This window comes from Panthera onca, chromosome B1 (assembly GCF_046562875.1).
Source record: "Panthera onca isolate mPanOnc1 chromosome B1, mPanOnc1 haplotype 2, whole genome shotgun sequence".
NCBI classification, from domain to species: Eukaryota; Metazoa; Chordata; class Mammalia; order Carnivora; family Felidae; genus Panthera; species Panthera onca.
In genome coordinates, this window is record NC_138342.1 from 164482697 (window position 1) to 164771054 (window position 288358).

A 288358-nucleotide genomic window follows, 5' to 3' on the forward strand; every position below is an offset into this window, starting at 1 on the left:
GATACATTAATCCAGATATGAACATAGGTGCTTTAAATTTCAGCCTTTATTCAGTAGTTTTACTGAATCCTGTGGTTTGCTAGGCTGTGTTCTAAGTCCCTTCATTGTTGTAAGGTCATTAACTTGTAGCAGAAAGAAAAGCACCCTTCTCGAGTGTATGTGCCAGGTACTGTGGTGGTTACCTTATATGACTTAATCTTGTTAATCCTCATAACAGTGACTGCAAACATCTTGGGAGTCCAGTAGTCCAGGAGAGAAAGCCGTGAGAGGTGTTTCTAGGATGGGGCAGTTCATTGTGGTTTCTCATGGTGGGAATTCTCAGTAGCTCCCTCTGTCCCCCGTAAAATGCACACAAGCACCTCTTTCCCCTCCCGCCGCCCACCAGCTTTCTCCTCCTCATCTTCCCAGGTTTTCCTCCCCTTTCTCAATTAGCCTGGTACCCCTAAGGCAATCATTTATTTCATTTTATTGAATTTTTAAATTGATTCATTCAGGACACTATGTTGCCTCAGTGTTTCCTTTTGAGCCTTACTCTCAAGGTAACTTATTTTGGCCTTTTCCACAGCCTGTGAGCTTTGTACCTGGGAATAGAGAAGGGACCTTCTGGTTTGTATGTATTTAATGTCAGCAGATTCTTTGCTTCAGTGACTCCACTCAGGAATTTGCCTTAAGGAAATCATTAGAGGTACTCATTATCATAGAACAAATGTTCCACATGGGGAACAGTAGGGGAATGATTAAATGATGGTATGTGTATTCATCAAGTGGCACATTATTCAGCCATTAAAAATCATGTTTTTGAAGAATAAGAACCATTGAGAATTGTTCACAACATATTAAATAGAAAAAAGCAAAGTAAAAAACTAATCTCAATTTTATTTTTTTAAAAGGTATATGTTAATATAGGAGAAAAATACCCCCAAAATATTCATTATCTCAGGGAGGTGGGATCATGAATTTTTTTTTTAATCATGAATAATTTCTATTGATTTTATGCTTTACTGTATTTCTGTTTTTCTAAAGTGAATTTCTTATTTCTGTAATTAGGGAAATACTTCTCTAATTAATACTGTTTGAAAAGGCAGCCGGCCCTCGTGGCAGTGTGGCAGGCTGCAGTGTCTGATAGGTGGTCAGTGTGTGTCCAGCACAGCAGCTGAGGTGCCCCCTAGTCTGAGGGGACAAGGAGCCCCAGGGCATTGGCCAGGGCAAGAAACACCAGGGGCTTCTACCTGCCTTAGGAGAGTTACCTAAATAGATGAGAATATGGGTGTTTCTTGTGGTAAGAAACTAACAAGCATGAGGTTTTTATTAAATTTAAAGAGATTAAAGTTTACATATCACATTTTTTTTTAATTTTTAAAGATTTTATTTAAAATTTTGAGAGAGAGGGCGAGGGCAAGTGTTCGAGTGGTTAGAGGCAGAGAGAGAGAGAGAGAGGGAGAGAATCCCAAGCAGGCTCTGCACTGTCAGCACAGAGCCAGGTGCAGGGCTCAAACCCATGAACTGTGAGATCATGACCTGAGCTGGAATCAAGAGTTGGACGCTTAACTAACTGAGCCACCTAGACACCCCTAAAGATTTTACTTTTAAGTAATCTCTACCCGCAGTGTGGGGCTCAAACTCACAACCTTGAGATCAAGGGTCACATGCTCCACTGACTGAGCCAGCCAGGTGCTCCTACACATCACATTTTAAATATTACTTCTGCAAGAGACCAGGAAGACAACACAATGTATTGCTAATGTGTCATCATACTCAGCATCACTGCTTAAGGAACAGAGGAAGACAACAATGTTGCAAAGTTTCATTTAGTTAATGTCCTTGGAAGCTCACCACCAATGTGGGCAAGCCTCAGGTTCTAGAACCTTGGACAGGAGGAGTTCTAAGCTGAAGTGGTTTCTGGCTGCCCTACAGTGCTACCTACCTACCTACACATGCATGAAGATTGCTGTGTTTTCTGCACATGGAGGACCCCCATCCCCCACCCCCTTTAAGACTGTAGCCTCTGATTGATTGTGCATGCTTTGTGTACTCTTGGGTTCAGTTCTCTCTGCCTGTTTTCCTTTAGACTCAGATCCCTCTTTTCGTTTGCTCTCACTTAAATGTTGACACTCAGGTTCTGTCCTCAGCCTTTTCTAACTCTACAACCTGGTTACGGGTGAGAAACTGTTCCAGGTCCCATCTGCCTGTCCTCGGAGGTTCTGATACACCTCAGGGGCCTTCTCAGAATGAAGGTGGTCTGATGACAGCAGCATACCTCCTCACTCAGGTTTCAAATAAATTGTAAATTAGGACAAGGTGTCAACAGATACAAGCCAAAGGCTGTATCTTTATATGAAGGCTAGTTGACAGGGCAGTCCTCCCCCTCCCCCACAAACCTCCCCAGTTGACAGGGCAGTCCTCCTCCAGGTGGAATGGAGGAGGGGGTTCTTGTGCTTCCAAGAGGAAGTTGAGAGGAACGAACTCCAACGTGCCCAGTTCATTCTTCCCAAATACACCATTCATATGCACTCCCTTGCCCCTGGAGGAGGGAACATAAGGGTAAAGAGAGGCCAGAGTGTGATGCTAAAGGTGGGCCAGTCCTGTGAAGGAGACACTGAGAAGGGAGCACAGCATTCATAGTATGTGTGCTTTTAATCATAGCCAATCCCCACCTCCTCCCAGAGATTGGGCTTGTCTGCCAAGGAAACACATCCAAACCTTGAGGGGTTGGGGTGAGTAGGGTATGTGCTTCGACACAGCTCCTAGCGATCCTCACACATCCACTGCATTCAGCCCTTGCACATCACTGGCCCCATCTTCCTGACAGCTGCCCTCTAAAGCTCTTCCCAAAGTTAGCGCCATCTAAGATAGGCTCTCCTGCCCACTTCCAAGCCTTTCCTGCAAGCTGCCTGCCAGACCCTCTTCTCAGATAGTCTGCAGGCATCTAAAACTCACCGATTCTCAAACCGAACAATGCTATCACTGTCCACTTTGTACCTGGACTTCCAGCCAAATCGCTGCCTCTTCCATGAAAGCTTCCCCAAGGTTTATAACACACTGTCATGCAGTTTTGTTTTGCCCACCTCCCCTCCTGCCTGTGAACGCTTAGAAGCCTTTTTGTCTTCTGACCTCCAGTGGCCAGGCCAATGCCTGGCATGTAATAAACATCCAATGGATGTTTACTGAATGGATGAAAATGAGCCCTTGGGCAGGTGGGCCTGGTTTTGTCTGCCAAGTCATGGGGATTTCTGCATACTGACTGTACAGACTGAGGTTCCCTTTGGCAAATACTCATATTTTTTCTGTGGCCATCAAAGAAATAGATACTGACATTTCTAGCAACTCTTTGAGTTATGATACAATTATTCTGTGAGGTGACTTCACCTGCAATTTTTAAAAGGTTCTGGGAAGACGGTCACTATTGCAATTACACTGGATCCCACTGGGTGTCGCTGTTGTTGCTGCTTAGAGGCGATAATGGCCCAGCTGTGGAGTCCCCGCCTTCTGTCCTGCAGGTCCTTCCTTTTGACCTCACTCCCTTCCTAGCACCATACGGACTCATACTTTGGAATGTCTACATTCAGGGCTTGCTTTAACCAAATGTCAAGGCTTCGGGAAAGGCAAGGGAATTGGCCATCCTACTGTAACCCAAAGCCCTCTTGCTCTGTTAGGTTCTCAATTTGTTCTGGCCCGTCCAGATGGAGACCAGATGATCAATCACACTTGTCGAGTCCGAAACTCCTTACTTTAAATCAGATTGAATTCCTATTGCCTTTATAAAAACAGTCAGAATAAGCCTCTCGCCTTTTCTTCCTAGGCTTCCTTCAAGTTCTTAGTCACCTGGCTGTGTTCCTTCCGGACACCCTCCTCCCAGCCCTATGGCACTTTCCTCCTTTTTCTAGAGGCCACAGTTGTGGACACAGTCTGACAGCTGCTCAGAGGAAGAGGCCGGTGGGGAAGCCTGGTCCTCTTACCATTTGGCTGCCTGGACCTTTTCGTCATTCTGTGCCTTAGTTTCTCCAGTGCCTGGCCAGCTCCAGGTGTCCCAAAGACTGGTGTTTCAGTGTCATGGGGTGATGGAGTGTAGGTGACTTTCCCCTTTTTTTCATAACATGCTTCAGGGTTGTTTTGTTGTCTTCATAATAATAAAAGGTGAAGCGCTATGAAAATATTTAAGGTGACGATCCAAGGACAGGACTCCCTGTCTTCTTCATGAGAATTCAACCATATCCTACAGGTCCCCCCAATCTTTTTCTTCCCTCACCAAGCACGCAGAGAACCCATCGTCCCGTTTCTTTTGGTCTCTGGCTGTTTTGTTCAACTGTGGCTTGCTATTCATTTTCTCCATCTAATTTAATGTTTTCCTCCAAGCAGCCCACCTGAGGGGAGCCATCCACAAAAAGTGGCCAGTGAATAACCACAAGGGAAGGCAAACACACACACTTGTTCATGGAGCCCTATTCTGAGCCAGGCCTGGAGTGGCCCCCTTCATCACACTGTCCCCCAGAACTCCTTACAGCCCCACAGGAGGCCTTGGGGTCCCCAGGGAGGAAACCGGAACTGGCAGGGCCCGGTGCTCCCTGATGCCAGGAACCACCTTGGCAGGAGCACTTCGAGGTCAACCACAGAGTGAGGCTGAACCTCATCTGAGGACGCAGAACACACTGCATCATCCTTGGGTGCTCTTTGCACGGTAATTGAATATTTGTAATTGAATAAATTCACTGAGGCCTGATTTTACATTCCATTTTCGGAATGATGGATTTTTTTTTTTTTTTTTCTGCAGCTTATTCTGAGGTGACAGGACTTATTTTAAAAAATTGTTAAAAAAGAATGAATGTGTTTACATATTTGCTCAAAAGTTCAGTCCTTTTGGAAAGGCAGAAAATGAAGTAATAAAAAGGCTGTCTGGGGAGCCCAAGCTCCCGTGGACAGCCCGCGCTCCGTGCACGCTGTGAACCTCCCAGAGGAGCGGGGACACAGGGAAGCCAGGGTCTCCAAGGGCGCCCCTCTCCGCCCCAGACAGCAGAGGGTGTGATCTGGTGACAAAATCAGTTGCCAGGGTCGTCGGAGTTCCCCTCCTCAGAGAAGTGTTTGCATTTTTAGAGAGAGGCTGATTACGATAACGTCAGAGGAAGGACTCCAGGTGGCCCGGGGCGGGGAAGCCCCTTACCGGCGTCCCTCCCCCTCCGAGGCGACCCATCCTCGGCCGGACCTCGGGTACCCTCGTGGGGAGGGGAGGGAGTGGCCCCCTCTGTCAGGTAACAGGCTGCGCGGGGGTGCGCCGGTGACAGGGCTGCATGCTTAGTCATTCGGAGGCTCAGTGTGCATGTGACCTTTGTCCCACTTCGTTTCCTGGGCCTCTGTCCCTGCCGCCCTGGCTGCCGGGGCTGCGCTGGGGCCCAGGGCCCTGGACCGCAGCTTGCCAGCTGGCGCTATTGTGCTGTGACTGTTTCTTCTTTAAATTTAGGAGGAAATAGAACTTCTTCAATCTGATAAAGCTTTATTAGAAGAGGGTAAAATTGAAAGGCCTAGAATGCCATTTGAAAAATCACGGAAAGCAAATTTCTCTGTGGAGATGAACTTTTTACACCTGGTCAGCTTTCCTCGCCTGTTACCTGCCTGGCTCCAGAAGGCGACGGAGCAGGCGGCCCCTGCGCGGAGGCCGGAGGAGTTTGCTTCAGCTCAAAGGTTTGCTTTTGTTTGGGGCTGCTTGAGCCAAGAAGAGGGTGCGCCTTTTTCTGCTAGGTCCTTAGCGCTGAACATGTGAACCCCCCGCCCCGCCTCCCCTCAGGAGGCTGGCTGACTCCAGAGTCGAGGGGGCAAGGCTGAACACAGAATTGTGATACACCCTTTAATAAAATCCCATCCCGGGACAAAACCCTCCCGTCAAATTGCTGAAGGATCAAGGTGTGTGTGTGTGGGGGGGGGGGGGGGTGCGCATGCACACGTGTGTGGAGTGCGTGTGCATGCGTGCTAACAGTGGGCATTTCAGGATGCTGGGTTGTGTGACTCATTTTTTTTCCTTTTCTTACATATATATATATATATTTTTTAATTATTTTAAATGTTTATTTATTTTTGAGAGAGCGTGAGCAGGGGAGGGGCAGAGAGAGGGAGACACAGATCCCAAGCAGGCTCCAGGCTCCGAGGTGTCCCCAAAAACTGTGAGATCATGACCTGAGCAGAAGTCAGAGGCTTAGCCTTAAGCTTAACCGACTGAGACACCCAGGCGCCCAGCACGTATATTTTTTGCACAAACATGTAACAGTCGTAAAATACAAAGAGTTATTTGAAAAGTAGAAGTAAAATTACGTAGCTTTTATTTTTGTGGAAACTGAACAAAAAAACATTGAATAGATAATTAGAAAAAGACTTCAGAGGCAACCTTTTGAAGGGCATTTTTTATTATAAATTTAATATGGTTGATTAATGAAAAATCACAATGAAGTACCAAGAAAACGTTTGTCAATATAAAAATTTTAGCAGCATTTCCACGGTTTCAGGCTCCAGCATCACTCACACTCCCTCCCTCCCGCTTTCAGGACAGAATCCAGTGGGACTACAGTAGAGCATCAAGATGTTCAGCTTAGTAAAGGCCTCAAGGAAATCCTCAAATCCAGTGTATTGTCTGATATTTCAACTCTACCCCCTCCTGAATGTCAACTCACTCGCCTTAGTGTTTTAAGAATTCGCTCTTTCAGGCTGCAGGGGAGAGTACGGGTGAAAATTTAAACTGGACTTGGTGTGTGGTGCTTGATCGGGCAGCCTCACGCGTGTACATTCTCTACACGATGACGACGACGACGACGACGACGGGCCACTGCAGGGCTCACCAGTAACTAGCGAGTGGTGGCAGTGGGGGCGGGGGACAGGAAGTAGGATGCTCGTAACGAGCACGTGACAGGGGGCTGGTGCTTCGGCCTCCGCCCTGCTAGGGGGCAGGCCGGGGCGAGGCGGTCTCGCTACAGCCTAGGTTAACAGGATTCATGGGAAGGGGAGAAAGACAGTATGAAAATATAATACTGGCAAACTATTCCCCTGCTTCTTTGGTACTTTCCAAAATTCTCTGATCAAAAAAGTATATGGGAAGCACACCATTAAAAAATTACCGTTTTAAGTATTTACAGAGGCAATTATGATATATTACATAATCAATACACAGTATATGAACAAATTCCTCAGTGAAAGCACTTGTGAACTCCTACCCCAGTATTACTCAAGAGCAAACCCCGGACGTACATCTTCCCAAATGTGCATCCAACCCGATTCACACTTATCTTACAGTATATTCAATGGGAAAAATAGCACTTTCCAATCTACACTTTCCTTTTAAAAGGTTCTTAAAATTTGCCACTGAAATCATTCCGTACAAAGATTTGTTGAATATTGAATTCTAGACAATATTTCTCCACTCCCATTTCGAGTATGTTTGAAATAATGCTATCTATTCTATGTATACAATATATATTTAACATATAAGTAACTGCACCACGTTATGTCACCACGATACCAGTTTAATGCACATGATTATGTACAGTAGTTAAGTTAGCTCTGGAGGATGAACTCTCTACAGTGTAGGTGAACAGTGTGGTTTGGAACCATATGAAAGGGCCACGGACAAGCTGGCTGGGAGACAGCCCGTGAGCAGGCAGTGTGCGTGTAACACGCCACCCACACATACCCACGCCAGACCCTCCCTTGTGTACTGGGCGGAAGAAGACAAATCACACATATGGAAGAATCCCGTACATGAGAAGAGCCATGATAGCAGCACTGAACAACCCGGCCACGGGGACAGTCACAAACCAGGCCACAAAGATGTTCCGGAAGAGGCGCCAGTCCACGGCTTTCCGGGAGCGGATCCAGCCCACGGCCACCACGGACCCCACCTGCCAGAGCACAAAGATTTAACAGTAAAAACAGAGGTCCACAGATCTGAAGGCGAGACAGAGAATCTGCGTTCAACCAATGTAAGTTGGCTCATCTCAGAAGGAAACTGAATTCTATATAATATTACCAATTCCTTCCCCTCCATTTGTTAAAGATTTTAAAATAGTTTAGATTTCAGGTACAGTTACTTTAGTATTATTCTATTTAGCATATAGTTCTGGAATACTTTTCCACCTACGTTCTGCTCTGTTTGAGTGGAACTTTAGCCAATGACATGTTTTCTATTCTCTCTGCACCTTATAAACTATGAATGTTCTTGTTTTAAATATTCCACAGGTAGGACACTGCTTACTGCAATTTATGAACCTGTTTTAATCACAGAATGAAATGGCAATAACGTATCCTTCTCTTAGAATAACAGCATCATAAATGTTGGAGCTGGAGAAGACCTTTGAGAGTATCTCATCAGTGTCATTTTTTACAGAGGATAACAGATCCCGAGAGGATTCGGGGGCACGAGGAGCTATCCTAAATCACAGCGGACTGAGGACTAGAACTCAGGCCTCTTGATTTTAAACTGGTTTTCTCCTCCATCTCAAACTGCTTGCAGTTTTTGTACTTTAGCTAGTGTGAGGTGCAGGAAAAAAGTAAAAAGTGAAGTGAAATAAAATAAAATGAACATAAATATTATTGGATCTAAACTGTCACTCATGTCTCCCAAATGACATGTACAGATACTTGAAAATCATAATGTCAACAATGATTTCAAGTATTTTTGGTTTTTTTGATCGAGAAATTTTACTTATGAACAAAATACAAATAGGAAAAATACTTGCAATATGTTGTCAAGAAGGGTATAAGAATAAATGGGTTAAAGACAAAGAAAAATGGGGCTCCTGGTTGGCTCAATCAGTACAGCATGCTCAACTATTTTTCTAAACACTCACAGTTCATTTTATGGTTTGTTGAAAGTTTAAAGGAAAAAAGACTCAACTTTATCCTAAAAATGAAAATCATAAGAAAGTGCAATGCCTGTAATATCTCCTGCCTCACTCAGGCTCTGGTGGGGCTCAGCACTTGACAGAATGCCCTTGACCATTTGTGAGGTGGATTTTTAAGATCTCTATAAAATAGGCTTTGTCTCTACCGACCCTCAAATACTCCAGAATCAGCAATGATCAATGAGTGAAATATCAAGCAGGGTCTAACCACAGAAAAAATAAAATCCAACCCTTTAGATTGTTTATGGATGCAAACTGCAATGCCAAAAACAGCAGCATATTTAAAGGCAGTTAATCTGACATTTTGTCAAAGCCAGGTGGTGATTAATATCTCCAGGACAGCAACTGACTAACCTGAGTAAGGGGCCATCAAAATGACTGATTTTATTTAAACTTTGGCCATAACCAGTACTCTGTATGAACCTGATAATTCTGCTTAGCAGTTCCTAGAACATGACAGACAATCGAGAGTTTTCTACTGCATAAGGATCAGCTAGTTTCTGTTGGTTCTCAAATATGGTCAAATCCACACACATTAGTTCCTGAGATTAAATTCTTCCTGTTGCTCACAGTCTCTCTGGAGCACTGTCCTCTTTAGCACACCTCCTATTGTTCTGGATTCCCTTAGGGAGGACACCCTCAAGTTTCCATTTTATCTCCGCCCTCTTCCTTTCTTAGAACACTTTTTACCTTTTTTTTTTTTTTTTTAATGAGAGAGAGAGAGAGAGAGCGCATGAATAGGGGAAAGGGGCTGAGGAAGAGGGAGAGAGAGAATCTTAAGCAGGCTCCATGCTCAGCCCCGGAGCCTGACATGGGGCTTGATTCCATGATCATGACCTGAGCCGAAATCAAGAGTCGGATGTTCAGTCAGCTGACTGACCCACCCAGGTGCCTCTAGAACATTTTTTTTTTTTTTAAAGCATAAAGTTAGAATAATAAATAACAAGTTTATGTACTAGGAGGGATAGACAATTACTCAGACCCCCACTATTGTCCTATTTATATATTCCTTTCTTGTATTTTTTATCAATATACTTTTGTTTGTAATAGGGCATACTGCTCCTTTCTTAAAAAAAATTAACATTATAGGCATCTTCCCATAGTGTTCACAGACTTTATGATTATCATGAAAAATGACACACCCTGATGGTGGATGTACCTTAATTTATTTAACCGTTTCCAGTTTGCTTCCAATTTTTCCCTACTGGAAATAGTTTCATGATTAATGTATTCATTCATATCACTTATATTTAGGCTTAATAAATAATATTCCCTGAAACAGATTATTAAAGGGGGCATTTAGTTTTAGTTTTTATTTTATTTTTAATACCAATATAGTTAACAATACAGGGTTATATTAATTTCAGGTATACAATATTCAATAATTTAAAGGGCGCATTTTAAAAAAATACCTTGAAATAATTTGAAACTTAGGGAAAAGTTGTAAGAACTCCATATACCTTTTACCCAAATTCACCTTTTTCTAACCTTATGTCACAATCTATGAAGAAACATTTTAATACTATTAAAATACCCTGCTCATCAACCTCCCTCTGTCCTCCCGCTAAAGACTCTGCAATCCAGCCTTTATTACAATGGTTGCAACACAGTAATTTACCAGCTCCCCTCCTCAGGTGTCAGAGGAAGTGCTGCTCGCAGGAAGAAGTCTCCTCTCCTAACGCATTTAGGATCGTAATACATCCCGCCAAATAGTTTTATAAACAGTTGTAAATACACAAGGTTGTAGAAAATGTGTGAATTTAGGCACACTGTAAAAACACTACAAATTGTTCTTTTTTGCTAACCAATCATAAAACGTATTACTGTTGCTTTAATTTGCATATTTTAATTACTCCGAAGGTTGAACTTACTTTTATTTATCTATCCAATTTACTCCTTCTAGTCTTTACATATAAAAATTGCCTCTCCATGTATTTTTCCCATTTAAATACTGGAATCTAAGTGTGTCCCTTATTTATTTATGTGTGGTCTTTACTGAATAATGATATTAACTGTTAATGCAAGTTATTTTCTCAATTCCGTATTTTGCTTTGTTTCACATTCAAATTTCTAATTCCACACAACAAATTACACTGCACTTTTCTCCTGTGATTTACCCTTGAATATTTGATAAATATTTAATTGTATAAGATTCTATTTTATTCTAAGTTTTAAAATGTTTTAAAAATGCTATTTAAGCCATCAGATATGTATTTTCTGAGAGCTGTGTGTCTTTGTTTTTCTAGATTGACAGCCAGCTAGTCAACATCGTTTACCCAACATCATCAAACTGTATGCTCCTCTATAATAAGTGCCCTCTCGGACCTGTCTACTGGTTTTATACAAATTGTGGTAAAATATGTACCCAATGAAACATATCATTTTAGCCATTTTTAAGTGTACAATTGAGTGGCATAAAGTTTATTCGCACTGTCCTGCAACCATCATCTCCATCCATCTCCAGACCTTCGTCGTCTTCCCCAGCTGAGACTGCGCGGGGCCACACTGCTGCCCAGCCTCCGTGTATTTTTAACTCGTCTCTTGTACTTTTTTCCTCGTAAGGCTGGTCCTTCCTCATCGTTTTTCATTTTAGATCATTTCAGATTCTTACTAACTTAACCTACCAAATTCACTTTAAGTCAGTTTGTAAAGTCAGAAGAAAACTCCTTATAAAATTGAGCTTTCCTGTCGGGTAACAGTGTCTCGTCTGCGGGTGTTCTTTCATCTCTGTGCAGTCTTGTGCCTTCTTCATGTTCCTCACTCCCATTTATTAGGATTATTCTGAAATACCCTTCTTTTTGCTGCAATCCTGGGGGTGGGTGTTCTGGTTTTTATTACATTTTCATTCTGGCTACTGCTGACAGACAAACTCTAAAGAGTTCTGTATTTTTATGTGGGCTTGGTCATTTTCACTGAATTCTAGTGGTGTTTTAAGAGATACATGCAGAATTTTATCAAATGTCTTTTTGGCATATATCTCAATAGATGATCATATGTTGTTTTTTAATGGATAAGCCCTATTATATTGAAGATGTCAGAGTACCCTTCTTGGGATTCACTCAACACCTATTTTGTTGAGCACTTATGAGGGGCCAGCCCTGTGCAGGTGCTGCCGTGTTCAGAGCCTGCTTTCCTGTAATCTGGAAAATTAATTTGATCCTGCTGAAATGTTTTTTCATAAACTCATTGATGTTATTAGCACCTTACATTTTATACTAATATTCATATGTAAATATAGCTTTCATTGTCATGTTTATTAAAAAAAATTTTTTTAAATATTTTTGAGAGACAGAGTGCAAGCGGGGAGAGGCAGAGAGAGAGGGAGACACAGAATCTGAGGCAGGCTCCAGGCTCCGAGCTGTCAGCACAGAGCCCGACTGGGGCTTGAACTCACGGACCAGGAGATCATGACCTGAGCCAAAGTCAGATGTTTAACCGACTGAGCCACCCGGTGGCCCCTATGTTTATTTTTTTAAATGTTTATTTTTGAGAGAGAGAGGGGCAGAGAGAGAGAGGAGAGAGGAAGACAGAGTATCCGAAGCAGGCTCCACATGGACAGCAGAGAGTCTGATATGGGGCTCAAACTCATCAGCTTCGAGATCATGACCTGAGCCGAAATTAAGAAGCTTAAGACGCTTAACTGAGTCACCCAGGTGCCCCACATTGTCATGTTTTATTAGGTATTAGTCAACGTCATTAGAGTTTTGGTATTGGGGTTATTCAGTATATGCTTTATAGAACAAAATGAGGAGTTTCCTCTTCTATTTTGTTTTTTTTATACCTTGTGGAAAGTTTACATAAAGTGAAAATTATTCTTTTAAAATGGAAGAGGTGATCTAATGAATCCATTGAGAAGTGGAGTCAGTTGTGCCCCCTCCTTTTTGTTTTTTCAGGTGAGAAGAATTGTTTTTGGAGAATGTCCTTAATTTCTTCCTCCGGCTCTAGTGAGATTTTCTATGTTTTCCTGCTTCTTTGTCAGTATTTGTCATGTATATTTTTTGCAGAAAATAATGCATTTTACAAAGGTTTCTAAATTCTTCACATTTTGAGTAACCACTTTTCTCTCTCCTTCCCCTTCAGGATTTATTTTTATTTTAGAGAGAGCAAGAGCATGAGTGGGGGGAGAAGGGCAGAGGAAGAGAGAATCCTTTTTTTTTTTTTAATGTTTATTTTTGGGAGAGAGAGAGCACGAGTAGGGGAGGAACAGAGAGAGAGGGAGACACAGAATCCAAAGCAGGCTCCAGACCCTGAGCTGTCAGCACAGAGCCAAATGTGGGGCTTGAACCCATGAACTGTCACATCATGACCTGAGCTAAAGTCGGATGCTTAACTGACTGAGCCACCCAGGAGCCCCAGAGAGAGAGAGAGAGAGAGAGAGAGAGAGAGAGAGAGAGAAACAATCTTAATCAGGCTCCACGCTCAGTAAAGAGCCTGATGCCGGGCTCAGTCCACGACCCTAGGATCATGACCTGAGTCAAAATCAAGAGTCGGACGCTGAACTGACTGAGCCACCCAGGTGCCCCAGTACTTTTGGTTTTAAATTTGTTTTGCTTTTATAATTATTATAACTTTCTTACTGTTTCCTCAGAATTTTTATTGTACTGTACCTTTTATAAACTCCTAATTTAATGTCTAGTTCTTGGGGCGCCTGGGTGACCCAGTTGGTTAAGTGACCGACTTTGGCTCAGGTCATGATCTCGCAGTTTGTGAGTTCGAGCCACACATCGGGCTCTGTGCTGACAGCTCAGATCCTGGAGCCTACTTCAGATTCTATGTCTCCCCCTCTCTCTACCCCTCCCCTGCTCATGCTCTGTCTCTCTGTCTCTCAATAATAAATGAATCTTAAAAAAAAAATTTAATGTCTAGTTCTTTTATCATTCCTTTGCTCATTTAAATCATTTATTAAAGATAGGACTTTTCAATTGGGTTAACTTCGGTTCCCAAAGGTTTTTCTATGTATAACTACACACACACACACACACACACACACACACACACACAGAGCTTTCTTTCTTTCTTTTTTTTTAATTTATTTTTGAGACAGAGAGAGACAGAGCATGAATGGGGGAGGGTCAGAGAGAGAGGGAGACACAGAATCTGAAGCAGGCTCCAGGCTCCTAGCTGTCAGCACAGAGCCCGACGTGGGGCTCGAACTCACAGACCGTGAGATCATAACCTGAGCCAAAGTCAGACACTTAACCGACTGAGCCACCCAGGCGCCCCCACAGCTTTCTTTTTAAGAAAGCTATCGTTGTAATTTTTTAACTCCCTGATTTAACTGTTAAAAAGAGCATTTAAAATTGTCCAAGGGATTATTTCCCTTTTTCAACACATAATAAATTTATAGTTTAATTTCATTGTGATTGGTCTGTGTAGTACAACTTCTGTTCTTATTTTATAAATGTTATTTTTTAAGAATGTTTATTTTTATTTTTGCTAGAGAGTGTGCATGGGAGAGGGGCAGAGAGAGAGAGGGGAACAGAGGATCCAAAGCAGGCTCCACGCTGATCAAGCAGAGAGCCTGATGTGGGGCTCAAACCTGCAAACCGTGAGATCATCACCTGAGCTGAAGCAGGATGCTCAACCAACTAAGCCACCCAGGTACCCCTATTTTATAAATTTTAAAGTGACTTTTATCATAGCCTTCTGAATTTATCATTAATATTTATAAATGCTTGATGATACTTGACGAGAAGGCATGTGATCAGTAGGGTAAAACTTTGGTACATATTTATTAATTATAGTGCTCTAAATCTATTGTCCAAATCTTGTATATTCCTAAATACTTTTTGTCTTCTTCATCTGTCACACACTTAGACACACTAATTTCTGAGTTCTAGTGGCTTTTGCCTTTTTAGTTGTTACATTATTTGGATCACAAGGGACCTAGAGTCTGATGTCTTCACTACTGATTAGGTCTTCTGTTGGTATTATTCACTGCTGTATTGTAATCTCCCTCTTAATAAGCTAAATGCGTTTCCAGCTTAAGGCCACTGTCAGGCACCAACAGCAACAAAATTATTGGGAAGTGGGCGGGGGGGGGGAGGGGGGGCGGGGCGGGGAAGTTAAGTAGGGGAACCAAAGAGCAAGAATTAGAAAATTAAATTAGAAATTAGAATACTAAATTTTTACATTTTTAAAATTTTAAAAAATGTTAAATCAGTAGTGTTTCCTATAAGCGGTTTCAAATCCAAAGGCTGGCTGAGTAATCATTTATGTGACCAATATAGATGAACAATGTGGGTAATTCACAAAAGAGTAATCCCAAACCACCCCACCTGGAATTAAGACATTCTGCATTAACACCACTCTGAATCACTATTGAAAAGTTCACAAATGTGTTCAACAGTGGCCACTGCCTGTTGTACACCAGGGCTGAAGGTTGAAGCTGATCAAGGCGCACAGAAGGCAAGAACAATTAACAAGTTACTGAAACACGCCTCTGTGGATACTTGTATTTTCAAGACTCATTTTTATTTTTTTAATTAAGGCTTTCAATTTTAACCAGAGGTATCATCCCAGGAAAATATCTAAGGGACTGAGCCCTATGGTGTGAAATACAAAAATACTTAACACTTAAAGATTTATAGAAAGCAAAACTTGTCATCAAAGATGGTCTTACCTCTGCCTTGTGAAATATATGATTATACTATTATACTATTCTGGATACTATGAATTGTCTAATTATTCATTTCCAAATTATACATTCAACCAACATCTGTATCACTTAATGAAGGTTTATAAATTTTCTTACATAGGGTATAAAATTTAAACTATGCCCTTAGCTATGTATACTTAGAAAAAAGCATGAATAAATAAAATCTACCCAGATAAATTCAAAAGCTTATTTTCAACAATGGTATCCATCTTTTTTCCTGCCAAGTTCCTAACTTTTGACCTCCTTCTGAGGAAGGCAGCTGTAAGCAAAAAAACCTAACAAGCAGATAGGAGGGGAAGCAGGGAAGCAGGAAAAAATCGAACAGGTAGTATGATTGTTCCTGAAAACACGATGGCGTCCGGTTATGATTTTACGTGGAGGTCAACACACTTTGAATGTTTCCAGAGTCATGGTGTTGCTCACACAGGGCCTTGGTCTTACATTTCAGCCACACCTGCCACATGGGGCCCGCTGCATGCCAAGCCTATGCTGCAGGAGGGGTAAGTGCTCTGTACCAGGGCGGCTGCGAACTCTTCCCAGTGCCCCAACATCCGGGCTTTGTGCTCCAGGTCTGGAGAGCCAGGACTCCGACTTTAGCTACTGCAGTGACTAGCTCTGGGCTTTGTCCACCAGTCCACGATCAATGATACTGGACAGACCAATTAGAATCCGAGTTGAGCTCTGGCTCCAGTCTATTTGATAGCTGACATCCACTGTGGTCTCATGTTAAGGAGACTTTTTTTTTTTAAGTTTTAAAAAACTTATTTTTTATCTTATTTCGAGAGGGAGAGAGAGATAAGAGTGTGTGTGTGTGTGGGCACAAGTGGGCAGAGAGAGACGGAGACACAGAATCAGAAACAGGCTCCAGGCTCTGCCCCAGAGTCCACTGTGGGGCTCGAACCCATGAGCCATGAGATCATGACCTGAGCTGAAGTCAGACACTTAACCGACTGAGCCACCCCAGGCACCCCCTGTGTTGCTTTTTCAAGAGGTCTTTCAACTGGTGTGAAAGTTTGCCTTCACTAGGCTTGCTCACATGCGGGGTTAATCATTGAAAAGACAGTAACATTTATTTAAAAGCAGCCCCAAAGACTCTTCATGCCTACAGAAAAGTTCAAAGCCTATTTTCTTTGGGAGAAAAATATATTTAATAAGAGGCAGTTCCTCTCTGCTCCCACACACCAGCAAGCTGAAATTGATGTGGAGTAAGGTGGAAGATGATCACTCTTCATTCCATATAGTTTTACTGTTTGAAATATTTCACTGAACGTGTGCTTCTTTTCTAAGTTTTAAATAACTGAAATTAGAATAGTAATGGTAGGAGCACACAGCACTTCTCCTGCGTTCCTTTTCTCTACTGGACAGGCACACAGGGCTGCACCAAGAGCAGGGCTGGGGCCACACTGGCTGTGCTACACCTCAGCTGGGCCAGTGCCTCGTTGGGTGATCTTGGGCGAGTTACTTAACCTTTCTATCTTCAGTCTCCTCACTGGTGAGACTGAGGTAATGTTAGCACTCACCTCAGAAGGTTCCTGGGAGGATTAAATGAGTTAATATTCACAGCACACTTAAAACACCGCCGGCAGAGAGCACTCGCTCCGCACATCTTAGTTGTGGCTGGTTACCATTACCGTGATCATCATGGTGAAAATCAGGAGGCACAGAGCATGCAGTGAAGGTCTGATGCTAAAAGTATGATCTTGGGAGAGTGACCTAACTCGGGAGGCCTCAGTTTTCTCATCTGTAAATTGGGAATAACTACCGATTTCACAGGGTTGCTGTGAGTATTAAGCAATACACTGTGCATGTATAAAGCCCTAAACACAGAGCTTGACTTTCTCCAAGCGCTGGGTAAGTGGCAATGATTTTTATAATGAAAATTTGTGCAAATTTAAAGTTTTCTATATACTGTAGCAAAAAAAGGAAAAGAGGAAAAAACAAGGAAACAAAACACCTCTTTCCAATGAGGCTGATTCTCCATGCCACAAGGCTCCAGATTTGCCAGCTGGCCCACTTAAAATATTCCCATAAATGCCACCTGATATTTTAATATCTGAAGCACGAAGCCATTCACATTTGGTGGCATTTGTTTACAATAAACACATTGGTTGGAGTTTTTTAACTGTGTGTGAACACAGATGGCCATCTTGTCTTGGTTACTGTGGTGCCTGGGTGCCTACAATGGTGCCTCACACAGAGCAGGTACAGAGGAGTTTTTCTTGAATGACATGAACAAATGAACCAAGGAAAAATCTGGAAGTGCTTTTGCTTTGTTGGAGTATTTTTGTGTATAGGAGGCCCACTTGAGTATGTTTTAGCACTCTCTCCAGTTGCTGGGCAGACCTGGGTTCCAGTCCTGACTCCTCCCTAGGTGACCTCAGATAACTCCCTGAAACTCACGGAGACCGATTCCTCTTCCTGAATCTTTCAGGTTCCTTGCAGCTCCAGCATTCCTCATTATAAGGAATTCCCTCGTGCACAGCCCTGAGTTTACAGCACTTGGCAGTGATCAATATTCAGCATCACCCCTCACTTAGAATTTACTCTAAGACAATATAGGCAATTTAAGCAATCATACAAAGAAAGAGAACTGACACAACCGAGCCTTACAATTCCATTGAGATGGTTCCTGCTTATGTCTACTTCCACTGTCAACTCCCAGTCCCCTGCACTGGTTGGAACTGAGGGGCATGCCTCCATTTGAGCCTATGAATACGGTTAGCGTACACATGACTTCAATGCAAAATCCACTGTGGAAACGAGAGAGAAACAGGACAAATGGAAAGTGTGAAGCACACGTGGAAGGAGTGAAAGAAAGCTCTTGCCGTACATGCACTGAAAAAGCAAAGTCTGCACCACCGAAGGGGTCCTGCTGCTGAGCACAGGAGGTAGAGAGGGACAATGTGGGAAAAGCGAATGCCCACATCCAACAATACACCAGCAGACCCAGCAGACCTTGGGATGGTTGTTTTCACAAACAACCACACACAAATCACTGCCAGCTTTTCTCAGATGCACTGGGTGGCTGTGGACGATCCCAGCAGCCTGGTGGCAGGGACCTACCTTGCAGTGTGTGGTGCTGACAGGAAGTCCGACGTTGGAGGCGATCACCACTGTGAACGCGGAGGCCAGCTCAATGGTGAAGCCGCTGCGGGAGGGGGCACAAGAGACACATCACAGGCGCTCTTTGTATCAGCCTCACTGACACCCCAGGGGTGCCAGAGTCTCACCAGAACATTCTTTGGGTCGATTGTTGGCTGCTGACTGGGCCAGATGACATTAACAGAAAAGAAACTGCTGCATAATGACAACAATTCACACTAAGACTGTGCATTATACTGTTTACAGCCCTAAATAGGCTTCTCTTTCTGGTATGTTTTCAAAAAGCACACACTGTAGTAACTGGGTCAGAAATTCCTGCTGTGCAAAAAATGCTAAATTAGTCACTTCTAAAGTGGCAGGAAAAAAATCACACTCTCATTTCTAAAATGTGTACTTATTGCAAAAAAAAGTGAATTTTTTTCTCAGATTGCTCATTTTTCTTCAAATCAACCTTACAAAAGAATCATTCACTAAAATGAGTTTCAAGGGGGAAAAACTTCTCACAATAAGTAGTTACAAGTCTTAGTTGTTTTCACAAAGTTCTCCCGTAAGTCTGCACTTCACCCCTACTAGATCCGAAGAGGACACCACAGAAGGACCACACGGAGCCCGGGAGGTGGGGGTACTGAGCTACAGGCAGCCTGCACAGCGGAACCGCGAGGCGTGGTAGCCCAGAGCTGCTTCCATCCAGCAGGTGAAGCAGGGGCGGCAAATTTTCCGGAAACGCAGACCCAGGGCCCAGGGCCGTTGGCATCCCCTGGGTCCTCACCACTCGCCCTCTGGGCCTCCTGTGGGGTGAGACCAGTTGGGGGCATGGCCGGGGCCTGGCCTGGGGGGCTCCCTTCCCTTCTGTTTCCTTGAGCTTCTCTGGCTCCTGCATCCCCAGCGTCTCAAGTCCTCTCCCTCACCGCAGTGCCGCCGTGGCCAGCCGAGGTGTGCGGGAAGGAGGGCGAGGACGGATGGTCGGCCCTCTCCTCACTGTGACCCCAGCTGCCCAGTGGCTGCGCTGAGGGGTTGGAGGCAGACGTTCAGGCATAGAAGAGCTGGGAAGGACAACCCTGCCGATCCCGCCCGCGCTCTGACTTACCTCGATGGTGTGATGGGGGTGAGGTCCTTCCCCATGGTCTGGATCACTCTTCTCCCCCAGACCCACAGACCCGTACAAATTCCAACTCCTCCATAAAACAGCAGCCAGACGGGGGTAACTGCTTCCTGCAGGACTGCACCTTGCTCGTAAATCAGCCACAAAGCTACCAGGGGACCAATGGCATTACTGGGAGGGAAAAGAAGATGAATGACACAGACATTGTATGTACGTGTACACAACATGCAGTGACTTCCCAGGCTTGAGGAAAGCCCACCTGACTGTATTTCTGGCTCCGCATATAATCTTGTGGTGATTAAAATGATTTATTATTTTTTGTTGTGGTGGTGGAAAAAAACCATAAAAATTTACTATCTTAACCATTTTAAGTGTATATAATTCAGTAGTGTTAAGCGTGTTCACACTGTTGTGAAATACATCTCCAGGACTTTCTCATCTGGCAAAACCCATTAAACAGTAAGTCCCTTTGCCCGCCACCCAGCCCCTGTGAACGTCCGTTTTACATTTCTATCCATGGGACTACTCTAGGTGCCTCATAGAAGTAGCGTCATTAAGTGTGTGTCCTTTGTGGCAGGCTTATTCCACTCAGCATTATGTCCTCAAGAGTCCATGTTGTAGCCACAGGTCAGAATTTCCTCCCTTCTCAAGGCTGGACATTCCATGGTATGTATAGACCACATCTGCCTACACATTCATCTGACTGTGTACACTTAGGTTGCTCCCACCTCTTGGCTACTGTGAATGATGCTGCAATGAACATGGGTGTACAAATATCCCTTCAAGACCCTGCTTTCAATTCTTCTGGGTACATACTCAGAGGTAAGATTGCTGGATCAGATGGGAGTTCTATTTTTAATATTCTGAGGAACCTCCAGACTGTCTTCCATAGCAGCTGCACCAATTTACATTCCCACTAACAGCACACAAAGGTTCCAATTTCTCTACATCCTCACCAACACTTGTTATTTTCTGATTTTTTAAATAATTTATTCATTTTTTAATTTACATCCAAGTTAGCATACAGTGCAACAATGATTTCAGGAGTAGATTCCCTAATGCCCCCTACCCATTTAGCCCAGCCCCCCTCCCACAACCCCTCCAGGAACCCTCTGATTGTTCTCCATATTTAAGGGTCTCTTACGTTTTGTCCCCCTCCCTGTTTTTATCTTATTTTTGCTTCTCTTCCCTTATGTTCATCTGTTTTGTATCTTAAAGTCCTCATCTGAGTGAAGTCATTTTTTTTTTTATAGTAGCCACCTTAATGGGTGTGTGATGTATTAATTTTTTAAAGAAGCACTGAAATATCGTAAGAAGTGGACACAAAAACTAAGTTCTTTTTTCTCTGTTTCTCTCCATTTTCATTACCAGCATTGCTACTAATAGTAGCTACCAGTCTGGGCAGCCATATCAGGTCCCACACGACGGGACCACAAACATGGTCTCTGTTAGTTCTCAAACCCATCCTGCAGTTAGGTATTGTCGCTCCCATTTTATTGATGAGGAAATGGATGCTAAAGTCGTGGCACTAGCAGGAGGCAGGACTCAGGTGCTCATGCCCTTTCTCCTCAACCTGCTATTGTCACTCAGGCCCTTGGCAGGCACATATGGATGGTTTTAGGGGATGCCACAGTTTTTTGAAAAAATTTTTAATTAAGACTTTATTCCTTTAGAGCAGTTTAAGGCGCACAGTGAAACTGAGGGGAAGGTAGAGCTTGCCCATTTACCTGCCCCACACATTCACAGCCTCACCATTTATCCACATTGCCACCACAGTGGAACATTTGTTGTAAGTGATGAACCTTGGGGCTCCTGGGTGGCTCAGTTAAGTGTCCGACTCTCGATTTTGGCTCAGGTCATGGTCTCACAGTTCATGAGATCGAACTTCACAGTGAGCTCTGCACTGATATCGCAGAGCCTGCTTGGGATTCTCTCTCTCTGTCTCTCTCTGCCCCTCTCCTGCTTGTGCCCTGTCTCTCCTTAAAATAAATAAATAAACTTTAAAAAAAGGTGATGAACCTCCAAGGACACATCATTATCATCCAAAGTCCACAGTTTACATTAGAGTTCACCCTTGGTGTTGTACATTCTGTAGGTTTGGACAAATGTATAATGACCCGTAGCCATCTTTATAGCCTCATACAGAGTGTTTTCACTGCCCTAAAAATCCCCTGTGTGTATTCATCCCTCCTCCCCACCTCAACCCCTAATCTTTTCACTGTCTCCATAGTTCTGCCTTTTCCAGAATGTCATATAGTTAGACATTCATACAGAATGTAACTGTTCAGATTGGCTTCTTTCACTTAGTAATATGATTTACGTTTCCTACATGGCTTGGTAGCTCATTTCCTTACAAGTACTGAAAAAGATTCCATTGGCTGTATCACGTTTATTTATCCCTTCATCTACCAAAGAACATCTTGGTTACTTCCAAGTTTTGGCAATTGGGTATAAAGATACTGTAAAATCTGTGTGCAGGTTTTTGAATGGACCTCAGTTCTCGACTCCTTTGAATAAATACCAAGGAGCATGAATTACTGGATCACATCGTAAGAGTATGTTGAGTTTTGTAAGAAGCCTCCAAACTGTCTTCCCAAGTGGCTGTCCCATTTTGCACTCCCTCCAGCAACGAATGAGTTCCTGTTGCTCCACAGCCTTGTCAGCATTTGGTGCTGTCAGGGTTCCGGACTTTGGCCATCCTAACAGTTCCATAGTAGTATCTCATTGTTTTAATTTGCATTTCCTTAATGACACGAGGTGGAATATCTTTTCATATGTTTGTTTGCCTTCTGTGTATCTTCTTTGGCAAGGTGTCTGGTAATGTGTTGGGCTCACTTTTTAATTGGGTTGTTTTCTTATTGTTGAGTTTTAAGAGTTCTTTGTATATTACTATTTTATCAGTTACATCTTTTGCAAATATTTTCTGTTTCTGGCTTGTCTTCTCATTCTCTTGACACTTTCATCGTGCAGAAATTTCTAATTTTAATGAAGTCCAGTTTATCTAGTAGGATTGTGCCCTTGGTATTGTATCTAAAGAGTCATTTCCATACCCAAGGTCATCTAGGTTTATTCTTGTGTTATCTACCAGGAGTGCTATAGTTTTTCACTTTACATTTAGGGTTGTGATCCATTTTCAGTCACTTTTTGTAAAGAGTGTAAGGTCTGCATGCAGATTGGTTTTTTTGCACATGGATATCTAGTTGTTCCAGCACCATTTGTTGAAAAGACTCTCTGCTCCACTGTATTTCCTTTGCTCCTTTGTCAAAGATCAGTTGACTATATTTATGGGAGTCTATTTCTGGGCTCTATTCTGTTTTACTGATTACTCTTTTCTCTCAGCAATACCACACTGTCTTGATTACTGTAGCTATATCGTAAGTCTTGATGTTGGGTAGTGTCAGTCCTTCAGCTTTGTCCCACTCTTTCAAGACAGTGTTGGCTACTCCAGGTCTTTTGCCTTTATCAACTTTACAATCAGTTTGCTGATATCCACAAAATAACTTGCTGGGACTGCACTGAATTTATAAATCAAGATAGGAAGAACTGACATCTTGACAATACTGAGTCTTTCTATCCTTGAACATGGAAAATGTTCAACATGGAACATGGAAAATCGATTTATATCATTCTTCAATTTTATTCATCAGCTTCGCAGAAATATTTCACTATGTGGATGGTTTTCTGTTTTTAATTTCAAATGCCACTTGTTCATTACTGGTATGTAGGAAAGCAATGGACTTTTGTATATTAATCTCATATTCTGCAACCTTGCTCTAATTGCTTATTCATTTCAGGAGTTTGTCGATTCTTTTCAATTTTTTACATAAATGATCATGTCATCTGTAAACAAAGGCAGTTTTCTTTCTTTCTTCCCATTCTGTATATCTTTTATTTCCTTTTCTTTTCCTATGCATTAGCTAGAATGCTATTCATTCAGTATAAGCTGAAAAGGAGTGGTAAAAGAGGACATCCTTGCCTTGCTCCTGATCTCAGTGGGAAAGCTTTGAGTTTTTCACCATTAAGTATAATGTTAGCTGTAGGTCTTTTGTGAATATTCTTTATCAAGTTGAGGAAGTTCCCCTTTATTCCTAGTTTACTGAGAGGTTTTATCATGAATAGGTGGTGAATTCCGTTAACTCCTTTTTAGCCTATTGATGTGATGGATTACATTAACTGATTTTTGAATGTTGAAGCAGCCTTCTTTATCTGGGATAAATATCACTTGGTCATGGGGCACCTGGATGGCTCAGTCATTTGAGTGTACGACTTCAGCTCAGGTCATGATCTAATGGTTCATGGGTTCAAGCCCCACATCTGGCTCGCTGCTGTCAGCATGAAGTCCACTTTGGATCCTCTGTCCACCCCCCACCCCCCGAAAATAAATAAACATTAAAAAAATATATATCATTTGGTCATGGTGACCAAATGGTCATGGTCATTCTTTTTATATATTGCTGGATTCAATTTGCTACTTATTTTGTTGAGGATTTGTACATCCATGTTCATGAAGGATACTGGTCTATAGTTTTCTTTTATGTTAATGTCTTTCTCTGGTTTGGGTAATAAGGTAATACTGGCCTTAGAGAGTAAGTTAGGAAGTATTCCTACTTCTATCCTTTGAAAGACATTGTAGAGAATTGGTATAATTTCTGCCTTAAATATTTGGTAGAATTCACCAGTGAACCCATCTGGGCCTGGTGCTTTCTATTTTGGAAGTTATTAATTACTGATTTGATCTCTTTAATAGGTACGGATCTATTCAGAGTGTCTATTTCTTCTTTTGTGAGTTTTGGCAAAGTGTGTCATTCAAGGAATTAGTCCTTTTCATCTAGGTTATCAAATGTAAGGGCACAGAATGGTTTATACCATTATCTTTTTAATGTCCATAGAATATATAGTGAACACCTGATTTCTGATATTAGTAATTTGTGTTTTTCTTAGTCTGGCTAGAGGCTTATCAACTGATCTTTTAAAAAAATTATCCTTTGGTTTCACAGATTTTCTCTTCTGATTTCCTGATTTCAATTTCACTGATTCATGTTCTAATTCTTATTATTTCTTCTGCTTACTTTGGATTTAATTTTCTCCTCTTTTTCTAGTTTCCTTGGGTGGGAATTGAGAATACTGATTTTATTTATGTATTTGTTTTTCCTAATATATGTATTCAATGGTATAAATTTCCTTTTTAGCACTGCTGCATCCCACAAATTTTGATGAGTTTTCCTTTCTTCATTTTTTAATGTTTTTAAATTTTTTTTTAGAGAGAGAGAGAGAGACTGTGAGGGAAGGGCAGAGAGAGAGGAAGACACACAATCTGAAGCACGCCTGAGCTGTCAGCACAGCACAGCTGACAGCACAGCACAATCTGAGCTGTCAGCACAGACCCTAATGTGGATTCTTTTTTTTTTTTTTTTTAATGTTTATTTTTGAGAGAGACAGAGAGTATGCAAGGAAAGGGCAGAGAAAGAGGGAGACACAGAATCCAAAGCAGGGTCCAGGCTCTGACACGGGGCTCTAACCCATGAACTCTGAGACCATGACCTGAGCCAAAGTTGGATGCTTAACCGACTGAGCCACCCAAGTACCCCCCCAATGCAGATTCTTTTTTTAAATTTAATTTAATTTAATTTTTTAATATGAAATTTATTGTCAAATTGGTTTCCATACAACACCCAATACTCATCCCAACTGGTGCCCTCCTCAATGCCCATCATCCCCGATGCGGATTCTTAAAGCCTCTCATAGGGCTCTGAACTGAGAGTGGCGCCTGCTTAAGATAACTCTCTCTCTCTCTCCCTCCCTCTCTCTGTCCCCCTCCCTTCTCCTCCCCCCCCCCCCCCATGCTGTCTCTCAAATGAAAAAACAAACAAGCAAAAACAAAAGCATTCCTCATTTCTGTTACAGTGTTCTAGTATTTCTTTCTGGTTCTTTCTTACAGTTTCCAAGTCTCTGTTAACATTGCCCCATCTGTTCTTGCATGCAGTCTACTTTATCCATTAGAACCCTTAGCGTATTAATCATGGTTGTTTTAAATTCCTAATGTGATCATTCCAACACCCCTTTCCATTTCTGGTTCTGATGCCCACTCTGTCTCTTCCAATTGTTTTTTGTTGTTGTTGTTGTTGTTGTTGTTTTTGCCTTTTGGTATAACTCGTAATTTTTTCTTGATAGGCAGATACCATGTACCAGGCAAAAGGAACTGCTGTAAGTAGCCTTTAGTAAGGAACATGGTGGTGAAATGCAGGAGGGCGAGGAAGCACTCTAGAGTCCTATGGTTAGATCTCTGTCTTTTCATGAGCCTATGCCTCTGGACTGTGAACTTCACAAGTATTTCTCAGGTTTTCTTCTCCCCCTTTATGTAGGATAGGGTGGCTCAAGTGGGCTGCAGCTGGGTATTTCCCTTCCTCCAGGTTAGCCTGTGATAATAACCCAGCAGGTTAGGCTCCCGTTAACTAGTTTCCCCTCGGGGTTAGGCTTGTTAAGAACACAGTGCTCTGGGTACGTCAAAATGGTTACTTTCCCTCTCCCTGTGATGCGAGGGAGGAGGGGAGTTTCTCTGATTTTCACTGAGGATGAGCTAGGGCTCCTAGAGATAAAGCTGACAATCTTGTGCGGGCCCCTCCCACTGGCTCTCTCTGGAGTCTCTACTGACTTTAGGAACTCATCCTTACAGTTCAGGTTTTTCTCCCTGGCACTGGTTCCCAGAGCAGTTTCCACTCGCGAGTCTGTCCTCCCTTATTCCCTGTACATGTCTCTCTCTCGTACCTGTCTTGGGGGCAGCGGTTGCCCTGTGTCCCCGTCTCTCTTATGGCTTCAAGGGGAGCTGTTGATTTTTCAGTGTGCCCACTTTTTTACTTGTTGTTAGGATGGACTGATAAGTCCAAGCTCCTACATGCAGAAACACACACAGGCTTTCAACGCCGGGCATCTGCAGCCCTGGTCTCCCCCCCTCAGCCCACCCTACACCAAGCAGACACAGTGGAGGCTGAGCGTCAGGAAGAACTGGCTCTCAAGTCTGCTTCTCACTAGCTTTGTGATCCTGGGCAAGAAACATCACATCTCAGCTTCAGACTCCCTATCTTTGTAAGATACCACTTATGACCTCAAAGGACCGACTTAAAGTGGATTAGAAGAGGTTATAAATGGTTCAGCACTGAGGCCTGGACTATACTTAATAATCTTTTGTTAAAGGAATAGAAGCCTTATCTTCACGGTTACATTACTTCCAGAACTTGCTTTTATCAGACCAAATCTGTACTCAGAAGCCTCAAAACCAGTCCCTAAACTGCAAGCTTTAAACTCCAGTCACCTGTAGCAGCCACTGCCTGGATCCTCCTTAGGCCTGGAAATACTGTTTTGGGGTGGTTTGTCCATGTACATGCTTTTTTTAAATCTCCCCAACTGGAATTTAAATTCCAAAGAACAGGGACCCAATTCATAACACTTTGCCAGTACCAGGATCTCAATTTTCTATCAGGGGGCACCTGGGTGCTTGGTCGGTTAAGCATCTGAGCTCTTGATTTTAGCTCAGGTCATGATCTCACAGTTTGTGAGCTCGAACCCTATGTTGAGCTCTGTACAGACAGCACAGACCCTGCTTGAGATTCTCTCTCTCTCTCTCTCTCTCTCTCTCTCTCTGCTCCTCCCCTGCATTTGTGCACACATTCTCTCTCTCAAAACAAATAAATAAAAACTTAAAAAAATTTTTTTGATCAGGAGGAAGAGGAAGTAGGGTGGTGCTGGGTGTGGGGCAGTCAAAAAATCAAGCTAGGACAGAGAATGATGCCTCAAATACAGTAATATGATAACACCTATATAACATTGAGCAGAACCCAAAATGTCCAGACCTCTTGCCTGGTGGCAAGACTTTTTAAAAAGAACAGAAATTGAATTACATGTGGTTAGGTGGTATATGGAAACCCCCAGCTATAACATGGAGAGTCATATATCTGGGCAATAAGAAATACAACAACAGCATGTTTCCCTGATTTGGACAGAAATATCAGGCCTGCATGATAGTTACGATAATAATAATAATGAAAATACACAGATACTGATTATGTGAGAAACACCATCCTAAGCACATTAAATAAAGTATCTCACTTAATCCCCATAGAAACCCCCGAGGTTGGTACTAGTTTTACTCCCATTTTATAGATTGGGACACTGAGGCTTTAGGGCATCAAGTGACTTGTGTAGGGCTTCCCAGCTCATAGGAAGAGAGCAGAGACTCTACATATTCCAGGCTTCTGAGACCTGCTGACCTTACAGTCCACATTCTCTCCCTCCGTGGCCTCCTTGCTCTTCCTAGAATACACCAGGCACACTCCTTTCTCAGGCCTTTGCACCTGCTGTCCTGGGAATGCTCTCCTACCGATGCCCACACAGCTGGCTCCCTCAGCCCCTTCAGATCTCACTCAGGGAACCCTCACTTGAGCAGCCTAGCCAACACTGCTGTCCTCCAGATGTTCCCATCCCCCCTTCTACCTGATTTTCCCCTGCACATTTACACCTCCTGGCATACTACACACGCCACCTATTTACTTGTTTACTCCTGGTGACAGGGATTTGTGTCTGTTGTTCCGTGCTGCATCCTGACACCCACAGCAGTGCCTGGTGCACGAGCAGACCCTCCGGACATACTTGCTGGATGAAGGGATGGACTTACCTCACGTCATTGCCACCATGAGCAAAGGATCCAAAACAGGCAGTAAGGACTTGCAGGAAATGGAACAGGAGGTGGACCTCGGCTGTGTCCTTCTCCTCCTTCTCCTCTTCTGCAGGGTCGTCTCGGGGCTGGTCGGGATCCGTCAGCTCAGATGCCAGCTTCATTTCCACACCTCCCTCATCGGCCTCTATCTCAGCTTCTGCCACCGCATTGCAGTAGCTTGAGTAGCTGTCATAGCGAAGCCTCTTTTTAGAATAGGACACGGCGTCCCCCACCAGCTTCTCGCTGTCCTCTGGCGCAGATGACGAGTCAGCAGCTTTGAAGGTCGAGTGGACAGGCATTCCACAGATGGCTGCCGTGTAGCACGTGTAACTGTTATTTCGCCGCAGAAACCGGTAGTTGTTCTCCTGTGCGGGCCTCTCCTCGGGGCCCCTGTCTGAGTGAATCCTGTGCAGCAAGTCTTTGTAGAGCCCCGAGTCTTTGTGCACCGTGTGGTACACGTGCCCGTCACTCCTCGTGTGGCCGTCAAAGCCGAAGGTGCCGTTGGAGACGGGTGATTTTGCAGAGCCGTGAGTCATGGAAAGTGCCCTTCCTGAAATGGGTTAAAAAGAGTCTTATTTTCTAGCTTTTGAATATAAATCGTTTCTGTAAGGCAATATCCCTCATCCTTTATGGTGGTGATCTCTGGAAATTTGGGTTATGGGTGATTTTCAATCTTTTTCCACATGCTTTATTTTCCAAATTAACTATAAAGAGCATGCAATACAGTTAAAATGAAAAAGGGAACTTGGAACATAAAACACATGGGCAAAACTTTGAAAATGATGTTATTTAAGTTCTCCTAAAAAGCATCTTCCAGGGGCACCTGGGTGGCTCAGTTGGTTAAGTGTCCGACTTCGGCTCAGGTCATGATCTCACTGCTTGTGAGTTCGAGCCCCGTGTCAGGCTCTGGGGCTCTGTGCTGACAGCTCAGAGCCCGGAGCCTGCTTCGGATTCTGTCTCCCTCTCTCTCTGCTCCTTCCCCACTCACACGCTGTCTCTCTCTCTCAAAAATGAATAAACATTTTTTAAAAAGCATCTTCCAGAAATGACTACGGCACTCTTTCCTGTTTCTAGTAACCAATAAAGGGAGAATCTTTATAAGGAACTTATTTCAGGAAAACTTCATGCATGAGGGACAAAATCCAGTTCGCTATGAGATAGATTTGTAGTGCTCCTTAAAGGCCAATCATAAATGTCAAAGGCAGTTATCTGTCAGATCAGCGGAGCAAAATTCATTTGCTTTCTTTGGGTCAAGTCTGAGACCGCACCTATGGGAAGTGAAAGCAGGTGCCAAGGCCCCACCTTGCAGGGAGGCGGGAAGCTGTCCCAACAGGCCTGGCAGAGGCTGGTGCTCACCCATCTTTAACCACAAATGTTACGAGACAAAAGAACCCCCAAGACGGCAGGACAGTCTTGACGTTTTTTGAGGTTTCTGTGATGCTACACTAGGCTTTCTCTTTATGTCCTCCATGTGGAAGGCATGCTTAGCAAGCTGGAAAAGCCAATCTTTGGCAACCAGGAAACTGCAACATGGAAGACGCAGGTGCAGTTGACTGAGCTGCAGAGAGGTGGTGTGTGGGCCCTGGCGCCGTTGATGAGACTATAAACAGCTCTTGGAAGAAAATCACAGGACCAGAGTGAGCTTGCTCTGTTGACTGCATGGTCTTCTGAGACCTCTTTAGCCCCTGGACTACCCCAAAACATAAAACTGAGGGACACTTTTGTGCATTAAAACCTAACCACCCATGGGGTGCCTGGGTGGCTCAGTTGGTTAAGCCTCCAACTTCAGCTCAGGTCATGATCTCGTGGTTCACAAGTTCAAGCCCCGAGTCAGACTCTGCGCAGACAGCTCAGAGCCTGGAGTCTGTTTCAGATTCTGTGTCTCCCTCTCTCTCTCTGCCCTCCCCCACCCACACTCTGCCTCTTTCTCCCTCACTCTTTCTCAAAAACAAATAAACATTAAAAAAAATTTTTTTTAATATATAAATAAAACCTAATCACCCACAGGCAGCCTGGCTGGTGTCCCCTGCTCACTGGCCCCCTAGGAACTGCTCTCTACCACCATGGAAACTCTACACCCTCTGTGCACACCTTACCGTAGGAGGCCCGGGGGTGGTTTCCCACTGATGTGCCTTCAGAAGTTCCAGATGGCTCCCCAGCTGACCCCGTGAGAGGGACAGTGCTGTCGTCATTAGCCTTGGCACCTGGTAGCTCTTTAAATACTGGGGACTCCACTTCCTGAATTTTACTGAGGCTTTCGTCAGAAACTCGCGATAGAGCAGCTTCTTTTTGTAATTTGCCTAAAGAAAATATAGGTATAACTGAAAATTCTGAAATTAGAGATCTTGTTATTGAAAAGCGAATATAAAAGTGAGCATTTATCTTTATACTTTAGTATTTAACTTTGAAAATGAAAAAATAGTTATAGCTAAATAGAAAAAATGAAGAGGAGACTTCAATCAATTATCTGGGAAACTCAAGCCAGAAAATTCAGCTGCTGAGGACAAGAGGGGTAGGCTCAGGCCTCAATTATCTCCTTCAAAACCAACAAACTGAGAGGGCTAGATGCGGTCCCCACAGTCCCTTCCACCGCTAGTACTCTGTAATCCTACGACCATCTGGACTGGCCTTCTATTTTCTTAAACTAACCTCAAAATCACTGAAATGTTTATCCTTTTTGTCTTCAGAGATATTAGTTATAGTCTGTTTGGTTTTCTTCTGTTCAATAAATTACTGGTCTCTGATTTCTCCAGGTCACCAAATCTTAGAAAACAAGTAAATCATTTTCCAAAAAGGAACAGAGAGATCCTAATAACTTCTAAAAATCTTTTACTTTCAAAAGATAATTTTTTTAAAAAAAGCTGCTTTAAAGCTCTATAGGATTCTTTTTAATCAGATCTGATATGTGGTGCTGATTTAATGATCTTGCTGCTTGTAGATTCTCCTGGGCAAATTTCTAAGCTCTTACCTACAGAACTAAAATGGAAGTATTCTTCTTTGCTGGATATACTCACATAATCCTGTCACCTCCCTGTATCCACGTACACAGTCAGAAATACAGATTTTTTTTTTTTTTTTTTTTTTTTAGATCTGGGACCTTAAGGTGCTTATAATCAAAATGAGAGAAGACAATATTTGTAAAGATTACAACAATTAAGCAAAAATTGTTCACACTTACATGAGACAGGTTTTATTATTTTCTGCTTTTTATTAATGAGCAAACTGAAGTACACAGAGAGATTAAGTCATTTGCCCAGAACCACACAGGTGGTAAAATGCAGGCATTTTAGCTCTATGGTCCATGACCTTAATCACTAGTGTATACTTAAAATACTAGATCAAGAAATATATATTGAACTAACAAAATATGGCATTGATAAAACAAAATCTCCTCAGAAGCCTATTGGGAGCAATACCAGTTTCCTGCTGTTACAGCATTAAGCTGGAAAGCAAAGATTTTATAGTCTATTCGGCAAGAAAGCTATTAGAAAAAGCCTCTAAAAATCAAAACATTTAGTGGGGCGCCTGGGTGGCTCAGTTGGTTAAGCATCCAACTTCGGCTCAGGTCATGATCTCACAGTTCATGGGCTTGAGCTCCATGTAAGGCTCTGTGCTGACCATTCAGAGCCTGGATGGAGCCTACTTCAGATTCTGTATCTCCTTCTCTCTCTGCCCCTTCCCTGCTCGTGCTTTGTGTCTTTCTCTCTCTCAAAATAATAAGTAAAAACATTTAAAAAAATGTTTAAAAAATCAAAGCATTGAAGTATAGTTGATCATTCCTATGGGTTAAACCAGACAAGCAGTATGTTTAAGGGGCTCATCTTCAGTTAGTAGTCTGTATGAATGGTGGAGGGATAGTTATTTTCAGCAGAGAGCAGGGAACAGCTACACAGGAGAAGCAGCAGCAATTCATCCAGCCATTATTGATGTGGCTTTACTATTTAGTCTGAAGTTGTATGTATTAATGTGGATCTTTTTAATTTTTGTTTTAAAATTTACATGCAGTGAACTGACTATGTATTTGTGTGCCCATCCTGATTCTAAGACATGTCTAGACTCATGTAACCCTCACCACAATCAGGATACAGAAAAGTTCTATCACCTCCCAAAGCTCCCCTGGTAGTAAGACCCACTGCCCAGCTCCTTGGCAATCACTGACCTGGTCTCTTCCCGTGTTCTGTCTTTTTCAGAATGTCATATAAATGAAACCATAAACTTTGTAATTTTTATAAAAATTTTTAAAATGGAAAAAACTTCTATGAGTGGGTGAAACAAAGAATTTTTAGATGTGACACCCAAAACACAATTTATAAAAAAAGAAGTTGTGGGGCCCCTGGGCGGCTCAGTTGGTTGAGGGTCCAACTCTCGATTTCGGCTCAGGTCATGATCCCAGGGTCATGGGATCAAGCCCTGTGTTGGGTTCTGTGCTGTGAAGCCTGCTTGAGATTCTCTCTCCTTCTGCCCCTCTCCCCCATTCGTGCTCATCCTCTCTTTATATAAAAAAAAAAATAAAAATTAAAAAAAGCTGATAAATGGCACTTCATCAAAATTAAAACTACTGTTCTGTGAAAAACACTATTAAGGGAATGAAAAGACAACCTACAGATTAGAAGTGTTTACAAATCCCCTGACAAAGGACTTGTATTCAGAATATATAGAGAAATCTTCAAGAATATTGCAGTGAAAAAATGAGCAAAAAATTTGGACACTTCATCAGTAGAGCTATATAAATGGCAAATAAGTCTATGAAAAGGTACTCCACATCACTAGTCATCACAGAAGTACAAACTGAAATCATGAGATACCATAGACACCAATTTGAATGTCTCCAAAACAATGGGAAAATTTTATGTATTTTATTTTTTTCCCTAAAAGTCTTATCATTTTCTATTTTTGTTTAAATCTATGCTATGCTTTAATGTTTTTGTTTTTTGTTTTTTTTTGTGTTTTTTTTTACAGGTGTAAGGCTTAAGTCAAGGTTCTTTTTTTGGCATATAGATGTCCGAATATTCCAATACCATTTGTTGAAAGATGATTCTTTCTCCACTGAAGTGCCTCTGTACTTTGTTAAAAATCAACGTGCCAGATTTGTGTGGGTCTATTTCTAGACTCGAGTTCTGTTCTATCAATGTGGATGTCCATCTCTTCACTAATACCACACAGTCTGGTCACTTTATATTAACTCTTTGAGTAAAGTAGTATGAATCTTCCAATTCTGTTCTTTTTCAAAAGTGTTTTGGCTATTCTAGTTCCTTTTCCTTTCAATATAGATTTTACTTTTTTTTTTTAATGTTTTATTTATTCTTGAGAGACAACATGAATGAGGGAGGGGCATAGCGAAAGAGACACAGAGACACAGAATCCGAAGCAGACTCCAGGCTCTGAGCTGTCAGCACAGAGCCCGACATGGGGTTTGAACTCACGAGCTGTGAGATCATGACCTGAGCCGAAGTCGGACGCTCAACCGACTGAGCCACCCAGGCGCCCCTCAATATAGATTTTAAAACCAGCTTGTCTAAATCTACAAAATAACCTGCTTGGATTTTAACTTCAACTGTGTTAAATCTAGAGAACAATTTGACAAGAACTGACATCTTAATGATACTGAATCTTCTAATTCGTGAACATGGTATGTCTCCTCATTTGTTCTGTTCTTCTTTGGAATATGGATTTTCAAACTGAGATATGTCCACACTGAAACAGGATCGTAAGGCACACTCTGAGGCTGAAAGTAAATACTTCTTTTCATCTGAGAGCCCTGTAACAGCATGTGGCCTTAAGGCTTAGAACTATGTTGCTAAGGACAGAATAGCAGCTCTTATAGCTTTCTGATCCATATTCTTCTTTTTGAAAAATTCTGTTGAAATATGATTTATATACAATAAAATTCATACATTTTAAACGTGCAGACAGATGACCTGTGATGGATGAGTACACCCTATAAACACTACCCCAGCTGGGACAGAGAACACTTCCATTTCCATGTTCCTGGAATGTTCCCATGTGCCCCTTTGCCATTAGTCTCCTGGAAACCCCCCACCATCTCCAGCACCTAGAGCTTTCTATCGCTATAGATTAATTTTCCCTGGAATCATATAGGATGTACTATTTTGTATCTGGCTTCTTTTACACAACATAATGTCTGTGAAATTCATTATACTGTGGTTAGTTCATTCTCTTTATAGCTATGGAGGCTTGAATTACATGAATATATCACAATTTGGTTATCCTTTCACCTATTCAGGAACATTTGGGTTGTTTCTAGTTTCTGGTTGTTATGACAAAATGATTGTATACAAGTCTTTCTATGAACATATATATTTTTTATTTCTTTATGTTTATTTATTTTTGAGAGAGAGAGAGAGAGACAGAGACAGAGACAGAGACAGAGTGCAAGTTGGGGAGGGGCAGACAGAGAGGGAGACACAGAATCTGAAGCAGGCTCCAGGCTCTGAGCTGTCAGCACAGAGCCCGACGTGGAGCTCAAACCCATGAACCATGAGATCATGACCTAGCTGAAGTCACACACAACCAACTGAGCCACCCAGGTGTCCCTATGAATGTACATTTTCATTTCTCTTGGATAAATATCTAGGAGTAGAATTACTGGGTCATGTGGTAAATGTATGTCTAACTTGACAGGAAACTTCAAATTTCCAAGTGGTTGTACCATTTTATATTTCACCATAAACGTCTGAAAATTCTAGTTATTCTTCTTTGTCAATATTTTGAAATGTTAGTCTGTTTACTTTTAACCATTCCTGTGGATGTGAATGGATGGATATCTTACTGTGTTATTAATCTGCATTTCCCTGAAGACTAATGCTTTTCATGGGGCTGGTAGAACCTGACCAGTAGTTAACTTCCAGTCATCCGAGGCAACCAGGACCTTACTGCTCATTCCAGTCACAAGTTACCAAGAAAAAGTTTGAGCCAGAAAGCAGTTAGGAGCCAAGAGACAAGGATGGGACATGTATCTCAGTGCTATGTTCTAGGGTTATTCATGCATCCAGTTTCTTCTGTTAGTAAGGGTAATTGTGGGTTACACCTGAAGCCCCAGGAACCAGGATTTTTGTAAACCAGAAGAATAAAAAAGCCCTTACCTGCTATTTTCCTCCGCATCCATGGACACACAAAGAGCCATACAAAAAGGGCAAACAGCAGTGCAACGCCAAAGGAGATGAGTGCTATTGCCCATATGGGAAGGACCAGACCAAGCACTGGAAAGTAAAAAGGACAGTGGTGTTGTCGGTGGATACTTTCTGAAAGGTCATGCTCATATCAACATACTTTACATTCCCCCAATCCAAAACTAATCACCTGGGTTTTGTATTTAATAAAACTTTCAACCAAAACAATGTGCTATAGTTTTTGGGGTAGAAAGCTGTCCCTGGAACGTTCCCATGTGCCCTGTGTTTAAGACACACTATATCTGGTCAATATGTGGTTAAACTGAGTAGTAAGCTAACTATTACAATTTTATCAATGTGGCACAAACAGCATATTAAATTGGAATAAAACCATTTACATATTATTTCAATATCTAAGTTACAGAGTTCCGGAGTGGACCATATATAGCTAAGAAAGGACGTTGTCGTCTTCTGTCCTGACATCAGCCCACTCCCACGGCAGTGAGCAGCTGAGGTCTGGAACCCTGCACCAGGCTGCTGACTGCTGCCTCTTTGGGTTTCTCAGTAGTCAGCAGCTCTGCTTTAAATGGCCATGACACTCTAACCACATACACAAACCTTTTTAAAGTCAGCTTGGAGATAAAAGTTCTATAAAAGGACATTGACCTCCAAATTTAACTGTTCTTTGAATTGTCAACTCATGTAATTATAGAAAAACTTTTCATTAAAATTCAATAATGCATACTAAGTTGCAATTACATTAGCCAATAAAAAGGCAGAAGGGCACATGGTTTAGGAGCATCATATTTTCCTGGCACTGCATTCCAGAACTCATCACTCTGAATTTTGTCCATTTTCTGGCACTGGTGGCAACAGGCACATTTCACACACATTCACAGGTTTACAGCTTTAACATGCATGCTTGCACAGAAACAAAGATATGTGTACAAGAACACTTACTAATGGCTTTATTTGTAACAGTAAGAATGTGCAAGACAACTAATATGTGCATCATTATGGAAATGTGTAATAATTATAGGACAGAGTCATATAAATGAGATAGATCTATATATACTGATAAGGAAAGAGGCCTATGATCTAGTAAGTAAGAAGGGCTGCCTGGAGTACTATACTCCAATTTATGTTGTTGGTTTTTTTTAAGATTTTATTTTTAAGTAATCTCTACACCCAACATGGGGCTTGAATTTACAATCCCACCCCAGATCAAGAGTTGCATGTTCTATCAACTGAGGCAGCCAGGCACCCCGAATTTATGTTTTTTAAAAAAACCCATATTGGGGACACCTGGGTGGCTCAGTCAGTTAAGCCTCCTACTCTGGACTTTGGCTCAGGTCATGATCTCACGGTTCGCGGTATCGAGCCCCACATCGGGTTCTGCGCTACCAGTGTGGAGCCTGCTTGGGATTCTCTCTCTCCCTCTCTCTGCCCCTCCCCTGCTCGTGCTCTGTCTCTCTCTCTCTTTCTCTCAAAATAAATAAATAAACTTAAAAAAATATATTTCTACTCCTACCATACGAACAAATGTATAGAAAAAGTTCTGGAATGATACAATGGTTAATCCTATAGGGACATAAGAAATCGGAGAGGGCTTTCACTTCTTACTACATACACTTTTGTACTGTTAACTTTGAAAACATAAGCATGTCACTTCTGTAAATTGTTAAACATGTTTTAAAAGTTTTAAAGGAATGAACTATTTAAAACTTTGCTCTTCGCTCTTAGATTAAATAAATCTTTAATGATGCAGGCTTTGTTACACTGTTAACCATTTTATATATACAAACACACTCAAAGCTATTTGATTAAGGGATTATTAAACATTTTGGTAACTGTAAGAGGTAGAATAGATAGGTAATACTATAAGTGAGAGTCAGGATTAGCTTATACACATACGAAAAACAAAAAACCTGAATCACCGAGCTTAATTATAGCTAAGGCGTCACTGGTGGGAGTACAGACGCTTTAGGGGCTAGATTATCTGAATCACTCGTAACACGCACTCTGACATCAGAAAGCTATGGACACCCTGGGGCTGCACCACATTAGCCGGCAGCCTGGCTCCAGCCCTGGCTCTGCCTCTAAGTCTGACCCTTGCAAAATCACTCGGGCTCACCCCACCAGGCTGTGCCAGTGGGCCACCGCTTCCTGGCTTCTGCTTTAGAACTTCATGTCAGTGTCTTAACACATGTGAGAAGAGCTCACACCAGAGCTGTTTCTTGCCAAACTGAATAGTAACTGTTAATTAGCAACACCAAACTGATCAACTAACATCAATACCAATCACTCTTACAGCTTAAAAGTATATGTTTTCCAGGGCACCTGGGTGGTTCAGTCGGTTCAGCGTCTGACTTCGGCTCAGGTCATGATCTTGCGGTCCGTGAGTTCGAGCCCCGCGTCGGGCTCTGTGCAGACAGCTCAGAGCCTGGAGCCTGTTTCAGATTCTGTGTCTCCCTCTCTCTCTGCCCCTCCCCTGCTCATGCTCTGTCTCTCTCTCTGTCTCAGAAATAAATAAACGCCAAAAAAATTAAAAAAAAAAAAAAAAAAGTATTTGGTTTCCGAAGAGGTTTCCTTTGTGCTTCCTGGGTTAGTTGATGATAAAACTGTTTAACTGTGCTACTTTTAGTTTCATTGTATTAATCTAAGAGAGGCAAGCCCTGGATACGGTGGGAAGAGAGAAATAATTTGGGATATATATATATATATATATATATATATATATATATGGAGATATTTAAAATATCTATATATAGATTTAAGATATTTATACATAGATAATAATCTTTTCCATCTTTCTATAATGTACCTATCTATCCATAATCTATTTATTTTTTATTTTTAAAAATTTACATCCAAATTAGTTAGCATATAGTGCAACAATGATTTCAGGAGTAGATTCCTTAATGCCCCTTACCCATTTAGCCCATCCCCCCTCCCACAACCCCTCCAGTAACCCTCAGTTTGCTCTCCATATTTATGAGTCTCTTCTGTTTTGTCTCTTCCCTTCCTTTATGTTCATCTGGTTTGTCTCTTAAAGTCCTCATATAATTGAAGTCATATGATTTTTGTCTTTCTCTAATTTCACTTAGTGTAATACCCTCCAGTTCTATCCTTGTGGTTGCAAATGGCAATATTTCATTCTTTTTGATTGTTGAGTAATACTCCATTGTATATATACCACATCTTCTTTATCCATTCATCCATCGATGGACATTTGGGCTCTTTCCACACTTTGTCTATTGTGGATAGTGCTGCTATAAACATGGGGGTTGCATGTGTTCCTTTGAAACAGCACACCTGTACCCTGTGGATAAATGCCTAGTAGTGCAATTGCTGGGTCATAGGGTAGTTCTATTTTTAGTTTTTTGAGGAACCTCCATACTATTTTCCAGAGTGGCTGCACCAGCTTGCATTCCCATAATCTATCTATTTGAGATGAGTGAACACGTTTGCTCTAGGACACTATTTTTTTCCATCCATGCTGAGCAGAGCCCAAAATAAAAGCAGACAAGGGCTGCTCTAGATGTTCCTTCCATGCCTATCTCCATGCTTTCTGTTGGGGTCCCTTGGGATTCTCAAGGTGTCAGGACCAACATCCAAGAAAGAGAAACTGAGGTTGGTTATAAGAGTTTGACCCCTGGTGTAGACAATAAGCCACACTATCACTTGCTCTTTGTAATTCTAGCATCACAACCTCTTTTGCCATCAGTTTGGCCTGGGAAGTGGCCAGAAAGCTCTGAAGTCACCCTAAGTCACAAGAAACTGGAAAGGAGAGTAGGGGATAAACACATCACTGAGAGTGGAAGTTGGGGAGAAAGAGTAAAACATCCAGGAGGAAAAAGAACAAAGGCATGCAGAAAAATGGGGACAGTTGTTGATGATGAGAGCAGAGGGGAACAGGATGGGGAAAGAATGTGGATCTGACCAAATTATTCCAGCAATTTAGTAATGTGACAGGGCAGCAAAAGAACACAAGGATTCACTTTTAAAACCAGCATATAAGAAATGTGAACTGGGGCGCCTGGGTGGCGCAGTCGGTTAAGCGTCCGACTTCAGCCAGGTCACGATCTCGCGGTCTGTGAGTTCGAGCCCCGCGTCAGGCTCTGGGCTGATGGCTCGGAGCCTGGAGCCTGTTTCCGATTCTGTGTCTCCCTCTCTCTCTGCCCCTCCCCCGTTCATGCTCTGTCTCTCTCTGTCCCAAAAATAAATAAAAAACGTTGAAAAAAAAATTAAAAAAAAAAAAAAAAAAAAAAAAAAAAAAAAGAAATGTGAACTGACAGTTATGTTACACAGCTGTAATTTGTACAAATATATAAAATCAAGTTTCATGGATAAAAAACAAACACAAAAATTCAGTGTAGAAAGGCAGTTGAATCAATGTGCATCCAAGGCAAAACTTCTGACAAAAATACTCTGCATTGTCTTCCTGTGAGTACCTACATTATTTTCCAATAATCACACCTTAAGTTGGCAATAAAATATGGCGCGCCTCTTCACTCTGTGGATAGGCAAAGTAGGACACGGCATGAATTGCTCCATTCCCTCAGCCAAAAGTGGCTGCCAGGAGCCGACACCAGGGGCTACGAGTCCCAGGCCTCTGCTCCAGACACACAACAGCCTTTCAGCTCAAGCTCCTTCCATTTTCTCAACAGTTAAGACATGATGAATAGTGATTTAGCTCTACCCTCAAACATCTTTAAAATTCTATTTCAAATCCCCCGAAGATCAGAATACGCAAGAGACTTGGGAAGTAAACAGTCTTCCAATGTCATTACTTTGTTACACCTCTGATTTTTCATATATGACAACATTATTAGAATCTATAAAATGAATAAAACTTCCAAAGGTCATTGACCTATATTTCTTCCCTTATATTCCTACTCCTTAGCTTCTCTCTACAGCCTTTCTTCTCTATTTTAATTTATAAAATTAAAATTATTAAATTTAAATTAAAACATTAAATCATTAAATTATTAAATTTATAAAATTAATTTATAAAATAATATATGCTTATTATTAAAAAAGCAGTACAAAACTGTATGATGTACAGATATGAAAATAGCTCATTACTCTTCCCTCTTGAACCTACTTTCTAGAGAAATACTGTTAACTCCGTGGCATGTTTCCTTCCAGGTATTTTCTAAATATAAACACACAATGTAGAATGTTTGTGAGAATCTCTTTTTTCCTTTAAAAAAAGTTAATGGATGTAGAATCATACTGTATATATTCTGTGATTTCATTTCCCACATACAATATATCAATATATTGTGGGTATCTTTCCACAGTCTCACACACATGCACACACACACACATGTGTGCGCGCGTTTACCTTACTTGCAGATGCTGATGCTGCTGGTCCAGGGACCACACTTTGACTTAGAAGTTACATATGATCACCAGAGGCTTAATTAGGCTATCAGCTCTGACCACTCAAAGAAGCATGCAACAAATTTCAGTTCTCATTCTTTAAAAATTGAACAAAGCCAGGTCCCGCACAACTGAAGACTTTTTCATTAAAAATAAACCTCAGGCTTGTATCCAACCCAAGTGAGCACTTTACTTCCCAAAGTTATTTTTGCTTCTTGCAAATTATTTTTTTAAGGACAAAAATGCAGAGACAATGTTTTAAAGTGGTCAGTCTTTGAAGTAGAAGAATGACTTTTGAGAAAACTTGTGTCAAATGCAAACAAATCAAACTAAGCCCAAGATATAAACAACTTCAAAATAATTGAGAAGGAGGAGCAAGGAAATCAAAACAAAGCTCTAGAGCTCAACAGCCAATGAGTCCCACTGAAGTCATGTCCATGCATAAATATGCTATTTATCAAAAGCTCTTACAGCTGAAACAGGGTAAGATTAATGTTGCTACTCCTTTTTGTTAGAGATTTTCATTTTTTCCTTTTACCTCTGAGGCACCTATGTGTTGAATGGAAATATTCTAAGGAAGGAAGGAAACAAGGAAGAATAAATTCCAGACTGGCAGGAAGGCAGACCTATTCTGAAAGGAGAGTGACCGAGTCACTGTTGAAGGGACCCTTCTCAGCTCAGCCTTATCACCAAATATGACACCACAGCTATCAGGCAGCAAGGCCCCACGTGAGGAAGTAGTAGGTAATTACAGTCTAGTTTGAAAGGCAAAAGTTAACTTTTGTCTAACTAAAAATAAGATCTGGACTCATCTACTGGATATTCTAAAAACATGCCCCTGGAGCAAAAATATTAGCAAAATCCTTTTCTGACTTAGTGGGGAAAAAAAATGGCTGGTCCTTCAGAGTCATGACTTACTTTTCTTTCCTTCTCCACTAGGCAAGCCCCCCTGGAAAACTTCAAGTAAGCTTTCCAAACCAACATGTGTGGAAAAAATAAAAGGATGACTCAGGATATGCTGGCAACTTAAGGTGGAAAAGATGAGGCTACTTATGATTGATAGCAATGAAATGGCTGCTATTATGGATTAAGATGGACTATGGGCCAGGCACTGTGTTCAGCACCTGCCGGCATTATCTCACATAACGTGGTGTTGCTTTCACAGAAGTCCTCCTACTGCCCTTACTTTATAATGATGCACAGAGGCTCAGGGAGGTGAGGAGATGTGACATTCCTGATAGCACAGCTGCCAACCGAAGTCCTTAACATTAGCTCTAGCACTGGGAATACTATTTGTGCTTTCAAATGAGTAATGATCTTCAAGATTCTTGTACAGGTTTTTTAATATTCCTAATGAATGAGGTAGCCAGTCTCTTTACACTACCTGCATGAAATATACACAAAACATATATAGCCAGGTTTCCAAATATATTAGAATCCATTTTTTTAAAGCGTTTGTTTGTTTTGAAAGAGAGAGCGCACGAGCAGGGGAGGGCAGAGAGAGAGAGAGAGGGAGAGAGAGAATCCCAAGCAGGCTCCTTGCTGTCAGCGCAGAACCTGACAGGGGGCTCCAACTCACGAACCATGAGATCATGACCTGAGCCAAGATCAAGAGTCAGACGCTTAACCAACTGAGCCACCCAGGCACCTCTAGAAGCCATTTTTAAACAGAGTGAAGAGAAGAGAAAAAACATATTAAGGTTGGTGCATTCTGACTGTTATTAACAGTGACATGAGGGACCAGGTACTATATACTAGGTGTCTAACCTGTGCCATGTCACGTGTTGGTCAGTGTACTGTCATCACGCAGAGCCTGGAGCTCGGAACTAGGATTCTCTACCTGACTAGTTATATGCCCTTGGAAATTCAGCATTGCCACGCTTCACTTTCCTGTCTGCATTACCAGTTTCCCAGAGGACTTCAGAGGACCAAAAGGATTCATGTAAAACTCAACTCACTAAAAGTTAGCATTTACATTATTTATTTCTTACAACCTCTCTATGAAGTATTGATATTATCTTTAGTGCCTCATCTGTCATACAGTTTAACTTTCTCTAGAATAATTTACCATCCCAGTCAGAATGGTACCATACCAGAATTACCATACCATTTGCAAATCTGCAGTAAAACTGCAGCAAAAGATGAGGAAATGAGAAAAAAGAGATGGAAAAAATGAGGCCAACTACAGAAAAAGGCAAATTTTAATAAAAATCACAGTTGACTTCTGACATTCAGAAGAACCACCAGGAGCAAGAAGAACAGAGGGTAGGGGGCGCCTGGGTGGCTCAGTTGGTTGGGTGTCTGACTTCCGCTCAGGTCACGATCTCACTGCTTGTGAGTTCGAGCCCCATGTCAGGCTCTGGGGCTCTGTGCTGACAGCTCAGAGCCTGGAGCCTGCTTCGGATTCTGTGTCTCCGTCTCTCTCTGCCCCTTCCCTCCTCTCGCTTGCTCTCTCTCTCAAATAAAAAAAAATAATAAAAAATAAAAAAAAGAATATAGGGTAGAAAAAAATAAAATGCAGAAAGAAAAGTAAATCAATAAATCATCCTTATTTGTACCAGTTCCCATTTTCAGGCCTGAGTACTACAAAGGCACCCCCAGCCTTCATTAGCTCTGTGCTTCAAATCACCAAGCTTAGAGACAGCTATTGACATTTGCTTATTAGCTTTTTGTTCAGCTAACTTGAGCTCTGGGAGCTTATGTAAAATTAAGAACAAGACTCAGGAGAAGCACGAAGTTGCTACACAAAGAATAGCTCTCCTACAGTTTTCTCCCAACTTCATGCTCCAAGGCCTGCCTAGCCCTGTGTGAATGCTCTGGGAGATTCAGACTTGGGGGTGGGATTAACTCTGTGGTACGGAGCTGTGTTTTCCCTGCCTCCAATTTTTTTAGATATTGAGAAGATAGTCTATGACAAACACACTTCATAGTCCCTGACTTATAAAACCTCCAGGGCCACCAGGCTGCTAGTATCTGAGGCTAGGGTTTTGTATCTCTCCAGCTCTCCTCATCCCCATGACCTTCAGCTTTGTGCTTTTCACAGAACTTGAGGCAGCTGTGATGCTCTACCCCCTGGGCTACCACCCAAAGTCTGGAAGTCCTGATCATGAGTATTGAAACTCTGAAGATCAACACTTTGAATGCTGCAGAGATGCCAAAGCAGAAGGTTCCATAATGTTAATATTCATTCAGAAATTTTTTATTTGCAGTACTGAGTACACAAACATATTATAAATGTCTAATAAAATAAAATCTGAGAAAAATGGCCTTGAGGATCCTAGTTTGAGAAATTAGTAAGGATACTCCCCCATTTTGGAAGAGGGCACCTGTCAACTGTTGTATGATATGCCATTTAGGGAAAATTTTATCTTTTGAACAGGAAGAGGGAGATTTTTGTCAGATATAGCCAATAACTGAATCTTAATCCATAATGTAATCCATAATGGCCATAAAGGTCATTAACAAGAAGAAACACAACACAAACTGACATATCTGCTGACTCCAGATATCCCCACAATAATGGGTATACTGAGGATTTAGCTGTAGGAGGCTACCACAAAGAAAAACAGGAGGAATCCTCTCTACTGAAACATGTACAAATACTCACCAACACTGAAATGTTTGCAAATAGAAATACCACATATGACTTTCTTTAGCCATCCAAAATGCAAAAGAAAACAACTTTTAATCCAGCATCCCCCCCCCCACAAAAATAACCCTAAACCCATGTAAAAAGAACAAAAGCCATCAGAATGGGAAGGAGTAATTCTGAAAAATCAACATTGGTTTCAGTACCTTAAAAAAAAAAAAAAAAAAAAGGGTAGCTTCTACCCACTGGATTCATTGGTCAGACAAATTCCAGGGAGGTGGATATTTGTGCTATGGGCCACGGCAGAGCTTCCCCCGTGTGTCATGTGTGTGCCATCCCCCTCCCCAAACTCCCCCGCAGCCTGGGGAGGTATGTGGCATTAGATCCTGTTCTGAGACTCAGCGCAAGAAAGCTGCTAAGGTAACACAGAGGGGCAAACATGCAGAATGAGGATTTCACATTTCTTTTTTTCACTTGCAAGTGTGTTTCTTGCCTCTGTACTTCACATACCTCTTGAGTATTTAGAACAAGGATGTACATTTACTCTTCTTTTTACTACTCCATCATGAGCATGAGTGATGCTTTTTACCATCAACCAACAACAGTGCCAGCACCAAATAAACCAATACCATTAAGTCTAACGCTAATACACTCTGCCTGCCAGATTTAAACTGCCGAGGAATTCTTACCTGGTGCTCCTGTGTACATGATGGAAAATACGTTTATTGCTATTGTAGCAGCATAGAACACTGGAAGTGCCCGGAGGCCATTGGGAACAGGGTCCTCCTGTATGATAATGAGATAAAGTGGAAGGTCAGGATTCAGGAAGCATCTGGAGCCAACAGAGGCAAAATGATATAAAACACTGTTACGAGAAAGTCTTCCAAACTGTGGTGTGGCCAAAACAGCTGGCCATGTCACTGCCGTGTGATCTATTGCACATCAGCTCAGGCTGTCTCTCCTACACAATTACTATTTCAAAGAGCACTATTGTGGACAGCAGACACGTTGAAGCACTAAAATCACATGAGCTGATGTCAGATTTAGAAACAGAGAAGAGCTGTGAGGTTAGCCCCCAGTTCCTGGGGACTGAAGCCCGGAGCTCAGCATCTACTTCAAACCCCGTGGTGCTCACCACGCCAGCTAGTTTCAGGTTTGGCCCTGAAAATTCACTGTCAACAAATATTTGAAGACTCAACCCTCGGATGATGCCCCAAGAAAGCCAAATTACTTAAACACCACTGCATTACTACTAGATTTCACATCGCCCTATTGCACAATACATTTTAGCTCTATTAAAATATAGAAAGCAAATATATTACCGTATGCCATGGCTTTTTAAGATCTTTTCATAAGTTATAGTATTTAACCTTCAACTATTAGGAATTAAAAAGAACTGTGGGTTCTTTATCTAACAAAAAATGTATTTACAATTTTAGGTTTCTGGTACATTTCCTAAATCTAATACTTCAACAAGAAGGGATACTGCATATGTTTTACACTAAATAACATCTGAGAAAATATTCAAAATTTAGGGTTTTAAGCAGATCTACAGAAGATTTTGAAGCAAAAATACGGACTGGGAACTCGTCAATACAGCACCGGCACATAGATGTCACTTAATTCAAAAAAGGACTCCTTTCTAATAACCATGTAAGACACTGGTACATTTATATAAATCTGCTACCTACCCATGATAAAAGGAAAATTAGATCTAACAACTGCTCTGAGCCCCAGGAGTAAGGATAAATGGAGATAGTGAAAGATTCCTAGGGTCAAATGCAAACATGTATGGAAATCAAGTATGTTTGCAGAACAGTACAACCCATTAAGAACCTATTCTGGAATGTCTCAAGTAGCCATCAGCACTTGTCAAGAGGCTTGAGTTGAATGGTAGTGAGAGTAAGGACCAGTAAGAGCAGGGGTAGTAAGTGATTCAATTACATGAGAGTTACAGCCAGCCCAGCAGGGTTGACAAGCACAGAGAACATGATGCCAGGGGCCAGGGCAGGAGCCAGGGATGAGGCGCAGTAGTCTTCTCACCTGTTGTGTATCATGTGACAAGAACCCAGGCTCAACTACAAACAAAATGTGCGGGTGCTCAAATGCCCACTGCCCCTCATTTCCAAAATGTTTTCTCAGGCCAAGAGTTACTAAAGACTCCTGAAAGTGTCTAAGTCCTGAATTTACATTTTATTTTATTTTATTTTATTGAATCACCTTATGTTTTTTCAAATAACCTATTCTTAAAACTCAAATGACAACTATCTTCAGACCTCTCTTCTCTCCTCCCTCCTTCCCTCTCTTTCTTTCCTTCCATGCATCCATCTGTCATCTGCCACCTAAGCATCCATCATTCCCTCTTAAATGTTCCATCAGTGTCCTTGAAGTACCAAGCCCAGTGCTGGGCACTAGAACATGAAAGCAAGCAAGTAAGTTGTGGTTCTACTCTCATAGACCTAACAGTCAGACAGCAAATAGGCTGCTAAGCAAGAAGTAAAACACCACACAGCACAACAGTGCAATGATGAGAAAGCATGGAGCACTGCAGAAGCATGAGAGAGAGGAAAGCAGCCAGAATTGGGTGGGAGATGAAAAGACTTCCAAGGAAATGGCATCTCAAGGCTGAGGAGCAGTAGGAATTTGCCAGGCAAAGGTTCCAGGCAGAGGAAGTAAAAAAAAACTGAAGTGTAGCAGGTAAGAGAGGGTGGCACCTTCCAAGATGTAAATAAATATTAGTATGGAGAGGGGCCAAGAGAAGGAATGGTAGAGCTGTGTACTGATCCAAGAGAAGAAGCCCTTCAACAGACTACTAGGCAAAGCCAAGGAAAACCAGACGCATCTCCAAGCAAGGATACACTTGAAGGAAGGCCTGTCCCTGATGGGCTCAATGCGTACCACAACACAACAATCAGAGGCATGCTTTATGGCTTATAAAATATTGCAACAAGCTCTTGACAGTCAAATAAAAAAATACAATCAAGTTTTGTTTTTTGTTTTTTTTTTTTATGGAATACAGATCTCAGTAATTTCTAATTTTAATCTCATTTTAATTTTTGATAAAATGTACCCCCCCCAAATAGGTATATTACCTTCTTTTTACCCTTTCCTCAGGGATAGGAAAAAGTCAGTGTCTCAGGCTTGCCATCTCCATTAAAATAGAGAAAACACTCGTATTTGGGTAAAGAAATTCTCCAGATGTTTTTAGTGATAGTCTACTTCAAAATCTTAACACTATCACACTCTGTTCTGTTTAACATTCAGGAAATTACTTTGCCTGTTTGGGTTCTGTGCACAATGCTTGGGGGAGCCAAGTAATACACTAAACCACAGGGCAAGAAACACTATTTACAATGCTGCTTTCTGGGGAGCCCCTGGGTACTCTCCTCTGCCTACTTTAAGATAAAGTCTAGGGGCGCCTGGGTGGCTCAGTCGGTTGAGCGTCCAACTTCGGCTCAGGTCATGATCTCACAGTCTGTGGGTTCAAGCCCCGCATCGGGCTCCGTGCTGACAGCTCAGAGCCTGGAGCCTGTTTTGGATTCTGTGTCTCCCTGTCTCTCTGACCCTCCCCCATTCATGCTCTGTCTCTCTCTGTCTCAAAAATAAATAAATGTTAATAATAAAAAAAATAAATAAAAATAAATAAAAATAAAAAGATAAAGTCTAATTCTAACTGCAGGGTGCTATGCCTTAACAGTGTAAAAATATAATCATTTTTCTGACTCCCTCACTGCTAATTTCTATTGAATACAACCAAAATTAGTTCTAAAACTTAATAAGAAAAAAATAACAGCCTCACTTACCTTTTTTAAGATGAAAATTCTGATCAGTATAAACAGCACGCCAGACATGAAACCAGACAACAGTGGGGATATAAACCAGGAAGCAACTGAATAATTAAAAAAAAATCTAATGAATGTTAAAATTCTATATAACTCAAGTCCTATTTATATGATACAATGATAACTAACACATAGTACATACATTAATAAATATTCCTGGAATTATTCACCTTAACTCAGAACCTAACAAACCTACTTCCCAGGCACAGCTGACCTTCGCACATGTGCAGCTGTCCTCAGACACAGAGTCCCACGTAAGTGAGCACATTTTCAGCACAGTCAGGTAAGGGACTCTGAGCTCTGGCCTGAAAAGACAGACTCCTTTGATTCCCACTAAGCCCCTCCTGTCTGCTCATCTTCTCCATCCCTATGGAGACCTGATCCTTGCTCCAACAGTAAATGTTATTTAAAAGGTGAACCACCTTCCGTTTCCTTTTCCTAGTTCAGCCTGGTACTGACATCCTGACACTATAACCCAGTAGTTCCCAACTCTGGCTACACACTGGAAATATCTGGGGAGTTTTCGAACCCTAGTTATGCTCTGGTTCCACTCCCCAAATTCTGACTTAAAAGGTTAGGAACGGGGGCTTGGCACTGATTAAATTGCTTTCCCAGGTAATTCTAAGGTGCAGCCAGAGTTGAGACACACTGTTGAAGAAGCCTCCTGGGATCTGAGGTGATTCTCCTGGCTGTGTCCCTCCCTGCTTGGCAGGTCAGGGGTCTGTTTGACCTAGAGTTCCAGACGCCACTGTGATTCTTATACAGATGAGTAACCCAGAGGATGGAGATGAAGTAGGAGAATGTTTTTCACAAAGGGCAGGTTTTTACTTACGGGGCTGAATGGATTTCCCTCTTGCTAAAAGCCAGAGCCAGGAGGCAGACTGTCAGACCTGTTAGACCAGTCCCTCCTGGGAAGCCTACAACCCAGAAGGAGGGCTAGAGTGTTTCCCGTGTTTCCTGAGCAGGGGGCAGACTGGGAGACCTCTCCAATGCAGTGAGGTAAGTAACACTGAGCTCACCCCAGGGTTCCCCATGACCATGAACTCTGCCTCCTGGACAATGAAGGTATTTTCTTTACTAGGGCCTAGTTTTTTTCTGACTACAGTCTGATTTCAGTCAGAAAAATTTCTTTTCTGTCTGGGAACAACAGATAGATACTGATTTTCAAAGCCAGATGACACTGAAAAGAGTAGAGTTCAAATTCATCTAAGACAGGGGCACCTGGGTGGCTCAGCCAGTGAAGCATCTGACTTCAGCTCAGGTCATGATCTCACAGTTCATGGGTTCAAGCCCTGTGTCAGGCTCTGTGCTGACAGCTCAGAGCCTGGATGGAGCCTGCTTCGGATTCTGTCTCCCTCTCTCTCTGTCCCTCCCCCACTCATGCTCTGTCTCTCTCTCTCTCTCTCAAATAAATATTAAAAAAATTAAAATTAAAATTAAAATAATTCATCTAACACATAAAAGTTCACAATCTCTGTGAGGAGAAATCTTACTGGCAAATGGACTGCCCATATAGGTCTTCTAAACCTTAACATCCAAAGGGGAAAATATATTATAATGGTGACTTTTAATAAAGCTTACTCTAGAGAATGTAAACTTTCCTTCTGATAGGTAAAAGAAAATGGCAATTACCAATCTTGACAAGCTCCATCCACTGCACACCTTGTGTACCAATTGCAACAAGTGAGAATCCTATAGTAGAACCAACGATGCAATGAGTTCCTGAGATTGGAAGTCTCAGGAAGGATGCAATGAGCTGCCAAACAGCTGAGCCTTTAGGTGGAAAGATTAAAAAAAAAAAAAAGAGGTCAGACATAGAATACGGCATCTCAAATAGCCACAAAAGGAAGAAGCCCAAATTACTGTTCTCCATAACACCTCCCTAGGGTTGATTTTTTTTTTTTATGGATTATTTCTTTACAGAGTGCTTAAGTCCTAACAAAAATCACTCATTGAACTTTAGTCAAAGGAATATTCTTCAACACTGAAGGGATAATGATGATTTATTGAAAGAAACATATTTTAAAAGTGTTTAAAGTTTTTTGATGTCAGTTATTAACTGCTTTTGTCACATTTAGGTGCTGACGATGAACTTGTTTTGATGTGAAGGGTGGCCAAGACCAAGCAAGAAATTACAGACTCTAGAGAACACAGAGCAACATGAAAGGCTGCATACTGGAAAAGATTTCACTGTAGTTATGCCTATCATCACATAATGAGGAGGGCTAGATACCAGCGATGTCCCATTAGTCTGTCAGAGAGACTGTAATATACAAACAACTCATTACATTGTACACCTCAAATTAATATAGTGTTACATGTCAATTACACCTCAATAAAAAAATAAAAATAAAAGAGATTGTGTAATTCCACATTGTTTTTTGTAGTTGTGCCTCTCATATGAGAAGTCACCATGAAATCTAACCCACAGGTGGGCATCTGCTCTCAGCCCCTACCCAGAATGCCAGGCATCTTCTATGCAACCTCCCTCAAGTCTTCTAATTCTTTATTAAGTTAAGAGGATCCTTAGTTTTGGCTTTGTGTCCTTTTACCTCAATTTCACCTCCTTTTCCAGGCTTAATGTTTTTCTAGGCTACAGTTCACTCCAGATATTTTCATAAGCAGATCAAATTCTGCAGTGCATATTAAAAGCATCAGCTGGGCGAGATCACTTTCAGAAACAGTTGTCAAAAAGCTCATATAGGACTGTAAGGGAACAAAGGGCTTGGCTGATAAGCAGGGCACGTTATTAATCCCAAATGTTAATTCTGGAAATCTGTTGCTTGGCAGCAGCACTTTTAAGCAAATCCCTGGCATTTTCTTCAAAAATATCTGAGTTACAGAGGGTCATTAATGGCTGTGCAGGCCCTAATTTGTGAGGCAATGCTGACATCAGCTCCGTGAGTGCCGGGCAGGCCCACCTGTGAGCCAAATTATTGGCTGTGACCCTGTCTACGTCTATCCCTGTCCCTGGAGTGTGTTGGGAGGAGGAGGGGCCAGCCTCCATGGCAGCACCCAGGCCTCCCCATGGACAATTCCTTAAGCCTCCACATCTAAGCCCTGAGCTCCTGAATGACTGACTAGTTTGTTTTAAAAATAGAGCCAGAATTTGGAGCATGTTACATGGCACAGAACAGTAACTTGAAAAACATACTTATGATTTCTATTCTTACGAAACTAAAATAATCTCATGATGTTAATAGTATAAACTCACCCAAATGAATTTCAGACCATGAGGTTTTCTTTACTGAAAGCTGCTATCCCTCTCTGGCTGACTTTATAACATACGTCTTGGAGCAGCAGGGTTTGTAAGGAAAGGTCAGGAGGACAGGGCTGCCTTCGACGGAGGTGGGGGGAAGGTGGGAAAGAGGTGAGAAAGGGGGCCAGTGGGCACAAAGGAAAGGGCTGCAGAAAGGAGGGGAAGGTGAAGGTGGGTATTTGCAGGACGCCTGGCAAAGTGAGAGTGGGGCAGCCCTCCTAACCCTCGGGAATTTCTGAAGGCTGATGGGATTAATCTTCTTAATGTTAAGAAAAACAGTGGGAAAAAAGGTATTTTAACTTAAGATAACGATATCTATAAAGAGGAAGGGATTAAGTATGAAACAACGGTATAAGACAAAACCTAGGGAGAGTGGGGGAAAGGTGAGCACCTCTGAGGCAACAGATTCCCGGGAAGACGGAAGAGTGGCAGCTCAAAGGCGCAGGGTCACCCAGAAGCAGACCGGCAGTGTGAATGAGCCCGAAGAGGCTCCAGGCTCCTGAGAAGGCTCAGTGGTTAGGGAGCATTAAGGGGACAGGGTACTTCTTAGGGTGGTTCCAGGAGATGGCTTGTTCATGCTTTTGTGGGTATTTCCATGAGAAGATGGGGAGTTGTGAATTCTCAGATTTTTGGAACCATTGGTGGTTTTCATACTAAGTGGACTATTGCTTTAGGGCTGAGCTCAGCGTCCCAAAAGGGAACTTGTTCAGAAAGTTTGGCTAGCACAAATAATTTCTTCCACCCAATGAACCCAACGCTACCACAACTCTATCAGAAAGCACAGAGACCCAAGGGCTTAGGGAAATGTTTCTTAAGAAAAAAAGGAAAAAATAAAAGAACAGAATAAAAGGATAGGGGGAGAGAAAGAGAGAAGAAATGGATATTGAGTTTAGAAGAGAAAGATGGGGACAATTCAGGCATTGGAACAGAATCAGCTTTGGTTCTGGCCAATAATAATTATACCATTGTATTAACAAAGCTCTCATTTGCAAGAAATCCAATTTTAAAAATCTAGGTAACTCACACAAATTCCTAACAAAAACAGGCTTTGAGATTCATCTAACCACACACCAAAAAAAAAAAAAAAAAAAAAAAAAAAGGAAAAGAAAAGAAAGAAACCAAAGCAAACAAAATCAAGTTATTCAAGCAAAACCCCAAATTGCTTTGGTTAACCTAAATTCTAGTTGAGGTAAGTATTCTTCATTCTTTCAGTAAAGAGCCAAAGGCCAGGGGTGAGAGAACTGAGAAACTGGACAAGTTATACTGCTCACATGAAAAGTGAGCAGTGACAAGAAGCTCGAGGTTCACAAGGCTTTCTGCCTAACCCAGAGCCTCTCTGTGGCCTCACTAACAATCTCTTTAATACATGACCATTCTTCAGAAGTTCTATCCAACGAAAGGAGAAACTGCTGTTAAGATTTAATTTGATCAGTGCTTTTCTTTATTACTCCCTTACTTTCAACATTTCTTGGGGCGCCTGGGTGGCTCAGTTAGTTGGTTAAGCATCCGACTCTTGATTTCAGCTGAGGTCATGATCTCACGGTTGTTAAGACTGATCCCTGTATGGGCTCCTCATATGGGGCTCCTCACTGAGCATGGAGCCTGCTTAAGATTCTCTTTCCCTAGGGGCACCTGGGTGATTCAGTTGGTTGAGCGTCCAACTTCAGCTCAGGTCATGATCTCACAGCTTGTGAGTTCGAGCCCCAAGTCAGGCTCTGTGCTAACAGCTCAAAGCCTGGAGCCTGCTTCGGATTCTGTGTGTGTGTCTCTCTCTCTGCCCCTAACCCACTTGCATTCTGTCTCTGTCTCTCTCAAAAATAAATAAACATTAAAAAAAAAAAAAAAGATTCTCTTTCCCTCACCCTCTGCCCCTCCTCCACTCACGTGGGGGGTGGTGTAGAGAGGGAGGCACGGGCACTCTCTAAAAAAAAAAATTCTCACCCGTAGCATCCTGACTGGAAAGATTTTAACTTCAGCTCGATATGATTAGGTAGGTCTTAGATACCTATTGCGACAACCAAGATGATCTTTATAAATAACTGTTAGTTTTCTAAGGGAAATCCCACTTACATATGACTATGATGAGACATAGATGTTCAGTGAGGGTAAGTAAAATTCAATCATTACAACAGCTGCTGGAAATAAAGCAATTGTGAACCTTACATCTTTAAGTGTTGAGAAATAGGAACTCCTTGGCACGTATCACCAGCATACTGTGCTTAACAGTATTCAATACCTTAGTACATCTGTATTGGATATGGATCAAATGCCAACAACTTCTCAAACTAACTTGCTGTAACAAAAAGATGGTGTGTAATCTTCTATTAGGCAAATATGCCCACATTCTGGGTCCTTAAGAAATGCTAGTGACAGTACAGAACTAGGGACCTGTGGAGTGTAGCTGTATTCCTGGTACACCAGCATCTTACCTCCTACTGCAGGACTCTTCCTACAAAAGGATATGTCCTGTTGAAAGCAGAAGGTGGTAGGATTCCTCTCTAACCCTCTTCTCCCTAACCAAATTACCCGTATAGATCAGCTGTCTGCTGGGACGTCATCTCTACCTAGAGGCAAGCAGAGAAAGAGTCCTGTCAGCTGCACTTAAGATATTCCTGCCTGAATCTTGTTCTCAGCTGTAGCAAGTGCAGGAAGGGAAGCGCCCCATAGTGCTTCAAGTTGATGGTCACCCTGACCAATGGAGAAATCACACTGTTTGACTGGGTCAATCTGCTTATTAACATGCTTCATTGCCCTTGACACTTTTCTTTCATCTAGACGACCGGAAACCACCAGTATAAGGTCATACTGTAAACAGGTGACACACAAATGGTCTTTTGGCCAGAAAACAAAACAAACATCCCAAATGGAGCTTCCAGAGGTAGAAATCAGAAAATCAAAACAAAAGCCACAAAAAGGATTACAAATAACGTAGAAGACTGGAATTTCTTGAAACACAGGCACTTAAGATTCATCTGGTAACTACTCAAGCACACAAACCGAGAACACAAAAGTTAGTAAAAACTGTTTCTTAGCATCCAAGTATTCAAAACAGTGCATCGTAACTGATGAAATATCTATGGAAATATCAAGGCTATTTCGCAAGTAAACCTTACAAACACATTCACTTAGACAAGTTATTTCTTTAAAATCTTTCAAACCACTTGAAAATGACAGCTATTATACAATCTTTGTCTGGACTTCATAAATAAAGTACTCTTAGCCAAAACTATTTTAACAGCAAAGTTTGCTAAGAATTTGAGAAAATGGTTGCTTGACACTTGAACACTAAAAAAAAAAAAAAAAAAAAAAAATGAAATTAAAGTGCAGAAAGCAAAAATAAGATGCAGTAAATATGAAACATCACACCAGTTTCTGAAGTTAAAGCAAAGATCACATTTATGGACAGGACAGAAGTACTGTAGGGAAGGAAGTAGGCCAGCGGAAATGTTTCTTATTGACGTAAAGAGTAATGCTACTTACCAACCATTGCACTAACTTCCCCAGCCATTAGTGTTTCTACTGTCTCGTTGTATAGGTTCACATCAATGATACCTTTTCGAATGGTCTCTCCTACTTTGGCTCCCAATAACACTGAGCCGGTGGTTTCAAATATCGAAGCCAAAATGCATGCCTGCCTCAAGGTCACCACGCCAGAGCCCACAGCAGTACCAAATGAATTGGCAACATCATTTGCACCAACGGAAAATGCCAAGATAAAAGCTATGATAAAACCCAAAATGACCATCCACAAATACTCATCCATGGCCATTTTGGAAAGTGGGCGCCAGGTACTTTTCTCGTGCAGGAATATTTTAAATAAACAAAGCTTGAGGTTATAAACGTCGTAAGGCCGAGAGTTCTTGTAAACAGTGAGTTTGCTCTGGAAAGTGCTGGACAATGTTAGAGCCTGAACAAACTGCTAACTGCTGGTTTTCAAACTACTGTCAGTACAGTTCATTTGGTTGTGTTCAGTCAGCGGTAAAACACATTCCATATTTTTCCTCCCAATCTGGGAAAGCTGTGATGTCTCCTCCTGTAACAGAAAACAAAAGAAATCAATTACCCTAAGCAACCTGTAACAGTTTGTTCTTTCAGAAATAAATGTTTTAAGCCTACTAATGGAATCTAACTTTGACATGTGACAGATCTAACCATAAAGCAACTCAAGGAAGATTATAATTAGGTTAACTGCCTACCCACCCCCCCCACCAAAAAAAAAAAAAAAGAAAAGAAAAGAAAAAAAGCTGGTCTCTACAGTATCAGTGGTTGAAGAAGCATACTTTATAATTATAGGCTGCCAATTAAGCCTTAATAGGATATGACTTTATGCAATCTGCAAAATATATTTCAAATGGGCAAAAAAAATGAGGATGCAGTTGTAGAGTTTTTGAAATATGTGGAATGTGCCTAATTTCTTGGAACAGCGATTAACAAATGTGATTCTGTGACACCACAGGGTATGGCTAATTATCTACCTGCTCATTTACACATAAGGAATGAGCACTTTATGAGTACACCATGCATGTATCTGAAAGAAAGCTTACAGTTTCTAGTATAAAGTGACTAGCCAGAGGGTAACAAAGCCAGAAACCGAAGGCCCTTGCAGGAGGAACAGAGAAAGGTGCAGAATGAAACAATCCTATTGAAACACGATTCAGATGTCATGATTCCATGACTACCCATATCTCACTCAGAGGAAAAGCCAGAGGTCTCATCGCACCTTGGAAGACCCTCCAAGGTCTCCTCAGGGCCCCACCCCAGCCCACTGACCTCAGCTCCGATCGCTCCTTCCCTCGTGGGCTCCTTGCTTTTCCTTGAAAACACCAAGCACTCTCATCTCTGGGCCTTTGCACCTGCTGATCCCTCTGCCAGACAGAAATCTCCTGACAGCTGTGTAGCTACTCCTCATGCTATTTAGGTCTTTGCTCAAATGACATTGTGAAAGAGCAGCCCCTCCCCCCATGCCATTATCCGTCCTGCTCACCTTCCTTTTTATCTTTTCTACTTATCACTGCATTCATTCATCCATTCTTGTCTGTCTCCTTTCACTAGGGTCCAGGACACAGAATAGTGCCTGGCACATGGGAAGCCCTAATAAACTTGTTGATTACATGAAAAAAGAAGCTATTAAATATGGAGAAAAGACTTGCAATATTCCTTCACAATAAACAGTATATGTCACAAAATTAATATATCTATGAAGTAAACGTGTCACCAAAAGCTTTGGAACTATGGTATTCTATTATTATATAGTCAAAGTACCAAATCTGTGGTATCGTTTTCTTTGAATAGTATTAGGCATACAGAATGGTGCCTAGCACAGTCCAGTTCTTCACAGATGCTTATTGAATTGAACTGAATGAATTAGGCTCATACATCATAGACACAGACAATATAATGATCAATCAACATTAAGGTTATTTAGGAAGAAAAAAACCAGGATGCTAAATTTTACGTACTTTGTGCTTATGGCAATGTTAAAATACATATAAAAAGACCGGCAGGTAATATACTACAATCAGAACAGTGGCTAAATTTGAGTTGTAGTATTAAAGATGATTTTTTTTTCTTTCCATCAAAAACTGTAAACTGGGTTATATGCTTTTCAAACTAAAGTAGTGTATAATAAATCAATAAGCATCTACTGAGAGCCATCTATGTGTGCAATATTACAGGCATATCATGAAACAAAATATATACTAATAGATTTTATCATTTGCTAAGATTTGAAGGCTATGCAATTCTGGAGATTTAGATCCCACATGAGACAAATGAAAAGACCACTCTAAAGGCAAAAGACAATATTCTACTAAAAGAGTATTTTATTAATATCATGGGCACATTAAGTCTACAAATGAAAATACAAAATAGAAATATTTGGACCAATATTATCTAATCTTAAAGTAGAATTCTTGATGCAATCTTCTTTGCCAGGTTAGCTTGTCAAGAGGGCAAATAAGAAAGAATAACATCAACAAATACTGATTGATGAGCTCCCCTGTGCCAGTCACCAGGAATATGATGATGAGTAAAAATGGATGTGGGGCTTATGGCCCAGTGAGGGCAACACACACTAACCAAATAAACATACAAATGTATGACTGTTAGCTGTCATGAGTGCTACAAAGGCAGGAGGCACACATCACGCAGTGTCGTGACACCGCAGTTCTGGGTCTGAGAGGGCAGGGAAGGCTCATGGGCGATCTAAGGATGGTGGAGTTGACTCTGGGGTGGGGGAGGCGTTCCAGGCACTGCCCGGGCAGGAAGGAGCAGCATGAGGGAGGACAGGCAGGCCAGCATGAGGAAGCCGCAAGCAAGCTGACAGGAGCCCTACTCAAGACTGTGACCATCATGCAGACAGTCGGGTGCCACAGAAGGGTTTTAACCAGAGGGAGGCCGACCTGTCAGATGTTCATTTTGGAAAGGTCATTCTGGCTGCCATGCAGACAATGGGCTAGACAGAAGGGTGAATGTGGAGAGGTAATTACCAGGCTCCTCCTCCTGCATGGTTCGGGCATAAGGGGAGGCCCCTGGCCCAGCGAGGTGGTGGCACCGAAGGGAAGAGAAAGGACGTAAAGAGGTTTCAGTGGCTCAAGTCAAGTCAACTTTGTGGTGGCCTATGTGCAGGGGCTGAAAGAGACAGCTGGTTACTGACTCATGGACCTGGGATGAAAAATAGCCAAACAGAGTTTTTATGTTTTCTCTTTTACACTGTTTCTAGTTTTGTTTTTATATGTTAGGAAGAGGTTTGAGCCCCGGTTCACTTTGGGACATGCTGCACACACAGGTAAATCATAGGAGCACCAAAGAAGGTATATCCTCAGCCCAGGCTTTTCATTGTCTTCACGATCCCTCAGGCAACATTTCAGACCAGGGATTCCCTCTCCTACTTAGATACTCTTAGACAACTTATTTCTATAATCATGTCTATGTTCTTTGATTCAGCTTTTCTCCTTCACATTACATCCGATAAACATCTGGTTAAGGAGAAAGGTGTTTTTGAGACCAAATGACTACTATTTTGTTTTATATTTATAGGGCCTGTTTTTTTTTTTTTATGACAAGTACCAACACCCTGATTTTCTCCCTCTTCCATTAATTTTTATCAAACAGGAGCAAAATAAAACAAAGCAGTTAAACAAGTGTGCAACTTGCTGCACAGAAGGTGGTAATGCTGCTGAGACGGGGCCACTGTCAGGGGTGGCCAGGGAACATCGCACACAAGGCCAAGACTGTCGAGAATACAGAAGCCCAAATTCAGAGTGGCTGAGGTCTGGCCGGGTATGACACCTGAGAGTGCTGGGTGTTTGAAAGCAGGATTTTGGAGGTGAGCAATCAAATCAGTGGGGACGGATCAGCTTAATCAACAAGTGATGTTGGGCCAATGTGCTAATTGCTAATTAACTGGAAGGAAGAAAAAAAGATCCCTACCTCATGCCAAAATAAATGGAAGATTTAAATGTGAAAACTGAAACCTGAAGAGAATAAGAAAAAAAAACATATGTAAATATTTACTTAATATTGGGATAAGGAAGGGACACCTGGGTAGCTTAGTCGGTTAAGCGCCTGACTCTTGATTTCCGCTCAGGTCATGATCCCAGTGTGGTGAGCCCCTGCATCAGGCTCTGCGCTGAGTGTGGAGCCTGCTTGAGAGGCAGCCTAGACCTGATACTGAAGAATCAACTCATTTGAGTTCTTAGAAATCATGTAGCTGGGAGACAGAGAGGCTTGATGTGTGGAAGCATCACATGTAAATGCCTCTTCTCCTCAGCAATGATTCTCAACAAGGGCGCAATGTTATAACTTCCAGTGAAAGCCTTGGTTCTTTTCTCTCTCCTACAAGAGCTTTTCGAAAAGGGTCAGAAGATGAAGGAGGGTCAGAACAAGCCCCCTAACTCTCTCTCTCTCTTTCACCCAGTATGAAGCCCCTATATGGCTAAGATATTCTTATAAGGTTACAAGATATTCTTCAATTTTCAAATGCCGCCAACCTCTTGCATTTGAGGAACAGAAACCTTAGAATCTTTTGGATCATTGGGAGAGGTACTAGTGGTCTCGTGAATTCTGTCTCCCAAACCTGTAATGGTAATAAGATCCTCATTCTCTTTCCTCGGTGCCTTCAATGGCTTCTGAGCATGCTTCTCAACTCTGAGTTCTGCTCACCATCACTTCTGTCCCTTGATCTCTGAACCAGCCCTGCTTCCTTCACCAGGCCCAGTGAGCATGCTGGCAGGACTCCCAAGTAAAGTGTTTACAGATTCTCTCTCTAGAATTTCCTCCATGAGCATCTGCTTCACCTCTACCTCATACCCTCTTATCTACTACACTAGAAATATGAATGCTGAAGAAAAAGTGAAAACAAACATTCTCAGAATATTTCTAGATGAATTTGTACACTGTCTAAAAACAGGGATGTTGCTGAGTTGTAGCACTTAATAGACATTAATGCAAAAAAAGCCTGGGTGGGAGGCTCCCTGCTCTGAAATGCTGCTGAAGAGAACATCCAAGATGACCCCTGGTCTTTCCAAGCAAACATGCGGAGGATGTGCCTGCTCCAGTCTTCCATCCACGCTCCTCCTCTCTCAGCATCGGAGCCCAATCAGCTCCTCAGCCGGCATGACCCAACCCAGACAAGCAGGTCTGTGGTGGACTGTGGCTGAGTTATGACTCGTTCCCAGGGATCCTGTGGTTTTAAAGGCCTGGTCCATGGCCGACCTCCCTTCCTTGTTAGCTTCTGGCCTGTGGTGAGCTTTTCTCTGAGGTTTCATGGACTGCACCCAGGCCAAGCTCTCCCTCCACCATGTGAAGGGAAGGAGCCAGGTCCCCCATGCAGAGGACCTCAGTGCTCTGAAATAATTTTCCAACACCTCCTCTGAAGCCCAAAGTGCCTCACACTCAACTCTCTGAAAATGTAAAACCTACTTTCCTAGCAGCTAGGATTGGATCTTGAATTCTGACACTTAGGTAGAAATTTGAAGACGGTAATCTCTTCAATGGCATGATGTAAAATCTACGACTCTCTGCTACCTGTGAGTGAATCTGACTACTTAACCATAAAAATGACCAGATTTTCATCAAGAAAATATTAAGTAAATATTTAAGTAAAAAGGGGGATACATTTTGGAAATCTCATTTGCAGAATAGTACAGCAGAATCATTTTTTTCTTTCAACATTCAGGATGTAGATCTTATCATAAGGAGTTTGTATTAACACCATCATTCTTTTTAAAAAATGTTTTTAAACTTTTTAAATTTATTTTTGAGAGACAAAGAGAGACAGAGTGTGAGTAGGGGACGGGCAGAGAGAGAGAGAGAGAGAGAAACATAGAATCCGAAGCAGGCTCCAGGCTCTGAGCTGTCAGCACAGAGCCCAACGTGGGGCCCGAACCCACGAACTGTGAGATCATGACCTGAACTGAAGTTGGACGACTGAGCCACCCAGGTGCCCCAACACCATCATTCTTGAATAGCTCGTGACAACATCTACTTTATATTCTTACATTTAAAAAATTAATTTAAGGGGTGCCTGGGTTGCCCGGTTGGTTAAGCGTCCTACTATTGATTTCAGCTCAGGTCATGATCTCACGGTTCGTGCGTTTGAGCCCCACATCAGGCTCTGCACTGAGTGTGGAGCCTGCTTGGCATTCTCTCTCTCTGTCTCTCTCTCTCCCTCTACCCCTCTCCTCTGCTCATGCTCTCTCAAAATAAACAAAAAATTAATTTAAAAAATAATAGTGTATTTATGATGAAAAATACTGAGTTTCATATTTTCACTCTAATGATAAAAAACTGAAACATTACTGGAATGGCTCTGAAACTTGCTTTAACTACCTTTAAACGGCATATTTACAGATATGCAAAGTAGTCTATGGGAACAAAGGAGCCTAAGGAAAGGCAGATGATATTCTGACTGAAGCAGAAGCAAGAAAGACAGCAAGAAAGGGGTTGAGAGGAGGGGTAGAGAAAAGAAAGAGGGAGGGAAACGGGGAAAAATGTCAGAAGGGGAGGCAAAACAGTCGAGCCAATGTTAGACCCAGCTTGGAACTGTATCTATGACACAGATCATAGAAGCAGGAATAAGCAGGTTTACTCTCTGTGGACAAAGAGCATGAGTGTAAAGCCTGATAATAAAGATGTAAGACATTCAAAGTGAACAGGCTGCAGATTTAAAACCTAGTATCAACTGAAAAAGAAGTGGCAAGACAGTTTGCTAAGACACTGTGGCTCATTCCCAGCACTGCATGCTCTCCAGCTTCTCCTCTTCTCTCTGCCGTTAAAAAAAGGAACATTTGTGTCTCCGGCATGAAGAACAGGAAAGAGCACAGGACCTGCGGTCAGAGGTTCTGGGTCCATTCCAATCCAGCTAGCTACTGGCTACACAACCATGGGCAAGTCACTGAAATGACTTATCTGAAAAATGGGAATAATAGTACATAATGTGGAGGCCATGCAGAAGCCCTAGTTCAGTGCCAGGGATCAATACATGGTGACTATTATCATTACTCGCAGATAAAGTCCTGGGGTAATGGTCAGGAAACTCAAGGCCTAATCCTGGCTCTGTTACTAAGTAGCAGTGTGACCTTGGGTAAGTCACATACACTTTCTGAATCCTGTTTCATCATCTGTAAAATGGGGATAGTAATAATACATGTGCTTTATAGAATTATTGTTAGGATCAAATCTAATGTATGCACGAGTGCTTTGTAAGTTGTGGTTAGCTTCAAGCAACCTGAAGGTATCAGTACCACTGTAGGCATAGGAAGAACAACCTGAGGTTCCAATAATCCTTCTGGAAGGATCTTTCTCACTCTTATGTCCCCCACCTCTAGTAGTCATGTGGCTATACCCAGTCCACCTTCCTCTAGTCCTGCTCTTCTTCCTCAATGTACAAACTCTGGCCTTGTCTTTGATTCAAGATTGATATGCACTCTAAGGCCCAGGAACAGTTCTGAGGAGTGGAGGGAGTGAAGAGGTAGACAAAGAAACTTCTAAAAGGTGCCAAGAAAAGAGCATCACGCAAAATGTTTAAGCCACTTCGGACAACAGGTTGGCAGTTTCTTATAAAGCGTATGCTTACCACACAAGTCAGCAGTCCCGTTCTGAGGTATTTTCACCCAAGGGAAGTGAAAACATATGTCTACGCAGGAAACTTTTCATTCTATATCTTGAGTATCAAAAACGTATTAAACTGTACACTTGCAACTGGTGAATTTTAGTGCATGTAAACTGTACCTGAATAAAACTAACTATAAATAACACCAGCATATATAAATATGTGAGGTGATAGAGGTATTCATTAACTAGATGGGAGGACTCCTTTTGCAATATATACGCATATAAAATCACCGTGGTGTACATTTCAAATATCTTACAATTTTGTCAATTATACCTCAGTAAACCTGAGGAAAAAAACCCATAAAAACCATTCGCTTTTGATATTTCTCCTTTCCTATATTGACAGCATTGCCTCCCCCTGCCCCCCAAGCTCCCCTTTAAATAGTAGAAAGAAAAAAAGAAAGAAAGAAAGAAAGTTCTCTTATTCAATGAAAGAAGCAACATTCCACTTAGATGCAATAAAAGCAGCCAGTTCAACCAATCGAGCAAGGCTCAAAGACAGGGTGTCACATCTTGTTAAAACAATGGCAGCAAGAAGCAAAGAGCAAATATAGATCAAGTAGAGGAGGTGGCTGACTTACAACTGCAAATACAGAGTTCCACAGAAAGGGACTCAGATAGAACTCTTTCGAGGCCAGAGATGTAAGAGAAAGGCCTGCTGTGAGGACAAACTAGTGAACTCTCTTCCAACTAGGCACGTACTACTTGCACAGAAAAAGAAAAGCAGGGCATTCCTGTGGAGACAAGTGTTCGACCTCACTTCTCCAGGATCCAAAAGGTGGAAACCCATTTATATGCATTCAGGTTTAGGGCAAATATAAACAGCTGGGCTGAAAATCACTCCTACAGAGGCCCACAGATTGAAGATTGTTTAAATCTGGACTTGTGGACACTTCATACACCAAAAATTTCAAGGAGGTCAATTAAAATAAGTTAGAGTAGAAGCAAACTATAAAGAAAAGTGTCACCTTGCTCTGCTACTCCAATACCAATTCTAAAATCAGTTCTGAAATGTTCTCTCTCATAAGTATAGTTGGAAATGATTTAAACGGTTCTAAGTAGGACCATTTATTTTTCATATGGGAAATGGTCCTTATAAACACACCAGGCTGGGTCAGATCCATGGTGGTCCCAGTACTCTCTCTTGAACAGAGAGTACTCAGGGAGGGGATGGGTGTCTTTATGACATTAACCTCACAAGCTCAAGAAAATAAGCAAATAATGTGAAATGTGAACAAATACTGATATACAAAAATGTCATTTATTATGATCACGAAAAAAAGAAAACCATTTAATTGTCCCCAGACAGGAGGAAAGGCTGAGGAAATACTGGTGACTTCTAAAGAGGAAATATAACATATTCACTAACATAATGTAACTTGAGAATTTTTCATGGCATTGGAACACAGTCTGCTATGGAAAAAACCAGCATACAAATGGTGTGTGCCATATGATCAGCTATGCTTAAGCACGCACCAGTAATGAGGCTTTAAAGAAATAGGGCCAAGGTTCAGCATTCTCTAGGTGCTCTTGACATTTTTTTTATATTATCCAAAACTTCCTATGATGAGCAACTACTAGTTTTTAGCATTGGGAAACTGTTTAAAACACTACAAAGGAAAGCACATTTTTTTTTAAAAGTTAGGAATGTACCACCAAAATATGCTTTGTTTTTGCTAATAAACAAAATGAATTTACTATCAATCTGTTTTCAACCCAGGCCTCTCAGACAATTCTTCCATCAAGTTTATGACCTATAATTTAAGATATAAATACATCTATATATTTTTATTTATCTTTTTCACTTTCAAGAACATCCCTTTGTCCTGGCACCTGAGCACTGTGTGAAAAGGTCACTGGTTTGGACCAAACCTTTGGACATGGTTTGGAGTCGTCTATCATATTCCCATCTACGGGATTCTAAAGGGCATCCTCAGTCACACCTGGTCCTTCTTTAGAATTCTTCCTTCATCCTTTGTACGCTTCTCTTGAGGACTGGCCAGAAGAACTGAACTTCACCCAGAGAATACGAAAATGTCCTGAGGGTGCCAAGTGCACTGCAAGCCTTTTTACTGGAACAGTATTTGAGGTTAATCCTCACAAGGAACAACCTAAGATTAGTCTCTTATTCCTATTTTGGTTCACAGCATTAGAGAATCAGAGAACATCAGAGTTTGAAAAGTCTTGAGAAGTCATCTGGTCCAATTTTGGTCGTTTTGAAGATGTGACTGTCGTAACAAAGTAGAAGTGAGATGGTGGTTCCTACTTACTATGTGGAGTAAAAGCAGTGTAAAGAGGTGATGCTCCTGGTTGGCATTCATCAGGCCTTCTTAATGACACTAGCTCCTCTTTGGGGAATTGAGATTCCTTGGGGTCTTGGCCTGAGCTGGGGATGGGGAGGCAGGAACAATGGGGAAAGAGGAAAGGGTAAAAAAGAGAACCGGCTACAAGGAGCGCTGCAGAGCCATGATCTTTGTAAATTTTCAAGATCAGATGGTATCTTCAAGTCCCATCCAACCCAATTATTCTGTATCAACCAGAGACCACAGGACTAGGAAGAGGCAGTGCAGTCTGCAACTATGAACCGCAGGATTGTGCTGTGGGGAGAGGGGGTGGAAATTCCTGACCCTTTCTCGAACAATGCCATCAACGGCCCTCATGAATTTCTGGAACATGCACAAACTTATTTTGCTCCTCGATATAAAGTTTCCACTGCAGATCCTGTGGGCTCAGCGTCTCCAGACCCTGTTTCTTCTGCAGGCCTCATTCCTGCTGTATCCACTCTCCCTCCTGCATTTTTGTCATTCTGACATTTAAGTTTCTTTTTGGCTCATAAAGCATGTGTTATTTAGATGTTTTCCAAAAGCCTTTTGCTCTGTATGAAGGCGTTATAAGAAATCTGTTAAGTAAATATATTTTTAAAAGGATAAAGAGAAATAAAGAGCAACAATAATGAAAAGGAGATAAAAGGAGTTACTACAAGGATGGCTGGGTGGCTCAGGTCACAATATCACAGGTTCCTGGGTTTGAGACCTGGATCAGTCTCTGTACAGACAGTGCAGAGCGTGCTTGGGATTCTCTCTCTCCCTCTCTCTGTCCCTCCCCCCCTTAAAATAAATAAATAATGAATGAATGAATGAATGAATGAAAAAATAAATAAATAAATAAATAAATAAATAAATAAATAAATAAATGCTTTATGGCGATTTGGCCTGAAGAAGAGAAGACACAGAAGTTTTTAAAAACTGAAAGATTACCCCAGGAGGTGCAAGCGCCATTTCTTTGGAGATGTTCAAATGGAATTTGAATGACTGTATGAGCAGTTATCTTAAAAAAGCTTTAATGTTTCTATTTTATTTTTTATTTTTTAAAAAGATTTTGGTTTTTTAAATTGTTTTTTTAATGTTTATTTATTTTTGAGAGAGAGAAAGAGACAGAGCATGAGCAGGGGAGGGGCAGAGAGAGAGGGAAACACAGAATCAGAAGCAGGTTCCAGGCTCCAAGCTGTCAGCACAGAGCCCAACGCCAGGCTCGAACCCACCAACCGTGAGATCATGACCTGAGCCAAAGTCAGATGCTCAACTGACTGAGCCAAACAGGCACCCTTGTTTTTAAGTAATACTTACACCCAACGTGGGGCTCGAACCCACAATTCCAAGATCAAGAGTCACATGCTCCATTGACTGAGCCGGCTGAGCACCCCAGTTGTTTCTATTTCAAATTTCATGATTCCACAAAGTTACTATAATGAAATAAATATTGGCCACTCTATCAAATTTGGAGATATGGCAAACAGTCTTTCATTGTAGTAAGACTGCCCTTGGAGAGGAAGAAAAAATTTGTAACTGAATGGCTTGTTGCACACTGCAGTGTGCTCCCATCAGAAATGTGGAATTAGGGGCGCCTGGGGTGGTTCAGTCGGTCATGAGTTCAAGCCCGGCATCAGGTGAGCTCGCGCCCCGCTTCAGGTGAGCATGAGTCCTGCATCAGGTGAGCACGAACCGAACCGGCTCAGGGCTCCACACTCTCCCTCTCTCTCTCTGCCCCTTGCTTACTAGTGCTTTCTCTTTCTCTCTCAAAAAATAATTAATTTGAAAAAAAAGAAACGTGAAAGCTGCTAAGAGTTTCTTTGTTTTTGTTTTTTTAAGGATTATGACCCCCTTGCTGGAATGTTGTAGGTACCTACCATGTAGGTAGGAACAGAACTGTTCCAGTTCTGTGCCCTGAAGTGTTGGGCTGTCTGGCTAAGCTCTAGGAGCTGTATTAAGGAAATACTTTCCCTTCAGCTACAGTTTAAAATGGGACTATGTATGGGTATCCTGGTTCCTACATATTTATTTGCTAATTTTGTTTTGATTATACAAGCTCAACAGAAATATGAATGGTACTTATAAAAACATTGATTCCTGATACTACTACATATTCTTTCTATTAATAGAACATTAACATAAATAGAAGAGTGGATAGATGGAGATTATTATCTCAACTATTTTCCATGCTCAACTTACAGCTCCATAGCTCTTATTTTCATTCCAGAGGTTCTTAAGCAATAGTTCTTAGGCAGCAGAAAAAGCAAGAGGGAACAAATAATTATTAATTGATTCAGTCAGACTTTTCCTTTTTTGCAATTCAAAAACTGGTTGGTTCAGGCCTGAAAGTTGGTTCAGGCCTCTGAAGTGCTTTATCAGAAGTCTGCAAACTTAATTCAATTCCACCCAAATTCACAGTGTAAACAGTCTAAACAAGGCAGTAAGTCTAAAACATTGTTTGTCTGGGCAGGAAGTCAGGTGAAAATTTAGCAGTTCCTCCTATCTCTCATTGAGACAACTGAAATTGAAATCTTTTTACTAACAAGAAACCATAAGCATTTGCTTGCTACCACCCTCAAAGAATGATGGGAAATAGTAATTTAAAAATATGAGTGAGATAAGACAGTTTATAAGATTTCTTTGAATATTATTTCCTGATTCTGAGTGTGCTCCTGGCACTCAACTCTTTGGTGGATGCTTGAGATAAACTTTCTTGGGCAAGTCACTGACTCCCTTTGGCTGTTTTTCCTTTAGAAAACTTGAGGCTAGGGAGGATGCTTTGATGTGAACACAGAGCTTTATTACAGTAACTAGAAAGCAACCAGATAGAAGCTGTTCTTTAGTGATGTTTGAAATCAGTTATAAGAAGCAGAAATATATAATTATACAGTCTTTTATCATTACCTACTTAATTACCTTTACTGGAGCTCACGTGTGTGTGTGTGTGTGTGTGTGTGTGTGTGTGCGTCTTCATATTACTGTCAAGTGTCACTTCCTTTAGTATTTCTTGTAAGGCAGAACTGCTAGCAATGGATTCTGTTTTCAGTTACTTGGGATAAAAATGTTTTTATTTTGCCTTTACTTCTGAAAGATAGTTTTGCGGGCAGAGGATTCTTTTAACACTTTAATGTGCCCTCTTAACTGCATTCTGGCCCCCACTGTTTCTCATAAGAAATCAGGTGTTAATATTAGTGAAGTTCCCTTATAATTGAGTTTTTCCTTTCTTGCTGCTATCCACATCACCTTTTTGTCTTTCAAAATTTTGATTACATGTCTGGGTGTGGATCTCTTAATGCTTATCCAAATTAGAGTCTGCTAAGCATCTCGAATGTGTACATTAGTGTATTTCATCCACCTGTAAGGCTGTAAATCATGACTTCTTTGAATATTTTTCTACCCCTTTTTCTCTCTCTTCTACTTCTGATACTTCAATTGGCACACTTAATAGTGACCTATATTCTTCTGAGATTCTGTCCATTCTTTTTCATTCTTTCGTTCTGTTCTTCAGACTGCATTATCTCCATGGCTTTCTCTTCAATTTGCAGATTCTTTCTTCTGACAACTCAAATCTACTGTTGATCCCTCTGGTGAGTTTTTCATTTTGTTATACTTTTGAATTCCAGAATTTCCATGTTTAAAACATTTTTTTTAATTGTGGTAAAATAAACATAAAACTTACCATTTAACTACTTTTAAGTGTACTGTGGCATTAAGTACATTTGCATTGTTATGCAAACATCACCACAAAACTCTTTTCATCTTACAAAACTGAAACTCTGTACCTATTAAAGAATAATTTCCCATTCCCTCCCACCCCAATCCTTAGCAACCACCATTCTACTTTCTGTCTCTATGAGTCTGACTACTTTAAGTACATCCATATAAGTGAGACCATACAGTGTGTTTTTGTGACTGCCCTATTTTACTTAGCATAGTGTCTTCAAAGTTCATCCACACTGTAGCATGTTCAGAATTTCTTTCCTTTTTAAGGCTGAATAATATTCCATTGTACATATAAACCACATTTTTTTTAACTCATCCACCGATGGACATTTCAGTTACTTCCACTTTTTGGCTACTGTGAATAATGCTATCAAAAAAAGGTGTACAAATTTCTCTCCAAGTCTCTGTTTTCAATTCTTTTGGGTGTATATCCAGAAGCAAAATTGCCAGGTGAGGTGATAATTCTGTTTTTATCTCTTTGAGAAACTACCGTACTATTTTGCACAGCAGCCACACCATTTTATATTCCCACCGACAAGCTACAAAGGTTCCAATTTCTCCAGAAGCAAAATTGCCATGTGAGGTGGTAATTCTGTTTTTAACTCTTTGAGAAACTACTGTACTGCTTTGCACAGCAGCCACACCATTTTATATTCCCACCAACAAGGTACAAATGTTCCAATTTCTCCACATCCTCACTAATGCTTGTTTTTTGTTTTGTTTTGTTTTTTATATATAGTAGCCATTCTAACTGGTGTGAGGTGATATCTCACGGTGGTTTCGATTTGCATTTCGATAATGATTAGTGATGATGAGCATCTTTTTACTGGCTTGTCGGCCATTTGCAGGTCTTCTTTAGTGAAATATCTACTTCAAGTCCTCTGCACATTTTTTCATTGTTTTTTTGTTTCTTTGTTTGGTTGTGTTTTTTTTTTTTGTTGTTTTGTTTTGTTTTTTGCTGTTGAATTGTAGGAATTCTTTATATATTCTGGATACTAACCCCTTATTAGATATATGATTTATAGATTTTTTTCTCCCATTCCAAAGGTTGCCTGTTCACTCTATTGATTGTGTCCTTTGTTGTGCGGAAGCTTTTAATTTTGATGTAGTCCAATTTATCTATTTTTACCTTTGTTGTTTGTGCTTCTGGTATCATGTCTGCATTTTCTATCGCTTTAAAAAGAGTCACTACTTGGTGATTCACTGCCACCATACCTTCATTTTTTTCTTTAAAAATGGTTTCTTTTAGGGGCACCTGTGTGGCTCAGTTGGTTAAGGTGATGACTTTGGCTCAAGTCGTGATCTCACACTTTACAGAGTTCAAGCCCCGCATCGGGCTCTGTGCTGACAGCTTGGACCCTGGAGCCCGCTTCGGATTCTGTGTCTCCCTCTCTCTCTGCCCCTCCCCCACTCATGCTCTGTGGTTCTCTCCCCAAAATAAATGAACATTAAAAAAAATGTTTTAAATGGTTTCTTTTAATCTTTGAGTATTTATAATAGCTACTTTGAAGTCTTTGTTTTGTTCAGTGTATGGGCCCCTCAAAAGCAGTGTCAATTGTCTAGTTTATTTCTCCTGTGTATGTGTCACAATTTCTAATTTCTTTACATGTCTCATAAATTTTTATTGAAAACTAGACATATTATAGATATGTTATATATCTATAACTGTACATAACATAGCAACTCTGGTTACTGATGTTCCCAGACCCTAGAGGTTTTGTTACTGATATTTGTTTGCTTGTTTATTTGGCTGATCTAATTCTGTGAAGTCTACTTTCCACAGAGAATAGCTGTTGATTTCCCTGCTCAGATTTTTCCTCCTTGTTTTTATATTTTAGTCTGGCTTCTGAAGAATCACCCATAAGCCACTTAACTGATCAAAGGTTGTGCTTAAGCCCCCTTAACTATGGCTTTTCACCCTTTACTATGGCTGGTGTGGAACTTAGAGACTACTTTCATAGTTCAGAGAGTTAAGGGATGGGGGGAAGGTCTAAATACAAAGGGGTGGCACAAAGACAACCTCTGGGGAGTTTTAATTTTTATTTATCCTGTCTGTGCTGATGGTCACAAAATCCTCAGCATGTGTAAACACTCACAGAACTATAGTGTCATCAGATTCATAATTTTATAGTAAAATGAATGTTACTATATATACTTTTTGTTGAAGTGGCCATGATTTGCCTTTAAAAAAATTACTTCTGGGGCACCTGGGTGGCTCAGTTGGTTAAACGTCTGACTCCGGACTTCAGCTCAGGTCATGGTCTCATGGTTTGTGGGATTAGGCCCCACGTTGGGCTCTGTGCTGACAGCATGGAACCTGCTTGGGATTCTCTCTCCCTCCCTCTGTCCCTCCTGTGTGCATGTGCACTCCCTCTCAAAATGAAAGAAAAGAAAAGAAAGAAAGAAAGAAAGAAAGAAAGAAAGAAAGAAAGTAAGTTCTATATCTGTGTTGTTCTTACATAGTTGGATCCAATTTGATCATTTGAGTTCTTAGAAGTTTACTACTTAATATTTAATGGGGAGACAGAAAAAAAAATATTTTTCATTATATCATTACCAATTGAGGGTAATTTCCCCTCAGAACGCAATAAAAATTAAACTTTAAAAATGTATCATTGTAATATGACAATGTCAAGTTTTTATACCTGATCAAACGAAGCTTTTCTGGATTAAGCTGTTAAGTCATTTTTCTTCAAATAAAAATTCTGGATTATTTAACTGTTACTGACAAGTCTCACAGAGCCTGAAGACACTCAAGGAAAAACCAAACGAACGTGAACAGAAGTAGAGATCGTGAAAATCAGGACTGACAGCAAAAGGTGCTTGGCTGGACACTCCTCCACCCTCTAGGTCCTTAGGGATACCGAACTCTGCACAGTAGGCTGAGGCAGAAAGTGACAGAACCTCCCAACAATTCTCTCTTCCTGCACCAGCCACCACTTTAATTTCAAGTCAAGTTTAAAGCAATCACTTTCTTTCTAAAACCTTTGTAACAGTACATGAGCTCCCAACCGCCTCACTATGCTAAGCACATTCATATCCCCTTATTTTCACTTTTAGTCTGTAAAAAAGGCAAAAACAAACAAAACCAAGAAATGAATGAACAAATAAAAAAATAAAAAGGAAGAAAATAAACTCAGTCCAAATCTTTAAGCTGAGCTCCAATCTCCTCTTGCTCTTACAAAGCCCCCCTTTCTCTTGACAGCAACCAGTTTTTGTTTTTTTTTTTAGCTTTTCTAATTTAGTCTATAGTCTCAGAATATAGTCTAGACATATTTTTATCCACTCTATCATTTTAAAAAAATGTTCTCTTTCTTCCTTTGAGCCACTCAACTTGAAAAGCATTCTATTAATCAAACTGTAGCCACCTATTTTACTCCATCTTGATAGGGCATGTGGCATTTCATTTTTTTAATGAAAAAAATTTAAAAGTTTATTTGTTTTGAGGGAGAGAGAAAGAGAGAGCATGAGCAAGTGAGAGGAGGGCAGAGAGAGAGGGAGAGAGACAGACAGAATCCCAAGCAGGCTCCATGCTGTCGGCACAGAGCCCAACACAGGGCTCAAACTCACAAACCATGAGATCATGACCTGAGCTCAAATCAAGAGTCAGACGCTTAACCAACTGAATCATCCAGGTGCCCCGTGGCACATCATATATCTGTGCTGAAATTGTGTGCAGGAGGGCTGTGACTCATCAGAGTTGAAATCACTTGGCAGCTAGGGCATGCTGATGTGGCTGGCTATCACAAATCTCACTGGAACAGTACTCTATCCATTGCATTTCTGACTCTTTGGGTTAAATAGCTCACTGACATCTCTTTCTCCCCTCCCTGACCCAGAAAAAATGATGATAAACCCATGTGGGATATGTCTTTACTTCCCCAAAGAGGCAACAGTGCAGAGAGGAATTACATGATTATTCCTATCTTACAATTGCAGGAGAAAGAGACAAGATGATAAAGAAATATAAGAGAGGATGAACAGAAAAGCACTCCTTATAAGGATCAAAAATGGTAAGAAAGAAACTTGAAAAACCAGCTTTCTTAGTTACAAGTATTCCAGGAAAACACTCTTCTATGAGTAACAAAGGTCCTCAAACAAAGGCTAGGCCAAAACATGGTATACTACATGCATGCTACTAAATTCGTTTTGGTTTCTCAAGGCACCGTGGCTTTAAATTAAGTTTAAGGTTCTGTTGACAGTGGATTCAATTTAGTTTCAATCTAAACCTCTGTCCCCAAGTAAACCTGGTGACAGATTCTACTCATTTAGGCCCAAACTTAGGAATATACTTCAAAGAGAGACTCTTTAAGTAACTATCAAAAGTACTTATTCTCACATGTTACCACACAAAAATGGGTTGAAAGGGAGGCCTACTGTTTTTGCTCACGATTTTCTTATATCAACTGCCACCAGGACCAAATAGTTACCCGAAATAACCTTCTGATTAAGGCCACAAGAACATCCTAGCAGCATTTGGCAGAAAGAATTGAGAAGGCCAGTACTCTCCTAAAGTGCTATCACTTTTAATAAACACTGGTGAGATACACTTTGATACTACAAAGATAAGTGCTCTGGAAATACGAGCTAGATGACTTATTCTTTCCATCATCCCTTGTAACTGTCACTCAAAATATTATCTTTTATAATGGTTTTATAATTCACTACTTTATATTGAAGACCAAGAATGATGGTCCCTTACAAAATTTAAATGAATAATCCTAACACAAAGTATTATTTCAATGACTTAAAAATGTTGGGTTCCCCAGCTCCCATCCTTTATATAATACTGAACCTGAGATCCTACTCAATTTGAGGTCATATTAGAGCTCACCGAACATCCACAGCCATAAGTAGTGAAAGCAAACCCTTGCTGAATACCTGTTACCCTGAAGAATTAACAAAACTAACCTTTATCAATAAATGCCACACATCACTTTGTATGGGCCTCTTCCCAAGAGCCAAGATCTCAAGTCTCTGCCTTAAAAATAAGTCAAAATCTCCCATTGTAAAAATAATACACACTCACATAAAAAAAAAAAAAACCTGGTACGTACACAAGAAAGTAAAGCAAGGAAAAGTGCTCTTTGCTCACCACTGAAAAATAACCACTGTTTTGTGTACATTCTGATGTACTACTAGTTTTATTCATCGAAGTATGCATTACTTACGTAAGCCACTGGGAGGCCACTGCCAAATTAAATAAAAAAGTCAAAATCAAAATGAATTATAATAGCCCTGTTTTGAAAAGAAAGTTTTTCATTATTACATAATGCATGCTCATTAGAAAAAAAAAGAAAACAAAAAACCTATAGGTAGCCAAAGAGAAGAGGGAAGACATCACACATCAGCTAATCTCCTTGCGATAACTATTGCTTACATCTGATACAAAGCATTTGTTTTTCATGTACATATAAGTACCTTCCTTTTTTTTTTTTCTTTAACTTTTGAGAGAGAGAGAGAGAGAGAGAGAGAGAGAAAGGGAGGGAGAAAGAGGATCCCAAGCAGGCTCCATGCTCAGTGAGGAGCCTGATGTGGGACTTGATCCTATGACTTGGAATCATAACCTGAGCTGAAAGCAAGAGCTGGACACTCAACTGACTGAGCCATCCAGGAGCCCCTGGGCCTTCCTTTCAAAAAAGAAAATGAAGCCATTAGCCATTAAAAAAATTGCCTTCTGTGTAGAAAACGGTTATACATATGTATTTTGTAACCTGCAAGTTTCACTCGTAATAGATAGAACGCCATCACTTTTAAATGGCTGCAGAGAGTTGCATTACATGGTAACACCATATATGATCTAACTAGTACCTTATCAAGTTGTTTCTGGGGATGTTTCTTTGAAGCATTAGGTCAGTAATTCTTCAGTAGTCTATAATAAGCAAAGGGGTTGTTCCTCCTCCTTTTTCATCAAGTTTAATTTTTTTTCGACTGAACAATAATGAGAAAAGGTTTAGCCCAAACCACTTACCCACTCTCGTTTTTAATCAAACATATGTGGACTAGGTATAAGATTGCTTTTAGAAACAAAACTATTTTTGCCAAAGTGAAATACTAAAGGGAATGACTATCAAGTAAATTCTCTTTGTAGAGAAATAAAAATAGCCTTTTGCCTGCTATCAATAAGAACCAAATGGACCAATCGTTTGAACTTTCTCTTGGATTTATAGTTATTGAGAGTTCGCTGGTTTTAAAGAAAATATTTTATATTCAGACTAACTCAGAATGTTAAAAATCAGCTGCCTCTGTCCTCTGCATTGGTGAGACATAGCTATCTTATCAGTGTGCAACTAACACATTCGGTGGGCTTCATATACTCCGTAAACAGACACAGGTGTAGAAATAGCAGTGCCTGCAGCTTAATGTCTGAGAGCTCCGTTTTTTCAAACACAACTCAGTCTGAAGGTTGTGCAACACTCGTATATACACTTGCCACCTTTACCCCCTGTCTCCCATTACACAGCAAACTGAAGTTCGAGCCAGATGCCCTCACTTGTCATTTCTCACTTCAAGGATCTTTTAATACTCTGCAAATATGTAATTAACTATAGCCATAAAAGCCAAGGGTTCTACCTATCCCATTTTTAAGGGCTAAAATATTAGAGCCATGGTGCCCTGGCCAAGATAGAGCATGTCTTCTTTGGAGACAGCAGTGTGCCACTTGTGTGACAATTTTTAAACAGCACTGGCAAAACATGTCCTCAGAAAACCCTTTCTTCGTTATGATCACAAAAAGCTTTTATTGTACTAAATGCTATACAAAGTATAACAAATAGACACACTCTCAGTAGTTTGTGTTTTCAACCCAAGAAAATTCCATCAGGCAAAAAGCACAATGAGGTGTGTGGCAGGAGGTGAGTAGAGGGACTCATAGGAGGAGTAACTATTTTGATTGGGAAGGGTAAGAACCACCACCTTCCTAACTCTAGATAATTTATTACACTGAAGAAGGCAGAGCACCTGTGGCCTTGACCATTTCAACTGAGCAATTAACCACTTAATTTCATTAAGTGCCTGGCATGTGTACCATTGTTTGCTGCAGATATAAAAACGTCACGATGAAACAGGTCACTATCCTTCACCTCTAGCAGACAGCCTCCAAGCTGACCACATCCATCCTTACATTTTCTTTAGGTCCTCGCTCTGCCCCTATATCTAGGGTGTCACATGGAATTCCCCATGGCAGGGACGGGGAAGGACATTCCTGCAGGTGATACAACAGCACACCAACAAAGCTCTCCTGTGGAAGTGACAGAGTTGGGAAAATGGGGTAGTCAAACTTCCCCTACTGCCACCTATCTTCTGACATAGGCTTCATGAAGAAAGCGACCAATCTAGCCAGCAGTCTGTGACACAAAATGATCAATCACCAGCTAACATCAAGAGGCTCCTTGTTTTGACCTCTGCCCAAATTCCCCTTCTGGTGGCTGTGTAAAAGTCACATGGGGAAGAGGGAGTCCACTGAATAACACTGTGATATAATCTGAGAGCACATTACTATCACATTTTCTCATTTGCTTCTCATTTGAAATGGGCACTGTCTTAACTACTGAGTTCAGAAAAGTAACTGCAAAATTTTCCTGGTTAATTATTAATCTTCTCTAAGTGACAGAGGAAATCCAGAGCAAAGTCAGGGCTAGAAGGGACTTTGAGAGGTCACTTATCTCCAGACTTTAGAGAGAATATTGAAAACATCACAAATACAAATCCATTTTTAGATAACTTCCAAAAAAAGGTTTACATTTTCCAGGGTTCAAATTCCCCATTTTATAAAACCCTTCTTTATATCTCATCTAGTAGTCCGCCAACCTTAGTGTGCATCAGAATCACTTACGGGGCTTGTCAAAATGCAGATTGCTGGGCCCCATCTCCCCAGGTTCTGAATCAACAGATCTTGGATGAGACCTGAGAAGGTGCATTTCTCACAAGTTCCCACGTGGTGCTGATGCTCAAGGTGCCAGGACTGCAGTGTGAGGGACCATGGTTCTAACCTAAGCTTTGTTGGACTGAACTCTTATATTCTCAATGGAAATAGATACTAGTTGGTCATCAGTCCTTGGTTCTGAGGCATCTACTTACTTGCATAACAATTCAAGAGTCCCCTGGGCATTTTTTCCCCTCCAGGCTAAATAAGAGAAGTTCCCTAACATCATATTATAGATATCAGTTTTCAACCCTTTAATCATTTTGTGGCATTCTTGGTTGAGCCTTCTCCAAGTCTCTTTTAGTTGTGGAGCCATGAACTAGACCCAGAACCTTAGTCAGAGAGACTGGCTGAGGTTGCATATGAGGGGAAAAATGACTCACAGATTCATACAGTATATTCCTATTTATTAATCTCCAATACCCGAAGCTTGCCTTATTAGCTCCCTTCTGATTCATGTTCTCTGACTCCTTTATGAGCTGCAATAATGCTTAGGTGACCTTCGTAATGCCTTTCTTCTGAGAAGCTCAAAGCATTTCTCTAATTCAACAGTTGACTCAACATCCTAAACCAGTGCAGGGTTTTAAGGAACCAGATCTAGTGCACATCAGTTCAGGAGGAGAGAGAAAATCTGGAATGCCAGGTCAGATTTCTATACAAATCTCATTATACTGGGAAAGATGCTTCTTACTTTTATTGGACTTTATGAGACACCAGAAGTTTACGCCCTCCATATAACAACCATTCCAGGTGCAGGGAAACTAGTGAACCTCCTCCCTTTGTGGAGAATTGTAACAGGGAACTGGCGCTGAGGATCTGGTTGCAGGGCTCAGTCCATCTCCATCACTTCCCTAGCTGCTGGAAGAGAAAGGGAAGGAGCACCCCTGGGCGCACAGCAGTTTGTCCTGTTTGGCAAAAGCCCAGATGAACTGAAAGCTATCCTGTGAGCTGACCCCAACTCTCCCCGCTCCGTTTTGTTTTCCTTTTCTTCCCTTTCACACTATTTTTTCTGCCAGTTTACTTAGTGTGTTATGTCGGGGGCCCAGTCTCTGTCTATTGCCTAATTTTAGCACGTGAGTTCTTTGTGAGTAGGAACTATGCAGTCTTTGTGCATTGTATGTGTTCTGGGGGTGCTTAATACATGCTAAATAATAACAGCAGTCCCAGTATTTCCAGAAGTCAGAATTCCAGCAGAGGGTCCAATCCTATTACCATCTACTTACATACAAGACAAGCAGAGCTCAAGGCATTCCTGTGCACACTGTTCCTTTCATATGAGACAAAACTGTTGAAATTCAATATAACAAAGCCTATTCCTACATAATTTCCTTTTGAAAGAGCACAAGCTAGAGATGTGATCACTGCGCACTTGCATCCAGCTCCAAGCCAAAAGGCAACCTGTTAGATAATGTAAGTTCCCATATAACCACACAGACAAGTTATCTATTACATAAACCCTCAAGTGGATGAAGAGAACCCCCAAAAAGATTCTTCGTTGCTTCCCTAAGCAGCTTCGGAGCAGAAGGCTAATTCTCTAGGAATAAAGAGTAAAATAAACCTACTGCAGTCAGGAGCTACTCTGTCAGAGCCTCTGGGTCTGTAACTATTTTAAGAGGCAGAGGGCTAGGAGGAAAAGGCAGGCTGCCAGGGAAAGCGGTTTAAACAGGACTGGAGGACAGACACACACAGTCAACCGCAGGGAGGGCAACCATGATGGAAGGTACAGGTGTGCACAGCACAGGCGTGGAACCGTGGGCTGCTGGGCTCTTTCCACAGGCCCCAAAGCCGCCCTGCTGCTCAGCATCTGGACCCCCATTTGTGACCAGGAGCTGAGCTCACTGTGATCTGTCATGCCCAAGGTCATAACTAGTCAACAGAGACTTTACTGACCAGGGAACAATAACCGGTATCACTTCATCAGGCACACAAGATAAGAAGGAGTGAAGGGAATCACACCCCAGCAAACAGAACAAATTCCCACACTGACGCTTACATCATTAAAATGATCTTCCCTTTCATTCACCTGTATCACTCTCTCACAGCACATAAATCATTAAAACGGACACTCTCAAAGTGTTTATGAGCATTTTAGCAACTCCTCCTAGAAGAACACAAGCTTCCTCTAGTAAAAATACCTATGGAAACTTCTGTTAAATTTTAAAAATGGATACATTTTGAACAGCTTTTCTTTTTCACAGGACTGAGCTACAACTGAGGGAATGAATAACAGCTTGAAAACGATCTAGGATCCAACTACAATGCACCTTTAAAAACACTCCGCGGACATTCAGATGGCGCCTTATTAACAATTAAATGTAAGAATAAGAGTGGTGACTTTCTTGCAATGAAAGTATGTATTATGAAGCAAATACTGTAACAAAGTCCTTTTTACTATTAAAGACGGTATTAGACTTTTCTATTATAATTACAATGAATCTGGACTGCAAATTTCTCTTCTGCTCAACAAAAAAACTTGTTTTAATAGGAGTTTCTTTCTAAAAATAGCTCAAGAACGCAGTTCTGTTTTTCCTTCTTACATTCTTTTCCTACTAAATGTACCACTGAAACACTTCCTTTCATTGTTGACACCTTAGGTCATTTGGATTTAAAATCAGACAGTATATAATAACAAAGAAGTCTTTGAATAAAGCTTTCAAAATGGAAAATGGCATTTGAGGGAATGCCTCCCTCCTCGCTCACACAGATGACATGGGCACAGATGCCTGGTGAGGAGCTACCACAGCACCTACTAGAACTGCTTCATTAAGGTCAATATTCCTAGAGGGGATAGAATTTATTTGTTAATTGGTTAAAGAAATGTCCAGCCTGGTTCTCTGTTATAAGCATGTTATTTGGCATGAAGTTAGTGTACTCTGAATTAAAACACACCTCAAACTAAGCAAGGTGATGCAGATTTAATTAAAAATATTTGATATTAAAATCTTTAGTTTTCTTCAGTCTAAATTTAAGTTGGCAATGACTTGTTAAATTAAGAGCAGTTAAGATTAAAGAATTTCATGACTTTGGTTAATTGTGGTAATTAACTCAATCTTCCAGAGGATGCTTTCAATTACTTTGTAAAGCCTTCATCCTAATTTGTTTAAGTGCTTCTCTTTAGAGGTATATGGGTCTATTTTTAAACACGAAATCTTTCTTAAAAAAAAAAATAAAACTGTCCATCTGTACATTTTACACAATTACATATGACACTCCCATTATTTCTGCATATAAATTGTAACTCACAGTAAGTACAACAGGAATCTACTTTTAACTTTTTTTTTTTCCTGAGAGTTAGGTTACCATAGAAATAAAGCTCAATGAGACAACCATCCCATTAATCAAATATTTTAACAGATAAAATAAGGAATAATCTACAGACTGCTTCTGCCAAGATAAAAACAGTAAGAATCAAATACTTTCTCTTGGGAAAACCAAATGAGGTAGGTTTCTTGCAGTAGGATACACGGTAAAGAAAAACCTTTGCCACCATTCTTAGAATCCCCTGAAGTAGCCACCCCAAAGTTTCCAGTTTTCCCAAGAGATGAAAAGTTACTATGATAGCAACATTAGGAAGATTTAAGGAGAGAAGAACAAAGAGAAATCTTAAAAACCCAGCCACTACTTACAAGCACTTTCAAAAGAAATCTGAGCCGCAATTCTTCAGAAGACTGTTCTCCCGACCATGAACACAATCTGAAGTCTAAAATAGATATCCTATCACCTTGGGCCGAGAAGTCACATTTCAGCTTACTAACTTCTACTTGGGTAAACAGTTTTACAACTCCTAGAACAAACCCCAGCTAAAATTAACCGCACCGGCGCAGCAGGCAGGAACTCGCTGATTTGCATCATGTGTGCTGGGATTTATTCACTAGGACAACATCGGTGTCCTCTTAATGGGAAATTTGGCCAAGGGGCGTGCTCTGCTGAACAATACATAGCATCATGATTATGCTAATTACTGAATTCAGTCCAATAATACTAACTTCTTTTAAGTTGTTTTCGCAAGTACTGACAAAGAAAGAGTAAGCTCTTTTTCACAACAGGCGCTCACTTGATTTTTTAAGCACATTCAAATCAAACAAAACTTTGGCAACAAGGTGGCAGTGCTGTATGCTCCTCACAAGGAAAAGCAAAGTAAAAGGACGTTTTGTCAGATTCTTTACACAGTGTGATTAGATGTGGTACCATGTGAAATTGAACAGGAATCAAATATACAAACTAGTAAGTTTAACAACAAGTACTCTTCAATGAAAGCTTTTTTCTTGATATAAAACGAACCAATGTCATTCACTTGCTTTCTAGCTTTGTCTTCTGCACTTCCAAGGAGTTGCTATTAGGACACAGGTTCACTAATAAATTACAAGTGAGAACAAACATCTCAAACATTTGCAAAAGGCATCGTCCTTGGCAAGAAACATTCTGAAGTGCATTTAACTGCATGGCTAGCTGGAACTGGTAAACTGTCCTCTATAGATGACAGACCATCTATAAATCATGTTGACACTCAAGTTAACAGCTGAAGACCCCAAGCACACATCTGATAGTTAAAAGAAAACGAGAAATAGCACAGAATTTCTTTTAAAATATATATACTTCCAAATATATATATGTACTTCCTTAATAAGTACAACTTATTATCAAAGCCACAGAATTGCATAACATCTACTCAAGATGGTTTTGATTAGTTTTAAACATTTGAGTTCTGGTGACATACTCTGGTCTTACTGGACACTTTATGAAAGATCTCAAAACACATTACAAACCTCAAATCCCCAAACACATCAGGGAGATATTATTCCCACCCCCCCCACCCCCCCTTTTTTTTAAACACATGGGTAAAACAGGGAAATTCAATGACTTGTCCAAGGCTTCATTCTGAATCAACACTGGATCATTCCATCGCCCTCCTAACCTCTGTATGACATATATGTCTTCCATATTAACCATTTAGCTATAATCCTATAGATCTTTTCTAAGCTGTTTTTCTGATTTTAAAATGTTAGTTTAAGAATGCAAGAGATTTAAAAAAAAAAAAGAAGAAGAAGAATGTAAGAGATTTATTCTACTTAACTCCCAAATCCCAGGTCTGTGCTACAGGGTTTCACTCCTTGACTCTCTGTCACAGGTAGGTATCCTATTACATGGATCTTTAAGACAGGACTATGCTCTTATGAAGCACCGTCCACCTATGGCACAAACACCCAAAGTGGTAAACAGGTTGATTCCCATTGGCATGAGCTGGTAACCACCAGCACAAACCTCCTCCAAGTTGTTTACAAAAACTGCTAGCTGCAGGTCTGGGATGCCACCCCCACTGCCCAATGGTAAGCAGGACTCGCTAAAACCCTTGCAAGATGGTAGCTAGAGGTACACTCACCACTACCCCAACCCAAAGTCACTGGAGGTAAGCATTTCCCACTCTATGCTAAAAGGAAACAAGAAGGCACTATCAAAGATGACTTGCCCTAATCAATATAATTAACTCTTAGTGATTGACAGCAAACTCACTCTAGAATTCTTAATGCCAAAAGAAGATGCTGTGAGGCTATTTTTGACACAATCATCCTTATCCTGTTATCATAGTTTGGAAAAAGAGTTTCTTTTTTTTTTCTTTAATGTTTATTTATTCTTGAGAGAGAGAAATAGAGTATGAGCGAGGGAAGGGCAGAGAGAGGGAGACACAGAACTTGAAGCAGGCTCCAAGCTCTGAGCTGTCAGTACAGAGCCCATCACAGGACCTGAACCCATGAACCGTGAGATCATGACCTGAGCTGAAGTCCGACGTTCAACCAACTAAGCCACTCAGGTACCCCTGGAAAAAGAGTTTCTAAGCTAAAACACATTTCTTCCCTAAACCAGAAAGAAAAAGCAAATACACCAACTTTATTTAGGCACTGGAGTTTGCATTACAGAAGAACACTATGATAAGTCTTATATCCATTATACGGAGGGCAGGGAACACTGAGTTTTCCAGTTCCTCATGTATCAAATATGCTGAGTATGACTCCACTGTTTCTTTCAACACTGGCCACACCTGTTCCAAAATGGAAGAACCAAAACATTCCAAAGAAAATAGTGTATCCTCCAATTTACATTAGTCACTCTGCTGCTTCCTTTTCATTAGTGAAAATAATTTAAGAGTCAACTGTACTTTTGTTCCAGGCATACTTATGACAGTAGAGAAAAATCTATGTGCATCATTAAAAGCAAGGTAAATTCTCCCCATTTGTTCTCAGGAAGTTTTGGTGGTGGGGGAGGAAGGCCAGGCAATGCCATGTAAGTGGAAGGAAGATGGTGATCTATGGCTTATCTAGTGCAACAGATCCATGCAATTGAAACAAAAACAAAAACTAGTTTTATGAACTCATATTAATGAATTAAACTGGATATCGACCCTCTAGAGTAGCCACATACATAATTTTAAATTTTCTCGTAGTAAGGTAAAAAAATAATAAAAATAACAGGTAAAATTAATTTGAATAATATATTTGGTTTAACTCAATATATCCAAGATACTATCATTTCAACATGTAATGAATATAAAAATGACTAATGAGTTGGTGGGAGAAATGGAAAGCTGAGGAAAGCTGAAGATCAGAAGATCAGGGGCGGGGGGAGGAAAAATGATCTAGGAAGGAGAAAGACAGGACCAAAGGAGGATGAATAGCCCAAAAGGAGGGAGAAGGAAAGAAGGAAAGAATTTCCCCCCAGGCATGGAATTCAGTTATAAAATCATGTACCAGATACTGGAATGCTCCTGTTCGGGGCTAGGTGCTGCTAATACAGGGAGGGCAGACAAGATTCTGGTGCGAAGGGCAGACCCACCCAAACAACGTTCTGGTAAGCACAAAGACACAGTGATGTGCTCTGTGCTCTGGGAGCACAACTGGGGCAGAGTGGGGAAGAGATGTAGTTTATTTTTTACATGAAGGGTTTTTTTTTAATAATTATTTAGTTTTGAGACAGAGAGAGAGAGAGAGAGAGCGAGCTAGCGCAAGCGGGGGAGGGGCAGAGAGAGAGAGGAGACAGAATCCAAAGCAGGCTCCAGGCTCTGAGCTGTCAGCACACAGCCCAACTCAGGGCTTGAACCCATGAACCACGAATTGCCACCCAGATGCCCCTTCTGAAATATTTAAAAATCACATCTGGACCCGCAGTAAAATTTCCATTCCGAGCTTTTATCATCTTCAAATTAAATCTGGTTATTTGGTCCAACTAGTGAGGGTGGTGGGGTAGGGAAAGAGTAGAAAGGGGGGAAAAAAACCCTCATGTATCTCCATGGTTCTCAGTTTTTCAGAGGATGACATAAAATACTCAAAGCCTCCATGCTGGAAAAATACATGATCAACCCACTAGGTAAGCAACTCTTCTTTGGATGCAGCTGTGGAGTCAGAAAGAGCTGGGTACAAAATGTAGTCTCCCACCTACCAGCTCTATGACTTCAGGGAACTCAGCTAACCTCTATGACTCTGCTTCCTTACCTGTAAAACAAGGGTAATAATGCCAACATCAAGGGCCAGTGTTAAAACTCCCTGAGATGCCATATAGCACCAGCACACATGAGCTCTCAATAAACAGCTGTAGCCATCATGATCACACCCCTTCTGCCATCAACATAGTCTTTGCTGAAGATCAATTTGGGATATTTACTGAGTGAGGAAGGATTAAAGGTTCCCGACTTTTATAGCTCAAGGCTTCAAAAAAAAAAAAAAAAAAGTTGAAAGGGGCTTCAAATGATTACTAAGTATTTCAGGGGAGCCTAGGGTCTATAGACTATCCCTCTGAAAACTGTGTAGCTTTGACAGCCTGATTTTCTCTATTTGATCACCTCATGTTGCTGGCCTAAGGATCAATCAGAATTTAGGGACACTAACTAAGCACATTCATGAATTCCCTATCTTGGCAGACTGTTGCAGTAATGACCCCCTATTTGTTCCTGCTTCCCTATATCCACACCCTTTGGCCTGCAAGACAAGAGCAAAGTTGAAAAGTCCTGACCCATGGGGGCTCGCCCTCTCTTGCTGCACTTTGGACCCCAAGAACACCTCATGAAGAAGCCCTGGCCAGCCCACTGATGATGACCATCTGGGACAAAGATGTGCCACCTTCTGCCAAGGCTCCCGCACCAGCCAGCAGGACAACTCCGGACATGTGCAGCAGGCCATCGTAGACTGTGTGGCTCCAGCAGGGCTGCCAGCCACCTGCAGAGACCAGCCAGGCTAGCCCAAACCAAAAGAACCACGTCAGTGACCTATGTTATTGTGAGGCATCATATGTTTGTTTGTCTAAGTCACTAGTATTAGGTGATTTGTTACACAGCAAAATCTCACTAATATACATATCTTCAAAAAATTTGTAACATTCCATCCCTGGATCTCCAAACTAAACCTTTCAAGACTAACTGATGTCTGTTATTCTTAAAACTCACAATTCTGCTTACTATATTTACTTTATCATATCAATTATTATGTTAATCAAACTAAAATGAAACAGTGATATGGTCTGATTATAAAACTGCTACAGTGGTAAGTTCTCCATTTAGTCCATCCTATAATTTGAAACAAAATACACATGGCCTTTAATGCTACAACTACACATATATGCTAAAGAGATGGTTCTTTCATCCTAGGCTTCAGAGGGATTATACTGGCATAGGTCACAGCTATCCAACCTGTTTTAGTACTTCAGAAATGGATTAGAGTACCAATTTACCCACACATGAGCAGAAACCTCTAACTCCAAAAGTGCAAACCATTTCCTCTTCAGCAGTCATTTTTTTGTAAGCTAAAAAAAGAGAGAGAGAAACATAGCAAACTCTTAAAAACAGTTCTTTTTAAAAACTCTGCTAAGTAATTAATTCAGCATGATTTTATAACACAATTTATATCAGTACTGTGAACATAAAGGCAGTACTGTTACTGCTAGTGTTTGAATACTTATTTTAACATAGTTGATTTTTTAAAGTATCTTAGAATAATACTGGGAAATTTTTACCGTTTGAATACATTCCTAAAAGGTCATCCATTTAACAAACATTTGTTGGGGTGTCTGGGTGGCTCAGTCAGTTGAGCGTCCAACTTCAGCTCAGGTCATGATCTCACAGTTCGTGAGTTCAAGCCCCATGTTGGGCTCTGTGCTGACAGCTCAAAGCCTGGAGCTTGCTTCAGATTCTGTGACTCCCTCTCTCTCTGCCCCTCCCCTGCTCGTACTCTGCCTCTCTCTCTCTCTCTCTCTCATAAATAAATACACTTAAAAAAAAATTTGTTAAACACTTGGTTTCTGCCATCATGAAACTCCCAAGCATCTGTAAGATTTGTATGAATGGCAGGATGTTCATGATTATAGCAGAAAATAGTGTGAATGAAAGTTCTGCCTTCAGGAGGCTTATAATCTGGTATGAGACATCTCGGTAAATATAAACTGTCTACCATATAAGAGAGTAATCAGTAAGTATCTCAAAGGGTAAAATTTCATTCCATTAGAAATCTAAGAAAAGAAGAGGTTTCAGTTGGGTTAATCAGGAAAAGGCATCTTGGAAAAAGTGACATTTGAATAGCACCTTTGCATACTGGTGAGCTTTCAAAAGCAAAAGGAGTGGAAAGAACATTATACAGAAGCAATGACGTAAGCAAAGATAGAGAAAAAGGAAAGCTACAATGTATGCCTGGGGAATGGAATGGATTCAGAATCCATCTGTATTTGCCTGGGTTCAAATTCTAGCTTCATCATCAGTAGTTGTTGACCTTGGGCAATTACTTTCGCTATGCCTAGTTTCTTTATCTTTAAAACGGGGATAGTAATCTACATACTTCATAGGGCTATTATGAAGATTACATGAGTTTATATTTATAAAGCATGTAGAACAGTGCCTGGTGTTTAATATATAAACATTTCATTAAATAAATAAATTCACACATATATACATACACAGCAAGGTATGCAGGCAAATGTGCATGAATATAGATATAGAGATAGCTATATCACTGAGGACAGTACCTGGTAGGTAGCAGGTGTTAAATATACTTGTAATTTTTTCCCCTTTGTCTAGAGTTCATAAAGAGTCACACTAGAGTACAGTGTCAGCCATATTTTAAGATGCTCCAACATTAGCCTCCACTCAGCTAAAAGAGTTTCACTCCTTTCTCTTGGGGCAACACTTCTGCATTTGCTGATATAAGATGCTCTGCTTGGAACTGCTACACAGACACAGCCTGGCTGTCAGATTCAAACAAACAAGAACTAGTATCTTATGTAATAAATACACCTTCAATGAAAAAATAAGCATAGGCTTATTAAGTACAAACTGAACCTCTACAGTTAATTAGTCAGGCTAACCTAAAATAACAAACAAATGTATTCTGATATTTTAGGAAAAACAACATTAGATTTAAAGCCATAGTATTTCAAAAGGTAGGTTAACAAAATCTTACTAATTCTACTCTAATTTGGCTTCAAGGTAGTCATATATCCACACTGAAAATACTTTCAAATGCAGTCTTATTACTTGAATCTATTAAGAAAATGTTAAACTGAGTTCTGTCCATTTTTAGGGCAAAAGTACTAGATAGTTAAACATACTAAAATAAATACTGCTACAACTACTTGAAAATATTCTAAGTTGAAATAAGTAAAACTGTCCTGCAATCGCATACTATTTATTTGTTTAGAAACCTCTTTCTCACAGATAATGCAAACGCAAATTTCACCCATCACGAATCAAACTTGGTGGCCAATCCTGGATTCATGAGCTGTGCTTAACTGCTAATCAGAAACACCCATTTCTCAGTTTAAGCAATCCAATTATAAGAAAACTATTAGGAATCAGGGAATAAGCTACAGACTTCCAAAACCTTTTGGTACGTTAGCACTAAACGTTAATTTTTGTTATCTCAATCTGCACTGCTCCATAAGCAATCAAGCTTACTTCAAGAGTATGTACAATCTTTTTTGGATAAGAACTACTCTACTTTCTAACTTTAGATTTCAGACTTTCAAAGGAAAAGAGGGCTGTAGGAAAGTACTTAACAGAGCCCTTTGCTGGGATCATTCAAATCGAAGTTTACTAGCTTTGCAACCATTGGCAAGTTACTTAACAGAATTCTCTTTGCCCACCTGCAAAATAAGGATAAGAATCCACTTCCAAGGACTGCTGAGAAAACGAGTTAATGCACATACAGTACTCAGAACAATGATTCACACAGGTTTCTATACATAAAATATATTTATATATATTTTTATTTGTGTGTGTGTGTGTGTGTGTGTGTGTGTATAGAGAGAGAGAGAGAGAGAGAGAGGGAGGGAGGGAGAGAGCATGCTAGTTAGCTACATAAAAGAACAATGAATGGGAATTCCAGATTGAACCACCTGTATGTAGTAATGAATCTACTTTTTTGGGGCTTTTAGGTTCCTTCTCTATCTTATTTTAGATGCACAGGAAACTTACAGGGTAAGAATGAAAGGATCCCCATAATAACAGCCCAAAGCCACCAGTTTTATTATTAATAATTTCAAATATGTTCTCATGGGTCCTCAAGTATTTGTAAGGTTTGTTTGAAAGGCAAATGCTCAAGTATGTGGTAGAACACAGCACTTGGTACTTACTAATTTACCAAGAGACATGGGAAATCAAGCATGTATGCTCTAGGGGCACCTGGGTGGCTCAGTCAGTTAAGTGTCCAACTTCAGCTCAGGTCATGATCTAATGGTTCATGGGTTTGAGCCCTGCATCGGGCTCTGTGCTGACAGCTCAGAGCCTAGAGTGAGCTTCGGATTCTGTCTCCCTCTCTGCCCCTCTCTGGCTCATACTCTGTCTCTCAAAAATAAACGTTAAAAAAAATTAAGAAAAAAACAGAACATATGCTCTAATTTTTTATAGCTTTGCTGTAAATGGATGTGGTCTGTTCCCAACCAGATAAACTAAGTGATCACTTTTAGAGTAGGCTGTTCAAAATCAACCTCAAACTAAAAGAGATGAAATATTCATAAGAGATTCTAATTGCACTTGGCTACAAGAACCCAGTAGGTGGCTAGTTTCTTCAGGGGGGTACAGCCTAGTCTCTTGATGATAAAAGTACATGACTGTATCTCTTAAGCACTAAACATTTCATTTAAAAAAATGCTGCAATGAGTGCTCACTTTTAAAAGCAGCAAAAAACAAGAGGACTAATTAACAACTCAGCTCGAATATTTATAATAGCCAGTAATTATAATCATCCGAAAGGCCATTCTCAGAAACACCAAAGACCAGTTTCTTTCCATAGGCCCTGGCTCACAAAAAGATGGGTGGACAAACAGTACTGAAACATCTGCGGTTGATTGTAGACGGTGAAATAATAAACAATTATCCATTTTAGACCTTAATGTGGTCATTGTAAGAGTTGGTTTCTCCTTTTTCTTGACATTATATTTTCCTCTCTCCAGTTGCCAGGAAAGGGTGCATTTCCCAATTCTTTGACTCACATCTGTTTCTAAAAATGCTCTTAAAAAATGACTAAAAATTATTCTTTTTAGTTTCACCGATTGATATCCTTTTTTTGTAAACATATTTAAAGGAGGGGCTCTTGATAGATCCAGATTTAAGGCTTTTTAAAAAACTTTTTAAATAAAAGGAATGGAAGCATAACTGGGTAGCAAATTAATAAATTCCAACTAACATTCTGACTTTGAATAAGAAAAATCTTGTCCTTATTATTCAAGCTTATAAGATTATAAAATAATAAGAAGCCAGTTAGACAAAGGGTATTCTGGTTGTTCATACACAGCATATCAGAACGATGTACACCCAAATCATGACATCAGACTAGTACTCACTATTCCTTGTGTAAGTGTTAAATAGGCCATCTCTTCGCAAAAGAGTGTAGTGGTGGGTCAGTGTTCAGGAAAAATAATTAAGATAAAAGGCAAATCAACACAAAACATCTCCCAAACAATATTCAAAAGAATCTCTCTCAGATCATTTACTAAAGTAATCTCTTCCAAAAATCACCATTAAATTAATCCTTGCCACTGAAGAAAGAGGACGAATAAATCACATTTAATTTACAATTATTTAGAATGTTTTGGACAATTCCAAGACACACGGAGGAAAAAAAAATATTAAAAATAGCCAAGAGAAGGACTAGGCAGCAGCTAAACATAAAGGCCAGGGGTGAGATCAAAATTAGAAACATATAATGTCTGGAGAACTGTCCATATAAGGGTATCTTTAAATCAGTAACTAAGTTAGGATAATCCACTGGGCAAAATAAACCGTTGCCATCATCACAATGGCTGACCCCTCCATCTCTCATTCAGAAATCTTTGGAGTCTCGGGAAACAAATATGATATGTGCAACTTTATGTTGTTATGTTGGATAATACTCAACAGTATTTGGAGATATTTTCAAAGCTGGTCTTAACTTGCCTAGTTCCAGATGAGAAACTTCATATATTATTGATCTTTCACTCTTATAAAAATATAGAAGAGTAACTAACCATAGAGGATAAAACTTCTGCTGAGCATTTCTTACTACATCTAGTGTACCATATTTACTTACTTTCCCCAACACCATGGATTTCCAGATTCCACAGAGCAGGCTGTTGTTTGTTCACTGTCATTTACTCATTCATTAGACTCTTAGGGAGCTTCTTAACCTGGTGCCAACACTAGAGAAATGAAATAAAGAAGGCTCCTAGCTTCTAGGAGTTCACTGTGTGTGGAAGACAGATCCACAAGTAATTATGACACAGTGTAAGGCCTATAACAGAAGTCTGCACAAGAGTAGGGTTGCAATTCTCTTCAGGGCTTGGGGAAAGGTTTTATGATTTAAATGACCAGGCAGAGAAAGGGTAAAAGGCATTTCAGGCAGAGCAAGCAGTATAGGCAAAAGTTCAGAGGGAGGAAACAGCACAGCATGTTCCAGGAATAGCAGAAGTAGGTATCCAGAGAGCAAATGATGGGATATAAGTGGGAGAGGAGGCAGAAGATCAGGTTGAAAAGGTAGATAGGCACTGGGTTGTTGAGGTCCATAAGTGCCACACTAACAATTTCATCCGTTATCCTGTAGCCCTGACACTCTCAAGTCTGCCTACACATTAAAATCTCCTGAGAAGCTTTAAAACAAAATATTGATGCCTGGTATTTGTTAGTATCGATTAATTGGTCTAGGATGGGACCCGGGTATTTTTTTAAAAGCTTCCCATGTGTTTCTAGTATGTGGTCAGGAGGAGAACTGCTGCTGTAGGCAACAAGGAGTCAACACAACCATGTAAGCAGGATGGTGATGTAAAAATATTAAAAAACAAAACAAAAAACGAGTTAACTGGCACCAGTGTGAAGAGATCACAGGCACGGAGACTAGGGAAGGAATGTCAGTGTATAGGCTACTGGATACAGGCCAGAGATAAGAGTCTAAGACAGGAGCTATTAACATCTCGTGAGTCACTGACCTGTGTGAAAGTCGATGATAAAAGCTAAAGCCGTCTTCTTGAGAAAAACTCTTAGGTTAAAACATGTACATATAACTTCAAGGAGTTATGAACCTCTTTGATTATGATAAATTCAAATTAAGAAACCCTGACCTAAAGGCAGTGATGAGAAAGAGGAGAGAAAGACTTCTGAGGTAGAATCAATAGCACTGAGGACATTTAAGTGAAGGGAAAGAAGAGGAATTAAGGATGACATCACCACTTCTGGCTTGACTTATAAATAATAAATGTGTACTGTGCACTCACTTAAGTATCAGCAACCATACTGAGCAGCTAACATGTATGTATCACACTGAATTTTTCCGATTCTATAAGACAGATTGCTGCCATACTAATTTTATAATTGAACAAACTGAGATTTAGAGACAGACATTAAGTAACTTGTCCAACACCACGTGGCAAGAGTAGTAGAGCCAGAATTTAATCCGAGACCACATGACTCCAGAGCTTGCGGTGTTAGCCTCTTCCAGGACAACCTCTGGTGAGTTGTACCCCTGGATGAACAAGAGGAGTCGGGAGGATAGAGTACAGCCAGGCAGAGGAAGAGAAGAGGAAGGGGTGGGGGTGGCAACACAAAAAAGTAGTTTTAGATAAGCTATGTCCTAGATAGTACAAGACATGTGGATGACAGTAGCTGTTGAGTCAGAAAAAACAGAAAGATCACAAGGTGAGAGTAAAAGATACAGAAACAGAACTGGTACTGAGTTCTCCTCATGCACCCAGTACCCTGCTTTCTCACAACACTATAAGCACCATCACTATCTTTCCTTTGCAAGTGAGGAATCAGACACGGGACGTCAGGGCCATGTGAGTGGTGGAGCCATCTTAACCCCTGACCTAAATGTCTAGGACACTATAAAAAGGAGTGGAAACCAGGGTGTCCTAAGTGGCAGCAGCCCCCAACCTCTTTTAAAACTGCTAGTGGGAGAGGCGCCTGGTGGCTCAGTCGGTTGGGCATCCGACTTCCACTCAGGTCATGAACTCATGGTTTGCAGGTTGGAGCCCTGCATCAGGCTCTGTGCTGACAGCTCAGAGCCTGGAGCCTGCTTTGGATTCTGTCTCCCTCTTTCTCTGCCCCTCCCCCGGTCGCGCTGTTCTGTCTCTGTCTTGCTCTCTCATAAATAAATAAAAACATTAAAAAAATTAAAAATAACTAAATAAAACTGCTAGTGGAAGACACAGGGTTTGTTTTTTAAAAAGCTTTACAATAAAGGGGCGCCTGGGTGGCTCAGTCAGTTAGACATCAGACTTCAGCTCAGGTCATGATATACAGTCTGTGAGTTCAAGCCCCTTGTCGGGCTGTACGTGGACAGCTCACAGCCTGGAGCCTGCTTCAGACTCTGTCTCCGGCTCTCTCTGCCCCTCCCCCGCTCTCAGTGTCTCTCTCTCTCTCTCTCTCTCTCTCTCTCTCAAAAATAAAATAAAGACATAAAAAAAATTTTTTAAAGCTTTACATAAAAAAGCTTTGACAATATTTATCCATTTCCATAACCTAAAGGTGTTTTGATTGAACTATTTGAGGGGTAGTAAGAGGCATCTCTGTATTAACCAACTTAAACAAATACTAAAGATACATTTCCACAGGGCAGTAGGCAAACTGAGGGGCAAACCTACGTAAAAGATACAACAGGACACAAATTCTATATAGTGTGTTACTATAACCTGGGGCAAAATTCAGACAATTAGTCTAATGGAGATAGTGTGCCTGTTTCCTGAGGCCATGGGAAGTGGTGAAATTTCCTTTTTTACTCTTTTTGTAGCTTGGAAAGAATGTGGTTTTTCTTCTCTCTAAAGTAACAAGAATAAAATCTCAAACCACACTCACTCTACAAGTCTAGACTAGCTACTTCAGATTTTAACAGCGGAATAACTTTTACATCAGTTTCAGAAAAAAAAAAAAAAACCTGTTACAGTTCAATGTTTCAGCACCTATACCGACAACGGAGTAGTCTTTCAGTCACAAACACTCCTTCTATAAATGTACTTTTAAAGAGCCTACAATATCATCCTAGAACTGTCCTCTATTTAAAATTAAAAAAAAATTTTTTTAAGGTTTATTTTTGAGAGAGAGAAAGAGAGAAAGAAAGAGAGGGAGAGCAGGGAAGGGGCAGAAAGAGAGTGGGGCAGAGGATCTGAAGCAGGCTCTGTGCTGACAGTAGACAGCCCAATGTGGGCTCACGTGATCATGACCTGAGCTGAAGTCAGACACTTAACTGACTGAGCCGCCCAGGAACGGGGGATTGTCCTCTATTTTAAAATTAAAGTATCTGAGGGGCACCTGGGTGGCTCAGTCGGTTAAGTGTCTGACTTTGGCTCAGGTCATGATCTCACTGTTCATGAGTTTGAGCCCCACGTCAGGCTCTGTGATGACGGCTCAGAGCCTGAAGCCTGTTTCGGATTCTGTGTCTCCCCCTCTCTACTCCTCCCCTGCTCATGCTCTGTCTCTCTCTGTCTCTCAAAAATAAACATTGAAAAAAAATTTTTTTAAAGTGCCCGAGAGAAATATAAAATTCCAATTAAAAGAGTTTTGAAGTTCTGCTGTACAGCCTTTCATTGAGAACAGCAATACCTTACACAGTACTATTCCAGTCACCCATCACTATGCTTAAAGGGCTCCATTGGGAAGTCAGTGCTTTCTAGAGCAGCCCACCCCATTACTGGAGAACTCTCACCAGAGCTTAGATCAAGAGGGAATCCTTTGCTTTGTTAATTTTCATTCACTCACTCACTCACTCATTCATTCATTCATTCATTCATTCAAACATTCACTAAGCACACTCTGGTCTTTCTATTCCTTAATCTACAAGGGTTGTTGCCATTGCTATTTTATACCCTCTCCTTCAGATCCAGCAACCACAAGCAGTGGTTCCTTATGTGACGTCACGTCTCAGTCCATTGCTGTCCCTGTCTCCCTCCTTTGCTCGTGTCTCACCTAAAATGTGGTTTTCAGATACAAACACAATTCACCAAATGTGGTCTAACCTGCTTATATTTTTAGCAGTCACATTACAGAGACTTCCCAGACCAGCCTGTGGGCAAATAAACTCCCAGCTCTTTTTCATCTCAGGTGCATCTGAGATTGTCCTCCATGCCCAGGCATTGTTCAGCTCCTACATGTTTATCCTTAGTATCTTTCATCTTTTGGAACATTATTACAACCTATTGGGGTTATGCTCAGCCTGGATTCTGCTAGGTTTGGTATTAGCCAACTCTTCTAGGCTTATGTCATCTGGAAATTAGAAAAATTTATTTCAATCCAGAACTTTACAAGAAAGAGGACATTGTGATTAAAAATGTGCTATCAATGGCAACTCAAAGTACTCTGCAGGTTCTCTGGACTGAGTACTCCTCTCTGATACCCGTATTACCAATTTTTAACCATTATGAGGGGCAATAAAAACCCCCTTGAAAATCTGATGAAAGCCATAAAGTGTACATTTATATACAATTTTTCAGTCAGTATCAGGTGGTTCATAGACACCCATGAAGCCCATCTGTTGGCCTCCCATTAAGGTGCCCCACCTTAGGGATTCCAGGACCTATGAAAAACATTTCTGGCCACTAGGATTTATTAATATCCATTACTAAAATAACTGATTCTCCTATCTAACACCCAATTTAATACCCAGGAGCCAAATAACTGGCAATCAGCAGACATTATTAACTCGCTAATAATTCTCAAGATCAGAAAAAGTACCCAGAAACTAAGAAATCTGACCAAAACCAAACCATGGATTATAAGAATACTTTACAAACAAAAGCACAGGTACCTAAGCTTATATACACAAAGATATGTGCTACACCACTGTTTGTAGTAAATTTTTAAAAAGGTGTGGGGGGGGGGGGATATTCTAAATGTCCCTTCATAGAGAAATGGCTCAATAAATCATGGCATGTTGAAAATTTATTTTATGAAAATAAGAGATCTACATTGACTTGGGACATATCAATGGTATATTGAGGGGAAGCTTCAAAATAATATATAGTGTGATCCTATTTTAAAAACAAAAAACTTACAAATCTTATATTGTTAAACATACTTTTGTAAATATAAAAAAAGGTATGGAAGAATTCACATCTGGCTGTGAACACTGGTGGGGGATTAGTTCTTTTTGTCTGTACTCATCTTTGCATACTTTCACTTGTTGCAGTTAAGTATCACTTTTGCCAAGTAAAAATAAAAAGAAAAAAAGAAAAACTAAGTAAGGTTGACAATAGGATCTATCAATAAAAACAGAGACCTCTCACCCCAACACCCCATATGCATTTTCTAATGCCCAATTTCCCAAAAACTGTCCCACCCATAATAAGCCCTGGATGAAATCTAATTTCCTTTTGACTTTTCAACAATTTTGATGTCTTTGATTCCAAAGACAGGCACTCTTCTGTTACACCTATTAAAGCTGTTTTATAGTTTAAATATGACCACAATTCACAAGTATGGCTTTTTCCCCCTTTAGGGAAAAAGACATCTCAGCAGAGCCACTTATAAAAGGTGTGTGGAACCCACATTAGTCCAATACATAAAAGATGGATGCATGCAGCACAAACACTATCAAATTCTAAGGTGAAGAAATAGGAGCACAGAGGCCATTCCTGGTGGGCCAGTGGTTCTCAACCTTGGCTAAACATTAAAACTACCTGGAAACATGTTTTAAAGTATCAGTGCCTGGGCACCACTTTCAGAGTCTAATTTGACTGGCCTGGGAACAGGTGCTTGTTTCAATCTAAAGTTTCTCTAGATTATTCAAATGAGCAGCCACTGCTTTCTACATTTCATTTCCTTCCCTTCTATCAATTTTTACAGAGCTTTCCCTTTATCAGTTATTTTAGGGCCGTGACTGTATTTGGGAAAGCCAAAACTGATCACCCAGCCAATGCCTGTCTGCTACACATAACTTATATTGTCCTTCTGTTGATTTTTGATGCCCAACTTCAATAACATTACTGAAATCTATGGGTACCATCATGAGGAGCTCTTCACATGTCAACACTACTTGTAGCTTTGCCTTACATTACGTTGGAAAACACAAATCCAACATTACTCTACTGATTATTTGAAATATTGCTGGACATTAATTAATGGACTGCCTGATTTTCTGTGCTCATCTTTACAGGTATTTTAAAATTTTAACAGCCACCACATTGCAAAATACTGATGGAAAGAAAAACCATTACTTGAAATATCTCCTCCCACTCAAATTTAGTATCTGAGAGCAGTAAAATACCCAAGAAAAATTTCAATACAATATGCAAGGGGATTCACTAACAAAATGAAATATTTCTTTAGTACATGTTATATTACAACACAAAAAGTCAGGATTCAAAACTTTGGACTGGTGCTGCAAATTATACAAAAAGATATTTTAAAACAAAGGACACTGTATATTGTTTATAATGGCTGGCATTAAAAAATAACTGCCTTTATGTATCTACAAATGGCATTAGCATGTATTTTCAAAGAAGCTTACAATGGTCCATTTAAAGTTCTGATCTAGGAACTGTACTCCCAAGCATTTATCCCAGTGAAATGAAAACTTAGATCTACAAAAAACACCTGTACACAAATGTTCACAGCAGCCTTATTTGTAATAACCCAGAACAGTAAACAACCCAAATGTCCTTCCACTGGACAAGTGGTTAAACTGTGGTACATCTATGGCATGAACAGAACTCAGCAACGAAAGGAACAAACTATTTGGCACACGCAACAATTTGAATGGATCTCACAAGCATCATGCTGAGTAAAACGAGCCAATCTCTAAAGATCACAGGCTGCATGAACATTAGAAAGCTGAAGAACACAATAGTGATCACCAAGGGTTTGAGGAAATTATAAAGGAGAGCAAGAGAAAGCCTTGGGTTGATGGGTGAGGGATACAAAATCCTGCATCTTGATTGTGATGGTGGTTACACAAATACATGTAATCAAACTGCACAGAACCATACAAACACACACACACACACACACACACACACACACACACACACACACACAAATGAGTGCATATAAAACTGGAGAAATCTGAATAAGCTCTGGATGGTACCAATGTCAATTTTCTGGTTTTGATCTTGGACTTCGGCTACCTTTGGGGGAAAATGGGTGAAGGGTACATGGGACTGCTCTGTATTTTTGCTATTTCCTATGAATCTGCGATCATTTCAAGATGAAAAGTTTTTTAAAAGTGAGAGGAAAACAAGAAGGTGGTCACTTATTTAAAATACACACACCATGTTTCCTAATCTATGTGAAGGTATAAACAAGTAAAAGGGAAAGATGTAATAAGGGTGGCTGGAAAGAAGCAGATGGCTTGAATAACATTTATGGAGCATTTATTATGTGCCAGGCACTACAGCTTATCCCATTTAACTCAAAAATCCAGTGAGGTGACTGCTGATTAATATCCCCACTTTTCAGATGAGGAAACTGAAAGAAGGTAAGAAATTCAATCAGGATCACATGCTGGCAAGAAGCAAAGATGTCAAAAATAAGAAGAGAATTTCAAAGAAAATAGGATTTGGAGAAAAAGTGTCATTACTATATCAAGAAAAGATTTAAAAAGTAGCTTAAAATAGGTAGAATGCTACAGAGGTAAATCACAGCACACACTGATGAATACTCTGTCCTCCAAGAACTTAAAATCTTTAATACACATTAGCCTAGGAAAACTGAATGCACTTGACCAGAGATGTATTTGCAACTGGTTATTTTTTATTAATCTTTCAATTTCTGCTTAGAATAGAGAAGAAAAGTAACAACGATTTCTCCTCTTTAAAAGATGTCCACCAAATGAAAACAAGGAGAAAAAGGTGAACCAAAATTCAGAAATAATACAAACAGGGCACTCAAAATGGTAAGAAAACTAAGCTGATTGACTATAACAAAGCCTATTCATGAAAGAAAACAGAAAAGCTGTAACACTGTCAAATGCAAGGCAGAAGTCTAAATTAGGTTAGAATAAAACATGAATCTACATATAATGAACAATATGGGCTAGCAAGATGAATATTTATTTGCAATAAAATAGTTTTAAATTAAATTATGCAGTTAAGATTGGTTTCAGTCTGGCTTAGAATAAGCGGAAGGAAAATTTCAGCCCTCTTTTTCACTCCATCTTCAATTTAGATCATTGAATATTGAATATTTTAACAGCATGCCAAAAACCAGAAGCAATTCTAAGATAAATTCAATGCAAGTAAATGGGTATTTAAGAGGAAGTTTCTTATTCTGGTTGTAAAGCCTCTGAGACAGGGTTGCTTTTCTAGAGGAAAATAACATCTCAATTTTAATTTTAAAGATCCAGTGAAACCCCAAGAAAATACAATATTTAAAATATTGGAAGTATTAACCACTCTTCTAAATTGCAGACACTAAGCAATCCACGTAGTGTGCCGCTTGAAGTAAATCGAGTAACCGCAGTCAGCTCTGCCTTTAGGATCATCTCTGATAGAAAAGGTATTCTTTCCTCTTAAATTATCTTTTTTAAGTTTACTTATTTATTTTGAGAGAGGTAGAGCACAAATGGGGGAGGAACAGAGAGAGAGGAAGAGAGAGAGAATCCCAAGCAGGCTCGACATTGTCAGTGCAGAGCCCAATGTGGGGCTCGAACCCATGAACCATGAGATCATGACCTGAGCCGAAATCAAGAGTCAAATGCAAAAGACTGAGTCACCCAGGTACCCCTTAAATTATCTTCTAAAAGCAAATGAAAATGCAGTAATGATGTCAGCATGTTGGTTCTTAGAAGCTTTGTAAACTTCTAATTCAGGAAGTAACATGCAGGAATTTTACTTGATGTTCAAAAATCTCTCTACAGAAGATCTGGAATAAAATGGCCACACCACAATATTCTCATCCATGGCTTTAATTAATATGATAAAATCTGAAATAGAATTCTTGTCATACATCCTCGGAATTGCTTTCTCATGCACAAATAGAGTAAAGGAGGGCCAAAAAGCAAATGTATCCAGTTGGACAATATCTATCATACAGTGTTTATGGATTTCTCTGCTCTAAGGAAATCTCATGAGGTTAACTTATTTTTTATGGGTAAAACCCTAACACATTTTTTATAAAAGCCATAACCTAGGCCATTTTGTATGGTGTACAGATATACATTAAAATCTCCCTATAATTCTTGGAGGATCATACCAAGGAAATGTATTTTCAGTAATGCCAGATTCTAATCAATGGTGAATACAAATTTTTGAAGTTTTTACAACTAAATATCCTTAAATAGAAATATTTTTAAGGTCTGGAGTGCCTGGGTGGCTCAGTCGGAGCCAGTCAGTGGGAGACTCTTGATCTCAGCTCAGGTCATGATCACACAGTTTGTGAGTTCGAGCCCTGTATCAGGCTCTCTGCTGTCAGCACAGAGTCTGCTTCAGATCCTCTGTCTCTCTCTCTCTGCCCTCCCTCGTTCTCTCTCTCAAAAATAAACATTAAAAAAATGTTAAAAATATATTTTTAACGTGTGATAACGATATTGTGGTTGTGTTCTGACAAGGGATTTCTTGAACATACTGAAAATTCACAGATGAATAATTTAATATCTGAGATATGTTTTAAAGTAGTATGGCATTGGGGGCCAGCAGGGGGTAGTTTAAACAAGACTTGCCACAAATGGAAAGGTAAAGCTGAAGGATGGGGACATACAGATGAATTATCTTGTCTTCTTTGGTACATGTCTGAAATTTTCCAACATAAACTGTGTATATCCATGCATGGGATATAAAATATACTCATGTAACAGGAATTCTGAGCAGAAATTCAGGTTCTTGAATGCTTCTTTTATGGCAAAAATACCAGGCAAATCATCTCACCCCATGGTACTATAGTTTCCAATTTCTAAAATGCAGGGATGGAACATGATTTCTATGGTTGCTTCCAGTTCTGAAGTTTTTACTCTCTGAGAATGCTGTTTTGTTCTTCCGAATGGAATTTCAATTCATCTCACTGTCTACAGTAACCGAGTCTATACTGAGAAGGCACAGCTGTCTTAAGACAAAGTATGATCTCAAAGCAGCTCTTTTAAGACCATCAGTGCCACCCTGTCATCACCTCTCACTTACCACATGAAAAAAAGAAAAAAGGGAGGCAACCACAATGATTTCCATAGGGTAGGTGAAAATTCCCTCCCTTCAGAGATTTGACTAAGGGTCACAAATCACATGATATGTATAAAAGGCACTCCCTTTAACACGGCAAATCTTCCTGAGTAATTATCAAACAATATTTTTATAAATATATTTTGAAGACTTCTCATCACAGTACTGTTCATAACGGTGAAAAATCTGGTATGTAGATTACCATTAATAAGGGTTTAGTTAAATATATCATGGTATAGTCTTATAACAGAATACCATGCAACTATGTAAAAAATAAAGATATTAGCCCACAATGATCAGGGTATCATAAAGGGACACAGGAACCAACCGAAAGACTCCCAAGGGTCAAAGCTGGAAAAATTAGAGCAATAAAGTTGTATTGGATTATAACTCAAAGTATAAATATCATTAGTCTATACTGACATTAAAAAAATGATTCAATAAATAAATGGGAGAGAAGAGAGAAGTCTCCTGCGTAGAATTCCAAATAACGTATGTAGATACTCTGCTTCTCCCCTACAGAAGGTGGAGCATAACTCTTAAGTGTGGGCTGCCTTCCTTCCAAGGAGCACAAGATGGAAAGTTGAGAAAAAAGAGTAACTTTACAATAGAGAAGTCTGACAAACACTACCTCAGCCAGGATACCAAGGTCAACATCAACAGTAAGGTCACAAAGCTAGGATGCACCCTTGAAATGATGTGATAAAAACAGCCTTTTGCCTCTGTGGCCTCCCTTAGTCTAACCCCACATAACCCCAGTCTAACCATGAGAAAACAACAGACAAGCCCAAATGAGGGGCATTCTACTATCTGACTGGTACACCTCAAAACTGTCAAGTCATAAAAAACAAGGGAAGTCTGAGAAACAGTCATAGCCACGAAGAACCTAAGGAGACATGATGACTGAATGCAGTGTGGACTCGTGGATGGGGTCCTAGAACAGAAAAAGACAGGAGGTAAAAACTCATGAAAGGGAAATCACAATAAAGTATGGACTTCAACCAATTATAATGTTATCAGTTTGGTTCATTAATTATAACATATGTACCACACTAACATTAAGAGGTTAATGAGAGGGGAAACTGGGAACTCTGTACTATCTTCGCAATTTCTTTATAAATCTAAAACCTTCTATGAGGCGCCTGGGTGGCTCAGTTAAGTGTCTGACTCTTGGTTTCAGCTCAGGTCATGATCTCACAGTTTGTGGGTTCAAGCCTTGCATCGGGCTTTACATTGACAGCATGGAGCCTGCTTGGGATTCTCTCTCTCCCCCTCTTTCTCTGCCCCTCCCCTGCTTGTGCACACACTCACTCTCTCTCTCAAAATAAATGAAAATAAACTTAGGAAAAAAATCCAAAACTCTTCTAAAATAAAAAGTTTATTTTTAAAAAATGAAAAAACAAGATATAAACTTACAATGATGTGGAATGATGGCCAATATATAATAAACAAAAGAAGTGTTACTAAACAATATGCATATTATGAACCTATTTGTATTTTAGAGATATACATATATGTACTTTTTTACCAAATGCCTGGATAATTTACACCAAATGCTAACCTCTGGGAAGTGAATCACGAGTGATTTTCACTTCACCACCCACTTTATGCTTTTCTGTACTATCTGATTTTGTTCTTTCTACTAAGCATTGATCACTTTAACATTGAGCCTTCTATAATCTTACAAACTATTAACAAAGCTCTTTTACTCTGGGAAAAAAAAAATTAGGCATACAGCAGAGGATTAATAGCAGTGCTCCTCAGCTCAAAATAATACACATTTATGAAAGAGTAAATTTTACTTTTTCAAGGAAAAAATGTTTAATTTTATTAAGTAGGCTCTATACCCAATGTGGGGCTCAAACTCACGACCCTCAGATCAAGAGCCTCATGCTCTACTGACTGAGCCAGCTGGGCGCCTCTCAAGGAGAGAAATAATATTTTAAGTTAGTACAGAAAAGTGAATGAAAGCATGGATTTTAATCAGACTTAGCTTAAATTCCTGGTTTCACCATTTACGACTGGTTATGACCTTGGACAGTTCAACAACCTCCCTCAATTTCCTCATTTTTATAGTAGGAAATATGTACAACAACAAACCTATTGCTCAGCAGAAATATCCTAACATTATTTAGTCATCAATATAAACATACATTACATACTACATAAGTGTGTAGTATATAAAATATATTTCATAACAAAATTTTATTGGGTTGCCTGGATGGCTCAGTCAGTTAAGCACCCAACTCTTGATTTCAGCTCAGGTCACGATCTCATGGTTCGTGAGTTTGAGCCCCACATCAGGCTCCACGCTGACAGTGAGGAGCCTGCTTGGGATTCTCTCTCTCTGCCCTCCCCACCTCAAAATAAATAAACTTAAAAAAAAAAATTTTTTTTTAAATCAAATTTTATTAGAAGGAATTACATTAGTAGTAGCAAAAACTTCAATGTATGCCTGGAGCCTGGCCCTACTGAGGCTCCATAATGGCAAGTGTTTCTTATTGGTATTAACAAAAATCCAAGAAAAAATAAAACACCATCAGGAAAAAATTTAGTTTCTCTAAGAACAAGGAACAGTAAAAGACAAACCCTACCCTCAGCTCATTCTACATCATCTGCAGCAATTTCCCAAATGTCGCTGCTAACTATTTATTATGGTGATTAAAAATGTTATTGTTAACATGCCCACAGACCTGAGATTCATCCAGAGAATACACATGAAAGCCACTTTTCTAATCATAACCAGCTTAAACTAAGCTTTGGAATACTAATACATCAAGTTCTCCTTCCTATGGAGATAGTTTCCCTATTTATGAATGTCAATACAAATTTATGAATGTCAATACAAATAAACACCAGCCACAAACTAAACTTATTTAAATCTCTTGATTATACATAACGAACTTTAATAAAGAAGCTTTAAATAGACATATATTTTGATCTGTAACAAATTTCTGGGCTGGCTGATTTATCTCAAATATGATATTTTCAAATTACCCAAATTCAAACCTTACATTACAAAAAATCACAACAGACAAGTCTAATCACGCTATGAATTAGGGGACTTTTTAAACAAGGCCAAACAACGCACATCAGAAGAATCAATTTGTTCCATCAAGTGAAAAGTTTACCCAAACTGATTTATCATATAGTTTAGGACATACACCCTTAAAGACCTGTTAATTTAGGAAGAAATTAACCAACCATAAACATAACAATATTATATTATTGTGGCAATTTTTTCTACATTAGAAAATGCAAACTGTTCAGTTTGGTTGTTAAAAGAAATTAATGTAAACACCTTTTAAAATAACAAAAACATAGATACAATTCAGAAACTATATTCAGGTTGTTATATGTAATCCAGTGTTGGGATTATAACTATACAAAGACGGATTTTATAATATACTCAAAAGTATGTCACTGAGAACTGCACTGGCAAATAGATCAAAGAAACTTCTTTTGGTTAAAAAAAAAAAAAGAGACTGACTATAAGGTTTTGAGTTAGTTTAGTTTTCTTAAACACTATAAAAGCAAATTTAAAATGGGAATTCCAAGCATTCTGCATAGCAATATTATATATACAAGAAGAGTATAATCCTTTATCATGTTCTCTAAATTCTAAACAACTGAAGAAGGGACCACACTGGCACCTCCTATATATTACCTCATTTAATTGATATAACAATCCTAGATAATCATCACAATTTCAAGGGGAAGACACTCAAACTGAGTACTTTAAGTAACCTGCCCAGATAATAAGGGATACACCAGCAATTACATTACAGTCAGAATTTATATACGATACATACTACACACACCAGTTATATACATATCATATCTGGTATCTAACTTTTTAGGTTTTTAACCTATACAATTAGTCTGTTCCTATGATAACTACTATGTATGTGTATTTCAGCATTTGCCACATTGTACTGTAATCTTTTACTTATCAATATTCTCTATTCAATTATGAGCTTCCAGAGAGAACGGACTATATGGTGTTCATCTCTGTAACTGCAGAACATAGTCCTGTACCGAGCACATCTACATAAATTTCTCCTTAGTAGCTTACCCATGGTTCTGATGTTATTTTCACTAGCTGCTCACGGGTGGTGAATATTACAGAAACATTATCACACTATTAGCCATCCCTTCAGCTTCAAGATACCCAACAGTAACCATCACAATAGGAGAAGGCTTGGGCAGAAAGAATGTTCAGTCTGATCAACCCCAGTTTGTAGCATTACTCTTACAATCCTATTTAAATACATTACGTGCTATATAGGGTTCTTCTTTTTTAAGTTTCATAAAGCTGCATCTGTGCTTACATTAGTCTACTCCCAGGAGTTCATATACATTATAGGAAACTCAATTACAGGATAGCTCCATGTTCATAGTATATACAAGAATTAAGGAAAGACATAAGACGACATAAATCATCAAAGGCATAAACGCTTGCCAAAAGGCTACCTTTTCATTACAACAGGACTACAGTGTCCACGGGGACAAAACCATACAATTTATATGCTTTCCCATACAAGAAACAGGACTGGATGTTAATGGCATTTTTGAGAATGTTACAGTGTAATTATAAAATGATATAGGTTAATACATAAGGAGACATCAAGTCTCTCAAAACAAAATGAATATTTACAAGATTAAGTTTCTGTTTTGTTAAACATTAAATAAAGGTGTTGGAACTTAAATGGAAGTGTAAAAATACCAATGACCTAGTACTAAAACTAGTTAACAGAATTACTGATACTTTTCATTCTTTTAGCAGACCTTTTACCTAATAAATGTTAAAGCATGTGGTTTGTGTTTTCAGTTTTCTTCCCAGTTCTAGATATTGACTATGAATCCTTTTCTAGTATTTACCTTTCTGTTCCCACCTTCCACCCAATTCTACCCCCAAACCTGGTAAGGATGTCTTCTTTAATTTTTCAAGACAAGGGAGTGAATTCAAATGTCTGTCATGAACTCTTGAATAAAGAGTTAAAATGACAGCATCATAGGACTATCCTGACTCTCTTTAAAGTCATATTAATCTTCTAGAATAGCAATCTAAATCTTAGAAGCAGAAAACACAGGAAGCTCAATGTTCCAAGAAAAGTTAATAATAATTGATTCATCCTGGCTACCCAGGAAATACACAGCAAGGATCCGTGTTCTATGCAAATACTGACAACAAATCCATCTAGCAATACCTGCCATCCTGGGACAAGGAAAATAGAAGAAGAGAGCTCACAAGGCAAATTCACAATGACTAAAAAGTACACAAAGAAAACATCATCAGTTCAGAGGTGAGAAGGGATCAGAACTAAATGAAACATAACAGAGATCAGTGTACTTATACTGACAGGAGTAGACTGGGGTAGTGGAAGAGACGAGATCACCACTGACGGGAGATGTGAGTGGGATGCAAGTGGACAGGACGCGCAGTGGACAGAGGGGAGGGTAAAACAAGCAGGAGCTGGAGGTGACAGGAGCTGAATTACAAGAGATAACAAAAGACTGGAGGCGGCAGACAAGGCAGGAAGCCCACCCAAGGAAATAGAGGGTAAGGAGAACAGAAATCATTTTCAATGGGAGGATGAATCATGGAAAAGGCAGGAAGCAGGCAAAACACAGACACCAAGCAAGAAATTCTAGACAGATGAGAAAAAAAATGTAAAAGTAGTAAGTACATAGGGAAGAAAAGTGAAAAAAGGATGAAGTAAACAGGCCTACTAGGAAAGGAAATATTTATTAAAAAATGGTTTCTGGAATTTTGTTTTATTAATTTAAATTTTAAAATCGCTTCTGCTTATATTTCTTTCTGTTGGGTAAAACTTGATTCATAAGAACAAAGGCTTCCTCAGTTTACAAAGAAGAAAATTATGGCTCAGGTCAACTGACTTAAGTCACAAAAGTAGGAAGGGTTGAAAACAATAAAATTTACTGTCAGTTAATAATGTTAGTTCTAAGCCACAAACTAATTTTTATACTGACAATGTGTGTATACACATTAATGACTTTAATGACCAATTGCTTCATTTGTTAAGTACAAAAGCCTTCTCTTTTGCTTCATTTGTAAAGTACAAAAGCTTTCTCGTTCTCTCTCTCATATTCTCTCTATGCTTATCAGCATTTGGAGAAATCCCTGCTTCTTACTGCCTCCCCCAAAAAGGAAAGGGCACAGTATGAAGGTAACATTTACATCAGTATTGCTAAAAAGAAATCTGACGAAGGTTTAAAACAAAGTTAAAATAGTAATGATTAAAAGATGTTGTAATTTTTCTATAAATGTCTACGACCCATCTTATTCTGGTCTCCTAGTTAACTAAAACCACAACACAGAGATCATCCTTCATTTCCACCTAGAAAGAGTAGAGGAAAACAAAACCCTGAACAAGAATACAAAAATAGAAAGACGAGCAAACCCAAAAACGAATGGAAATTATTCTATTCTTGATCTTAGAAAACAAGCAAGGGTAGGAGAGAACCATACCAAAGGTCTATTTATGAAGATACAATTCTTATTTTTAAACTGAAAAAATACGGTCATCAGATCGTCAGGCTAAAAAATTGTGCAAGAAAAAAGCAGGCACATACAGAGACTGAGGAGTAGATAAAAGAAGATGAATCTGAAGCCACAAAAACTGTGAACAAGCAGCAGCACATTATGAAGAAGCAATTTGTCAACATCCTGTCCCTTTAGTGATTAGCAGAAGCTGGTTTCTGCTACTGTATCTACTATTTCTCTATCCAAACACAATAAAACTCTGATCATGAGGAAACTACCAGCTATTGCAGTAGAGGAAAATAATGCAAATATTACACACAAAAGCAGCTGGGTTAACAATGGTAATGTAAGAAACATATAAAGACTTGTGCTAGAGTCTTGTCACTCATATTTTCAGAACTATCTTCTTTCAACTCCTTAAAAATCCTAAATGATACTGCGGTAGCTTCTTGAAATTTGCCTTTTCTTCACTTTTTTTTTTTTTTTTTTTTTTTTTTTACCATTCTTCCATGATTATCTTAATGAGTCACTTGACCATATAGTCCATTCACAGGCATCATCGACACACATTTTTATCGACTTCTGGAAATGGATGCTGCTCCACAGCCTTTAGGAGACTTCTTGAAGGAACAAACCTGGTTCTTTGGTCTCTGAGGACATGCTGAAATTAGGATTCTCTCTCATACTCAAAGATGACATGGATGCAAACCAAACTGTGCTGTTTCCAAGGTAAGATGCCTTAAAACACAAAGAAAAAAAAGTTAAAAATCAAACAGATTTTGAAAACACAAAACTCTAATAAAGCAGTACAAATTCTCACAGTATTTACATTTTAGCTAAGACTGAAAAATAACTGATTCAAATAAAAAATTTTTTAATCTTTCACTTTAGCATTAAATACTGTATTTTTCAAAAAAACTTTAACAGAGCATCACAAAATACACAATAAAAATACTGCAAATAATGGACAATTCCTGAAGTTAATACAAAAACATGTTAAAATTATAAAGAAATTCTGGTGATTTACCGTTTAATCTTTATCCTGGCCAGGATAGAAGATAGGCTATGAAAAAATATTATTTCCCTATATTCATATATTACTTGAAAATTATATGAACAAGCATGGTTTATAGTCAGCTATAAAATGAACTGCTGAATTGACTTGGAAAATTTCTTCCAGCCCCAAAATTCTGAAATTACATATCATCTGGTGACACAATCTTGGTACCACTGAACCAGCTCTAGGTAAGGCAAGTCATTTATTTGACTTTGCCCAATTTTCTTATCTATAAAATACACAGCTGGTACCTAAGGGGGAGGTGGAGACTAGGATCACTTGCAGATGATTTAAAACACAGACGCCCAGGCGCAGCTCTAAAGAATCTGAATCTCCAGGGGTCAGCTAAGGTGTCGCTTACTTTCATCATAAACCCTGGGTCATTCTGACATACACTTCTACTTAAAGAACAATCGCACTGGATCACATTCAGGATCCAGCTCTACAAACCTAAAATTCATAAAATGGGGCAGTAGACATTTTATTAAATTATCCCATATTGATAGAACTAGAATAAATGAATTAAATAAATTCATATTGATAGAACTAAAATAAATTCAGTTTCTCTTTCCCTAAAAGTCCCCATTCAGAGAAGAACCTGAAATTAAGATTAAGGCTAACATGCCCGTTGGATAGACATTTCGACTAGATTAGATTAGACTAGATAGATTATTTTAACTCCAATTATTTCTTGGGATATTTAAATAGAACACAACTGTGGGACAATGTTCACAGTTATAAACTGCTTCTATGACAGGTCATCCCAAAATATGTGCTGGTATGAAAATGGAAACAGCAGGTCATTTCTTCACTGACTCCTATTACAAAGTACCCCCAAGACAAACAACATGACCTCCTACCCAGCAGAAACAATCTATAACACAGAATACTATACCTGCAGAGCGTGTGTCCTCCCTGGCCGCTAACCAGGTTTGTAGCCCATGCTTCATTCAAGGGCACTTCCTCCTCTGATTCCTGGACAGTGGGTGTGCTGATGTATGTACTCCCCTATCTGTGGAGTCATTTGGATTCAGTGTCTCTTTTGATGCCCAACACCCCCAAAATAATACTGTCAGCTCCTGACAAAAGGGACACAAAAGTGGGTTTTCAGAGAATACCATTTTTTTTTCCATCTTGCTGGATTTTGTTTGCAGCCCCTCTTTTAATTCCACGCAGCTTCAAAATGACTTCACTCCAGGTATGTCACCAAATCAACAGCACAATTTTACATTTTTTTTTTCCATCAAAGAAATATTACTAGAAGAGGCCTCCTGGCCAATAGTGTTCTGTACTGCCCAAGACAAGGTGAACAAGTGGATCAAGATTCCACATGAGGCCACAGCAAATGGATATAAGTGCACAGGAAACCTTCAGGAACACTTACGTTCTGGTAAGTTACTACCACTGGGGTTTAAATCTAGTAAGTGTTTAAAAAAGAAAGGTAGTAAGATATCAAGTGTTATTCAATATTATATTTCACGTTTTCTGACACTAAATTAAAAACTTCAACAGTCATTATCCTACGTCCTGGTGAATCACTGTCCTCGAATTCAACACCTACGGAAGAGTTATAATCCTCATTCAGTGTTGAGATTCAAAATTCAGTTTCTCTCCCCTTGCCTTTAGTCATTTCAAAATGTAGTGTCCCCGGAACCATTGATCAACCACTTCCATTTGAAAAATTCAGCACTGTTTCTGCAGCTCAGTCCTTGCAACCTATGCTACTTTGAAATTTGAAAAAGAGCACCTTTTACAGCCAAGAAACTAGTGTCAAGTTTTAGATCTGTCTTCTTTGATCGAGAAAAACTCCCCAGAGAAAGGACACTGACTTGGGGGCCAGACTGCCTGGGCTCATATCCAGTCCCTTTACCATATGCATTGTGATCTTGGGTAAGTGATTTAATTACCTTGCTGGGTCTCAGTTTCCTCATTTTAAGAAATGGGATTATAACTGTACCTACTTCGAAAGATTGTTGACATTCCAACAAATTAACAGGCAAAGATTCCTGAAACAGTATCTGGCACATTTTAAGCACTACATAAATGTTAGCTATTATTTTCACTTTATTTTATTTAGCTACAAATTCTCATACTGTTTCACATGTGCACACAATGTCTGCCCAACTAAAATACTACCTACTTGAAGACTGGAATCACATGCTGAATATCTCTGATGTTTCCCCTAGGGTATCTAATATTCACTCAATAAGTAAATACAAACCTACTCTGTATACATTATACTGGATGAATAAGGAAAACATAGTATCTTATATATTCTCAGCCCTCAGTAGCCATTATTTTAGGTGGGGAAACAAAACATGCAGAAAAACTTATTTAACAGTATAAAGCTATAAGGGATTAAATGCCAAAGTATGTGGTATAAACAGCTAACATTTATACCAGTATACATTTATACTGTGCTTATCGTGAGCTGCAGATTCTGTGGAGAAGGTAAAGCTGGTGTGGCCCTGCCCCTAAAGTTAAATGGGATCTTTGGTAGTGGAAAGAAGAGAGGACAGGATTCCAGTGTATTTGGGTTCATTCCACAGTCACTGAGTACCTTCCATGGGTCAGGCTCTGTTCTAGGCTCTGGAGATAAGGCAATGAATGACAGAAAAGATCCCTGCACTCTGGAGCTTTAAAGGGCACTCCATGTGAGAGCCAAGTTTTGAAGTAAGGAACGAGAAGAGCTTATCTTCCAAAACGATGAAACAACACTGGTTAAATGCCTTACAAACAGGAGCCAATGCCGTCATTATAGTCATTCTGACTGTCCAACAACAAACATACAGAAATGGCTGTGGTGAAAAATTCAGTAACTTTCATGTACTGTATTCTAAATGTTCCACTGTTTATAAAGCACATTAAAGGGATACTCTCCAGATTCTTGGATACAAATATCATAGAAGAGATTTTAAATACATACAGTCAATACCATTAGAACGATTTTCATTACAGAGGCCACTGGAGGCCTAAATTTTGCCCAAATGGAAAGCCTATTAATGCTCTGCTGTACACCCCTGTGCTTTGTCTCCACCCTCCACCCCATCCCTTTTCCTTTCTTTCCTTGATCTACCAGTGGCTGCCCACAGCTATCAAGTATCTACTAGGAAAGTGCCTAAAGATGCAAGTGCTGACAGGAATCAGTTAGTCACAATGGGTGGAAACATTAACTCCAAAAGAAACTATGTGCATTTTTTTCTTCTTACATCCTTCCATTGATGACAACTCTCCACTCTGCCCCTCCCCCCAAAGAGAAGGCCCACAGGCCCACAGGCCCACAGGGGAAAGGAACCCTCTTATAATAGTGACTGGCAAAGCATTCCCAACCTCTCTCTCTCTCCAGGTTAAGTCCAATATACTCTCATCACAAATGAGACACATTTCCAAGCACGTCCCTCATCCTCTCCAGTCCTTTTCAACCTCTTCTACTCTCAGAAGATGCAAACGGTTAGACCTTACCATCATACTCTCATTGTTATGCCTATACAAATCATTACATTGTATTTTTGGGCCATTAAGGTTTCCCCCAAATTTACCTTTTTCCAGTGTCTAAGAATAACCTGTTCATTGGGTGACCATGATATGTAATCAGAATTTGGATAAATATGAGACACAGGACTTTAGAAACTATTGAATACCCAAATAAAGAGACTAATTGCAGTTTTATGCAATTTTAAAGCCATCTTCCAACTTGAAAAACACATTCTTTTACTGAGTCATTTTATATTGCCAACACCCTTCTTCACAAAAACAGAAACAGAAGTAATTAATGTACATACTCCACATTTGGATCTATTCAAATCAAACCCATGTATTCACAATTTCTGAGCAAACTATGCCTATGCAAAAGTTATCCCAGAAGATTAAATGACAAAGCACATACCATTTGGCAGAGGCCTAGCAAACAAGTACTCAACATTACCCATTACTGCTGTTCCTAATTTTCCAACTTTAGAGTCAAACTAAATGGTTTATATTTATAAATTACTTACATGAATATATAATGTATATATAATACATAAAAGTTAATATGTATTAATACTCTAAATAAAGCTAGTATATTATTGTACCAAGCAATGTTCTTCATCCAAAGATGAGCTTAACTGTAACAGAATGAGCCACAAAAAAGGCAGAGAAAACTTGCAAAGAGATTTGGGTTAAAGGTTAGCTCTTAACCTCTGCTTATTAAGGATACAACCGCTACAAGATCTGGTATGAATTATAATTAGCAGTCAGCTGATCCTAGACAACCAGCTCAACATAAATAGTTAAGACCTCAAGCGTGTGGACAAGTGGCCATTTATTCCCAAGGCTGCTACAAACCACTGAAATCTGATTACTTGAACACTGATGCTGAAATCCTGCATAAATTCATTAACTCTTATGGTAGAAAATCCATTTTTCAAATCTATTTCCCAAGGAAATCTATTTTACACACAATTTTTTTAATACACAAAAATCACTTCAACTGACAATACTGCGGCATCCTGGGCACATCCAGTTTTTAAAACACCTCAACAATCTCAGCCACGCATCATTTATTAAAAGGGAAAAATGGAAAGATAATTTGAAAAGCATATGCTTTCTTAACTATTAAATACTAAAAGTAACTCTACGCCTTCATTACGAAAGAAGAAAATCTCCGTGTTTCCCAGCTTAACCCCGATTCGTGGGACAATCAATGCACATTCCCCCCTCCCACGCTGACAATCACGCCCGGGGCGCGCCGAAGTGGGGCGGGCAGAGGCATGGAACTCCCGGGTAATGACCCGTCCCCGCTACTTCTCGCTCGGTTTTGGCACACAACCGCAACACCCACGTGGACTTCCAGGCGGGGGCGGCGAGACCCGCCGCCAGCACCAGAGCCCGCCACCCCGGCCCGCCCAGCCCTGCCGCGGGGGCTCCGGGTTCCGGGCCGGGGGCTCGCGGAGGGCGGCGCACGGAGGTGACGCGCCACGGGGGAGGGGAAGGGAGCCCGGCTCCACTCACGCGCCCGGGGGCGGCACCGGGGCCGTCGCTGCGTCGCTCCCGTTCAAAAACTGAAAAGGGGGGCGGGGGGGGCGGGGGGAAAGACCTGGCTCCTCGTTTCATCCGGAAACCGGCGGGCCGGCAGGAAATGACGAAGGCAGAGGTCGTCCAGGTCCGGTCGGTAACCGGGTCCCGCGCGTCCGGCCCCGACTCTGGGGGAAAGAGCCCCGAGCGGAGCAGCCTGGCCCCGTGCCGCCTCCGGAGCCAGCAGCGTGAGTGGACCCGCGTCCCGGCGCCTCCCGGGCCCCGGGCGGGGCCGCGTCACCCGGCCCCGCCCCCCGCCCGCGCGCCGGCCCGCCCCGCCCGAGACTCACGGGGGAGGGGAAGGGAGGGGTCCGCTGCCCGCTCCGCGCCCCCAGCCCTGGGCACGGAGGCTCCTACGAGTCCAGCCCGCGCTGCGAGCCTGTTTCCGGGTCGTAAGGAATAGTGAGGCTCCGAGGGCCAGAAACGCAGACAAAAAGCCGAAGCAGCCGCGACGGCCGCGCGAGCAGGGGGCGGCCGAGACGTCCCCGGCGCGGCTGGAGTTTAGCGCCAGCGTTTTAAGATTGAGCCCCGCGCAGCCTTCGAGCGGCGGAAACGCAAAGGATGTTCCCGGCAGCTCTGGAAGCTGCCTGTGGCCACTTAGTGGGAGAGGATTATATTTTATACCCTCGCGACTGGATTTCCTTCCAGGAGGAGCCGGTGTCAAGGAACCAGGGTCAAGGCTGGTAGGGCTCAGGTTTAGAAGTCAGTTATATGTGACAGTCAAGTTGCCGCTCCACTCCCTACTCGCTCCACTCCCTACTTGCAACTTTGGGCAAGTTACATAACCACCACTACCACCTTCCCGGTTTCTTTCTTCTGTGAAATGGAACGTTAGTGCCTCACTATTGCAAAAACTCAATATGTGGACTGCCCTACATATAAGCCCTCAAATGTTAATTCCCTTCTTCCTCTTGGTTGAAGGCCTGTTACCTTGTACCCTTCTGCTTTGGGAGCCCAAACCTTTAATGTTTCAGAAGACAGAGAAAATTACGTTTATGCAGTGGATTGTGTTGTAAGCAACTCTGTAAGTGATGCCAATCTGAATTTTTATCAAGATAGCAAAGCTCTAAGTGAGAGACAAAAATGTAATATTCAAAGCAGAATGACAAGTGATACTCCATTTTAGAACCACCTAGACATGGTATCAGGAAACTGATTTTAAAACTTATGATACAGTCACTTGATCCCTGGAAATTTTCTCCTAGTTCTCAACCTGGAAGTTTATCAAACGAAAACCAAGCTCTAGTTGTCATATTTTGGGAACTCTGTCTCTGGATACTGACGTTTTACTTGGGACTTAACTAAGCTCATCCTAGAATCCCCTTACCGAAGTTGTTCAAGCATCACTGCACAGGAAAAATATGTGAAAAAAGTTCAGTTTTCTCACAAGAACCCTGAACGATGATCCAAGCAAGTGGCTAGCCATAATGGTGATCTTGCTGAAACTGTGCATTTTGCTTTAGAAGGCTGTAGTGGTATGTAGTAACCACTTAGCAAGTATGTATGGGTACACTTGGTTAGACTGTAGTGTGCTGGGAGGTGACGGTCATAGTTCAGGCCACATGTGGGCCATGGGTCTGTACTATGACTCTGGGCAAGGCCATTCCTTCTTCCTAGTAGTCTTGCAAAACCATGCCATTGGTCATGATGGAGGACTGGGCAGGCAAGGCCTACCCTCAGTGCAAATCTTTCACAACTACAGTGCTAAAAATAACTCAAGTGCCTGTCCCTGGAACTGTGGAATGGTAGTGTCATTGCATACCAGCAATGTTGTATAATCCATGTTGTTTAATTCATGTTAAAATTTTACCATTCTGGGTCAGTAGTAATTCAAAATCCTTCTCTACATATAATTAAAGACTGGCATATTTGTAGCAGGATGAAGACAAGCTCTGTAGGAATACACCATTTATCAAGGGGCCCATAAACAGAATTTTGTGAGAAATGGAAGCAAGAAACTAACCTGGCTCAGATCCATTCAGGTGTTAGAAAACAGGTAGGAAACACTTCTATGATTTGTCAGACAACGGGAACCTGCAAAATGTTCCAATGGCCGCTGCTGTATGTTCACTGTTTCTTCCCAAATCTGCTAATAGCTCCCAATCCTGAAACCTTTCTGCAGAATCTCAAATCAGATATCCAAAGTCATCTCTTTTTGCCAAAAACATGTTTGTTGTTGTTACTTTATATTTTAGCACCAGCAAAATTCTAGATTCCAGAAATCATAAAGACAATTATAGTCTCGTGTCTTCCCAAAGTTTCCATTTCTAAAATAGGCTGATCACTTTCAGAGAAAGTCTGGAGTTCAGTTTTAAGAAATAAGAGTTAAAACTGTAAATATGCCAAATCTCCCTATATCTCCTACTCCTTTAAAAAAAAAAATCCATTTCCAGGCTTTAATATCAAGGAATTGGGTATGGTATAATGTTTAAGTAATATCTAGATCTTGCATCTACAAATTTTTATAATTTAATGTAAGTTCTGTTTTTATTACTACTTGGCCAGTTTTTACAAGATCAATCTTTATATCCATCAGACACCAACAGATATTTTAAAGAGATCACTCTTAACCTCAGTGTCTAGAGTTTAAGTTAAATGAGACTCATGACACTCACTTTATTGTAAATGAACATAGGATGTCCCCAAACATCTGACAAAAACTTCAGGTGTCAGCAGAGAAAACATGCCACCTGGTTTAGGAGCAGACCTCTGGGGAAATTTTATTCATTTTATACAGGGGTAAGCTATAAGAAAGAAAGACTGCCTTTAATGCACACTTGTTAACACTGAGCCAGATCTACGTTGCAGAACATTTTGGAAGCTTACAGGAGATTGGAGGATAGTTTGTGCAAGAATGTCTGCAATGCCTTCATTGTTGTAGGATGTCTAGAAAAAAATTGCAAAACAATTTCTTGGACATTTCAGATATTCTTTTTCTTGGAATTAGAAAATGGCTATCTAATTCTTAGAAACTACTGTACATTTATCGCCTATAACTTGTTCAATTTTTCTCCTTTTCGTATAATGTCTAAAACAATGCTTTTTGGTTTTCTTTCACATATTAGGTCATTTTAGATTTACCTTTTTGTCCAACACAAGGGAGGCACTTTCAACTAACTCTCAAACACCAAGGGGACACCATTACTCTTTTACTTGCTATTTGAAACACTTGCTATTACCACTCTTATTTTCTGTGAGAATGTAGGAAGAATGCATTTCCTTGAATAGAAGTCACAGCTGTGTAAATAGCAAAAAGTAACTTTTACCCCATAGTTTCTTTCAACCACATTTGGCCAGGAGGCCAAAACTAGATAAAGCTTCAAACTTTCCCACTTGCATAGGAGGCAAGTGAAAGAGCATAGAGATTAACTAGAGTTTTAACCTACATGTGGAAGATACAATGTTTCAAAATCAAAAATAAGGGGAAATACATTTCATGCCTTAGTTATCTAGCCCAGGGGTTGGCAAACTTTTTCTTAAAGGGCAAGATTATAAATATTTTAGGCTTTGAGGGCTGGAAAGCAAAAATCAAGGGTACTATACAGGTGCTTACAACCATTTAAAATATATCCACTTAGAAATGTGAAACCATTCTTGGCTCCTGGGCCATCCAAAAGCAGGCAGCAGGCTGATGTTGGCCAGAAGGCCATATGTTTGCCAGCCTTTCTCCAGATGGTCATACCACCACTAACTAAAAGAACCCCTGTTCTCTTTTCTTTCTTCTAGCCCCATGCCTGGAGGTTACGGAGTGATGGGTGACGATGGCTCTATGGATTACAGTGTTCATGAGGCATGGAATGAAGCCACCAATGTTTACTTGGTAGTGATCCTTGTTAGCTTTGTTCTCTTCATGTATGCCAAGAGGTAAAGGTTTTGGTATTTCAGGGTTGATAAGAAACTGGGCATTTAAAAGGTTTACACGTTTGTTTGTTCCAAATTAAATGCATAAAAATACTGCATTTATGAATTATTGCAAAATCGAGCATTTTTGTTCTTGCTATGAAAGCACTATCTATTCAGGTCTGTCCTCGAGCTCTGGACACCAAGGTTTGGCTTTGAAGAGCCCACTGCATTAAGAGTTGGAAATTTTGGGGTGCCTGGGTGGCTTAGTTGGTTGAGGGTCCAACTCTTGATTCTGGCTCAGGTCATGATCCCAGGGTTGTGGGAGGAAGCCCCACATGGGGCTTTGTGGTGCTGAGTGTGGAGCCCGCTTAGGATTTTCTCTCTCTCTCCCTCTGCCCTCTCCTCATCTTGTGCTCATGCATGTGTGCTCTCTTGCTCTCTCTCTCTCTCTCTTTCTCAAAAAAAAAAAAAAAAAAAGTTGGAAATTTAAGTGCAGCTCAGGTACCCTGACTGGCTTCTATCATTTCTAATGTAGCTCAATTTTATCATCCAGCCTGGGCCCACTGTCACTCTAGGATGAGCATTTTATTTTTGGCCAACATGCCTGAAATGCAGAAACACTAATTCCTATGTATTAAGCAATTCTCTCTTGGCACATGTTAAGTTTTCCCTTCTGATTGTTGTGCATGACCATATCATAGCACTTACTGAATAATGTTGGTATTATCTGGCTACTTGTCTGTCTGTTCCACAAAAACTTCAGTCCCTTCAGGACAAGGGCTTTCCCTTTTAACCTTGTGTCCCTGGTGTGCCACACAGTGTAAATCCTCAATAAATATTTCCTGGTTTAATTCCAGGTGTTGTAGCATAATTTAACTATTCTTTTTCACACACCATGGCCCCTTTCCTTTAAGTACAATTAAAAAAGAGAGAGAGAGAGAGATGGGTGCTTTGAAGAGTAAAAGCAGTATTCACTGGACTGAGTTGCTTCTCCTTAGGGCCCCATGCTCTTTGGTATTCTCTATGCAGGTTAAAAAGGCATTAGATATGTTAGAAGATATTTGATAACTGATTTAATTTCTCTGCTGGTTATGGGCCTGTTCAAATTTTCTATTTCTTCATGTTTGAGTTTCGGTAGTTTTTGAGTGTCTAGGAATTTGTCCATTTCTTCCAGGTTGTCCAGTTTGTTGGCATATCATCTATCATAGTATTCTCTTGTAATTGTTTATATTTCTATGGTGTTGGTTGTGATCTTTCCTCCTTCATTCATGATTTTATCTATTTGTGTCCACTCTCTTTTCTTTTTGAGAAGTTTGGCTACGGGTTTATCAATTTTTTTATTCTTTAAAAAAAAAACAGCTCTTGGTTTCATTGATCTGACAACAATTAAGAGTCCTGGGTCAGATGGCTTCCCAGAGAAATTCGACCAGACATTTGAAGAAGAGTTAATACCTGTTCTTTTCAAACTGTTCCACAAGACAGACATGGAAGGAAAACTTCCAAATTCATTCTATGAAGCCAGCATTACCTTGGTTCCAAAGACCCCACTAATAAGGAGAATTACAGGCCAATATCCCTGATGAACCAGAAATTCTCAATGAGATACTAGCAAATTGAATTCAACAGTACATTAAAAGAATTATTCACCATGATCAAGTGAGATTCATTCTTCAGCTGCAGAGCTGAGTTAATATTTGCAAATCAATCAACGTGATATACAACATCAAGAGAAGAAAGACTCAGAATCATATTATCCTGTCAATAGATGCAGAAAAAGCATTTGACAAAATACAGCATCCTTTCTTGATAAAAACCCTCAAAAAAGTAGGGATAGAAGAAACATACCTCAACATCATAAAAGCCATATATGAAAGGCCCACAGCTTATAGCGTCCTCAATGGGGAAAAATTGAGAACTTCCCTCTAAGGTCAGGAACACAACAGAGATGTCCACTCTCACCACTGTTGTTCAACAAAGTACTGGAAGTCCTAGTCTCAGAAGTCAGACAACAAAAAGAAATAAAAGGCATACAAATTGGCAAAGTAGAAGTCAGACTTTCATTCTTCACAGACAACATGATACTTTACATGGAAAACCCAAAAGACTCCACCAAAAAACTGGTAGAACTAATATGTGAATTCAGCAAAGTCACAGGATAAAAAATCAACATACAGAAGTCAGTTGCATTACTACACACCAATAATGAAGAAGCAGAAAGAGAAATCAAGGAATCAATCCCATTTACAATTGAACCAAAAACCATAAGATGCCTAGGAATAAACCTAGGCAAACAGATAGAAGATCTATATGCTGAAAACTATAGAAAATTTAGGAAGGAAATTGGAGAAGACACAAAGAAATGGAAAAACATTCCATGCTCATGGATTGGAAGAACTGATATTGTTAAAATGTCACTATTACCCAAAGCTATCTACACATTTCACTGCAATCCCAATCAAAATAATTCCAGCATTCTTCACAGAGCTAGAACAAACAATCCTAAAATTTGTATGGAACCACAAAAGATCCTGAATAGTCAAAGTAATGTTGAAAAAGAAAAGCAAAGATGGAGGCATCACAATTCTGGACTTCAAGCTGTATTACAAAGCTGTAGTCATCAAGACAGTATGGTACTAGCACAAAAACACATAGATCAATGGAACAGAATAGAGAACCCAGAAATGGACCCACAAACGTATGGCCAACTAATCTTTGACAGAGTAGAAAAGAGTATCCAGTGGGGGAAAAAAAAAAAAAACAGTCTCTTCAGAAAATGGTAATGGGAGAACTGGACAGTGACATGCAGAAGAATGAAACTGGACCGCTTTCTTATACCATGGACAAAAATAAACTCAAAATGGATGAAAGACCGAAATGTAAGACAGGAAGCCATCAAAATCCTAGAGGAGAAAGCAGTCAACAACCTTTTTGACCTTGGCCACAGCAACTCCTTACTAGTCATGTCTCAGAAGGCAAGGGAAACCAAAGCAAAAATGAACTATTGGGACCTTATTAAAATAAAAATCTGCTGCACAGTGAAGGAAACAATCAGGAAAACTAAAAGGCAACTGATGGAATGGGAGAAGATGTTTGCAAATGACCTAATCAGATAAAGAGTTAGTATCCAAAATCTATAAAGAACTTATCAAATTCAACACACAAAAACAAATAATCCAGTGAAGAAATGGGCAGAAGACATGAATAGACACTTTTCCAAAGAAGACATGCAGATGATGCTCAACATCATTCATAATCAGGGAAATACAAATCAAAACCACAGTGAGATACCACCTCACTCCCATCAGGATGGCTAAAATTAACAACTCAGGCAATAACAGATGTTGGTGAGGATGCAGAGAAAGGGGAACTCTTTTGCACTGCTGGTAGGAATGCAAACTGGTGCAGCCACTCTGGAAAACAGTATGGAGGCTTCTCAAAAAATTAAAAATAGAACTACCCTACCACCCAGCAATTGCGCTACTAGGTATTTATCCAAAGGATACAAAAATGCTGATTCGAAGGGGTATACGCACCCCAATGTTTATAGCAGCATTATCAACAATAACCAAAGTATGGAAAGAGCCCAAATGTCCATCGGGTGATGAATGGATAAAGAAGTGTGGTATATATATACAATGGAATACTACTCAGCAATCAAAAATAATGAAACCTTGCCATTTGCGACAATGTGGATGAAACTAGAGTGTATTATGCTAAGTAGAATAAGTCAGAAAAAGATATCATATAATTTCACTCATGTAGAATTTAAGAAACATGACAGATGAACATAGGGCAAGGGAAGGAAAAATAAGATAAAAACAGAGGGAGGCAAACCGTATGAGACTTTTAAATACAGAGAACAAACTGGGGGTTGCTAGAGGGAAAGTGAGTGGAGAGATGGGCTAAATGGGTGATAGGCATTAAGGAGGGCACTTGGGATGAGCACTGGGGGTTATATAAGTAATGAATCACTGGGTTCTATATCTAAAACCAATACTATACTGTATGTTAACTAACTTGAATTTAAATAAATAAATGTAAAATTTTTTAAAAGGCATTAGATAGTTCAAATTAATTAGTAATCAAAAAATAATTGATGTTTGGCCTGGGGAGCAGGTCAGAACTCACACTTGTTCTCAGACAGGCAGGTTTGCCTTTCCAGCCACATGACCCCTGGAGCAGCTGGCCCATTGACAGCCTGGACTCCAGGGTGGCTGAGAGAAGGCTCCACTCCATCGCCAGTTTACTTGCAGGTAACAGCTTTCTTCCAAAAATAGCCACCATGTCCCCCCGACCCTCCTGTTTTAAAAGCAGAGACATACTGTTGTTAGTTTTAAGTAGATGGACCCACTAAGGCTATGCAATTGTATTTAAGAAATATGGTGATTCATTATTTTCCAAAATTAAGGTCTACTCCCATTCTGTTTATTCGCTAACCCAGTAATTTAGCTTTATTTGGATGACACCAGAGGGAGGAGAAAAATAAGATGTTTTCTTGTTTATGCATTTTCCCATACAGTATTTGGCTTTTGGTGAGAGGAAGGAGTGGAAGTGCAATGAAGGTACATCTCTTTGTTGTATTACATGGATGTTTTCAGCTTTCTTTTCTTTCTTAGAGCCCTGTGGCTATACATGTACAGCTTTGTGGTTTTTAGGGAAAGAAAGAACACTTGAGCCAAGGAAGCACCTCACAGATACAAAAGAAATGAGCGCATTGTTACTTAAGTCCTTTTTTTTTAAGTTTATTTATTTTCAGAGCGAGAGAGAGAGAGAATGCAAGTGGATGAGGGGCAGAGAGAGAGAGAGAGAGAATCCCAAGTAGACTCTGCACTGTCAGCACAGAGCCCAATGGGGGCTCGAACTCACAATTCACAAGATCATGACCTGAGCCCAGGTCGGACATTTAGCCATCTGAGCTACCCAGGCACCCCTTAAGTCCTTGTGATGTATCTTCTGATTACTATGGTCCTGAGTTCATTACAGTCCAATAGATGTTAATACAAATCTCTCTTCTGTATTGGTTTTGTGTTTTAGGAACAAAAGGAAAATTATGAGGATATTCAGCGTGCCACCTACAGCAGAAACTTTATCAGAGCCCAGCTTTTATGACACAATAAGCAAAATTCGTTTAAGACAGCAACTGGAAATGTATTCCATTTGTAAGTATATTCTGTGCTGAACTGTATATATAGACATGTTTCAAATAGATTTTTTTGGAATTGAGTTCAGTTAGCAAAGGTTATCAGAAATAATTGATAGTGCCTTTTTTAGATGATGAGCATGGTATTGGCAAAGGCAGATCTCCCATGTAGTTGATGCTTCAGAGCCCTCTGCTTGTATGGGACCCTTCAGGACCCTGAGAACAGCCCTAGCAATGTGTTCATATGATGATATTTTTATATGTTTTGCAAAAATTAGTTATTTTACCCATCAGCTAAGACTGCTGTCTCTTCCTGCTCTAATTTGCCCTCCTTTGCACATGCCTCATGTGGAGTAGCATTAAGTGGCCAAGAGCATTTGGGGATGTGGCTGAGGGGAAGTTGAGCTGGAGATGCATTTAGTTTGGGTTTGAATTTTGTATTTATGGAGTTTGCAGTCATTTCTATTATAATTAAATTACTGCAAGCCAAAGCAATATAAGAATTGCTTCTAGGAATGTGGCATGTGATATCAACGTGCAAGGCTAGAAGTCATGTCTCAGTGTGTCATATAGTACTAAACACTGTCGGTATGTATGTCATGGAGAAGAAATAAAATTTAAAATGTATAGAGTCATAATGAAATGTACATCTAAGCCACAGCCTTTTATGCCACCATTTAAAAGAATGAGTTGTGGTTTCCAAGATACATTATTAACTGAGAAGAGGAAGATAAAATAATATATATACTAGGATGCTACTCTTTTAAAATCAAAGGACCAAAACACCCCTTGTATTATCTATGTCTAATATAAATGTTCTATATAATTATGCAAGCATGGAGGAAGGCTTGGAAAGATACGCATCAGATTATTAACATTCATTACCTTGATGGGGACTGTGTGGAATTTAAGGGGAAAAGACTGGACAATTTTTAAAGCAGTTGTCTACAGTAAAAAATTAAGTGTGTGTGCATGTGTGTGTGTGTGTGCATAGAAAGATGCAAGAAAGAATGATCAGCAAGATATCACTACTGTGTCTCGGGTGAAATGGAATTTCAGGTGAAAATATACATGTTTACGTGCATATACGTGTATATACACGCATAAACACAAGTAGAACCTCTAAAATCTTAAGCATAAATGTTATCCTGAAAACTAGTAACAGCAATTCCTTTAGGGCAAGGAACGGGGTGGGTAGCCACAGGATTGATCAGGTAGGAGGAAGATACACTTTTTACTGTTTCCTCTGTTCCTTTTGCATTTTGTACCATCTGCATATGTTACCAGTTCAAAATAAGAAGTAAAATTGAACATAGCAGCATTACTCACAATAGCCAAAAGGGAGAAACAACCCAAGTGCCCTTGACAGATACACAAAATGTGGTATAGAAATACAATAGGATGTTATTCAGTCTTTAAGAGGAAGGAAATGCTGACACGTGCTACAGCACAGATGAACCTGAGGACGTTATGCTTCATAGTGGTTCTTATTATGAAGGGAAATAAGCCAGTCGCAAAAGAACAGATATTTCACTTAAAGGAGGCAAATTCGTAGAGACAGAAAATAGAATGGTGGATGTCAGGGACCTGGGGAGGAGGCAGTGGGAAGTTATTGCTTAATGGGTGTGGAGTTCAGTTGGGGATGATCAGAAGAGCTCTGTAGGCAGATGGGGGTGATGGTTGCAGAGCAATATGAATGTACCTAATGCTACTGAACTGTGCCCTTAGAAATAGTTAAGGGGCTCCTGGGTGGCTGAGTCGGTTAAGCATCTGACTTCAGCTCAGGTCATGATCTCACAGTTCCTGAGTTTGAACCCCACATTGGGCTCTGTGCTGACAGCTCAGAGCCTGGAGCCTGCTTCGAATTCTGTGTCTCCCTCTGTCTCAGCCCCTCCCCCTGCTTGCACTCTGTCCGTCTCTCTTTCTCTCTCTCAAAAATAAATAAACATTAAAAAAAAGAAATAGTTAAAATGGCAAAATTCATGTATATTTTACCACAATAAGAAAGTTCTTTTAAAAGAAAATACCAACAAAACAAAACACAAAGTAGAGAGCCAGAAGCTCTGTTTGGAAAATTATAAAGAATTAAGTTTCTGTTGACACCCAGTCAAAACAGAAGCTATTTCCTATTAGTAATACATTCAGTAGCATAACATATACTATTATAAACCAAGTATACAGGTTTTTTTTTTCTTTTTTGATGGGAACGCCATAAAATAAAATTTATCTGAATTCCTGTGTTTGTAGGGTGTGTTAGTTTTCTACTGCTGCTGTAACAAATCACTACAAATCCAGTGGCTAAATACAACACAAATGTATGGTCTTACAATTTTGTAGTGTAGAAGTCCTACATCAGTCTCACTGGGCTGAAATCAGGTGTCAGCAGGGTACTGTTTCTTTCTGGAGGCTCTAGAAGAGAGTCTGTGTCTTTGCTAGAAAGCTTCTGGAGGCCACTCACGTTCCTTGGTTTATGGCCCTATGCCTCCGCATTGGGAGCCAGCATTATGTAATCTTTCTGATCATTCTTCCATTTTTATATCTTAGTCCCTCTCTGAACTCAGGAAAGGTTCTCTGATTTTTAAGGTCCATTTGATAATGGTTGGGCCAGATAATCCAGGGTAATCTCCTCGTTATAAGGTCCTTACCTTAATCACATCTTTAAAGTGCCTTTTGTCCTGTAAAATAACATACTCACGGATTTAGGGGATTAGGATGTGAACATCTTTAGAAGCCATTTTTCTTATAAATAGTATATGTGTGGATTTACATGTTTAATGAATCCAATCACATTGGATCATTCTTAGTGTTCATGACATATCTATTCCTGACAAAGGCAGTTCAAAAGGAAATAGTAAACAAAGTTCTTTTTCTTAAAGACGACTCCCAAAATTGTATAAACTGTAGGCCACAAACTTTTGGATGCACCCTGAGTAGCATAAATAAATAGTGTCTCTTTCTTGGCTAGTAAAAACTTAAGGAGGTGAGTGAAAGTTTTAACTGTAGGCAGTGAATGACATTTATAAAGATTTTAACCCTGTACTCTCTCCAGTTCCAGGTTAAGACCATTCTTCTTCAATAAACATTTCTCAGAAGTACAAAAAAACCCACAGAATGCATATCTGTTTTTTCTTCTAGTTTATATTAAAAAAATTTTTTTTTATTAGTTTTCTTTATTTTTGAGAGGCAGAGAGAGACAGAGTGGGGGGGGTGGGGGGAGGCGCAGAGAGAGAGGGAGACACAGAATCAGAAGCAGGCTCCAGCAAAGCATTAGAGACTGTTAAAAACTGAGAACAAACTGAGGGTTGATGGGGGGTGGGAGGGAGGGCAGGGTGGGAGGGAGGGCAGGGTGGGTGATGGGTATTGAGGAGGGCACCTTTTGGGATGAGCACTGGGTGTTGTATGGAATCCAGTTTGACAGTAAATTTCATATATTAAAAAAAAAATAAATAAAAAATAAAGTAATTTGTCATAAAAAAAAAAAAAAAAAAAAAAAAACAGAAGCAGGCTCCAGGCTCTGAGCTGTCAGCACAGAGCCCAATGCGGGGCCTGAACTCACAAACCGTGAGATCCAGACCTGAGCCAAAGTTGGTTGCTCAACCGACAGCCACCCAGACGCCCCTCTTCTAGTTTATATTGACAATGTTCAGTAATAAGTTTCTTAGACTTACAAGTTAAAATACAGTCAAATTCATTATGATGTGAACAAAAGCATTACTATCAGCTTAAGGTGGAAGTGGGAGATAAGAAAGAAGGAAATTGGGGCACCTGGGTGGCTCAGTCGGTTAAGCATCCAACTTCTGATTTCAGCTCAGGTCATGATCTCATGGTTTGTGAGATCAAGCCCCACATTGGGCTCTGCACTGGCAGCATGGAGCCTGCTTGGGATTCTCTCTTTCCCTTTCTCTCTGCCTGTCCTCTGCTCTCTCTCTCTCTCTCTCTCTCAAGGTAAATAAATAAACTTAAAAAAAAAAGAAAGGAAGTTATAAAATGTTAATTTAACTGTAATATCTTAATTAATGTTCACACTGTTTTTTAAAACTGAATAATCCTGACATACAAATAATAAAATAAACATATAAAAATGAGTATCAGCAGTGCTGGGAAATTACAGGATCAGAAATTAATTCTTACTTAATTCTACTAATTACTTAATTAGTTAATTCTTTACTGAGAATCATGACTTGACTGTGATTTAATGATGTTAGCTAATATTTTGCTATTTTTATTAATTTTATCACTTTTTTTTGTTTTGTGTTTGCTTTGTTTTTTAATAGCAAGGAAGTATGACTATCAGCAGCCACAAAACCAAGCTGACAGTGTGCAACTCTCATTGGAATGAAATGACAGAAAATGAACAACATAAGTAATTCTTCAACAGTCTGGTCGCAAGCTCCTAAATGTACTAAATCATGAACAGCATTTTTTTAAACCCTATCTCCATAAAATCATTTTACTTGTGACTTTCTTCCAGTTTTTTGTGTTTTGTTTTGCTTTTTAAAATTGCATCACCAAGTCATTTGTTATACAAATTAAAAAAAAAGTCTCAAAGGCATGGACACAGAGAGTCTGTACATCCTTAGGAAGATAGAATATAACCAGAGATGGTGATTTTTACCTTGTGAAGACTTTTGATTTCTTCAGGATATGATCAGTCAGGAATAAAAATACATCTTTGGAGGTGAGCGTATGGAGCTTATGCCACTTTGATTTGAACAGTTTTGCAAAATTAAAAAGTAAAAATCCATTCATTGGTATAACATCCTCGATTGTATTCTGTGATGAATATAATAATCAATAATGGACGCATTTGTGTTCTCACCGCTGTTATTACCACACTTGAATTGAATTAACTATCTTTGCTTCTTCAGAACTTATATAGGAGACTGTCTTTTCTACTATCCTCATGAAATAAACCCATCTACTAATTGTGGAAGCTTCCTGTGATTGGAATGTTTTCCCTTCATTGTGTTCCTGGGAGTTTGCCTTTTTTTTTTAATCCCACAGTTTCATTTCTACCAGAAGAGTTTCTTTGGACCATATTGCAACCATGCTGTGGAATAAATGGGCACCTCTCTACTGGTGTTAGCAACTTGCTTTTTTGGTCATGTAACTCTCAAGTTTAATGTAACTGGATACTTATACTTTTTTAGCATAATAAGCTTCCCTGAAGACTCTCATATCTTGTACCATTTTGTACCATACATGGAAATGTTTTTACCAAATTTTTCCTATTTATTTAAATAAAAGTTGGTGGGAGGTAGTGGCAGGGAAATTTCACTGTCCACATCACTGTCCAAGAATTAGTTTTTGAATCAAAGCTGTTCTTAATTTTAAGAGTTAGAGTTAATATTTCAAGCACTGTTTCCTTTTCTCTTTATTGTGAAGTAAAGAACATAAATTTTAAATGAAAAGGTTTAGACCAAATAAAATTACTGAGGCAAATTGCATTTGTTTTTAAATTTTAATTATATTATTCAAAAATGTCTATCTTGTTCAAGGTAAATTGTTGACTAAATGGAATAATTCTTGACTCACAAATGAGTTTGAATGCACTGCTGATACATAGAATAAAAAACTGACTACAGGATTGTAAACAGTTATAATTATGGGCCAGGAATAGCAGAGCAGCAGGGGGATGATCTCCTTAAACTTTGCTTTGCTCTTAGGAAAACCACTGTATATTTCTGTGAGCAGGAAATGTGATCAGGAGCAGGAGCAGTTTACTTGTGTCACTGACATACTGCACAATCTGGACAAATTACAAAAACTGGCTATTTCAGATGATTTGTAAAAATAGTGTACATAAATAAATGTAAATCACAATGAAATTGACTGGTTGTTTTTTATGTGCATCCACTAGATAGAGGCAGTCATAACTTAAAGCTAGTAGATCGTGTGGTGAGCATCAAACCTTGACAAGGAAAAGGATGAATTCCTCCTCATTTTTTCTCTAAACCCAGCTGATGGGAATCACACCCCCCACTGGCAGGAACAACAGTCCGCCTTTGAAGTTTCTTCTCTGCTTCAACAGCTGAACTGCTTAAGGGGTAGAAGCCCTGTAGCCACACTTCAAAGCCATGCCAGTTCATCGTCCTGCTTCTGCACACACGCGCGTGCGCGTGCGCACACACACACACACACACACACACACACACCGCCCCCACTGCATGCAAGGTTCAATAGAACTATTTTCTTTGGAAGAAAAATGGAATGACTAATAGACTGGTAACTAACACTTGTGTTCTTTTCCTGTTGCTTCTCTTTTAACTGTATAAAAGATATTCAGCAGTATGCACATTTCAGCCTCTATTGGTGCACAGCTTCAGTATGTAAAATAATTGGTTGTTTAGCCAGCCAGCTGCACAAAAGGAAGAAGGTAGCCTCTGGAGGGCACAAGTGTTTGCTATTGACCTCACACTGTTTCAGGTGGAGTTATTTATGATTCATCAGAAATGAAATGCAGACTTTATCATAAAATTGTTGTAATGTCAGAACTATTTTAAGTATGGCATAGAAATAGATAAATTTATCATAATAAAAATAATTTCAGTTCTTAAGAAAAGAATAAATTAAACTTAGAAAATATAATTAAAGGGAGAAGGGACAAAAGTATATTATATGGAGCCAAATAATTCATTCAACAAACAGTTGTGGAGTATATACTCTGTGCTAGCTGTATGTAATTTTCTGCAGGCTATTCCAGTCTAATAGTAGAATCAGAACAGAAATAGGGGCTGAATCAACTGATAAATTGATAAAGAAGATGTGGTACATATATACAATGGAATATCAGCCACCAGAAAGAATGAAATCTTGCCATTTGCAATGATGTGGATGGAGCTAGAGTGTGTTAGGCTGTGAAATAAGTCTGAGAAAGACAAATACCATATGATTTCACTCATGGAATTTAAGAAACAAAACAAATGAGCAAAGGGGAAAAAAGAGAGAGGTAAACCATAAGAGACTCTTAACTATAGAGAATAAACTGAGGGTTGATGGAGGGAGGTAGGTGGGGGATGGGCTAAATGGGTGATGAGTCCTAAGGAGGGCACTTGTTAAGATGAACACTGGGTGTTGTATGTGAGTGATGAATCATTCAAAAACAAAAACAAAGGAATAGAGTCCAAAAAACTAAATGAAAATAGAAAAGACACTTGGCTTATCTCCAACCTGTATGCAAAATTGTGAAGATCACAGAGTAGGAACTTCAGCTTAGTCTTAAATCTATTTCCCACTGGACCCGCCAATAAAGCCAGCGCCAAACTTACACAAAACTACAAAGCAAGAAAAATTTCCTACCTCTTTTTTTGTCCCCCTTCAGCCTCCTGTAAGTCTATGCATAGGACAGTCTTGAATGAGGACATAAGAGCATTAGGCTCAAGAACCACGATGGTAAACCCTCCTAACTCCTAACGTACACGTGGAAACTCAGCAGCAGCTCACCCTGACCTTGACCTCTCACCCCAAAATAAAGGAGTGGCATTTAGCATTGGATTCCATTCTGATGTATTCTCCACCTTTATTTTATTCAGATACAGTAAAAAATGAAAGTTGACTATGCAGATTAGTAACATTCCACATTCTATCTAGGTAGGAAGATGAGATAAATGGAAGGGGAGGATGCTCACTATCCAGGCTCATTGATAGTAGTTTAGCCTCCAGTTTGATGCTGAGGGCCCACTTTGTTGTTCACTTGTTTTATTAGTTTTTAATGTTTATATATTTATTTTGAAAAAGAGAGGGTAAGGGCAGAGAGAGAGGAGAGAGGGCATTTTGTGCTATCAGTGTGGAGCCCGACGAGGGGCTCAAACCCACAAACCTTGAGATCATGACCTGAGCCGAAATCAAGAGTCAGATGCTTAACTGAGCCATCCAGATGCCCCTATTTTTGATGTTCCTAGTTCTGGAATTTCTTCTCTTCCAAATAGAGCAACTACAGAGGTTAGGAAGGAGAGGCTCCATAACAGGAATTTTTATGAAAAAAATATTTTGACACATTTCTAACTAGCTGAAGAAAGTTCGAGTTTTTTAACTGCAACCAACTGTTGTTAAATGAAACTGCAAATCCTTTTGGTCTCAGAAATCTGAATTTCTTTAAAAAAATACACCATATAAAGTATTTAACACAGAATAAGTAAATGTATGTTTAACATATTCATTTTTGGAGAAGTGATTGCAAGTGTCTCTGAATAACATTTTATTTTGAGATTTAAAAAACTAGGCCCATTCAAGTACACTACTATCCAATATAATTTTTAGATCTCAAATGCATTCTAGCACCTTCTCTTAGCATAGTAACTAGTCCAAAGTAAATGCCTGGTAAAGATTTGTTGAATTAATTTCCTTGTGACAACTTGTAGAATTGATGTTTTATTTTTTTACATTTTTAAAAAGTGTAGGTTGTTTCTGGTAATGGAAGAGTAATTGCATCAGGCTAACTTACAGATAATGATTATGAGTTCACAGCAAAACATTAAAAAAGGACTATTTGAAGGTAACCGTAAGCAGACAAACCAGAAGGAAAATGACCCTTGAAAGAAAAAGACTGTATTGTTTGAGATTTGTGTTTATATGGTGTTTGCCTGAAGGTATTTCCCAGTCTGCTAGTTGTAAGTAGCTGGAACTCAAATGGAAAGCTACAGAGAAATGGGTTTGAGGAATAGGGCAGAGTTCAGGGCTTCTGGAAAGACTGGAAAGTGAGGAGGAACATCACAGAAAGAAGGGAACCACAGAAGGGGGAGCCCCCAAATCTGTATATAAATACTGACAAGTCCCTGGCTGATCCCTAAACTACAAATCTGCAAGAGAGATTCTGGCAGAAAGGTGCCTGGCAGAAAACAAACAGCTAAAAAGATGTAAGAAATAAGAAGAGCCTTCAGCTGCTGCCCACCATAAGAGATAGAGTTTGAGTTGTGTCAAGATGAATTGCCTGCTGGAACAAAAACAACACTTTTTAGAGAAGGAAAACAGAATCTAGAATCTCTACACCGTATCACCCACCCATTGTCTATTATGCAACAACAAAAAAAAAAATTACAGGAATGAGAAGAACAGGAAAATGAGATCCACAGTCAAGAAAAGAAATGGGACATGTGGTCCATAGTCAAGACAAAAAATAGTCAATATAAACTGACTCCAAGATGACCCAGATGTTGAACTAACAGCAAGGACTTTAAAGTAGCTATTCAAATATGTTTAGATAAATGAAATATCTACAGATAAATGATAATTGAAAGGCTTTATCATCAGATATGCTGTACAAGAAATACTAAAGAAAATTCTTTGGGCAAAAGAGAAATGATAGCAGATGGAATCTAATCTAAGTAAACTCTAGACATAATGAATGAACAGTTGGGGAGACACAATGATAGTGTAAGTAGGGGCTTTTACCAAATGAAGATAAATATATAGAACTTGAGGGGCACCTGGGTAGCTCAGTCAAAAGTCCAACTTCAGCTTAGGCCATGATCTCACAGTTCGTGAGTTCCAGCCCCATGCCAGGCTCTGTGATGATAGCTTGGAGCCTGAAGCCTGCTTCAGATTCTGTGTCTCCCCCTCTCTCTGCCCCTCTCCCACTTGTGCTCTCTTTCTCTCCCCCCAAAAATAAACATTAAAAACATTAAAAAAAAAGAATATATAGAAGTTTCTTGTACTATTGTAACTTTTCTATAAGCTTAAAGATTTTTTTTTTAATTATAGAAAAGTATTTATAATTTTTTTTTACTGTTTATTTATTTTTGAGACAGAGAGAGCGTGAGCAGGGGAGGGGCAATGAGAGAGGGAGACACAGAATCCGAAGCAGGCTCCAGGCTCTGAGCTGTCAGTGCAGAGCCCAGTGCGGGGCTTGAACTCCCGAACAGCGAGATCATGACCTGAACTGAAGTCAGATGCTTAACTGACTGAGCCACCCAGGTGCCCTAAGAAAAAGTATTTATAGGGGCGCCTGGGTGTCAGTCGGTTAAGCGGCCGACTTCGGCTCAGGTCACGATCTCGCGGTCTGTGGGTTTGAGCCCCGCGTCGGGCTCTGGGCTGATGGCTCGGAGCCTGGAGCCTGCTTCCGATTCTGTGTCTCCCTCTCTCTCTGCCCCTCCCGCATTCATGCTCTGTCTCTCTCTGTCTCAAAAATAAATAAAACGTTAAAAAAAATTAAAAAAAAATAAAAAGTATTTATAAATCAATTTCTTAGTAAATCAGATTCTACTTTTTGTGTCATACCAATCATTGGCAAAATGAAAAACAGGCAAGGTGTCTAAAGGTGTCTTGGACAACATTATGCTTTTTTTCTTCTCTATTTCATCCGACAGCATTCAATATCCTGTTCTTGATCAAAATCCACTGCCAAGAAAGAATCTAAAACACACTTCCAAAACAGGAATAAATAATAACAATTAAAATGTTACTTCTCACAAGGCACTTGTTTTGTATTTTAACAGAGGCTTCAACTAGAGAGATACGAAGATTTCAGACATTACAGAGCAGTGGTAATTAAAAAAAAAAAATTTGATGTTTATTTGAGAAAGAGAGAAAGAGAGAGAACAGGGGAGGGGCAGAGAAAGAGGGAGAGAGAGAATCCCAAGCAGGCTCTGCACTGTCAGCATAGAGCCCAGCGTAGGGCCTAACCCATGAACCATGAGATCATGGCCTGAGCCGAAATCAAGAGTCGGAGACTTAACCAACTGAGCCACCAGATGCCCCCATCATCTTAGTTTAAACATTAGCAATCAGAATGTCACCTTCTCCCCATCAATATTATTAAATGCATTGGAATTCCTAAAAAAAAATTTATATCTGTCAAAACAGGACACTGTCACCTCTGATTTATTGTCTCATCTCTGTGAGGTAGCAAGATAGATGATAACAGATAATGATCTTTTAAGTGCCATTTTACAAGTGAGTAAAAGTGAACAATGTGAATGACTCTCCTAGTCCTGGACCTTTTCAATATTGAGAAATGCAAAGATTAGATGGGAAGAAATATCTCCAGGGGCAAGTAGGGAGATGTCCAAAGCCAGGTATATTAAAAAGGCAATTACTGACAAACATATAGTAACATACTGTACTTATTATTGCTTTGTACATTTAGGACTGTGGTTAAAACACACACACATACACACACACACATACAAGTAGTAACTGATTAATTTTTTTCTATGGTGTCAATTTTTAAATCTACTATAGTACCTTGCAAATACTAGGTGTTTAACAAACATTTGCTTAGTTAAATCAGATCAAATCCAGTGTTGTGCTATCCCAGAAAGCAATCAGGCCTGGAATAACACTGTTTTGATAGGTTTTTGTATTTTTCTTTCCAATGCAACAGAGAGTAACAGTGATTCTACCATTCTTACAGCTCTTTCTAGAAGTCCAGTGTACTTTGTGAAAGCGGTTGAATCCCAACAACTTATCATGTTTTATATTTTTTTCATATTTTACCTTTAAAAAAAATTTTTTTTAGTGGCTTAAAATAACAAACATCTCACAGTTGAAGAGCTCTGTAGCTGAGTGGCTCAGGGTCTCTCATGAAGTTGCAATGAGGATGGGGTGCATTCAGCTGAGGCTTCAGAAGCTGCCTCCAAGATGGCTCCCTCACATGGCTATTGGCAGGAGACCTTAGTTCTTTGTCATGTGGGCTGTACACATTAACACCTTCCAAAAAGCAAAAGAAGGAAGATGGATTTTTTTTCTCCAAAATATTCCGGAATAAAATATACTATATATTTTAAGGCATTACAATTTCTTAAAAATACATGATTATTTTTCAAAAAATATTTAGAAATTTTTGGGGGTGGGGGAGAGAGTGCATATGTGTGGGGGAGGGGCAGAGGAAGAGAGAGAAACTTAAGCAGGCTCCATGCTCAGCACAGAGTCCAATGCGAGGTTTGATCTCACAACCCTGGGATCATGACCTGAGCTGAAATCAAGAGTCATTTGCTCAAATGACTGAGCCACCCGGGTGCCCCAATTTTTTAGCAATTAAATCTCAATTCATTACATAAATGAAAGCAGTTACATGGAAAATCCAAAAAAGGAAACAATCCAAAAATGTTAACTTTCGTTTGTTTGTCGTACATTTGCTTTTCCAAATTAGTTTTGCTATACCAGTATTTTGATTGTTTTGCAGTTTCTTAAGCTCATTATACCTAATGATAATGGCCTGCAAGTACACAGCTATCTGAATTCCAAAGGGAAGGCAGCTGGCCTGGGACTGGGACAAGGTTACAGCTAATCTACAGATTTGCCAGTTGGTATTCAGACAATCTTGAGGGGACCAATTCTGTTCTTTGAAAGTATAGACATGAGTGGGTGGTTGTTTTTACAAATTAATTTCTCCCTTGTTATATTCAGATCTAGCAAGTTACCACAGGAGCACATCTTGAATTTACTTAAGGCATCATCTTCCACAATTTATAGTTCTTAAGCAAAGCTGAACATGTGGTTACTGTCTTGTATATCAGTAAAACATCAACAAAATATTGTTGATTGGAAATCAATTACGACAGAGGAACTGCGTCAACAATCCAGAACACGGGAGGGGATGCTGGCCCGGCTAATTGCAGACAAATGTTAAGCGCTCTTTTCAGACTGTCAGGGCTTTTACCAGCATATCTTTTTGGGAAAGGAGTTGCTCCCTTTCTTCCTTGAGACTCTTTTCCCTCCATTTTAGGGAGAGAGATAGAGAGAGTGTGTGAGTGGGGGGAAGGGACAGAGGGAAAGAGAGAAAGAAACTTAAGCAGGCTCTACACTCAGTATGGAGCCCAATACGGGGCTCGATCCCACGACCCTGGGATCATGACCTTAACTGAAATCATGAGTCAGACGCTCAACCCACCGAGCCACTCAGGTGCCCCTCTTCCTTTAGACTTTGCTCATCAGAGTTCAGCTTCCCTTTTCATCTTCAACACCTGTGATGTTTTCTGCAGAGGCCTGGAGATTGGGTTTTAGAAACACCAGTTCAGAGGACAGGTTTTCATTTATCTACAAATTGTAAATGAAGAGGAATGGTTGGAAACTTACTCAAAATTTGCTTATTTAGTTGCATCCTAACTTTGTTTAGGGTTCTGGATGTTTTTGGCTACTTCTTAGGTGCCTTGCTTAATGACCTGTGGCCCGTTGCCGTGGTGAAATAGAATTAATAACAATTCTTACTTATGTTAACTTAATACTTGTAAAACATACTCTTTCTTTGTTTTTTAAAAAAGGACCTAGGCAAATCTCATCTGCTTTAAAAGGATTAAACTAGAAACACTAGTCCTTAGTGGTAGCTGTGGAGAAATTTCAGCTGAATGTGTGAACCAACATATGACAAATGTAGACACTGTTCAGCAAGCCTACAGCTCTGACTGAAGTTTGACATTTGCTTTTTCAAGTTTGGAGAGTAAACTTAGCTTGATACAATTCTGAATGGAGTGAAGTCACTTGGTGGTCCAAATAATCTTTTTCCTTCTGAACTCTATCGTAACTAGTCATTTTGGGCTAATCAGAAGGGTCTAGTTCATCTTTCTCCCAAGAAGTTACAAAAAAATTTGAATTTTATTTAGTTTGAATAAATTTCCATTTAATACAAAGACTACTGTACATTTTTGTATGTTTCCAGACAACTTTCAAAGCACCAATATAGATAGAAAATGAACTAGTTTAGTTAATAGAACTTAGAATTTGAAACCTGAGTTCCAGCCCATTTTGCTCTAGGCTGTATCTATTTGAATTTGAACATATCATTAGCCTCATTAGGCCTCAATTTGTTCATCTATTAAATGGGAATAAGACTGCCTTTACCCCATGGATAAAGGGATTTTTTTTTTTTTTTTTTTTTTTTTTTTTTTTTAGAGAGAGACAGAGAGTGCAAGGAAGGGGCAGAAGGAGAAAGAGAGAGAGAATCTCAAGCAGGCTCTGACTGTCAGCACAGAGTCCTACTCAGGGTTTGATCTTATAAACTGTAAGATTGTGACCTGAGCCAAAACTAAGTGCTGATGCTTAACTGAGTGAGCCACCCAGGTGCCCAGTCATATTTTTTTTTTAAATTTTTTAAGTTTATTTATTTATTTTGAGAGAGAGAGAGAGAGAGCATGTGCATAAGCAAGGGAGGGGCAGAGAGAGAGAAAGAGAGAATCCCAGGCAGGCTCTGCACTGTTGATAGTGCAGAGCCCGATGTAGGGCTCAAACTCACAAACGGTGACATCATGACATGAACTGAAACCAAGAGTTGGTCGCTTAACCAACCGAGCCACCCAGGTGCCCCTGGTAATGTTCTTAATGATATGATATCCGGGCCCCTTGGAAAGAAATGTAATGATCCTTGGCAATGTTGTTCAATATTCTTGTACCGTGTAACTAAATATATTTAAAAGTTTGGAAGAGCAAAATCAGACAAGAATGGAATCCCTGATGCCTCCAGGCCACTACCGTGGGTATTTGTTAGCTTTCTGTGCAACGCCAGGAAGGCAGCTAGCCAATGAAAACTTATAAAGTACATGAATCAAGTAATCTAAACAAAATTGTCATCTCTGAACACACAGCTATCGCTTTGACCACACCAAGAACCTTCAGTCTTCTGTGTCATCCTTCCAGTAATGATAACATCTCCATTTTTCAGAGGGCAATATGAGTAACAGGGAGATTAGGGGAGCAGCCCAATGTCAAAAACCAGGATTTTGTTCTCTTTTGAGATTCTTTCCACTCTATGTTTCTATGATCCTCATAACAGAAACACAATGGTTTGGAGGGTCAGCATTGTTTCCAGATATTATTGATGGGGAATACTTAGCATGCCTAAGTTATCAGCCTCATTCAAGTCTGTTTGAGATGTAAGTCGAGCAAATGGCAGCAAGTAACTTTTCCTTACAATAATTTAAAGTATCACTCCCAAACACTCAAATATAGAGGATTCTTTTTTTCTGTGTATTCATTTGACCACCCCATAGTTTATAAATCTGTCTGTTTTGTACACTTTGTACCAGACAAGTCTGGGCATGCAAAGATTGTAGCAAGTTTACAAAAGCCACTTAACATATTTGGTTGTCATTTAAATTATGACTTTGAAAACAAAGAAGACAAGCCCTTTTACAGTGATAGGCAGGTTTACATAAGTCGCTGCACCAACTAAATTCAAAATAACTTCAGTTCATATTGAAAAAGTTATTCTTCTGTTGCCACTCTGCCACAGCAGTCTGATATTTTAAAATATATCCATGGAAATTAGTAAGTATGAAAGGAAGGGTTTTGGTACTTCTCCTGTGTGTCCTTTTTGTGAGTCATGGAAACTGCAGTCACCAGAGCTTTCTCTTGATGATGGGATGCAGTCTATCCTTTCTTTCCAAGAACTTACCCTGACACATTATAAATCAGGGAAAGAAAATCAAGAGACGTGGTCTTAGGAGTACATATAGGACTTGAGGTTGGTTCATTTGCTTCACCTAGTATCTCTTTTAATTGCTGTAGTTTCAGTTGAGTGACTCAAGAATATTTAAGTCAAAAAAAAAAAAAGACTCAGGTATTTCGGGTGCCAACAGTGACCTAGTGAGCATGGAAGTCAGGTGTGTAGCGTAGAGTGGGCATGCATCAGAAAGGCCAGCACTGTGAGCTGTGGCCAGAGAAAGACGTGGGTTGACATCCCGTTCTTACCAGCAGTGCCCTGTGCTCCTCTAAGTGGAGATCATAACTCCACCTCCAAGAATTCTTTTCAGGGTTAAATGAAATTCCCAATGTTAACTGCTCAGCACAGTGTCTGACTGAAGATATATTCCATATATACTTATTGTAGTATACTTGCTTTAACCCAGGCTATATACTTGCTTTAACCCAGGCTATATATAAAAAACCACATGAAATAGAATTGATGCTAAGAAGAAAGCGAAGCCACACTAGAATGAATCAAGAAAAAAGACCATTCTCTGGAGAATTCTCAGGTGAAAAGATTTGTGTTACATAATTTTAAAAATAATAAAATTTCTTATTTTCAATAACATGCAGTAACGGAACTACATGCATAAACTAAGAGGCAAACCTGTTTAAATGAACAAATAAGGACCACTTAGAATTATCATAGTGGGATATATAGGAAAGGGGTGTTAGATCTACTTGATTTCAATTTTATCTTTGTCCTTTGCCTGAATGTCTTTATCTGTGATCTTTGGCTTCTCTGTCTGTTAAAACAACACATTGCAGAGTGTAGTGAGGATAATATATTAAAAGTATATAAGTGTCTGTCTATCTATCTAGGATAATATATTAAAACTATATACATGTCTGTCTACCTACCTAGAAAGAGTATGCAATAAACCATGTAGAGTCATGATTATTCCAATACTATAATAAATTTTTACTACAAGTAGGATTTTAAAATTATTTTAAATATGAAAAATTAGTCTGATGTATGTAAACATCCTCTTTGAAATTATTTGCACTATTGCTTCCCTAATTATTTTGTCATTTGTATAATTAAAGATTAACCTCTAGGGGTTATGATTGATGAGGCACAGGAAGTGGCTTCTGGGGTGGATGGCAAAGTTCTAGTTCTTGGCCCGGGTGGTATTTATAAGGGTGTGCCGCTTTGTAATTACCCATTGAGCTATATATTTGTTTTGTGTGGATTTTGGTGTCTGTTTCATTATACAATAAAAAAAAATTTTTTTAATAAAAAAGTTTACTCAACGCAGTTACTGTATAAACTACAAAGGTAAAATCATAGACGGCTGATTTAGTGAGGTCTTATTATGTTTTAAAAACACATTGAATAGGGGGTACCTGGGTGGCTCAGTCGGTTGAGTGTCCAACTTTGGCTCAGGTCGTGATCTCGCCCTCTGTGAGTTTGAGCCCCACTTCGGGCTCTGTGCCGACAGCTCAGAGCCTGGAGCCTGCTTCAGATTCTGTGTCCCCCTCTCTCTCTCTGTCCCTCCCCCCACTTGCACTCTGTCTCTCTCTGTCTCTAAAAAATGAATAAATGTTAAAAAAAATTTTTAAAAAACACATGAAATAGAATTAACATATAAGTAAATGAGTGATCTTGATTCCCACCTTTTATGGGCCCTTCCACCCATGCACGAAATCGCTATCTGAATTTTCCATTTTCATGTGAAAAATTTTGGATGCCATTGACTGTAAATATAAAGTGGAATTAATGTCATCTTAGATAGTAACAGAGTTTACATGGCAATACAAACAATCAACACTAATCCAAAAAGATGAATCCAATTGTAATGAGGCCTCATGATTTCAGACACAGTAAGCATAGTGGTGCCCAATGAAGAATAGAAAATGTAGACAGTTAAAAAGAGATCAGTGGATGACAAGTTGAACATGAGTCCTCTTTTGTGTGGTTATGCAAAAAATAATAGCTATAGTATGTATTCAACAAGTTACTATATTATCTCTGGTGAAAAATGTGAAAATTGCAATTATTCTATTGCTATGTAGAAAATATAGGAACAGGTACCTTTGGGAAGCTTTGCTTTTAAAGAGGAACTTACTCAAAAAAAAAAAAAAAAAAAGAGGAACTTACTCAAGATTTCTCTTGGTAAAGGAATGTAGAGGTGTCGTATGACACCCAAAGCTTCCTGAGGGATCAGAAGCAGAACATTTGCAAGAACCAAGGAAAGGCTGGTCTCTCTCCCCTTGCCCCATGGACTCTTGCTCTCTTCTTTTCTGCAGACCACCTCCCATCCCTTGTTGATCAGCAAACATGCCCCTGAAAAAGTGCCCTATGTTTCCAGATCTCCTGTGGTCAGTATCTGATGGACTCATTCTGTCTGAGCCCCAATCCAAGTAACTGTGGACAAAAGAGACAACGAGAGTGGAAGGCTCTCTGCTGAGGCATTGTAGAAATGGGAGGAAATGACTTATTCGAACTCAACACAGATGATGACACGGCCACTAAAATAGATCATTCATGCATTCCACCAACACTGAACTACCATGAGTCAGGCTGCTAGGGATTCAAGGATGAATAATGCCCAGCCCCTGTCCTTGAAGAGGTCAGACTTCAGAACACAGCATTTCTAAAGAAATTCTTCAAAAAGGAGAAGATGAAAGAAGTATGAAAACAGTCTTTAAGGATCCTAGAGGAGGTGATGACTAATTTCACAGAGGAAATTATAGCGGAACAATCTTGAACAATGAGTATTGAAGCTTGCAAAGTACATGCAAGCAAAAATGTATTAATTAATTTACATCAAAATTGAGAATTTCTCTTCAATGGAAGACATTATGGATAAAGTCTTGACAGATCCAAGAGAAGACAAAAGTCTAAATATCTAAAACTGATAAGGATCTAAGGCAAATCCACAGGAAAAACGGATGGGTACTCCAATAGAAGACGGGCAAACATTGTGAACAAGCAATCACCAGAGGAGAAAACCAAAAGCAGCAAGTATCATTCACCCACAGTCATTTTACACCAGTTAAAGCAGCAAAATCAGTAAGATGGATAGCGTGCCAACTGTGGGCAGGGCTCTGGGACTCCAGGCTCCAGGATAGGGGTGTTATCAGTGCATCCATCCTGGAGAGCGTTCTAGCAGTGCTTATTAAATTCTTAATTAATACTCTGCACGCAGGAGGAGGAAGAGGGGGGTACAATAGAGAGACCAGCTTGGAAGGGTTTTCTGTGTCATGAGTTTGGTTTGTTTCTAAAGATAATGGAGGGTTAAGAGAAGATTCTAAGAAGGACAGTGACATGGCCAGGACAAAACTGATGGCAACATGGAGTTAAAAACAGAGTAAGGGGGAAATGGCAGCTTAACAAATAAGCTAAGGGGCATGTATATATATAATGACATACAGTGATTAAAGCAGAATACAAAATAGTATGCAGGGGCGCCTGGGTGGCTCAGTTGGTTAAGCATCTGACTTCAACTCAGGTCATGATCTCACAGTTCATGGGTTCAAGCCCCACATTGTGCCCTGTGCTGACAGCTTAGAGCCTGGAGTTGCTTCGGATTCTGTGTCTCCCTCTCTCTGCCCCTCCCAGCTCATGCTCTGTTTCTCTCTCTCTCAAATATAAAAAATTCAAAATAGTATGTAGACATAAACGACTACTCTAGAAGAATGACAGAGTACATTCAATAAAGATCAGAAGTGAATCTGGAATTAAACATCATATTTAACACTTGCAATCTTCTTTTTTCCCATGCAGCAGTTGTATATGATTTTTTTATTGTACAGAATATTGATTAGAACTCAGGAGTCTAAATATTAAAAGCATTAATTAAAAAAATTAAAAATGGGGCGCCTGGCTGGCTCAGTCATTAGAGCGTGCAACTCTTGATCTCAGGGTTGTGAGTTCAAGCCCCACATTGGGTGTAGAGATCAGTTAAAAATAAAATCTTTTCTTTAAAAAAAGTACATTGAAATTTAAGAATACAGTCATTATTCTTTGGTCCTGTCTAAAAGGTAAAGTCTTGGCAGTGTTTGGTGGTTCAGACAGTTCTCTTTTATATGACTATTGTGAAAATTTAGAGCCTATTTATACATAAATTACTCTTCAAAGAGTGCCACTACTTTGAGTTTATGGGATTATGGATGATTTTTCAAAATATGTTTTATATTTTTTATGGTTTCTGCAATGAGGTTGTACCCCCATAACTTACCATTTTTCCAATTACATTCTGATTTTTAATTTAGATGAATTTAGGATTTATTTTAGGTATAGGTGCAATGGAACTTTAAACCTTAAAACTGAACCTAGTTTCTCCTATGAAATTAATTGGTTGGTCCAGCTGGTAGATGGTGTCACAGCTGCCTTAGCTGGTGGGCAGAGCAGCCTGGCCCTGAGAAGTGGGACAGTCAGACCAGGGACTGGTCTTCTTTGCAGTAATGGAACCTACAGAAAACTTGTAATCTTTTTTTTTTTTTTTTTTTGAGAGAGAGAGAGAGAGAGAGGGAGAGAGCGTGCACACAGGGGAGGGGCAGAGGGAGAGAGAGAATCCCAAGCAGGCTTCACGCTAAGTGTGGTGCTTAGTCTCATGACTGGAATCATTACCTGAGCTGAAATCAAGAATGGAGTGCTTAACTGACTGAGCCACCCAGGCACCCTGAAAATTTATAATCTTAAAGGCATGAAGCACACCAGTCCAACAAGGTATAGGGCCAATAAGTGCTTGTTAGTTTCTCTTCCGTATGTGCAGAGATTTAATTACCTCTATTCTTAGAAACTGTTCATTGTGGTTTCTGTAACCTGAATATTAATTAGCATCCTTTTCTCCTTCCTGTATGTCTACCCATCTCGGGGCAATGCCAATGCTGAGAATACACAAAGCCCTTTTTCTTGTTTGCTTCTGGTTTTCTAACTTTGCTTTCTCCCTCTGCCTCTCTCCCTGTTCTTTCTCAGCCCTAGTCTGTTGTGTTTTCTTTTGTATCCCACGTCCTAATGCTTAATGGCTTGTTTTCTCATTAATCCATGAGGAGATGGCATTGAGGCCCAGACACGAACTAGACAGAGATTCTGGTGGAATGTCCGTGTGGTCTTCTCCAACAAGACTTCACAGAGATTAGGTTGGAGGATTTATGCTCATTTGGCAGGGATGTATTCTAAAGCCAAAGAACCATGTAAACATTATGATACTTGCTAGAATTTTTTTTTAAGAATGATACTTAAGATACAGGCTAGCTCTTTATTTTATTGAAAATATTCAACTATTAGAAATAGTTGCACCAGGGGTTATGGTATGTGCCATGTTCCATTAGGCTACTGGTCTAAACCTAAGCCCCTTTAAATAATTGCTTTATACTTTACAACCATTATGACAAGATTTAATATATTTAAGTAATAGATGAATAATAAATTATTAATATAGATGCACTCCACTTAATGCAACAGGTGAGCTCCAGGAAAGTAGTATGTAAATACAATTATGAACAGAAAGAATAGAATTCTAAGTTACTAGGCCCTGTGAAGAAATTCTATTGTTAATTGCTTAATAATTAAAGAATCCTCTTGTAAATATGATGGCAGCCTTATGAAGTGGAAAAAATAGTGGAATCTGGAGTAATAAGAACAACGTATCAATTCCTCTTCCACAAAGAGCGAGCTGTATTATATTAAAACACTCACCTGAAGCTTTCATCAGTAGAACAGGATTTATTTCACAATGTTATTGCACGTTGCAAATTAGAAAGTAGTACCCAGGTGTGGGCTGCTGCTGTGATTACCTGCAGGGCCTTTTAATCAGCACGCTCTTGTGGGAGCTTCCTGCAACCTGTGGTTGAGTCAGAGTGGATTTTATTATACTTTTCTATATAGGTGAGGAAACTAAGGGTCAGAAAGTTCTAGCGACTGAGCCAAGGTAACGTTACCAAAGGTGATAGAGGCAAAATGGAAATCTAAATTCTCTGACTCCTAAATTGGTACATTTTTTACTATACCACACATTTTCTACTCTGCCTCTGACTTTGAGGGTAGGGCAGGGGTGGGGGAGGGAAAGAGGAGATGAAGATTTATACATTAATATGCTTTCTCCCATTACAGTGGAAAGGGAAAGATGATGGGAACAGTTTTGGCTGAAATTCTGGCTGTGTCTCTTATAAGCTGCATGAGCTTGAATATCATAATTCCCCATTTAGTCAACTATAAAATAAAGATAATAACATCTGATTTGTAGGTAGGCTAGGATTAAATAAAATGATGTGTGTCTTATACATGGTATATAATGATCATTTGTTAAAGGAAACATTAGTTCCAAATTCAGGTCTACATATGTGTGGGAGAAAAGAAACCAAATACATCTAAAGCAGTTTGGAAGAAGTCAATAGTTCTGCCTGGCCTGATCCATTAGGGGGTTGTTTTGGGGACCAGCAGAAGAGAAACATTCTCATCTTCCACGAATTTCCTCAACTCCTGTCATTCTAGCCATCAAAATTGCCTGCAATTCAGGACATCCTTCCCATTTCTTCCTGAGAAGAAATAATGAAGTTACATCTTAATTACTAAAGGAAATGGAAGATTTTCAGTCTCAGATGGCAAATTTATACACTCTGCATTAAAATGCTAATAAGTAATGTTTTAAACACTCCAACAATACAGAAAATAGGAGAATGTGCCATCAACAGACAATGGAGTTCAACAAATTTCTGCAAAATTAAAAGTGCACAGAAATGGCTGACAATGAAGTAGACCCAAGGAAGCCTAGGTTATCGAGAAGGATGGTGCTGCAGACTTCAAGAGTGAATGGGAGCCAACATGGTGGTGCGTGAAAAGTCTTGGGACTCCCATGGCAGGCATGAAGTGGGGCTGAACACAGGGAGATTTGCTGAAGATTAAAGATTAAAGATACATTAAAATCATCTTTGTCCCCCACTTCCCTATGTGTCTCATAGTCAGCTGCTTAACTTCCTAAGAAAAAACAACCTTTCTAAAGACATCAGAAGAACTCTCCAGGGAGAACTACTGTAGTTAGAGTGGTATTGGTGATCTAGGTAAAACTCGCCTCTTTCAGCATTCTGTGGAATGGTGGCCTCCTCCCAGCCTACTTGTCTAGACGAAAGCAAAGCGTGTTCAGATGAAAACCCATCACTGTACCCCATACTCCCAGTCAGACTTTGGATTTCCTCATTGTCAATATAAATAGATACCTCACAGGGGCGCCTGGGTGGCTCAGTTGGTTAATCCTCCAGCTTCTGCTCGAGTCATGATCTCACGGTTCATGAGTTTGAGCCCCGAGTTGGGCTCTCTGCTGTCAGCACAGTCTGCTTTGAATCTTCTGTCTCTCTTTTTCTCTGTCCTTCTCTCTCTCTCTCTCTCTTTCTTTTTTTTTTTTTTAATTTTTTTTTAATGTTTATTTATTTTTGACAGAGAGAGAGAGACAGAGCATGAGCAGGGGAGGGGCAGAGAGAGAGGGAGACACAGAATCTGAAGCAGGCTCCAGGCTCTGAACTGACAGCACAGAGCCCGATGCGGGGCTTGAACTCACAGACCATGAGATCATGACCTGAGCTGAAGTTGGACGCTCAAGCGACTGAGCCACCCAGGTGCCCCCCTTTCTCTCTTTCAAAAATAAATAAACATTAAAAAAAAATAAACAGGTACCCACAGTTTATCAAAATTTGAGTCAAACCAGAAAAACAGAAGGGAAAGAACAATTGAACAAAGAGAAAAACTGTCCCCAGAAAAGAAAGAACTAATTAATGAAACAGAAGGTAACATTTTAAATAATATAGTTAGTATCACCACAGAGATATAAATAATATGTCCGTGAAACCAGGATAGACTGCTGTGAAAAAGAAACAGTAAGAAAATTAGAAAGAGCTCTTGCAAATAAAATTAAAAGAGGAATATTGCTGAAATTACAAATTCAACAGAAGGGTAGGAAGATAAAATCAAAGACAAAATCTGACAAAGAGCAGAAAAGTTCATTATGGTTGCAAACAAGCTATAAATGTAACCAACTTTGATATTTTAAAACAAAAATCAAATTTCAGCTGACAAAGGTTGAGATAGAGAGGAAGAGCGGGTGGCTAATATTCATAACACGAACTGGGGAGTGGGGGGAACAGTCCATTGTATGGATCAAGAAATGGAAGGTTAAGTGTGCTGTGAGGGTTGCAATGGTGCCAGGGAGCTAGATCTGTGACAGTCATAGCAAGGAGTGAATAGATAGCATTTAAGTTGGTAAATCAATAGTGTTGGTAAAACAACCTACTGAATGGGAGAAGATATTTGCACATGACATATCCAATAAAGGGTTAGTATCCAAAATATATAAAGAACATGTGCCACTCAATACCAAAAAAACAAATAATCCAATTAAAAATGGACAGAAGACATGAACAGACATTTCTTCAAAGAAAACATCCAGATGGCCAACAGACACATGAAAAGATGCTCATGATCATTTATCATCAGGGAAGTAAAAATCAAAACCACAATGAGACATCACCTCACACCTGTCAGAATGGCTAAAATCAGAAACACAAGAAACAAGTGTTGGTGAGGAGGTGGAGAGAAAGGAACCCTTGTACATCATTGGTGGGAATGCAAACTGGTGTGGCCACTGTAGAAAACTGTATGGATGTTTCTCAAAAAATTAAAAATAGAAGTACTATGTGATCTAGTAATTCTGCTACTGTTACCCAAAGAATACTAAAGCACTAATTCGAAAAGATATATGCACCCCTGTTTATTGCAGCATTATTTACATTAGCCAAATTATGGAAGCAGCCCAAGTGTCCATTAACAGATGAATGAATAAAGAAGATGTGGTATATATACATAATGGAATATTATTCAGCCATAAAAAAGAATGAAATCTTGCCATTTGCAATGACATGGATGGATCTGGAGGGTATAACATTAAGTGAAATAGTCAGAGAAAGACAAATACTACATGATTTCACTCATATCTGGAATTTAAGAAACAAATGAACAAGGAAAAAAAGAGACAAAACAAAAAACAGACTCAATATAGAAAACAAACTGATGGTTACCAGAGGGGAGGTCAGTTGGGGTGGGGGGATGGGTGAAACAGGTGAGAGGATTAAGAGTAAACTTATCATGATGAGCACTAAATAATGCATAGAATTGTCAAATCACTATATCATAAACCTGAAACGAATATAGCACTGTATATTAACAATACTGGGGTTTTAAAAGAAAAGAAAAAGAAAAGAAATGAGCTATCAAGTCATGAAAAGACATGGAGAAACTTTACATAAAGAAAGAAAATAGTAGTGGTGTAAATGCAATATTTACAAACATGGTGTTAACTATTAGAATAAATGAAAATAAGACAAGGCTTAAAATAATAACTAGGGTAGGAGGAAAGAAAGCAAAGAGGAAGTGGGCAAGGGACTGTTGGCTTTCATTATAATCCCTTTACAATTAGATTTTTTTATCTGACAAATAAAAATTATAATATTTTTCACCTTAAATTAAAGTCAGGTATGCAGTGCATATTATGTTAACATTTTTTATATGCTTCCATGTTGACATGTTGAGGACTTAGATAAGTGGTAGTATTATTCCCATTCTGCAGATAGCACACTAAGGCTTACAGGTGTCAAATACATCACTTGCTGCACAGCTCATAGGAGTAGAACCAAAATTACAGCCCAGGTCAAAGGAGCTTTTATTCACATATGATATCACCATTTAAGACATTTTCAGCCTGATCGGCCAGGGCTCAGGTGAACAGTGCAAATTTACCTGAGAGTAGGGAGAGTGCTAGACATGGTGCAGACAGAAGGGTTTTCTCCATAGGTCTGAGCGTTATGTGTCTACAGGTTACACATCACAGACTCAGAAGATGCAAACCAAGCTGACTATTTATGAGATGGTTTTAAAGAAGGCGATATCTGTGACGAGATGAATTTTTAAAGAGTTCTCCCTGTGGACTCACAGAATTTCTAGAAAAATGATTTATATAAACCCCTTTAATTTTGCTCTGAGGTGGTCTCCACCCCAGTCCCCGCACATGCACTCACATGCACCCATGCTCAAGTAGTAGCATTAAAACCATCAGGTTTGGGACCTTGAACTTCCTGTTTGTAACTAAGTCAATATGGCTTCAGCACAGCTCTTCTGCCCCAATCTTTAATTTTCTTTGAAGAAGCACACAACATATTGCCTATATAATTGTGAAAAGATCTTTTTTTTCTGCAAAAATTTTTAATGGATAGAAAAAAAAAAGCAACGCCTAACAAAAACACTGTTAAAAAAACCAAACAAACAGGTACCTCTTGTCTTAATTTCAATTTTTCTACCATCATCCGGCTCTTGACAACTTCCTCCTCCTGTTTCAGCAGATGGTTTCTTTGATGCATCAAAGCGTGATGCCCATTTCTAAGGCTATCTGAATGAAAGTGCATATCTTATTATCTCTGATTTATTTCTTTTATTTTTTTTTAACGTTTATCATTTTTGAGACAGAGAGAGACAGAGCATGAACGGGGGAGGGTCAGAGAGAGAGAGAGACACAGAATCTGAAACAGGCTCCAGGCTCTGAGCGGTCAGCACAGAGCCTGACACGGGGCTCGAACTCACGGACCGCGAGATCGTGACCTGAGCCGAAGTCGGACGCTCAACCGACTGAGCCACCCGGGCGCCCCCTATTATCTCTGATTTAAATAACTTATTTTCAAGTCATATTCAGGATCCAGGTGGTCCAGGTCCTAACTCCTGATGATGACACTGTAGTCCATTTTTCAACCTGAATTAGCTGCAGTTTGAGTTCTGATGGTTTGAACTGTAGATACACAGGCAATTTGACAAATGCACCTGTATTTGTAATTTTACTGTGTCCTGGATCCTTCAGGATCTTCCTCTTTCAGATTTTCCCATTCTCTCCATCCTAATATCCACCAGCTTCTTGAATGACTAGTCTTCACTTCCTGTCTCTACTTTCTTACTTTCCTACTCCTCCTCAATCTCCTGAAATCCAACTTCTTGCCCCTCCCCAACAAAAGTCCTGTTGTGCCTGTAGGGCGCACACTGGGTCTCTTCCAGTCATGTACCAGAGCTTAAGACGACATCTGTTCCATCATATGTTAGGAATTTAATTTTTTTTTTCTTTTGAGAGAGAGAGAAAGAGAGAGCACGCATAGGAGTAGGGGAGAGGGGCGGGGTGGGGGGGGGGGAGAGAAAATCTCAAGCAAGCTCTATGCCTAGTGCAGAACCAACGTGGAGCTTGATCTCACAACCTGACCTGAGCTGAAATCAAAAGTTAGACACTCAACCAGCTGTGTGCCACCCAGGCACCCCCATATGTCAGGGGAATTTTAAAAATAGGCTTTGTTGGGGAAATTTACATAGGTCACAGGTAATTAAGAGATTAGGCACGGATCTCCTGATCCTTCAATCATCCCACAGACAGGTGCATGTGGAGTCTGCCTCCCAGGTGAGGGATTCTCCTTCCATCGGTCTTCCCTTTGAGGGCAAGCAAGAGAAAACGGTCTTGTTTGAGGGATTTGGCTACCTGCTGTTTAAGGTGTTATCTGGGAACTTCAGATATCCAGCCTGGGGAGACTTGATGGCTCATAAAATGTTGCAATTCCCCATGCTAGGGGAAGGAAGCTGCAGATGTGGTGGGAAGCTAAGCAAGAGTGTCAGATGGTAGGTTTCAGACTCCACCTGTGCCCTCCCCTCTCCACATCCCAGCTGGCTTATTGTCTAGACAACCCAGAATTAGTTCCCTTCCCCACTTTCAAACAGTTCCGTACATTTCACAACAGATTCTTAGCTCCCCTGAAGCTGTTACAACTGAAAGTACAAGTTAACGCTTATGTGGCCAAATACAGTGGAAGCTATTCAGTCCTTACTTTCTTATCTGCCTCAGAGCGCTTGACACTGTTGACTACTTCCTTTTCTTGAACCACAACTTCTCTTGACTTTCCCAATATTACACTTTCTTCTTTCTTCTATAGGTCTGACCTCCAACTCATTCACTAGCTTCTTTTATGTTATCTAAATGTGGAAGTTGTAAAAACTGATCAGATGTTGTTTAAAAAGGAAAAAAAGTCCAAGAATTTTCATAATATAGAAATATGATACATAGAAATATATGAAAACAACTAAAAGAGCTGAATGTAGTTTCTCCTAGGAAAATTAGGAATTAGGAGCAAGAAGAACTATTGTCTTTGTAATAATCCATATACTCTATTTGACTTTTAAAACTAAGTATACCTATTTATTTGATTAAAATAGAAAATGTACTTTAAAAATCTCAAAAGAAAGGCTGGAAGATAAATAAATCTCTATGTGTAGTGACATATGGAAATGCTTCTAAGATTTGTTAAGTAAAAATCACAAAGGAAAACAGTGGTTAGTATGTGGTGATGTGTGTGTATATATGGGTGTACACAATGCTCAGGTATGTACAGGATATCTCTGGGAACATGTAAGATAATTTCACAGGACAGCTGACTCTGGGAAGGGAAACTGAATCATCAGAGGACTGGGCTAGCTCTGAGATTTTTCATGGCATAATCTTTTCAGCTTTTGAATTTTATATACATGCATTTTTTTTACTTATGAAAAATAAAATTTTCATACAAATCTTGTTTAAGGTAAGCTTTAGCAAGCAGCTCTTGATTGTGGTCTTTCTGAAGCTTTTATCTTTTATTAAAAAGGTAAGAGCTCACACCATTACCAAAATCTAAGACTGATGGACAATAAATAAGATTCTGGAAGGATCCATTCCTAACTCTAAGTCAACTGAAGGCAGGTTGAAAACACGTGCCCCCATTCATTCTAGTGCATGCTATCTTCACAAAACAGAGACTATATTCATAATGGTGGAAAATACTTTAAAACCTACTCCCTACTCACAGCTCAGAGGTTTAGAGTTCATTTATTTGTTCATTCTCATGACTAAGTGTGTATTGTGTGAGATACTTTCCTGGTGCCCCGGCTAAAACTGTGCAAGACCAGTGCAAGGCGTGGCTATGATGCAATTGTAACCTCACCGAAAAACTGGGAAAGCAGTCTCCTTTAAGCTGGGACTGAGTTTTTGTTTTTGTTTTTGTTTTGAGAATGCCAGAGCACAGTTGCTACCACCACCCACTCTCCAACCTACACACACCCTTTGTTGTCTGTCTACACACATTAAGAGACAGGAACTCCCAGATGGTGACTGGAGGTGGTGAAGAATATTCCTCACAAGTCAAGAATAGCTGGTGGGGGCAGGCAGGAAGAACGCTGGTAGTTCTACATGCCCAAATTGTATTGTCTTTGTTTAGAATATTACAGAATTAGGCAGAGGGAACAGGATATTATGTCATTTCCACAGAGCACAAATGCACTGATGAGTATAGGCTAGAAACTCTAATGAGGACTTGCGGCTGGATTCACCCACCTCCTCTCCACTGGTGGATCCATGATGAGATTTTTTACCGTCACTCAAATAGACGCAGAGTGAACCCAAAAGCAACCCATATATATCCCATATATCAAAAAAATGTTGCCTTAGTGTTTATTCAAAAGACATCAAATGAGGCGTACAAAAATATATCACAATGAAGAGAAGGGAACAGCATAATGAAGACTTTGAGGAGACCCCCAAGAACTTTTAAAAAGTTTTTGAACTTTCAAAAAGAGACAAAACTTTTAAAAACTGTGCTCTCCTTAATATAATACAAGAAAATATGGTCAATATGAAATAAAACAGAAAAGTCATAAAGAATAAATAGGAAAGGCATTTAAAGGGTCATGAAATTTAAAGGGTCATGGATATGATTTTTAAAAAAGAAGAAGAATGAGCACTGGGTGTTGTATGGAAACCAATTTGACAATAAATTTCATATATTGAAAAAAATAAATAAAATAAAAAAAGAAGAGCATGGAAACTAAAAACAAAATAGCAAAATATAATCTATAAATCAGAACTGATTCTACAGGAAATCAAGTAAGTAATATAAAAGAAGAATGTGGTAGACAGATCACATTAATGGCCCTAATGTATAGTTTTCCTCCATCCATACCCTTTGCTCTGTACCTTTGAAGTCCCTTTTACTTTGACTTAGGGCTCAGCCATGTGGCTTGTGAAAGAAATGGTGGTACAGAGGCTTGAAAAGAGCTTGACCATTTTAGCTCTCTATCTCCTTGCTCTCCCGCCTTTGCCATGAGATTGTGCCTAAGCTAGCTTTTGGGATGAGTGATCTCAAGGAGCAGAACCAAGCCATGCCAGCAAAGGAGACCCTACACAGCCCATTGTCAGTCATCCAGCTGACCATAGACACATAGGCAAGCCAAGCTATCAGCTGAGTCCAGCTCAGACTGGCAGAAATACCCAGATGACTTATAAATTTGTGAGAAATAATACATGTTATTATTTAAAGCCATTATGTTTTGAGATTGTTTGTCACACAGCAGTAGCTAACTTATAACACAAGCTTGAGAAAGCATCCCAGAATTTAGGGGAAATCACAAAGAAACAAAGAGAGAATGTGAGTATAAAGGATAGAGAAAGGAAATCTAACATGTAGATAACACGTAGATATCTCTGCAGAAGACATCAGAATAAACCAAACAGAAGTTAATTATCAAAAGCAAAGTAAACAAAAAACAAAAAACAACAAATTCCTGGGCTGAGGAAAACCTGTGTAATCAGATAAAAGTATTGGGGTCCCTGTGTGGCTCACTTGGTTAAACGTCTGACTTTGGCTTAGATCATGATCTTGCAGTTCTCAAATTTGAGCTCCGCATTGGGCTCTGTGCTGACAGTTCAGAGCCTGGAGCCTACTTCAGATTCTGTGTCTCCCTCTCTCTCTGCACCCTCCCCCACTTGCATTCTGTCTCTCTCAAAAACAAACAAATTTTTTAAAAATTAAAAAAAAGTGTTCACTAAAAGGGGCACCTGACTGGTTCAGTCCTTAGAGCATGCAACCCTTGATCTTGGGGTTGTGGGTTCAAACCCCATGTTGGGTGTGGAGATTCCATAACATTAAAATCTTAAAAAAAAAAAAAAAAGTGTTCATCAAGTTTAAAGACAAACTTTATCTAAAAAGACTTGTACCAGGGCACATGGGTGGCTCAGTTGGTTGAGCATCCAACTCTTGATTTCAGTTCAGGTCATGATCCCAGGGTCCTGGGATTGAGCCCAGCACCGAAAGTGCAGAGCCTGCTTGGGATTCTCTCTTTCTCTCTCTCTGCCTCTCCCTTGGTCATGCTGTCTCTCTTTCTCAAAATAAGTAAACATTAAAAAAAAAACACTAAAAAAAACCCCAAAAAACAAAAACAAAACAAAACAAAACACTAAAAGGACTTATACCAAGACATAATCTAGCAAATTTTGAACCATACAAATATTTTCTTCGTTAGTCTATTAATTTGGTAAATTACATTGATTCAATTTCAAATGTTGAAACTGCTTTGCATTTTTGGAATAAACCTCACTTGCATGTATTATCATTTTTATATATTTCTGAGCTCAATTTGCTAATTTTTTGTTGGGAATTTTATATGTTCATGAGGCATATTTATCTATAGTTTTCTTGTAATATCTTTGTCTAGTTTTAGCATAAGAGTAATGCTGGTCTTATAAAATGAGTTCGGATGTATCCCTCCCTCTTCTATTTTCCAGAAGAGAATATGTAAAATTGGTATTATCTTGTCCTTACGTGTTTGGTAGACCCATTTGAGTCTGAAGTTTTCTTCACAAGACAGTTTTGTTTCATTTTATTTTACTACAAATTTGATGTATTCGATAGATATAAGACTATTTCAGGTCATCCATTTTTTTCTTGAGTGAGTTTTTGTTTTTGTCTTTCGAGGACTTTGTTGATTCTAAGTTGTCAAATATACAGATGGAGAATTTTTTGTAGCATTTCCTAATTATTCTTTTAATGTCTGTATGTTCTGTAGTGATAATGGTAATTTGTGGCTTCTCTCCTTTTTTGGTCAGTGTGGCTGGACGTTTTTCAAGTTTTTTCTTTTTTTTAATCTTACCAAAAAACCCAGCATTTGGTTTCATTGATTTTCTCTATTGTTTTTGTTTCTAATTTTATTCAGCTTTGTCTGATCTTTTTCAGTTCCTTTTTTCTGCTTGCATTGGGTTTAGCTTGCTCTTCTTTTTCTAGGTTTATAAGGTGGAAGCTTAGATTTTTGGGGTACAATGGACTGAATGTTTGTATTCCCTGCCAATTTCAATTCATATGTTGAAATCCTAAACCCCAAAGTGATAGTTTTCAGAGGTGGGGCTTTTGGGTTAGTTGAGGCCATGAGGGTGAGGCCCTCATGATGGAATTAGTGCTTTTATATAAAGAGGAGACACAGGGTCTCTCTCAGAGTCATCTCTAAGAACCTGCTCATGTTGCTGTCCTGTTCTCAGACTTCTGAGCTGAGAAAAAAAAAAAAAGCTGTTAGAAATAAATGTTCGTTGTTGAAGCCACCTGTCTGTGATTTATTAAAGCAATCCAAGCCAACTGAGACAATGTGACACCTTTCTTCTTTTTTAATTTAAGCATTTAGTACGATAAATTTCCCCTAAGCTGCTTTAGGTGCATTTTACAAATGCACAAATCTATATTGACTTTTTATTTTCATTCAGTTCAAAATATTTTCTTATTACCTTTAGACTTCCTCTTTGATCCATGGGTTATATACATATATTTTTTTATATTTTTTAGGTGTCTGTTATTGACCTTTTTCTTTAAGATTTTTATTTTTAAGCAATCTCTGCACTTAATGTGGGGCTTGAACCCACAACCCCATAGGTTGCTCAGTGAGCCAGCCAGGATCCCCTGTTGTCGACATTTATTTTATTTTGTTATGACCAAGAAACATTCAATATGATTTCAATTTTTAAAAATGGGTGAAAGTTTATTTTATGGTCCAGAACATAGCACATATTGATGAGATTATAACTTTTCTGGTTGTTTAAGAAAGAGTAGGTTATCACTTGCAAGTGAGGGCATCCTAGCTGATACACCTTTTCACTTTTAACCTTGACTGAGATAGGATAATGGAAGTGGCCCCAAATTATCGCAATACATTCACATGTTTTAATCTCTATTATAGTTTTTCTCATAAACCAAAGATTTTCAGATTCAGCAAAAAACAAGATAGATGTATATTTTCGTTCTGAGAAGGAGCTTAAAACAATGTGACTGAAAAAATTTTAAGATAAAGGATGGGCAAATATATAAGGCTATATATAACAAATATATATATCTGGGGTGCCTGAGTGGCTCAGTTGGTTAAGCCTCCAACTTCAGCTCAGGTCATGACCTCACGGTTCGTGGGTACAAGCCCCCAGTCAGGTTCTGGGAGACAGCTCAGGGCCTGGAGCCTGCTTTGGATTCTGTATCTCCCTCTCTCTGCCCCTCCCCTGCTCATGCTCTGTCCCTCTCTGTTTCTCAAAAATAAATAAATGTTAAAAAAAAACAATTAAAAAACTACACATATATATAACAAAAAAATGTTGCAAGAATTACAATACGTTATTATATAAAATGGATCCAACATGAATGCATTTAATGGGAGGCATACTTTAATAATAAATTACAGTATACCTCAAATTTTGTATCTTACACATTTTTTCTGTGCTTATACAGTGAGAGCTGTTTGGGTGGCAAGTTGAGGAATCCTCTGGATTAGCTTAGGTGGGGAAGGAGTCATAGTTGGGAGGCACAGAGTTCTCTCGCCAAAGCTATAATCCAGCTGGTTCCCACCCCGGTCCAAGTGGCTATGACTACGGGAACAGGTCCCACCCCCACGAATGGGAAAAGGCATTATCAGAAAAGGGGGTCATCAGCTAAGTAGATTCTCAGACCCTGTCTGTGACATAATGGCCTTTAGAGAACAAGCTTGTGTGTGTGCACACAACTGCTCATTTCTCCGAGGATGGCACCTCCTAGTGTGATCCCTTTTCTCTACTGTTCTTCAAATTATGGGTTACAACCTAGTCATGGGAATAAAATCAATTGAGTGTGTTGCCCAGCATTTTAAGAAGTAAAATAGAATTGGGAAACCTAGGTGGCTCAGTTGGTTGATCGTCCGACTTCGGCTCAGGTCATGATCTCACTGTCCGTGAGTTCAAGATCTGCACTGGGCTCTGTGCTGACAGCTCAGAGCCTAGAGCCTGTTTTGGATTCTGTCTCCCTCTCTCTCTGCCTCTCCCCCACTCATGGTCTGACTCTCTCCCCCTCTCTCTGTCAAAAATAAATAAAACATTTTTTAAAAAGTGAAATAGAATATAACATAAAAAATATCAGAATGTCTTACCTGTACTATTAAGTATTGGTTTGAGACTTTTTATTTGTTTTATACAGAAGTAAATATTAGTCATTTACAAAACACTCAATTCCTGGGTGCAGCCATAACTGCATTCAGCCCTCAATCCCAAAGGAGGGAGCCCCAGATCCCTTCTAGCTATGATAAGAGCCACTCATCCCTTTTCTCAGTCAAACTTGATTTGATGCAGTTGTACCTCCCTAACTGCCTACAGTGTATGGACTAAATGATCAGTTTACCCACCTTCCCACCACTGCAGGCATGAAAACGTGACACTAGGCTTTAATTGTCTAACTGTATGAAGTTTTGGCATTAAAGTTATGCTACCTTGGGAGTCACTAAAGGAGAGATCAGTCATCTTTTCTGTGTGCTGCACCATTTTAAATAACTTTAGTGATGTCTACTCTTTGAAAATATTTGGCTACAGAGCTGAATATATATGAAGAATATGTACCTGTTCGATTGGCAATTTTTTAAAAATGACAATTTCGACTCTTCCAAGGTTACGGTTCTGCTCAGTTTTGCTGGTTCTTTTTGCATTAATTTTGGTCATTTATGTAAAATCATTTACCCAAATTTTCAAATATATTAATAGTAATTTGTAGAAGACCTTCTCTTATACTTAGTAAATCTTTTCTGTATCTGTCTCGTTTCAAATATTTAATGTTATATATTTATTTTCCTAATTATACTTGTCAGAGGTGTGTCTATTTTACTGTTGATTGCTGGTTTTAGAGAACTAGCTCTTGAATTTATTTAATTCTATTGTTTTTACATGTTTTAAAAATGTTTATTTATTTTGAGAGAGAGAGATTTTGTGTGGAGGGGCATGCATGCGTGCACATAAGCAGGAGAGGGGCAAAGAGAGAGCTGGGGGGGAGGGAAGGAGGGAGAGAGAATCCCAAGCAGGTTCTGTGCTGTCAGCACAGAGCCCGTCATGGGGCTTGCTCTCATGAACTCTGAGATAATAACCTGAGCCAAAATCAAGAGTTGGGATACTTAAGCCACTGAGCTGCCCAGGCACTCCTTTATATTTTAAAATTCACTTATTTTAGCTCTTTCTCAAATTCTTCCTTCTGCTTTCTTTAAATTAAAAAAAAATTTTTTTGTTTTGCTATTTCCTTATCAATTTCTTGAGAATTCTTGATTGATTTATTTTAACTTTTCCCAAACTAATAATGAAATCATTTCAAGCAATTAATTTTCTTGAATGCAGGTTTGGTCTCATTTCATAATTGGAATGTTTTAAATGTTTATTGACTATCTTTAATTGAAATTTCTATTTTTAATTTCTAAAATTATTGTATTGTGATAATGGAATGTGACCTATATCATGTTGGCTTTTTGAAATTAAATTATGTTCCTATTTCTGATTAATACACGATTGAGTTTAGTAGGTATTTTAGTAGACTCCTGCAGATATCTGGGCAGCTTGAACCCCTTTCTTTGAGAATTGTCTTTTCTCTCCCAAGGGCAGGTTTTGGTAGTATGTGACATTGCTACACTACACTTTCCCTACCTCTCCAGTAACTAAAATAAACATGACCCAAGTTGAGCCAACCAAATGTTTTCTTCAGGAATTGGGAATTGAGGCTCTGTGATGATACAGACCCTTGCTGGTTGTTCTAACTGTGGGGAACTCATCCTCCACCCTGTGTGGGGAATAATACATTTGGGGGGTGGGGGGCAGCTGAGTGAATTATGGGCTCTTATCAGCTTTCTAGCTTCCTGCTTCCTGTTTTATTTTCTTCTTGAAGCCTGGCTGTATTTCAACCTTTGCGTTGCAAGACATACTCTGGACTCTGTAGTAAACTTCTTTTCTTGGCTTCAGGTAGTTTGAGTAGATTTCTATTACCTGTGTAATCAAGGTCTGAAGGTTTGCTCTGTTTGGATGTAAAACCGAACTTGGTTTCTCTTTGTTCCATTAGAAATGATTTGTCCCACTCTGGGGGAGAGCTGCTCCTTGGAGAAGAAAAACATTTCAGGCAGCAGAGACCAGAGAACTGTGATATCTAAATACTGAGTTCTCTTTGTCCATGAGGAAGGAAAACTGCTCAATTCTTCCTGACATTCAGGGCTTTTCCTAATCTAGAGTCAAGGGCTAATATGAAAGAAAAAAAAAAATAGGGCTTTTTGGTGTGGAAAGGAGTTTGGCCTCAAAACTGGAGGGTTTTGAGGCTGGGTAAGAAGAGCTAATGAGGATTCTGGAAATGGGACCATTTTCCAGGGGAGCACAAGGCAAGCGGTCAAAAAGAGACTTTGTAGGAAGCAGCCTTTGGTGCTCTGAAGCTATGTTGGAGCAGAGTCGTTACTGAGCACCAACCTATGTTTTTAATCATCGGCGTGCACAAAGCTTTACTCTCATATTTATTTTTGCTTTCATTTTTACTCTTGCTTTCCTAACCTCCGTAGGTAGGCATTCTGATGTGTTTGAGATGTTAAGTATTCTTTTATTTGTCCTTGTGAAAACATTTATTGTGGCTTTATTGTGCACGTATTTTTTATTGAGATGTAATTCACATTCTGCACAGTCATCATTTTGAAAGAACGCCCAGCTGTGCCCTAACATGCCTCCATTTTGACCTCGGTCTATACTTCCTAATTGATTTTTTTCCAGCTTATCTCTTAACTCAGGCAAAAGACCTGGCGGGCGAAGCGTCCTGTGATGGGAAATGAAACTACCCCCTAACCAATAACAACTATCCTGACCCCAGCGAGACCCAGCATGATTGACCCGAAGACAATCTTCGACCTGTCCTTTACTACCCACCTGCTTGTACCCGCTGACATTCGTGACACATTTTCCTTACATAAACCTAGAAGTATTTTTGCATTTTGGAGTCAGTTTTTGAGAGGTGGGTCCATTGTCTTCCTGGTGTTGGTCTCACTGAAATAAACTCCTTTCTGGCCTCACCACGCCTCATCTCTCTGCCTTTGCATTTTGTCAGCAGCAAGTGGCTGAACCTGGTCATTTTGGGACGGCTGGTTACAATTTTAAGTATGCAATTAGTGGTTTTTAGCATATTCACTACACTGTGCAACCATCACCACTATTGTGCATGTATTGTTAATTTCCATAAAGGCATGGTTCTGTATTGTCATTCTGTTTCTTACTATTTTTGTCAGTTTCCGTTTTGTTTTGTTTTGTTTTGTTTTAATCCATCCAGGCTTCTGCACGCACTTCTGGTTCGTTGCTTCTCCCTGCTGTGGTGTATCCCATAGTGTACACCTACAACATTTTTCTCATCCATTCCCTTAATCTTATCCATTAATCTTAAAAATAAAACTGCCAATTATTTTACCAGTAAAAGATGGCTTTATTTGGGAACTGCAGAGAATTGCAATCTAGAACAAGCCGACTATGCCAAAACCATAGGCAAGTCCACAGAACAAAACAGGGGCCCGCTCTTTTATAGAAGAAAGGGGGATGTTGGGAAGGCTGTTGTAAACAAAAAGCCCATTGGAGTAAACTGCAAGTTGGAAGTATAGTGGTTTCTCATTGGCTGAGTTGCAACTGTCTCTCATTGGCTGGGCTATTGCCAGGGGAGGAGGGAAAGCCTTCCTTCCTCCTGCTGCATCAGGAAAGTAGTATCCAGTTGCAAGGTCTGTCTCCTCTTGTTGGATTTGCAATTGATAAGGAGTGGTAGGGCATGAAGCCTCCCACTGCCCAAACTCCTGATTCCATTTTAGTGGTTTCCCTTTATTAACTTTCATACCTCTCTAACAGACGTCTAGGTTATCTTCAAATCCCTACCATAACAACCAATACTGCAGCCAGCATCGTCATACAGGTGCCCTTGTGGACCAATGTCAGAATTGCTCTTTTGGAGGGTACTACCGGGTACAAGCTAGGAGGCTGTCTGGTTTGACCAAGTGCCACCAGATGGTTCTCTGGAATGGCTGCTCCCATCCACACTCCTGCCACAGTGCCCACATCTCCATTGGCTTTCAGCATTATCAGCTTTCTACTTTATGCCAGTCTAGCAAGTATAAAGGGATATATTCTTATTTGTTTTGCCTCATTTCTGTCATTACCACAGAGACTGCACATAGCTTCACGTGCATTTTGGCCTTTCTCTTCTTGAATTGCCTGTTTTGTTGTTGTTGCTCTTGTTTGGGTTTGTACCTCCCCTTTTCTCCATTGGAGTTCCTGTATTTTTTTCTCTCTCCCTGCATACTCTAAATATTTGACCATGTTTGGTTTAAGATACTGTAAATATCCTTTCCCAATCTGATCTCACTGTTTTTTCCATGGTCTCTCATTTTCCATGGGGTTAGAAAATTCGAGTGACCTGTACCCAGAGCCAATGCCAGTCAACTGCCCAGGGTTCACATGAGTGGAAATCTGACTCTGACTGCCACTCACACCCTCACCAGCCAGTAACTACAAGGTGGGAGAGATGCCTGGCCCCTGCCTCTGGTATCTGCTCCGTTGCCATCTGGCCTCACTATGACAACTTCTAATACTACTCCCACACCCCTGCACCTTCCAACAACTGTAAAACCAAGGTGACTTGGACACCCAATGAATATTGAGGGAGGAGTGTGTGAGAGTGGGGGGTGGGGAAAGGGCGGAGAGCTAAAGCCGAGGGAGAATTTTGAAATGGTACCGTGGGCACGAACACTCTACTAGACTTTAAAATACAAAAGACTACTCCTCAAGCAGTAACAACCATCCTGACACCAGCAAGACCCTGTGAAGGTAGAAATTGGTATAAGGAGTAGGTTTATAAGTAAAAGATCCTCAGGAAACATGTGGAATTGGAGGCTCCCAAGGATTTACCCGCCCCCCCCCCCCCCCCCCCACCAGGAAGGGAAGATGGTAATCTACAGTAAGTCAGCAAAGGAGGCCCTTGGGCCTCAGTCAATAGGCCCCTGAAGTTAAGGCTTAAATTAGACTCAAAGCCTTAAGTAAAAAGTACCAGCAAAGTGACAGATTCCAAGACCAAGGTGGCTTGGCTGGAAACAACAACACTACCAACAAAAAAACAAAACCAAATATTTGAGAATGCTGAGCTCCAGTCTAATGAGCATGCCAAATTACAGTAATGAAATTCTGTACTTTGCTTCCACCTCTATTGTGAAGCTTTAATCCCTGAGAATTGGAGTCTCATGATTGCCATGGCAGCATATATGGTAGGAACCTGAAACATGAGGAAACCCAAGCCCCCAGGCCTTGCTGAGGTATTCTGCCCATGCACCACTGCTGGACAAATGTGGAGAGGCCTCCCTTTCAAAAATTTTTGCATGAAAGGGTTGAAATGCAGCATAAGTGGATGTTTGCAAAAAGGAAAGACCACTTCTGCAAGCTCCCCAGTCTATTTTTTCTATCCATAGCCTGAGACTAAGTTTTAGTGGGAAACAAAGCTCAGCTTGCTCTGGCTGTCAAAAAACAAACAAACAAACAAACAAACAAACAAACAAAAACTAGATAAGAAGGTGTGATCCAACCCCAACTATTTACATAACTGGTAAAGTTATTCATAGAGGTGCCTGGCCCAGCATGACAAGATCACATCCCCTGTACTGGCTTTTGGCCAATAAGTTGAGCAAAAATAACATGGACAGGCACTTACTAAAGCTCCATGGAGTTATACTGCCAAGACAAAAATGTCTGTTAAGTGGGGCCTGTGTTTAACTTAACCTCTAGTCTCTGTTTACAGTATACCTATCTGAAAATGAGAACCACACTGAAAGAAGCAGAGCCAAGGAGCAGAGAGACAAATTATTTAAGATATCATAATGAATCCTTGAATTCAACCATGATGGAAGCAACTTCCGTCCATCCTGGTTACTTTCATTTCCTGCTTTTGACAGTTTAAGCTGGATTTCTACTGCGGGTAACCAAAATGTTCTGATTAGATTAAGAGGTGTAAATATTGGAGAGTAAAATATTCACTAGTTACATTCTTAATCTAACCCCCCCACCAACCCAGAGAATCAGCTGAAAACTTATTCAGAGGAATATGAGAAATGATTTTTTTTTCCAATAAATGGTGTTGGATTATTAAATCCCTAACTCACACCAAAATCAATTTCAGAAAGATAAATATTTGGAGCACTTGGGTGGCTCAGTCGGTTAAGCATCTGACTTCGGCTCAGGTCATGATCTCGTGGTCTGTGAGTTCGAGCCCTGTGTCGGGCTCTGTGCTGACAGCTCAGAGCCTGGAGCCTGCTTCGGATTCTATGTCTCCCTCTCTCTCTGCCCCTCCCCCCACTCGTGCTCTGTCTTTCTCTCTCTCTTTCTCAAAAATAAATAAACATTAAAAAAAGAAAGATAAATATTTAATTAATTGATAAAAGAAAAAGAAGAGAATATAGACAAATTTTTATCTGATTTGGGAGTAGGAAAAGCCTTTCTTAGCATTCAAGCAAAAGCAGAAAACAAGCAGACAAAAAAAGACAGACTTGTAAAAATTAACACTTCTGTTTTAATCATAGCAAACAACAATAAAGCACAGAATGAAAACTCCAAAGATAGGAAATTCGAGAGGAAAAACAGGTTTGGGTCTTCCAGAGGGCATCTCTGGGTGTAGTGAAGATGTTGACATGTTGGTTGACATATTAGACATGTTGGTACTTGTAGAACCTGCTCTCTCTGTCCAAGTGAACGAGAAACAGATGACAGATGGGTAAAAATGAGGGGTGACCACAAGTTTAGAGACATATGTTTGAGACCAGTCAGCATAGTGATGATAGTTAAATCTACTAGAGTGGATGGGATCACCTAAGAATGAGAAAAGAAGTGGTCCAGAACCTTGTAGAACACTGACATTTAAGGAACATGGAGAAAGAAAAATCCAGAAAGACTCTTAGTTCCTTCAGGACAGGAGATATACCTAACCTGATTTGTCTTGTGATCTAGATAATACTTAGCACTGTCCAGATTATGTATTGTATATTCAGTGCACACCCTCTTGATTGTTTCTATTTGTTTCTTAAACTTAATTAAAAAATATGTCAGTTTGTATGAGTCAAAATTCAATAGGTGTGAGTGTATTTCTTGGTACCCCTGTCCCTTAGCCACTATTTTCCCTCCCTGGAATCAATGGATTTCAACACTTTATGTATCATTTCAGAGATATTTTATGCATATATACAAACAAATGAGAATATATTTTCTTTCTTTTTTTAAATCCTCTGGTTTCAACTCCCTTTTTTAAAAAAAAATTTTTTTTTTTTTTTAACGCTTGTTTATTTTTGAAACAGAGAGAGACAGAACATGAACAGGGGAGGGGCAGAGAGAGAGGGAGACACAGAATCTGAAATAGGCTCCAGGCTCTGAGCTGTCAGCACAGATCCTGACGCGGGGCTCGAACTCACGGACTGTGAGATCATGACCTGAGCTGAAGTCGGACGCTTAACCGACCAAGCCACCCAGGCGCCCCTCAACTCCCTTTTTTTTAACTGACATAATATTTTAGAGATTGTGTCATGTCAGTAAATAAAGACTTTTTCTGTTCTTCTATGACTGTATAGTATTTCAACTTATAGATTACCATAATTTGCTTAACCAGACGCTTTGTGATGGCTATATAAGTCATTTTCAATTGTTTGCTTTAACTAATAATGCTGAAATACAAACGTCACATGCTATTTGATGGTGGTGGTTTTGAAATGTATCAACTCAATTAGGCTGACCCATGGGCTTCCCAATTCCTTTTTCTGTATGTTTCCTATAAGGTGGGCCACAAGAGACGTTTTTGTCACATGAGATTGGAGGGCAGAAGTGAAAATACTGCCATAATATTTTTACCATGGTAGATTAGGGCACATTGCTCTCAAGAACAATTGCTTAGGTGCTGGCTCACCTCCTTAGAGTGGAGCAGCCAGCCATACTCATCCTAAGTTCAGAAAGAAGTCTGCTATTGTTTCCTGTCTGCTCTTACATCCTGCTTCTCTAGATTTAAATGTGTAGCCCCTTTGGAATTTGTCTATGTGTTTAACCAGTACTTCCAAGACCATTTATCAAATACTGTTTTTCCCCCACTGATTTTAATGACATCTTCATCATATTATACATTCCTATATGTATTTAGCTCTATTTCTGGACTTTCTCATTCTTTCTACTGATTTGTGGGTAACACATTATTTTATTTACAGAAATATATGACATTTAAACATTTATGGTTGGTCCAAGCCATTTCAATTACTCTTTTCAGAATTTTACTGGCAAATCTTAATTCATTTTTTATACAAAGTTCAGACTTAACTTCTCTAATTTAAAAATCCATTTAACATTTTTATTGGAATTAAATTAAATTTGTAGATCAACTTAGAAAGACTTGATATCTCTATGATATTGAATCTTACCAGTTAAGAACACAGTATACTTTCCACTTAATCAGTTTTTCTTATGTGTCCAAAAGTAAATTAAAAAAAAAGTTTTAGAAACTGCACATGCATTAGTAAGTTTATATCTAGATATTTTACCTTTTGTAAAACCATTGAAATATGTGTTTTCTTCCATTATATTTTCTAATTGGTTATAATTTATACATCTTTTTTTCCCATTGGGCTCTAAAGTGGAACACACCTAAACTGTTGCAGGCTGGCTATTGTTGCCTCTATTTTTTCTCTCTCTTTCCCAGTAAGTTTTCTAGGCAGTCTTAAAAACAGTAAATTAAATACTGCATCTCTCTTGCAAATTTCTCTTTTACCCACTCAGTTCCAAAATTCCTTAGTTAGGTCACAGATGGTGTCCCTCTCTGCTGGTATTTTAGTCAAATCAAGGTTTTTGTTTATGCTTTTTTTTCCCTGCAGGCCAAATAGTGGAGATATTTTTGGTTAAAATTGGAGTTTGATCTCATCAAGTCTCCAAACTGAGCACTCAGGATGCTGGCCAGCAATGCTGTTATCTGTTCTGAGGACCCCTCTGGTGTGGATAATTGTGCAAGTTTGTAGAAATTGCTAAAGCCATGTTTTCATACCCTCTTATAAACTGGTACTACTTTGCAGTGCTGAGAATATAAGAGTCATTCTGCTTTCATCATGTGAATTAATTAGAAATGTTTAGAACAGCAAGAGATGTTTTAGATCATACATCTAGTTTAAAGCTTTCATTTTACAAACGAAGAAGACCATGGAAAACAGACTACAGTTAAAAAGTGATTAAAACTGATGACTTCAAATGCCAGGGCTGATACTATCTCTTAAAACTTAAACTGTCCTTTCCTCTTTAACTTAAAATGTCTCCACATTTCAAAGGAGTCTTCTCCATGAATCATTGTTCTCCACTGTACGCCCCAGAGTGAAAAACACCTGGTCAACTATATAACACACTCCCTGATAAGTCAGGCCAAGTGACTGTGTTTGACTTCTGTTTGTCTATCTCTGGACCTTTTTGCTAATTGAGCCATTCTCAAAATGTGGTCTGGGGACCACTGTGAGATTGCAAGTCCCTTTCAGGAAGTTTGCAACGTCAAAATTATTTCTATAATAATAATAAAACATCATTTGCCTTTTGTGCTCTCATTTGCTCAGGAATATTTTCTAGAATTTTCCAAGAAAGTAGACTTAAGATATAAATATATGCATTTTCAGAGATTAAATAAATTTGTTCTCAGCACTTCTACCGAGCTCTCACTACCTTCAGTTATACTTGCTATAATGTCGTTAACCTCATTATTGTCCAATAAGTTATTTTGAAATCCTGAAGTTTGCCTCAAATGTATGTGGAAACCTAAGAAATAAGTACACTTTGTCATCTTGATTGGCAATCATTATTTTTAAAAATTTAAAAACTTTACTAAAATTTAAAACTGTATGTGAAATGTACTGTTTTAAAATTTAATAATATTTTATTCTAAAATAAAATTTATTTCTATATTTCTTACTTTTAAAAGTTTAATTTATTTATTTTTGAGAGAAAAAGCAAGAGTGGGGTTGGGGGCAGAGAGACTGGGAGCCAGAGAATCCCAAGCAAGTGTCACGCCATCAGTGCAGAGCCAAACAAGGGCTCGATTCCACCAACTGGGAGATCATGACCTGAGCCAAAATCTACAGTTGGACACTTAACTGACTGAGCCACCCAGGTGCCACTATATATTTTTTTTTTAATTTTTTAAATTTATTTTTTGAGAAAGAGAGAGACAGAGTTCAAACAGAGGAGGGACAGAAAGAGAGGGAAACACAGAATCTGAAGCAGGCTCCAGGCTCTGAGCTGTCAGCAGTCTGAAGTGGGGCTTGAACTCACAAACTGTGAGATCATGACTTAAGCCAAAGTCAGCCACTTAACTGAGCCACCCAGGTGACCCATCTTTCTTATTTTTAAGTGTGGTTCACCATCCACATATAAAGATGTTTCTCTGACTCAGAAGGGAGGAGACTTCAGAGGAACAAGGTGAAAATGTGAATAAGAAATAAAAATGTTGTGGGGCACCTGGGTGGCTCAGTTGGTTGAGCAGCCAACTCTTGGTTTTGGGTTAGGTCATGATCTCAGGGTTTATGGGTTCGAGCCCTACATCAGACTCCACACTGACAGTATGGAGCCTGCTGGAGATTCTCTCTCCCTCTCTTTCTCTGCCCCTGAGCATTCTCTCTCTCTCTCAAAATAAAAACTAAAAAAAACAAAAACAAAACAAAAAAAAAAAACACTTAAAAAAATAGTAAAAATGTGGTGACTGTTATCCTTTCTTTGGCTATATACATGTTAATGATTAACTTTATTTGTTATTTCTTATATTATTATGGTGGATGACTTCCAGTTTCTGGTCCAGTATGTACAGAGCTTAAGAGTCATGACTCAATCCTAACAATAAGTAAAAAGCTGAGCAAACTGAAAAATCAACTCTTCTTAGACCCATTGTCAGAGAAGTGAAGTCACAGGGCAAACCACTGTCCAAAAAAATTGAAGAGACAGACAAGTAGATAGAGACAATCACAATTTACCATTCCTGAAACCTGTAGCAGAAAATCCCATGAGAACCAATGCTAGGGAAGAAAAATTTGAATTATAATTAATGAATAGCTGGAGGCTCACAGAGAGCAATCTGAGAGTTAAAAACTCCAGGGAGACCCAGTTTGGGGGAGTCCTTATGATTTTGTGAGTTTTACCTAGGTCCTAACAGTGAATATTAGAAAGAAAAAAAATGTTGTGCTTCCAACAGGGGGAGGGGAAAAGTAACCATTTTGATATACCCAGAGAATTCTGTTCTTCTTAACAAGATCTGCCCTCAGGAGAAGCTATATATATACCCAGAGCCTAACCTGCTAAGGTTTTATCAGAACCTAACTGATCTTGGAGAAGGGAAATACCTAACCCCCAGTTCCCTCCAGCTTTCCACATGGAAGAAGAGAAACATCCAACTCTAACCCCCTCTAGCCATCCTGTCCCACCAAAGGAGAGGAGAGAACTGAGAAGCACTGGGGAGGTTCACAGTTCAGTGGTACAGGCTCAAAAGACTGAGACCTACCCATGTGACTGCAGAATGCTACCCTTCTTCCCATACTTTACCATCATATAACCATCAACCTATTTACTCAGTTTGTCATGCTCACCTTTCAACAAAAAACAGCAAGGCATGTTAAAAGGCAAAAACACACACTTTGAAGTGACTGAGAAAACATGGGAACCAGAGTCAGTTATGTCAAGAATGTTGGAATTATCAGACCAGGAATTTTTTAAACTGTGACTAAAATGCTAGGAGCTTTAATGGAAAAAGCAGACAACATGCAAGAATGGATGGATAATGTAAAAAGAAGGATGTTAATTCTAAGAAAATATAAAAAAAAATGCCAGAGATAAACAAACACTGAAACAGAAATGAAGAATGCCACTGATGTGCTCATCAGTAGAGTAGACACAGGAAGAATCTCTATGCTTGAGGATATTACAATAGAAACTTCCAAAACTGAAAAAGAGAGAGAGAGAGAAGACCAGAAAAAAAGACCGAACAGGGACACCTGGGTGGCTCAGTCAGTTAAATGTCTGTCTATTGATTTCAGCTCAGGTCATGATCTAACGGTTTATGGAAACAAGCCACACATCAGGCTCCACACTGAGCATGGAGCCAGCTTAGGACTCTCTCTCCCCCTCTCTCTCTGTCCCTCCCTTGCTGTCTCTCTCTCTCTCTCTGTCTCTCTCTCTCTCTCTCTCTAAAAAAAAGAAGAAGAAGAAAGAAAGAAAGAAAGAAAGAAAAAGAAAAAAGAAGACAGAACAAAATATCCAAGAACTGTGAGACAACTACAAAAGATGTGACCTATATGCAATGGGAAAGCCATAAGGTTAGGCACCTGGCTAGCTCAGTCAGTAGAACATGTGATTCTTGATCTTGGGCTTGTGAGTTTGAGCCCTACATTGGATGTAAAGATTACTTAAAAAAAAAAAAAAAATCTAAAAAAAAAAAAAACCTGAAGAAGAAAGAGAGAAAAAAACAGAAGCAATATATGAAGAAATACTGACTGAAGATTGCTCCAAATTAATGTCAGACACCAAAACACAGATCCAGGAAGGTCAGAGAACTCCAAGCCAGTTAAAAGCCAAAAAATTGCACCTATGAATATTATATTCAAACTGCAGAAAAGCAAAGATAACAAAAAAATCTTGAAGGAAGGTAGATTTTTAAAAAAGTTACCTATAGAAAAGTAAAGATAAGAATTACATCTGACTTCTCCTCAGAAACCATGCAAGCAAGAGAGAGCATAGTGAAATATTTACATGTTGAGAAAAGAAAACCCACCAACCTAAAATAATGTACCCTATGACATTATCCTTCAAAAGAGAAAGAAAAATACTTTCTCACATAAATAAAACTTGGGGGAATTTGTTGTCAGTTTGTTGTCATTACTGCCTTGCAATAAATGTTTTTTTTTAAAGTTCCTTTTTTAATGTTTATTTATTTTTGAGAGATACAGAGTGTGAGCAGGGGAGGGGCAGAGAGAGAGAGAGGGAGACACAGAATCCAAAGTAAGCTCCAGGCTCTGACTGAACCACCCAGTCGCCCCTAAAAAAAAAGTTCTTAAGAGAGAAGGAAAATGATATAGGTCAGAAACTCAGATCTACATAAAGAAAAAAAGGTATCAGAGAAAGAATAAGTGAAGGTAACATAAAACCTTTTTAAAATTAATCTAACAGGGCTCCTGGGTGGCTCAGTTGGTTGAGCGTCTGGCTTCAGCTCAGGTCATGATCTCACAGTTTGTGGGTTTGAGCCCTGTGTTGGGCTCTGTGCTGATAGCTTAGAGCTTGGAGCCTGCTTCGGATTCTTTGTCTCCCTCTCTCTCTGCCCCTCCCCCACTCACACTCTGTCTCTCTCTATCTCTCAAAAATAAATAAAAAAGTTAAAAAAATTTTTTTAAAGGAATCCATTGCCTTTAAAGAAAAAGAAAGAAAATTAATCTAACAGATAACAGTCTGTTCAAAATAGTGATACCAACAGTAGATTCAATTATATATGTTTATATATATAACACTCCTTTATCAGAAATGGACAGATCTAACAGGCAGAAAATCAGTAAAGACATAGTTGAACCTTGACAGCACCATCCATCAATTAGGTATAACTGAAATCTATAATCTATAGATCACTTCATCCAACAAGAGCAGATTTCACATTCTCCTCAAGTTCACATGGAACACTCAGGAAGATAGACAACCTTATGGGCCATAAAAGACACCTTAACACATCTAAAAGAATAGAAATCATACATTGTCTGCTCTCAGACCACAATTGAATTAAATAAAGAAATCAATAAAAGAAAAATACTGCGAAATACCCCAAGTACTTGGAAATTAAACTGCACACTTATAAACAATCTGTGGGTCAAAAAAGAAATATCAAGAGAATCTAAAATTTTTGAACTAAATGAAACTGAAAATACAACTTATTAAATTTTGTAACATACAGTGGGAGTGGTGCTTAGAGAGAAATTTATACCACAGAATGCATTTACTAGAAAAGAATAAGGTATAAAATCAATTATCTAAGTTTTTCCTTTAGGAAATCAGAAAAAGAAGAGAAAATTTAATCCAAATCAATTTCATCTCTAGATGAAATGAACCTTGAAAGACACAATCTGCCAAAACTCACACAAGGAGAAAGAAATGATCTGGGGGTGCCTGGGTGGCTCAATCAATTAAGCATCTGACTTTAGCTCAAGTCATGATCTCGTAGATCTGCACTGGGCTCTGTGCTGACAGCTGGGAGCCTGGAGCCTGCTTCAGATTCTGTGTGTGTCTGTGTCTCTCTCTGACCCACCCCTATTCTCTCTCTCTCTCTCAAAAATAAATAAACATTAAAAAAAAATATCTGAATAGGCCTATATCTACTAATCAAATCTTATCAATAATTAATAACCCTCCAAAACAGGAAACACCAGGCCTAGATGGGTTCACTGGTGAATTCTACCAAACATTAAAGAAGAAATTATACCATCTCTCTATAATCTCTTTCAGAGGATAGAAACAGAGGAAACACTCTTCCCAACTCAGTCTATGAGGCCAGAATAGCCCTACTACCAAAACCAGACAAACACATTACAAGAAAAGAAAGCTATAGACCAATATCTCTCATGAACATAGATACAAAAATCCTCAACAAAATATTAACAAATCAAATCTAACAATGTATGAAAAAAAATTGTATACCACAACTAAGTGGGATTCATCCCAGGTATTGAAGGCTCAATAGGTACAGAAAAGCATTTAATAAAATCCTATACTCATTCATGATGAAAACTCTAAGTAAACTAGGAGTAGAGGGGAACTTCCTCAACTTGATGAAGAATATTTACAAAATCCTGTAGCTAACACCATACTTAATGGTGAGAAATTCAATGATTTCCCTCTAAGATCAGGAACAAGGCAAAGATGTTCCCTCTCACCACTGCTTTTCAACATCACATCGAAAACTCTAGCTAATGCAATAAGATAAGAGAAAGAAATAAAAGGTTTACAGACTGAGATAAATAAAGCTCTCTATGTTTATAGATGACATGATCATCAATGTAGAAAGTGTGAAATAATCAACTAAAAATACTACTGGAACTAATTAATGTTGTAGCAAGGTTGCTGGATACAAGGTTAATATACAAAAGTCAATTACTTTCCTACATACCAGCAATGAACAAGCGGAACTTTTTTTTAAATGTTTATTAATTTGAGAGAGAGAGAGAGAGAGAGAGAGCAAGTGAGTGAGAGAGGGGCAGAGAGAGAGGGAGAGAATCCCAAGCAGGCTCCATGCTGTCAGCACGGAGCCAAACAAGGGGCTCGAAACCACAAACCATGAGACCATGACCTGAGCTGAAATCAAGAGTCAGAAGCTTAACCAACTGAGCCACTCAGGCACCCCTAAGTGGAACCTGAAATAAAAAACATAATACTATTTACATTAGCACCCTCAAAATGAAATAGGTATAAGCCTAATGAAATATAATCAAGATCTCTATGAGGCAAGCTACAAAACTCTAATGAAAGATGTTAAAGATGGACTAAAAAAGGGAGAGAGAGATTCTGTATTCATGGGTAGGAAAACTCAATATTGTCATGATGTCTGTTCTTTCCAATTTGATCTATAGTTTCAATGCAATCCCAATCAGAATTCCAGGATGTTATCTTGTGGATACCAACAAACTGACTCTAAAGTTTATGTAAAGAGGCAAAAGACCCAGAATAACCAACTCAATATTAAAAGAGAACAAAGTTGGAGGACTGACATTACCTGACCTCAAGACTTACTATAAGGCTATAGTAATCGGGACAGTGTGATATTAGTGAAAGAATAAACAAATAGATCAATGGCATACAACAGAGACCCCAGAAATAGACTCGCACAAAGATAGTAAATTGATCTTTGACAGAAGGAGTAAAGGCAATACAACAAAGCAAAAATAGTCTCTTCAAAAAGTGGTACTGGAGCAACTGGACAACCGTATGCAAATAAATGAATCTAGACACAGACCTTCAAAATCAACTCAAAAGGGATCATGGGCCTAAACATGTATTTAAAAATTGACAAAATTCCTGGAAGATAACAAAAGAGAAAACCTATATGACCCCGGGTTTGGTGATGACGTGTAGACACAAGCCATGGAAGAAATAGTTGTTGAGCCATGGAAGAAATAGTTGTTGAGCTGTTGAGTGGAAGTTAAAAACTTCCACTCTGTGAAGAACAATGTCAAGACAATGAGAACATAGGCCACAAATTGATACAAAATATTTGCAAAAGAAACATCTGATAAAGAACTGTTATCCAAAATATACAAAGAACGCTTGAAACTCAACAATAAGAAAATGAACAACCCAATTAAGAAATGGACAAAAGATCTGACCATACACCTCAGCAAAGAACATATACAGATGGGAAGTAAGCATATGAAAAGATGTTCAACATGATATGTCATTTAAAAATTATAAATTAAAATAATAATGAAATACCAGTACCTGCTTATTAGAATACTCATTCCTTGCTGGTGGGAATGCAAAATAGTACATTTTGGAAAACAGTTTGGCACTTTCTTGCAAAATTAACCATGCTTTTCCCACATAATCCAGCAGTGGCATTCCTTGGTATTTATACTTAATGAATTGAAAACTTATGTCTATAGGAAAACCTGTATGCAGATATTTATAAAAGCTTTATTCATAAATGCCCAAACTTGAAAGCAATCAAGATATCCTTTGGTTGGTGAATGCATGAACTGTGGTACATCTAGACAATGGAATATTATTCAGTGCTAAAAAGAGATAAGCTATCAAGCCATGACAAGACATGCAGGAAACTTAGATGCATATTACAATGTGAAAGAAGTCAATCTGAAAAGGCTACATACTGTATAATTCCAAATACATGAAATTCTGGAAAAGGCAAAACCATGGAGACAGTAAAGATTAGTGGTTGCTCAAGTAAAGAGGACTGGGAAAGCAAAGAGGAATTTTAGGGCAGTGAAACTATTCTGTATGATACTGAAATAGTGGGTACATGTCACTATACATTTGTCAAAACCCAAGAATGTACAACACCAAGAGTGAATCCCCTTGTAAACTATAGACTTTGGATGATAATAATGTGTCAAGGTAAATTTAACAATTGTAACAAATATACTACTGTGGTGCAAGATACCACAGAGGGATAGCTGGGGAGGATGTGTGTTGCAGGGAGAGACAGGGAGGATTTGGGAACTCTGTACTCTCTGCTCAGCTTTGCTGTGAACTCAAAACTGCTCTAAAAATTAAGTTTATTAATTTAAAAAAGGAAAGTATTATGGTGCCAATTAAGTTGTGGTATCACTTGGAAACCAGCCACTCTGCATTGAAAGAAAAAATAAATAAAATATTTTCTTAAAAAAATTTTTTTAAGTTTATTTACTTATTTTGAGAAAGAGATAGAGAGAGCAGAGGAGGGGCAGAGAAAGAGGGAGAGAGGGAGAGAGAATCAGCATCATTAGCACAGAGCCCAATGCAGGGCTCGAACTCACGAACTGTGAGATCATGACCTGAGTCGTAACTGACTGAGCCACCCAGGCACCCCAGGAACTGAAATATTTTAAGCGTAGATGTGATAAATTCTTTAAAAACTAAAAATTATCCTTTACAGCTTTTCATATTAGAAATGAGAAAACCTCCAAAGCACCTAACAGAGTAAATTATCTTATTACATTGGCTGGAGAAGTACACCCAGTAGTTGAAAGACTTAAAAAGTCTTTGCAGGGGCGCCTGGGTGGCTCAGTCGGTTAAGCGTCCGACTTCAGCTCAGGTCACGATCTTGCGGTCAGTGAGTTCGAGCCCCACGTCAGGCTCTGGGCTGATGGCTCAGAGCCTGGAGCCTGCTTCCGATTCTGTGTCTCCCTCTCTCTCTGCCCCTCCCCCGTTCATGCTCTGTCTCTCTCTGTCTCAAAAATAAATAAACGTTAAAAAAAAAATTAAAAAAAAAAAGTCTTTGCAGTTGAGATTGCTGAATGCCTTCTGAATAAAAGCTCAGAAAAGGGAATGATGATAGTGCTGCTTTCCAGTGACACGGTCACTTGTAGCTGTATTGATTTGGCTCCCAATATGATAACTAAGTTAATATCTCATTTGCAGAAATTGTACTTTTGCTATACCAATGGGATAAACCTATAGATGTGGCTAGGCTTGCTGTTTTCCATGTATTCATCCGTTGTCAGCCCCAACTAAAAATCATCAACGATCTTTTATGGGAACACTTGGCAACCAACACAAAGAGTTGAATAACTTTTTTGACAAAAAATTTGTTGCTTGGCAAGAAACACGAAGTGCTGAGTAACTTTTTTGAATCCCATGGTTTATCCTGGAACAAGTCTGTTGACATTTGCGTGGATGATACAAAAGCCAAGGTGAATAAAACTGCTGGCACTTTAGCATGACTCAAGGCAGTGGTGTTAAATTGTTCAGTATTCTTCACTGTGCAGTTAAGAAACAAAACAAAACCAAACAAAAACCAGTTTCACTTAGGAATGTCTTTAATGAAGCTAGAAACGTTGTTAATTTCATGAAAACTCAACTCCTTGACTGCATATCTTTGCAATATTTCTGCGTGGCAAAATGGTGTTTGTGCTGCAGGTGGAACTATTATGGTCCCTCAAAGAAGAGCATCTGTGCAACTGTTTCAGTTGTGAACTAAACAACATACTTTTGTCATGGAACACCATGATGTTCTTCACTTGAAAGAATGGCAGATAGACAAGTTATGATTGTTCAGGCTTGGGCATTTGGCAGACATCATACTGAAAATGAACAAAATAAACCTTTTATTTTAAGAAAAATAATTGATCATTTTTCTTACCAATCATTAAAGCGAACTTTCAGGGGAAAATTAGAATACTTATAAAACTTGAATTCACCACTGTGAGTTTGACAGCTTCCTAATATATTCCTTTTTTTTTTTTAAGTTTATTTATTTTGAGAGAGAGAGTGTAAGAGGGGAAGGGACAGAGAGACGGAGAGACAATCCCAAGCAGGTTCCACGCTGTCAGCACGGAGCTTGACGTGGGGCTCGACCCCATGAACTGTGAGGTAATGACGTGAATAGAGATCAAGAGTTGAATGCTTAACCAACTGAGTCACCAAAGCACCCCCCAATACATTCCTTTTGGATGGATGGTGATATTCATTCATTATTTTGTATTGTATGAAATAATCAACGTTTAGAAGATCTGTATAACTCATTAAATAAAGATTTTTCAAATGAAAACTGTATGATGTTATAGAAACATTCATGAATAAGTTGTCCATTCAAAGTGTCAAATAGACCAATGGATTTTAATGTAACAAAGTATGGAAGTTCATTATTGTGGTTTCTGATTCCACACTGCAGCTAACCACTAAATACTATCTCTGGTCAAGTTTTAGTGTAGTATCAAAGTATATCCATAATTCTCTAAAATAGCTACCAAAATTCTTCTCCCTTTTCCAACTATCTATCCCTGTGAGGCTGGATTTTTTTCACATTCATCCACCAAAATAACAATCATAACATATTGAATGCAAAAGCAGATATGGGAGCTATCTCTTATTAACTCAGATATTACGGAGAAATAAAATACATTAAAATGTAAAACAAGGCTGTTCTATTAAGTAGAAAATATAGTTTCAAATATAGTCTAAGAAATGTCATTTGTGTTACTAGGTAATGGGTTTATTATTGTTAATTTTAAATGAATAAATACATAGCCAAATTTCAAAACTACTGTGCTAATCTTCTCCTCTGTACACCACTTACCAATTGTTATCAGCCCAATAAAATCAGGTCATAAGTATTTCAGGCTGTTTGAATTGCCAAAGCATTCCCCATTTATTCACAGGAATTTTCATTCTGGCCCCACCTCTGGCCAGTTCCAAATGTTTAACTCCATTTTCTACAGCCCAGCTCTGAGCTTATCTGTGGCAGCTATCCCTTACCTTCTTCCCTGCAAACAAAACTGGAGTTTTGTTTCCCTCTCCTCTGCATGGCCCTGACCTTCAGAGCAGTCTAGGACCCAGTACAGGCCCAAAGGAGAATTTTGGTTTTGTCTAATCCAGTCATGGTGATTTCCTTTTTTTTGTCAAGTTTGTGGACCTCAACCTCATCCCCTTTTTTCTAGTGATGTTTGTTAAAACTGTAAATATTGGATATTTATCAGTTAATGTCAAGAACTGCTAAAGATCTAAGATTTTTTACCCTATTTGTAAGCTAATAAACTTGCCATAGTTTCATGGGTTTATGCATCGTCTTACAACCGGCGTAAACCAATGTCTGAACCATGAGATGTGAGAAGGCTATTGAGGAGCCTCAAGAAGGGAAGGTTTTCCTCAATCTTAAAGAGAGACATAAGACAGGGCTGATTCCCTTTTTCTGCCTGGATATTGTTCTTGGCGTATGAAGCCTGGAACCACTGCAACCATTTGGACCCAAGAAGAGAAACAGCCTAGTGAACAAAGCAATGTGTGGAGGATGGCAGAAAGTAAACATGGAGGCAATTTGGCCCTTGATGAACATTGCTTTTATAGAAAAATAAAACAGTATTCTAGAGAACATTGCTGTTCTACAAAATTAGTCCTGTCACTGCCCAATCTCTAGATGTCTTATTAGGTAGCTGATACATTTCCTATGGCGTCAGCCATTTTAGTGAGGGTTTACCTTTCCTTTAATTGACAATATGCAAACTCCTGCAGACATTCATACAAATTATTTTTCCTCTCCCCGGTCCACTCCCATCTGGTTCTTCATTCTCTGGTTTCCTTAGGTGAGAAGACAATGAAGCAGAGCGAAAAGCCCAGGCGTCAGACCCAGGCCCAAAGCAGGTCTCAGGCACATCCTTGCTGGTGAGGCGAGGGTGAAGTATTAAATCTTGCTTGGCCTTGGTTTCCCTATTTGTAACAGGTGGCTAATGAGAAGGGTAAATTCTATGAGGTTACGGTGAGGATTAAAGGAACTAACACATTTAAAGCATTTGGAACAGTTTCCACCTTCTTGCAATCCATAAAAGGAAGATTCAGACAAGGCAGACTTTTAGTGAACTCATCTTTGTTCTCAAACTTTGTTTAGACCAAAATATTGAGTTGCCCCATATGAAGTTACCAACAAGCCAACATTTCTGACTTATGAAAACAGTGATTTCATGTAGTTCAATCTACCCTTGGAAGTTGTGCTTCAGATCAGTGAAAGAAAGCTTTCTTTTCTTTTAGAAAAGAAGAACAGCTCAGGAGCATCTGTGCCAAGCACGGGACATTGGAGATTAAACAGGGGCCACCACTGAGTCGACTTCTGCACAGACTTCTGCACAGACAGAAGCAGGCAGCAAGAACCAAACATCCAAACAAGCAAATGAGATTATGTGCATATGACTTGAAACAGTAAAGTGCTGTCAAAATATTATTATAAAAAGTATTGTTTGTCATGTAAGCATTCTTTAATGCCTCATCCATGAAAAAGAAAAGATACATGTCAATAGTAATTTATTTGAAATTTCAGTTTTTCACTTGCAAAGACCAAAATGTAAAGGAATTAATTGGCAACACTATAGACATTGTGAATTTTATTCATTTCATGATCTTGGGCGGGTCACTTGGGCTAGAATAAAATACATTTTCTTAAGCTTTTGAGAGTCTGGTAACTTAGGTGTCTTTTTCATTACATTGGTTTAAATTTAAATTAGAGGATAATTCCATAGTAAGAAATCTGGGCTTCGGACACCCTCTCTGTGGTGCCATCCAGAATGAACCACTCAGAACAATGCTCAGTGAGGATCCAGGGCTGGAGATCCCCCACCACCCCCCCAGTCACCGTTCTGCCCTATTTCAGAAGCAGAGGTGTCACAAATTGGAGCTAGACACGATGGCCCAGAAGAAGAATGTGGTGGCCTCACATTCCCCTCACAGCGTTTCCTGTTAGGACAGGACAGGGAGCTACCCGGTTTCCAGGGGCAACACTCTGCCTTGTTGATGCTTACAAGGGAAGAAGGCCCAGCTCCCACCTCCCTGAGAGGTGTGGCCTCTCATCCACTGAGCAAACCCCAAGGGTGCTGAGGGGGTTAAGGAGGGGCTCCCGAGTGTGGGCTGGGGAAGGGGGAAAAGACTGAATGCTCCAGGTTCATTCTCTGTTCAGAGAGTCACTTTCTGTTTGGAACCCGAGTCCGTGCTCTGGAATTTTGATGTAGGCCTATTGATGCCCATGGAAACCTCCCTGCAGAGTCCTGGCGTGGGGCCACCGTGTGAGCTACACTTGCACCAGGAAGGAGCCAGATCGGGAGCTTCCTGGTGGTCTGAGTTCCAACCCAAATCTCCCTTTTGTTTCCCAAATGGCTTTTATCCCAAGCTCTGGGAAACTAATATAAGCAATGTTCAGTGAGAAATGATCATGAGGTCTGTAGGGACCCCACACTTTGACTCAGAGCCTGGCCTTCAGGACTGGCACCTTAAGCTTGGTGTCAAGATACTTTGGCTCCTTTTGGAGAAGTGCTGGGCTGAGCATCAGGCGATGGGACTGCCTGACGCTTGGCCTTCTTATTGGCTGTGTATGTTTCAGACTCCTGTGCTAACTTCCTTCTCTGTCCTCCTCTTACCTCATCCTCCCCCCAGGATTCAGTTACCACTGGCCAGGGGAGGGAGCAGGACTCGGGAAGAAAAAAGGTGACCTCAGCTTTATATGCAATGTTCCATTTCTTTTATAAAATAAAAGGTCTTTGCCAGCCTTTTAAGACAAAATAGTAAAGTGGTTCTGTGAGGGGTGATTTAATTACTCTCTATTTTTCTGCATTTTTAAACTGAATACAGTACTTCAGATGTTAATAGTGGTGAAATTAGTAGCCATACCCTATTTCTCCTTTTATGTGTTTCTCGTATGTCTTCTAAAGAGCACATTTTTCTTTTAGAATGGGAGAAAATCTTTCTAAAGCATGTATATATATATTTAAGTTTATCTACTTATTTTGAGAGCTGTCTCTCAAAATAGTGAGTACACAGTGTGAGTGGGGGAAGGGGGAAGGGCATTGAGACAGGGAGAGAGAGAGAGAATCCTAAGCAGGCCCCACATCATCAGCACAGAGTCCGATGCAGGGTTGGAATCCACGAAGCTGTGAGATCACGACCTGAGCCAAAATCAATAGTCAGATGCTTAACCCACTGAGCCACCCAGGCGCCCCTTTCTAAAGCATGTATTATGCAATTGTTCACACAAGGTGCAATGAAACAGGCGCTCTATGCAGAGCTGTTTACACACAGAGTGCTTTATACAGAGATGACACTGGAGGACACAAACTGTAGGCAGAGTTATTTGGGAAGCAGAATAAAAACATTTAACACCAAAGCACAGAATAAAACCATAATGTGTTGAACTCTGACTAGGTCAAATGTGAGTACATAAGTGGCACCGGGAACGGGGATGGGGTGGGGGGCACCATGTTCAGCTTCCTCTTCAATCAGGAAGTTAGTCCATTGTGCAAAAGGAGGTTTTAAGAGCCCTCCAGTAGGCCTGCTGGGAGGAAGCAGCGCGTTGATATTGAACAGAGGGAGAAGCCATTCCCAGGAGAGGTAGGAAAGGAGGTACTCAGGATATATCAGCAGCAGATAGATGATACAAGAAGCTGAGGATCAGATTAAATTGGAACCAAGACTTTTTGCTTAATGACTAAGGCTCTCATCATTCAGCCAGTGAGGAGCCTGCAGGGTTGTGGCAAAGCTTCATGGTAACTTTTTTTATCTTGTATATTAGAATACCTAAATGGTGTCCAGGAAAATCCATGCCATTCATTAGATCTCAGAGTGTAAGTTCACTCTCAGCAAATCCTGCTGTTGCTTTAGACAGTCTCAGGTTAAGGAAATCTGTCCAGATATTGTCAGAGGTTTTGACTTTCCCTGTCAAAATCCCCTGACTTTGCCCCTGTCTCTTCTAGGGGCACCTGGGTGGCTCAGTCGGTAAAGCGTCAGCTGGCCTACGCTGCAGATTTTGGACTTTTACTTCCACACTTGTGTGAGCCAATTCCTCAAAATAAATCTCTCTTTCTCCTTATCATATATACTCTCTCTATATAATCTCCTATTCATTCTGTTTCTCTGGAGAACCCTCATACACATGCATGCTCATAAAACCTCATGTAACACCCACTAAAAACAGTGAGATAGGGGGGTGAGTGGGAATGGGAGAGGGTCCACAGCTACCACTGTCAGGTTTTAGTTGTGAAAGCTGAAAGGATTGTTAGAAATAATCTAATTCTGGGAGTGCAAACTGGTGCGGCCACTCTGGGAAACAGTATGGAGGTTCCTCAAAAAACTAAAAATAGAACTACCCTACAACCCAGCAATTGCACTACTAGACATTTATCCAAGGGATACAGGTGTGCTGTTTCGAAAGGACACATGCACCCCCATGTTTACAGCAGCACTATCAACAGTAGCCAAAGTATGGAAAGAGCCCAAATGTCCACTGATGGATGAATGGATAAAGAAGATGTGGTTTGTATATACAATGGAGTATTATTCGGCAATCAAAGAGAATGAAATCTTGCCATTTGCAACTACATGGATGGAACTGGAAGGTATTATGCTAAGTGAAATTAGTCAGTCAGAGAAAGACAAATATCATATGACTTCACTCATATGAGGACTTTAAGATACAAAACAGATGAACATAAGGGAAGGGAAGCAAAAATAATATAAAAACAAGGAGGGGGACAAAACATAAAAGACTCTTAAATATAGAGAACAGAGGGTTGCTAGAGGGGTTCTGGGAGGGGGGATGGGCTAAATGGATAAAAGGCTTAAGGAATCTACTCCTGAAATCATTGTTACACCATAAGCTAACTAACTTCGATGTAAATTATAAAAAATAAATAAATTATAGAAAGTAAAAAAATAAATACAAATAAAAATAAAAGGTAACATTATAACAAAGCCTTGAAAGAGATAAGCCAGGCTGATATCTCTGGGGAGAACATTCCAGGTAGAGAGACGAGCCAGTTATAAGGGCCTAAAACAGGAAATTAATTGATAAGTTCAAAGAACAGCAGGAATATTAGTGGAATTAGCTAGAGGGAAAGCAGTGGCGGCAGGGAACAGGGAGGAGAAGGTTAAATCATATTGAACCTTATCGACCAAATGGACTGTGGCTTTTATTCTGAGTGATATGGAATGACATCAGAAAGTTCTGGGCAGAAAGGGCTGTAATCTGATGTACATCTTAAAAGGATTCTTCCAGTTGCACTATTGAGAAGACAGTAACAGAAATCATAATGGGCAGCAGCAAAAGCTGAGAAACCAGTTGAGGCCTAATGCAGAAAATCAGGAGAGAGATTATTATGGTTCAGACAGAGTTGAAATCAGATTATATAGGGAGAGGTAGTTGAATTTTTTATATATTTTGAGTATAGAGTCAATACCAATATCATTTAGGTTCAATGTTGGGTATAGAGAATAATTATTAATAACACCTCTTTTACTTTCAAAAATGTTCTGATTTTGACAACAAATTATATGATCTTCTTTGGTAAATCAGAATGAACCTCCTTCAGTGTGTTATTGTTTTTGCACACTGCTTGATTCTGAGTTATAATTATATAGGATCTTTTCATCAATATTCATAAGAGTGACTTGTCTTTCTTAGTGCTTTAGAAAAGTTTAAACACCATAGAAATGAGTTAGTCAATACAGATTTAAAGAATGCATCCTTGAATTTGTTTTGGTCTGGTATTCTTTAAAGAAGTAGCTTTCTCAGTTTTTAGGGTGTGGTCAATTTTCTCAATATCTTTGGCTCATTTTAATAACTTGGAAAGGACATAGTCTGTTTTGCATTCCATTTGGGGTTTAACTTTTTAATTTTCACTAATATGCTCACACTTACATTTTCCAGTTTATCGACTCAGAAATGAAACTGTGTCTATTGAAATTATCCCCCTGAAAATATTTCTCTCAACAGCTTTCGGCCACCCATGGACTTTGTTGGAGTTGTTGTTGTTGTTATTATTTATTTTATTACAAGGGTATTTTCTTTTCAATCATTCTATAGTTATATATAAAAATACATAATAGTTCTATAACTATAATTACATATTTATTTAATCTTATGTTCAAATGGTTTAAGTGCTTTATTCAGTAATAGATTTATTCAGTCAACTAATACTTATGGAGAGCTTGCCATGTGCTAGGCATTGTGCTGAGCAGTGGGGATATACAATGGTCTGACTGTGCATGCCTCCCCACACCAAATTCATATGATGAAGTCTTAATCCCTAGTGTGATCGTGTTAGGAAGTAGGCCTTTGGGAGGTAGTTAGGTCATGACAGTGGAGCTTCTCACAAATGGGATTGATGTCTTTATAAAAAGAGCCCAAGAGAGCTCTCTCACCCCTTCTGTCATGTAAAGGGTACACAAGAATTCTGCAATCCAGAAGAAGGCCCTCACTGGAACCCAACGATGCTGGCATCCTGATCTTAGAATTCCAGTCTCCAGAATGGCGATAAATAAATTTCTATTGATTATAAGTTATCCAGTTTGTGGTACTTTGTTATAGAAGTCCAAACTGGCCAAGACAGGATACAATGGAGAATATGAAGATAGTCTCAGATTTTACTATGAAAGACAATAATAAACAAGTAGATGTATAAATCAATACAGTAATCATAGTCCATGGAAATAAGCAAGAAGCTTTATGAAGAATAAGGGAAATGAGACCATTTTAGAGAGAAAAAACGGTCATAGAAGAATTTTCAGAGAAGGTGCCACTGAGGTTGAAGGATGAGAAGAAGCCTACCATGGTAAAGAGGAAGGGTCATAACATTTTAGGTAGGAACAGCTTGTGTGGTGGCCTTGGGAGTGCAAAAGAGCTCAGCATGTTTAAGAAAGTGAAAACTAACCAGTGTGACTAAAGTGGAGTAAGAAGCCTCAAATGAAGCTAAGGCACAACTTGCTTCCTTCATTTTCACTTTCTTGTTTTTCTTAACTTCTGGAAAATGCTCAGCTATTAATCTTATCATTTATTGCATCTTGCCCATTCTCTCCATTATCTCCTTTAGGTAATCCAATCAGTCTCTTTAGTTAGTTAGAAATTCAGTTAGTATAAATAGTATAAATGTAAATAGTGTAAATTCAGACTCCACAGTGGGGCATGGTGCACTGATTTTCTTCTTCCGTCAGTACACAGCAAGCTTCCTTATAGCTTCCAAGGGTTGTGATTCCTAAGTCCCCTCTCAGTAGTCAGGGAACATAGTATCTGCTTTCTGCATAAAACAGGACCTCAACCTCATCCCCTTCTTTCTAGTGATGTTTGTTAAAACTGTAAATATTGGATATTTATCAATTAGTATTAAGAACTGCTAAAGATCTAAGATTTTTTACCCTATTTGTAAGCTAATAAACTTGCCATAGTTTCATGGGTGCTAACAGAAGACATGAGACTGCTTGGTCAGAGACAAAGGACTTTATTACTCACAACACAGAAAGTAGTATGAGCTTCTTCCCAAGTCCCATGGGGGTGATGTTGTATGCAGTAAATTTTATTTCATCTCTGAAAAACCCTGAACTTAAGTAACTTGAATCTTTTATAATGGACAGTAAGCAAACCTGCCTGATGTTTGTTCCAGAAGAAGAAACTATTATATTCAAAAGTAGACAAATCTGCCCATTTCCAGAGACACTATCTTTAACTTACAGGGCTGTTTTCTGTGCAAACGTTCATGGAACATTTATTCAAAACAAAAGGGCATTTAGTGACCCAGCTCTTTAGACATACATGAATTCAGAGACTCTGAGTTGTGTCCCAACAATTGATTCCTACCAGGAACTTTGCTTTCCTATTAGGTAGTATGTGAATTCTGTTTTGCATATAACCTTCCAGAAGGGCTGTTCACTGCTGAAAACTCTATGTGTGCTTTTCTCTTGGCAGCGATACCAGCATTCTCCATGGATGGTTACTTCATGTTTAATATGCGAATTACTATAGAATTTGAGTTTAATAAATATTTGCCTAATAAAAAAAAAGAAACAATCTAAATTTGTGGTATTCAACCTCCTGTTTTCTGAACAAAATCTTACACAGAATTCCAATATGCCAAAATGGGGTAAAGGAATTTACTTATTTCAACTGCCTTAATCTCCTTCCCACTCCTCTGTCCAAGGCACGCCTGGAGACACATGTCCTGAACTTGAATGTTCTGGCTCACTGTTTACAAACAGGATTCACATATGTGCTCCCCAGTAATGCATTCTTGCATGCCCCTGGTTTTCTTTTTACTGCCGTGCCACTCAAGTCTGCACCAACATTCTTCTGGATATAAATTCTTTAGGCTCTTGAACAATTATAATAAAACAGTTTTATAAATTCTATAAAAGCATTACTCCCAAACCAATGCAGTTTAACTTCATAACATTAATTTAATTTGCCAAATGATACTGTTTTGCTCAAACTAAATCGCTACTGATGATATCAATATAATAATGAGGTCCATGGGGAAGGTTTTCTTCCTTTGTTTGACATGCCTGTTCTTTTCTTTGTTAAAATTACCAGACAACCTTCATTCATATCGGGTCCCATGGTACCATTTGGCCTTCACTTTATGTGAATAATTGTGAATATTCAGTTTTTTTCTGGTATCCCATTGATGAGGGAGCATAAGGCGGCTGACACCCCACCATCAGCGTCCCCATCCACATGTGTGACATTCCTCAGGCACTCCTGGCTGCCCAAGGACAAAGGAAAGGGAAAGAAAACAAATGGTTAAACTGATAGAGTCTCCATCAGTTTACAAATGCCTTGGTAAAATTACAAGAAAAGGACAATCTTATCAATAGCCTCATCTCTAGGAACTCCCTACTGTCTTATTAATGTTATTGCTTTGCTGGAGGGAAAAACAACCTCAGCTTGACAATAGCAAGGCATCCAGTATCCTAGGAGTCTTCTTTAGCACATGGAAATCGCTTTAAGAAACTTCCTCTTGACTTTACCTCCCCCAACTCCACAGCATATAACCAGTCACTCTTCACAACCCCAGTGCGGCTCTTTCTGCTCATGGGTCCTGTCTCCGTGCTTTAATAAAATCACCTTTTTGCACCAAAGATGTCTTCAAGAATTCCTTCTTGCTCGTCAGCTCCAAACCCCACCATCACTCCACAACCCTATCACCATGAAAATTAAAGCGGTACTGCCTAATGCCAAAGGGACAATAAATGTGAACGGACACTCGAGCTTTGGTGGTGGGCAGTAGCCCTTGGTTATAAGGGGACAGCTGAGGGATTCAGATAAAGCTCATATGAATTCTCATTAATGTGAAATCCAATAAAAGAGAAAAGGCTCAAAATTAGTGAGTCTAAGTGAAGGGTGTGCAGATGTACTTGTCTCATTCTTGTGACTTTTCTGTAGGTTGGGAATTTTTAAATCAAAAAGTTGAGAAACAACTTTTCATAAAGAACCTGTAGCTCCCAAGAATATGTCCATACCCGCCCCCCACAACCACGAGAAACCTCTATCTACGTCAACCCTTTATCTTTTAGATTGAAAAGTTGAGGCTCAGACAGCAGAAATGACTTATGGGGATATTTTGAACTGAATAGGGAAGAATTAAGAATTGAATCTCAGTCTCCTTCCCCAGACTGACAATGAGTTATAGGACCCTCTAGGTCTCAGAGGGTTATGTTCTGCTGAAAGAAACTGGGGAGGATTTCACAAAAGAACTGTGTTTCCAGACCGTCACCAAGCTGACCTTTGGGAAGCTACCAGTTTGTATACCTCACACACATCATAGGCACAATCAAGAGTCCATGGGGCGCCTAGGTGGCTCAGTCAGTTAAGTGTCCAACTCTTGATTTTGGCGCAGGTCATGATCTCACGGTCATAAATTGAGCCCTCTGTGCTGGTCATGAAGCCTGCTTGATTCTCTCTCTGAGCCTCCCCTGTACACATGTACCAGAGCACAGGCTCTCTCTCTCTCTCTCTCTCTCTCTCTCTCTCTCTCTCTCTCTCAAAAAAAAAAAAAAAAAAAGAGTCCAACATGCATGGAGAAGGAGCTGAGACTTCATTCTGTTATACAGTATCTCATTCTTAAACAGGAGGAAAAAAATCTTTGTTCTTATACTTTAAGAACCACTGAATCTTCCTCTACTCCACAACACCTATGGCTGGGTGGGGCCAGGAGACCCGATCTGAAGCCATGCCCACACCTGCACCCACTTTCTGGGCTGCCTGCATCCCTATACTTTTATTTTTCATCAGTAAAAAGAGATCCTATAAAGTTTAGGGGAAAAAGCCAAAATGACTCTCCATGAAAGCACTTTGAAAATGAGCATATGAAATAAAACACGAAGTGTTTTAGGAAATGCTCCTCAGTTAAACCATCATCTTCGGGGTACCTGGGTGGCTCAGTCAACTGAGGGTCTGACTCTTGATTTTGGCTCAGGTCATGATCTCAGGGTCGTGGGATTGAGCCCTGCTTCTGGCTCCATGCTGAATTTGGAGCCTGCTTGGGATTCTCTCTCTCTCTCTCTCTCTCTCTGTCTGTCTCTGTCTCTCTCTCCCTCTGCCCCTCTCCCCACTCACTCTCTCTCTCTCTCTAAAAAAATAAGTAAAGTTAAAAAGAATTTTTAAACTATCATCTTTCCCAAGGAACAGGAATCTAATTCTGGGGTTAAATAGCTGAATGACCAAAAGACGTGATTGCTGCCAAAAGGGTTGAAATGACTAAGGAGTTGAAAAGAATTTGTGAAGGGTTTGAGCAAGTAACATTATCTCTAATGTACAAAGAGGGTCAAGTTCATGAGAAAAAGCCGGGGGAAAAGTCAAGTTATGTTTAATGTGAAACACAGAAACTATAGGTATTCATCAGAGGAAATTACATGCGGAGAGGGCTCTTCAAAGAAAACCTTATTCCCCCTACTGCAAATATACAGAACTGCAAATATATGACCAACGTGAACTCTCCTTTGGTTTTCAATAAACAGTCAACAACCTCTGTAAGCTATAATCTAGTTCTTAAGGGTCTACACTTACAATTAAGTTGTGGATAAATGCATTTGACCACAAACCTTAGAAGTTGCACAATGTTTTCCACAAATGTTAGGTTCACAGTTCATTAGAAGGAGCCTAGCTCCTGGGCCAGGGTGCCAGCTAGCATTCTGGTGTCTTTGGGAGAGTCTGGCGGTGGGAAATAAAAGTCTGTAAGCTGTCTGGGCAACTGGGAAACAAAAGTTTATAAGCTGCCTAGGTAACTCTGCTTATTGCTCATCTCACCTCCCTTTGAAGTGCAAAGGAAACCAACGTGGGCTGCTCCACCAGAGGTCAAAAGTCTTGAAATGCCTCTCAATGGAATGTTGGACTGACCAAGAAGGTGGTTTCTGGAGAGAGGTGTTTCTTATAGATTTGCAGTTCCTGCAGTCATTCCTCATCCCCCTCCCCTCCCTGGGTGACACCAGCCAGTTCTGTGCTTGTATCCACCATCCACCTGTTCCCAGTGCACTTTCCAACCCAGATCTTCTGGATCTGTCCCCCCATAGACATATTGGATAACCCCACTTGGAGCCCCATGGGTACCTCAGGCCCATGTTCCAAAGATGGCTCAGCAGCTTCCCAGCCCTCACCACTGCTTCTCTTTCTGTGTTTGCTGTCTCATTGGAAAGCAGCACTAGACAGCAGAGAGTCATTCTTAACTGTTTCTGACATCCTCATAAATATTTATGGACCCATCTTCTGTGCCCCCAGCCAACTGTTTTGTCCCCTCTTCCCACACTGCTGCACCATCCTGACTTGTGCTTGTGCCTTGCATTTATTCTCCTTGACTCTATCTTTCAGTGGTGCCCCATTGCCTACAGGAATGAATTCAAGTTCTTCAGCAGAGCGGTGAAGGCTTTTCAATCTGATTTTTACCTCTCCTCTTCTCTTACGTCTCACCAAGGCCAGAACATTGGTGTCTGCCCACTGTGCATTGTTTCTAGGCCATGTGCTTCTTCCTTGCTTCCCCTCATACCTGAAATGCTCTTGTCCGGCCTTACTTCCTTACTCTGTTTGGCTAACTGCTCACACTCCCTTGTAGAAGTGGTTCAGGGGCCTGCTCTTCCCAGAAGTGTTTCTTGCCTGCCTTTGTAGGGTTACGTGTGCCCCTCCACACAGCTTCAGCACCCACAATATGCCTGTTCTTTTTCATGTGTTATAATGATCTCTTTATGTCTCGCTTGTACACTCATCTCCATAATGAGCAGAGACTTTGCGTCCTTAGTATTCAACAAAAACACTTTAGAAACGTTTGCTGGATGAATGAATACGTGATCTAAGTTTACTTTTCTGGTTTAATGAACTATTTTCAAAACAAATACCCACAGTATAGATACACCCATCCCTAGCAGGCGCATGTTGGGCACCCCTTCGGGGAAGGTGAGCTCAAAGCTGTACTACTTGCAACAAGCAGCCAGTAGCCCTGGGAAGGCTGGATGATTGATGCTATAAGCCACAGATCTGAATGGCAGTGTAATGAAAGTGTTGAAGGACTCAAGAGGTGGGATTGTAATCATGGTTTACTGGTCCTGAGAAATGAACTCCCTTCTGGGGCTTAATCCCTAAAGGGGAGACTTGACTTAGATCAACTCTAAATTCTCTTCAGATTTCAAGACATATCATCAGCTGAAACAAAGCGGCTTCGCCCAAGGATTAAAAAGTGGTGGATGATGAGAAGGGGGCAGACACATGGGCTAGGGACACCCCACTGTGACACTTTAATGTAGGATTCCATTCCTTAGAGCAGTGGGAGACATTTGGCAATGCTAGAGACAGTGTTGCTTGCTCTGACTGAGGTACTGGGGAGAAGAGATGATACTAGCATGTGGTGGGCAGAAGCCAGGACACTGATAAACACCCTACAATGCACAGGACAACCTTCCACAACAAAGGATAATCTGGCCACAAATGCCAGTGTCAAGGGGGAGAAACCCTGCCTGCAAGTTTAGCCCTTCACCTTTGCCTCTTACTTTACCAATGGACCCAAGGCTCAGGTACAGTAGTTCCATACAAAACAGATAAGCCAACACACTCGTGTCTTCTGCAGACCCTAGGAAAGGTCACCATCATTGGACCAACAAAAAGAATTTAAAGTTGTGTGTGTGTGTGTGTGTGTGTGTGTGTGTGTGTGTGTGTGTGTGTGTTTGAGGGGAGAAAAAAGTTTAGGGTACTTACTGGTTCAGGATTCACTCAGGCAAATTGTCCAGACTATCACATTCCAGTGTCTTAACTAAATTAGGTGGAGGTAGGCAAGTTCGGTTCTGGACAAAATCATGCTGTAGTCACACTCATAATATCTCACCTATTCCCAGAAAACCATCCATTTTCATATTGGTTCTTGCCCTCCAGTCTAGTAGAGGATGTGACACTTCAGTGACCACTTCCTTCTTTCATCTTGGAAACATTTCCATGAAGCTTTGCCAGGATACTGGGGAGCCTTCTTTGATCCCATTCTCTCTGATTCCATAGTTCTTGTGGTTTTTGTTGCACAGCTTAGTGATTAGTTATATATGGTTTGGTGTCATCCATTGACATCTTTAACCATAGTTATATCCCCAAATGGACTGCAAGCCCTTTCAGGGGTTTCTGTGGCCCCATAGTGCCTCCACACCATTGAGTCTGTAGCAGAAATTCAACAAACATTCGTAGGATTGATTTCTATCTTCTAAGGAGACAGCTAATTATAATAAACTAACTTCTGCTAATGGGGAGACTCTGTCCCTGTTAGGTTTACTCTTCATGATTACCTTTCTCTGCACATCCCCTTTCCCCTGGCAACCGTGCCATATTGTAGCAACTCTGACGGTAGAAGTTTCAGACTGGGTAGAAGGAAATGGTATTGCAAAAAACTGTTTAGGCCATCAAAAGTCAGAAGGCTCCTTTCCTTCAGAGCTGGCAGAGATGGCAAGTTACAGAGGAGCCCTTTCCTGACTCCTCCCCCTGGCCCATGGGAAGTGGCTGGGGTTTTGCTCTTTTTTACCTCCTTTCCATACCTCTAGCTGAAATACAAGCCAAAAGTGTATGTAGACAGGGAGAAGTAATGGCAGACCCAACTGATTTGTGGATTCTCCCTCTCCTTTCTGTGTCTCTTTATCCCATCCTGTCTTTACAAGTTGATGTTCAAGTTATTACTCGTATATGCTTAGGTTAAGATTCAAGACTGTAACAACTGGGTATTTTCATGGTTCTAACACACAATGCTCCTATATTTGTGATGATACTGACAACACCTGTTGCCATCAGATACTCTTGCATCAGCAGAATACATAAAATTTTCAGGACCACTACCTACATTCCAGGAATGTGAACAGAATGGGAAATGCTTTTAGAAACGATGTGGTTAGAGTTTTAGGATTAATTTAGTCAAGGTACGCACATTAAAAGACTATTTTCTATAATTTCTTGTATTAGGTAGCTGCTCTTGAATACTGGCTCATAATCGAGGGAGTAGCAATTCATGTCAGATTCCCTATCTTCAAATCTTCATTAACTCATATGTGCTAATTAAGATGCTTTGTAATTCTAAGTCTTGATGGAACAAATCCTTGTCTAAGAGTCAGGAGACTTGGAGCCTGATCCCTACTTTGCCACTGACTTTCAGTAAGTCGCTTCACGTCTCCGGTGCCTTGTTCTAAAATGTGGATAATCACACCTGCTCTGCCTGCCTTCCAGGTTTGCTGTGAGCATGAGCGGAGCATATGGTAGTGCTCCCTCTCCTCCATTAGAAAGACTTCTTAGAATCCTCTGGCTATTTTCATCTTGTGAATGGAGCCCCTCGCCTTAACGTGTTCTGTATCATTACCACAAGAACAGCTAGAAGTGTGAAGGTGGGCTCACTAGGAATAGGAGGCCAGACATCAGGCTGCACACTTCACACCCCTCCAGTCTGATTGCCTTCCATTTGCAGGCTTCCTTTTCCAGTCACGGTTGCCCCAACTCTTCTGAAGAGATGGAGACTTAGCTAGCACTGTACAGATGCTGTCTGTTAGCGGCCAGCAGCCCGTGTTGTCAGGGTAGCAGAGCAAGGCGGGGTGATGGCCATCCTGAGTATCTCCTGAGCACCCTCCCTGTCAACTAGGTTCTTCCATTTTACTTTGGGCAGCTGGGCCAGTGCACATGGGCTCCCAGGCTCCCCCAGAGGCCAAACCATCTTCGTGGTCCCACGTTCTCCCACGGCACTGCCTGCCAGCCTGGCTGGGATCCTGCATTGTGCAGAGAGCAGGGAGCTAAGTGTTGGTGGGAAATATTATGCAATTCCTAGGGATTATGGTAATGTGCATTCACCTAAATTTAATCATAAGTATAGACTAGATTATAGCCATCAGAAGTTGTTGATTGTTTACTAAAAACTAAGAGGGCAGTCCAATGTGATCCAACCGTACACATTCATTAAGGGAGAAAAAGGAAGTGCTTTTAAACGTCCCCACTGCATATAATTTACTCTGATGAATACCCACAGAGTATGTGTTTCATGTCAAATACAAGTTAATTCTCCCTCTGGCTTTTTCCCATGAGCTCGCCACTAGGCCATAACTACTTAATCTCACTAGCATTGGAGTTCCAGGAAACTCTTACTAAATTATAGTACTGGAATAGTTCCCTCTCACCCTATCCCTTATCTCATTCTGTCAGCTCTAGATGAATGTACTTTTGGCTCTGTTAGCTCCACCACCTTTTATTACGTCTTTCCTGGGGCCTCACACATGGGACATCTTCAGAGTCTCCTCTCTGTTCTGTTACCTCCTCTACAAACATCCTCCATGAGTCCTCTGGCCTCCAGAAAACTCAGTCTCACTTTGATATCCTAGAAGTGCAGGAAAAAACAACCAGCAATAGACACAGATATGTTTGCTTAAATGCTTTAACATAGAATTTTGGGGACTACCATCAAACCTTTTTCTTCAACATTTTCCTATTGCATGGGATCCCTCTGATTTACATCTTAAACAAGGATCACCACTTTTTGGTTGGGGATTCTAAGTCTCTTCAACAGGGCCATGATGTCGACTCTGAAAGAGTATAGAACTGCTCCTTTTAGGAACAGAAATTAAAATTCAGGATGTCTAGGGTACCTGGCTGCCTCAGTCGGTAGAGCATGCAACTCTCAGGGTTGTGAGGATCCCAGCCAGGCTGGCATGGGGCCTACTTGAAAAAAGTAAGCATGTTTAACTGACTTATTAAAACATAAGAGATGACATTGGTCCTGGGAAACCGTTATCTGATGATACAGTTGAGTGGTATCAATTGTACTGCTCCATCAATGCCCCTCCCTCTACCCCCTCCAACATGTACATGGATTCCTCTTGCTTTCTCAACGTTTGTGGTCTTGCAGCTTCCCCTCTCTATTTTGCAACATTATTTTCTCTCCCTATATTGGAAGAACAAACATTCTCTAATATTTCTCATCCTTAAAATTTTTTTTAACATTTATTCATTTTTGAGAGACAGAGACAGAGCATGAGTGGGCAGAGAGAGGGAGACACAGAATCTGAAGCAGGTTCCTGGCTCTAAGCTGTCAGCACAGAGCCCAACGCAGGGATCGAACTCACGAACTGCGAGATCATGCCCTGAGCCGAAGTCAGACGCTCAGCCAACTGAGCCACCCAGGTGCCCCTAATGTTTCTCATCTTTAAAAAAGCAAAACTGTCCCTTCATTCCTGGTCTCTCCTAGCTATTGCCTCCTATTTCTTCTTGATGGTTCACCTTTAATCACTTCCCATTCTCTCCTTAACCTGCTCCAGCTGGGTGATGGAAAATGTAGTCTGTAGCTGGGTGGTAGGGGTTTCTGTTACTAGAAAGAAGAAAGGAAGGCCACATGGTGGAACAGAGTTAGCAGCCTGCCACATTAGGCTTTTCCAGAATGTCACAAAGAACTTGGAATGCTTTACCTTAATTAAATTAGGGTAAACTTGCTTCCCCCTCCCCCCCCACACACTTTAGTTTGAAAATATCTTTTTTCTGTCCTTGTTTTTGAATGAAAAGCTGTCCAGGTTATTCTAGGCTGACAGTTATTTTTTTCATACTTGAAACACATTATTCCTCAGTCTCATGTTGCAGTTGAGAAGTTGGCTGACAGTATACTTGTTATTCCTTTATACATAAAACTGTCTTCCCTCCCTGGCTGTTTTTAAGATCTCTTTGTCTTTGGCGATCTGCAGTTTCACAATGATGTGGCTTAGCATTGGTTTCTTGCTATTTAGCTTGGGATTCATTTAATTCCTAAATCTGAAGATTTGCATCATTCATCAGTTCCAGAAAAACAAATACTGTATGATCTTATGCTATATATGGAACCTAAAAACAAAACAAAACACCACACTCATAGAAAAAGAGATCGGATTTGTGATTACCAGAGGCGAGAGGTGGAGGGTGGGGGAATCAGATGAAGGTGGTCAAAAGGAACAAACTTCCAGTTACAAGATAAATAAGAACTTGGATGGATGTAATGTATAACATGATGACTAGTGGCTAACACTGCTGTATGACATACAAGAAAGTTGTTAAAAAGAAATCTAAAAGTTCTCATCACAAAGAACCCCCCCCCCTTTTTTTTTCCTTGTAACTATATGAGGAGGTAGATGTTATCATGGTAATCAATCCACAATATATATAAATCAAATCATTATGCTGTACACTTTAAATTTCTACAGTGCTATATGCCAATTTATCTTAATAAAGCTGAAAGAAAAAAATCTGCATAACATTTTTTTTAGAAAGTGCAGTCACATATTTAAAAGAAAAACTTAAAAAATTATTACATCCATTATTTTTAGTTGTTTTATTTCACATTATTTTTGTGGGCTATCTATTTACCATAGTTCTGGAAAAGGAAGTTTCCTTTCATATTCCTTCCAAATCAGTTTTCTCTTAGGAAAAAAGATCTTTGGTAGAATAAGAAACATTATCCAGAAAAAAAAAAAAAAAAAAAGCCTAGCAGTCAATGTACCTAGATAGAAGAATATTGTTTACATCTTGGATTGAGCTATAAACCCAGACACGGTGACAGGGGAATGCCTAAATTAGGCTGCACTCTAGTTAGGCCATTTATCTTCTATAATTTCATTTAAAAAGATTATATATCCTTGCTGCCCTAACATGAGTTCCATTCCAGCATTAGAGTAATTATATGAGCCAAATGGAAGACTGGTTAAGAAATATACAGGATCATAGAGGAAAAATGATGTTTCTAAGTAAGAGAATGATGGGTCTTGGGTACCCCAGAAATCCCTGGTGTGTTTAATGTCACTATTATGTGTGCAATGGCACCTTTTACTGGATGCAAACCAGGTCAAACCCGCTCTTAGCCAAATGTAATTGTCTCCTAGAAGAATGATTTGCATGGTGGCTCTTGCAGTTGCTGGTGCATGATTGTCCCCAAACAACTAAGACACTGTGGTTGCCTGGGCATAGATAGGTACCCGGTGAACACGCCTCTCAATTTCCATAGTACACATTTACTTAGCTAGATCCCCAAACCTGACCCATTGACCTTGCCCAACCGAAACTGCTTCAATTGTAGGAGCAGCAATAGGGTTCTTTAGAACAGCTCTAAATTATCTGATGGAAAACTTCATCTTGGCTGGGGACAGCATGTGTTTAGATGCTGTTGCGGGTCCTTGAGGCCACGTTTTCAACACACGTGGTTCATTGGATCTGCTCCCTTCAATCCTAAGTAGTTCAACCTCTGTGTGTGTGTGTGTGTGTGTGTGTGTGTGTGTGTGTGTGCGCGTGCGTGTGTGTGTGTGTGTTTCTCATGTTCACACCACCTTTCCTCTGTCGGCATTGGCAATAACTTTGGGAGGCAGTAGAAAGTAATAGATCTGCTTCGATGACATACAGTCTGAGTAAAAAATCCCAGTGCTGACTCTTACCAGTTATGTGGCCTTAGAAAATTATTTAACCTCTCTAGCTCAGCTCCCTTAAATGAAAAATGTGGATAATAATGGTCTATATCTCAGGGCGCCTGGGTGGCTCAGTCGGTTAAGTGTCCAACTTCGTCTCAGCCATTCCCGAGTTCCAGCCCCATGTCAGGCTCTGTACTGACAGTTCAGAGCCTGTAGCCTGTTTCAGATTTTGTGTCTCCCTCTCTCTCTGCCCCTCCCCTGCTCGCACTCTGTCTCTCTCTCTCTCTCAAAAATAAATTAACATTAAAAACTTAAAAAAAAATAATGGTCTATATGTCATATGAGGGCTGAGTAAGATAAAACAAAGCCTTTAACACATTTCTTGGCACATGTTAAGCACTCGAGAAATGTAAGCTCCTACTTTTATGGATGGTGATGTGAGTAAGGGTAGAACAGCTGTGGAAAAAATGAGCAAGAGAAAATGCCCCAGGCTCTGGTTTCACTTGACCTAGCACTGTCTGTTTTTCTTCTTCCTCCTAATTAATTTCTTGTGCCTAGTACAGGACATGGCACTGTCCTGTATCCTGCTTATATCCTGGTCCTGCCATTCATTTACTGTTAAGTGGCCTTAGAAAAGCATCGCTTAGAATGGGTCGTGAAGCAACACATTTCTTGGCTTGACATACAAAAGTGTATTCTTCACCTAGGCCAAGTCGGCTGTGGGTCCAAGGAAGCCACCTTCCTGACAGTAGCCATACAGGCTGCTCACAGTCAGTGCCTCCCAACTGGAAGTGTCCTTGGCAGAGAAGGAGGGTGCCCAGGAAGCCGTGCCCTGTCCTGTGTGTGCAGCCAGTGCTTCTTCAGGCAGCCCACAGGCCAGGACGAGTCCCCCTAGCCCTTCCTTACTGCTGGGCACTGGGATGGAAATGTGGGAGCATTATAATTGACGAGCATTGCTGTTTCTGCCACAGCTAGTCCTTTAGCCTCTCTGTGCCTCAACTTCCTTATCTACAAAATGGGCTGTCATGAGGATTATCAGCATACAGAGGGGTCCTGGCAGGACACACATGGGACATTAACAAGAATCATTTGGTCCTAGAAGACAGTCAGTGGTGGGACCAGGTACAGAGAGAGGACGGAGTTAAGGGAACTATTAAGGGATGGTGTCTGAGGCTCAATTCCTTAGAAGCAGGTCAAGCCCAACTTTAAAGCAGAAGGCAAGGGAAGCTGGAGATGCAGCCGTCCTAAAGACAGAGCAGGGCACATCTGAGAGGGGCTGCAGAGTGGCAAATCGAGACTAACCAGCACAGTACATCATAAACACTCATGAAATCGAAAACACTACATCACCATTCAGCTGGGCTTATAGAGTGGTGGTAAGTGAGCCCACCCCACATTGTCTGGCTTCATTCTATGGTCTTCCTCTCCCCCTTCATTGAGGCACCTAGTAGAAAAGGTTGTCGGAGGCCCCAGGCTGTAGCACAAATCCAGAGGAACATGTACCTGTGACAACTGCCATAGTCACCACACATGTGTGTCTCTCGGATGGTGCTTGGGTCTGGCACTTCTCTTGGCATGGACAGAGCCATTGTATCTCCACTCTACCGCTCTTAGCTCCCTGGGACTCACCTGAGAAGAGTGAGGAATGAACAGGAACCCTAGGAATTCAATCCCCATGGTTTAGAACCTCATCTCCTCTCTCCTGGACTCTTGTAACAGCCTCCTAACTGGCCTCCCTGCTCCGTGCTCCATGCACTCATTCGAATAGTGTTACTCACACTTCAAAAAACACTCAAAGTGGGGCATCTGGTGGCTCAGTTGTGTTAAGCAACCAACTTCAGCTCGGGTCTGATCTCATGGTTTGTGAGTTCCAGCCCCACATCAGGCTCTGTGCTGACAGTAAGGAGCCTGCTTGAGATTCTCTCTCTCCCCTGCTCTCTCATACTTTCTCTTTCAAAATAAATAAATAAACTTTAAAAAACAAAAATTAAAAACAAACAAAACACTCAGTGTTCCCTCATTCACAAAGAAATAAGCCCAAACCCTTCATCCCGTATGTATGTATGTATTTTTTATTTAGAGAGAGCAAGAGACAGAGCACGAGTGAACAGGGAAGGGTAGAGGGAGAGAGAGAGAGAGAGAGAGAATCTTAAAGATTTTTTTTCCATGTTTATTTCAGATAGAGAGAGAGAGAGCAGAGGAGGACTGAGGATCTGAAGCAAGCTACATGCTGACAGCAGCTAGCCCCGACATGGGGCTCAAACTCACGAACTGAGAGATCATGACCTGAGCCAAAGTCAGATACTCAATGGACTGAACCCCCCAGGTGCCCCGAGAGAGAGACAATCTTAAGTAGGCTCAATGCTCAGTGAGGAGCCCAAACCTCAGTGTGGAGCACAATTCCATGACCTTGGGATCGTGACCTGAGCCAAAATCAAGAGTCGACTGAGCCACCAAGGCACCCTGAACCCCTCAGCCTATTATCCGAAGCTACCATTCTTAGCTACCTCCCACCACAGCTTCCCCTTAGGACTACTGCAATCACACCTACATATTCACAATTTCCTACATATTCCCTTTTGGGGTCTTGGCCCTGGATGGCCCTTCCACGCCCACAGTCACTTGCTGAAGCACTATTCTTCCTCTAAGGGCCACAGCAATACCAACCTACATCAAAGTCCCTCTCTTGATCCTCCTTAGAGAAAAAGTCCATTTTTATCCTCCATGTTCTTGTATGACCGTTGTCCGCCAGATGCTTGTAATTTGTTATGTTTGTCTCCTTTACTAGATTACAAGCATCACCAAAATCATCTCCATTCTGCAGCCTTCTCATGATGCCTGGTGTGGTGTTTTGTGTGCAGTAGATCCTCAATAAGCACTGGTGGACAGGAGGAAATCCGTTTTGAATCTTTTCTGAAAGTAACTCCCACAAAAGCCAGGGAAAGAGAAGTCTCCATTGATAGCCCTTAATTTATTTTTTATTTTTTATTTTTTTAATAATGGGGTTTGTTTCTTAAATTTTTAATGTTTTTTGTTTTTTGTTTTTTTTTTTAATTTTTGAGAGACAGAGAGAGAGAGAGAGAGCAAGCCAGGGAGGGGCAGAGGGAGAGAGGGAGCGAGAGATACCATGCAGGCTCCACGCTGTCAGCGCAGAGTCCCCACGCAGGGCTGGAACCCACAAACTGGGAGATCATGACCTGAGCCAAAACCAAGAGTTGGGTACTCAGTCCACTGAGCCACCCAGGTGCCCTGATAGAACCTTAATTTAGATAAATCTCTGGCTTAAAAAAATTTCCAAAACCTCAACCTGCTACATCCTGAGGGATATGGAGCCCTAGAAGACATAACTTGTGGGGGAGGGGGTGTTGGTTAATGAGGAGGGGGGTGGGTCTTTGCCCTGCCCCCAGCGGGGTGTTGGTTAATGAGGAGGGGGTTGGGTCTTTGCCCTGCCCCCAGGAGAACTGTTAAAAGAATTTGAAGAGGGCCTGTGTGCTGTTTTTGCTTTAGATTCAAAGTTCTGGAAGGTGGGCAACACAGTGTAGTTCTCGGGGTGACTTGTGACCTCGCATGTCAAAATCAGCGTGGGCAGGGAGACAGAAGGTCCGGCTTTCCCTTTGACGCCTGTCAAGATGGCCTCAGGAAGTTTGCGTGCACAGGACACGCAGCAGGAGAGGGTGCGCTGCCAGGATCCCTGCAAGCCTTCTAGCCAACAAATTTATTTGCAAAAATGCCTTCATCTTTATAACTGAGTTGCCAGGGAGGCTTTGCTTCCCTCCAATGCAGTCTGGGAAGCGTGGGCGGCTCCTTGACCTAGAGGATTCGAAGCCTCACCCCTCACTGCTGGGCTCTCTCCTGCGCTCTGGGAAGTTGCGGGTCATTTCCTGCTCGCCTGCCCGCCCCCGCTGGGAGCCAGAACCCGGGGCGAGCACTCCTCCCGCCTCTCCCTTCTGCAAGCAGCAGTTCAGAGGTAATATCCTGTGTTTGTGTAGCCTGTTCCAGCCACGACTTTCCAAAGCCCTTTGCAAACATCAGCTCATTACTGGGCTTCTCCCTTTTCTCACCATGTCAGGGCAAAGGAGACTGGAAAGGGCACACTGTTTTGTGGAATGGGAAAATTCAAAAATCCGTTTGAATACAAAATAGAAGATGAAAAGATGGGAAAGGTCAGAAAACCTAAGCTCCTGGTTTCAGAATAAAATTCACTCTGGTTAGAAATCAAAAATTTCCCTTCTTTTAGAATCCAGCCACCTGGCTGCTTTCTTGGGGACATTTCAGTAGGGTGCAATCATGTGAAAACACTGTTACGGGGGCTGTGTCACGGGGGCTGTTGCACTGTGTTTGCTAGCCTGTTGATATCACCAAAGACATGACTTGATTTTGTATAGAACAGACTTCATGCATTTATGAAGCTGTTATAACTCTGACTCAGCAGGTAGGAATGAAGCATCAACTACTTTTATATACTTTAACTCACTGATCTTCCTAATAAACTCTCCATTTTACGGATGAAAAACCAAGGCCTCACAGATGATCTAGATCCCTGAATCCACCCACAACTCTTTCCAGAGGGCCATAGGTCTGTATTCTGCTGAATCTGATGGCACACGTGGAAGGCTTTGCAGACCGGACAGGTTCCCGTCTGCTTCTCCTCCTCAATCACTTGTTTCTGGGCTTGGGAACACGTAAGTGAACTTCTCCAGCTTCTGGATGCCCTGCCTTGTTCCTTGGCCCTGCCACGTTGAGTGTCTCTAAGATCAAGTCTAGACTTTCATTCTCTCCCTTCAGCCTTTACTCCCTCTGGGCTCTTCCTAACTCAGAAATTCACCTGGCCCTTATCTCAGACTCCATCTGTCCTGCCCAGCACCACCTGTTAAGGCCAAGCTCAGATTACTACACAGACCTACTTGGAGCAGGGACCTGGGGCCCTTCTACAACCTACCAAAACAAGGAAACTCCTCACCATCTGCATTCCCTAATATAACTTCCATCTACCCAAAGCTTAATTCCCACTGTTCCTTTATACACAGCTCACATAACAGCTAGGCTTCTTGCTAGTAGGAGAGACGCTCCAAACCTTGCTAGTCTGTGAGATAATATCCACTTGCACTGTTGCCTCTCCCTGGAATGCGGTTCCCAGCCCCTGTTTCCACCAGTCAAGTCCTAGTCTTTCTTCAAAGCTGATTTCGAATGCTACTTCCCTCATGCAGCCTCCCCTGGTGCCCCGTCCTACATGTCTCCTTTGAATCCCCAAAAACTGTTATTTCTCTTAGACTGTTCACCTTATGCTGTCCTGTAGCATAATCCTTGTTTTATCCAAATGCTGCTTGTATTGCAAATTCCTGAAAACAAGTCTGTGTCTCCGTTCTTTCTGGTTCTTCCGCAGTACATAGTGTGGTACTTGACACATAATAGATGTCAAGTAAATGTTTGTTGATTATTACATGGATGAATGTTTGCATTACTAGCCACTCAAATATCTGTTGAAACTGGTTTGCTAACGATCCCTGATCCACGTTCTACTTCTGCAGCTGTAACTTCATCTAAACTGCAGGCTTATATTCCAGATGCCGTGAAGAATGTATATGGTAGTGCCTTACCCTTACCTGGGACACAGCATGTCAAAAACTGAACTGACCATTTCCATCTCCTTTCCTCATCCCCGGGCCCCAGTTTCAATTACTTTTGTCTTTTGCATCTCAAATCCTCCCAGCTTGTACTTTTATGAGAATTACTTCATGTGGGGTTTGATGAGCATCAGAAACTTGATCTGGTAGCCCAGTTCCCAGCACCTAACAGCCACGGATTAATTGGTATCACAAAATTATAGGATGTGAGAGCTCAAAGCGACCTTAGTCCAACCCCTTCATCACAGATGAAGAAACCAAACCCCCAAAGGGATTTGCAAGAACTAGAAGCAGGATTACCACAAGACTCAAATCTTCTCGCTTTTGGCCTAGGTCTCTGTGCTCATTAGATATGACATGACCTTCCTGAGCTCTTTTGTTTCTCCAGGTGCTTCAGGTGGCTATTTTTCAAGTGACTGCATGTTTCAGCAGCTCATTGTCTCTGACTCCCACAGAGCGATATCTGACAGCACAGGCCTTTAGAATCTGTGGCACAGGGCTTAGACAAAGCTGTTGCCTTTCCCAGCACAGTCTGCTATACTGCAAAGCTCATTAACTCCGCTCCAGTGTCTGATGAGCCTATTTCTCCAGAAACTTCCTAGCAGTTAGCTGGTAGGAACTTTCCATTACTAACCCAGTGGCAAATTCAGATTCTCTTCATTTTATCTAACATCCCCATACAAAGCTAAAGATAACCCAGGATACTTTAGGGCTTTGAATAGTCAATCAATTCAAAAAAGAGTTATTTAGAACATGATTAGAAATGGCCAAACGTCCATGGAACACAGTTTGCACCCGATGATATGCCCTTGGACTGAATCATCTCAGCTCACAGGCAATCTCAGAGTGACACTGATTAGAAATTACTCATGTACATCTGCTCTGCTGAGCTAACAGGGGCCAGAGAGTTCTTCCAGCTGGTCTTTCTCTCCCAGGCAGGGAGATGGGAGAGAAATACCATATTGGAGCACCAGCTTCCCACTTTACATATGCGATCTCATTGGATTTCACCCTCTCAGTAACCCCATGTGGTAGTGTCCTCATTTTACAAATAAAAGAACTGACACATTAAAAGGTATAGTCATTTCTTAGCTGATGTAACCAGAAACAGAGCCAGCCTTCAAGCCCAGCTCTGTCTTGCCTCCAAAGACTAAGCTTTTTCTATTTCGCTGGTGGCTTCCTTCCTCCCTCCCTCCCTTCCTTTTTTTCCCCTTCTCCAAAGGAGGAAAAAGCCATTATGTTTTTTTCAACTGAAATGGTACACAAACCTGAATACATAAAGTATGTAAAAGCAGAGATGTCTTGCTTTATTTATAACTGCCAAAAACTGGAAACACCCCAAATGACCATCAACAGGTGAATAAAGAAGCAAACTGTGGTACATCCATTCAATGGAATATGACTCAGCAATAAAAAGTAAATGAAGTACTGATACACACAGATCAATGGTGAATCTCAAAATAATTATGCTGAGTGAAAGAAGCCAGAAACAAAAGAGTCTATACTGTATGATTCCACTTACATGGAAATTTAGAAAAGGCAGAATGGATCTATAAAGACAGAAAGCAGATCAGTGGTTGCCTGGGGCAGGGGCCAGAGTGCTTACTGCAAAGTGGCTGAGGGAACCTTGGTTCATTTTGGGGATAATGGAAATGGTTCTGTATGTTGCTTGTGGTGGTGATATACATATTTGTTAAAACTCATCAGACTTTACACTTAAAATGGTACAATTTATCATGTGTAAATTATACTCCAATGACACTGATTTGTCTTTCCTTTTATCTTTTTAAAAAATGTTTTTTAATGTTTATTTATTTCAGAGAGGGAGAGAGAGAGAGAGAGAGAGAGAGAGAGAGAGAACGTGAGCAGGGGAGGGGCAGAGAGAAAGGGAGACACAGAAAATGAAGCAGGCTCCAGGCTCTGAGCTGTCTGCACAGAGCCCAATATGGGACTTGAACTGTGAGATCATGACCTGAGCCAAAGTCAGATGCTTAACTGAGTTACCCAGGCTCCCCTCATTTATCTTCTTAAAAGCAGAATTGCTGGGGCGCCTGGGTGGCTCATTTGGTTAAGTATCAGATTCTCGGTTTTGGTTCAGGTCATGATCTCACAGTTCATGAGGCTTCGAGCATCGCATTGGGCTCTGTGTTGACAGTGCAGAACCTGCTTGGGATTCTCTCTCCTCTGCCCCTCCCCGACTTGCACGGTCTCTTTCAAAATAAATAAATAAACTTTAAAAAAAAATTAAAAATAAAAGCAGAATTGTTTTAGTCAATTGAGCAATGAATGGACTTAATTGCTTTAATTGCTCAATCTACCTCACCCCTCCACCCCTTTAGTGACCCTGTGACCTTCCAAAGGGACCCTGGGAGTACCCTGTGGAAATTTACACCTTCAGGAAGCTGTTTGACCACATTAAGCTGCCTCACACAGTCACAAATATTGCCAGGCCATCCTGGCTTTGTAAATGGCATAAGATCAGCTCATTTTCAAGAAAACCACTTCAGCATTCTTACTGAGGACTGGCTGCATAGTTCCAACTAATTAATCACGAGACATCTTTGGCAAGAAAAGGCTTCCGGGCCAGTTATATTCTCTGTGCTCTGAAAAGAATAATGCAGAATTAGGAGTCAATAGATGAAACTGAGGAATGTTACCAGCATGAATGAGTGTCTATATGTGTGTGGTGTGTGTGTGATAGAGATAAATTTGCTTCATACCACCTAGATGCAGAAAATGTTGTTTTATTTTCCTAAATCAAATTACATCCGCTCCCAGTCTCCACTGACTAGAATGATAGGATACACAGTGTCTATTTTTATTGTCTCAAGGCCATGCAGGAGTCCTGGGGTGTTTATCAATCCAGAGGATTTGAGGAAGTAGCTCTGTCCTTGAGTCCACCCAGCCAGGTATCCAGTGCCCAGCCTCTAGCTGTCTATTTCAAAGGTCGGTGGCTCTGATGCCCAGCCGGGCACAGGGACCTTGTACCAGGCCTCCAAATGGACACATCTAGTATTCTGCCATCTTGAAATCAGGCCCCCAAGGCGTGCTGGGTGCAGGAGGTCTTGGTCACTGCTACCTTCAGTGGCCTCAATGCCCCTTCCTTCTCTCAGAGTGGAGAACTCTCCCTTCCCCACCGCCTACCCTTCCTACCTCCCTCCCCCAGCCAGGCTCTCTCTTCTGGTCCCTGGAAACTTCCTCCTCCATAAGGAGCAGATAAAGGAGGCTTTTTTGCTCTTCTTCCTCAGTCAATCCACAGCAGGAAAAGAAAGCTGAGACAGGAATTAGTTTCTTTATTAATAACTAACTGTGTATGCGAGATTGTATTTATATTTATGTCAGATAAGTTAAAAACAAAATCCAGCAGAGTCCCTTTGAAGATCTAATTGGCTTTTTCAAGCCATTCATGGGTGGGGCAGCATCCTACCCGCAAGTAGAAGGGAGCTCCTGAGACGGTGTACAACGCGGAAGGTTTTTATAGGAAGGAGGGTGGGGTGAGGGAGTCATCAGCTAAAGAAAAGAAAGTTTCAGGCAAGCTCACTTTCTTCTAGGGGAAACAACAGGGGGAGCTATCACACACCTCATCTCCTTTTGGGGGATGGAGGAGGCCCATGTGACAGATTACCTCACTGATGCCGACCAGAAAATTCCTGACTACATTCCTGGAGGAGTTTAAAAGTGCAATTAGGTTGGGTAGGAAGCTCTGGTTTGGTGACTTGGTCTAAGTGATGCTGAGAGAGGACTTTAACTGCCTCCATCTTGACCTCAGTCTGTTCTTTGTAACTGATTAAGTTCTTTCCAGCTTATCTCTTAAGTCAGGCAAAGGACCCAGCGGGCAAAGCATCCCGTGATGGGGACGAAACTACCCCTCAAGCAATCAGGACTGCCTGAGCCAGCAAGACCCCACGTGATTGACCCCAAGACAAGGATCAACAGACATGATCTTCACTGCCCACCTGCACGTACCCACCGACATTTGCCCCACATTTTCCTTATATAAACCTGGAAGTATTTTCAGCACTTGGGAGACAGTCTTTGAGACGCTAGTCCACTGTCTTTCCAGTGTTGGGCTCATGGAAATACATTCCCTTCTGGCTTCACCACCAATTGTCTCTTTGACTTTGGTGAGTGAGTGGCTGAATCTTCTGTTTGGGACCATCCCCCCCCCCCTCCCCGAGCCAGGTGTTCTTGCACCGTTGGGCCCTGGTTATACCATCTGGGGCCTGTGATCTTCTTTCTAACAGATCCATGAGGTAAAAAATCATGTTGGTCTCATTCACAGTTGTATCCCCTGCACTCAGCCTGAGACAGTATAGGTGATTGGATATTCATGAATGAATGAGTGAATAGTGTTGAAAAAACAAAGACTACAGGACAAGATGGAGTCACTTGCCCCCAGGACAGCAAACCAAGACTTAACCACACTGTCAACTTCAGCTTCTCCAGGAATGGAATTTTAAACCAATCAATCTGGAATTTTTCTGGTCAGTACCAATGAGGTAATCTGTCACGTGGGCTCCTTTCATCACCCCCAAAGGAAAATGAGGTATGCTACCTAAGACCCCCCCTCTTCCCTTCCCTTAGGGGAAGATGACTTTGCCTGAAACAATCCTTTCTTTTATTTTGCTATTAACACTTTGCCCCACCTTCTTTCCCATAAAAACCTTCTATTTTGTACAACGCCTTGGGAACTCCCCTCTGCTTGCTAGATGGGATGCACCCGATTCGTGAATCACTGGAAAAAGCCAATTAAATCTTCACATGTACTTGGTTGAGTTTTGTTTTTAAACAATAGGAAATGGCTGGAAGGACACACTCCGCACTAGAATTGTTTGGTTAGGAAATGGAGTTCTGCGGAGCACTATCATTCCTATTTATACTTCCTGTATTGTTTGCATTGCATAAAATTGTGTTGAGTGACTGTCATGTTTTCACAGTTTGTATTAGTAAGCTTTTCAGAGCAAGTAAGAAGCACACGTAAAGGTTTTCTTTTGATGCTGTTAATAAGAGGGCAGCTGTTTGGCACCGTAGTTCGCATGTGGTAGGGTTACACTTCGGGGTGAGAAAATGTTGATGATTATATTAGGCCAGATTCGGAAAGGTCAGAGTTTGGTTAAACATCACTAGACATGTGACTCTCAGCTGAGCGGGTGACTGGTTTCTCAGAACATGACTTCATCTTTTCTGAATTTAATGAGACAACTTCTTAAGCATTTTGTCAGGAATAAATGATATCCCCAGGAGATGTGAATTCTATCAATATGGACTATCCCTCTTCCAGACCAGGTTGAGAACAATTGTTCCTTTACATTCGTGAGGCTTTAGATGCCCTGTGGGAGTTGGGAGGAAAAAGAAAAAGAATATGGGAACTAAAATCCAAGGAGCCTCCCAGGAGGCTAAGGTACTTAGTCATGAAGCATTTTATTTCCTCTTCACTCAGAAGACTACAGTTAGGGAAGATCTTTGGTTTCTCTGAACACCCCCCCCCCCTGCCCCCCGAGAAAAACACTGCTGGAGAACCAGGAACAGAGATGCAACTAATCAGACCTGGAAGGACACCGCGGCAGCTCTCCACCTTCCACCCCAGTATTCACTGGAATTACCCGAGGAACTTTACTCAGAGTATCAGGACTTTAGCTCAGACCAGTAAAATCAGAATCTCTGGGTGAGTCCAACAGTCTATATATTTTTAACATCAGTGGTTCTCCAACTCCAGCATGTGCCAAAATCATCTATAGGGCTTTTCAAACATGGGGGTTACCTGGGTGGCTCAGTCAGTTAAGCATCCGACTTGGGCTCAGGTCATGATCTCATGGTTCGTGAGTTCGAGCCCTGCGTGGGGCTCTGTGCTGACAGCTCAGAGACTGGAGCCTGCTTTGGATTCTGTGTCTCCTCTCTCTCTGCCTTTCCCCTGTTCACACTCTCTTTCTCTAAAAAATAAATAAACATGAAAAAAACAAAAACACAGGTTGCTGGGCCACTCCCAGGGTCTCTGATTCGTAGGTCCAGGGTGGGCCCTGAGAATTGACATTGCAATAATTTTCGCAGATGATGCTGATTAGAAGATTCTAACAGTCACTCAAAGTCAAGAACTGGCATCGAGCATCCTTCTCTACTTGGGCTTCCACATCAAGTGTCAAGATGACACTAAAGTTTTAACAATAGACCCTGACATAACTAAATTGAGATGGGTCAGGAAATTATTTGCTTATACCATGGGGAATCTTTACTGACACTGGACTGGACTGCTCCAAGAACAAAAAAGAAAAGCTTACCCCATGGTTGCTCATGACTGCACCTTGCGCATAGGATGCTCACTGAGAGACAAAGGCACACACAGGGGAGGAGAGTGCCGTCCAGACAGAATTAGGGGAGTCTAGGGCAAGTGGGTGTGTTCGTGGGCCACAGGCCATATGGCCAGCCCAAAAGGAAACATGAAGCTTTGGTAAATTTACTGAGATGAGATTCTTCATTGATGTTCCCCATCATTCTGAGAGCAGTGGTTATGGCAGAGCAAGCAGGGCCAGGACAAGAGGAGGCAGGCAAGGCACCTGTCTTAGGCACAACATTGAGCTGAGTGCCAAAAAAATAGTTTATACAAATAATTCATATTTAAATTTTTAATTAAAAAAAAATTTTTTTTAACGTTTATTTATTTTTGAGACAGAGAGAGACAGCATGAACAGGGGAGGGTCAGAGAGAGGGAGACACAGAATCTGAAACAGGCTGGTAATAAATTAATTCCACTAATTTTGATTTTTTAACTAATTGCATTAAGAGGTTCTTTATCTTGCCTGCTGAGTTCTTGGGGGCCCCTTAGAGTTTGTGTCTGGGATGAGTGCCTTGCTCTCCTCACCCTGCTGCCCAGCCCTTAGCGAGCATGCACAATGGCTGTGCTCTGTGCAGGGCTTGCTGAACGCAGGAGAGGACGAAAAGTGTCCCTTCCTGCTGCTCTTCTCTACCTCCATCTGCTCTGCTTTTGGGGCTGAGCCCAGTGGCGCTAGCACTTTGATTTCAGCACTAATTATGTGCTGCAAGGCACAGGGCTTCCTTCTTGGGGCCAGACGGGTCTCAGCAGTCAGCAGCTCTGGCTCTTCCCTCCAACGTCCAAGCCTCCCCTGGAGCGGAGCACAGCCCTGCACCCAGCTAAGCCAGCACCGGCTGGCCAAGTTAGGACAGCCCTATCCCTTTACCTCTCCTCCTCCCTCCTTCTCTTCCCTGACCGGTATGAAATCACAGACCCTTCCCGAAGAGCAGGCTCCCTATCCACTTTAGTGCTGGAGGTGGGAGTACACAGGGCAGCCTTCACCTTGAGTGAAGGCTGAAGCACGTGACCAACACGTTCGGCTGAGCATTCTCATTTCTGAGCACCTAGAGTGACCAGAGAGCTGTCTTTTATTTAAGAGTCAGCAGAGAAGTCAGGGGTCTGCCCAATTTGCCCTCCAAGGCCAAGGACAATTTCCCCTAAAAGAATACATTTAAAAGGACAATGGGAGAGAAAACCAAGTTTTTCTGAGCACATCCCATGTGTCACCAGTAAACAAAAGGTTTCAATATAATGGTGTTAAGAGCTAAATACTAAAAATAAGTACATTAAAAAGTAGTTCTCAGGGCACCGGGGTGGCTCAGTTGGTTAAGGGTCTGACTCTTGGTTTCGGTTCAGGTCATGATCTCGCAGTTTCATAAGTTCGAGCCCTGCTTGCTGTGGGCAAAGCGCTATCCTGGAACTCCCAAGTATTTCTATCATGTAATCTGTGACCTGTGGGGCTGGCACCCCAAGGAAAGAAGACCACCACAGACAGGAATAGCTCTGACACCGGCTTGACCCCGACAGCTGTCCATCAGGGGACACACCTGCTGCTGAGGAAAGCGCTGGCAGCAAGTTTGCACTCTGACAGGGCGTGGAGTGCAGCCAGGGAAAGGGCTCATGCTTCTTTCAGCTATTTATTGGGACACAATTTATTTTTAAATCCAAATGACACAGAATGTGGGGAGGAATCACAAGGGGAAGAATTGAAACCGATGGAGTCACTGTCTTCCTACAAGAATGTGGCCAAGTCTCTTAACCAATATTCATCCAGTAGAAGCCAGAAAGAGGCTTATTCTCCAGTTATCTTGGCCTGACCCCACCCAGCCACTCTTTCCAGAACCCCTCCCTTCTGAAGGCATCCCTCTTACGCTGATGCCCCATGACCAACACAAGAGGATGTGAGTAGGACATCCCCAGAATTCTGAGTGAATTCAAAAAGAATCTAAAGGCAATTATAAAAGTTCCTATCTGAGGGGCGCCTGGGTGGCGCAGTCGGTTGAGCGTCCGACTTCAGCCAGGTCACGATCTCGCGGTCTGTGAGTTCGAGCCCCGCGTCAGGCTCTGGGCTGATGGCTCGGAGCCTGGAGCCTGTTTCCGATTCTGTGTCTCCCTCTCTCTCTGCCCCTCCCCCGTTCATGCTCTGTCTCTCTCTGTCCCAAAAATAAAAATAAAAAACGTTGAAAAAAAAAATTTAAAAGTTCCTATCTGAGAACCCCAGACGTTCTGTTCTGGAAATGCCTGACTGGCGATTTATATGAAAGTGCATCTGTTGTATTGCACTCTGTAAGAAAAAAAGAAAGAGCTGGAGGGATGGGTCGGCCTGAAGTCCTCAAAAAGGAGGGTAAAGCGCCAGCTCTGTGCAGGGAGAAGGTGCCTTAATCAGCCAACAGGAGGAGTGTGGTGGTTTTGGCAGGTAGAACCGCATAATAAAGCTCACCAGTTGGCTTCCAGGACAGAAACCACAGGCCTTTTATATTAGTTTCCTGTGGCTGCCATAACAAATGGCCACAAACTAGGTGGCTTAACAACGCCTTCTCGCATTCTGGCACAGCTGTAGAGGCTACAAGTCAGAAATCCAAGTGTTAGCAGGGCTGTTTTCCCCCCAGGGGAGGCTCCTGCCTTTCTCTTCCCCTTTCTGATGGTTTTAGGTATTCCCTGGCTTGTAGCTGCGTCCTTCCCATCTACGTCTGATTCTTCTCCGTCTCTCTGTGTGACCTCTCCTCTTCTTATCAAGACACAAACTTTAGGGGGCGCTTAGGTGGCTCAGTCAGTTAAGCAGCCAACTTAGGCTCAGGTCATGATCTCAGTTTGTGGGTTCGAGCTCCATGTTGGGTCCCAACAGCTCAGAGCCTGGAGCCTGCTTCAGATTGTGTGTCTCCCTGTCTCTCTCTGCCCTTCCCCCACTTGTGTGTGTGCGTGTGTGTGCATGCTCTCTCTCTCTCTCTCTCTCTCTCTCTCTCAAAAATAAATAAATAAACTTAAAAACAAAAAGACACAAACTTTGAATTTAGGGCCTATTCTAATCCAGTATGACCTCATTTTAACTTAACTAATCACATCTGGAAAGACTCCTTTTCCCAACAAGGTCATGTCCTGAGGTTTTGGGTGGACAGGAATTTATTTGCCCTGATTCTACATTCACAGACCAACGTTCTGATTTTATTTTCTAGAGCTGACCGCATGGGTCCACCACTTGGTAGTTATGTTTCCTGAAACAAAAATTAAGTACCATTCTGGCTTTATTCCCTAGATGCATTTTACTCCAGATTCTCTGGAGTTTCTCAAATGGAAACTTTTACCCACTGCATATGTTTATTCCCCTGGTGGCATTAACAAGAGCATCTTGAAGACAAGTATGACATGTATCCTAGCACCCAGCTCAGCACTGGGTACACAGTAGTTGCTCAATGACTTTGTGGAATAAATAAGATATAATAGTTAAGATTTGGGTGGCTCAGTCGGTTAAGCGGCTGACTCTTGATTTCAGCTCAGGATATAATCTCGCAGTTCGTGGGCTCGAGCCCTGCATTGGGCTCTGTGCTCACAGTGTAGAGTCTGCGTCGGATCCTCTGTCTCCCTCTGTCTCCATCTCCCCCATTCATGCTCTCTCTCACTCCCTCAAAAATAAATAAATGTTAAAAAAATAATAACAGTTAACATTTTCCTGAGCACTGTGTTCAAAGGTAACACACACGAATGACCAGGTTTGATTATAACAGCAGCAATTTGACATAAGTATTACTTTCCAAATCATTCTGAAAATAGCGACAGTGAAACTTATAATGCTGAGGGTCTTGCCAACAGAGCTCAAGTCTCAAGTCCAGGAGTGACTAACTAGGTTAGTATAGGACAAGTGCTCACAACCTAAGCAAGTCTGCTCACATGGACAGAATTCATTTCTAAAACAGAGGGCCGAAGTCTGAGCCCTTGACCCTGGGGATCCCACAGGGAAACAGCACTCATTAGGCCACCAGAGACCAAGTTCTGTTTAATCTCACTTTCATCTCACCAAAACTACTCACTTTCTGAGGCTGAGTGGGTTAGGAACAGTCTCTGAATTTCCTTCCCCTCAACATTTCTCTGTAGGTTCTCTTCAATTTGCCTTTTTTTTTCCCCACAAGAAAAAATCCTCCTCTTCTCTATGTCTCTTGATTCTTTATACCTCCTCAATCTTGCTCCATTGAATTACCCCCTTTTCTCTCTACCTTCAGTTTCTCCCTCCCTCCGGTCCACAAACATGCTCAAATCTTCCCACCCTAAAAAAACAAAACAAAACAAAACAAAACACAAAACTCTTTCCTTGATTCTGCTCCTCTCTCAAGACGCCATTGCTTTTTCTCTTTTCGTGACAGGAAAGTGTCTGTAGCTGCTATAAAGGCAGGAGGCAGCCCAGTCTGAGACATCATCTGTGTGGTGGGAGAAGGGACCTGGCAAAAGGAGCCCAGAGAGGGAACACCCAGAGGGCAAGGACATTCATTTACCCCCTACCTTCTCACTCCACCCATCTTTGGCTTTGACCCTGACCTCTTTTTATACTCTTCCTCAGCTTGTGGAGGGCATCCTACAAGGTAACATTTACCACCCACTCACTCCTTTAGAGTCTGACCTCTGCCCACACCAATCTTTCATTGGTGTCATTAGTAGTCTCATAAACATCACCACAGGCTCATTGGAACCATTATGCTGCACTGCTTCTCCAAGTAATTCATGGTTTGGTAGGGAAGAGACACTGCATTGGTTGGGAGTTCACATCATTGCAAGTCATAGAGTATTCAATTGAACAGTGTCTTCACTATAATAACATTTATTATCTACTCAACAAGTCCAGAGGTAGACTGTTTAGGGTTTGCTTACCAGTTCAGCAATGTCATCAAGGACCCAGGCACTTTCAAGCCTCTTCAATATATTGATATTTTGTTCTCATGCTTGTTTGCTACTAGTCACAAGATAGCTGCAGTTGCTCCGAATATAATCCTCTCATACTGTATTCAAAAGCAGGAGGCAGCAAGGAAGGAAGTTAGCAGAAAAAGAACGTTCCTTTCACCAGGAAGAAAAACATCTTAATTATCCAGAACTAAGACATGGCTACTGGTCTCAGCTTCACTTTTTGCTCTGGTTTCTGAAACATGACCATTTGTCCTTCAGACAAACTGAAAAGGTCTTCTGTGTATCCACTACATCTTTTGTGTACCTTGATTACAGAACTTAATGCTTTCACATCTTTGTTGAAGTGCCTTTCTTCTTCAATAAACCTCACTTTCCACCCCCAGGTTCCAATACCTCATACGTACTTATCTCATATATTTTTCAATGAAGGAGGGAAGGAAGGAAGGAAGGAAGGAAGGAAGGAAGGAAGGAAGGAAGGAAGGAAGAAAAACTCTACCCAAGTCCTGGTCTTTTCCTTTTCTGCCCAGACTTTTTCTACTGGTGATGTCAGCCACAGTGTCAGCCCTGATATGTCTCCCAGGCAGAAGTCTTGCATTTTCAACTCCTGCTGGGACTGGGAATCTCAATGTCAACCACATAAGATGGAACTTGGCATTTTCCACCAAAAATAAATTTTCTGAAATGGGGATAATATTTTTGGAAATATGTCAGTTGCTTTTCTCTATTACAATCCTGTGTGCAGTTTCTGAGCATCCGTTTGCCTCCGGGGAGGTTAGGATTGTTGTAGCAGGAATGTAAAGAGGAAGATAATATTCCATTTTCCCCGTCCAGAGTGGGCTTTCAAAAACAATTGTTTATTATGGAAAATTCCAAACATCTGCAAAAGTAAGCAGAAGAGTATAATGATTCTTTGTGTACTCATCACTCAGTATCAACAGTTATCAACCCAAGATCAATCATGTTTCAACTATATCCCACCTACAGCCCCCCAAATCATTAAATATCCAACCAGTATTCAAATTGTCCTGATTGCCCTTAATTGTTTTACAGTTTGGCTGATGATCCAATTAAGATCCACATATTGCAATTTGTTCATAAGTTTCCCATTTAAAAAAAAAAATCTATTGGTTCCCTCTCCTCACATTTTTTCCCCTTGTAGTTTATTTGTTGAAGAAACCTAAAGTCTCTGGTTTTACTGGTCATACCTTGAAGGGGTGATTTAACATGCTCCTGGGTCTTCTGTATTCCTCCAAGCTTGTGGTTAAATTTGGGGCTTATTCAGATTCAGACTGGACTTTCTGGCAAAGAGGCATACTCTGCTAGTGATGTGAGCAGGTGTTGGTGATCACCACCTAGAGCAATTAATTAGGTGTTGCAAAATTATGACATTCTTGTACTCCTTCTTCATTTATTAGCTACATTACTTCTTTAAAGAAAAATGTCCCCTCATCAATTATTTGCTTATCATTAGGTACAACTTGATTAGGAAAGGCTGGATAAATGAACTCTCTCCTGGTTCCTTTTAGCAGGACATTTTATTCCAATGTCACAATATGGGTGCAAGGTGTACCTGCTTTTCATGGAATGATCATTGTTTCTAGATCTTTTCAGTGGACAGAATTAAGAAATAGATTCTACAAAGGGATGCCTGGGTGGCCCTGTCGGTTAAGTGACTGACTTTGGCTCAGGTCATGATCTCAAGGTTTTGTGAGTTCAAGCCTCACATCAGGCTTTGTGATGACAGTGCAGAACCTGCTTGGGATTCTCTCCTTCTCCCTCTCTCTCTGCCCCTCCCCCACTCTCACTCTCTCAAAATACATAAACTTAAAAAAAAAGAAATAGATTCTAAAAAGATAAAACATACAACGAATTCATATTTATACTGTAAAATTAAATTCAGGAGCGCACTGGGGAGCCTGGGTGGCTTATTTGGTTAAGTGTCTGACTCTAGCTCAGGTCATGATCTCATGGTTCATGAGTTTGAGCCCCACATTGGGCTCTGCACTGACAGCATGGAGACTGCTTGGGACTCTCTGTCTCCCCCTCTCTCTGCTCCTCCTTCACTCACTCTCCCTCTCTCTCAAAATGAATAAGTAAACTTAAAAAAAAATTAAAAAATATTCAGCAGCACATTTTTTTTTTACTTAACATTGTTTTGTATTCTTACATCTGTATCTCTTTCCTCCCCTCCCCCCAATGATACCACTATAATTACTGGTTTGCTTCATCTTGTAATCCACATATAACAATCTCAAAATAATACCAACACCATTGTCAACAATATGATTACTGAAAACAGGTTGCGTTTGTGTTTTTTGTGGTTTTGGTTGGGGGGGGGGGTACTTCTCTCTGTCTCACTATGGATGCACAGTCAAATTACTCTGAATTAAAGCCCCTTGAAATACCTGACTTCTGTGCATTATGGGGCCAACTCAACACACTGTTAGATCCATTTGTTTAGCTGCTTTCAATTTTTAGGAATTTTTTTCCTTTGTAAATTTAACTTTTTTATAATTGTACAAAATAGTTAACTTGTTTCAAAATCAAATCTACCAGACAAGGTACAGTCTGAGAAGTCTCGCCTTCTATACCTATTTTCTCAACCCTATGCTACCCTTTTTTTCCCTATGGGTAACATTTCTCCCCCTTCTCTATGGTTTATTTTTCCATTTTTAATAATAAAAGTTTATATATACCTATATATGTGTATGCATGTATATATATTCATATTCCTCCCCTTTATCACCGAAATGGTATATTAACAGTTCTTCACTTATACTTTCCACTGATCAATATAATCCAAAAATAACAATGCAGTACTAGTGTATGGAAATATTTACTGTTCCTTTCACTTTCCGTGAAATACCTCTCCATTTTGAAAATGTGAGTAATTCAACCAGACCCCTATTGATGGACAGTTGGTTTGTTGCCAATCTCTTGTTAATCGGTGGTGCAAGAGCAGCCTCCCTTGTGCATGTATCTTTTCCTATTTTTGCTACACTGTCTTTGGGATAGACACCTAAAAGTGGGAAATTCAGGTCAGTGCATAAATGCATATGTAATTATGCTAGATATTGCCAAATTTCCCTCCATAGGAATTATGCCATTTTGCACTCCCACTAGCAGTGTATAAGAATTCCCATTTTCCCACAGCTTGGCCAATAGGATATATTGTCAGAGGGGTGCCTGGGTAGCTCAGTCAGTTAAGTGTTGGACTTTGACTCAGGTCATGATCTCGCTGTTCATTGGTTCTAGCCCCACAACAGGCTCTGTGCTGACAGCTCAGAGCCTGAAGCCTGCTTCCGACTCTGTGTCTCCCTCTCTCTGCTTCTCCCCCACTCACACACTCTGTCTCTCAAAAATGAATAAAGGTTAAAAAAATTTTTTAATAAAAAAATATGTTGTCAGACATTTTGGCTTTTGTCAATCTGCTGTGTGAGAGACGTGGTATCCCGATGAGTTTTAATCGCAGGCGAGGTTGAGAAGACGATTAAAGGCCATTTGGATTTCATTTTCTGTGACTTGTCTATTCATTTCTCTAGTCTGTGTTTCTATAGATTTGTGGTCTTTTTCTTCTTTAATTTAGAAACTATTTATATATTAAGAAAAAATTCTTTTGTCTGTAATTTTTCCCCAGGCTGTTATACTTTGCTTATGGTATTTTTTGCCATGCAAACTTTTTTTTTTTTTGGTAGTCACATTTGTTAATCTCTTTTCTCATTGCTTCTGGACTTAAAGCCTTAGGGAAGTCTGCACACATTACACAAGAATTCGCCTATGTTTTCTTCTAGCAGTGGTAGAGTTCAATTTTTCACACTGAAGTCTCTGATCCACTTGGAATTCATATGTACCATGTGAAGAATGAATCTTATTTTATCTTTTTCCACATGGCTATCCTTATCCTAAAACCACCTATTAAAATGCCTGTCTTTCCCCCACTGATTTGAAATGTTCCTTTATTAGATGCTAAGTTTCCATATGCAATTGGATCTTTCTCTAGATTTTCTAGTCTGTTCCTTGGTCTGTGTGTCTATTTATTTCCCAATACCACACTGATTTATTTATGGGGATTTTATAGCATTTTCCTGTTTTCCCCACCCCCATTGTTCTTTTTCAGGGGCTTCCTGGCTATCCTTGCATTTTTTGTTCTTTTAAGTAAACAAACCATTCTTTCTATAATTTATATGATGATACACTTTATAATCAACTTTACTTCCATGAGATCATCATGACCTCTGACAATCCAGCCAATTCCATCATCCTGTATCTTAGATGCCTCTTGGAGACAAGGCAGTAGGGAGTGGAAGGTGGAAACGGAGCATTTGCTCAAGAAATCAAATCATCCACAAGGGACTGACATGCTATTCTTTGGCAATCTTAAAGCGCAGGCATACTTTCCTGTTACCCAGAAGGCAATGTCTCAAGTGAAAATTCAAATTGGTTATGGAGAAATAACGAAGATATGTTTTGTTTACATATCAGCACAGGCTTGTGATACATATGCTGCTCAGGAGGGTGATGCTGCTCTTCTTTCTCTTGACTTTCTTATTTCTCTCTCTTTTTTTTTTTTTAACTTTAGGGAGGAGGGAAGGGCAGAGAGAGAGAATCTTAAGCAGGCTTCATGCTCTGTGAGGAACCTGACACAAGGCTCAATCCCATGACCCTGGGATCATGCCCTGAGTTGAAATGGTGTCCCTTCTTGGTTCTCTCACCAGCATAATCATTCACATCTGGATGGACACCTCAGGCTGATCTGTGTGCCTCTCCTCACACTCCCCAACCGATTGGCCACCAAGACCTATAGTTTCTGCCTTCACAAAGTTTCACAAATATTTTCCAGGATAATAGATCAGCAGGACCTCAAGGTTCTTCAACATGTTGTCCCACTGGCACCCAGATGTAATTTTCAAAAGAAACACATTCTTTCCAGGGCAACTCCATGTATACACATACATGTGTTCTTCTAACCAACTTTAACGAACAAAGTACACCAAACTCCTATCATGTTCACTAAGCAGCATAAATGTTGATGTTGTTCCTTGTATGATTTAAAAAAAATTTTTTTTAACGTTTATTTATTTTTGAGACAGAGAGAGACAGAACATGAATGGGGTAGGGGCAGAGAGAGGGAGACAGAATCCGAAACAGGCTCCAGGCTCTGAGCTGTCAGCACAGAGCCCAACGCGGGGCTCGAACTCACGGAGTGTGAGATCATGACCTGAGCCGAAGTCGGCCGCTTAACCGACTGAGCCACCCAGGCGCCCCCCTTGTATGATTTTAAAACAAGTCTCCAGACTGGGGCCAGTCACAATTAAAAATCCATTTTCTGTGGGCTGTGGATAGATCTCCCTTTAATAAATATCTGTACACACATTCAGATTAAAAATTAGTGTGTTTTATCAAGGAACATTTTTAGAATCTAAAAATACTATCAGATTCCACTCTTAGATGTATAGAAAGAGTAATAAGCACACTTATCCACCAAAAGACATGTATAAGAATGTTCATAGCAGCTTTAGCCAGAACTCCAAAGTGCAAACAACCCAAATGTCCATCAGCAAGAGAACGCACAAATCAATTGGGAGGGTTTTCCTTCAATAGAACGTTACACAGCAATAAAGAGATCGGACTACTGCTGAATGCATCAATATGGAGGACTTACAGATGTGAGCATAGGGGCAAAGGAGCAGACAACATAACAAGAGTACATATTACATAGTTCATAGTTCATTATATAGTCTGTATATATGAAGTTCAAGACTAGTAAAATGAACTTATGATGATAAAATTGGAATAATCGTTCTGAGAGGGAGTATAGTCTGGGAAGTGGCTCTGGGAAGTGAAAACTTTGGGGGTAGAGGGAGGTTGGAGATGTCTATATCTACATCTGGGTGGTGGTTATCTGAGTGTATAGCTATGCAAAATTTCACTGAGTTGTATATTTAACATTTATATCCTTTCCTTGATGTAGGTTATACTTTAATAAAAAAATAATAAATCTTAGAGAAACTCCCCTCCCATATCCCCAAAGATAGCAGACTTCTCTAAAATCCCTTGGTCCTCAAATATCCGGTACAAGAAAAACCATGTTCTTGCACACTACCAGGAGTCACAGATCCAAGTGTATGCTATGTAATTGGTGCTCCCTGGAGCACAAAATAGATGCACAGTTTACATTCCAGTCAAAATGGAATTTCTCAGCCTTTGATTTCCCATTTTCTCCAATCACCATATGAGTGAGTGAAACCTGGCTCAATTTATGAATCAGGAACATGATAAAGTGAGGTTGGAACTCCCATACAGGACAGTAGAAGTCCTCATTGCAAGCACAGAGCTTGCTTTAGAGGCCATTGTAAATTCCTTGAGGGTGGGGGATCGTTACCCTCTCCATTGTCTTGTCCTTTGAGCCTTTAGTACTGTGCCTTTTACTGAACAGAGCAGAAGATCAGAATAAATTAAATGGATGGATGGATGGAACCTTATATCCTCGGTACAACAGTTTAATTATCATTCCTAAATGCATGTTTTCTTTGTGGTAAGTCCTCCTCAAGGCTACATGATTATAACAAGCCTCCTTCATCTCTTCCCCTTCAATTCTATTGTGTCTTTGATGAAATATAATTATATCTAACTGGTATTTTTCTCAGTGTTCTTCCTTGTTGAAATACATCCTGTTCTCATGATTTGTGTCCCATGGTGAAATTTCCAGTGATAAGAGCTGGCATATAATCTTACATTTTCTTTCCATGGGAATTGGCAACATTAACAATTAGAGTCAAGTTAGTTTAAAATACACAAAATATGTGAATACTGGGATTTCTCACCAAAGGCTTAATGTAAAAATCAAACTGTTAAGCACTTCCACCAGAGAAAAATAACTTTCTCATTAAAAGCCAGCCCTGCCAGCCTGGGACAAGGGCAAGTCAAGGCCCCTCCACCCAGAGAAGGGGTGTGGAATAACTGGGATTTCTTTCTAGATTGGTGAGGCTCACCTGGGGCTGTAGAAAGGAATTGTTTGGCCCAAGGCTACTGCTGTGTCTCTAGAGTTTGGTAGAACAGGAGTGTTTATGAAGACACTCTTCTGTTTCCACTTAAATGCTGCTGATGTCCTTAGGCTACAGGCTGAGGAAGAAAGAAGATCCATGGGTGCCTTCTCGTTGCCACTTTTTAGAACATCTAATACATTCTTTTCACTTTCTCCTACGCCCATCCTTAACTCTCCAGAGAACTGGACTCCTACTGTATGTTGGATTAGACCCAGAACTTAACCGCAGCACATGGACATTTGGAGCAGGAGAATTCTTTGTTGCAGGGCTCTCCTGTGTTCAGTAGGGTATTTAGTAGCATCCCTGACCTCCACCCATTGAATGTCAGGAGCACCCCTCTTCCCAGTGTGACAACCAAAATGTCTTCAAACACTGCCAAGTGTCCAATGGAAGACAGAATGTCCCCTGGTTAAGAACCACTGAATTAAACTAATCAGATATGACAGTCAGTACTCAAAACCCAAGGACCCAGCTCCCACTTGTCTCTACCCCATACAACCTCCAACACTCCCCTACTGATAAGCAGCTGAGAAGGGAACAGTAATATATTAACTCCATGACTCTATGATAACCGCTGGGTGCAGTGTGTGTAGAAGCTATCAGATATAAGAAAGGAAGGTAACAAAATGCAAATTTTATGCTAATATTTTGGTGTCCAGGACATCTTCTGCCTGGAGGCAGGCCACAGAGAACTCACAAAGGATTGCAGAGTTGGTGAGATCAAGGAGTATGTTTAACAAAACCTTCTGAATCAAATCAAAGAGTTGTAACATCTCCTTTGTGGTTACTGTTTTATAGAAAGAAAGAGGAACCTGGAAGTTCCCTAGTTAAATGTTTTCTGTGATTCAATTCTTGGATCTCAAAGACTACCCGGTGTTTCTGCAGTGCCTGCACAGCCAAAGAACCATAGTGGGGTGTGGTAGCAGTGAGCAAGGCACATGCGGGCTGGAAGATGGTCCCTAGTCCTATATTGATTGCACACTTCTTTGGCCCATTATGACATACTTTCACTACTGCTTTTTGTCTGTGAGTCTCATCTTGCCACACTGCCTGCGTGGTGACTTGATTTTGTCTGACACCATATCCTTTCTCTTCTCACAAAGGATCCTACCTAAGTTCCTTAGCTACAGAGGGAACACAGAATCCACGTTGAGTCCATCAGAATACTTCATCTCTGGCCACAGTGACCAGTGACCAAAATTCTTTTTTGAGATTTTTTTTTTTAGTCATTGCATGAATTTTTTATTGATTGGATTTCTTTTGTCTCTTTAAAAAAAAATTTTTTTTTAAATTTACATCCAAATTAGTTAGCATATAGGGCAACAATGATTTCAGGAGTAGATTCCTTAGTGCCCCTTACCCATTTAGCCCATCCCCCCTCCTACCACCCTTCCAGTAACCCTCAGTTTGTTCTCCATATTTAAGAGTCTCTTATGTTTTGTCCCCCTCACTGTTTTTATATTATTTTTGTTTCCTTTCCCTTATATTCACCTGTTTTGTCTCTTAAAGACTTCATATGAATGAAGTCATATGATTTTTGTCTTTCTCTGACTAATTTCACTTAGCATAATACCAACCAGTTCCATCCACGTGGTTGCAAATGACAAGATTTCATTCTTTTTGATTGCCAAGTAATACTCCATTGTATGTATATGTGTGTGTGTGTGTGTGTGTGTGTATATATATATATATATATATACACACACACACCACATCTTCTTTATCCATTCATCCATCGATAGACATTTGGACTCTTTCCATACTTTGGCTATTGTTGATAGTGCTGCTATAAACATTGGGGTGCATGTGTCCCTTTGAAACAACACACCTGTATCCCGTGGATAAACGCCTAGTAGTGCAATTGCTGGGTCGTAGGGTAGTTCTATTTTTAGTTTTCTGAGGAACCTCCATATTGTTTTCCAGAGTGGCTGCACCAACTTGCATTCCCACCTTTTATTTTTTTTTCCATTGAGGCATTTTATTTTCACATACGTACCACATCCCTAGAAAAAAGAATCCCAGGATTTTCCCTCCTGTGCATTCTTGTCTCACCTCCCGACGGTCCATGATCCCTTCTAAGGCCACTAGCACAATGAAACCAAACCAGTGGGATGGGAGCAGATCACTCTGCCACCTCGCTAGATTTTGAGCCATATATCAAATCTGGGGCCACCACTCCATACCTGTTTAACCTGTGTGTGAGATTCCCTAGCCCTGCGATCATCCCCAATGACTTCCCTAGCCCTGCGATCATCAATGATTTCAAATTTGCCAATGTAACCATGTTTCATCATCACAGCTAGAAACTTGACGATGACCTTGGAGTATGGCCCAATAACAACCTGGCATTTGCCTTTCTTCAGCACTGTCAATGCTCTTGAGAGCATCCACCATTCATGAGCCCCATTATGGCAACATAGAAAAAGGGAGGAAAGAGCTTTTTTGACATTTTCAAAGTTGAGAGAAAAGCTCCCTTACCTCTGTGGTCAGGGACTAGGTGAAAGGCTTATGTGCTGCTGGATGTACCAGGTGCCATGTGGAGAAACCCATCTACACCAGGGCATACTAAAACACTACCCAGAGGAAGGAATCCCTGGTGACTTTGAGTCCCTAGTTCTGGTCTTCATGGTGCTCAGAGTCCTGGTTCCCAGCCTTCCTGAGCCTGTACATTTACATCCTCATTTGACTGTATAAACTCCCCTAGAATGACTCCATTAAGTGCCCCTCCAGCTTTTTATTCTAAGCAAATGTGATTTGGAGCTTTGTTCATTGTAACAAGAAAGTGCTGGCAATAACAGACTGTAATCTTCATCAAAGACAGGACTCTATCTTACCATTTTTGTGTATTACACACAAATGATGACCCCAAAACCAGTTTTCAAAAGATTCTTTTTGATTCATTCTGAATACTGAAGTCTGAATAGCAGCAATGCTTAAATAGGGTCTTCACATTGCTGGATAAGCCAGACATTTTCCTGCTTTACTCTCTGTAAACCTACATGCCTTTGTCATGACCGAGAGGGACTGTGCTGACATAAACAATGTTCACATTTAAGGACGACCTGTCTGTGACATGATTCCCCACTCATCTCCAAGGTGATTTGGCTGGTATCCCTGGGACATGGTGTCTTTCCTCCTTCATGAGTGTCACTTATGAGGCTGTTTAGTCTAAGAGGATAATCTTCTAAGCATGGAAGATTGATTGTTCTATCATGGTTATATTTGTCTAGAGCAACTTGCTAGAGCCTATATTCAATGGATAGTATTATCTTTTTAACACCTATATTGGTATTTAATCAGCAGTGCATAAATATATATTTAATATTATTATGTATATATAATATATATATAAACATATATATAATTATGTCAGTAGATGGGATATGGAAATTGAGAATTCATTCCATGACCCTCAAATTCCAACTATTTGAATGTTTGTTATATCACTCCTGGGGGTCAACAAATATGGGAATTGTGGGAGGAGGTCTCTCTGGTCTGATCTCCTCATCTCTTGAAAGCCTACTGATGTGGCTCCTCCAGGCAGACCCTTTCCTCCAATGTTGTAAGCTCTACTTCTAGATCTGTAGGGACAAACATCTCAATGTTCTCAGTCTCATTCTCAGTGGTCAGTTGGGTCCTCTGCATATTTCCAAAATCCACAACTCACAAAAAATAAAAAATATATTAATCATGAGGAGGAAGAACAACCACAGTTTTTGCTTCTGTGAGCTGCCATCTTTGTTTTTCTGACATGCACGTCTTACTTTCTTCTTGCTCAATGCAAAGGGCAAGCAATTCTAATGTCTGTGTCTCTGAACTAGAATCAAATGATAAATTGTTGTCAACAGCTGCAAGGAAAAAAAGTAACACCTTGAGTGCCCATATTATCATGCCTTTTTACTCCTTTAATAAACCAAAGTACAATTGCTGTCATTTGGAAAAAGATGGGTGTGTTTTAAGAAGCACCCAAGAACTCACCCAAACTTCTACTGTTTAAAACCTGATCAAAGGGGCGCCTGGGTGGCGCAGTCGGTTAAGCGTCCGACTTCAGCCAGGTCACGATCTCGCGGTCCGTGAGTTCGAGCCCCGCGTCAGGCTCTGGGCTGATGGCTCGGAGCCTGGAGCCTGTTTCCGGTTCTGTGTCTCCCTCTCTCTCTGCCCCTCCCCCGTTCATGCTCTGTCTCTCTCTGTCCCAAAAATAAATTAAAAACGTTGAAAAAAAAATTAAAAAAAAAAAAATAAAAAAATAAAACCTGATCAAGGGGCACCTGGGTGCCTCAGTTAAGTGTCCAATTCTTGATTTCAACTCGGGTCACGATCTCACAGTTCATGGGATTGAACCCTGTTTCAGGTTCCATGCTTATCTTTTTCTCTCTGCCCCTCCATTGCTCTCTGTCTCTCTCTCTCTCAAAATAAAAAATCAATAAACTTAAAAAAAAAAACCTGATTGAGAATTTAGTTCATTCTGACTTTTGGCTCAAAAAGACATTCCTGTAGTTTTGAGAGGGAAACAGCTTGCCACGTGGATAAGATGACTGTTCCATAAGATGGGGGATTGGATAAGAGCCAATGAGGAATGCATAGAGACAGAAGGAGAATAAAAGAAAAAAAAATAAGAAAGAAGAGTGAAGGTAAAGGGAGTAGATGAAATATCATCAAAACACAGAAGATTTCTGTTTCAAAGAAATATTCATCTTCTCTCCTCCATAAAGTTCCCATTAAAGAGTTTTAAAAACTGCAATCTCATAAATTTTCATAATCATGAAGTTTAGAAGCTCCACAGCCCAGCATGGCTACTATCAAGACCCAAACAAACAGAAAATAACAAATGGTGAGGATGCAGAGAAAGTAGAACCTTTGTGCACTGCAAGTGGGAATGTAAAATGGCACAACAACTATGGAAAACAGCATGATGTTTCTTCAAAAAAATAAAAAATAAAAAGTAGAATTACCATATGATCCAGGATTTCCACTTCTGGGTATATGCCCAAAATAATTGAAAGCTGAGATTCAAAGAGATATTTGTACACCCATGTTCACAGCAACATTATTCACAAAAGGTGGAAGCAACTCAAGTGGCCATCAATAGATGAATGGGTAAACAAAATGACACACACACACACACACACACACACACACACACACACTGGAATATCACACAGCCTTAAAAAGGAAGGAAATTCTGACACATGTTACAACATAGATGAGCCCTGAGAACACTGTGTTAAGTGAAATAAGCTAGTCATGAAGACAAATACAAATATAGGAGTATGCTTCCACCTATGTAAAGTCCCTAGAATAATCAGATTCAGAGACAGAAAGTAGAATGCTTGGTTGCCAGGGGCTGGGAGGAGGGGACAATGGGGGTTATTGTTTAATGGGTATAGAATTTCAGTTTTGCAAGATTAAAAGAGTTCTGGGGATGGATGGTGGCAATGGTTGCATAACAATGTCAATGTACTTAACACTACCAAACTGTATGCTTGGTACATACATGGGGGACCATATATGGGGGGGGGGGGGTGCTGTGTGGCTCAGTTGGTTAAGCATCCAACTTCAGCTCAGGTCATAATCTCATGGTTCGTGAGTTCAAGCCCCATATTGGGCTCTGTGCTGACAGCTCGGAGACTGGAGCCTGCTTCAGATTCGGTGTCTCTGGTCCTTCCCTGCTCATGCTCTCTCTCTCTCTCTCTCTCTCTCACTGTCTCTCAAAAATAATAAAAATAAACATTAAAAAAAAAAGCCCATAGCCCAAGAGTCACATTTTTCTCCTGGAGTCCAACATCCCACCCTGCTGATCTCCATGCATCGCTGTGGAATGCGGTGGGTAACCTGGGACCTTGTTGGAAATGTGTACATTCGGTCCCACCTCAGACCTCCTGAATCAGAAACTCTGGGCTCTGGAATTACAGTTTTATCAATCCTACCAGGTTATTCAAATGCCCCTCAAGTCTAAAAACCACTGCACTAAGGTAATTGACGTGGAGACAGAAGAGATATGTTTTGAAGACAGAGAAAATATGACTTTGTGGGGGATTGGATACAGAGTGGAGAGAGAGAGGTATCAGTAGGTAAAGGTTGAATGGATACCTGTTGGATGAATGGATGTTTTCTTAAAACTGTTCTGCTCTTGGGGCTCCTGGGTGGCTCAGTCAGTTAAGTTTCTGATTTTGGCCTCAGGTCATGATCTGGTGGTTGGTGAGTTCAAGCCCCACATTGGGCTCTGGGCTCTGGGCTGACAGCTCAGAGCCTGGATCCTGCTTTGGATTCTGTGTCTCCCTCTCTCTGCCCAATCTATTTCTTTGTCTCTGTCTCTCTGTCTCTCTCTCAAAAATAAATATTAAAAAAAAAAAAACTGTTCTGCTCTTAATTTTATTTTGTTTTACTAGAGTGAGAAAGAAAAAATAAAAGCATGCTTTCTTAAAGCATTGGGTTGGAGAACAGGAAATAGGCCAGAATGGTTGACCTATAATCTTTAGAAATCCACGCAAGGTAGGTTTTACCCAAATGTGTACTTAACTGTACACATGGCAATTATGTAGCAGGTGAATGGTAGAGTCATAAAGCTTACCAGCTGGCCTGGTAAAGACACACACAAAACACACACACACACACACACACACACACACACACACACACACACACACACAGAGTTGCAAGCATACCCTTCTACTTCCTTTTTGTACTGATGTCAGGGGGGGAATGATGTGGAACATGGCTCAACCCTGAGGGATATTCTGGGACAGGAGACTTTCAGTTTTAAAGCTGGGACAGTCCTGGGCAAATCAGATGGTTGGTCACCCTAGTTATAACACAGACTCATAGATTTTTCAAATTTAAAGGATTTAGAGTTTGGGGCACCTGGGTGGCTCAGTCGGTTGGGCGTCCGACTTCGGCTCAGGTCATGATCTCACAGTTCATGGGTTCGAGCCCTGTGTCGGGCTCTGTGCTGACAGCTCAGAGCCTGGAGCCTGTTTCGGATTCTGTGACTCCCTCTCTCTCTGCCCCTCCCCTGTTCACACTCTGTCTCTGTCTCAAGAATAAATAAGCATTAAAAAAAATTTTTTTAATAAATAAATAAATAAATAAATAAATAAATAAATAAATAAAGGATTCAGAGTTTGACACTCTGGCTACAGAGTGGAATTACCTGGAGAGCTTAAAAAATATATGATTGCTGGGCTTCACGATAGACCAATTAAAATCAGCATCTCAAGGGTGTCTGGATGGCTCAGTGGAGCATGAGACTCTCCATCTAGGGGTTGTGAGTTCAAGCCCACGTTGGGTGTAGAGAATCCTTAAAAAATAAAATCTTTGGGGCATCTGGGTGGCTCAGTTGGTTGAGCAACCGACATTGGCTCAGGTCATGATCTCACAGTTTGTGAGTTCAAGCCCCACATCGGGCTTTCTGCTTTCAGTGCAGAGCCCACTTCAGATCTTCCACTCCCCTCTCTCTCTGTCCCTGCCCTGCTGACGCTCGCACTCTCAAAAATAAATTAAAACATTTAAAAATTTTTTCAATAAATAAATAAATGAATAAATAATTTAAGAAATAAAATCGGTATCTCTGGGTGCAATACCCAGGCATCAATATTTTTTAAAAGTTCCCCAAGGGAACAATGAGGACTGATCTAATCCAGCTTTTTTACTGCCAGATGAGGAATCTAACGCCAGTAAAAGTTATTTATCCAAGGTCACTCAATTAATTAGGGGCGAAACTCAGGGTTCCTGACTCTGAGGCTAGTGTTCTTCCCACACACCACCATCCTTTTATAGATAATTAAAGATTAATTACTTGCAACCAAGCCCCTGCCCAACCATGCTAATTAGGACAACACACATACCACCTGTCTGGCCCTCAATAAAACAGACCTTTGAGCTTCCAGCTGGGCGCACTCACGGTTGAAATCCAAGACTCTTTTCCTGCTCCCTTCCAACTGTCTTCTCTACCACCTGCTCTGTTCCTAAGTCCCTCTGACTCCTGAGGGATTCAAATTCAGCCCGGATTCCTTCCCCGGGGATCCCCGTTCCTCCTGTTTACAGATTTGGCCTCAACCATTTGACCACAGCACGCTCTCACTTCCGCTTCCGGCAGATGTGGTGGGCACACAGGATCGCTCACCTGGAAGCAGAAGCCCAGCCTGGCAGCGGCCTGCCTGACCAGCGTCCCACCAGGAGAGGCTAACGCGGAGCTCCCTTAATTACAGAACTTCTTTTGTAGAACAAGCTAGAGCCACAGCAGGCTGTGATGCAAACCCTCCTAGGCCGGGAAAGCCAGGCCGCCTGACTACTTGCTGTCTAGCACGAAACCAGCGCCCCTGCTGAAGATGAGTTCAGGATGAAATAAAATGCCTCGCAAAGGTTAGGGTCAGAAACCCAAGCCTCAGGCCTGGCCAGTCTGACCAGGAACGGCTGGACGGTTCCCCTGACCAGGAAAAAGTGCTGAAAAAAAGGTGGTGGTGACATGACTATGGTGAAGGAAAACGGCATCTTGCCAACAGGACACAGTAAAGTCTCAGAAAAGGAACGAGTGGAGAATGAAATTACAAGTGTTGAAGTAAGTTTCTAGGTTCAAGATGGAGCTGCTCCCGCCAGGGAGCCACAGCCCCAAGAGGAGACCTAGATGACTTTGGGATCCCTGCAAATCCTCTGCTTGACCCCAGTCAGCCCTGCCCGCCCCCTTACCCCAAACAAGATATTTCCTTTTGTCTCCTCCTTGGTCTTCTTTCTTTACCCTGTAAAGACTTCCTGCCTTTTGTTCTGACCACTTGGTAAAGTGTGGAGGTTTGTGTCGCCCATACTGTCTTCTCTAATCCTCTTTGCAACAGAACAGGAGCAGTCCCCCTCCCTCCCTACAGGTGGCAGTCCTCCCGGGGATACGGGACCCTGGGGTCTCCTGGAGCTGGGCACCCCCCCTCAGCCCTCCTCCTTGCCTGATGGTTTCTTGTGGTTTGTCCCACTGTCATCAAGTGTTTCCTCCTGGTCCTTGTGGCGGCTTAACTTGGAGGACAATGCCAGTCCGTGGTCTGTGGCAGTAAACCTGGCTTCTCTTCAAAACCATGTGGGCCGCATTCTAGACTCACGGATCCAGAATTCCTGGGGAAAGCATCCAGGAATGTGTGTTTCTCAGAAGTTCCCCCAAATGATTGGGAAAGCACAGACAGATTTGGGAACCCCTGCCGTGTGTGGTAAGCGTAGCGGTGGTTTCTCCATGCAAGCCGTCCTTCCCACAGTGACCGCCAACGTTCCCGGCGGTGGGCGCTCCCAGCTTTCCCAAGCCTGGTTCCCGCGCAGTGGCGGGCATCAACTCCTTCCAGGCCTGGAGTCTGCGGCTACTGCAGGGGGCTTGCCCCAACTTGCTGGGAGCTGAGGATGCGTGGAGCTGTTAGACCAACACCCATTGCCTTCTGATGCGTAGTTTTGGATTTGGGCAGCCTGTGTTTATTTTAGTTTATTTTTTTAATTTAAAATTTAAGGAACGAATAGTCTCTAAAGCATACAACCTTTAAAAACGGAGACTGTTGACCTAAGACTGCAGTATGATCTACAGTCCACCAGGGGGCCCCCAAGTCCTGTACCGCATGTCCATCGTCGCAAGTCCTTTCTCTGGGTCCTATTCGCTGTTAACACCAATGCTGGAGAAATGCAAAGCCTTTCCAGGAGCCCCTTGGCTCAAGGCTGGGTCTCAGGAAATAATTTAACATGTATTTAATAAGCCATGAACTTCAAATCTCTGAGAGCGATGCCTATTGGGAGGACGTCACACACAAGAGAGCAGTGGAAGGAAAGCGGTCAACCCTTTTGTATTAAAGTGCTCTCTCTCCAGGCCTTTTGAGTTAATACGTTTCAAACCCAAAGAATTCTCTCTCTCTCTCTCTCAATAAATAAATAATAAATAAATAAGTTTTTAAAAAAGCTGATCAGTGGTGCTTGGCTGGCTCAGTTGGTAAAGCATGATGCAACGCTTGATCTCAAGGTTGCAAGTTGTAGAGATTACTTAAAGAAATAAAATTTTTTTTAATATATTTTATTTTTAAATTTTTTAAAAATGTTTACTTATTTTTGAGAGAGAGAGAGAGAGAGCGTGAGCAGGGAAGGAACAGAAAGAGAGGGAGACACAGAATCTGAAGCAGGCTTCAGACTCTGAGCTGTCAGCACAGAGCCGGACACGGGGCTCGAACTCACGAACTGTGAGATCATGACCTGAGCCGAAGTCTGATGCTTAACCATCTGAGCCACCCAGATACCATTAAAGAAATAAAATCTTTAAAAAAAAAAAAATCTAAATAAATAAATAAATACTGATTGTAACTTTTCAAATCTTCAGTTGAAAGCAATCTGCTTTCTCTCACCTTTAGTTTTGTTTTTGTGACTGCTGTGTGTACATGTCCTATGGAAGTGGTCTGGAGAGCATTCCAGAGCCTCACAGCGAGCCAGCTTACTCTTCACAGGTTGCACATTGGGTCAGTGATGGAGGAGCAGAGGTTTTGCTTGGGGTCCTAGAATGTAAACTTGTCCTCTGTTGATAATGGAGACCTCTGATTATTATTTTTTTTAAGTAATTTTTTTGAAGTTATTTATTTAGAGTGAGAGAGCACAAGCAGGGGAAGAGCAGAGAGAGAGGGAGAGAGAGAATCCCAAGCAGGCTCCACACCGTCAGTGCAGAGTCTGATGTGGGGCTTGAACTCACGAATCGTGAACTCATGACCTAAGCTGAAACCTAGAGTCAGATGCTTACCTGACTGAGCCACCCAGGCATCCCAGACCTCTGATTATTTCTGATTTGACAGACCCAACACCAAAGCCCAGGCAGCTGTCAGCTCATGTTTATTGCTGGACAGGTTTATCACTGGACAGGTGAGGGAATATGCACACATGTTCAAAACAGGATGATTTTTTGAGATAAGGATTTGTGTTTTGTTCCTTGTGTGTTTCTTTCCTATATTTTCCAGGGCTCCTTATGTTTCCATGGACTCAGCAGAAGCTGCATAAAGACAACTTCTCTTCCTGTTTATTTGATGTCTGCTTTCACTAAAAGTCTAAACTCACTGAAAAGATTATTTGAGGTTTCTAGAGTGGGAGGGAGACAAGATGAGTACAGGGGAAGCTGTAGGGGAGAAGGGTGAGAACTTTGCAAAAAACTGCAGAAGGGGCCAGAGGCTGGCTATCCCTGCAGCAGCCAGGACCACACTGCCATGGTGGCACCGATGGAGGCGGCCGTCCTCAGGTGGCAGTGGCTGTGTGGAGGCTCAGAAAGGGGGCGTTCTATCACCCAGACCTCCGGTTCTGGCAGAACCAAGCTGAGGGGGGCACAACTGCCACTTCCAGAGGACCATGTGGGCCGGCCACCGACCCACCTGCTGTGGTCCAGATGGACTAGAGTCTGCAGAGCCCGCCCTGTATTTTGGGGACCACATAAGCCTTCCCGTTTCTTTCGCTACCCTAGATGAGAGGAGGGAGCTCCTGTAATGACTGAGACTGATTTCTTCTACCTGCTCAGTGGAAGGGCAAGCTTCATTTCATTTGATTCATTGAAATAAAGAAAGGTGACACTTCCTGCACCTCTGGGTTAGTGGCTAATTTACACCCGAGACAGTTGTAAATTCACAGCAGACCTGGAACACAATGCATAGGAAATCAGATGCAAAGGAAATCAATGTCTGATTGCTTCCTTCTTCCTCCTTTCTTCCAAGCAACACTCTCAAGCATTTCCCGTGATAGGCACTGGAGAGAAAGTGGAGATACAGGAACAAAAGAACAGAGCCTCGTCCTCAGGGGTTCTCAGAGAGGAGCAGAGTCCTACCTCCTCAGCCAGGGCTGTTTTGATTACATATTACTGAGCAGGGCCTGGGGTTTGATAATTGCTGATGGCACATAGTGTGGGCTTAATAAGAGAACATCAAGAAAATTTTTAATTGGATGAAATCAGTGTTAGAAAGTGGAGGACGGTCAGTAATGTATCCTACAGACTGAGAGGCACTTTCGTACTGAAAACTGAAGCAAGCCACGCCATACCGTTTGCACAGTTTTTTCTTCAGTGTAGCTTACTGGCAAGGGCAATCAGGAGAGCGAATGGACCGACCATCCAGGGCACTACGAAGCTATCTCCACTCCTATTCTGTGCAGCCATCCAGACCTTAATCCCCAGATTTTATGGAGTGAGGGGCATGGTGGTGTGGCCACAGGGTAGTTATCTAAGGTGGCACACCAGCCCGCCACAGAGGCTGTCTAATAGTTATCTAATATAGCTCCAGCTGTGCCCCAGAGGGACGCTCTACTAGTTACCTAAGATGGTGTCAGCTGTGCCCAGAAGGGCTGTTTACTAGTTATCTAACATGTTGCCACCTGTTCCCAGAGGCAAAAACAAGATGGAGGGCCAAAGATGGACTCAGTATTGCCCAAGTGGAGTTCCTCAGTGCCCTGGAGCCTGGGACTCCATCACCTGGTCCCCATCGGTACCTGCTCCCACCTGGCCATCTCCTGTATCCAGCCCTAACTTACAGTTGTCCATTCATTAGATTTGAATTTATGAGGGGTCCTCTGGGTGTGGACACCACTGAACTAGATGAAAATCTGATCTACTGTGAAGAAGGTGAATCAAAGAAAGAGTGGCATTATCAGCCTCCAAGTCCCATTAGGGAAACAACCAGACCAAGCTCCGACCACACTCTCTCCTGTAGAAGATAAGGTGGATCTGGTGGGCCCAAGGGAACGTCAGAGGATGCTCTGACGTTAGAACACATTAGTCATGAGAGGCACAGGATATATTCATTATTCTTTTTTGTCAATTGAGGTATAATAGACATCCAACATTATATCAGTTTCAGGTGTCGATATTTGGACATATTGCAAATGGTCACAATAAGGCTAGTTGCCATCCATCAGCACACATAGTTACGAATCTTTTTTCTTGTGATGAGAACTTCTAAGATCTACTCTTCTAGCAACTCTCAAATATGCAATAGTATTACAAACTATAGTCACCATGCTGTACATTACCTCCCCGTGACTTATACCTGGAATTTTATACCTCTTAACCCCCTCATAGTCATTATTCCTAAGCTCCAAGTCCAAAATAAAGAGACAATAGAGGAATAATATGTATGAGAAACTTCTCACTAACTTCCGCGACGCATGTGATAAAACGTAGTTTTTCTCCTTTGCTCAGATCTCCAACCGTGAGCAAAATACCACAGAACATTCAAAAGTGGTCCAGCCTCATCCTTTCCCTTTTGCCCTGCATCTCCTTGTGAGAGAGCAGATTAATAAGTCAGGAGTTAGGACCCAGAGATACGTTTTAGACTTACACGCTCTGACAGCTCACTGGAAATCAATGAAGTGTAGTTTAAGAACCATCGCACTGACGTGAGATGGTGTGAGACGGTCTTATTCCCACTTCAGGTGTCTCCCCCTCGGGTTCCACTTCGGATTTTGAACTACTGCATTTTCTTTTCAAAACCTCCCTTTCTGATGGAAATGCTATATTGTTATAAAGGAAGAAATTATCTTTCCTAGCCTGACATCATGATGCTGCCAGCCTTCATCCTGCTGCTCATTGTCCTTGGTGTCATTCCCTCAGGTAAGCTCAAGTTAGAGTAAATTAAAACTTCATCACCGCAAAACTATTTAAGCCAGGGAGGTGGAAATACGGTATTCATAATGTTAGGATGATAAAATGTAATGTATAGGCATCTTTAGGATAACTTTTAAAATGTGGCTCCAATGAGTAATTCTAGGAAATCTTTTATTGCTAAAGAAATCATCACACCTATGAATTCCATAATGTTTATGCTGTTGTCATTTACTGTGCTTTTGCTTTTGAATCATGAACTTGGTTGGAAGATATAAAAGCAGGAAAAATATTACCCAATGCCCTGAATGCTACTCAGAATTGTTAAAATATTTGGCACAGCAATTTACTACATCAACATTTTTATATCATATCTACTAATAATCACTATATCTGTGTGTATATTTTATCCCATCTATCCTGTAGACCTATCTACAAAGTTTAATTTGTGTGTAGATATATTTAGTATGTTTGTATATCACAATGAAGCAAAAGTATGTATCAAATGTCTATGAACATGTGTGAGTTTTCTGTGACTACTATCTACCTGAAAGTAGGGGAATTCTTAATAAAGGAAGAGAGCACGTAAAAGGAGAGAGGGAGAGACAGACAGAAGAGAAATGGAAAGAGGAAGAAAATAACTGAAAAGTTTAGGGGAGATGGTCATTTGCACCTGCCAGTTATCTGGGTTTGGGAATCAGTTCCCTTTTTATGTAACTTCAGAACACAAATCTTTTCCCATTGCAGCGGAAACCATTTAGAGCCAGGAGCCAGATGGCAAGAACACACTGTTGCCCCATTAGCAATTTGTATTCATTTCTTGCTAGTATTTTTGCCATGCTTGACTACTGCTATTTTCAGATGGAGAGCCAGAGGCACTGAGATCTGCCCAAGTCCTGAAATAAATCCTAGATTGAATAAATCCTAGATTGCAAATCTAGGCACGAACATACCTGAACATTATCATATCTTTAAAAATGTAGCCTTTCCTCATACTGGGGACTCAAAACCAGTAGTTTTTAAGTGCAGAGGGCATCACACCCACTTTCAAATATCACTAAATTTGGTTCCTGCAAAGTCTGAAATGCAGTTGGTCAGTCGTAAAAATAATCATCAACTTCTGTGTGTTTTAGCATACAATTAATACACATGTGTCTGATGTTTTTCTGCTTTAATGCGCTATCCTATTTACTGTGAAAGAATGGGTTCTTACCATTCTTTCCCTAGGGAAGTCACTCACTAGTAAGTGGGGGGAGTTGGCATAAACCCTCTTAGTTCATCTATGATCCTCTTCCTCACACAATTATGGTTACGTAAGAAAATTGGAATTAGAGGGGAGACTGGTACTCATTCTCCATTGCGTAGGCTGCAAGAGTTTGGGAATTTATACTGTGCTGTGGCTGTCTGTCACAGATCTATAATCAATCTATGTAATAACCTGTAGTAACTCTCACATTTGTGGATATTTCGAGATCCATTGGCATCTATTTCTATTTTCAGATCAGTACCACCTTTCCTTAAGTTTTGTAACTTTACTATTCATTGCAAAGGAAAAGGTTTCTTTTTGTTACACAAAACTACCTTTTCCAAATCACAAGGGGTAACCCCTCATTTTTATATTTCTGGCTTTGGTGGAAAGAATAATTGTGTATGGCCATGTGACATCTCTTCTGTTGCGAATTCATGCTTTGTGGGTTTGTGTCTGCTCCCAGAAACAGGGGACTGTCTCTTACTCATCTTCCCATCATTCTTACCACATGGTGACATGTGTTTATTCATTCAATAAATATTTACTGAGGGTGTCCTGTATCCTAGGAATGATTCCAGCATGGGATATGAGAAAGGGGGAAAAACAAAATCATTCTAATAAACTCTCACGCTAGCAAGAATCCATTCAATATTTATTATTTGATTTCACCCTGAGGGTGAGCTCTATGTGTTGACAGCAGAAGCCAGCCTATTTGTGGTATGATTTTTTTGGACAGGCTGGTGACAATAGAAGGACAAAACCAAAATATACCAAAAAGTGTCAAAACAAAAAAATGTGTCTCTCCCAACCATATTTGCTAAGGTTTAAAAGTCTTAATAACTTTTTTACTCTCTTAGCTAAGGATAAACAATGATGTTGTCTTCAATAAAACCATAAATAAGCATGTGAATTTTCACTGATTAAGTCTTATCAGTTATTTATACCTCAGCGTGCATGAACTTGTCAAAACTTTACAGAAAGTGTTTTTTTTTTTTAATGTTGATTTTTGAGAGAGAGAGAGAGAGAAAGCATGAGTGAGGCAGGGGCAGAGAGTGAAGGAAACAGGATCCAAAGTGGGCTCAGCACTGACAGCAGAGAGCCTGATGCAGGGCTTGATCTCATGAACCATGAGATCAAGACCTGAGCTGAAATCAAGAGTTGGACGCTCAACTGACTGAGCCACCCAGATGCCCCAGAATGTGGGTTTTGATAACTGGGTGAGGAGAGACCAGAAAGTCTGAGAGCCTGAAGAAAGGAAAAGAAACATGGTCAAGAAGAATAAAGAGGCCAGAAGGTCAAGTTATAAGTTTCAAAGAAAATTTCTTTGCCTCAAGTTGGAATTGGGTACCTCATCCAAATCTCTCATGATTCCACTTATAGGGGTTGAGAGAGCCCTAACCTCCTCATGGGTAGTGAGTCCTGTCTAATCCCTTCATAGCTTCAGTTATCTTTACCCAGATGCCTCTTCTGTTGCAGTAAATGGCAGCCAGGAGCGATGTCCTCCAATCAATGGCACATCTTAAACATTGGCTCTTTTTTGTGTCTTCAGAATAGTAAATATTGGGCATTAATAGGTCATATTTTATGGGTGTTTCATGGACATAAAGCATGTGTGAGTTGGTAGGGGCTTACCAATCATCCACCATTTTATTGTTATTGGGAGAAGTTAAATGCCTTGCTTAATGAAGATTGCGTGGTTTGGAAACAAGACCAAAACTCATATATCTAAATCTGAGTCCAGTGGCTCTCAATGTTAAATAAATATTTGTTGGATTCTTGTTCTAACGAGTGACGAGTTTGGCAAGAGACTCCATGTCCAGAGCCAAGAGCAGAGTGCCCTCCTAGAGCACTTTCCCAGCCTGAGTTCCACATGGAGGAAATTACTGGAATCAGGCAGACAGTTCCCCACCTGTCTGATCACTTGCATGTGCTCTCCCTCTTCTTGCCTTCCACCTGCAGAGTTGCTTACATCGTCCCAAGAGAAATATTTTGACAAAGAAATTGAGACAAAGATTAAATAGGGAGAGGAGAAGAATAAAGGGGGCGAATCAGGATTTAAGGGAGCAATGAAATTCCTTTTTACCAAAAGAAATGGTGACAAGCTGTAACAGGCAGCCACATCCTCTGAAGATGTGCATTAGACTGTGCGTGTGTGAGTATGAGTCTGTGTGTGTGTGTGTGTGTGTGTGTGTGTGTGTGTGTAAGGGGTGCAAAGCAAGACTTAATGCAAGGAAAGGGAGGGGACCATGGTCAAGTCTGAAGCAGGATTGCTCCCACTATAAAGCATTGGGTGTCCATCTCTAAGGAGAGTGACCTCAGTGCCCATTCAAGGGACACCAGGGCCAAGCCAGCTGCCAGGTCCCAACTGCAGTAGAGGGAGATTGAGTTGGATTATGGAATACCATCACCAACATTGAGTGTCTGTCTACCATCAAACAAATATTATCTGCGACCTGGTTTTAGAATATCATTCTTCCTGGCAATAGATCGCTTTAAAGTAAAGTATTTTGGTAAATACAATACTAACAACAACACAGTAACAAAAAAAAGCAATAACAACAAATTTATGTTCAAAGACATGAACACATCTGCCACTCATTAACTAGGTTGACCCTGAGTAAGTCACTGCCCCTCTTGGCACCCCAGGATCTTCATCTGTAAAAAGAGGGACTTAGAACATCTTCAAAGTCCTTTCTAGCTCCATTGTCTTCACTTCGTCATCATTTCACTTGTCCTTCTTATTTAGTGCTGGTATTATTTATGAATACAAATGTTCTCCCATCCCTCCTTCATAAAGCGGGCTTCGGGAAATGCAAGCACCCACTCAGGGAGTCACTCAGCTTCCAAGAGCAGTTTGTTGACTTGTCAGTGCATTGCTGAGATGTATCTTAGAATATTGATCTTGTCTAATTTATTTAAAATACAAGTCCATTTGCAAAACTGGTTTACACACAGATTTTCAGGGATCCAGATATTCCTTAAAACAGATACCACTTGTCCTAGAAATCCTGAGAACATCTGCGATTCTACATCCTCTAGATCAGTGAGCTGGGGTCACTCTGCCTCCTCCTCCCTCTGTGCACAGAAAGTGCCATTGGAGCTTTTGTGCATTAACTCCTTCATTTGTTCTTTCCCCAAATATCACAAAGTATTTCTTGAGTCGCTAGTCTCAAAGAGTCAACAGTGGAAACAATTTCCTTTCGTTATAATGTTCTATTTTGCAAGGACAAACTAGAAAATTTCCAGAGCTATCGTCTACATCTGCTTCAGTAACATCAATGACCTCAACTTTTATTTGGGGAAGTTCAGGAAGGTTGAAGATTTAGGCAGAAAGCATTAAAACTTTGGCTTTTTTTTTTTTTTTTTTTTTTTGGTAAGGTCTGTTTGGGTCTAGTCAGCTCAGTCTGCCATAACAAAATACCACAGACTGTGTGGCTGAACAGCAATTTATTTTCTCACGGTTCTGGAGCCTAGAAGTCCATGATCAAGGTGTCAGCAAAAATGGTCTCTGTGAGAATTCTCTTCCTGGCTTGTAAATAGCTGTCTTCTGGCAGTGTCCTTACCTGGATTTTCCTCGTGCTTGCATGGGGAGAGAGAGCGCTCTCATGTCTCTTCCGCTTCTTATAAGGACACCAGTCCTATTGATTTAGGGCCCCACACTGATTACTTCATTTAGCCTTAGATACCTCCTTATAGGCTCTATCTCCAAATATAGTCACATTGGGGGTTAGGACTTCAACACAGGAATTTGAAGGCACACAAGTATTTAGTCCATAACGGCCAGTACAGATTTATGCTTTTTGTGCCTTGATTCAGACAACAGCTCACCCTCTGACATTGGCAACATGGGTCAAAACATACGAAGGTCCCTGAAAGAGCAAATCTGCTTATTTCCCTTTGGATCCCGACAAAGAGCAGGATCTAATCATTCTCACAGAGGGTACAGCTTTGAGGGTGGCAAGAGCTAGGGATTGTCAAGGTCATAATGTGTAAGTCTACCTCCCTGCAAACTGACAGTAAGATTTTCCTTCCAGGAAAGGGAGTTCAAAAGTACAATTTCTGTTCTCAGGATCCCTCTCATATGTCCAGAATTATAATGGCTTAGAGTTGTCCAAGCTAAGAGGTCCGTGTGTGTGTGTGTGTGTGTGTGTGTGTGTGTGTGTTGGTTCAGACGTTATTCAGTTGTTCTCACCCTTCCTGGAGTGTCTCCATCCATTGTGAGGTGGTGTCTTAAGTAAATTGTTCTCACTGGGCTAAACTGGGACACAAGGGCTTTTGGGGAAGGGCAGTACCGTTGGGTTCTTGGCCACTAGGACTACACTCAGATTCGTGTAACAATGGCCATAAGAGCCTATCCAAAAGGGAAGATTGTTTTTCTCACACACCAAGAAATTTGGAGGCGAGCGGTCCTGGGCTGGTTGATGGTCCTATAGTGCTATCAGGGTCCCGCGCTCTGTCTGCCCTTCTATTCTGCCATCTTATGTGTGTAGCTTTCATCAGGCTTGTGAGATACCTGGGTGGCCAGATCCCTAGATGCCATGTTCTAGCTCTAGGCAGGAAGAAAAGGGAGCAAAGGGTGAAAGATGAAAGGTGAAATGTGCATATTGGACCAAGTCCATCCTCTTCGACAGTATTTCCTACAAACCTCACCCTGTGGCTTCTGTTTGGATTTAAGTGGCATGTATATGTCGTATGGCCATCCCTAGCTGTAAGGGGCCTGAGAAGGGAACATTTTAAGCTGGCACCATTCAATTCTGAATAAACATAGCATCTGTTACTGAAAAAGAAAGGGTAAGTGGCTGTTGAGCAGGTAACCAGCAGTCACTGTCATGGTGCCCACCCAACAATATTCTCCTGCCAGGGGAGGCCGAGGGAGGACAGCTGTGACCTCCCTGCTTCTCTCCCCTCCAGATAAATTCAGCTCTGGCCCAAATTCTCCAAACACCACTTAGCAAAGTAGCTCACTATGTTGCTGCACAAGGGTGTGCTCAGCAGTCATGATGTGCCAGGCCCCATGGAACTGGGAGACAGAAGTAAGAAAGGTTTCATGAAGCTGGCATTTTCCAATGGTCAGACAGACAATAGACAAAGAAACATATAATATGTTCCAGTGCTCCCATGCAAGATAAAGCATCATTGAGGGGATAAAGTGTGAGGAGGGATTTTAGATTGTGTAACCCAGAAGGACCTTTCAAGGAGATGACATTTGAGCAAAGATGGGACAAAATGAAGGAATGAGCATGGATTCCTCTTCAGGGCAAGAGTCTTCCCCAAACAGAAGCCTACAGGCATGTTCTAGAAAGAGCAGATGTACCTGAAGCTCTGGGGGGGAGGGGTGAGGGCAGAGTGGGAGAGGATAGGGGCCATACAAGGGCCTGGGAAACCATGGCAACGATGTGAGATGTCTGTCTGCATTTGATGGGAAACCATTTGTAGGATTTGGGCAGGAACTTACATAAACCTCTTCTGCCTTTAAGAGCTGGTTCCATCTGCTGAGCAGGAAATGAACTGTAAAGGGGGCAAGAGTGGAAGGCAGGAAGAAGGAGCACAAGAATCCAAGAGAGATGATGGAACTTGTGACTCAGGTGGTACCAGTGGAGATGGTGGGAAAGAATAAGAGTTATAATGTATTTTGAAGGAAGTTAAGACCAGATGTGGGGTAGGGAATTCGTGAAGTTCAGCCTGAGCAGGTGAACACTCCATCCCTCAGGAGGCTTGGGGGAATTTCAACTCCTACCTTCCCTCCACTTCCAGTAAGGTTTTGCAGAGTGCTGTCCTGGCAGCCACCCAGCTGACCTGCTCCTTCGTGCTGCTCTGCTTGTTAAGAACTGAAGTATCAAAGTTTGAGAACAGTTAGCTTTTTTTTTCCAGTTTATGTATTTATTTTGAGAGAGCGAGGGGGAGGGAAGGGGGGAAGAGGCAGAGAGAGAGGGAGAGAGAGAATCCCAAAGAGGCTTTGTGCTGTGCACAAAGATCACATGAGATCACGACCTGAGCCGAAATCAAGAGTCCAATGCTTAACCGACTGAGCCGCCCAGGCTCCCTGAGAACAGTTAGCTTTTCAGATAACTAAGCACAAACATAAGCTCTCTCCATCATTCATTTGCATCTTCATATACTTTTTGGAACATAAGAGAAAGGGGTGGGAGCAGCCCGAGTATGTAACCCATCTTATTGACACCTCTGTTTACCCCTAGGAGCATTATGAGTGGGTTTCAAACTTCCAGTTACAAAAAAATAAGTCACAGAGATGAAAAGTACAGCATAGGGAATACAGTCAATAAGACAGTAATAACATTGTTTGGTGACAAATCGTAATTGCACTTACTATGATGAGCACTGAGTATTGTACATAATTGTTGAATCATTATGTTGTATACCTGAAATTAATATACTACTGTAGGCTATTTATGGTTCAATTTTTTTAAAAAAGGGTGCATTTTGAATTGCTACTCCCTTAGTAAAGTGAAGTTCTCGTGTACATACTAGGAATGTTTGCTCTTCTTCCTGCTAAGAATCTTTGGGTTTTACTGGGTAAACTTCGGGGTGTCTGGTACATGATCATTGCCCATCATGTGTCACTCAGCAGAAGAAAAGGTTTCCTACGGTAAGCCATACAGTGCAGAATGAGTTGTTGTAGGAGATTAATAGGGCACTGGATATATGAAGAAAGGGGCTATATCTAAAACAGCAATAATAACAGCACCTGGGTGGCACAGTCCATTAAGCATCCAACTTTTGATCTCATGGTTCATGAGTTTGAGCCCCCTGTGGGGCTCTACACTGAGCATGGCGCCTGCTTGGGATTCTCTCTCTCCCTCGCTCTCTGCTTCTCCCATGCTCATTCTCTCTCTCTCGAAGTAAATAAGTAAACTTAAAAAAAAACAAAACCCAGCAACAATAAAGCTGCCATGTTTTATGTTTGATAGCATAACACTGAAAAGAAACAAAACGTATCTCTAGACTGCCTTCCTAGACCATTTCTTCAGCCTGAGGGTCAAAGCTTGAAGTTGGGGTGTTTCTTGGGCTCTCGGACATGTAGGGGCGGAGAGGAGTGTTAGAACCTGGTTCTTGACCAGGGAAGGTCTTTGTAAGGGAAGACTTCCTCAGGAGGAAGGAAAAAGAACAGCACAGGGGATGTGGTAGGTGCTCAGTGGATATGTGTGCTCAATGGATACGTGCCAAATGCATGAAAAATGGCCCTGACATATTCCTGTCATTGGATTATTCATTAAATATATATAAAATAAGCATGTGCTGTGGGCTGGCACTAGTCTAGGTGCTGGATAAACATCATCAAATAAAATGGATACCATGTCTGCCATCATGGAGCTCAAGGGAAGGACAGATGATGACAGGTATTCAACACATTGTGGTAAGGACATGATGGAGCCAGATAGGGTGCAGTAGTGGACGATAGCACAGGGGCAGAGACCATGTCTGTAAGGAGGTGGCATCTCAGATGAGATGTGAGGTTGAGGGTAAGGGGGTGGCTGTGGGTGATTGTTTGGGGATCAAGGTGCTGACCTCATGGTGGGAAAATCCCATGAGAGAGCAAAGCTCTGGGTAAAGCATAGAATCTACTTTCAGCTATGTGTTGTGGGCATGGTGAATGGTTAGGGAACCCCTGTATATGCAAAGCTGCCTTTGCTGAACACCTGAAGGTTCAGGCCACAGGATGCTAAACCAGCCATTATACTTTTCCCATTAATTCAGGTTTCACTCGTGATCTTACAGCTGCTGCAGGATTCAGTTCAATTGCTGAAAATGAAGACGCCCTCCTCAGACGCTTATTCCAAGATTATCAGAAATGGGTTCGTCCTGTATTAAATTCTAATGACACCATAAAAGTATATTTTGGATTGAAAATATCTCAGCTTGTGGATGTGGTGAGTAATCCTTGGCACTAAGCTAAAAAGAACATGCATTCCTTAACCTGTTTGTGAATCTAAGACTTTATTTTGTTTTCTTTCCCCATGTCTACCATTTCAATTTTAAAAATAACTTACTGTGAGAGAAAATCTGCCCCAAGAGGCCAGTGAAATGACCCGAGGAAGGAATGAGAAGTGCTAGAGAGTAAATTTTCATTGCGGCACTATGAGTGTGCACCTCTTTGCTGGGGGATGGATATGGTTGTTAAGACAGGCATTGTCCCTGGCGGGTTTGCTGAGAACCAGGATGAGCACCCAGGGAGAACAGAGGAGATGGAGAGAAGAGAGAACTGAGCAGAGGGCTCATTAGTGTCCCCTGGGCTGATTCGGTGTCACCCGAACTGCGTGAGGGCTGGCAGGGGTGTCTACAGGGAGAGAGGGCAGATGCTGCCAGCACCCCCGTGAGCGCTTGGTGACCCATCACCCTCCTGAATCCCCTCAGGACTCCACCTGTTCCCCTGACACCACCTAGACCTTAACATTCTCTGCTCATTTTCCTGTTGGGCTCCCACTTCTGACATGATTGCGTTCCTGGGAAACCAGTGAACGTTAAGCCAGTTCTGCAAAGTCATTCTGGTGCGGTCCCCAAAGTCCCAGAATAATCGTCTCCTGTTTCCTAAATCTCCTGCCCTACCAGTTGCACACTCACCTACCTCAGCTGACTCAATGCCCAAGGATTCCTTCTAGAAAATCATGCAAAACCGATCTCTGATATAACTAATATTCATTTTTACTTTGCGGCCTTACCATACTTTCTGGGTTATGCAATTAAAAAAAATTTTTTTTATTTGAGAGAGAGAGAGCAAGTCAGGGAGAGGGGCAGAGGGAGAAAAAGAGAGAATCCCAAGCAGACTCCACACACAGCACAGAGCCTGATGCAGGACTTGGTCCCACGACCCTGGGATCATGACCTGAGTTGAAATCAAGAGTCAGACACTCAACCAACTAAGACACATAGGCACCCCTGGGTTATGCGATTTTGGATAAATATCACCATAATGAGCTGCTATTTGCTTTAATTATTATTTTTTATTTTAAGCAAAGGGAGGTCTTTCTGACAAAATAAATCTCAAAGACTTCACTTAATTTGAATTTACATTTTTCTAATTGCCATTTTCTTAGGATGAAAAGAATCAACTGATGACAACAAATGTGTGGCTCAAACAGGTAACTGTCAATCCAAGCATGATATCTGCTAACCTAATTATTTCCATTCTTTTCTATTTAGAAAGACTCTAAATAATATTTGAAAAATAATTATCTTACACAGCATATTGGGTTCCTCAGTAAGATATCTGGGAATGGTTAGGAAGGGTCTATTAATTTTCATTTCCTTTTGCAAGAGTGGGAGAGCTGGTCCTGGAGGCTCAAAGGCATACCCCAAGCAGACTCTGACACGGAGGCCTGGGCCCGCTCCCTGGCTACTTGGAGTAAGTGGGGAAAGATTGCAGAGCGCAGTTCTCCCACCCCCCCCACCCCCACCCCCCCTGTTTCCTGCACCCCTCCCCCCTCCGTTTAGGGCACTGCAACTGGAGCAGGCAACCAGGGATCTTAAACTGTCTTTCATCCCCACTGGTCCTCCACAGGATGACTCTTCCCCTAATGTTTCCTCTTGCTCCCTTTCTAGAAAGAGAAAACAGGTAGGACAGAACAAAGTGAATTTCAGAACAAAGTAAAGCCTGAAACAAAATAATGAATACATATTTTCCCGGTATAACTAAAAAGGCATTTGTTTGTTTTTTTTAATTTTTTAATGTTTGTTTTTGAGAGTGAGAGAGACAGAGCATGAGTGGGGCAAGGGCAGAGAGAGAGGGAGACACAGAATCCCAAGCAGGCTTCAGGCTCTGAGCTGTCAGCACAGAGCCTGACATGGGGCTCGAACTCATGAACCACAAGATCATGACCTGAGCTGAAGTCGGACGCTTAACTGACTGAGCCACCCACGTGCCCCAAAAGGCATTTGTTTTTAAAAGAGGGAACACAAGGAGGGGAGAGAGAGAGAGAGAGAGAGAGAGAGAGAGAGAGAGAGAGAGAAAGCAGGTTCCACACCCAGCATGGAGACGCAAGGCTCAATCTCACAACTCCGAGATCATGACCCAAGCAGAAATAGTCAGACACTTAAGACTTAGCCACCAAGGCACTCCCTCACCCCTGCTTGAACTCACAACCATGAGATTAAGACCTGAGCTGAGATCAAGAGTCGGAGTCCTAACCGACTGAGCCCCCCAGGCACCCCTAAAAAAGGCATTTTGAATTATTTTTAGCTCTCTGCTTAGATGATTGCTTTTAGCTTGATTATAGCCTGTTTCCTAAGCATCTGTTCAGAGGGGCTTGACCTAAAGTTGTCAGGGAATAACTACCCTTCAAAGCCTACTTTTGCATATGTGACATAAAGGACAAAATACTGAAAGGAGGTGAGAAGTTTGGTTTCATTGGTTGTTTTTTGTTGTTATTGTTATTAGCAATTACTCATTTTTCACTGAATGTCCAGCTATGGCTTATTCTCCCACAGACTTCAAATCTTCCTGGTGAGGATGTCCTAATATCTCACTTGATGTTAACATACATACATAATATTTTTTGTTTGTTTATATTAAAGTTAATTACCTATTCAAATTCAGGAGACATTGTTCAGTTCTGCTAATGGTTTATAGGAACAGTGAGTGGAGATTGTAGGAAGATTCCCTTGTCTTCATTTAGTGCCATTATATATCTCCCACACAAAAACTTTAGTCAGAGTTACAGAATTATTACCATTTTTACTAGTCTCTAGTCTTCCGATTTTTAAACTGGTAGGTATGTTAGCAAGTTATGAAACGAATCTGCGTATTATTTTACATGCAAATAAAAAATGGCCAGAAGAGGGGCGCCTGGGTGGTTCAATTGGTTAAGCACCTGGCTCTTGACTTCGGCTCAGGTCATGATCTCACGGTTTATCAGTTTGAACCCTGAGTCAGGCTGTGTGCTGGCAGCTCGGAGCCTGCTTGGGATTTTCTCTCTCTCCCTCTCTCTCTCTGCCCCTCCTCTGCTTGTGCTCTGCTTCTCTCTTTCTCTCTCAAAATAAATAAATAAACATGAAAAAAGAATTTTAAATCCAGGAGAAAATAATAAGCCAGTAATGTGGATATAAAAATATGATTTACTTACTTACTTACTTATTTTTTTTTAAACTTTCTAAATCATATATATTTGGTTTTTTTAATATATGAAATTTATTGTCAAATTGGTTTCCATACAACACCCAGTGCTCATCCCAAAAGATGCCCTCTTCAATGCCCATCACCTACCCTTCCCTCCCTCCCACCCCCCCATCACCCCTCAGTTTGTTCTCAGTTTTTAAGAGTCTCTTATGATTTGGCTCTCTCCCACTCTAACCTCATTTTCTTTTCCTTCCCCTCCCCCATGGGTTTCTGTCAAGTTTCTCAGGATCCACATAAGAGTGAAAACATATGGTATCTGTCTTTCTCTGTATGGCTTATTTCACTTAGCATCACACTCTCCCGTTCCATCCACGTTGCTACAAAGGGCCATATTTCATTCTTTCTCATTGCCACGTAGTACTCCATTGTGTATATAAACCACAATTTCTTTATCCATTCATCAGTTGATGGACATTTAGGCTTTTTCCACAATTTGGCTATTGTTGAGAGTGCTGCTATAAACATTGGGGTACAAGTGCCCCTATGCATCAGTACTCCTGTATCCCCTGGGTAAATTCCTAGCAGTGCTATTGCTGGGTCATAGGGTAGGTCTATTTTTAATTTTTTGAGGAACCTCCACACCGTTTTCCAGAGTGGCTGCATCAATTTGCATTCCCACCAACAGTGCAAGAGGGTTCCCGTTTCTCTACATCCTCTCCATCCTCTATAGTCTCCTGATTTGTTCATTTTGGCCACTCTGACTGGCGTGAGGTGATATCTGAGTGTGGTTTTGATTTGTACTTCCCTGATGAGGAGCGATGTTGAGCATCTTTTCATGTGCCTGTTGGCCATCTGGATGTCTTCTTTAGAGAAGTGTCTATTCATGTTTTCTGCCCATTTCTTCACTGGGTTATTTGTTTTTCAGGTGTGGAGTTTGGTGAGCTCTTTATAGATTTTGGATACTAGCCCTTTGTCTGATATGTCATTTGCAAATATCTTTTCCCATTCCATTGGTTGCCTTTTAGCTTTGTTGATTGTTTCCTTTGCTGTGCAGAAGCTTTTTATCTTGATGAGGTCCCAATAGTTCATTTTTGCTTTTAATTCCCTTGCCTTTGGGGATGTGTCAAGTAAGAAATTGCTACGGCTGAGGTCAGAGAGGTCTTTTCCTGCTTTCTCCTCCAGGGTTTTGATGGTTTCCTGTCTCACATTCAGGTCCTTTATCCATTTTGAGTTTATTTTTATGAATGGTGTAAGAAAGTGGTCTAGTTTCATTCTTCTGCTTGTTGCTGTCCAGTTCTCCCAGCACCATTTGTTAAAGAGACTGTCTTTTTTCCATTGGATATTCTTTCCTGCTTTGTCAAAGATGAGTTGGCTATACTTTTGTGGGTCTAGTTCTGGGGTTTCTATTCTACTCCATTGGTCTATGTGTCTGTTTTTGTGCCAATACCATGCTGTCTTGATGATTACAACTTTCTAGTAGAGGCTAAAGTCTGGGATTGTGATGCCTCCTGCTTTGGTCTTCTTCTTCAAAATTACTTTGGCTATTCGGGGCCTTTTGTGGTTCCATATGAATTTTAGGATGGCTTGTTCTAGCTTCGAGAAGAATGCTGGTGCAATTTTGATTGGGACTGCATTGAATGTGTAGATAGCTTTGGGTAGTATTGACATTTTGACAATATTTATTCTTCCAATCCATGAGCACGGAATATTTTTCCATTTCTTTATATCTTCTTCAATTTCCTTCATAAGCTTTCTATAGTTTTCAGCATACAGGTCTTGTACATCTTTGGTTAGATTTATTCCTAGGTATTTTATGCTTCTTGGTGCAATTGTGAATGGGATCAGTTTCTTTATTTGTCTTTCTGTTGCTTCATTATTGGTGTATAAGAATGCAACCGATTTCTGTACATTGATTTTCTATCCTGCGACTTTGCTGAATTCATGTATCAGTTCTAGCAGACTTTTGGTGGCATCTATCGGGTTCTCCACGTATATTATCATGTCATCTGCAAAAAGTGAAAGCTTGACTTCATCTTTGCCAATTTTGATGCCTTTGATTTCCTTTTGTTGTCTGATTGCTGATGCTAGAACTCCCAACACTATGTTAAACAACAGCGGTGAGAGTGGACATCCCTGTCGTGTTCCTGATCTCAGGGAAAAAGCTCTCAGTTTTTCCCCATTGAGGATGATGTTAGCTGTGGGCTTTTCATAAATGGCTTTTATGATGTTTAAGTATGTTCCTTCTATCCTGACTTTCTCGAGGGTTTTTATTAAGAAAGGATGCTGAATTTTGTCAAATGCTTTTTCTGCATCGATTGACAGGATCATATGGTTCTTATCTTTTCTTGTATTAATGTGATGTATCGCGTTGGTTGATTTGCGAATGTTGAACCACCTCTGCATCCCAGGAATGAATCCCACTTGATCATGGTGAATAATTCTTTTTATAAGCTGTTGAATTTGATTTGCTAGTATCCTATTGAGAATTTTTGTATCCATATTCATCAGGGATATTGGCCTGTAGTTCTCTTTTTTTACAGGGTCTCTGTCTGGTTTAGGAATCAAAGTAATACTGGCTTCATAGAATGAGTCTGGAAGTTTTCCTTCCCTTTCTATTTTTTGGAATAGCTTGAGAAGGATAGGTATTATCTCTGCTTTAAATGTCTGGTAGAATTCCCCTGGGAAGCCATCTGGTCCTGGACTCTTATTTGTTGGGAGATTTTTGATAACTGATTCAATTTCTTCGCTGGTTATTGGTCTGTTCAAGCTTTCTATTTCCTCCTGTTTGAGTTTTGGAAGTGTGTGGGTGTTTAGGAATTTGTCCATTTCTTCCAGGTTGTCCAGTTTGTTGGCATATAATTTTTCATAGTATTCCCTGATAATTGCTTGTATTTCTGAGGGATTGGTTGTAATAATTCCATTTTAATTCATGATTTTATCTATTTGGGTCATCTCCCTTTTCTTTTTGAGAAGCCTGGCTAGAGGTTTATCAATTTTGTTTATTTTTTTCAAAAAACCAACTCTTGGGGCGCCTGGGTGGCTCAGTCGGTTAAGCGTCCGACTTCAACTCAGGTCACGATCTTGCAGTCTGTGAGTTAGAGCCCCACGTCAGGCTCTGGGTTGATGGCTCAGAGCCTGGAGCCTGCTTCGGATTCTGTGTCTCCCTCTCTCTCTGCCACTCCCCCATTCATGCTCTGTCTCTCTCTGTCTCAAGAATAAATAAACGTTAAAAAAAAATTAAAAAAAAAACAACTCTTGGTTTCATTGATCTGCTCTACAGTTTTTTTAGATTCTATATTGTTTATTTCTGCTCTGATCTTTATTATTTCTCTTCTTCTGCTGGGTTTAGGGTGTCTTTGCTGCTCTGCTTCTATTTCCTTTAGGTGTGCTGTTAGATTTTGTATTTGGGATTTTTCTTGTTTCTGGAGATAGGCCTGGATTGCAATATATTTTCCTCTCAGGACTGCCTTCGCTGCATCCCAAAGCGTTTGGATTGTTGTATTTTCATTTTCATTTGTTTCCATATATTTTTAAATTTCTCTCTAATTGCCTGGTTGACCCATTCATTCTTTAGTAGGGTGTTCTTTAACCTCCATGCTTTTGGAGGTTTTCCAGACTTTTTCCTGTGGTTGATTTCAAGCTTCATCGCATTGTGGTCCGAAAGTATGCATGGTATGATCTCAATTCTTGTATATTTATGAAGGGCTGTTTTGTGACCCAGTATGTGATCTATCTTGGAGAATGTTCCATGTGCACTCGAGAAGAAAGTATATTCTGTTGCTTTGGGATGCAGAGTTCTAAATATATCTGTCAAGTCCATCTGATCCAATGTATCATTCAGGGCCCTTGTTTCTTTATTGACCATGTGTCTAGATGATCTATCCATTGTTGTAAGTGGGGTATTAAAGTCCCCTGCAATTACCACATTCTTGTCAATAAGGTTCCTTATGTTTGTGAGTAATTGTTTTATATATTTGGGGGCTCCCATATTCGGCACATAGACATTTATAATTGTTAGTTCTTCTTGATGGATAGACCCTGTAATTATTATATAATGCCCTTCTTTATCTCTTGTTACAGCCTTTAATTTAAAGTCTAGTTAGAAATAAGTATGGCTACTCCAGCTCTCTTTTGACTTCCATTATAAAAATACGATTTAAATAAGCATATTTTTTCTATGTACCTGTCTCTTTCCTCAGCGATGTATTCCACGTTTGCAAGTTACAGGCTGTGGAATTCACAGGTATTTTGAATTAATAAAAATCAGTAAGAAGTGTTGTATTCGGCCTTGCAGGGGAGAGAATAAAAACTTTTAAAGTGCAAATAGGTTTAAGAAGTTAACAGAAATAAAACAAAAAAACTTCTCACTGCTTCACACACATGCCCTTCCCCAACTGCTCCTTGAGGTTAAACTTTTATTAATCTTTCACATAAAACAGTGGTCCAGGGGCTCTTGGCCTTTAATATTGGTACTTTTCACTTTTCTTGAGGTTTTGAAAACATGAGCTCATTTCAGTGAGAGACAACAAGAAGTCACAGCTCCTCTGACCTTAGCCACGACTTTGGAAATGACTTCCAGCAAAGTTAGGCCACCAGCATCATCGTGGCCTGGTGAATGCCTCCAGGTCAACACAGAGTCAAAACCTAAAAATCTCCAATACCCAAAACAGAGCAAGAGAAATCGTAGGAGTGGGGCAAGCTGACACTCGCAAAAGCCAGCCTGCTGACTTAGGTTCCATTTTTTAGAAGTCACAATAATACTAGACTTTTTCTCATTAAAGTATAGTGGCACACAGTGTCACATTAGTTTCAGGTGTACAGCATCGTAATCCGACAAGCCTATACCTTATGCTATGTTCACAAATGCAGCTACCGTCTGTCACCATGCAAAGCTATTACAGTACCGTTGACCATATTCCCCATGCTGTACTTTTTATCCCCGTGACTTATTCATTCCATAACTGGAAATCTGTATCTCCTACCCTGCTTCACCCTTTTTGCCTAACCCTCCCCCACCCCCCTCCCCTCAGGCAACCATCACTTTGTTCTCTGTATCTGGATCTGTTTCAGCTTTTTTGTTTGTTCGTTTTTTAGATTCCACATATAAGTGAAATCACATGGTATTTGTCTCTCTCCATCTGATTTATTTCACTTAGCATTATACTCTCAAGTCCACCATGTAGCAAGACCTCATTCTTTTTTATGGCTGAGTAATATTCCATTGTGTATATATACCACACCTTCTTTATCTATTCATTTATTGATTGACCTTTGGGTTTCCATATCTTGGCCATTGTAAATAATGTTGCAATAAACATAGGGGTGGATATATATTTTTAAATTAGTGTTTTCATTTTCTTTGGGTAAATACCTGATCATCTGATACTTCTATTTTTAATTTTTTGAGGAACCTCCACACTGTTTTCCACAGTGACTGCACTAGTTTACATTTCTACCAACAGTGCATGAGGGTTCCCTTTTTTCCACATCCTCGCCAGTACTTGCTATTTCTTGTCTATTTAATTTTAGCCAGAGAATAATGGACTTTCATTGCATTTGATTTGCAAAAGGTTGTCATCTCTCTTCTCTCATTTACATTTCTCAACCACTCGGAATTAGCAAGGCAGGTATCACATTACCCCTGCCTACAGAGACAGAAGGTTCTAGTGATTGATCTGGCTGGAGTCTCGGTTTCCCCGGTTGCGGTCTTCTCTGCTATATCCAGCCTCTGCACTAAACATTAAGCCCTGCTTCTAAATCATGGGAAAAGCCAAAGTATGAGAAACCTCTGTGCATTTCATTGAACCACAGAGAATATTATCATAGCTATCCTGCTCACACAGATTGGATTGGGAGTGCAATGTCATGTACACGCCACGTATGGCACAAACACTATGGGAGCAAAAAGGAAAGATGAATTCTACAGCATGGTGGCAGGCAGGGAGGCTGCATGGAATAGGAGGCACTTAACTCCATCAGGCTGTGATCTACATTTTTATTTTTTAAATTTTAAATTCTTATTTATTTATTACAGTTTATTTATTTTGAGAGAGAGAAAGAGGGAGAGCACGAGTGCACATGTGTGAGTAGGGGAGGGGCAGAGAGAGAGGGAGAGAGAGAATCCTAAGCAGGCTCTGCTCTGTCAGCACAGAGCCTGACAAGGAGCCCGACACAGGGCCCAAAATCACGAACCTGTCTGATGACCTGAACCGAAATCAATAGTTGGATGCTTAGCCAACTAAACCACGCCGGCACCCCACTTTTTTTTTTAAGATTTTATTTTTAAGTGATCTGTATACCCAACATGGGGCTCGAACCCACAACTTGAGATCAAGAGTTGTACACTCCACCGACTGAGCCAACCAGGCTCCCCTAGCTCTTTAAAACTAAAAAGGTAAAAGAAAGATAAAGGATAAAAGAAAAGAGATGGTAAAAACAAGATAAAAATGATGTTAAAAAAAAAAGCTACTATTGGTGTTACACACAGATCTCAGTTTCAGAGTAGCTAATAATCATACCTAAGATTTATTGAGCACTTCCTAAGTGCTGGGTTGTTCTGCTTGGGTTGTCATAGGAATGAACTCCTGTAATTCTCACAGCCGCCTATGAGGTAGGTCCTAGGATGAATTGAACTGACTTGGCCAAGGTTAGGCATTGTTAAGTGAAGTCTGGCTAATGTGGAGAAATCCTCCCTTGCCTCAGACGAGGGAGCTGATGGAAGATGTCCAGTTCTTCTCTTAGCGCTGCTCCTGTGGAGACTAGTTCCTAGTCCTTGGCTTTCCATGTCTCAACTGCTGGGACATTTGATGGTCTAGAAGGGCATTTAGGAGAGAATGAAGTAAGGATTCACTCGATCTGCCATTCATTCCGCAGGGTCTATTTTTTTTTTTTTTTTTTTTTTAATATATGAAATTTACTGTCAAATTGGTTTCCATACAACACCCAGTGCTCATCCCAAAAGGTGCCCTCCTCAATACCCATCACCCACCCTGCCCTCCCTCCCACCCCCCATCAACCCTCAGTTTGTTCTCAGTTTTTAACAGTCTCTAATGCTTTGGCTCTCTCCCACTCTAACCTCTTTTTTTTTTTTTTTTCCTTCCCCTCCCCCATGGGTTTCTGTTATGTTTCTCAGGATCCACATAAGAGTGAAAACATATGGTATCTGTCTTTCTCTGTATGGCTTATTTCACTTAGCATCACACTCTCCAGTTCCATCCATGTTGCTACAAAAGGCCATATTTCATTTTTTCTCATTGCCACGTAGTATTCCATTGTGTATATAAACCACAATTTCTTTATCCATTCATCAGTTGATGGACATTTAGGCTCTTTCCATAATTTGGCTATTGTTGAGAGTGCCGCTATAAACATTGGGGTACAGGTGCCCCTATGCATCAGTACTCCTGTATCCCTTGGATAAATTCCTAGCAGTGCTATTGCTGGGTCATAGGGTAGGTCTATTTTTAATTTTCTGAGGAACCTCCACACTGCTTTCCAGAGCGGCTGCACCAATTTGCATTCCCACCAACAGTGCAAGAGGGTTCCTGTTTCTCCACATCCTCTCCAGCATCTATAGTCTCCTGATTTCTTCATTTTGGCCACTCTGACTGGCGTGAGGTGGTATCTGAGTGTGGTTTTGATTTGTATTTCCCTGATAAGGAGCGATGTTGAACATCTTTTCATGTGCCTGTTGGCCATCCGGATGTCTTCTTTAGAGAAGTGTCTATTCATGTTTTCTGCCCATTTCTTCACTGGGTTATTTGTTTTTCTGGTGTGGAGTTTGATGAGCTCTTTATAGATTTTGGATACTAGCCCTTTGTCCGATGTGTCATTTGCAAATATCTTTTCCCATTCCGTTGGTTGCCTTTTAGTTTTGTTGGTTGTTTCCTTTGCTGTGCAGAAGCTTTTTATCTTCATAAGGTCCCAGTAATTCACTTTTGCTTTTAATTCCCTTGCCTTTGGGGATGTGCCGAGTAAGAGATTGCTACGGCTGAGGTCAGAGAGGTCTTTTCCTGCTTTCTCCTCTAAGGTTTTGATGGTTTCCTGTCTCACATTCAGGTCCTTTATCCATTTTGAGTTTATTTTTGTGAATGGTGTGAGAAAGTGGTCTAGTTTCAACCTTCTGCATGTTGCTGTCCAGTTCTCCCAGCACCATTTGTTAAAGAGACTGTCTTTTTTCCATTGGATGTTCTTTCCTGCTTTGTCAAAGATGAGTTGGCCATACGTTTGTGGGTCTAGTTCTGGGGTTTCTATTCTATTCCATTGGTCTATGTGTCTGTTTTTATGCCAATACCATGCTGTCTTGATGATGACAGCTTTGTAGTAGAGGCTAAAGTCTGGGATTGTGATGCCTCCCCGCAGGGTCTATTGAGAACCTGCCAGATGTCAGCCACGCTGCTAGATCCTGGGGAAGAAGAAGAGTAAAATACAGCCCTGTCTTCAAGGAGAGGACATAGTGTTAGTTGCGTAAAAAATAATGACTGTAATATGATAAACACCATAAGGAAAATCTACATAAGTACTGTGTCATTACACAAATGACGGTGAGACAGGGAGAAAATCAGGGAGAGCTTCCAAGGGAGGAGATATTTAAGTTAGGTTTTACAGGATCTGTAGAAGTTCTGCAAGCCAAAAAGGTGCAGAAGTCATGAGCTCTTCCCAAGCACAGAACTACCCCAATCTCACACCAGAGCAAACTGACAGGAAACTCTCTCCAGTCACCCCTGTATACCTCGCTCAAAATAAAGACAAAAGTGATGAAAGCCTCTCCTTTTCTCCTGTCCCTCTCGGACACGGAAAGATGCTCCCTGATTCATATCACAGAGAGAATAAAATTCTACCTACTTAGGAGAAAATCACATCTCAGGGCAGCTTCCACAACTGAAATGCTTGTTCCTTTGTTTTTGTTTTTTTTTAAATGCAGTTCTTCTGTCTTGTCCGCTATTTCCGTTACTTTCCTCTGGTATATTTAGACATTTTTCCTCCATCCTCTCAACCAAAGACCTTTGTCAAGCACAAATTTAGCGACATCCTGAGAAAGTCCTCTATGGGGAGCTATTTTTATTTTATTGATTTTATTTTGGAAACTCATTTGTCTCCCTCCTTCCTACTTCCAGAGAGTAATCAAAACCCTATAAATCATAAATAGATTATTAACACCAACTCACTAAGACTACACAAGAAAGTACTTAGTGCCAAGGTTAGGAAAACTGCACTGCAAGCACCTTAAAGGTAATGGAAAAATGAAACCACCCTTTCTTTACTGATAAAGAGTTAAGCCCTTGGCCTAAATATTATCATGTGAATAATTACTATGACAACAGATGTCAAATTCACTCACCCAAGAAGCATTTACTGAGCACCTACTATGCACTGGGCACAGTGTAACATGCTGGGCTAGTCACTGTTGGGTGTACGCACCAATAGGACAGTAAGATTCTGAGTGAGTAGCTGAGAAGAGTTTTCTGTTCTACCCTCTTTGTCTTCCCGAGGAAAATAAAACCACCTGAATGTCTGCCAAGGCCAACATCTCAAACTAGCCTTGTTTCTCCAACAGCTGATTCCTGTTTTAGATCAACAAAAAGTTCAGCAAACATATGAAGGCTTTATGGGATAGATCCCTGGAGCTAGTCTTTGAGAAGAAATCTGAAACCAACCTGTTATCGAAGGGACAGCCTTGCTGTAAAGGTCAGGGAGATCTTCCCAAAGTCTGATCATTTTCCACAACTTGCAATGGCATGTTTTCAAGTCTGTGGATTTATCTCTGACCTTCTTTCCTCAGCATCTTCTTTTCCTTTTTTCTCTACAGCCTCACTCTGGCCTTAGCAAAGGAGGCAAGCTTGGTCTTCTTGGTCAAGTGGACCCTGAGTAAGAACTGAGCAGGAATTAGGAGTTAGGAATCAGAAATCCTGCTCTGTAAACTTGGGCAAGTCATTTTGTCTCTCTGACCCTCAATCTCTTCATCTGTAAAATAGAGGCAATGCCTAGTTCCTGGGTTAAGAGGTTAAATGAGATCATACGTGTGAATGTGACTGGTACCTTCTCTGGTGTGTAGTAGGGACTCAGTAAATTTCATTTCTTGCTGCCACCTTTGTAGGCTTTTTCATCCTTAATGACAAATCCTGTTTCTTAGCCTTAACAACTCATGGATATAATGCGAATGTGGGACACATAATGTGTCATGTTGTTATCTTTAAGGTTAAAATGAATCAACATTAGCTTGGTTTTAAGAATTTCACACCTGGGTGGCTCAGTCGGTTGAGAATCTGACTCTTGATTTTGGCTCAGGTCATGATCTCACAGTTTGTGAGTTCAAGCCCCATGTCAAGCTCTGCGCTGACAGTGCCTGCTTGGGTTTCTCTCTCTCTCTCTCTCTCTCTCTCTCTCTCTCTCTCTCTCTCTCCCCCTCCTCCACTCATGCTGTCTGTCGGCCTGTCTGTCTCTCTTTCTCTCAAAACAAATAAATAAATTAAAAAAAAAGAAAGAATTTCACACCTGACTTTAAGATAATTGAAGATCCCAGGGATGCCTCAGGGGCTACAAATCAAGGCATTATTTGTTCCTTACTACCTCCTGGTCTTAGTATTAAACTAAGAATAACTAGGAGATTATTTCTGTAGTAAAAAAGTCTTTAGGAGCACCTGGGTGTGTCAGTCAGTTAAGTGTCCAACTTCAGCTCAGGTCACAATCTTGTGGTCTGTGAGTTTAAGCCCTGTGTCGGGCTCTGTGCTGACAGCTCAGAGCCTGGACCCTGCTTCGGATTCTGTGTCTCCCTCTCTCTCTGCGCCTCCCCTTCTCTCTCTCTCTCTTTCTCTCTCTCTCTCTCTCTCAAAAATAAATAAACATTAAAAAAATGACTTCGACTTACATTTAAATGAAATTTGGTGCTGGATACTAGCTAGATATTTATGACTGCTATTTCAGGTAATGTATGTAAGAAAGGACAAGGGAATGTACATGATATGGATTTGAAATTGCACTGTTCAGAATTAAGAAAGTTTTTTTCCATTTTTTTCTTAGTCACAGATTAACTTGATATTTGGCCCTGACATACCCCGTGCTCTCCCATTTTCTGCAATGACACAGCTCTCAGCCTGGGAACTGACTACTTCAAGGTAGAGCTGATGTTTGTAAAGGGCTTTGAGAATCTTGGCCGGGTCGTGCTATATGAACATAGGATATTATTTCTAAGCCCTTACTATAAGAAGGGAGAGACAGGAGATTAGTCTCCAGTTGCCCCCAGGATTTCAGACAGAGCAGGGAGTGACCAGAAAGCCTCAGACATCTCTAGCAAGATAGAGGATGGTTGGGGGGGGGGAGGGGGGGGCTCTGAATCCTCACCCTGACACTGCTGACTCAGCACATGTCTTCTTCTTCCTGGGGCATGGGGCACTGTCAGCATCATGATGGACACACATCTTGTAGAAATCCAGGGAACCTCTCCAGATGGATGTGTCAGGGAGAACATTCTGATTCCCCAGGTCTGGTTACAGAAGGACACCCCGTAAGGGGTACAACCAGTACAGGACAGTACAAGTGGAGGATTCAGGGCTTCTGACTCTAGTCCAGTGCTCTTTCTCTTCCAGATACTCCAAGGTAAGCAGCATTCACCAAGAGTCCCAGCTAGTCCCTTTCTCCTTACTGGTCAGAAACAAAACCTAAATCACTGTAGATAGCTTTATGTGCTCCCCGTGGATTCAACGCATCCCTTACTCATCGTTTGTTCACCCCTGCCCCAGGTGGGAGCCCACACCCTCCTACTTCTCCCTAACCCGCACCACCACTCACGGCTGCTCCCTCCCTTTCGGTCTCAGCTTTAAAGGTGGTCTGCTCAGAACTACCTCCCCTGTCCATCCTGTGGTTCGCTATCATTATACCCAAACGGCACTGCCTTCTTGTGTGAGGCAGCCCCAGGCCGGGAGCACATGGCAGCGGTGTGTTCAGCCTTGGGTACTTGTGGAATGCATTAATTCCCTGCAAACTGTGAGCCCAATGAACCACTACCACTCTGTTATCTCTGGCCACAGATGTTTATCTTGCGGTTGGAGGTCCAGTTAAGCAACACAAACCCTTCTGACTGAAAAGTCCCTCACCCTAGGGCATGCCCCAGTTCCCTTAGAATGGTTTGTAAAACCAGTTATTTGTTTGGTGGGGTTTGCATGAAGGCAGGGGCCCCAGAATTGTAGCTATCCACCTTCTCTGCAAAGTGGAAGCAGGCGTAAGAAAAGACAGCTGTGCCTGGAGGAGAGAGGAACCTGGATCCAAGAAGCAGGCAAGTTTGTTCCCAGCAATCTTTATGCTCCAAATGGAGGAAGAGTGAGATTGGACTTGGTGGCTGAGCTCACCAACATCGTCCACTCAAGACGGAGCTAGCACGTAAAAGCACAGTCCCAGCCAATCTGTCTCTTTGTGTCTGTCCCTGGGACTCACTGCCTGCCTGAGACCTGCTCAGATTCTCCCGGGATCAGCTGAGAACCTTTTAGTTGCAAGTGACAGAGAACGCAACCCAAACTGGCATAAGCAAAAATAGAACGTATTGGCTTTCACAACCTGGAAAGTCCAGGGACAAAGCTAGCTTTACGTGCAGCTTGATCCAGGGACTCAAGCAATATTCCTGGGGCCCAGCGTTCCCTCTGTGTGTCTCTGGGCTCCTTGTCCTCTGGGTTGACCCCATTCTCATCTCAGTCCTCCTCTAATGGCAGCAAGGTGGCCATATGAGCTCCAGCCTCAAAGTGCTTCCTGTGTTCAAGTTCAAGTTCTCTTTCAAGAAAGAGAAAGGCCAGCCTCTTTTCCAGTGGTTCCAGAGGATGCATGGTATGTCATTGTTTCCAACTTGGTTACCTGCTGTCCCTGATCACAGTGGGCAGGTGTGAGGTACAGCCCCATTTCTGGGCCAGAAAGAAGAGTCAGATCCACCCCCAGCTGGTGGGTGACAGTGCAGTGAGGTGGTTCTCCATGAGGAAATGGGGGGTGCTCTTACCGGGAGAAGGGCAGGTGAATTGGAGGCAGCAGGCAATACATATCGACTTTATTTCTTAGTTCATTGTTCTCCTCTTTCTGTGAAGATCTCTTGACATGCCACTTCCTCCTCGAACAAAGCCTTGCATAAGTAGAAGTCAGCCAAAGGCTTCTGTTATTACAGTTCATCTTCATTCCATAATTTCTCTCCCCGTTTGTCACCGAACTTGAACACTGTGTAACATGCTTATTTATATAATTCCTCCACCTTTTGTCAGATATTTTACCAGTAAGGCCAACTTTTCTGTTTTTATTGTCTTCATTTTCTTTTTTTACCAGAGGAAAAGATGGAATAAAGCTAGTTTTAGCTTGAGTACAGAGTCAATAAGCTTTATAGCTATCAGCTATATATCTCTCTTAAAAAACAGAAAACAAAAAAACCAACCAAAAAAAATGAAATACTTAGGTATAAATCTAAATATGTATGGGGTCTGTAAGTTGAAACTACAAAACACTGATTTAAAAACATCAAAGAAGACCCAAATAAATGAAGAGAGAAATGATACTCCTGGATCAGAAAACTCATATTATGATGTCTGTTCTCCCCCAATCAATCTATAGATTCAAGTCAATCATAATTAAAATTTCAGAAGGATTTTTCTTGTTGATAGCAACAAACTGATTTAAATTTTTTTTAAGTTTATTTATTTATTTTGAGAGAAAGAAAGAGAGAGAGAGCATGAGTGGAGGAGGGGCAGAAAGAGAGGGGGACAGAGGATCTGAAGTGGGCTCTGTGCTAACAGCAGAGAGTCCAATGCAGGGCTTGAACTCACGAACTGTGAGATTATGACCTGACCTGAGTTGGTTGCTTAACTGACTGAGCCAGCCAGTCAGGTGCCCCTGATTTAAAGATTTATATGGAAAAGCAAAGGAACTCGAATAGCCAAAACAATTTTGAAAAAGGAGAATACAGTTGGAGGACTCACATTATATGATTTCAAAACTTACTAGAAAGCAATTGAGATTAAGAGAGTGTAGTACCAGGGAAAGGAGAGACACAGATTAATGAAATGGAACAAAGAACTCATAAATAGACCCACGCACATATACAGTTAATTGATTTTTGACAAATGTGCAAAGGTAATTCAATAGAGAATGTTTAATCTTTTCAACAAAAGGTGCAGAAGCAATTGGACATCCATATGTGAAAAAACTCAAAAACCTCATTCTATATTCACATCACAATAAAAAAAATTAACCCCAAATAAGGATTTTAGATCTAAATGTAAAACCCAAAAAACTGCAAAATTTCTAGAAGAAAATATAGGAGAACTTGAGTTAGGCAAATATTTCTTAGATATGACATAATTCCTAAAAAATAAAATTGGTAAAATAAGCTTCATCAAAGTGTAGAATATCTGTCTTATGAAAGACACTGTTTAGAGAATTAAGAAACCACAGACTGTGGGAAAATATTTGCAAATCAAATATTTGATGAAGGGCTCTTATCCAGAATATATAAAAGAAGTCTAAAAACTCAGTAATAAAAAAACAAACAGCTTGATTAAAAAATATGCCAAAGATTTAACAGCCACTTCACCAAATAAGATATATGGGTGACAAATAAGCACACGAAGAGATGTTCAACATCATTAGTCATTAGGAAAATGCATATTAAGAACCATAATGAGATACCATTTCATAACTATTATAATCAAAATAAAAACTGAGGCAATACCAAGTACTGGAGAAGACTAAAGAACTAGAACTCTCATACATTGCTAGTGGGAATGTTAAATGATACAGTCACTCTGAAACACAGTTTGGCAGTTTCATATAAAGTTAAACATACACTTACTAGGACACCTGGGTGGCTCAGTCCGTTAAGCATACAACTTTGGCTCAGGTCACCATCTCATAGCTCATGGGTTTGAGCCCTGCATCAGGCTCTCTGTTGTCAGGGCAGAGCTCGCTTCTGAGCCTCTATCCCCCTCTCTCTTTGACCCTCTCCCACTTTCTCTCTCTCAAAAATAAATAAATATTTTTAAAAATGGATACTCTTATTATATGGCCCAACCATCCCACTCCTGGGTATTTACCCAAGAGAAAGAAAGAGCGTTTTTCACTCAAAAAACTGCACAAAATATTTATAGGGACTTCATTTGTAATCATTAAAAACTGGAAGAATCCAGGGGCTCCTGAGTGGCTCAATCGGTTAAGCATCCAACTTTGGCTCAGGTCATGATCTCACAGTTTGTGAGTTCAAGCCCCATGTCAGGCTCTGTGCTGACATCTCAGAGTCTGGAGCCTGCTTCAGATTCTGTGTCTCCCTCTCGCCCTCTGCCCCTCCCCCACTCACCCTTTGTCTCTGTCTCTCTCAAAAATAAATAAACATTAAAAAAATTTTTTTTTAAAAACTGGAAGAATCCAAATATCCTTCCTGGAGAAGGATAATAAATTGTGGTATTTTCATACAAGGGAATACTACTCACTAATAAAAATGAACAAATCACACACACAAAAAATGAACAAAGCACTAATATAACATAGAAGAATCCCAAATACATTATGGTCAATAAAAGCAATCTGTATTGAAAGGCTGTCTCCTGTATGATTTCGTTTATATGACCACAGGCAACATTATAGGATCAGAAACTAGATCTGTGGTTTCCAGGGGTTGGGAATGGGAGAGTGGATTACAAAGGAGCAACACGAGGAACACTTTTTGGGCAACAGAGCCGTTCTTGTGTCTTGATGGCATCAGTGATTATACAACTGTTTGCATAGAACACCATACACAAAAAGGGTGAATTTTATTGTACGTAAATTTTTGAGAAATAAGCCAAGTGAGAGGGAAACAAAAAATGCTACTCTGGGTTCCCTTGAACATTTCTGAGATTCAGACCTGCTGCTGGTGGTACAAGTCTCCTTAGCAGGAGACAAATTATTCATAGGAAGGAAAATGCACTTGCTTTTCAAAACGGGCAGAGGAAGAGTAAAAAGAGAGAAGCCTGTGAGTACCAAGTAAACATGGTAAATACTTTATTAGTTTGGGCTCTTAAACTGTCAATCTTCATATACATGGGTTTCCATAAATAGTCACGCAATCTTTTATCCTTTAGCTTGTAGCTTTTTAATGAGCCATATCCTTTTAAATTTGTTTTGTCTCAGATAGACAATGTCTCACCTGGAGTGTACAGTCTCATACTTTTTCAGGCATCATGCATATTTCAATATGTTACCATCTAGTGAAGTTGCCCATCTGCTGTCTCCTGATTTTTTAATGACAACATTGGCATCGCTGGGCTCCAGGAAGCCTCACACTGGGCAGGCACACCCTTGAAACTTTCTGAAATGTCATTTCATATTATCCTACATCATTACTCAACTGTCTACATGAGGGACAATGGGATAGAAGAATTTAATTTTCAGGTCAGATTTCATAAGATTCTGGATCTAAAATCTTTTTAAGAAAGTCCACTTCTGTTGTAATTGGATCACCCATACATCATCCTCTTGACCTTTATAAGCCAATCAATTAATGGTCAGGTTTGTTAATCTGGGTCCATTAGCTCCTGTAAAACATGCTAAATGATTTCATTGTATTATGAGGAAAAATATGTAAGTATGTGAGGAAAAATATGTAAGTATCTGGAGGCTAACAATATTAGGAATATAATTTAAAACTGTAATTGAGTGGTCACAAAATAAATTCAGATTAGAACTTAAAAGGAAATTCTTGGAAAATATTTTTTCATTGGGATAAAGTTATGTTATCAAGACTAATCAGTGGATACTGGATGTTTCATATTAACATACTGGGTGGATGTTTGTCCAAGACTCGAGCGATATTAAAAATTGTTTGTACCCATTTTCATGAGATTAAAATATTCCTGGGCCAACTCTTCTAGAATAGACTGAATTAGATCTATCATTGTTTTTCTTTTGTTTCTTAAGAGAAAATAGCCTGAAAAAATAGATCACCAATCAATGGTGTTTGTTGCTCAGACTCTCCATTGGGAAGTAGATATGGCAATTTTGGAAATCCCAGGTAGGAGGGCTGTGTGGGCCTGGGCAAGATCAGAGGCCAGTTGGGCTCAATCTGTATCTTGAGCTACAGATAAGGTCGTAAGATCTAAAATGGATGAATTTCCCTGTTTAAAATAAAGCACTGGATTCGTAAATTCACATAAACTTGAAGATTCCAAAGTCTAATACACTGAATTTTCAGACTAAAATTTCGGTATGCTTATTTAATGCAGGAGTGGACAGACCACAAGTTACGTTGGAACCCTGATGAATATGGTGGAATTCGTTCAATTAAAGTTCCATCAGAATCTCTCTGGCTTCCTGACATAGTTCTCTTTGAAAAGTAAGTATCCCAGAAGAAACATACACTGGTCAGATTAGGACTAGAGATGGCAAAGCCTGATTCTGGCAAAATGATTAAGAGAAATGTACAGATTTAAGTAAGAAGAGAACTGATTCTTTTTGAAATATTGTTTGACACCGTAGTAGTAAAGTAATAAATACAAATAGTAGAGGGGTGGGCAAAACCCCAACTCATTAGTGTCCAACTGCTTTTACCACAGTGCAGATGGACGTTTCGAAGGCTCCCTCATGACCAAAGTCATAGTGAGATCTAATGGCACCGTCATTTGGACCCCTCCAGCCAGTTACAAAAGTTCATGCACCATGGACGTCACGTTTTTTCCGTTCGACCGGCAGAACTGCTCCATGAAGTTTGGATCCTGGACTTATGATGGTACCATGGTTGATCTCGTTTTGATAAATGAAAATGTTGACAGAAAAGACTTCTTTGATAATGGAGAATGGGAAATACTCAATGCCAAAGGGATGAAGGGCAACAGGAGAGATGGCACCTACTCCTATCCGTTCATCACTTACTCCTTTGTTCTGCGCCGCCTACCCCTGTTCTACACCCTCTTCCTGATAATCCCCTGCCTGGGGCTGTCTTTTCTGACAGTGCTCGTGTTCTATTTGCCTTCTGATGAAGGAGAAAAGCTTTCGCTATCAACCTCTGTTCTTGTTTCCCTGACAGTTTTTCTTCTAGTAATTGAGGAAATAATCCCATCTTCCTCAAAAGTCATTCCTCTCATTGGGGAGTACCTGCTGTTCATAATGATTTTCGTTACCCTGTCGATTATTGTTACTGTTTTCGTGATTAATGTTCACCACAGATCTTCTTCGACTTACCATCCCATGGCCCCCTGGGTTAAGAGACTCTTTCTACAAAAACTTCCTAAATTGCTTTGTATGAAGGACCACATGGATCGCTACTCTTTCCCAGACAAAGATGAGAGCCAACCAGTGGTGAAAGGTAAAGTTCTAGAAAAAAGAAAACAAAGACAGATTAGTGATGGAGAAAAAGTTCTTGTTGCTTTCTTGGAAAAGGCTGCTAATTCCATTAGATACATTTCAAGGCATGTGAAGAAAGAGCATTTTATCAACCAGGTGAGTATGCTGGTATTCATTACACTGCTGCCATTGAAATGTGCAAGAACCAATATTCTCACATCTATTTACAATAAAAAACTGTCATTTTTAAAATGTGACATTATTAGCTATCTGCATTTCACGTGTAAAATGTAAAACAAGCCCTGACATGAATAAAAATTTTAGTATGGATCTTTAGGAAGCAGTTCACAGAAACAATGGGCAAAAAAGAAGCAAGTATAGATTAAGCACCATTCCTTGTAATTAGACTTGACTCTATTTAAAATAATGTTTTATGTTTATTTTTGAGAGAGAGAGAGTGAGCAGGGGAGGGGTAGAGAGAGGGGGACAAAGGATCTGAAGCGGGCTTTGTGCTGACATCAAGGAGCCCAACTCGGGGCCTGAACTCATGAACTGTGAGATCATGACCTGAGCCGAAGTCGGACATTCAGCTGACAGAGCCACCCAGGCGCCCCTATTTAAAATAATTTAATTTTACATTTTAAATTGGTTATCCTGGTCTCTGGTAATTTACCTCTCATTTTTAGTTCAATGGTGGTTATTTCTAGCCATAGTATTTGGAAATAAAAGAACAGAATTAGACTTCGGGATTAATGTAAATATACAGTGTTCCAACAGATATTTTGGTGAGGGAAAAGGGTGTGGTTATTTGGCTAACATTAAAAAAAAAAGTGTGGCACGAGCGTGGATTTCCTACTCAAAACAGTTCTGGATTCAGATCTTACTGATGCTTAAAACAAATTTTAAGACAATTTGTAGGGTTCAATTATTTTACTCTAAAATAAGTGCAAATTAGTGCTAAGAGCCTGATCCCATAAACAAAATTATGGAAGACATTTTTTAAGGAAACATGTGTCTATACTTTATCTAGATACTACCTAGCATATTCTCTTACTATTTGTTGTGTTTTTCACCCATTGCTATAGAACTAACATTTCAGCTATTCTTTTTTTTTTTTTTTTAGAGAGAGAGAGCACATGCTTGCAAGCGAGCACAAACAGGGGAGGGGTAGAAGGAGAGAGAGAAGCTTAAGTAGGCTCCATGCTCAGAGTAGAGCCGGATGTAGGGCTCAGTCTCACAACCATGAGATCATGACCTGAGCCAAAATCAAGAGTTGGAGGCTTAACCGACTAGCCACCCAGGTGCCTCTTTAGCTATTCTTAAGGGTTGTTCGTTGTTGTTTCTCTACATCTTTTAAAAATTTGAATTCAAAGACTCAACTAGCTTTTTTAAAAATGATAAAAGTAACACATGATCAGGGTATGGAATTTGGAAAATACAAAAAATATAAACAGATTTAAAATAATTAATAATCCCACCACTTAAGATTGACACTTTAAACACATCTTTTTTGTGTTTTTCCCCAAGGTTTTATTCCTAAACCTCTATGTGTGCAGAATGCATTCTGGTTCTACATCAGTACCTATGTCCCCTCTCTATAAGTCCTGTTCTAGTCCATCTTCAAAAAACCCCATACAGTAGAAATGTGACATTTCTTTTCCTTCAAAAGAGGAAAACTGGCACCTGTCCTTCAGACCTCCTTGGCCTCTCAACTTGTTGCTGCTTTGACCTTGCTCTTATAGGCTTATTCCCCACTCTCCCCCAACTTCCCTTCCTCCAAAGGGACTAGATCTTCCCTCTCCCCTGCAGATTCCTGTCATCTCATGGTCACTTCTCCTCCACGCAGTTTTCTGGCATTCCAGAGATAATAGCAGCCATACCCACATGTGGAGTGGAAGAAAAGAAGGCTTATAATATTTGGCCATGAAAATTCTTAATTTATAAGCTTATGATTCATTTCATATATGAGGTCAGGAAGATCCTAGTAAGAGATACTGACTTTTTATTTGTGGAAAAATCAGTCCTTTCCCATTTGGATCAATATTGTTCTACAAATGCATAAATGATTCAGTTGTTTCTATTTTACGTCTTCTATGTTGATGAAAATGTTCACAGGCTGTTTCCTTTGGGCACTGTTATTACGGAAGTCACGGGGGAGAATCTGAGCCTACGTTGCAGGGGATGTGTTAGGTGAATTTGAAAAACGAAGTGCTGTAAATCCAAATATTACTGTTTTTCAATCCCTTGAAATGAATTCAGAACAGTTGCCCTGCATATTGAATGGAAGGCATCTTTTTCTCTTTTGCAGGTAGTACAAGACTGGAAATTCGTAGCCCAAGTTCTGGACCGAATCTTTCTGTGGCTCTTTCTGATAGTGTCAGTTACAGGCTCTGTTCTGATTTTCACTCCTGCTTTGAAGATGTGGCTACATAGCTCCCACTAGGAACACATCTCCAGAGCAATCTAAAATACCATAAAGACAAAATCACACCTTAGAACTGACATCCAGCTAGCATGTACATACAGTACCCAAATGCATGAGCTTTTTGGAAGGGTCAGCGCCGTCCTCAGGGAAACTGAACACTGGTAAATGTGGGTTTGCCCACAGTAAATTCATGATTGCCACTGGAGGGAGTTGGGTTTAAGTAAAGCAGAACCCCCTCAGGTCCGTGCCTTGGCTTCCCCAGACGTTCATGGAGTCATATGGTCCAGGTCTGACATCACAGCCAGGACATGCTAGGGCTGCAGGACTAATGCCCCCAGGAAGCAGGACCAAGGATGCACACCAGGAATTCAAGGCAGTCTCTGAGTCAAGCTGTTTGTGTGCACAGACCTGGGTCTCCTGAATCTACTGGTGTCCTTGGTAGTTTTGCCTGAGTTTGCAAACTGGTGTGTGTCATGCCTTTGTCGCAATGTGTATGAGCAAATCTCAACAACCCTCTGGGGAATCACACTGGTCCAACAGGTCTGGCACAGATCGCTTGTTATCGAGAAGATTCCAAGATGCCTGTTAACTAAAGCCCCTCCCCTTCCCCCCAACAAATGTGGTATTTGTTAAAAACAGTCTCTTGAATGTGGTAACCTTTAAGGCAGGTGGTATTCGTGACTTATTCATAACACTGTATAGTTTTTCTGATGGTGAAACTAGAACCTACTGTAAGTTGTGACTGGCTCTAAGGGCCATATCAAAATAACTTACAATAGAAACACTGTTATCTGTTGCCAAGAGTGCAGTCATTAAAATGCATTATCTTTTCCTAGAAAATAGAAGTACTGAACATTCTCTGATAATGGGTTTTTATGTCCTCACAGCCAGTCTAATCCATTTCAACAGTACTCTCAAGGCTTTCCATTCTGCTTCTTTTCTTCCTTTCTTTCTCTTCCTCCTCCTCCTCCCTCTGCCCCTCCTCCCTCCTCTCCCTCCTCCTCCTCCTCCTCTTCTTCCTCCTCCTCCTCCTTCTTCTTCAGAACATTTAAGTTCTACTCTCAGCAAATTTTAATTATACAATGTAGTGTTATCAACTAGTCACCATGTTTTACATAAGATCTCCAGACCTTATTTATTTTATAACTGAAGTTTATACCCTGTTGCCAATCTCTCCCTATTTTCCCTCCCCATCAGTCCCTAACAACCACTTTTCTAAGTGTCCACATGTAAGTGAAACCACGCAGTATTTGTCTTTCTCTGTCTGATGTTTCTCTTCTTAGCACAATGCCCTCTGTGTTCATCTATGTTGTTGCAAATGACAGAATTTAAGGCTGAATTATATTCCTCTGTGTGTGTGTGTGTGTGTGTGTGTGTGTGTGTGTGTGTATGTAATCACATTTTCTTGATCCACTCATCCATCAACAGACACAGGTTGTTTTCATACATTGGCTATTGTGGATAATGCTGCAATGAACATGAGAGTGCAGATATTTCTTTGAGAAAATGATTTCGTTTCCTTTGCATACACCCAGAAGTAGATGGATCACATGGAGTTCTATTTTTCATTTCTTGAAAAACCTCCGTAACTTTTTTTATAGTGGCTGTACCAACTTAAATTCCCACCAACAGTGAAAAGGGGTTTCCTTTTCTCTACATCCTTGCCAACATTTGTTATTTCACATCTTTCTTATGGCAGGCATTCACACAGCTGTGAGGTTATATCTCACTGTGGTTTTGATTTGCATTTCCCTGATGTTGAGCACCTTTTAATGTATCTGCTGGCCATCTGTATGTCTTCTTTGGAAGCATGTCTATTCAGATCCTTTACCCATTTTTAAATTGGGTCATTTGGTTTTTTACTGTTGAGTTATATGAAATTTTTGTATAGTTTGTTAGTTTTCATACTCACCTCTTATCAGATACATGGTTTCCAAATATTTTCTCCTATTTCGTAGGCTGTCTTTCCATTTTGCTCATGGTTTTCTTTGCTGTGGAGAAGTTTAGTTTGATGCAATCCCACTCGCTTATTTTTGCTTTTGTTGCCTTTGCTTTTGGTGTTGAATTAAAAAAAAATCATTGCCAAGATGCCCTCCTTTGTTTCCATGTGTCTCCCTGCCCCTCTGGGAGCACTCGTCACCCAACTTGCCAACTCCCTCTCGAAGATTCATCAGGAAGAGTCTGTTCAGATGCTTTTTGCCCTCCAAAATTGTTGCTGCCAAATTCTGATTTTAACTTGAAGTAATTGTTCTTTTTTCCAAGATTTAAATCTTAATCCATTCTGGACTATTTGGTTTGGGGCATGTTTCTCATAAACAGTTTACAGCTGAGACTTGGGGTTTAACCTTTTCACATGTATTGTTACCACCCAGATGGTTAGTCTTATTCATGCCATTTTGTTTTGTGTTTTCTGTGTAATGTTTTCTTGTCCTTTTTTTTTTTTTTTTTTTTTTTTTTGTTCCTTTTCAGCTCTGACTGTATTTGTCTGTTTCTTCCTCTTTACTGGATTGAAAGTTATGCATCCATTTCTATTAATTTATTAATAAACATATTCAAATTTCTTTAATTGGTGTTGGGATTTAATGCCCATAGCCACCACTCTTGAAATGAAACAGTTCTTTTAGCACTTTCCCTTCCCCTCTTCTTTTATCACCTTTTATGTTTTGCTAAATCATCCAAAATTCTAATTCCAGGTTATTAATTTTTTATGTTATGTGTCTCTTTCCTCTGAATAATTTATTGACAATACATTTTGTCTACAACCACATTATAAACAAGTAATTGGTTTACTCATTTCTTGGTTTGCCACTTTTTTTCTCCTGTTTTCCTCTTTACCTGATTTATTTCATTATCTCAGAGGAATACATCTCCAAGCAATTCTTTCAGAAACTTTTGAGAGTGGTTACCTTTCTGAATCCTTGCACTTCTGAAATTGTAATGTATTCTGCTCTCATAGGTTGAGCATGGAATTTTGAGTTCAAAATCTTTCATCCTCAGAATTGTGAAGATATTATTCTACAATATCCCATGTTCTAGATGAGAAGTATGGTGAAAGTTGATTCTTTTTTTTTTAATATATGAAATTTATTGTCAAATTGGTTTCCATATAACACCCAGCGCTCATGCCAAAAGATGCCCTCTTCAATGCCCATCACCTACCCTTCCCTCCCTCCCACCCCCCCCGCCCCCCATCAACCCTCAGTTTGTTCTCAGTTTTTAAGAGTCTCTTATGCTTTGGCTCTCTCCCACTCTAACCTCTTTTTTTTTTTTTCCTTCCCCTCTCCCCCATGGGTTTCTGTTAAGTTTCTCAGGATCCACATAAGAGTGAAAACATATGGTATCTGTCTTTCTGTATGGCTTATGAAAGTTGATTCTTATTCCTTTGTTCCTATAGATTCCTATTTTTACCTTGATGAAACTCTTGGACTTTTCTTACTATCTTTGGACTTTAGAAATGTCACCTGAAATAAAAAAGAAAAAATGTCACCTGAATGCTGTATGTATCTAAATACAGGGCTCTGTCTCTGTCTCTGTCTCTCTCTTTCTCTCTCTCTCTCTCTCATTCTCTCTCTTTCTCCCTCTCTGTTTTTATCTTGGCACTTGATGACTAATGTCTTTATTCAACTCATGAAAATTTTCTTCTCTAACCTCTTTTATTATTTCCTATCCTCTATTCTCTCTCTCCTCTCTTTTTGAAATTTCTAATAGAAGGATTTTGGTATTCCAGGATCTGTCTTCCATGTTTATTAATTTATTAACTCTTCTCTCATTACTTTTTACTTGTTTAATTGTTTGCATTGTCAGCTTGATGATACCCCTAACTAATTTGATAGTCAGTCATTGTCTTCTCTGCTATGCAGCCCACCTACCAAGGTGAGGTTTTGTTTGTTAATGGATGAATCATGGATGGATATTTGCTAATAGATGAATATTTGATTTCCAAGAACTCTAATTCTTATTTTTGGATGTCATATCTTCTATAATAACTTGGAGGGATACTAATTACAGTTACTTCAAAGTCTTCTGTTGTCTGTATTAACAATTTTTCCTCAGGGGTTACTTCTTCTACTGATACTTTTTATGCTTTTTGTGGCAGTTTTATTCCCATGTTTGTTGATTTTTGACAGTTTGTTTACCTAACAGTGGAAATCATTTCTAATGACAGAATACCAGGCTCCAGTTGCTTTCCTTTACTGTCTATGTCCAAGAAAGCATTTTTCTAGAGTATGTGAGTAGCTCATCTAATACATTCAAGGAACCCCTTTCTTCATGGCAGCCATAAATAATCTTGGGCTAAACTATTTCTAAACTAAACTATTTCACTGACTCCAGTGCTCACTCTGGTTTCTCATGTGTCAGAATGCCCACCAGATGGGACAGACTGTGAAAGCCACTATGAAAAGTAGAGTACTGCTGCAGCTGTGCTTGGTCCTTTACTTGATTACTCAACAATTATACCTGAAGTCTCCCCTGTGTATAATCTTAGAATTGTTAGAAAGCAAGTAATTTCTTTGGTGGTCCCATCTTTCTTTCATGGGACCAAAATTCCACTGCTCTGTTAGGTTTTATCATAAACCTGATCTGTGCTGCATATTTCAGCTATTCTCCACCAATCTGGTCTGTGAAGATGCCTCAGGCAACTTTCCAGTGCAGTCATGGATGTATTCATTTTACATTTATTTTGATATATCAGTAGGATTTGGAGGACACACACACACACACACACGAAATGAAACATATCAACCAGCTTTTTTTTTTTTAATGTTTATTTTTGAGAGAGAGAGACAGAGAGAGAGAGACAGAGCATGAGCAGGGCAGGAGCAGAGAGAGAGGGAGACACAGGCTCTGGGCTCTGAGCTGTCAGCACAGAGCCCAATGTGGGGCTCAAACTCATGAACTGTGAGATCATGACCTGAGCTGAAGTCAGATGCTTAACTGACTGAGCCATCCAAACGCCCCCAGCCAGCCATTTTATACTGATCTTTTCTAAATCTCAATCCTTAATATATATGTCCAATTGTATATGGAGACTAGGACACTGAAAAATCACCACAGGTGACACTATGCCATGAGAAGAGTGTGGATCTCTTTTAAGGACTCTGATTAATCTTGACTTTACAGGCTGGTGGATGCTGGACACAATAGAGACTGGAGAGATGATTCTCTTAGGAATAAAATTGCTAATTATTGACCAAAAAAAAAAGTGAAGCACATCTTGAAGTCAGTGATCCACATATGTTGTTAGATTTGGCAGGATATCCACTCCAGTGGGGTTCTTCACGCCTCGCTGTTTATAATCTCCTGAACATTTGCACTGGTTTCCAAACTGTTTTTCCTGCTTCCAGTCAGATCTCCATCCTCTTCATACCCAAATAGCCCTTGTCCTTTTCAGACCTAATCTCTTCCTCCCTTGTGCCCTTGATCTCTCCTCCTGGATATGGTTTCTTTAATTACTCTGGCTGTCTTGTAAGGCTCCCTTTCCTAGGCCTAAAAAGTACCCAGATCTACTTTCATTTTAGAACAAACACAGGCCATAGTGAACCGAAATAATAGAATATTTTCAAATAGCCCGGACTGCTTTATTACAGAGATTCGTGCCATTCTAATCACCCTCAAAAGTAGTTATAAATTCCAAAACAGAAATCACATTTATATATATTTTAAGTGTGTAAGTAATATTTAACACGGGCAGTTTATTTTTGAACATATACCAAATTTTATACCATAGAATTATATTTTTATGTGCTATGCACACACATTGTAGAACATTGGGTTCCTTGCTTGGTCTACATATCTATTATTTCTCTGTACATTTTACTGGGTTTTTTAAAAGGGAAACAACATGGTGAGGTGGAAAATGAGACACTAGGACCCAAAAAGCTCTAGACCACTTATTACCTCGCTCTGTGGGCTGTGGGGCCTTAGGTGGGTCACTTGCCCCCTCGGGGGTTTTAGTTTCCTGGTCAATTAATTAAAGGTTAAGACTCATAGTTCTCTCCTGCTCTAAAATTCTATACTTTGGAGATTTTCACAATTTTTAAAGCACACAACTTCTAATTAGAACTTTGTTTCTTTGGGAAAATGTAATCTTTTTACACTGCTTTAGAACAGGATTTGCAGGGATACATTGTGATGAAAATCAAGGCTTCCCTCCTTTAAATCCCTGACTGGATTGTGGATTCAAAGGGCAAATCACAGTTCTTTCCTTTATTGAGAACACTGTTGACTTTAACTCATTACTTAACTGTATCTAACTCATTAGTTTGCTAGATAAATGACAATACTAATCTTAGAAAAATGCATTTAAATTCAAATTCAGTTTTAAAGTTTGATAAATACTGCATGAAACACTTTCCACAGCAAGCCTCTTTCTGACCAGACACAAATACAGCAAAGGTCAAACGTTTATATGTGTACACACAGCTTTTCAAATATGGAAAAGCATAAATATTTAGACACCTCAATAACCCAAAGATAGTAATGACAAAGGATAACTTTAAAGCAAAGAAATTTTAATTTCAAATGTATAACAAGAAAAATCTATGGGAGTAAAACCTTCCAGCTCTTGCAACCGGGGAGCAGGGGTGCAAGAGCATGTGGCTCTGGGGGGCCCAAACAGACCAGCGTCAGTCACTCACTGCTGACAAAATCCAAAGGCAGAGAGACTAGTGGCGAAACTGGAAAGGAATGTATTTCCGTGAAGCCAACACCAGAAAGACAGCAGACTGATGTCTCAAAGACTGCAAAGTGCTGAAAATACTTTCAGATTTGTATAAGGAAAATGTGGGGCGAACGTCATGGGTACACGCAGGTAGCCAGTAAAGGTCAAGTGGACCAGTGTCTTGGAGTCAGTCACATGGGGTCTTGCTGGCCACAGAGCAGTCACCATTATTGTTTGAGGGACAAGGGTTTCAGTCTCCATCACGGATGCTGTGCCTGCAGCTAGGTCTTTTGCCTGAGTTAAGAGACGTGTTAGAAAGAATTTAATCAGTTAGAAAGTACAGACTGAGGTGAAAATGGAGGTAGATAGTTGTCCCCCTTCACTACTTCCAACAAGTAGATGTTGTGAGACCCGTACAACAGTCCATCACAAGTGCAAGCGTGTGGGACACACACCTGCACAGACCCACAGAGAGCTGTCCTAAATTGTCCTTATCCTTCACATCTCTGCTCACACCCCACTTCATGAAGCCTTCAAAGAACACGTGGCCCAACTAAGCTCCCTGTCTCTGAGAGCCTGCGGTGTTTTCAGGCTCTGCTAGAGAGTATAGAATGTAATTGTCCCTTTGTATCTTATCAAGTGAATTTTATTTCCTTAGTTATATCATAGCACATCGTTTGTTACAACCCCAACAGTCTCTCTAATAGAGCTGAGTACATGGTCAAGGCCTAATTAATATCTGTTGATTAATTTTTTTTAATGTTTATTTATTTTTGAGAGAGAGAGAGAGAGAGAGAGAGCACAAGTGGGGAAGGGGCAGAGAGAGAGGAAGACACCAAATCTGAAGCAGGCTCCAGGCTCTGAGCTATCAGCACAGAGCCTGACACAGGGCTTGAACTCACAGACCATGAGATCATGACATGAGCTGAAGTCAGAAGCTTAACGGACTGAGCCACCCAGGTGTCTCATTCATTAATTAAACCAGCACCTAAAATGAGAGCAAACTTGTACTCTTCCTCAGCCTCTTCCAGTATTTCCAGCTGTGTGTGTGTGCTCTTGTGTGTGTAATTTTCAGTGTGTGCCTTAAAGAAACATTTTCTTACATTAAAACATTTCTAAAATATTATTATTATACTTTGAAAAATTAATAATTCCACACTCAAGTTTATAACTAGCTGAAAAACAGCCTAAATTTGTAGCTGGCTTGTCTAAAGTAGCATTCAACCCATAGTGTTATGCCTCTTAAATCTATTTTAATTTCTTTCTTGTCACTGACTTGTTGAAAGGACCAGATCAGTTTCCTCCAAGAAAGTCTCATTTTGGGGGTTCGTCTGGTTGCTTGCCTCTGGTGTCATTTAATGTATTCCTCTGTTTCCTATATTTCCTATAAATTGGAAGTTATGTTATAATTCTGGCTAAATAGTTTTGGCAGAAGACATCAGAGATTATACTGTGTAATTCATATTGTACCATGGGAGGAGAATACTATTTGGCTATCTCATCATTAGTGTTAAGACTAATCTCTGGATCCAGATGATGACAGTCCGATTGCTCCACCCACCCAGTGGTAAATTTAGTAGTGTAGCCTATGACAATAACACACAGCAAGGTTATGAAGTCTCTTACCTATGACCTTGGGCCCCTTAAAGATGGTCTCTAACCAGCTACATTAGAACACTACAATTTCCACAAAGTAACATTTTTCCGCTGGCTTGAACCTTTTGGCTGTGTCATAATTCTTTCTCAGAGCACCTACTATTATATATTAAAGTGAAATCATTTCATGAACACCATGGTGACTACCATTTATGTTTAACCTAATATGAATTCTTCCTTTGCATTAAGACTTTCTGTCAATAAAATAATGGTAAAAATAAAAGTATCATTACTTCTTTAGTTCATGGACAATCTTAGGTTTGGGAAAACTAGCCAAGAGCAGCAATACATCCAGTGGTGTATATTATCACACTCCAAACAGAGTGACCACTATTGGGGTATGGCAGCCTGGCCTGTTGTACAATTAGATGTGCCTCTGAGCTCAAAGGTAGTCTCAGCTTTGGGCAACAAAAGGAGATCCAGCCAGGCCAGAAGAATGCAGTATAAAAAGGGAAATCATATTAAAAAAAGAATACACATTATGAAGATTAACTCAGGCAACCTTCTAAACAGCCCTCTGAGGAAAGCACTACCACCATCTCTGCTCACAGGTAAGGTCCTCTTCATGGGCAAAAAGTCAACCCTCAGGAGAAAAGAGTGCCAACAATCAACTTTACTCTTTCTTCTCCTGGGTGTGACAGGTGTGGTGTGTGACTGCCCCTCAAGAAGCCTGCTTAGCATATGCTCCAAACTAATGCCCTCAAGAGGGTTCTGATTTTTCATAGGTGGCCTAATGGGTATTTTGATAATTCTACATTGGCCTGTTCCACACATTGCAGGATACTTAACATCCCTAGTCCCCAGGCCTAAATGACAATGGTCATTGCAACAAGCAAAAATGACCTTTTAGACATTTCCAAATACCAACTGGAAATACAATGTGTGTGTGTGTGTGTGTGTGTGTGTGTGTGTGTGTGCGTGTGTGTAAATGGGGTGCAATAGCATTTCTGGTTCACAATGTCTGGATACTGCTGAAGGGTCCAAATGACAGTTTAAGTCAAAAGGGGGGATGGGCAAAAAGAGGTGCTCAGACGTTGTTCCCCTGTTCTTGTTGGCCTATCCCCTCGCTACACACAAGAGGCATACCCTGGGCCCTGTGGAAGGATGGGGCTAGGTGAAGACATCCCAAGTAGATGCTCCCTAGGCCCTCAGGTGGTACCTCCATGCTTCTGAGTCCACTCCTTCCCTTCCCACTTCTCACACTTCCCTCCACCAGGACTTAGCCTCCTCTGGTATGACCTCAACCAACAGAAGGAATCAAGCACCAGTTTGTTCAGCCAAAGCTGCAAACTCATGTCCCTGCTACAAACTCCAGGCCCAGCACATGGGTCTTGTTTGGCTAACACGAGGACACTATTCTTTTTTCTTCATTTAGTTGCCACACTTTAAAACTAGGAGATTTTATATAAAAAGCTGGATTTTCAGCTTTTCTCAAAAAATCCAAAGTTCAAGCCCATACCTATATGCCCTGTTGCCATTAAAATAAAGCTTGACCCTAATAGTCCTGACCTTCCCCAAATAAGAGAGTATGTGCAGCTTCATCTCTCTAGCCTCATTTCCATTTCACTTGCATTACATGTCTCCCTCCTTCTGATTACTGTCCGTGAGAGAGGCTTTCTGCTTTGTAAGGCTAGTCTGGGGGTTTTGAGGGGAAAAGATGGGCCACCTCAGGTGAGTTACTATCTTTTTCTATTCCCTTCTCACAAGAGCGACTGAATTGCACTGGGGTCAGGGAAATCGTTTAAGAGTCAGGAGATGTGGAACCTGTTAGCTGTGTGATCATGAGCAAGCCACTCTACCTCTTGAGATTAAAAAAAAAAAAAAGAGTTGAGTTAAATAACCTATGAGCTCCATTCCATCCCTAAAAGTCACTGATCTAATAGTTCAGATACACAAAGACACTCCCATGCATGTGCACTTGTGTGAACACACACACACACACACACGCACAAAGATATTGATAATGAAATCATAACCAAGAAAATTCCAGGTCAATCCTAAAAGTCAAAAATCTCAGTTAACAAAGAGTTCTTTAATGTTTTACTGTCTTCATGACCCTTTATGAATTTTCAATCCTTGCTTCCCTTGTTCTTCTGAACAAATGCTGTGACTTCCCTCTAATTCACATGCTTATCTCATTTCTTTTGCATATGTCTGAGGTATGTTCATGTATAAAAGAAATGTAAAGAAGTCAGGATCAGGGTTTCCCTGCTCCTGGCTGGGAGCATTTTCCTCCCATCTTCCTGCTTTGCAGTTCTTGTAAGTCTTGTGTTTATATCTAATAAGAGGTTAATATCCAGAATATATAAAAAATTCCACAACTCAAATGCAATAATAAAAACTAAATAACCAGATGTTTAAAGAGGCAAAGGACTTGAATACACATTTCTCCAAAGAAGATATGCAAATGAGGAGGAGGAGAAAGAAGAGGAAGGAGGAGGAAGAGAAGAAGGAGAAGGAGAAAAAGAAGAAGAAGAAGAGAGGAGGGAGGGGAAGAAGAAGGGGAAGAAGAAGAAATATAAAGGGTCAAAAAGCACATGAAAAGATACTCAACATCACAAAGATTAGGGAAATGCAAATCAAAACCACAAAGATGAGTGAGGATGTGGAAAAAATGGAGGCTTTGCACACTGATGGTAGGGATGGAAATGGTGCAGCCACTGTGGAAAAACAGCATGGCAGTTCTTTAAAAAATTAAACATAGAACTACCATATAACCCAACAATTCTACTTCTGGGTATAAACTCCAAAGAACTGAAACTCAGAGATTCTTGTATGCTCCTGTCCATAACAGCATTATTCATGACAGCCAAAAGGAAGAAGCAACTCAAATGTCCACTGATGGATGAGTGGGTAAACAAAATGTTGTAAATACATACAATGGAATATTATTCAGCCTCAAAAAGCAGATAAATTCTTTTTTTAATTTTTTTTAATCTTTATTTATTTCTGAGAGAGAAAAAGAGAGAGCAGAGCATGAGCAGGGGAGGGGCAGAGAGAGAGGGAGACACAGAATCCAAAGCAGGCTGCAGGCTCTGAGCTGTCAGCACAGAGCTCGACGCGGGGCTCAAACTCATCAACTGGGAGATTATGACCTGAGCTGAAGTCAGATGCCCAGACAACTGAGCCACCCAGGCGCCCCACAAATAAATTCTTATGTCAACTCTACTTCATTTTTTAAAATTTAATTTATTTTTTTAATTTACATCCAAGTTAGTTAGCATATATTGCAACAATGATTTCAGGAGTAGATTCCTTAATGCCCCTTACCCATTGAGCCCATCCCCCCTCCCACAACCCCTCCAGTAACCTTCTGTTTGTTCTCCATATTTAAGAGTCTCATATGTTTTGTCCCCCTCCCTGTTTTTATATTATTTTTGTTTCCCTCCCCTCATGTTTCGTATCTTAAAGTCTTCATATAAGTGAAGTCATATGATATTTGTCTTTCTCTGACTGACTAATTTCACTTAGCATAATACCCTCCAGTTCCATCCACGTAGTTGCAAACGGCAAGATTTCATTCTTTTTGATTGCCGAGTAATACTCCATTGTATATATATACCATGTCTTCTTTATTCATTCATCCATAGATGGGCATCTGAGCTCTTTCCATACTTTGGCTATTGTTGATAGTGCTGTTATAAACATTGGGGTGCATGTGCCCCTTTGAAACAGCATACCTGTATCCCTTGGATAAATAGCTAGTAGTGCAATTGCTGGGTTGTAGGGTAGTTCTATTTTTAATTTTTTGAGGAATCTCCATACTGTTTTCTAGAGTGGCTGCACAAGTTTGCATTCCCAACAGCAGTGCCAAAGAGATCCTCTTTCTTTGCATCCTCACCAACATCAGCTGTTGCCTGAGTTGTTCATGTTAGCCATTCTCACAGGTGTGAGGCAGTACCTCATTGTGGTTTTGATTTGTATTTCCCGGATGATGAGTGATATTGAGCATTTTTTCATGTGTCAGTTGGCCATCTGGATGTCTTCTTTGGAGAAGTGTCTATTCATGTCTTTTGCCCATTTCTTCACTGGATTCTTTGTTTTTTGGGTGGGGAGTTTGATAAGTTCTTTATAGATTTTGGATACTAACCCTTCATCTGATATATTGTTTGCAAATATCTTCTCCCATTCTGTTGGCTGCTTTTTAGTTTTGCTGATTGTTTCCTTTGCTGTGCAGAAGCTTTTTACTTTGGTGAGGTCCCAGTAGTTCATTTTTGCTTTTGTTTCCCCTGCCTCCAGAGACGTGTTGAGTAAGAAGTTGCTGCGGCCAAGGTCAAAGAGGTTGTTGCCTGCTTCCTCCTCAAGTATTTTGATGGCTTCCTATATTACATTGAAGTCTTTCATCCATTTTGAGTTTACTTTTGTGTATGGTGTCAGAAAGTGGTCCAGGTTCATTTTTCTGCATGTTGCTGTCCAGTTTTCCCAGCACCATTTGCTGAAGAGACTGTATTCCATTTCCTGCTTTGTCAAAGATTAGTTAGCCATACGTTTGTGGGTCCATTTCTGGGTTCTCTATTCTGTTCCATTGATCTGAATGTCTGTTTTTGTGCCAATGTCAACTGTACTTAAATTCAAATTAATTATTTTTTAAAGGCAAAGAAATTCTGACACATGCTATAACATGGATGAAACTTGAAGACTATACTTAGGGAGATAAACCAGTTACAAATAGTGTATGATTTCACTCATATAAGGTACCTAAAATACTCAAATTCATGGTGACAAAGTAGAATGGTGGTTGACAGGGGTGACAGGGTGGGGAGAGATGGGATGAGAAGTTGCTATTAATGGGTTCAGACTTCCAGTTTTACAAGATGAGAAAGTTCTGTGGATAGATGGTGATGAAGGCTGTACAACATGGTAAATGTACTTAATGCCACTGAACCGTATCCTTAAAATGGTGAAGACGGTAAATTTTGTTATGTGCATTTTACCATAATTAAAACTTTTTAAACAATGATATTAAATATTGATTTGGCTTAGTACTAAGAAAAATGTATGAAGTAAACCAAACCCATTGTAAGAAAGAAAGATAAAATATAGATATGATCACAAATATGAGAGGCAGTAAACATACTTTAAAACAGAGTTCCAGCTCAAGTTCAAGACCTCTGCCTGGTACACCACAGTGAGCCTTATGCTCCTGGATAAGGTAGACAAGGAAGAACGAACATGAGGTAATAGAAGTTATGGAGTATCAACACAATGGAGATTATGCAATCATAAAAAGTATACTTCAATGTAGAGGCCATTTTTGGGCAACGGGCTTGAGCAATGGAAACCTAAGCAAGGCAAAAGGGCCCATGAGGACTGCCAGCCATTAAGTGACCCACCTCAAAATGGCCATAGGCCCTAATTGACCAATGGGCTACTTACAAACAGGCACAGGTACCAAAAAAGAGAAAATTGCATATGTTCCCCATACCTCCTCATCTTCCAGCTTTAAATATGACCTCTACCCACTGCCTCCTTGCAGGCAGTCTCTCCTCTGCTGTCCTGCTCCCTGGCCCTGTATTCAATAAACCTTTATCTCTGTTGTTCTGCCTTGGATGAAAATTCTTCCACTGCCCGCACTGCCAGCCCCCACAAAGTCAGGACACCCCACATTCAAGGCTATGTAACATCATGGAAAAATGTCGCCTGACATGTTTTGAGAAAACAGCAACATACAAAATTAGAAGGTAAAATTGAAGTGTAAAATTATGGGTGCACAGAGAAGAGGATGAGACAAGAAAAGGCAGAAATGAAATTAGTTTCTTTGTTAGGGTAGATTTATTTTTTTCTGCTTTGAAATACATCTTTAAAATTACAATAATATTTATACAACAAACATGAAGATAAATTAGAGTGGAATAAAACAGAATTCCCAAGGTGCTCCTTCTCAGAAAAGGTATTGCTCCAAAAAGGTACAAAATCACAATTTCTTGCAGAAGAAATAACTTTATTTGCAGTCTCAGCTACAATGAACATATGGAAACTGCTGGCAAGAACAGACACCTCTCTGACCTGCCGCAAAGCCTGCTTCATGTTTGCATGGCCATACCACATCATGCTCTCCTTATTTTGGCTGCTTTAGTTACATTCCCATGATACCTGGTCTTGGAGATCTTTGTGTTTATGACTTTTCCTAAAAAGCTGCAAGCACTTGGGGACAGAACCCATTTCTGTTGTGCTTGCAATGCCTAGCACAGTGCTGGGTTACCACTCAAGCTGCTTGCCAGATGAATGCTAACTTGATGCAGCCTGCTGAGATCGACTCTGACTACCTGCTATTACTTTTTGCCAATTAATATATTAAAAAGTGTTGAAGTGTGTGAGTACATCCCAGAGGCACGTATTAGAAAGCAAGCACATAACAGTTCCCAAGCATTGCAGATGCCAGCAAGGTACAAGCTCCAGAGTTTTGTGTCTGGCATGTGTCAATATACTGACAAGTAGCATAAACTGGAGGTACAAGAGAATGCCTTTTTAGCACAGCTTTGATGTTGATTACATGGCTTGTTGTATTATGGGTTATGTCCCTGGAAGTCAAACATGTACAGAGAAGAGAAGCCTGTGGGTGCCACCAACTCTGGGCTCCAGTGTTATCAAACATCTTAAATGTGCTCTGTGCTACAAAGGAGGGCATTCAGCCTCCAAATTTGCAATATAGTCCTCTTTTTCCATCTAACCATCAGCTTCAGTAGATGGGGGACTTAGGTGGAAAGCTTTATGTCCCTTTCCTCATGGAAGGGAACATAGAACAAATACAGCATCTGTAAGTTTCAAAAGATAAAAGGAAAATACATCCTAAGACTTTCCAGTGTTCCCCAATAGTGGCTGTAGAAATAGCCCTGCAGTTCCAAACACACAGACAATTATAAACACCCAAAGAAATACTCTGTCCACCACCATGGCTACGTATTTCCAGTCGTCTTCTACCTGAAAGGCAAACAAAAAGTCAAAGCAATGTTAAAAAATTGAAACTAGGTAATATGCTCTGTTTCATAAATAAGCTGCTTCCTTTTCAAAGACTTCCTTGGCAATTTTTGAAGAAAATAGCGGTTTTATCGTGGTTAACCCATGTTGCCTATACAGTTCATAGAAGAACTTTTGTTTTGTCTGAAGAAGGTAGATACACATGCCCCTTTGGTGCCTCATACAGATGGCTAGAGAGTAAGCAGGATTCCACAGGTGACAAATGACTTTTCCTGCAAAAACCATTCCCAAGAATGCTGCTCAGACAGCTCAACTTTTGTCATTGGCACCACTGGATATTCTGACACCTTGGCAAGTCTGGAAAATGGGTTTGAGGCAGGGGGTATAGGACATGAGGAATGGAGGACACTTTATCAGGAATAGGCAGCCCTCTAGAGCTCAAAGTCATGCTGCTTGTGGAGAGTTCATTGCATTTCTCACATCCTTCCAGTTCCTGACCTCCAACTCATGCCTGAGACTTAACATCTCAGATTGGGTCTTGAGGGCCCTACCTGGTGGTGTTTAAGTCAACAACAACCTTCCCTCGATTTTATGAAGATGTTACCATGAAGGCACAGTTCTGGGCTCACTTGTCCCATGATGCATCCCCTCCAGCCCCTAACTTGTGACTTGCAGTCATAGTATCCTCCCCTGCACCAACGGTGTGGACTTCAGGTCTCAAGACGTCCTTTCACCAGGAGATATGGATGCCAGCAGCTGCAGTATAAGGTCAAACCCAGACACCTGGCGTAAGTTTTCAGATGCCCTCAGCTTGGGATATGGAAAATTGGCATGATTTTCTTGAGCTCTCTTTTTGGAGGATGGGGGACGTTCGTGCTGCTATAGTTAGACTCTGGACAGCAAGAGCAGAATATGTTGATGCTAAGAATATCCCTGAGGTTCATTCAATAAACACCTAAATCCCTCTCAAGTAGAATAAGTGTGGTTGGAATTTCAGAGGACTCACTCTGCCTGCCCCCACCAGCCTCAGACTGCGGGCTGCTCTGCAGGAATTTCATCTGTCACTGTATTTAAGAAACAGTTTCATTAACCAAGCCTGTTTTGAATATTTATTTTAACTAGATTTCACCTGAGTTAACATTTCTGGAGGTGGAGATTTGCTCTGAGGCTATTACTTTACTCCACCCAACCCCCAGGTCACTTCACCCATAACTGCATAATGATAGAGCTGGGTCTTAGAGTACTGTTCCCTGGCCCTCTTATGAACAGAACTCCCAATGAAGATCTGATCTTAGGTCTGGTCTAAGCCAGCTGAGGGATGCCAAGCTAGAGGAGACATGCATTTACCTTCTTTGTTTCATTTTGGTTCTTCATGTTTTCTGCTATGAATTGTACACTGTTAATTACATCTTCAACATCAGGCGAGTGCTCTGAATTTTCAGTCATCCATTGTAAAGGCTGATGACTTAATCTTCTCTTGCTGGTGGCAAGCTCACTTGATGTATGACAGTGGCAGCATTCTTTAGGAAGTTTGGTCTCTCTGCAATTATCAAAATTGACTTTAGTGGGCCTACCAGAAATGCCTTTGGAATTTTTATCTGAACTTGTCTCCTTCATCTTGTCCAGAGGCCTCTTCATCATCAAGATCTGGGGTAACAGCTGGAGGAAAACTGTCTTCACCCACTTGGGCATGGTGTGTGTCGTTGGGGTGCGATAATGTATGTTCAACACAAACACAGTCACCGCAATGGACAGGGTGACAAAGATCATGGTGAACAGTAGGTACTCACCCACCAGTGGGATCACAAGAGACGTGGATGGGATGGTTTCCGTGATTACTAGCAAAAACACAGTCAGAGAAAGCAAAACTGAAATACAAAGTGTCACCTTTTCACCACAGTCAGAAGGGAGGTAAAAGACAAGCACAGTTAGAAATGAAATAAAGAGACAAGGGATGATCAGATTAATGGTATAAAACATTGGCAATCTTCTAATGTAAAAAGAATAGGTTATATCTGTGTATATCTCCTCACAACAATTGTATTTTATGTCATGCTTGTAGCCAGAGGCATCAACAATTTCCCATTCGCTGTTTTCCCAAAAATCGTTCATATCCACTTTAGATCCAATGATTAGAAGATCAATTTCAGCTTTGTCATATGTCCAGGAACCAAATTTAAGGGAACAGTTTTGATGATCAAAAGGGAAAAAAGTGATATCCATAGGACAGGAACTCTTGAAAATAGCTGGTGGAGTCCAGGTTATCATGCCATCATATTTAAGAAGAGCTTTTGTCTTGCCTTCAACTTGGAAGTCACCAACAGCACTACAAAGTAAACCAGACACCATTAGTAACACCCCCTTGCCTGGGTCAGCATGTACCAAAGGCAACTTTGGAACAAGTCTACTGCTGTCAAAACCCCATACTTGTTGTAGAGAACGATGTCAGGCTTCCATATCTTATCTGCAGGAACACGAAGAGTCTCAATGCCATCATATTCCATTGGGTCCCAGCGCAATTTATAATCATTCCATATCTAAAGGCAATAGAAGTCAGTTGAATAAAAAATTCTTAGTAACTTACAGGGAACTTTCTTCCCATGTTAATTCTATGTTGGTTCAGTGTTTTGAAAAAAAAATAAGTTCTCATTTAAAGAATACACTGGAGGACACCTGGCTGACTCAGTTGGTAGAACATGCAACTCTTGATCTCAGGGTCGTAAGTCCAACCTCACTTTGGGCTTGGAGCCTACTTAAACAAAAATAAAGAGTGCATTGGTTTCTATCAAAAGTTGGGATATTAAATCCATGAGGAATAGGGGGCTAGTCAGCTGGGCTGATTTTGGCAAATATAAATCATCTGACATTAGATAATTAACTATTGATTATTAATTAGCTGACCAAGGTTATAGACTCAACTTCCATGTTCCATAAACTGTATTCACACTGGAGTAACAACTCATTTCTAATATCAAAAAGATAGTTCAAGTGTACGATAATGAGTTTGTTATAAATCTGTGTAAAAGATTAAGACAAGAAGGAAGAATGAAGTGGTATAACTGATAAAAACAACTGGTGGGACTCTAACCCACGTGTTCTCATGCTCAGTTCCTTACTTCCCTTGGCCTGGTGCAGCAGAGTCAAAGACTGGGCAAGCTTCTGACACTGGGGCTCAAGTTACAGATAAAAATAGGAGACTTGAGGGCAGAAACCGGAAGGGACAGGTCTCTATGTCCCAGAGAACTTTATCACTATGTTTTTGCACCTGTGAAGTTTGTATCAAGCAGCTGTCCCAAAGCGAACTCTAGGCTTTGGAGAAAGATTATAGTTTATACTCTGTTATAAGTTGGAGATGGAAAGAAGTAATTCTAGTGGAATTTATCCATTAGACATTGTTAGGCTAACACACAAGTAAGACAGGTCCAAGAGAAGGACATGTGATGCAGACACATACGTGACGTAGCCACAGATTGGTTTCCATGATCTGGTTTACTTCATCCTGGGAAGAAGAAATAATATTTTTAGCCTTAAATGAACTTGCTAATAAAGGTGGCTCTTAGAACAAGAATTACAACAAAAGAGAGCCAAATCTGAGTTATTCATACTAACAGAGGAAAACAAAGAAGACTAAAAAGGCAACTTATAAAATGCATCCAGAAATATGATATTTTCACATCTGGTTCCAACTCTGTTGACTTTAAAAGAAAATGTGGCTTAAAAAATGTCTTTCAAATCTTAATTAAGTCTGACCTCTTCACTGAAGCCTTTCTGACCACCGCAGCCCATTAAAGGTGTCTGATTCCATGAAAGAAAGGAGGAAGAGAAGGGACAGTAGAAAGGAGACAGGGAAAGTACTGCAGATGGTGATAGGTATCAGAACTTGGTTCATTGTTTTTACTCTATTCTTCCCCCTTCCTTGAAAACCTCCCTCTTCAACTGTGCTCACCACTCTCTAGGCTCTGAGTCCTGAGCCCAGTTGCCTTTTGAAATGTCAGCCTCTGCTCACCATGGAGTTTTCCAGCTGGAACCTGCCATTCCACTTCAACACATCTCAACTCTCATCTAAGCCATGCTGATTGCTTCAATTATTCATTATTCAAATATTTATTGAGTACCTACTATGTGCTCTATAAATTCTGGGACTACAGCAGTAAACAGGATTGAAAAAACCTCTACCTTCATGCATCTAAACTGTTAATTTGGGAGACAAAAAATCAATAATAGATATATAATATAATGTGTGATAGTTATAAGTCCCTGTGAAGAAAAATAAAGAGAGATGGAGTGGTGTGTGCATGCATACACACACACACACACACACACACACACACACACACATCTTTTTTAGACAGAATGATCAAAGAAGGCTTCTCTGAGGAGGTTTAAGCAGGTACCTAAATGACTGAAGAGAGTCATACAGCTATCTGGAGGAAAAACATTTCAGGCCAATATCCCAAATACAATGTGTTCCTAAGCAGCTACCAGCCTTCAGTGGGAAAACTACTGAAGACACTCCAGAACCTTCAGCAACCTTACAGCACAGCAGCTTGAAAGCTATTGGGTGTTCCAGTGACCATCAGTGGGTTCCCCAAACTTACCAACGTTGCTTTATAATATACGTGAACACCCTCAGAGTAAACGAACTCAACTGTGGTTGACAGAGCCATGGCCAAGACTGACACCAAACTGCTCTTTTTCACTGAGCTGCTCTGTAGTTCTCCACTCCCCCTGCCAAGCTTCCTCCTTCAAATGTGTTTGTGTCTAGTCATGGTAAACCCCAGGGTTTTAAAAGGTCAACAAAAGGAGTTACAATCATGGTTTCTTATTAGTCAAGAAAAGCAAAAAAATAATAATAATAAAATTAAAAAGGCTATACTTATCCATTGGCCAAGTATTACCCAAGCCTAAGGTAATTGCCTTCTGCTCATGAGAGGGTGATGCTGTGATCTATAAATTCCAGCAGGGGCCATGTCAATAAATCTGTTGGCTGTCAATCAAGAATGGACTAGCTATACAGTCTTATGCATCCTCTTTGTATTCTGTGTTCACAGAACTAGTGTACACTGTTAACTAGTATTCAAAGAATTAAAAGCTGTTGGCAATATCATCCTATCAATATCTCTCTCTTTCCCCAACACTTCCACAGGCTGGTGAGACTCAATGTGGTGTGGACATTCGTAGGGGTGTCCGCCAACTTTATGGACCAGGACTTGGTCTGGCAAGTCTTGTTCTCCATGCAATTCTGTACCACACTGATGGTCATGAGCACTACCATCAGACAGCCCAGCTGGAGGAAGCAAGGACCTAAAATACCACTCCACATTCCTGAGACCATTGCTCTGTATCTCTTTCTTGGGAAAATAAATTAGTTGGCACCCTGCCTGTATTAAAGGATTGGAGTTATAATTTCAAAAGGATTAGCTTCTGAAGCAGCAGAGATTGAGATCAGAAAACCAGGTTGGCTACACTTTATAAGCCTTTAAGTTAGTCATTTCAGATAGTGAGGCCATCAAAACACTACACAGGGGCTTTGTCTTGGATCCCTGTTGGGGGGACAGCAGACATACTCTTACACTGAAAGATCATTCACCCAGAAAACCTTCTGGCCAGAGTCATTCTGTGTGTTTGCAGCAAACACACTTCCATGTAGAGCAGCAAAAAAGGCCTTTGCTAAGGCCTTTGATAAGGGAATTGGTAATTGCTCATCCTGACTGTCCTGCATCACAGAACCATCCCCAGAGCTCACCATGGCTCAATGACAATGAATATGACCCTCAGGGACTTCTGGTGCCCCCCATGAGAACAGGTAGCTTCCAATACACCAATAAGAATAGCTATATTAATATCTGACAAAGTAGACTTCAGAAAAAAAATTACTGTAGACCAAGGACATTATATAATGATGGAAATATAAAATCACCAGGAAGACATAATGATCCTAACTGTATACACACCAAACACTAGTCTTAAATTACATGAAATAAAAATTGATGAAACTGAAAGAAGGAACAAACTCCCAAATATAGTTGGAGACTTCAACACCATCCCCCTCAGCAACCAACAAAACCACTAGGGGGGAAATCAGCAAAATATAGAAGATCTGAAGAACATAACCAACAGGATCTAATTGAAATATATAGAGCACTTCTTTCAAAAGCACAGAATACACATATATTTCAAGAATGCATGGGATATTAACCAAGATAAACCATATTCTTACCATGGTCCATAAAACAAACCTCATCAAATTTAAAAGAACTGAAACCATACAATGTGTTTTCTGACTATAATGGAATCAAACCAGAAACCAACAACAAAAAGACAACAGGAAACTCTCTAAACCCCTAGGAATTATACAACACACTTCTAAATAATCCATGGGTCAAAGATCAAAATGGGCTTAAATCTCAAAGGAGATTTTTAAAAATACATAGAACTGAATGAAATGAAAACACAACATATTAAAATATGAAGGTCATTGCTAAAAATAATGTTGAAAATAAAATTATAGCATTATATGCTTACATTAGAAATGAGGAAAGGTCTCAAATCAATAATCCAAGTTCTTACTTCAAGAAATTAGAAAAAGAAGCACAAAATGAGCCCATAGCAAGCTTAAGGAAGGAAAAATAAAGATAAGAGTAGAAATCATGGGGCACCTGACTGGCTTAGTCATTGGAGCATGCAACTCTTGATCTCCAGGTCATGAGTTTGAGCCATATGCTGGGTGTAGAGATTACTTAAATAAATAAATAAATAAATACACTTTAAAAAAAAGAGTAGAAAACAATAAAATTGAAAAAGGAAAACAATAGAAAAAATCAATTAAATAAAAAGCTAATTCTTTGGGATGGGGACCAATAAAACTCACAAACTTGTCTCAAGATCGACAAAAATAAAAACAGAGAAAACACAACTCACCAACATCAGGAATGAAATAGGAGCTATCACTACAGATCCTGTGGCCATTAAAAAGAATAGACAATATGATAAACAGCTTTATTATACAATCAAAATTTTAAAAGAAATAGACTAAAACTTCAAAAACCACAAACTATCCAAATTCAAAGAAGATGAAATTGACAATCTAAATAGCCTATAGCCATTTTTAAAAATTGAATTTGTAGTTAAAAACTCCTGGAAAAGAAATCTCTAGGCCTAGTAGGTTTCCCTGGAGAATTCCACCAACTATGAAAGAAGAATCAATATCAATTTTACACAGTCTCTTCCAGAACATAGAAGAAGATGGAACAATTCCAAATATTTTTTATAAAGCTATATTACCCTGACACAAAATCCAAACAAAGATAATACAAAAGAAGAAAATTACAGATTAATGTCTGTCATGAACTCATCAATAAAATATTAGCAAAGTGAATCCAACAATGTACAAAAAGTTATACACCATGACTAAATGAGATGTAAAGCTGTTCAACATTCAAAAATCAATCAATGTACTTTACCATATCAACAAGGTAAGGAAGAAAAATTATCTGATCATATCAATGGTTACAGAAAAAGATTTGACAAAAATTCAACATCAATTAATGATAAAAACTCTCTGAAAACTAACGAATAAAGGAGAACTTTCTCAATTTGAAAACCTCTATAAAACACCTACAGCTATCATTATACTAAAAGGTGAAAGACTAAACAATTTTCCTTAAGATTGGGAACAGGGCAGAGATGTCCACTCTCACCACTCTTATTCAAAACAGTACTGATAATTCTAGTCAATACTATGCAATAAGGCAAGAAAAAGGGAAAAAACGGCATAGTTTGGAAAGGAAGAAATAAAACCATCTCTATTTGCATATGACATGGTTGCCTATATAGAAAATCCCATGGAATCTATAAAAATACTGAAACTAATAAATGATTTCAGCAAGATCTCAGGATACAACATCAACATATAGAAACCGATTGAATTTCTGTATACTAATGATGAACATGGAGAAACCAAAATTAAAAGTACAATATTATTTTCAATTGCCTTAAATAAAACAAAGTACACATAATAGTACATGGACAATAAAACAAATATACACATAATAATATATGGACAGGATCTGCATGCTGAAAATTATAAAATGCTGATGAAAAAAGAGTTAAATAAATGGAGAAATATCCTGCATTCATGGATGGGAACACTCAACATAGTAAAGATGACATTTCTCCCCAAATTGATCTATAGATGAATGCAATTCCTTTCAAAATCCCAGCAAGCCTTTTTGTATACATAGGCAGCTTATTTGAAGGCATAGGCCCCAGAACAGTGAATATAATTTTGACAAAGAAGAATAAGGTGATAGGATCACTCTGGCCAACATTAAGACTTACTATACAGCTACAGTAATCAAGAT

General features: G+C 40.5%; 4 protein-coding genes and 3 long non-coding RNA genes across 21 annotated transcripts in view; 4 read left to right on the forward strand and 3 right to left on the reverse strand.

Annotated features, from left to right (window-relative positions):
* Window positions 1–6371: 6371 nt before the first annotated feature.
* Window positions 6372–113060, reverse strand: SLC20A2 (solute carrier family 20 member 2). Of its 9 annotated transcripts, XM_060653422.3 has the most exons (14): window positions 112947–113058; window positions 108765–108948; window positions 107448–107550; window positions 58145–58286; window positions 55137–55689; window positions 50030–50170; window positions 48359–48444; window positions 45245–45341; window positions 35552–35668; window positions 30545–30748; window positions 28407–28998; window positions 19724–19909; window positions 18598–18682; window positions 6372–7874 (listed from the first exon to the last, which is right to left on the reverse strand). In XM_060653422.3, the coding sequence occupies exons 5-14, from the start codon at window positions 55423–55425 to the stop codon at window positions 7710–7712; spliced, it is 1962 nt and encodes a 653-aa protein (XP_060509405.1). In that variant the 5' UTR covers window positions 55426–55689; window positions 58145–58286; window positions 107448–107550; window positions 108765–108948; window positions 112947–113058; the 3' UTR covers window positions 6372–7709. The 9 variants fall into 9 exon arrangements, with proteins under 9 accessions (XP_060509405.1, XP_060509403.1, XP_060509402.1 ...); XM_060653420.3 differs by lacking the exon at window positions 58145–58286 and having other exon boundaries at window positions 108765–108881; window positions 112947–113059; XM_060653419.3 differs by lacking the exon at window positions 58145–58286.
* Window positions 66640–80041, forward strand: LOC132691770 (uncharacterized). The gene is made up of 3 exons (XR_009615986.2): window positions 66640–66761; window positions 72743–72816; window positions 78926–80041. It is a non-coding gene; the product is annotated as an uncharacterized LOC132691770 (long non-coding RNA).
* SMIM19 (small integral membrane protein 19) lies at window positions 112700–127735 on the forward strand. Of its 5 annotated transcripts, none has more exons than XM_060653428.3 (5): window positions 112999–113112; window positions 114800–114920; window positions 116651–116788; window positions 121802–121926; window positions 126182–127735. In XM_060653428.3, the coding sequence occupies exons 3-5, from the start codon at window positions 116655–116657 to the stop codon at window positions 126244–126246; spliced, it is 324 nt and encodes a 107-aa protein (XP_060509411.1). In that variant the 5' UTR covers window positions 112999–113112; window positions 114800–114920; window positions 116651–116654; the 3' UTR covers window positions 126247–127735. The 5 variants fall into 5 exon arrangements, with proteins under 5 accessions (XP_060509409.2, XP_060509411.1, XP_060509413.1 ...); XM_060653430.3 differs by having other exon boundaries at window positions 113002–113112; window positions 114803–114920; XM_060653431.3 differs by lacking the exon at window positions 112999–113112 and adding an exon at window positions 113590–113948.
* Window positions 127736–175987: 48252 nt separating this feature from the next.
* Window positions 175988–177086, forward strand: LOC132693206 (uncharacterized). Its single transcript, XR_009616652.1, has 2 exons — window positions 175988–176325; window positions 176678–177086. It is a non-coding gene; the product is annotated as an uncharacterized LOC132693206 (long non-coding RNA).
* Window positions 177087–211775: 34689 nt separating this feature from the next.
* On the reverse strand, window positions 211776–226424 carry LOC132691766 (uncharacterized). Of its 2 annotated transcripts, none has more exons than XR_009615983.2 (3): window positions 226292–226424; window positions 212329–212421; window positions 211776–212000 (listed from the first exon to the last, which is right to left on the reverse strand). It is a non-coding gene; the product is annotated as an uncharacterized LOC132691766 (long non-coding RNA). The 2 variants fall into 2 exon arrangements; XR_013554871.1 differs by lacking the exon at window positions 226292–226424 and adding an exon at window positions 226042–226224.
* Window positions 226425–231693: 5269 nt separating this feature from the next.
* Window positions 231694–264778, forward strand: CHRNB3 (cholinergic receptor nicotinic beta 3 subunit). 2 transcript variants are annotated; one of them, XM_060655939.1, is made up of 6 exons: window positions 231697–231748; window positions 240726–240877; window positions 242042–242086; window positions 261279–261388; window positions 261609–262491; window positions 264644–264778. In XM_060655939.1, the coding sequence occupies exons 1-6, from the start codon at window positions 231697–231699 to the stop codon at window positions 264776–264778; spliced, it is 1377 nt and encodes a 458-aa protein (XP_060511922.1). The 2 variants fall into 2 exon arrangements, with proteins under 2 accessions (XP_060511921.2, XP_060511922.1); XM_060655938.2 differs by lacking the exon at window positions 264644–264778 and having other exon boundaries at window positions 231694–231748; window positions 240705–240877; window positions 261609–262629.
* A 12969-nt stretch (window positions 264779–277747) lies between these two features.
* The window catches only part of CHRNA6 (cholinergic receptor nicotinic alpha 6 subunit), a 16782-nt gene continuing 6171 nt past the window's right edge, over window positions 277748–288358 (reverse strand). The window contains exons 3-6 of the mRNA XM_060653417.3: window positions 283450–283494; window positions 282423–282532; window positions 281343–282321; window positions 277748–279998 (exon numbers count right to left, since the gene is read on the reverse strand). Coding sequence (XP_060509400.2) covers window positions 279867–279998; window positions 281343–282321; window positions 282423–282532; window positions 283450–283494 — 1266 coding nt within the window. The 3' untranslated portion in view covers window positions 277748–279866. The remainder of the gene's footprint in view (window positions 279999–281342; window positions 282322–282422; window positions 282533–283449; window positions 283495–288358) is intronic.

What these genes read in the sequence shown, in the direction of transcription:
- SLC20A2 (XM_060653424.3), bottom strand. Translation starts at nt 55,425, where the DNA reads ATGGCCATGGATGAGTATTTGTGGATGGTCATTTTGGGTTTTATCATA. An exon ending in GATGGAGCTTGTCAAGATTG is followed by an intron (nt 48,445 to 50,029) that starts GTAATTGCCATT and finishes TTAATTATTCAG; the next exon opens with TTGCTTCCTGGTTTATATCC. An exon ending in TCAGCACCACACACTGCAAG is followed by an intron (nt 7,875 to 18,597) that starts GTAGGTCCCTGC and finishes GTGCTCTGGCAG; the next exon opens with GTGGGGTCCGTGGTGGCCGT.
- SMIM19 (XM_060653426.3), top strand. Translation starts at nt 116,655, where the DNA reads ATGCCTGGAGGTTACGGAGTGATGGGTGACGATGGCTCTATGGATTAC. An exon ending in CTCTTCATGTATGCCAAGAG is followed by an intron (nt 116,789 to 121,801) that starts GTAAAGGTTTTG and finishes TTTGTGTTTTAG; the next exon opens with GAACAAAAGGAAAATTATGA. An exon ending in ACTGGAAATGTATTCCATTT is followed by an intron (nt 121,927 to 126,181) that starts GTAAGTATATTC and finishes GTTTTTTAATAG; the next exon opens with CAAGGAAGTATGACTATCAG.
- CHRNB3 (XM_060655938.2), top strand. Translation starts at nt 231,694, where the DNA reads ATGATGCTGCCAGCCTTCATCCTGCTGCTCATTGTCCTTGGTGTCATT. An exon ending in CAAATGTGTGGCTCAAACAG is followed by an intron (nt 242,087 to 261,278) that starts GTAACTGTCAAT and finishes TATTTAATGCAG; the next exon opens with GAGTGGACAGACCACAAGTT. An exon ending in GACATAGTTCTCTTTGAAAA is followed by an intron (nt 261,389 to 261,608) that starts GTAAGTATCCCA and finishes CTTTTACCACAG; the next exon opens with TGCAGATGGACGTTTCGAAG.